This window comes from Malaya genurostris, chromosome 1, assembly GCF_030247185.1.
Source record: "Malaya genurostris strain Urasoe2022 chromosome 1, Malgen_1.1, whole genome shotgun sequence".
NCBI classification, from domain to species: Eukaryota; Metazoa; Arthropoda; class Insecta; order Diptera; family Culicidae; genus Malaya; species Malaya genurostris.
In genome coordinates, this window is record NC_080570.1 from 148,459,596 (window position 1) to 148,711,700 (window position 252,105).

At 38.3% G+C, this 252,105-nt stretch overlaps 14 protein-coding genes across 43 annotated transcripts; 5 read left to right on the forward strand and 9 right to left on the reverse strand.

Moving 5' to 3' along the window:
* Positions 1-4,505: 4,505 nt before the first annotated feature.
* LOC131426161 (paired box protein Pax-2-B) lies at positions 4,506-26,210 on the reverse strand. 5 transcript variants are annotated; one of them, XM_058588641.1, is made up of 9 exons: positions 25,978-26,210; positions 18,315-18,375; positions 6,351-6,516; positions 6,076-6,273; positions 5,673-5,998; positions 5,568-5,608; positions 5,316-5,466; positions 4,813-5,259; positions 4,506-4,734 (listed from the first exon to the last, which is right to left on the reverse strand). In XM_058588641.1, the coding sequence occupies exons 2-9, from the start codon at positions 18,364-18,366 to the stop codon at positions 4,598-4,600; spliced, it is 1,518 nt and encodes a 505-aa protein (XP_058444624.1). In that variant the 5' UTR covers positions 18,367-18,375; positions 25,978-26,210; the 3' UTR covers positions 4,506-4,597. The 5 variants fall into 5 exon arrangements, with proteins under 5 accessions (XP_058444624.1, XP_058444623.1, XP_058444626.1 ...); XM_058588640.1 differs by having other exon boundaries at positions 5,538-5,608; XM_058588643.1 differs by lacking the exon at positions 18,315-18,375 and having other exon boundaries at positions 5,538-5,608; positions 25,978-26,209.
* Positions 26,211-32,713: 6,503 nt separating this feature from the next.
* LOC131426163 (tau-tubulin kinase homolog Asator) lies at positions 32,714-52,709 on the reverse strand. Of its 6 annotated transcripts, none has more exons than XM_058588645.1 (10): positions 52,554-52,709; positions 35,257-35,907; positions 35,042-35,192; positions 34,766-34,980; positions 34,555-34,694; positions 34,367-34,496; positions 34,192-34,311; positions 33,944-34,126; positions 33,666-33,893; positions 32,714-33,607 (listed from the first exon to the last, which is right to left on the reverse strand). In XM_058588645.1, the coding sequence occupies exons 2-10, from the start codon at positions 35,302-35,304 to the stop codon at positions 32,774-32,776; spliced, it is 2,049 nt and encodes a 682-aa protein (XP_058444628.1). In that variant the 5' UTR covers positions 35,305-35,907; positions 52,554-52,709; the 3' UTR covers positions 32,714-32,773. The 6 variants fall into 6 exon arrangements, with proteins under 6 accessions (XP_058444628.1, XP_058444631.1, XP_058444632.1 ...); XM_058588648.1 differs by having other exon boundaries at positions 35,257-35,643; positions 52,554-52,647; XM_058588649.1 differs by having other exon boundaries at positions 35,257-35,646; positions 52,554-52,641.
* A 5,390-nt stretch (positions 52,710-58,099) lies between these two features.
* LOC131426164 (protein trachealess) lies at positions 58,100-68,054 on the forward strand. Of its 2 annotated transcripts, none has more exons than XM_058588652.1 (5): positions 58,100-58,297; positions 65,347-66,399; positions 66,460-66,566; positions 66,632-67,122; positions 67,200-68,054. In XM_058588652.1, exons 2-5 carry the CDS (start codon positions 65,351-65,353, stop codon positions 67,368-67,370), a joined length of 1,818 nt encoding a protein of 605 aa, XP_058444635.1. In that variant the 5' UTR covers positions 58,100-58,297; positions 65,347-65,350; the 3' UTR covers positions 67,371-68,054. The 2 variants fall into 2 exon arrangements, with proteins under 2 accessions (XP_058444635.1, XP_058444636.1); XM_058588653.1 differs by having other exon boundaries at positions 66,469-66,566.
* A 3,241-nt stretch (positions 68,055-71,295) lies between these two features.
* On the reverse strand, positions 71,296-73,264 carry LOC131428422 (amidophosphoribosyltransferase-like). Its single transcript, XM_058592380.1, has 4 exons — positions 73,248-73,264; positions 72,355-73,013; positions 71,940-72,295; positions 71,296-71,881 (listed from the first exon to the last, which is right to left on the reverse strand). The coding sequence occupies exons 1-4, from the start codon at positions 73,262-73,264 to the stop codon at positions 71,387-71,389; spliced, it is 1,527 nt and encodes a 508-aa protein (XP_058448363.1). The 3' UTR covers positions 71,296-71,386.
* A 908-nt stretch (positions 73,265-74,172) lies between these two features.
* LOC131426165 (amidophosphoribosyltransferase-like) lies at positions 74,173-82,931 on the reverse strand. Of its 4 annotated transcripts, none has more exons than XM_058588657.1 (4): positions 82,401-82,931; positions 75,232-76,097; positions 74,817-75,172; positions 74,173-74,758 (listed from the first exon to the last, which is right to left on the reverse strand). In XM_058588657.1, exons 2-4 carry the CDS (start codon positions 76,094-76,096, stop codon positions 74,264-74,266), a joined length of 1,716 nt encoding a protein of 571 aa, XP_058444640.1. In that variant the 5' UTR covers position 76,097; positions 82,401-82,931; the 3' UTR covers positions 74,173-74,263. The 4 variants fall into 4 exon arrangements, with proteins under 4 accessions (XP_058444640.1, XP_058444638.1, XP_058444639.1 ...); XM_058588655.1 differs by having other exon boundaries at positions 75,232-76,100; XM_058588656.1 differs by lacking the exon at positions 82,401-82,931 and adding an exon at positions 81,983-82,177.
* A 2,878-nt stretch (positions 82,932-85,809) lies between these two features.
* Positions 85,810-88,333, forward strand: LOC131426166 (bifunctional phosphoribosylaminoimidazole carboxylase/phosphoribosylaminoimidazole succinocarboxamide synthetase). The gene is made up of 3 exons (XM_058588658.1): positions 85,810-86,103; positions 86,174-86,635; positions 87,433-88,333. Exons 1-3 carry the CDS (start codon positions 86,085-86,087, stop codon positions 88,236-88,238), a joined length of 1,287 nt encoding a protein of 428 aa, XP_058444641.1. The 5' UTR covers positions 85,810-86,084; the 3' UTR covers positions 88,239-88,333.
* Positions 88,334-98,701: 10,368 nt separating this feature from the next.
* Positions 98,702-100,962, forward strand: LOC131426169 (putative sulfiredoxin). 4 transcript variants are annotated; one of them, XM_058588660.1, is made up of 3 exons: positions 98,702-98,836; positions 100,378-100,547; positions 100,609-100,962. In XM_058588660.1, exons 1-3 carry the CDS (start codon positions 98,770-98,772, stop codon positions 100,819-100,821), a joined length of 450 nt encoding a protein of 149 aa, XP_058444643.1. In that variant the 5' UTR covers positions 98,702-98,769; the 3' UTR covers positions 100,822-100,962. The 4 variants fall into 4 exon arrangements, with proteins under 4 accessions (XP_058444643.1, XP_058444646.1, XP_058444645.1 ...); XM_058588663.1 differs by lacking the exon at positions 98,702-98,836 and adding an exon at positions 99,593-100,270; XM_058588662.1 differs by lacking the exon at positions 98,702-98,836 and adding an exon at positions 99,594-100,212.
* Positions 100,872-102,863, reverse strand: LOC131426167 (xaa-Pro aminopeptidase 3). Its single transcript, XM_058588659.1, has 4 exons — positions 102,724-102,863; positions 102,385-102,656; positions 101,272-102,328; positions 100,872-101,211 (listed from the first exon to the last, which is right to left on the reverse strand). The coding sequence occupies exons 1-4, from the start codon at positions 102,794-102,796 to the stop codon at positions 101,039-101,041; spliced, it is 1,575 nt and encodes a 524-aa protein (XP_058444642.1). The 5' UTR covers positions 102,797-102,863; the 3' UTR covers positions 100,872-101,038.
* Positions 102,864-106,669: 3,806 nt separating this feature from the next.
* Positions 106,670-119,545, forward strand: LOC131428434 (probable ATP-dependent DNA helicase HFM1). The gene is made up of 10 exons (XM_058592389.1): positions 106,670-106,784; positions 106,840-107,482; positions 107,542-107,998; positions 108,066-108,191; positions 109,678-109,909; positions 109,970-110,133; positions 114,308-114,829; positions 114,893-115,104; positions 115,160-116,083; positions 119,405-119,545. The coding sequence occupies exons 1-10, from the start codon at positions 106,670-106,672 to the stop codon at positions 119,460-119,462; spliced, it is 3,453 nt and encodes a 1,150-aa protein (XP_058448372.1). The 3' UTR covers positions 119,463-119,545.
* On the reverse strand, positions 108,202-108,976 carry LOC131426172 (pro-resilin-like). Its single transcript, XM_058588671.1, has 3 exons — positions 108,789-108,976; positions 108,645-108,725; positions 108,202-108,564 (listed from the first exon to the last, which is right to left on the reverse strand). Exons 1-3 carry the CDS (start codon positions 108,864-108,866, stop codon positions 108,436-108,438), a joined length of 288 nt encoding a protein of 95 aa, XP_058444654.1. The 5' UTR covers positions 108,867-108,976; the 3' UTR covers positions 108,202-108,435.
* LOC131426170 (uncharacterized) lies at positions 119,505-169,917 on the reverse strand. 7 transcript variants are annotated; one of them, XM_058588666.1, is made up of 8 exons: positions 169,514-169,917; positions 154,984-155,831; positions 147,510-147,704; positions 147,300-147,400; positions 145,619-146,116; positions 128,986-129,687; positions 120,260-120,902; positions 119,505-120,197 (listed from the first exon to the last, which is right to left on the reverse strand). In XM_058588666.1, the coding sequence occupies exons 2-8, from the start codon at positions 155,485-155,487 to the stop codon at positions 119,559-119,561; spliced, it is 3,282 nt and encodes a 1,093-aa protein (XP_058444649.1). In that variant the 5' UTR covers positions 155,488-155,831; positions 169,514-169,917; the 3' UTR covers positions 119,505-119,558. The 7 variants fall into 7 exon arrangements, with proteins under 7 accessions (XP_058444649.1, XP_058444648.1, XP_058444652.1 ...); XM_058588665.1 differs by having other exon boundaries at positions 169,424-169,917; XM_058588669.1 differs by having other exon boundaries at positions 147,510-147,701; positions 169,261-169,917.
* An 18,870-nt stretch (positions 169,918-188,787) lies between these two features.
* Positions 188,788-191,048, forward strand: LOC131426174 (probable 4-coumarate--CoA ligase 3). Its single transcript, XM_058588680.1, has 2 exons — positions 188,788-189,878; positions 189,932-191,048. The coding sequence occupies exons 1-2, from the start codon at positions 188,805-188,807 to the stop codon at positions 190,493-190,495; spliced, it is 1,638 nt and encodes a 545-aa protein (XP_058444663.1). The 5' UTR covers positions 188,788-188,804; the 3' UTR covers positions 190,496-191,048.
* Positions 190,504-239,918, reverse strand: LOC131426173 (stromal interaction molecule homolog). Of its 8 annotated transcripts, none has more exons than XM_058588676.1 (10): positions 239,819-239,918; positions 238,189-239,242; positions 225,041-225,219; positions 224,614-224,962; positions 224,373-224,545; positions 219,960-220,527; positions 219,838-219,885; positions 205,649-206,054; positions 205,376-205,534; positions 190,504-197,749 (listed from the first exon to the last, which is right to left on the reverse strand). In XM_058588676.1, the coding sequence occupies exons 2-10, from the start codon at positions 238,748-238,750 to the stop codon at positions 197,251-197,253; spliced, it is 2,943 nt and encodes a 980-aa protein (XP_058444659.1). In that variant the 5' UTR covers positions 238,751-239,242; positions 239,819-239,918; the 3' UTR covers positions 190,504-197,250. The 8 variants fall into 8 exon arrangements, 7 of the variants coding, with proteins under 7 accessions (XP_058444659.1, XP_058444660.1, XP_058444658.1 ...); XM_058588677.1 differs by having other exon boundaries at positions 239,775-239,906; XM_058588675.1 differs by having other exon boundaries at positions 239,623-239,906.
* Positions 239,919-244,741: 4,823 nt separating this feature from the next.
* Positions 244,742-245,306, reverse strand: LOC131428444 (uncharacterized). The gene is made up of 2 exons (XM_058592401.1): positions 245,089-245,306; positions 244,742-245,027 (listed from the first exon to the last, which is right to left on the reverse strand). Exons 1-2 carry the CDS (start codon positions 245,304-245,306, stop codon positions 244,742-244,744), a joined length of 504 nt encoding a protein of 167 aa, XP_058448384.1.
* Between the last annotated feature and the right edge of the window lie 6,799 nt (positions 245,307-252,105).

A 252,105-nucleotide genomic window follows, 5' to 3' on the forward strand; every position in this document is an offset into this window, starting at 1 on the left:
TGCATCGGAATCGCACGCTTCGCGATGTTTATGAATTTCAACGGTTGATTTAAAAAGTAATCACAAAGTAGCAATTCTCCCGTAGAGGCGCTCCGAGCAGCCCAGTAATCACTTATGGGCTCTTGCGTTCGAACTTTCATACAATGGTAATTCATGCGTACAAAGTCGTACGCAACGGTGATTTTTAACGGGCTTTCACTTGAATGTTCACAGAGCTTTTTTGAAAAAGTTTGTACAAGCTTGAATGTCTGTTCTCTGTGGTTATACAGTTTACCGTAATTCCATTAATTTCGGAAAATCACGGAGAGGTGGTGTGTTAATCGCTTTTTCTAACACGCTATCGTCCAAACTGAATAGTAATCGCTCCATTGATCTGGAATAAATCGAGCACCCCTAGCGGTATACAGGAATTGTTTGCAAAACGTTTTTAAATTGTGTTTGAAAACACACCGACTAGCCCATCTCAAGATAAAAAAAATGCTTGCGTGAAATTCCAAACGATGTAACAAACTTTTTAATAATTCACGTCTCTGGCGAAGACATTCTCGCTGCCATGCTAGTCCCGACGGAATCCCCGCTATTATCCTGAAGAAATACGCAAGCTCATTATGCACTCCTAAAATGCTTATATGATAATCTAACATATTTGCATTATTGGTATTTCCAATGATAGTTTTTTAATTGTTTATTCTATTTTATTTTGGGGAGCAGGGAAAAGCCCGATGGAGATGAAATTTGGCAATCTCTCTCTCCAGCAGGCATAAAACCTCCTCATCTTTTGTATCAACAGATCACAATGATCCAACAGATACATTTACGTTTAAAACTAACAGTTAAAGCTAAACCACTAACTCTATAACTAGTTGATGACACAATATTACAGAATTACAGAGCAGCTTCCTTGGAAGCCGAGATAGAAGAGAAAAACCGGATATAAAGATGGAAGAAGAAGGTTAGTTGAGGGAGCAGTGAGTGAGCGTGGACGAACGACGGGGCTAGAACCGGCATGTAGATCTAGTTAGTGAACAAAAAGATGGTGGAAGACGGAGAAAATGAGAGGGAGGACGAACAGGTTAGTTTCGGCGAATCTGATTAGTTTCCAATGAAGATTTTTTTTGTTGGCATTACATTCCTTTTGTGGAATTTGGCCTTTCTGTCTCAACAGACTTCGCAGCCGATTCTTAGCGTACAGAATCATTGCATGGCTAGTACTACGATCCTACTGACACTAAGAATCCTTCCAGGTCGGGGCTCGAACATACGACAAGTGAAGATGGCGAACATTTATTTACTGGATAGTTAAGGAATCGTTGAATAAGCATTTTATCGCATTACGCGAGAGATGAAAATTAAAATAAAATAGTTATATGGTGTATTCAATATCATGTCAAATGTATTAGATAATCATATGAAATATTAAATCCGCCTTGAATTTTTTTTGTAAGATTTTCATATAACGAATGAAATTACCAGGCTTAATAAAATTTATTAGCGCACCTTATAACCACTATTAGATAATCACACAACATACAATATATGAAGTGCATACTGTATTCAATCCGATACAGATAGGGCAATGTATATGACTTATTGTATAAAATTCATATAAAGGGTGATTTTTTGCTGGTATCTTTTTGGCAACATTGTTTTTGACAGATCACGCGTGATTCGTATCTTGTGTCATTGTCCAACTTGTTCAGTTTGGTCTATAATTTAAACGTGAATCATTGTTTGATCTATAATCTAATCATGCATGGGCACTGGCAAAGTTGGAGGAAGATTACCTTTTTTATAGGAAAATTGTGTTCAGCGACGAAGCTCATTTCTGGTAGAATGGATGCGTCAACAAGAAAATTTTCTAAATTTCTGGAGTAAAGACCGGCCTGAAGCATTGCGAGAGCTACCAATGCATCCCAAAAAAAGTCACTATTTGGTGTGGATTATGGACCGGTGGCATTGTTCGTGAAATACCGGTCGGTATGCTGGAGAAAATGTGCCAAAAATGGACCTCGCGCATGGGCTGCAGCCTACATTTGCATAAAATCATCTACAAACATATGACGGATCACGAATTGAAGAGGCTACTGGTTTTGGTATATTCAACAATAATGTTTCGGCTTAATTTAGGTTTCAAGAATCTGCATCTGTTCATATAGCAGATATTCTATATTCTGGCAAAAATTAACCGTTTTTCTTAGGCAAAATAAAACAATACCTAAACGCGATTTTGAATAATAATTATCAAATCACAATAGTTTGGGTACCGGCTCATTGCTCCATTCCAGGCAATGAAAGAGCCGATATTTTAGCCAAACGTGGTGCTATTGAGGGTGAAATTTATGAGAGACCGATTGCTTTCAACGAATTCTATAGCGCGTGCCAAAGAATACTTGCCAGTTGGCAAGCTTCTTGGGATGAAGATGATCTGGGTCGGTGGATGCACTCAATTATTTCTAAAATAATAACAAAGGCATGGGCCAGGGGAATGGATGTGAGTGAGTGTTCATTCGTGTGATGTCCAGACTCATGTCCAATCACTACACGTTGGATGCACACCTTCTTCGCATTGGACTTTCCGAGACTAATCATTGTGCTTGTGGAGAAGGTTATCGCGACATTGATCATTTCGTTTGGACATGCGTGGAGTATCGTGATGTCAGGTCTTAACTAATAGATTCCTTGCGTACTCAAGGTAGACTATCCAATGTCCCAGTTCGCGACATTCTTGCTTGTCGTGACCTTTCTTACATGAAACTACTTTATCATTTCATTAAGTCCATTGGAGTTCGAATTTAAATTTTATTTTATGTTAGACCCCTTTCTCCTCCATGAGTTCAGCCAATAGCCAACTATTTTAAATGAACAAAAGTGATGAACAAACCTAAATAGTTATAGATCATGTACAAAATAAATGTAATTTTAATGTAATTTATAATAGCAAATCGCTTGATAAAAACAATGTTTAGATTAACTAATAAATACCAACAAACTAATATGGTATTCGAAATGTATTAGGTTTAAAGTACTATGTATTGTGGATGCCACGGCGAAGAAAAACTTATGTACATTGCCTCTGAAATAAACGTATTTATGGAAAAAAAAATACGCAGGTTCGGGGTCCTGTCTCTGAGCATATCTTTTTCCAAAAGAACATCTTTTCTGTGAGTTCCTAATTCATTTAACTTCTCTAATATATGTTTCCACTCAGTCATTGCAAAAACTGATTTTTTTTATGGCGACTTTACATCAAACCAAATAAAATTATAAAATCGTTAACAACGCATTGAGTGTATTGATTTTAATGCATTTTGACTTCAGGATATGCAAGGGGGTGTCTGATATTTTATAGGGCATTCTGCATTAAATAAGAGGAAATTATTCATACCCACGTCGATCCCGTTATGTCGCTGACGTTACCCACCCGCCTGTTTTACTCCTGAAAACCGAGCTCTGTCTGTTCCGCACCTGTCTGTATCGTTCCCCGTTCGCTCTCGTGCGGTAACGGAAGTTCAACTGACCATACAAATAATGTGAAAGACCAAATTTATATTTTCAAACATTACACTTTTCCAAGACAATAGAATCTGGTTTCACCGGCGCTGACGGTCGGGCCGGACAGTACATGATAAAACTGGCGATAACTAATTCTAAAGATGCATCCATAAAATTTCACTGGTAGATGCTCGAAACACTAAACTATCTAATAAAGCAACAAAATCGAATCGAAATATCGAACAAGGTAGAAGCGTCCCTTAAAACAAGGAAGTTCCTGTAAAGCATGCAGATACTGGACCAAAAAAAAATGGAATCAATAATCCGAACGTAAATATAGACAATCCCTGACAGACGATTAAGGCTGTGAACCATTTCGCGGTTAATTTGAACTTTTGGTTAAAATCTGACACTCGAGCAGTTAATTTGATGTTGTCAAAAATAACCCTGCTCGAGAGCATCGTTATTTTTGACAGATCAATTGTTATTTTCCGACACTGAAAAAAATCTTGCAATGCAAATTCTAATATTAATTCCTTAGTTGAAATTATTTCCAGTGGAAAATACACCCAAATAACTTTCCGTCCGTCAAATTTTGAAATGGGCCGCAGCTTTTGTTAAATTTAACTACTCGCCACAAAATAACCACTCAAGTGTCAGATTTCAACCAAAAGTCAAAATTAACCGCGAAATGGTTCACAGCCTAAGAATGAAACAGTGAGGACAAACTAGAGAAGGAAAGCAGAAGAAGTTTCGGAGCTCATGAGTATAAGTGCATTAGAAATAGCTATAACTTTACATCCTCCCAGCAGCTTATATTGAACTGCTAGGTGACAGAAAAGTTCAAAATAAACTGTTATACACTGACGAGTCGGAGACGAAATATGAAGCTAATTATAGATAAAATGATTTTTTTAGTTGAAACACTGCAAAGCGCCCATGGAACTGCTTCACCTTTGAAAGAAGAGATCAAGGCCGTTCACTCTTGATCATACCAAAATAACAACAACGTATTTCTTGTAATGTCACTTATATAATTTGTCATGTTTCAATTTGTCTGTCTCCACCGGGTGCGTTCGTTACTGGGCACATTGCCCTGCTGCTGCTATTGTTCCTCCGGGTAATGAATCTGACCCAGATCGCGGCAGAGATTTTGATTCGTGAATGCCGTGTTATAATTGAACGATCCGTATCCAGGTGCGTACTGAGTGTATGCCGACGGGAAGATCAGTTCCGGATTCGCTACGAAGAGAGAAAAGAGAAGTGTTGAACTCAAAATCCTGACCATCTAACAAGAGAAAATCTCATCCAGCCCATTACCTGCGAATTGATCGGTGTTCTGCAAAAAGGCTGAATAATTGGAAGAACAAGCTATGTGCGGATTGAGGACGGCTGTTTCCGACGGTTCGCCGGCACTGTAGTTGCCAGTTTCATAGCTAGTCGTCGGGAAGCTCTGATTCTGCGATATATTGTTGTTCATGTCGCTCAGGAATTCAATCGATTGCGCCAGTGGAGAGGCCTCCGTTCGCTTGATACCTACAGCAGCGGCTGCTGCAGCAGCCGCCGCCGACGAAGCCAACATTTCACTGGTGATCAGCTTCTCGTAGCCGCCCGGTGGTTTTCCCAAGTCGGAAGGATGCTGCGGATGGTGGTGGTGCTGCTGCTGCTGTTGCTGCTGTTGTTGCTTGCGACCGGAACTGTCGTCTTCGATTATTACACCAACTGACAAAGCATCCTCGGCTCGATGGTATTTGTGCGGTTTTTCACCTGTAACAAGAGTTATTGAATAGTCCGTTTTTTGGGAGAGTACACTGACAACAAACCTCGCATCGAGAAGCTGGACTGATTGTCGGAGTTATCTTCGGACATAGCCATCGAGTTGACGAAGTCAACGCCTCCGACGAACATTTCGTTACCTTTGTCCTGATCGTGGGGTCGACCTTCGTGCATCATTTCCGGCATATCTTTGTGATCCTAGGTAAGTTTTGGAAGAAACCGTTTTAATAATTGGGATTCGAGTGAAAAAGAGCAATGGTCAAAATTACTGATTGATTCCATCCGTGGGGATTTAGTACCTTATCTCGTTTAATGCAGCCCAGGAGACCGGGTTTCATGTCTGGGAAGAGATTAAAGCGAGAATGTTGGTTATGAGTTCGGATGAAGCGAAACTATGAACTTACCGGGATCTTCTTTAATTTTGCGACGCTTGGAACTGGTTGCCGAGAGCGATTTCTGTGACAATCCGAGCAGTCCATTGATACTGTAGGAAGCCGACGCTACATTATCCGACGCCTGTGAACTCTTCATCATGTTCTCTGGTTCTGTGGACATCGGTTGTTGATTCATACATTCCTGGGAGCCGGCTTGGGGTTGCGGTGTTTGACCCTGCCCAGTTTGCTGCTGTGATTGACCGTGTCCGCGTGACATCACCCTGGGGCTGCTATCCATACTGGAATCCATGCGGGAGCTGTATTTGGCTTTCTCGGCTGCCTTGTTGCGGACGATTCTGTGCAAAGGATTCAAGGACGCGATAGTTACCCACTAAAAAAGCTAAACCCCGGCAATAATCGAGAGAGAACGAACCTGTTGATCGAGGACACACTGGGTACGTTATCGTGAACACATATCCCGTCGGCAAGAAGTTTGTCGCGAATTTCCCACGCGAACATGGTTGGATTCTGTAGTTTGTAGGCAGCGATTGCGTCGACCACCGGCGGAGTGGCCACCTTTGGTTTCGAGCCGCCAATAACACCGGCTTTGAAACTGCCCGTTTCGTAATACCTGGAGGGCAATCGAAGATCAGAAATTAGTTTGCTAACCGTCTGTTGGATATTCACGCCAACTGGAAGCCAACTCACCTGGACAGGATCTTTGACACGCAACCGTGGCTAACGCGGAGTTGTCGTGAGATATCACACGGTCGGATACCATTGTGAGCCAGTTCCACGATGCGCTGTCGCACAAGATCCGGCAGCGGACGCCCATTCACGAAGACACCCCCAAGCTGATTGACTCCACCGTGACCTAAGGTTGTATTTTGAAACGGAAGAAATGGGAACAGAATTCCAACGAAATTGATTGTCACAAAAAAATGGGGAAGAAAGCTTGATTAGTTGAAAGTTTGAAATTGATGGGGTTCGGCAGAATAAGTGAAATTAAATATCAATTGTTGAAATCATATAAATGCAAGCGAACATATAGAAAATCTGATAATCATTAGTATATAAAATATAGAAAAAAAAGTCCATAAATGGGCAATCATAAAAAGGCGGCTAGAAATAAAAGGTCAAAAAATTATTATAATGAAACATACACATACGAAGGCGCAATAGACAAGATGTTTCATTACAAAAGCATAAAATTATGCGACGACGGAAGTCAGCATGGAGCAACAAGCACTGAATTAATATAAACCCAAAAAAAATTTCAACATATACAGAACCAAATGGGCGTCGTCATGATCGCAATGGAAATGGTAAGGGGGAAAAAAGGAATCAACAAAAAAAGGGGGATTTAAACTTCGAACCTTTACCGCCGAGTCGACTGCGCTGCACCTCGGCAGGTTCAATGTGCAATTCGTCGTAGTAGGCGCAGACCACGAAACAAAAAAAATATATATGAACACGCGCTTTCCTCTAGCTGTTTTTTAGGCTATGTAGATCGGATCTTCATCAGCAACGCCAACTTCGATCCGTTGATGATGATCATCATCATCATCATGGTAGTCGTTGTTGTGTTGTAAGCTTGTAAGGACCGGACGATGTGGTATTTTAATAAAGCACATCAACGGCAGGCGGTGAGTCGCTTAACACCGCACCCTCTCCGCCTTCCTTCCCGATCATCTGTTGAATGTTGGAAAAGGCACGGAAAAAGGGAACCAAAGAAAAAAAAACGACAATAACCTCCGCGCCTGCTGAGTCTGTCTGACTGGCTCTATATGTTATTATGCCCCACCGTGGGTCTCTGTATGTTTCAGCGCATATGCACACACATACGAACAGATAGGGTATGATCGGGTAAGTCCGCAACAGGTAGCACTATCTCGAATCTACCGCTCATTTTTTATGTGTGTGCGTCAATGTATTCGTAAACCGTCGATGTGGTGTCCGAGAGATTGGAATAATTGATACGCGGAGACTCGCAGACCAACTGACTGGGAAGAACTGATGAAGCCACAGCAAAACAAGGGTCTCATCGTTGTCCCGGAGAGTCCGGACTTGGGACGGCTTGGGGATGAAGAACTGACAGACGGGTTATGAAATCAGAATGCGCGAGACAGTTGGATGATTTTACGTTCCTTGACAAAACTTTTTTACTATAAATTTTCATATATTATGTGTCACATTTCTTATTAATCAATTTGAATTACACATAAAAGTAAAACAAATTATAAGCTCAGTAATCGAATGTTCAGCAAAGGTGAGCAATGTTTTTTTCACTTGTGGAAACTGAAAATGATATTTTTATTGGTACCCAACAAAATGCAGAGCAGAAAATGGTCGACACCCAATTGAGAGTACCAACAATCCATAATAAATCATCAGTATAATTTTCCTTCTATCAATCACTGGGCAATGATACAAGAGATTTTTGTCTGTCTTGATATAAATGTACGAAATAACAACAATTTATAACTGATGTATAAAAATAAAACGTTCAAATGCATGCAATTTTTTTAGCGGTGGCAAATCGTACACAGCTAAGAACAACTGAAGACAAACACGAGAAAAGGTTCTAAGTGCAAATGAGATTTTCTCTTTGTTTGGTGTCTCTTTCGATTATTACGGTCCTATCGGCAATCCTACTCTCCAACTCTTTACCTAGAATAACGACTGAACCCATCGACTTTCGATCTGTAGTTAAGAAATTGCCGTTGTAATTGGAAGAGTAAGTAAACAAAGAGTAACTGTCATTTGCACTTGGGACCTTTTCCAATGTTCATCGAGAATTCTCCTTTTGTGATAACGTTATCCTATCAAAATTCACTTTGAAGAGAAATTCCGAAGGACTCAGTACTCGCTGAAAGTAAGTCGTTATGACGTAAACGACAGAGAAAAGTTTTCTGTTTTGTTTGGGGTTAAAACTAATACTCTTTTTGTCATAACTCGCCATCAATTTCTTTCAAAAGTGGATTTTGAAAGGTGACTTATTGGCCAAATTATCACAAAAAAAGTGTAAATTCTTCAGCTCGGTATAAAGAAATGCCGATACAGATCGGTAACACAAGTATTTGTTGATTGCTGAGTAATCAATGCGCTATTTTCTGAAAATCACCTAATAGTTTCGCTGATATTTCAGAAACGCACGCTTTTTCATAAATCTCAGAAAATGTGAGCATATTTCCACACCAGCAAACATGTTTGCCGAGGTTTTGGGATATGCGCTTACTTTTGTCGAAATTTTGCACGAAAACTGTCAATAAATGCCATTTTACGTTTTCGCAATTGCGTGGTTATTAAGACTGTGGACCATCTCGCGAATGATTTTAACTTTGTAGATTTGACAGCTCTTGTTGAAGGTAACATCTCTAAATAAGCAGCGCCTCTACATTTCATTGCAGCGTCATTGTGCCAATAGTAACACCCAGACAAATTTTTGAATCAGAGACTTATTTTTGAAAAAATGACCTGGCAACACTGGTTCGAGAGCAAGGTTAATTTTGACAGCAGAGTTACTCCAGATTTTTCTCATTTCCACAGACAATAACAAACCAGATCTTCAGGGGACGGGTATAGCGTGATGGGTAAGTTGATGCCTATCACGCAGCCCACCTGGGTTCGATCCCCAACCCCGCACATAGGGTCAGAAAGCTTTTCTGGCCCGAAGAGGTGAATGACCTTAAGGTTAAAACCTCTATAATTGAAACAAAAAAAAAACAGATCTTTTGCCAGGTTTTATAGATTTCACCAGATTTTCAAATTGTCTACATATGAAATACCAAATTTCTCAGCTTTATTTGAGTAAACTCGGAACAATTGTTTCAAGAAATAAAAAGAAAACGATAATAAATGCTTGTAAAAACATTGCGCTACAGCATAACAACAAAATTTCGCTCAAGTAGAGTCAAACTTTTAGTCTGTATGAGGCTTCTAGTTGCTATGCACGAGATGTTAATGTACTAACGAGTCGAAGACGAGATGTAAAGAATGCTAGATTTTGCCAAACTTTCTCTTCTTAAAGGACCAGATTTTATTTTGGCGATTGGCATCCCTGTTTCACAGTTCGATAGTTATTTTCTGACACTGAAAAATATATCTTGCAAAAAAATTCTAATTTCAGATCTGTAGTAAAAATGTCCTTTTATTCTTACAAATAAAATACCATCCGTTATTCGTCCGTGTGTAGTCTCATAGTTTTACTACGCAGGCTAATTCTAAATCAAATTAGAAGTATTTACTTCCAAATTTGAACCGAATTGGCAATGTAAATCCGTTGAAGACGCAAACATGGTTGCCACATTTTAAACAAACAGGATTGAAGTTATTTTATATGCTAACAGAATGAAGTGTTTAGTTTTGCCCCTTTATGTGATGGTATACAGTTTTTAACACACTTTACCCTATAATTCCGGAACCGGAAGTCAGATCTGTCGGACGCCATATGAGACCACAGGATTTTTCATTTGAATCCAAGTTTGTGAAAATCGGTGAAACCATCGCTGAGAAAAGTGAGTGAGATGAATTTTGGGAAAATACGACCACTATTTCCGGTGCCTTCGGAATCGGAAACCGGGGAGCAGGATAACCGAAATCATTTTGTTTGGCTGTCTACTGATAATGACAATCGAGCGAAGTAGTTTTGAGGCCAGTTTGGAAATTTTTTTACATGTTTTGTTTCGCTCCTTTAAGTATACAATTCTTAACACACTTTACCCTATAATTTCGGAACCGGGAGTCGGATACAGATGAAATTCAGAAGTTTTATATATTCATTCATTTAAATCGAAGTTTGTAAAAATCGATCCAGTCATCTCTGAGAAAATTAAGCTCGTATTTTGAATTTGGAATTTTAACACTCATCACCCTATAATTTCGGAACCAAAAGTCGGATTCGGGTAAAATTCAGAAGTTTTGTAAAGTAACGTTTTTATGCACTAACTTTTCTCGGAGATGGCTGGACCGATTTGCACAAATTTAGATTCAAATGAAAGGTCTTATGGTGCCATACAAAATTCCTGAATTTTGTTTGGATTCGACTTTCGGTTCCGACGTTGTGTGCTAACTTTTCTCAGAGATGGAGTGACCAATTTTTACAAACTTAAATTCAAATGAATGGTCTTATGGTCCTTTACAAAACTTCTCAATGTTCCAAACCTGCCTCAAAACTACTCCAATTGGTAGGTATTATCAGTAGACGGCCAAACAAACCTATTCCGATTATTCTTACAAGAATAATAGTACGATTGATATGAGAAAGGCATCATTACACAACTAGGTGGATTAGAAAAGTGTTTTTGTCGTGAATACGACTTACTTTACTATGGGGTGCCTTTTCAAAATTAGCTATATGGAAGAATGGGCAGAACTTAATCGTGAATATCTCGACTTGTATTAAAGGCAGCAACATAATTCTTTCACCATTTCATCAAAAATATGATCAGGAATTTAGGATAATATTTTGATCAGTGTGAGATAACCACAAACAACTCAAATATTAAGTTTTCTTAAACTTTGAAAACAACGCGGAAAACTCTACTTTTGCTTTGCTTTTTCGCGCAAGGACGACGATTTTGAGGTAGTCAGGCACATATCTTCAACTGACTGTGTATAAAAGGGGAACCGTGGTCGAAATTCGATCATTGCTTCTTGTGCGTTGGATGCAAGCAGACATCGTGGGACCAGCAGCTTCGGAGAGTGCACCTTCTGTGTGGTTAAAAACCTGAAACTCTCAGGTCGCAACTCTCATTTGGACTTCAGTCGTCAGGTGGAGCAGTCGGCAATGAAAGCAGACCTTTTGCGTGGTATAAAGCCTTAAACGCTTAGGTCGTGCTTTCATTTGGACTTCAATCGTCGGGAGCGCAGCGGTCGTCAATAATGAGAGCAGTTCTCATTTGCTTTTCGGTAGTCGTAGCGAGAAGTCGTCTTCAAGTTTCAGATTTTAGTTCCGGAATATAGGTTTAGAATTTAGAGCCTGTGTGCTAAAACTGGATTCTGGAACTATATTCCGGAACTGATTTCAGTTTCGAAATTATAGTTTTAGAATTGCAACTGATCTCTGAGTTTGTTCTTGAACTCAGGTCCAGTTCCTTATTCTAGAATTCTTCTATTCGGTTCTTTTTAGAACCATAATAATACTCTCAAAGAATTATGCGAAATTTTGCTTTACTGTACTCTATACAACCCATTTTGATGGTCGTGGCGAAAAATCGTCTTCAAGTTTCAGAGCTTAGTTCCGGAATATGGGTTTAGAATTCAGAGCCTGTGTGCTGAACTGGATTCTGGGAAAAACATTCCGGAACTGATTTCAGTTTCGAAATTGTAGTTCTAGAACTAACATTCAACTGAATTCTGAGTCTGTTCTAAGTTCTGAATTTAGTTCTTAAACTCAGGTCCAGTTCCTAATTCCAGAATTCTTCAAATAGGTTCTTTTTAGAACCATAATACTCCCAAAGAATTATGCGAAATTTTACGTTACTGTACTCTACACGGCCGTTTTTTCAACCACTTGTAGTTGGTAGCAGAACTTTTTGCTGATTTGCTATGAAGACCAAAGTTTCAAATTCTATTAGTGAAAAAGAGGAAAGCTTGCAAAACTCACACAATCAATCAACTAATTGATATTCGAAAGTATAAAGAAAGAGTGTCAGTTTGATTCGTATTCACGACATCCAATTATGTCTCTGACATTACACACCCGTACTTTTTTCTTTATTTTCGTAGTACAGTGTAATTTGCGAGATTGTCACGTCGAAAAAAATAATACTTAACGATAGTATATTTCAGTATAATGTACTATTTATGTTAAACATACGATATTTATTTCGAATATCTCAGAATTTTGCTTCAATAACAACCCCGAGAACATTTGTTGAAATTGTCAGCTTTTATGTTACAATTAAAAAATTCAAGAATTTAGGAAAAGAGCATATTCTTGTTAAAATGGGATCACTGTTGTTTCCGGGTATAAGGAATTGATGCTAGGTTTGTACTAGAGATGGACAAAACCGTTCGTTTGGAAGGGATCAGGGTCATATCGCCGAAAGCCATTTCGCCGAAAGCCGTTTCGCCGAAAGCCATTTCGCCGAAAGGGTTATTTCGCCGAATGGGTCACTTCGCCGAATGTCATTTCGCCGAATGCCATTTCGCCGAAAGCCATTTCGCCGAAAGGGTCATTTCGCCGAATCCTGAAAACGTCTTGAAATCGTAATTAGAATTGATTTAACTTAAAGACAAACAAAACTTGGTGACCATTAGCTACTAAGCATCAAAGCAATTGCATAGGTGTATCTACCAGGCAAATGTAGGTGGTATTTTCCGTTTGTTAAGTGAAAATGAAAAAATATCTAATGCGGCTACGCCACATCGTTTTGGTTCATGTGCTGTCCGACCTCGCTACCGCTCGTTCGGACCTATCTAAAGCAAAGAAACCTAGCTTTGAGTAGACCGGGCAAACGAGGCGGTTACAGGTTTGTATGCAAGAGGCCGCCGCTTCCGACGGCGGGTCGGCGGCCGACTCAGCTGGCGTCGGCTCGGCGGCTTTGTGCCGCCGAGCCAACTTGGCTTCGGTTATGTGGCTGCGCCACATCAGTTATACAGAAAACATAACATGCATGAGATATGACCCTTTCGGCGAAATGACCCTTTCGGCGAAATGACCCTTTCGGCGAAATGACTCTTTCGGCGAAACGACTTTCGGCGAAATGACCTATTCGGCGAAACGACTTTCAGCGAAATGGCATTCGGCGAAACGACTTTCGGCGAAATGGCTTTCGGCGATATGACCCGCTCCCGTTTGGAAGAACCGCTCCGCACTTGATAGTTCTACTAAAAGAACTAGCACTGTTGAACCACTCTTTCGTTATTATCAAATTTTGTATGTTTCTCCGAAAATCATAACAAAGCCCCAAATTGTTTTTTAAATTCTGCAGTAAAACTAGTACAACGGGGCTCCAACTCTTCATATTAAAAATGGCTCAACAATGGACCTCTGTCTGCCGGGTTTGTTGAACGAAAAAAATGGCATTCGGTTCAACGGTCTGTTTCAAAATCGGCAAACGAAGGTCCCGTATTGGCCTCCCGTTGAACGATTGATTGGACGTTCATTGGGCCAATTCTTTTATTCTGTTTGACTTCATTTGATATTCGTCAACCCTGCATGTACATGCAAAAACGAAAACGAATCTTGAGATCAAGTAAATGAAATGAAAATACTGGTATAAGGAGTGTATCTATAAGTAGTTAGCAACGTTTGAATGTTATTACTCTGAAATGGCTTAATTTTTTGTAGCGTGTTTTGCGGTGACACGTTTGTTTACATGTCAATAACAGCTGCGCAATCGATTGGTTTCGGTACGGTTTATCGTTTCCATGATGAGTCGAATTGATCCGGAAACGCGAAAGAAAATTCTGCACACTTGGTGCTCAGAAAGAGGTGTCACGTACAACGAAATTGCAAAACGGGTGAAAGTGCACCACACCAGTGTCAAAAATATTATCGAGAAGTTCGGTAAGACCCTTTCCATGAAGGATTTGCCCCGATCCGGTAGGAAAACGGGTCCCAGCCAACCCGGCCGGGACTTAAAAGTGGTTGAGTACATCAGGAAAAAACCCATCGGTGTCGACGCGGGATTTGGCCAAGCAGTTCAACACCAGCATCGGGATGATTCAACGGATCAAAGTTCGGAACTCCCTGAAAACGTACAAGAAACAGAAGGTGCCGAAAAAGTCCCTGGTACAGCAAGTTCAGGCCAAAACAAGAGCGCGAAAACTGTATAACCGGATTCTACAGAATAAAGACGGATGCATCCTGATCGACGACGAAACCTACGCCAAAGAAGACTCTCGAGCGCTGCCCGGACCGCAATGTTATACGAAATCGGTGTACCAGGACCTGGACGACGCTGACACCAATGGAAAAGTTTGGGCAGAAGGTGTTGGTCTGGCAAGCAATTTGTACCTGTGGTTTGCGGTCGTCGATATTCTTCACGAAGGACACAATTAACGCCAAGGTGTTAAATTTTTGAAGAAGAGAATGCTGTCACTGTACAGAAAGCATAAGGTTCCTCCTCTCTTCTGGCCGGATTTGACTTCAGCCCACTACACCAACTCCGTTCTGCAGTGGTTGTCAAAAAATAATGTACAATTCGTGAAAAAAGACATCAACCCACCGAACTGCCCGGATCTTCGACCAATTGAAAGGTATTGGGCAATTGTCAAGCGGCGCTTTCGGAAGGAAGGTACAGTGTCCCAAAACATGCAGGAGTTCAAAAAAAAAAAAACTGGACAGCTGCCACCAGGAAAGTCACAAAAGTAACTGTGCAGAATTTAATGAAGAATGTCAAGTCCAAAGTGCGAGCGTTTCACAGAAACTAGGATTTTCTTCAATATAATCAGTAAAATACATAAAAATGTAATTTTTCTACAATATATCGAAAACTGATGTCAAAATATGTTTTTTTCGCTTTTTTATTCAATAATCAATGTTGCTAACTACTTTTCGATACACTCCTTATTAAGAAGAAGCTTTGCATATCATGTTTGGTAGTGCAAAAGCTATGTTATTGCTCTTAGTTTGAATTTTTAATGAAAAAAAATAAAACAAAATGCGTTTAGAATGAAGAACTGATTCAAAACGGCCCTGCCAGTCTTGTATGACAAAAATCCGGCAGAAACAGAACCGTTGAAAACAACTAGTTGAAATTCTCTGCCGGAAACCTTCTGGCAAACGCTTCCAGGCATCGGGGAAGAAATCTACCAGGGACATGCAAGCGGGAAACTGCGACCGTTCCAAAATAACTCACATCATCGAAATGACGTGAATTCTTAATGACATTATAAATGTCATTGAATATTCACTCATTTTATGCATATGTTAGTGTAAAATTTAGGCGACTTCACTACACTCCAGCTAGAGGAATGGATGATGCTGCCTAAGGTAGGCCTTTTTGTTAACTTCCAGTGAATTTCAACCGTTTATGGTGGGATTCTAAGAAAAACTGGTTATTCACTACTTCTGTATATCAGAAAAACTTGAAGATTTAAATTTATGTAATTAGTTATTTAATTTTTTTTATTTAGAAATAAATTAAAAATTCAGTCCGCATCTTATCACTCAATTCCGATACATTTTTTAACCAAAGGTTTTTTGAGGTAAATTGATTCGGATTTCATACTGAATTTCTCAGAGAATTCTGATTATAAATTTTTTGCCCATTCGAATTTGATTCGAGATTCCTTCCGAATTGATAACTGATAGTGTACACTCTCTCGAAGATTTCGATTACTTAATTTTTATTGAAAACAGTTGAGAACTATCATTCTAAATAAAGAGTGCTGGTTCACTCATTCTTCTAGAGCAGGGGTTCCCAAAGTGGTCGATATAGACCCCTTGGGGTCGATATCCTTTGTGCGGGGGTCGACGTTAACGAAAACTTACTATGGGGGTCGACGAGGTCTAGAAATCGACCCCCTATTTTTTATATAAGTTGTTATTTGAAATATTCATGCTAAAAAAGATGTGTTTATTTGACCATCCGCAGAAATTGGTATTTTACATCAATATTTAAAAAGCAAGAAATTGAATTTCTAAGGAATTAATTAACGGGGTCTGAGGCCTAAGTTAGTTTTTGTAAAGAGGTCCATGACCCAAAATAGTTTGGGAACCCCTGTTCTAGAGGAACTAGTTCTTTAGAACCGTTTGCGAACGTTTGCTTATCTCAAGTTTGAACTACGATCCCGATCAGAAGGCAATCACAAGTACACAACAGAAACCAAATTTGGCAACGAATGTTGCTATAAATGTCGGTCTAAAATTGAGAAAATAAGATACACCATTGATATAATTCTGTGATGATCATTTGTTCGGGATGTTTCATAACAAATTGGTTTTGAAATAGGTCTGCCAAATGTAGAGCACTAATCGGAAATGACTTTCCACTCGAATCATATCATAAAAAATAATTAAAAATCTGTCACCTAAAACAATACAAGTTCGGAAAAGTTAACATCTAATTCCGAAGATGACACCACAGAAGTTGTTATATTTTCTATCAACAAAATTATCGCACTTTTCCAGCAAATATCGAATGTATAGACAGAACGCAACAAGTTCCTTCGTGTAACTCAAAACTCGCAACTCCGCCGGCGAAATCAACACAGAGCCAACGCCGTAAAGTTCAAGACCCTGGTCCATAAAAGCCTCACTAATGACCAACGCCCCCTTTCAGCCCTCCTTTCACACATCCACATTCGGTGCTCGATTCCGGAGAGCTTCGAACGGGGAACGTGCGCTATGCTTACCGATCGTGTAGATCTACTACACACAGAAAGAAAAAAAATAAAACCTAGCATAGTGCGATCCGCCGTACACGGGGAAAAAAGCGAAGGGGACTTCATCAAAGGCCCCCTCATCAGCAAGTAGTAGCAAAAGCAAGCCAGGAGAAGTACAATATGTATGTATGAACAATCGAAACAGAAAGAAAAAAAATCACTTCTCCGACAATAGTGCAGAAGATGGAGCAAATAAAAAAAAACGGCTTCCAGTTTAACTATCTACTCCAACTTTGCACTGTGCTCAGGCACAAACCGAAGAGCAGCAGCAGCAACAGCAGTAAAGGAGACGGTGACGGAGGCGTCGTTGGTTTAGCATTAGGATTGTATGGACGGACCTTGAACTTGTAGCTGACCTGTTGATTCATGCGCCACGACGATCACCCCGCGAAAAATAAAAAGACCCGACTAAGGATCACTATATTCGAGTAACATTTAAGTCGCAGAAACGCAATCAGTTTTTTTTTGTTCACATTTTAGCAGCAATAGTTAGACAAAAATGTAACATTTACTAGACCTTGTTGCGCCGACAGCAGCAGTAGCAGTCAGCGAACGCACACACAGGCCGCGGTGGCGGCTTACTCGCAGCCATATGCAAATTAGACCACGAACAAACGAACGCAAATGGCTTCCTTGTGGCCGGAATCGGCCAAATCCCACGCTGGCGGATGACACCTGGAACGCATTCCGATAGTTGATCCCGTCGAAGGGGGCACAGCTTCCCGTACAACAAAACACAATCGGTACAAAATTTGAACACAACACACACGCACGCACGATCTGTTGTTCGATTTGATCGAATTCGATCGCAGTAGGCTAGCGGAGCAAGTACCGAAAACGCAGCAAGCGGAACGAGTGAAGCGATCGAGACTGACGGACTGCGCGAGAGCGAGCTCCGAAGGTACGCAACGGACTGATCGGTTGCGATGCTAAAATGGCGCTCATCTCACCTGAAATGCGCAGGTAACCGAACGGAGGTACTCAGCGTAGGAACCCCCTTGGACACTGACACCCACCACCAATGTACGGAAGTTGGACTCAATGGATATGTGTGTGAGTGCATGGCAATTAACGGTAACAAAAAAATAAGAGATATGTAAAAAGCAACAAATGAGCGCGTAATGCATTGTATATAGTTGGGTATGTTCCTATCGCTTTCAGGTATATAAAACATAAAAGACCGTTGGGAAAAAGAGCGCGATCGAAGGTCCTTGCACAAAGGGGAACAAGTGTGCAGCTCATTCACTTGTTGAACCCTTCGCATTCGATGGATTGTCTTTAAATTCCCGTCGTTGTATTTATTTTTTTTTGTTCTCTGCTGTTTTGGATACGTACAGGTGTAGTACTCCAGGATGTTCTGCTTACAATTGAACGAATTGTAATGCATGGTTTGCAGCTGGAAATGAAAAGAAGGGGGAAATTGCGGTTGACTTTGAAGTAGTAGTGGTGGTGGTGGTAGCAAACAGGTACAGAGACGACTCTGTCTGATGCTGACGGGGTTAGCTTAGAACCTCAACCGGCGCAGGAAATCGGATATTTCTCGTGTCGTTGACTTGCGGTATGCTGGGAAGCCGTCTGCGAACATGCTGGAAATTTAAAGGGACGTTAATGGGAAATAGCAACAGGTTCTTTTTTTGAGAGGCCTTTGAATAATGTTTATTGATGATATCAGCGATACAATTTGGCTTGGAAATTTGATAGTCAATTGCGGCAAAGTTAAGCTTTGAAGATAATAGTATCTCTTGGATAACAGTCAAAATTATGGTCCAGATTAATTAGTTCCAACTATTTTGTTTAAATAAAGGACACACGGTAATGTTATCGACTATTCACCTATTAATTAGTTTCTGTATTACCTTTGTTTGAAAAAGCCTAATTTTAGCTATCACTGTGTTCACTGGGTAAAGCAACCGAATTTGTTGTTTGAAGTAATTCAAAATCTTAAGAAAGCAGTCATTGGTTCAATCCACACAATCTGTTATTGAACCAGCACATTTAATTAATTTTTATTTAAAAAATGTTGTTTTTATTCACGAAAATATACTACGGTGTCTGAAAACTATCCGAAATGTGGTTTTAAACCGAAAAATCTGCATCTATTATTTTCTCAATTTCATCCCCTCCCGGCTAAATAATGCACTTATGCCAAAGTTTTGTCCAGTCCTCGAAGCATCCAAATAGTCTTTCAGTACCTTCTTCAATTCGGCTCTTAAATCTTCAATCAAAACGCAATCCTCGAAGCAGCCTTTTTGAATTTAGAGAACAGTCAAAAGTTTTGAGGAAAAATTCATGTAAAATGAATGTGAGACAGCGGTGCAAAAAACCAGTTGGTGTTGGCCCATAATGTTGACCATAATATTCTTCAAAGCCGAGGTTCGCTTCCGGAATTTCTGTACTCATTTTGGTTAGACATGTTACATGGTTAGATGCTATCTTTTCCTCCACCAACAAACACTCTAACGTTTGATTTAATTTTTCTCTACCTCCAATGCTGCTTTTCTACTGGGAGATCGGCCAAAATCAATCGGCGTTTAAGATGTTGACGCTCATTCGAATCAGATCGTACATTCGCCTTGGGGAGAGGACTGATGTCAAACATCTGCAGCAGATTCTTTGCTGATGGACGAGCTTTGTTCAGGATCAATCTGTGGCGAATCCTATCAAGAACTCAAAATGCTGAGTTTTGATGGCATTTGATGCATAAAATATTGGCATCATCTTTTTCCAATTCCCAACTTTTGATGTTTCTAATCTCCTAATTATATTTGTTGATTGTTTAAATTTATTTTTGCTACTTATTTCTCATGTATATTTTTCTTTATAATCATCAATATTAGCATAATATCGAATTTCTTTCAAAACAAAAAGAACAAACACAATTTACAAAAACATAAGAGTAAATTCAGCAGCTATAAGTTCTATATGGAAGATCTATAATAGAACAGAAACTGTAACAAACGTATCCCCAGCAAGCCGTACTTTTCTTGAGCAAAATAAAACTGTACCCGAACGACCTATTGAACAATAATTATCTAATCACTCTGGGTCCCGGCTGATTGCTCCATTCCTGGCAATGAAAGAGCCGATATTTTAGCCAAATGTGGTGCCATTGAGGGTGAAATTTATGAGGGACCGATTGCTTTCAACGAATTGTATAGCTCGTCTCGCCAAAGAAAACTTTCCAGCTGCCAAGCTTCTTGGAATAAAGATGATCTGAGTCGGTAGATGCACTCAATTATACCGAAAATATCGACAAACGCATGGTTCAGGGGACTGGATGTGAGTAGGGATTTCATTCGTATGATGTCCAGACTCATGTCCAATCACTACATCTCCTTCGAATTGGACTTTCCGAGACTAATCATTGTGCTTATGGAGAAGGTTATCGGGATATTGATCATGTCGTTTTGACATGCGTGGAGTATCGTGATGTCAGATCTCAACTAATAAATGCTTTGCGTACCCAAGGTAGACTATCCAATATCCCAGTTCGAGACATTCTTGCTTGTCGTGACCTCCCTTTCATAAAACCTGTTTATCATTTCATAAAGAAAATTGGAGTTTCAATTTAATAAAGGACCCTTTTAAGACTTAGTTCTGATTCCAGCTGCGACCATAGGTTCAACCAATAGCTAAATTAGAATAGAAATTATTTAATGATACAAACAAACTCGAAATAGTTTATGAATCAAAATGTCTGAAAATAACAGCTTATTTTATAATTTATAGAAGTTAATCGTTTGGTTCAAATAATATTTCCGAGTAGATTTCATAATTAATGACGAATTACCTAAGATGATATTTAAGTAATAATAGGAATATGTTTTAATAAATTTAAATCGTTGTGACTATTTTAGAATTATATTAGGATAAGAATTTTATGTAAAAATGATGCTACGGCGAAGAAAAACTTATGTAAACTGCCTTAAGAAATAAACATATTTATGAAAAAAATCCGTCTACGTCTACGATGCCGATCTATTTTTTGTATATTTGAAACACGAGTAAAATACTGCTGAGGCTGCTAGTTTTTCTTGTTATAAAATTCAGATTTAAATTTTGTAACTGACATAAATTATGAATCTAGAACTAGAATAGAACCTGAATATGCCCTAAGTAAGGTTACAGTGGAACAGTTGCTATGTTGTTGGAAATAGGATGTAAATATATTCGCGTTATGCATATTACATTACCAAAATATAAATTTACTCAACAGCGTCAAAAAACGAAAAAAGTGCTCCTGTACAAACGACAACACAAGAACACCTGAAATTATCTCGGTTCATGGTCAACCTAATACCCCAAAAACATTACAATAGATGGCGCCACTGCACATAAAAGCGCGTTCATGAAAGACACTTGGCCAACCTGCCCCTTTGGCCTACCAGCTCCTGTCTCTCCTACCATTTTTCGATATTTTTTACGTGTTGTTATTGTTTTTGATAGAGCTTGGCTCACATTAGCAGAATTCGTAAGAATTTTGCAACCCACTTCCTTGTTGAACAGTTTCTGACATCGTAAAAATTGAAAAATCACTTTTGGCGTCTAAAAAAGTGATGCCTATCCAAAACACTAATTTTTTTTAGTTGAAATTTGACAAAACAGTACAGCTACCAATAACCGGATGAAAATAATAACCCGCGTAGTTCAATTTTACCGATTCTTAGATATACAGAGTGGGCCATTACAAGTGGAAGCATTTGTTTCTGAACTTTTTGAAAATGATATCGCGTAAATGTGCCCTATTTTTGGCGTTTTCCATCGTTTTGTCCATTGGTCAATACGGCGGCGATTTCACGTCGAATGTTGTCTTTGAGTTGAGATATGGTTCTTGGCTTATCAGCGTATACCTTGGATTTCAAAAAGCTCCACAGAAAAAATCTGGTGGCGTCAAATCGGGTGATCTCGAGGGCCAGTCAAAACCACCGTTTTTCAATATGACTCGTCCGGGGAACAACGGTCGTAACAAATCGATTGTTAGTCGCACTGTATGGCATGTTGCACCGTCCTGTTGAAACCATTAGCCATTCAGACATGTTCGTGAAAATAGAACAATGGGCATCACACAATCATTGAATCATGGTTCGCCATTAACAGTTTTCGTTGCTCCATTGTCGTCTTCTTGAAAAAATAGGAACCAATCACCATATCCGCACAAACTCTACACCTAACTGTAGCTTTTTGGTCGTATAGATGCTGTGCCTCAATTCATTGAAGGTTTTCAGTGGCATAGTACCTAAAATTTTGCTTATTATCGCATCCATTTAACGTGAAAAGCGCCTCGTCTGACATGATGATTTTTAGCCAAAATTTGGGCTCGTTTTGACTGTTAAGCTGAACAATTTCAATTACTGTTCCATAGTAAAATCACAGAGAACAGACATTCAAGCTAGTACAAACTTTTTCAAAAAAGCTGTGAAAAGCCTACAAGTAAAAACCGGTGAAAAATCATCGTTGCGCACGACTTTGCCCGTATGACTTACCATTGTATGAAAGCTCGAACGCAAAGGGGATTACTTCGCTGCTCGAAGCGCCTCTATAAGGGAATTGTTACTTGGTGATTGCTTTTTAAAACGACCGTTAAATTTCTTACACAAATTGAAATCTCTACTTGGATGTCTGTTCTCTGTGGTAAAATTGTCTTGGAATGACGCTTCCAACGCGATCATTAATCAATCTGATAATTCTGTCAAAAGTTATTGGGTTGCCCGATGCTTCCACTTTGAACAGCCCACCCTGTATTTCGAACACCGTTGTGTCTAGCAATAACGGAGATTACTACTTTTGTGATTTGCACCCTTCATGAGGCTTTTTAACACATCACTAAATAATAATAACTAAGAATAACACTTTTTTTTGCCAAAAATCGATTTTCTACATCAATGTAATCTCCTTCAAGAGCAATACAATCATTCCATCGCTTCTCTGAATTCTCGATGCCGTAGAAGGATTTGTCTTTTGCCTACAAATATTCACATTCAGCAATTGCTTCTTCTTTGAGTTTAAAATCTTTCCAACGAGAATTTTTTTTAGAGTGAATAGCCAGTAGTCACTGGGTGCCAAATCTGGACTATATAGTGGACGAAGAATCGTTTCGAAGCGTAATTCGTTCAGTTTAACCATTATTGTCATCGATTTGTGAATCGGTGCATTGTTTTGGTGGAAGTGTGGTTTTATCTTCGACATATGAGGTCATTTTTCCATGATTTTTCTGGATTGAAACGATTAAACAACGCTTTGTAGTATTTGCCACTAATTATTTTTCATTTCTTAAGATAGTCGTCCCGAACCGAACTACTGGAGCCATAACCTTCCTAGCTAACTGTTGTGTTATTGGCCGCTTTGGACGTAATTCACCGGCTGTACAGATGATGTTCGTTTTGATTCTGGAGCGGATTGATGGATCCATATTTCATCTATTGTCACATATCAAAACTCTTGTAAACAGGGCCAAACACTGTTCTAAATCACCAACACGTTGTTATTTTTTAATCAACTGTAAGTAAACGGCGGCGCTCACTTTCTCATGGTCAAATGTTCATTCGTAATTGTAAACACACTACCTTCTGATATCTTACGGCCTCAGCAAATTCAACGTAAAAATTCTAAATTTTCAATTTAGATATAACCAATTCGTGGACTTTTTTTGTGTTATCTGACGTAGCCACCTCAATTGAACGACCAGAACATAAACCTGTGTCTATACGACCACGTTTAAATTGAGTAAACCGATAACAAATGGTTCTTTTCGATGGAGCAATGTGCGGATAGCACTTTTGAAGTCATTGCTGAGTTTATGCAGTATTTTTTCATCAAGAAGCAATGAGAAATTAACACACGAAATTACTTTGAATCCATTGTTTTCAACATAACAAAAATAGTTTCATTTAAATGACTGGTACTTTTTTCTGACTAATCGAAATGCCATGAAATTTTACCACATAGTCTTTTCATAAACGCAGAATCTATCATCCTAGAAAGAAATCAGTCTTCACGAGTTTGGCATTAGTCTCAAATACTTGTATGTACGAGATTCGATGTGAACTCGACCGAGCTCGATTAAATGTCTTTTGCTTACGAGTTGTTTGAAAAATGTGAGAGCTGGATATCTTGATAATATGTTGTTTTGGTTAAAATAAAATAGTTTAAATATGACTTTCTACCTTATCTACCATCAGAATCTCTAAATTTTCCCAGCTACCAAAATCGCTGAAAACTTATTGATTTTGATCTACTGTCCATGCACAGAGTCGTACGCAAGGCTACTTTTATTGCCGATCAACTCAAACTACGAACCGATTACTCAGAATTGTTATGTATGCTAGAATCCGATATTCGTAATCGTTGTCTTTGAGCTCATCCTTTTCTACGTATTCTTTCTGCTAGAACCAATTATGACTATGATTTCATCGAACATTGTCTCTTTATTATTTGATGTTAGTTTTAGTAACAAATATAAGCATCTGTTGTTATAGAAGATGAGGAGGTTTCATGTCTACTGGAAACATAGTGGAAGCTTGATGATAACATCTCCAGTAGGCTTTTCCCAGTTACAAAATTAAAAATATAAAGCTGGTTTATATCAAAATGACAAATAATCACAAGAAATAATGACCCTTATTACCGTTCTCACTTCAACTATCACATTCACTTCACTTACATGTCACTTCACTTGATTTTCCCTATTACCAGTATCACGCACAGTGAAGTAATCACTGGAAAAAATCATTTTTCCAACAAAATATTGGTGATGTGATGCTCGTAATAACCACAAGATCATCTAAGTAATTACTATTTTTTTGAAGCGACTTCTGTAATAAGAACTTACATTCACTTCATTTGATTTCCACCGTGAAGTGATACCTATAATAAGGGTCCCAATCACTTCACTTGGTTTTCACCGTGTAGTGATACCGGTAATAAGGGCCAATTTTTATAGATCCTGCTGGCCCTTATTACCAGTGTCACTACACGGTGAAAACAAAGTGAAGTGACTGTGACCCTTATTATGAGTATCACTTCACGGTGGATATCAAGTGAAGTGAATGTAGGTCCTTATTATGGAAGTCACTTCAGAGACAAAAGTAATTACTTGGATGAACTTGATGTCATTATGAACATCATGCCACCAACATTTTGTTGAAGAAATTAGTTTTTTCCACCACAATGATCACTTCACTGTGCGTGATACTGGTAATAGGAAAAATCAAGTGAAGTGAATGTGAAAGGGGAAGTGAGAACGGTAATAAGGGCCGCTGGGTGTGAAAACGTGCAATAATCGCATTTATTTCGAGGCGATTAGCTGTAATTCTTTTTTATCCATACATTCACAATAAAAATAAAAGCGCCTAAGGACGCGGTATGTAGAATAAAATAAAATGTTTGCCTTTTCTCTTCCCTGTAGAATGTTCTGCTGGACGCAGTAACCTTAGAAATATAACATCAAAAGATTTTCCGTCATAAATATTCTATACAAAACTGTCCACTCGAATGTTTGCACCAACAGGAGCCGACCCCCCGCCAGGAGTTCGACACAACACGACCCCTTTTTACTATACGCAAACATCTTCGATTCCAACTCCATCGAAAGCGTATAAAATATGCACCACACAAAGGATCACTATCCCGTATCCCATTCATCGTCAGTAATCAAATTTAAACTTCCACAGGACATGGCCAACGAGCGTTGGCGCTTTCCCGCTTCGGAAGCACCAGTGGCAGTGCCGCAATCTGACAGGCGCGTACAAGCGCCAGTCAACCGTAACACGTGCTCCCTGCAGTTTTGTCATCAAAGCAATTTTCCTACGGTAATTTTCCACCGTAGAAAAACTTAGAACCTCATCAGTAGTCAAAATGAAACACAAAATAAAGAAATTAAAGAACTTTTATTCGTAAAGAACTAATTGAGTTCTAAGAAGCGAACATCTTTCAAACGATTTTGTACTCTGATCCTTTTGAAGGATCTTTTATGGCAGAATGCAGTAACAAATTTTCGCACCTTCGCACAAATGTGTTCCAGTTTAAGGAAAATGGATTCTCCACGACACAGAAAACCACCGAACTTTCGCGAAAAGAATCACTGGATTAATTAATTTAAAACAATCGGGCACAATGATTGAAGAGTTCAAAACTGAAGAAAAAGTTCACTTTGATTTGCACCTCTCGGCTGCAACAGCAGTATGGGCAGGCTAATATTACGTTTCACCCTTACTCCATGGATTACTAGACTGCGTGAATTTCTCTCGCTCGCTCGGTGCCAAGGCATGGACGGATTCGATTTGGGGAGCTGTGAAATGCGCACGGAGAGTGGCACCGTTTGTTTACGCTTCAGTTATTCTACGCGGTTGACGTCATTGCTTTTCGTTTGCTGCCAATTCCATGGGTTGTGTGTCTTGGCTATGTTTTGGCGTATAACAGTTTACCTCGGTAACGGATGCTATAGGTGATCAGGCGCTTCCATCGCACGTGGAAGTGAAGGTGAAATCAAAATCCATAGTTTCAGTGCCGTGTTTCTTTATTTTCTATTGGGTTCGCGTTTCGCTCAAACGCGCAATGCTAAAGTTCATTACATTGTTTTTTTTGAATCATGGAATCGGATGGGCATTACGCCCGTGGAAGATGCTAGACAAGATTGGAACTGGTAATCCTATCCTATTCCCAGAACGACGTTCAGGATTCAAAAGTTTGAAACCGGTAAGTTTGATTTAAAGCATCGTCAGGAGTGTTCTAGTTCTAGATGCATAATTTATGTTAGTTTTAAAATTTAAATCCGGAAATTACTGACAGTCCCAGCAGTGTTTTACTAGTATTTCAAAAATACAAAAAATAGAACGGCAATGTAGAATTTCGTATTTTGTATCTCGATCAAGTTCGAATTTTCCATACAAAAGCATCATTTGCTCAAATAAAAGAATGCATTTTTTCATTTGATCGAAATATTTTGATTCGTCCGAACTATAGAACAAGGGCGGATGGTTTGTTCAGGAAAGAATTTCTGACAATTTCTGACAATACTTGCAATTAGAGCATGCTCAAGATTATTTTCGGTCTAGATATTTAATTTATGACAATTTTAAAATTTAAACCTGCAAATTATAATCAGAAAAACTCGCATTTAAATGAAGCAAACTCAGCAGCTGGAAGTTTTATCTATAATAGAACTGAAACTGAAACAAACATATCCCCAGCAATCCGTTTTAGTTTTATTTATTTGACCAGTTCTACCGACGACACGACCTGCCACTCGTCTATATAAACTGTATCGAAAATCTAACTACCCCTCAGTAACTGGTAATGTCAAAACGAGGTTGCTTGAAAATCTATTGAAACTGGCAACAAAAGTCGAAAACTGTTGATTTTAGATAACAGTTACCAGAACCATGGCTACGTTTGTTTTTTTAATCGAACGTACTAACATATATAAATAACCACAAAACAAAACAAAATGTTATATCTGTAAACCAAAAGAAATATGGATTTCTGTGAACCGAAATTAATAGGATCAGCTTAGCATTTACCTTCGCCCAGAGCACCCCGAAAAGGCAGACATATAGCAGTTATTTGTCTAGATGTTCATAGCGCAAGGTGAACGGGCGGCAAAAAATATTACATTCGATCGGATTGCCATCGGGCACTGATTGATTAGAAAACAGTAGCAGGGCATATTCGCTTGTACTAGTTATGAATCATCGTTTTACCATGGACCTTAACTCTATTGTACCCTCCATTGCAGATCAAATACTTCGGTATGAATAAATCCGTTGGTCTTATCTCGCTCGCCGAGAAAAGCGAAGAAAATTCGTATGCGGAAAAAATAGCGATCGTACACGTTCTACCGTGAATAACCATCGTACCGGACCTTCCGAAAATTGTATTACTGAAATTGGAGCATACAGCCGAGCGTAATAATCCTATTTGTATCTATCAAGAACCATTATCTCACATCTTTATGCGATCTACGAATGGTGCGCCATTCTATCGAACGAGAATGGGGGCGCCTATGTTTGAATCAAGGCACGGACTGGCCTATTTACATTCTAGAATTCTATCCAGACCGTCGGGAACAAATTTTACGACGGAGCTCACTTGATTCTAGAGCGACGAAATATGATGTTGGTCGCGATCTTGAATAAGACTGTGAGCTACTACCTACATTAACAATCTTTTGTTTGATTTTTGTATCCGTATTCTACATCATTACTGCTAGAAGATTAAAAAACGCTCGATCGACAAATTGTTTTTATTTCTCGATCATGAATTCGATTTTTTTTACGAAACGTTTTGCAACTCCTGTCTTTGAGAGTCCACCACCGCATGCAGCTAGAACATGTTGGCTGGTTAGTAATTCAATTGCGTAAAATGGAAAGATTCGATACCTTCTTCGGATTTCATAGTAGAAGTAACTGGTGCCATGCTTAAAGCACTAACAGATCCATATTTTCTACTATATTGAATAAAATCTGTACAAAATGTGTACCTTTCGCATATCTTGCGTATGTTTGTTTATTTACTCTGGACCTCCTTGGTAACTAGTTCGTAGCAACATAAACAATGTTGCTCAAGAAGATTATTTTTATCATTATCAAGGGGTCGCCATATTTGCGGTAACTGGCGGTGAATCGTTAACGGACAATTTCATTGTCAATTTTTCTTCGAAGTGCCTGGTCGTGTCGTCGGTTCTACTGTCAAATTTAAAACTGGTATACACTGCCGTTCTATTTTTTCTATATTTGAAACACAGATAAAACGCTGCTGGGGCTGCCAGTTTATTTTGTTATAATTTATAGATTTAAATTTTAAAACTGACATAAATTATGCATCTAGAACTAGAACACTCCTGAATATGCAAAAATTCAGCAGCTTCAAGATTCATATGGGTGGTCTATATTGTAAATGAAACTGAAACAAACGTATCCCCAGCAATCCGTTTTAGTTTTATTTATTCGACCAGTTCTACTGTCAAATTTAGAACTGGTATACGCAGCCGTTCTATTTTTTTATATTTGGAACACAGATAAAACGCTGCTGGGGCTGCCAGTTTATTTTGTTATAATTTCTAGATTTAAATTTTAAAACTGACATAAATTATGCATCTAGAACTAGAACACTCCTGAATATGCTCTTATGTTTCAGATATGGAACCAAACAGGTCGGTAGAGTATACCAGTTTTAAATTTGATAGTAGAACTGTTCGAAACTGAAACTAAAACAGTTTGCTGGGGATGTGTTTGCTTAAGGGCATATTCAGGAGTGTTCTAGTTCTAGATGCATAATTTATTGCAGTTTTAAAATTTAAATCTATAAATTATAACAAAATAAACTGGCAGCCCCAGCAGCGTTTTATCTGTGTTTCAAATATAGAAAAAATAGAACGGCAATGTATACCAGTTTTAAATTTGACAGTAGAACTGGTCGAATAAATAAAACTAAAACGGATTGCTGGGGATACGTTTGTTTCAGTTTCATTTACATTATAGACCACCCATATGAATCTTGCAGCTGCTGAATTTGCTCTAAGCTTCAGTTCTTTTATCCATCTCTCATATAAATTTTTCAGCTGCTAAATTTGTTTTGAGAGCGTGTTCAGGAGGGTTCTAGTTCTAGATGCAGAATCTGAATCAGTTTTAAGATTAAACTCTGGAAAGTATAACAAAAAAACTGGAAGCCACTGTCAGTGTTTTACTCGTGTTTCAAACTAAGGCAAGACCTGACAACTGGGGGCTGGTTTTGTTCTAATTTTATGTCAGAATGTTCCAGTTCCTGATTGGCTGATTTTAATCACTCCTTTCAGACTTTTATATTTTAGTAAATCTTTTTTTTATTTCTTTCTTTTCAGACTCACCAACGGAACCAGCAGGAATCAGGAGGAACTTCAAGAATCCAACGAGGAGCGAAGCCAAGGCAGATATCCCAGTCAAGCAGCAGATTTTCGGATCAGACACTAAGTACAACTTTAACGTTTTAGGTTTGAAAATGAAGTGAAGTCCAGCTTCCTATTTACGTTTATTCTTCTCTGTTTCTTCTCTCTTCTTTATATCGAAAGTGCTCTAAAATGCACTGAGTAAAATAACACTTTCAGTTATACATAACACAGACGAAAAGAAAAATAAATGTTCCTGGTGGGCAGTTTAGTTAAGTATAAGGGAAATCAAATCCGTTTTGAATACAATACATACTTTCAATTCGTCATAAGATGCTTGCGTTTTAAGGAAAAATATTGTTAGTATTTAATTTCTTGTAATTTTATTACAGTTGAACTATTCGAATATTGAATACGAAAACTAAAACGGCTTACTGAGGCTTCAGTTCTATTATAGATCTTCCATATTTTTGTCGAGATAACACCAGATCCAGATTTTTCATGAATTTTTTTAAAGACATTTGCAAAAATACTTTTTTTCCTACAGTTTTGGGTTTTTTTTTTGCGTTGAGTTCCGAAGTAACGCGTTTTCTGATGTTACACGATTTTTTGCGCAATTTTCTTTTGTGTAGTTCGTATCTCCCACGTAAAAAAGGATTCAATGTACACCAATCACTTTAAGTCCCAAATATCGCGATGTTTTGATACGCCGTGGCGACACAAAATGTAAAAATTACTTCTACTTGATGTGCCAAAACACGTATAGTTGTATTTTAGTAAAACAATGCAAGATGAAATTAGATGATTTTCGACGTTCTAATTTCAGTCTCATCAAGATGATGCCGAGGTCGTCAAAAGGCAAGATAACGAAGTGCTCACAAGTTCCTATCTCATGCCTCCCCGTGTGTCTATGACGACATTTGGTCAAAATAACATCATCGACGTGGTGTTATAGCCTTCTGCCTTAGTAGCAAAATGAGAGGGTGCGAATTGATTCATATGTAATAACTCCTTCCAAATGCAAAAAATTACGAAAAATTCTTCAAATAGAGTAACTATTATGGTTTGACGTCCCATTGCTCATGTGTAGTTGAACCCTTTAATGTGATCGCTTCAAAATAAAACTTAATTCTACTATAAAATCTTTACTATTTCACCACTAAGTCTTTTTGAGAACTTGTTTTAATAAAATTCACCTGTAAAATTCCTTGCATTATGCATCTTTTTCATCTTGGGTATCAATAATTTTTCTATTCTTATTTTTATTGTTTGATGTAGGAGCGTCTATAGGAAAAATATTCAGAAGTGCTGAATATCATACTAGGCCCATACTGCTTGTTCCGAAGACTAAAGGTTTGGATACGATTGGCAAGTAACAGGCATTGGATGCAAACTGGAGTGTTGGATAGATGCGAATATGTTCATTATTTATACAAAACTGAAAAACATAATTTAAATACGCATTGATTGCTTGCCATTTGCAAGTGATCGAAAATCTTTCTGTAATGTTCAAATCCATTTCATGCAAACATTGCATTAAGGCGGGGCTGGTCGTTGGAACGGTGACCTCGGAGCACGATTTGCTCTGTATGCGAAATGATTTATCGGAATTCGAGTGAGTTAATATCTCCCGGAGTGCTGCACTAAAGTTATTTGCTTGTGTAAAAAAATCATGGAAACATTTTTTTCTGGAAATCTACCGCCAGAGAGTAGGCTTGTGTTGGGTCAAATACACACGCAAACAGACCTTTGAAAAGCGTTACGGTTTTTATTTTTGCTCGTTAACCGAATTTCATACTCCATTCTTTATAGAAAACTTGAGTACGCGTACTTTTTTTTGAGTTTACAGAGTTTTTCAATCATGCTTGAAGATATTTGAAATTTTCGTTTGACATTTCTGGTAGAGATTCTAGAAGAGTCGGTGACGGTGACGTTCCGGTGATTCAGACGCATCGTCTGAATCGTACTTCGGATTCAACAGGAATATGCAATCAAGAAGGATGCGCGTGTAGTGAGAGCACAGAAGAAACGCAGAACGACAGCCTAAGATCGAGTATCCTGCGGGAATCTATCATTCATTCGGTCATGTTCCGGAGACAGAATGTAAAGTAAAGTAGTGTTTCGATTACATTTGAGTATTCCAAGATTACAGATATTTCACATTCGGTCGGAACGCAAATCCGGAGTTTGGCTTTGTGCACGTTAGCGATATTATTGTCGTTGATCATGGAGTTGTGGAAGAGGCCTTCGTACCTTTTCAAGGGCAGGATTGACCACAAAATCTACTAAGACATGTGCATACGATAACGATGTTATCCGCGGAGTGATGAGACGTTTTTTTTGCCGCGAATAGAACTTTCTAACACGCACAGATTGTGCTCTGCAGAAATAAATGAATCTGTTCTGTACGATCAGAAGACACTTTGAAAAAAGCAATTCGACAGTATTCTCAATACCTGGTGGAAAGTTAAATTACGGACTAAACCAGTAATTTCACTTTCCACCTGGTATTGTTAGTATGCGGTAAGAATATTGGAGGAAAGGCCAACCAGGGTTAGGCTTAGTAATGAATCAGAAAGACATCGCTGGTCACGGAACGGACCCCCTATTAGCTGGTTGTATGCAATTAAGGATATAGCGCGTTCGAAAAAAGCACAGAGACACGGCAGAATGCCGGCTCTTGCTTCAAAGTAGGGATGTGGGCCGTTCAAGTAAAGTAAAAGGTAATTATTTCACGCAGTGAAATATGAACTGATATTCGTGAATGGAAACCTAGTGGTTAAGAATTGATGGTCTGCTTCAACCCAGATTTTTTTTAAAGATATGGTTTTGCTTATTCAGAAGTGTGATATTTGAAATAACTTTTCGTCAAACCTGTTTTCCTATACTGCTTTATACGCTTTGCCTCTTATAACTTCATAGTTTCATCAATAAATTAAGAGTTGAGATTATTTGCAAGCTCTGCAGGGCTGTTTGTAGTGGTAGTAGTAATAGCGTTATTAGTAGTGATATTATTAACAATAGCACTCGTCGATGTGTTGTTGTTATTTTGCTTGTGTTGCTGCTGCTGCTGTTGTTGTTGTAGTTGCTGTTGCTGCTGCAGCGGTATCGGGGGCGAAGCCTGCTGCGATTGTTCCTTCAGCTGCGGCTGCTGCTGCTGCTGTTCCTTCTGCGGTATCTCTTTTAGCTGTATGTTCTTCTTGGATGCGTTTTCGGAATGTTGTTCACCTTTCCACAGTCCATCGGTCGAATCGTCCGAATCGTCAAACTGGCTCTTCCACTGCGAAGCTAGCGTTAGCGCCCCCTGATACTTAGGTGTCTGATGCTGACTAGCATTGTCATCATCGATAATGGCATGCTGAGTGATGGAATAGTCCCGGCAACTTTTATCGTCGGCTACGCTCCGGTATCGGGCCGATTGACTGGCGAAAGATCGTAAACTTTTGCCACCCAGATGAAGCGACTGCCGTTGGGTCAACGAATTCGCCAGTTGGCCTCCATCGCCATGACCGACACTGGCGGATCCGACCGTTCCGGTCTGTGGACCATCCCCGGGTGTACAACTAACATCCTCTGCTTCCGTTTTCAGCTTGGACTTGGCTTCCGACAAATTGGTTTCATTGGCCTGCGAATGCTGATGAAGACTTTCTATCGATGATGCGAAATCTTTGATATTAACCGGCGGAGCGGTCAGAATTCGTAACCGACTTCCACCGTGCTTAGTCGGTTTGTTGACATCCGTGTGAGCACGGACCAATGGAATATCCGGCTGAAATCAACAAAATCATCGGACGTACGGAACAAGAACTCAACGGGGAAAAACTTACCCTCACTTTGGTTGCTTCCTGGCTAGCGATCAGTGCGTCCTTGAACGCCTGCCGCAGCCGTGGATCCAACGGATCTCCGACGAACTTGTCATTCGGAACGTTGTTCGGCTGTCCACCGTTAGCCACATTCGTGAGCTTTGCATTGAAGCTGGCGTTCTGTGGCTTTATGGATTCGATCGGTTCGGTGTGCATAATTTTTACCGAATCGGCAATCACTTTACGTTTCTCCTGAAAGCAATGGTGAGAAATCGAACTCAATGCACACGCTCATAACCTACCTCTGTTAGTTCTATATCTTTATGTTTCTTAATTAATTCACTCTTTGGTACGGCTGCGTTTCCTACTGTCTTGGCATCCCCGCCATGGTCGGCGTTGTTCTCCTCTGTCTTCTCCCAGTCAAATGGATCCGTTTCCTTCACACCGCGTCGCTTCATACAGCGCTCGAATAGGGTTACTAGCATCTGGGGGAAAAAAGGGTGGAATCGATTATTGTTTTGTCTCGTTAGCGAAGTATCCGAAATCTTACAGCATAGTCCGGCTTGTCAGCGTAGTTAAGCGATTGAATGTGGTCTAAGAAGTACTTGAAATCTGAAGGCAAGTGCTTGAGTAGCAAACGATGATCGTATTTTTCCTTTAACAATCCAACCTGTCGAAAGAAACGTATGAGATAGGTGTTTTGATACGAACGATTCGCCGGTCACCTGCTCTTTATCCTTAATTTTACGCCATGGAAGCTGGCCGGTAACAAACTCAACAAGCATATAAAACAAAGACCACAGATCATCCTGTCGACCCATCTCTCGATTTTTGTGCGCATTCAGCGAAGCATATCTGGAAATTGAATTGAGTACACGAACTTGCGGTATTTAAGAACAATCAAAAGACTTACCTTACAGTACCACGGAAACCGGCGGCAGCCCGGGGACACCGGACTTCGCCGGTTCCGGTAGTATACTGTCTAGCTAAACCAAAGTCCAACATGTAGATTTTACGATTATTGCACGGTAGCCTGCCAATAGCAAAGTTGCTCTGAAATACGAATTAAAATCGATTAAAATCAAACGGGTTCGCCAGAGCGCCATTCTCCAATCATCGCTTACTGGCTTAATATCACGATGAAGGAACCCGACCGAGTGGATCGACTCGATCGATCTGAGTATCTGGAGACCAATCCGGAGTGTGGTGCTGAGCGAAAATGCTCCGCGAGCCTGAGATCGTCGCAGTTCGGCCAAATTTTTACCCTGCAGTTGCATGACCACGTAGTTAAAGCGATCGTTTCGACCACAACCGATGAAGCGACAGATATGCTCTTTGCCTACGGTATCGAGAAGTTACCAGAAACGTGGCTGAGAACAACAACTCGCAGTACAACTTACCCTGCAGCTTTTTCAGAACGGCAACCTCCATCTTGAGAACCTGCTTAGGTTGCCGGGCTGATTCGACCTTCAGTGCTACCTGTTCCCGCGTGATCAAGTCTTGGCCTTCGTAGATTTCACCGAAACCACCGCCACCGATCTTTTTGAGAACCTGTCAAGAGAAGTTCATTGTAAAAAGCAATTGCGAAAGACCGACGGGAACCAACTCAACTCACCTTCCATCGCTCTTTAACTACGTGACCTGCCTGCAGCAGGTCCTCCATGTTGTTGTCCGTAATCTTGGTGCCGTTTACTTTATCCGTTTTGACGAAAATTGGGCCTAACTGCGACTGGAAATAGTTTGGATCGGGAATCCAACGGCGATCGAGCGAGGCGACAGTTGAGGCTCAGGATTCACCCGAACGATCGGGGTTCTCCTACCGCTCAACTACCACCGGCAGACGAATGCGGTTTTTTCGGTGTCCTGCGACGATCCGGAAGAGGGACTAGCAACCAGCAGGAGATGATCGATCGGTTGGCAGTGAACCCGCTGCTGCTGATGCTACTAAGATTATTTGCGAGAACTTCTCTGACTAGCCGGCAAAAAACACCAATCGGCGCCGCTGCTGATCACGAACGGAACGGTAGTATGGCATCCAATTGTCCGTAGAGAGCAGCATTTGGGTGAGGATTTGAAAATATTTGTGATTTGCTTACAATTCGTTACAGTGCTGCTGGTTTTTCCGGTACTAAACTCTATAATATCATGGTCATTTGGGTATCACACTTTGTTGTTGTTGTTGTTTTTTTTTTGGTTAAGTTGCAAACTATTTGCTCAACTAGATCGTTGTATAAATGACTAGAATCGGTACAAGCCCCAGGCGGCACTGTTCGAAAGAAATTAAAACAGAAAACAAAGAAACAACATAAAAATTAGGTAACATAAAACTCATAGATACGCCTTTAGTTGTCACGAAAACCAAGACATTCCGTTTGTACACCCTCAATCAAGAAGAAGAACAGTAATGTGTTCAGATTAGATAATTGTGTCTGTTATTACTTCAGCCTCAATCAATCCAGACGAGGTAGAGTGTTTAAAGTATTAAGTAATTCTATTCTTTCCATAGGCTAAATATAGAGTAATTCCGAATGAAACCGTCATGTCGGTGTAGATGCCGCACTTTCAAGATTTCGTATATCGAATCGATGCATTGGCGCGAGTATAAGTATGATATTTCGTCACGCAAAAAAAACGTAAACAATAACTGCTTTTTTCTATCAGCCCAAAAAGAATTATCTCCCCTAGAATCGACAAAGATGCCGAGAAAACATCAGAGTAAGACGCAGCGCCTACTTATTAGCGGCTCTTACACGAGAATTATTTTTGTCATTTTTAATGATGACTAAGTAATGATATTTCAAATTTGCATAGAAATCTCGTCATTACTGCACCATACATGTTCATTAAAATGATATTATTTTTTAATAATGACACTTTTAATGATCGTGTAAGGTCCGCTATTATAAGCACTCCAATAGCGACCATTGCACGATCATTAAAAATGTCATTACTAGAAAGTAATGTCATTTTTAATGAGCGTGTATAGACAGTATTGATAAATTCTTCATACAAATTTGGAATGTCATTACTTCAGTAATCATTAAAACTGACATCAATAATTTTCTTGCAAGAGCCGCTAGGGAGATAGTGTTACAAAATTGGAAAAAAAAAACTTGGAGTAGGTAAAACATAGCCGCGAAATTGACGTAGGACTGCATTCGAGATGTGTATTTTGTTTATGATTTAATAGTCCTGAAAAGGACCATTTGATTTCGGTAGATTGCGTTTGCATTCTACAAATCAGGACTACAGTTTAGGACCTAGACGAAATCATTACATACAAATATAATCGTTACACAAGTCATTCAATAGGTCATATATTTCAATATTTGAGTAGGAGAAACTATCATTTCCGGCTTTCAGAATTAGGCCAATTAGTGGAATTCGCTACGATATAAATCACTTTTCGAAAAATTTTCGCGAACGCGAAACAACCAAATGCTAGCTTTATTTGCACTCATTTTTGCGAATTTTGCACTGCTAAAATAGCACACTGCTAATCAAATTGTTCTAGATTTGCACTAAACTGATAATTTCTACCTCCGATTCGCAAAGAAGCAATCTTTATAGTTGTGTAGATTGCATTTGGAGCCATTAGAATAGCTAATTTTGTATAATGTTCCCCAGTCTGTAGTCCACTTTTCGTTGTATTTTGCTCCAGTGCAAACGACCAGCAGTAGGATGACGCAATTGATCCTGTTTGAAGTGAAACTTACACTGCGAACTATGTGTTTTTTCTTCTGTTGTTTTTAAGAAACGGAGCCTCATATTTGCTATTGACTGAAGCACTGAAGTCGGCGCACTCGACATGCTCATGGATTATCATAGACTAAAGGTAGTAAACGTGCAACAGGGTAAATTTATAAATTCGGTTGATGTTGATATTTTGTGTTTGGACCTATTTTTTCACTATTTAAGGCCATCGTCCAAGTACCATGCGCGCGGGTGATTTTAGGAAATTTTCGATGGAAATTTTGAAAAATTTGCACAAAACCAAAAACATACAGACCTTTGAAATACTTTTATTTATCTACAGGGTGAAAATGGCTGAAAAATTCGGAGAATTTTCCGAGTTTTATCAAAAATAGCTCTGAAAAATGAGTCGGTTATATGAAATTCGTTGATTGTCCATGAAAAGCGTGAAAAAGTTTTCCAAAAATGTGTCCGAATGTGATCCTTGTTGCCAGCATAAGGAGTTCCAATTTGATTTTTTATTTATGTTAGACTCCTTCCTCTTCCATGAGTTCAACCAATAGCCAGCTATACACGGTCCGCCATCAGTGGTGGTAAAGCATCGATTCCGAACATGCAAAACGTGTTCGTTCCGAACCAAAAAGCGAACCACCATCGCGAGTATGAATTTGCCGATACCATCGTTCGAGCAAGCATCGCCGAACCAAGAAGCGATGCTGATGGAGAAAGAACCGATGCTTTAGTTTGTGAGCCTATCGTTACTAGTATGTTCATGAACATCCGATTCGAGTACTATAGGCTGTTGCTTCGGATGAACCGAACTTTGTCAGCTGCGGCTGGACGTTTCAGTGTTTGGGTAGCTTAGCAGAGTATGGGAATTTTGTACATTCCCAGCGAGCGTAGGGTGACTCAATATGATAAATTGAAAATGTTTCAACATTTGCAAATTGGATATTGAATAAATTGGTGAGTCAACAGCAATTAAAATGGAGTAATTTTCGGCATTTCCAACGAGCGTAGAGTGCCTGTATGTGGAAAATTGATTTTTTTTACTAATCTCATTTCGATGCTCTATTGATTGGTGAATCAATAGCAGTGAATTGGATAATTTTTTACATTTTCAGCGAGCGTAGGGAGGCGCAGTATGAAAATTTATAAATACTTTGACTTTTACTAATATGATGTTTTATTAAATTTTGAGTCAAAAGCAATTAAAATTTAACAATTTTGGACATTTTCAGCGACCGTAGGGTGGTTCCATTTGAAAAATTGACAAAAATTGAATCTTAGACTATTTCGATGGTCTGTTGATTCTGGAAATAATAGCAGTTCGAATTGGATATTTTTTTACATTTTTATCGAGCGACAATTTGTATATATTTTGACTTTTTCTGATTTCATTTTTCATTTAATAGTGAATCAAGAGCAATTAAAATTTGATAATTTTGGACATTTTAGACGACCGTAGGGTGGTGCTATTTAGAAAATTTTAAAATTTTTGACTAATGTCGATTCAATGTCCTATTAATTGGTGAATAAATAGCAGTTTTAATAGGATTTCCAATTTCCAGCGAGCGTAGTGTGTCCTATTTGAAAAATGTTAGTATTTGAATTTGCAGATCCGATGCTTGATTAATGATCTAAATTCGAATAGGATAATTTTGGACATTTTCAGTGGGCCTAGAGTGGCTTAATATAAAAATATGGGAATATTTTACCTTTTTCTAATTCAATGTTTAATTGATAGCAATTGGAATATTAGAATATTAAGCATTTTGTTCGGTGGTAACGCAGCTTTATATGAGAAATTGCGAAATATTTTGCCAAATCGGATGCTGTATTGATTAATATATAAATAGTAGTGGTGGTGAACCATCGGATTTAAACATGAAAATCGTCGAAGTACCTGTGATTTTGACCGTAATTTTAAACGCGCTTTTGCTTTGCTCATCAACTGAAATAGAATATAGTTTTGATGCTGTAGGTAGGCATTTCGACGAACCATAAATGATAAAACTACGCATCGAATAGAGCTCAACTGACCTTCACCGATGGTCTGCCAACTGAATGGTTTTGTACATATTGCTCCGCCGAACAGCAAGCGAACTTTACCATAAACCGAATGAACAGCTTTTGCATATTTTTGCTAGGAAAATATTTCTAAACAAATATGTACAAATCATTGGTGTTCGGTTCCCGCTTTACCACTGGCATGGAATTGTAAATAATTTAAAAATTACAATTTTCTATATTAAGCCATCTAGCGCTCGAATATCCAAAATTAACAAACGTCGCTCGCTCGCTAAAAACGTCCAAAATCATCCAATTCTACCTGCTACTGATTCGCTCATCGATTGAACATTAAAATAGCAAAAATCAAAATGTTTTCAACTTTTTTATTAACCCCCCTACGATCACTGAAAATGTTCAACATCATCTTATTTGAACTGCTACTGATTCATCAATCAAGAGAGCATCGAATTGACATTAACATAGTCATAAACTTTATAATTATACAGGTAGAACCATCCTATGGTCCCAGAATAGTTCAAAAACGAGCAATTTGTAATTGTTATTAATCCACTATTAAATGAAACATTTTATCAGCAAAAGTAAAATATTTACAAGTTTTCATATTGCGCCATCCTACACTCACCGAAAATGCCCTAAATTATTCAATTCGAACTGTTATTCATACAACAACCAACAAACCATCGAATTGGTATTAGTCAAAAATTTTACAATTTTTCGAATAGAAAAACCCTACGGTGGCAGAGAATTTCCAAAGTTTTTTACTATTTAATAAATCATCGAATTAGTAAAAAAATCCAAATTTTGAAATTGCGCCACTCGGCGCTCTCTGAAAATGTCTATTATCCAAGTTGAACTGCTATTGATTCTACAATCAATAGAACATCAAGTTTAGATACGCTTGTTGAAAACACCTGAAATTACTCAATTTTCTTTGCTATTGACTCACCAGTTTATTAAACATCTAATTTGCAAGAGCAAAAAAAAATTCATATTTTTTTTTCATATTATATTATTTTTCATATTGAGCCACTCTACGTTTGCTGAAAATGTCCAAATTTTAGTCAAAAAGTTTACAAATTTTTGAACCACCTAGCTGGAAATGTTCCATATTATTAAATTCTTATTGTTATTGATTCTATAAATAAAAACCATAAAATTTGCAAAAGGTTCAAAACTTACTATTTTCCATATCGAGCCACCCTACGCACACTTATAATGTCCAAAATAATACCATTTGAATTGCTATTGAGCGATTTATCAATTGAGCGAAACAATTTTTTTTTGTGTTGATCATGTGTGCATTGATAATTTCAAAACCAGGATGCGAGAACTGAAATTAACAAACCATCGTATCGAACGCAGTTTACTCGGCCCTCGCCGATGGTCCGCCAACCGAACGGTTCGAAACAGATTGCTTCGTCGAACACCGAGCACAGAACACCTTCGCATTAACCGACACTCTCATTGAACATAACTCAAAATTGAGTGACACATCACTCAAATTCATTAAAAAGTGCACGTACTCTGTACAACATACAACTTGAGTTACCACCTATCTACTCATTTTTGAGTTAAGGGACGAAATTGTCAAAACTTGAGTAATTTTTACTCAAAATAAGAAAAATATATTTTGTTCAAAATTTGAGTAAATTCAACTCAAAATTTGAGTTCCTTGCTCTCAAAATGAAGAAATTTTTCTTCGTTATTTTCATATACAAAGTTATTCTTCGTTCTTTTGAATGCGCAAAATAATGATTCAAAACCGTTTTCTTTTGAACGGTTTGGAGTCAAAATTGAATTATTTTAATATCCTTATATTGGGCTTTTCACAAAGCATAACCGAAACCTCAAAACATCGATGATTGACGTTGATGCATGTTTTCAAAACCGGATCTTGAAACGGCAATGGCAAACGACGTATTCTTGCATTCTTTACTTCGATCAGAATATTCCGAGAATGAAAACGCTCTGAACTGCAAGAAGTATTTTTTTTCACTCAAATGTTTAAAAACTCAACGCTTACTCTAATGTATGAATAAATGCGAGAAAACTCATGGCAACGAGTTTACTTTACTCAAATCCATACTCAAATTTTGACATATCGTTCCAGTTTATGAATTTGAGTAATCGCAACTCAAACCATGAGTTATGTTCAAAGAGCGTGGAGGGAATAGTTTTCGAACCTATCGCATGCTTACGCTCGGTGAACATTTTTGAGAAAATTTGTAGAATCATCGACGTTCGGTTCGCAATTTACCACCACTGTCCGCCATCTAACATTTATTTTTAACTAGCGGTTATTTCGACATTGGTAACCTTAATGTCAATTCTAATTTGACAGAAACTTAGTTTTATCCTTCCGCTGAACGAAAATGGTTGTGTATACTTTTGAGGAACGCGTTATTTTATCGTTAATAAGCAAAATTGTCGCATCTGGGGGACGGAAAACCCGCAAGTTATCATGGAGAAGCCGATGCATCTTCAGAGAGTGACGGTTTGGTGCGGATTTTGGTCTGGCGGCATCATTGGGCCATTTTTTTCGAAAATTAGGCAGGAGCAGCCGCCACGGTCAATGGCGAGCGCTACCGCGCCATGATTAGCGATGATTAGCTAATTGTTTCTCCCCGTTACTTGAATAGGAAGACTTGGACACCATTTGGTTCCAACAAGACGGTGCTCCGTGCCACACAGCCAACGCTACGATCGATCTTCTGCGCACAGTCTTCGAAGATCGAATTATCAGTCGAAATTCGGATGTCGTTTGGCCGCCTCGGAGCTGTGATTTGACGCCGTTAGACTATTTTCTTTGGGGGGCTGTCAAAACTGGACCAACCGTATGGCGTACTGCAAGGCCAGCCGAGGCAGCCATTTGAATGAAATTATATTCCACAATTAACAGGAAGGATTGTACTTTAATCTGAAAAAATAAATTTTGAAATCGGATGAACCGTTTGTGTTCTATTGCATGTTTAAAAAAAGTTACATGGCGGACCCTGTATTATACTGAATTGAAGTGATGAACTTATACAAACAAACCTAAAATAGTTATAAGATCATGTACAAAATAAATGTATATTATTTAATGTAATTTATAATAGCAAACCGATTGATAAAACCAGTGAACCAGAAATATAGATATGATCAAAATAATCCAAAAATTTGTGAGATTGTTTCAAAAATTGTCTAATGCATATTTTAAACACCTTTCCAATGATTCTCATTAAACAGAATAGACTGTTATTTTCATATAAATTGAAGCACAACCTTCAAAACACATTTATTCGAAGGCGCTTGAAAGTGTGCAGTTCGTGGTCGATTTTCTATTCACAAAAACATAAAAGATCAATTCTACAATATGAAGCATTATCATTCTCCATGTTCAGAATATTAGTTTTGGGTCTACCGCGAAACCTTCCGGCCGGCATCATCCCTTTACAATCAAACCCTGTCCCGGGGGTTTCTAGGACTAGACGGTAGGTTTTAGACGTTTTACAAGCACCACACAAAAAAAAACATGGGAACTTGCATCTCGGTAGAGGCACATGAAAAAAACTATCATCCAAGAAAATACGGCATGCTTGGATTTAGGCCAGGTGTAAATTTCATTTTTTCCAAGTGTGTAAATCTATAGAAGTAGCGCTTCCCACGAACGACACATATCATTTGAAGCTTACTATGATTTCTTACGAAATAATTATATGACAGCAGTAGAAATGCGCTGATATAAGAATGTATCGTTTTCGATAGATGTCGAAGTTCTCAAGCAGATCACCAACTTTTGTGACAGTACACTGTGAAAGAAAAAGCGAAAGCTTAAAATGGGGCATATTCCAAACGATACGTACAATTCGTTCGAAATCTAATAGAATAATTTTTGATATTAGAAACAAAACTTCCACCCTAGCGCCAGCCAATTGTACACATATGCTTCCCAACGTTAAGAGTAGATAAACGGTGCTGTGATCGCAAGTCACTACCGCCCGGCGCGGAATTTCGGGAAGGCGAAGAAAACGCCAGCACAAAACACAAAAACATACACCCCCGCAGGCGGGTTTTTCTTAAATCGCACCATCCAACCGCGTCATCGCTGTCAAACAATTTAGAAAGAAAAGAGGAACTGTTACAGCATTTTGGGTGGGTTTTTCTGGTGTAAAAACATTGCAGCGACTTTGTTCACCTGAAAAATAGTACCTGTAAAAGTGACTCTCATGTGAACATCTAAACCTGCAGACCACCTACACAAACGAAACAAAATTACGATCAGTTCACTTCCCCCCCCCCCCCCCCCCCCCTCTATCTCTCTGTTTCTTCCCATTTTACGATCTACTATAGATAGGTCCAATCTAAAGAAAAGTGAACTAACGAAGTAGTAGGTGCTAACGATATGACGATACTAAGTCTGAGTATCTTCCTAAGATGAGGTGGGAGTCCACTTGAAGACGGATAGCCGATGGAATCGAATTTTCCTCCGACCATCGGTGGTCGGTAGTGGTTGACGGGAGGCGGTCGGTGTTTTTACTTTTCAACTCACATTTTCTATCACAGCAGGCAAACAGCTGATTCTTGGAATCTGCTGGTCGGCACATTGCATCGTCGAACCGGGCGGAGGCACGATTGAAGGAAGAAAATAAATTGATCTCCTAAAATAGAAAAAAAAGTTCGCACATTATTTTCCGTCTGACTTGACTAAACGAATCCGACCGAAACCGAACCACCGAGCAGATCGCACACCTCTCGGAGGAAGATTGAAATTCCATGGCTCAAACAAACGGCTCTCTATTGAATGCGGTACCTGAGGAGAGCAATTATGAATTTATACATTATTCAGTGACGGAGCCGGCCTGTCAGCACAATAATACTGCGGGCGAGGGTTGGTCAAGGTCACGTGGTTTTTGCGCGTTTTTCGAATGCTGATGAGCAGTGGTTAGATGGGTTTCATGAAAACTCTCTAATGGGATCGTGTGAAGTCGTTTTTGATAGGTATGATAATACCATGTGGATAGATTTTTTTCTGGCAACACTATCAGTCGAGCGCTTTAATACTATTCTTGTAGAACGTTTTATCTTATGCCTCAGAATAAACGTTTGTATGACAGTTATGACTTCCATTTTTGTTATTCAATAATATAATATATTTTTAGGCACACTACTTAAGCTCTAAGATGCCAAGTAGTGACGACTTCCTTGTTGGAGTAGACTCTACTACCTTGATGAATTTTTTTTGTTTTTGAAAACAGGTAATAGTCGCTTGGGGACATATCCGGTGAATATGGTGTGTGCGGCAGTAATTTGAAGCCCAGCCCCAAGTTCTTAAAATTACAATATTGCATATGTTGTTTCACGACTTGGTTGTTTCAGTTAAAACGTTGATTGATCTAACTAACAATCAGTTAATTTTATCATAACCATTAAGGTAAACAAAAATGTTTTTTAATGCTGTTCGTTGCCTGAGAACGAAGACAAAAAAATTCAAAATAACAAAACAGAAATATTTCATGTTGAATAGCAATTGGACGTCATTTATGGCAGTAACGTACTTGCCGGTTTCACGTAATACTTATGACAGACATATGATATCGGAATCACTGTACACCGTGAAATCACATGTCTGTCACTCTGAATCACGGTGGTATCACGCGAGCATCATGATACAACGGTAATTTTTCGTCGTACTACGATCACCCATCGATGTACTGTGCAAAATCATATTACTGTTTACTGCTAGCAGCGCCATTGACAAGTGATGGTGAACTCATTAATCGATTTTTCTCGCTTCTGAATTTTAAATAGTTTTTGGTTTTCGAAAAGAAAAATCTTTATTTTTTGCTGACCTTACAACATGATTTTTAAAACGATTGAACAAATGGTACCCAAATATTGAAATCTAGTGGAATGAATAAAGTGATTGAAGTGTGGAGAATATTTATTCAAGAATGTGTAAAGAACTGGAATACTAGTGTCAATGCAATGGATGTTCGATTCTGCTTTCGACGTCGAGCATATATGTGCTTTTTCCATGACTTTCTATTCTTAAGATTACCGTGATGGAACCATTTTTCAACATCATTCGCATGATTCATCGATGCCAAACCAAGAATGTATCCACCGTTTATCAAAAGTTTGTTATTTTAAAGACAAATCTCGGAAAAATGCCAACATGTAGCATAAAACTTATATACTTTAAAAAGTTAATGCGAATTTTCAAAAAAAAAAAATAAGTCGAACCAAGAATTGTTCGTCACAGTTCGCTTTCACATCTCATCCAAGTCAGTCGATAAAACAAAACCGCTTACGGGGGACGGGTATAGGGTGATGGGTAAGTCGATGCCTTTCACGGGCCAGAAAGTTTTTCTGGCCGGAAGAGGTGAATGACATTAATGTTAAAGCCTCTATAATTGAAACAAAAAAAAAATCGCTTACGTTCGGGACAGAAGAAACCAAGTACAGTATTGTGTAGTGAACAATAGAACGACCTCGAAATGAGTGAACCAAACGAACAAAAGCTACCACCGACACGAAAGAATACAATTGTTGTTGACTTCAGGCAGTGCAAAATTCGACCTTCGATACGAGAACTTGAAGGTTTGCTTAAGGAGCAAATGCATCTTGACATTAAACGTGTGCGTTTACTTCAATGCAATAAGACAAATAATGTTGTTTACAGTTTTATTAAGATTTGGATGCGAATTCAATTCGCAAAAGACAATAATAATGAGCATTATGTGGAGCACGAGAACATTAAGTACAACATTCCAGTATATATGGATGATAGCGCTATAGAAATGCGTGTGCATGATCTTCCCTCAAGCGTCACCGATTCATATATTCGCAAAACTATGTCCCAATACGGAGAGATTCTCTCTATCGAAAAAGAAAAGTGGAAGAATTTCTTCCCCGGTGTTCTAAATCGCGTACGTTTATTACGCATACACTACCTTCTTATGTGATTTTCGGTCAAGATACAAGAATTCCGTGCAAATCACTTGTTGCTTATGACAATCAGATGGCCACATGTCAACCAATATACAACAAGGCGCATCTACAGCAACTCTCATCGAGCCCAAGACTACGATCAACAAGTAAAACGAAAAGAAAACGGAAATCACACACAACACCGACGATGAAGCAATGGATGATGAGATAAGCTGCGGACAAAGTGACCCCCGATCCTCGCTGGATGGAAATGGAAACTCATCTCCCCCTAGAAAAAGGGTGACAACGAGATCCAACAGCAAAAAATTTTTTTTTAAGTAACAAAAATGTAAGCCAATCGGCCACGTAAAGCTTTTACGCAAAAAGGCCAGAATAAAAATTTTATAAAAAAAATAATTGTTCGTGTATTTGGTATAGAATTTTGTTGGTAATTTTCACCCGAAATTAAGTGGCAATAGGCCAGAAGCAAGTAAATAGCGTAACAAAACATTCGATTCGACCTTTTGTATTGTTTGGCACAATTTTGATATTTAGTCTTGGAAGTATGTATTGAATCTGTAATCTGTATGAAATCCGCATGGACGTATACAAATCAGTACATTACAAATAATTCTGTATAAATGGCAACTCTGTTGGTAAATGACATATCTCGGTTGATTTTTCATTAGGGCGTATAAGCAAGTGACAGTTTCTCTTTAATCACTCTCTCTTTCGATTATTGTGATGTGATTAAAAAGATTTTCTTTGATGTCACTATTCTGTTTGAAAGTCGAAAGTTTCGGATATCATTTCATGCAAAGAGTTGAGTGATAAACGTTGAAACCGTTTGGTAATTACTAGAAGAGAAAGTAAACAAAGAGAAACTGTCACTTGCTTATACGCCCTTTTGGAAAATTAACCGAGATATGCGAGTACTGTCCCAACTAAAGGAAGATTTAATTCGATATCATCTCTAAACGACGGTGTAAATTTTTGATGAATCCGAAAAATATGCTGAATTTTTGGTAGGCGCAAAAGATCTTTCATTCGAATCTAAGATTTGGAGTATCCAATTTTTTACGGTTTTTGTTTCTTCGAGTTAAGTGACGGGGTACAATATTTAACATACCTACCATTCCGGAACCGGGAGTCGGATCCGGAATAAATTCAGGAATTTTGTATGAGACCACGAGACCTTTCATTTGAATTTAAGTTTGAGGAAATCAGTCAAATCATCGCATTGAAAAGCGAGTGAGACCAATTTTGGAATATTTGGACCACTTCTACAACCCAAAGGAGTCGAAACAAAAAATTGAGCTTTTGAAGAAAAAATAGACACTACTAACCGACTACAGAGATTCAACTGAGTGGACGACATGTCAAATGAACATGGGTCAATTGTAGCTTATGCTCGGGTCTTCCGTATAGAGGTCTTAGCCGATGGGATGTGACATTTAGTGTTCGAATTATAACGAGTTGTTTTTTTTCGCCCGGTCATCCCTATAACCAAGACAACCTACTCACAAGACGTTGAAATTGAGACAGATTTGAGCCAAGTTAAGATTGTTCGTTTTTTTACCGTCACTACTAATGACGTTTTCAAACTTTTCAACTCTCACCATCCTACATTTTCGGACACGAAAATTCGGTAGTCCTACGACTAAAGGACCTAAATGCAAATGACTCTTTGTTTACTTTTTCTTTCACGATTTACCACAATAATTTCATATTTGACTCTTTACTCTCCGAAAAACTTTCTAGTTAAAACCACAAGCTTTCGATCTATGTTGAATACTTTTAAGAAATTGCAGTAATGGCTCCGTAATAATCAAAAGAGAAAGTTAACAAAGAGAGGTTCTCGTTTGCAGTTGGGCCCTTTTGTCGTGAGGCTATCCAACTGTATCTTCGTAAAATTGAATTGGATCATAAGATCCTTCATTTGGATATGTTTGTGAAAATCGGTTTTTTCATATCTGAGAAATCACTGTGAGTTCTATTCGAAAGGTTTCGACCGTTCTTGCCGGTCCGGTCTGAAATCGATAAAATATGTAGAGTTTGATTATTTTCTATGCAGATTTTATTATTTAATAATATGTACTTTTAAATCTGCGATCACATCTTCCAAGAAACAAAAGGCCGCTAAAGGCACGGCTAGAACTATGTACATAAGCAATCATCATCTGGATTGTTTTTTTAATCTGAGGACCCCTCTCGAAGTAAAATTCTGGCTACGGGTTAGCTTTCCATGTTTTCCGAAGCTTTCCCTTCGTATACACCCAGAACTCTTCTATTGGACGAAGTTCTAGTGAGTTTAATAGATTTTTCTCTTTCGCTACAAAAACAACAACGTTGGCTTTATACTACACCATTATTAGTTTTACGCAACAGCACGATTCCAGATCCGGTCTCAACAGAGTGCCACTTTCGTAGGACCAGAGGAAGGACAACGGGCGCCTTTGTAGTCATTGTTCTGAATATATTTGGCCGGCAACGTTGTCGACCTTTATGTATGGTTTGCTGAATTCGCCGCACCCACAGATCGCCTACCACACCAAGTTCTTCTTGGTAAAATATTCGACCTTGTTTTTTCGAAACTTATTCGGAACATCCGTCTCGTCGTTCCTTGTGATGCATTTCGGCTAAACCGACCACTCGCAGAACAGCTTCCTGGCGCGAGATTCGACCATCGTATTCTGTTTATTGATTCATTTAGTCCCTTTAGTTACCTTTAAGACATAAAGTCCGGGCCACTTAACTGTCTGTTAGATGAACTAAGCGGATGAATTGACATTTTTGGCTGTATCCCGAAACAAAAGGTTTCAATGGTGCTGGGAGTAATCCTTCATCTTCCTTGCGTGTCCAGAGTTGCACTTTTGTTCCGTCACCTGAGTCTTTTTTAACGATTTAACGCTAAAATATCTTCGTTCGATATTCCACGACTTCAACTATCACGGTACTCGGTTTCCAGCCCTTTGAATGAGCCTTATTAAACATTCACCAAAAAATCACAGCAAGTAGAAAATCGATATCATCATCACCATCATCGTCATCGGTTTGCTAAGTAGTTAACGAAATAATTCTGCATAGATACTGAACATACCAAAGCATTCGTTTGAATCTAGTACCGATTGTGGCGTTCTACCAAAAACATAGCTCTAACAGAATGAATCTTCACTTCGTATGACGATCTCAAAAAGCTGGACGCGTAAGTATACGCGCTGTACTCTTATACTGAAAATCATTCCGAATTTGTTTATCTTTATCTTCGAAATGACGGTAAAAAAATAATTAGAAAAATAATGGATATTCCCAACCATACAAATCCCATGAAAAGAAATAGAAAATAGAATTACTCGCTCTCGATGAATATTTGTTGATACGAACTGTCCGAAATAAATTCGTAAATGGTTCTCTAAACAATTCCTAAAAAAAGCAGTCCAATCATGGATCCTTTTCAAAACAAATGCGCAAATGCTGTCTATCCCATCTCGTTAAGGTGTTCCAGTAGATAACCTTGATCTAATTAAGTACTCCGTTTGCCCTTTTTTCTTTTTCTTTGTTTTTGTTATTATGACATGATATTGACATGGCTCTCGTAGGCCAGTAAGTAAATTGAAATAATAATAAAAAAAAACACAACACACGCAGAGAACGGTAATCCGATCCCTGCCTTGCTTGCTTCCGTTGGTGATGAACAGGCACATCTATATATGTACGTATATCCGATGGTAACCCTCCGAAACGCGACAGCTACGAGCTGCTATTGGACGGCAAAATACAAAGTTGTCACGACACTAATCCAGCCGAGAACGACAATAATAGGAATGGCAGGAAGTATTGAATACGGCACACCAAGCCTGTATCAGTCTGGTTTAATCAGAAAGGGCAAGATAAATCAATAGGCCATACAAGCGCGAGTCAATCGACCGAAGAAGGACGGGTAAATTCCGGACGGGATGGCAATCGACAAACGAAAATTCAAAATTTGATTACATTAAAACCATTGAGCATTCCGACTCCATGGTGACCTTCCCCTACCCCCTCAAAAGAGAGTCATTTCACTACACTAAAACACAACTCCATTCAATACTAACTTCATAGTTCAGCTTCGCTGGATCCAAACTTGCACAACCACTGCGAGGCACAACATGACTTTTCTTCTCTGTGCTCCACTACTCCTTTCGGATGCTCTTTCGATGTTCTCATATTAATATAATGACCATTATGTCACGAAATCCCTGTAGGTTTTGATTCTTGATCCTTTTTTCTTTTTCTGTTACTAGGAAGACTGACTACTGACAGCTCACAACCCGTCACGAATCCGGTCGGTAGGATCTACTTTCACTTTTCCAACTAGTCAAACTAAAGACGCCTTCAGGCAGGCAATCCGAACCACAGCCAGCTCATTCCGCTAGTACAGGTGTGCACGGTCAAAATCAATAATTCTGGAGCCTGTTTCTGATTTTGCATGGATCACTTGCGTTCTCATATGTGTCACTGTGCAGCTGATTCCATAGTCGGTCAGCAGCTTGACAGGAAAGTTACGAGCCCCAAACTAATCGTTGACTTGCCAAAAGGCAATCCCCGTCCGATAGACTTCTTTCAAGCACAAAGAATCCTGACTGACCGACGATTTGCACACTTGTCAGATTTTTTCAACAGCAGAACAATGAAGCATACACTTCTCCACTTATCGGGTCGGAAAAATCTGGCTGCTAACGTCATGCAGGGCGGAAAACACCCTTCTCTCCATACGGACACTGCCTTACTCACTGGTAGGACAAACACGAGCTCACTTTTTCTCTTGCACAGACACACCAACAGATAGCCTATAGCTCACATGAGCACCGGATTTCCTTTAGGAATTTGAAGGCAAACTGTTCCATCAACACCAACCACGGTAGCCTTTTTATGGTAGAATGTTAAGAGAAAATTGCTTGGAAAATATTCAATTCATTTCGAAACATGAAATAAAAATCTGTACTCATACATGTTGCGCAGGGTTTCAGAGCGAATGAGACCATGCCTAAAGGCTCTCGCACTCCTAGCAGATCCTGCCAAATTGTATCCTTCTGTAGAATAGACACTCAGTGAGTGAGCATAAAAGTCACATGTGTCACTCAGCAGTAGAGTTCCAACGGATGTGCAAATATCATTTTGATGTACGAAAAAAATATCGCACATTTTTATATTTTACTCTACCGAAATTCTAGTCGAATTCACATACTCAGGCGTATAAATGCTCTGTTTATCATTACGCGACATTTCTGCCGATGCAGACACAATGCTTAGCTTTTCACGGTTATTTTTGAACTTCACAACATTGTCGATTATCGCGATAAAATATGTGACCGGCTAGCGATGATAATTTTAGATTCTTTTACCCGAAACAACACGGCTTTGGAGTGTTTCTGAAAGAGTATTTCAGGGAAAATTTTACTGGCTTCATTATAATACCTTGCAGTATCAACATTCCGCATGCAAAAGTATTTTTTAACAGTGCCACGCTTGCCACCTTCTATGGCACTTTTAAGCACTCACTTTTCCTTGTGACAGACAGAGTATTTACTGTTTGCTGATTTGACACTCTTCAATGTTATTTCTCATCTAATCAAAATCTTGCATAAACACTATAGTCGATTTTTCTTTCTCACACTTTCTCACTGCTTGGTAAGCACTCCGAATGGAAAAAAATGTATCGATTCCTTTCTGTTTGCAACACCACAAAGTTGATAAGCAGCCGTCAGCCGTAAAAAACGACTCTCCCTCACTCTCTCTCTATTTCGCTCTCTTACTTCGTTCAATGCTCCGAGTAAGGCACACCAATAAAAAGCCTAATAAACCTGCCCGAGATGGAAAATTCATCCCACCCCTAGCACACACCCCACCTTCCGGAACACATGCGCTCACAAACCGTACAGTATCAATCACTTCAGCGAACAAAAAAAAATAATTCACACTACACACCTTAGGCGAATTTGTTATCTTGCGATCAAACACAAAGAAAAACCTCCTATTTCGGGAGTCGTCGGCACCTTTCGCAACAGCACCAGCAGGACGATTACCTCCCACGGGCTGCCCATTAGTAAGTCCCAATAGCTGAATCAATCAGCTGAAGCGAAAAAAGTGAAATTCTCACTGAACCATCTTTCAAACCCGACAGTAATCAGTGACCGGGCGCGGGTTGGTCCGTTCCGAGCCGATACCGGCACAATCAAACCCGAAACGGACACAATTTTTCTGTGCAAAAAGCTAATGAAAACGCTTAATTACCGTTCCGTCCTTAGACCATTTCGAGAGACACTTTTCCTTGCGTAGCGACCGCAACTGAACGACACCAGACAGGGATGGCTACTGGGACGTGAGAAGGAAAGACAAAACATGAACGAAACTTTGAAGCGAGCTCGATTGTGTGTGTGTGTGTGTGTGTGTGTGAGTGCGCGTTTGACGTGCACGTCAAACGAACGTTCAACGAAAACTGAACGAAGCAAAATAAATTACAAATTACGATAGCAGTTGAAGAATACCTGCTTCTCGCGTGATACAGTTCGATCTGTCGTGCTTATTTTAGCATTGTTTTTATCTTTCGTCCAACGTTTGCCAATTTGTCTCGATCGGGTGAAATTATAGATACTTGGGTAGGTCAATGAAGACATTATCATTGACATTGAATACTCGTCATGAGAAGGAATTGAATAGATGAGAAATCAAACGGCTCTAAAGTCTAGTTCTCTATGAAATTCTCGAATAAATGATGACGATACTGACAATATATCATTCACCACAAGAGGGCAAAGGCGGTATCGCTCTGTAAATTAGTACAATGATTTAGGTTCAAATTAAATTCACATGTCAACAGTCATTATTTGTGTGAATAATAATATCACAGACTAACAGACATGACAGTATGAGCAAATTCTTATAAAAATAATTTTTCGTGATGCACTGTTCCACCTATATTGTACTGCGCGAACTATTTACTATCGGCACACCCCTTGTGTTACGTAAAAGTTTTTTTACTAGTTGGTTCCCCCTCGTTTGTCAACACCGATCAGCTGCTTGCAGGGATGCCTGATTTCATCATAATATTTAAAAATGAATCGTCAAAATAATTGGATTACGTTGATAATATATTTAACATTTTTAGCGATGTTGGAAGGTAATCATTTATTTTTCTCAACGTTGTTCATCTAGACTATTTTTGATTGTGTTGATAATTTTCACCTGAAATTAAGTGACGGCACACCAGAAGTAAGCAAATATTATAACAAAACGGGTTCGATTTTGTATTGCGTTGAAGGATGACAAGTAGCAAAGACATCATATTAACAAGATATCCAGCTCTCACATTTCCCGAACAAATCATTGGCAACATCCTTTTTTGCGAGCATGTCGCCCTCAGGTGAGTCCGCATCGAATCTCATACATATAAGTAGGGGAGAGAAATGTCAAATTCGTGCGCGCCAAAATAGCAGGGCTGCGCACCCATACAATTGACATGATATGTTGAATGTGTTGCCGTGCGATGGCGTTGCTGAACTGAAGATTGATTTCGCTCCAAGCTGACAGGGTCTGCAAGTAGGCACAATTCTTCATATAGTTTTGGCAATATGTATTAAATCTGTATCCTGCATGAAATTCGCATGGACGTATACAAATCAATACACTACAGGTAATTCTGTATGAATGACAACTCTGTTGGTAAATGAAAAAAATAAACACAGTCTAGATGAAAGACAGGATGTTTTTGATAGGGTAACGTGGCGCCATCATGCCATATGCGAGTACTTCCCCAACTAAAGGAATATTCGTAATGACCGTTAAAATGCTTGAAGAATCTAATTTGAGTGTCCTGTCTGTTAGTCTGAGATAATATTGACCTTCTAACGACAATTCGACAAATATAGATAGTGCTGTAGTTCAAACGATGATACTTTCGAATGAATCTGTCAAAATAGGTAGGAACGTTTATTCTTAATTTTCCAGTGAATTTTTATTTATTTGCGGCTAAAATTCGAATGATCGAAGAATATTCTTTTGGAAAAGGAGGAAAAAATAATGATTTCTTTTTAACTAGAATTTCATTCAATTTATTTTAACGTTTCACTTGAGAATAAATCTTATTTTTTCGCATTCGTAATGACCTACAGATTAATAATGTTGATTTTTCTTGTTGCCCATGTACTGAAACATTGTTTTCTGTTTTGAATGTTATTGGCAATGTATTTGGTGATTCAATCATTTTTTTAAAAATTTCTATGAAGAAACAAATTGGTTCATTTTATCTATAATTTTATTTGAGTACTGATACAACTAAGTTTATTGTTTGACTTTTTTTTCTCCCGTAGATAATCGAAAAAGTTTTCACGTGGTTTACAAAGGAAATTAATGTGCTTCTTTCATGTTCTTGGAGCTTTCCAACAATTCCAGTGTGTGTATGGATAATCCAAAATATTACTGAACCTGCATAATATAATAAAATATAGTTTTTTACAGAAAATGATTGATGCAGGATCTCTATCTTGACCGGACTAATGGAGCACCTGGAGTCTCATCAGGCAAGACAAAAGAACCGAACTGCTGTTGGAGGCATTTAACTATTTGAAAATGGATAGAAATCGAAATAAAAACTAGTTTAAAAATTACCTTGAAAATTAGTTGGAAAGAAATTATGTTTTTCTTAATGAAAAACAAAAATGTTTGAGATTTTAACTATCAAAATCGTATGTTGGAATACTAATCATTTTTGGTTTATATCTTATCTTTTATTTCAACTGCCAAGTTTTAAATTCAAATCACTATAAATACTACCTTTATCTAAAGTTCGTTTTTTTGAAACTGATTTTGTAAGCTAAATTTAAGGAAAATATTTGTTATTTTGATCAAAATATTCATTGAAACAAATTAATCCACTGAGAAAAAATCGAGAAAAATTGAAGTTTCAAGCAACAATATTTTTAATCTTCTTTTGTCACTATTTCAATAAATAAATCATAGCGTGAAACCAACTTTAACAATATTTTTCTCTGCTTGTAAGAAATGTGGAAATTATTTAACCTCGAAGAATAAAAAAAATCGAATAGTACATGTTTTTGTTATGTTTGTGGAAAATATTTTATCGTTATATTTTGGAAATTGTAAATTTTAGAGCTCCTGCTGCAAAACGCTTTTATTTCGCGGTGTGCACGATATCTCAAAAACTAATGAATCGATTCATTACAAATTGTCAGGTCTTGTTCCTAATTACTACAGCTAGTTCGTGAACGAAGGGTTTTGTGAAAAAGATTTTTTCGCATGATTGACAATGTCTTGCCTTTCGCCTTGGTGCTCATTATCCTAGGCAGCCTGACTTGGAATGGACTCTGGATTCCATAACTAAATTCAGGACCTTGGAACAAAATTTTATATCTGAACCTAAATTTTGGAACTGATTTCGGAATTAGAATATAATTCCTGAATTCAGTTTTAGAATTTACTTCCAGAACTCAGGTTCAGATCCTACATGCAGAAATTCGAAACTTGTATTCTGGAAATAGATTTTGGGACTGATTTAAGCTCGTAATTTAATTTTAGAGTTCAGTTCCAGAATTAAATTTGGAACCTAGATTCTGAAAATAAGTTCAGTTCCGGAATTCTGGAATTTAACTCATGAACTGAACTTCTGGATTCCGAACCAGAACTTCGCAACTGAACACGGACCCAGTCCCAGGTACCGATTTTAGTTTTTGAATTCAGTTCCATAGTTTCGATTCTGGTGTGAATAAATGACGGTAAGAAGTACTCAATAGATTTAAACATCGGATTTCACAAATCTTTTTAGAATGTTTGTCGTCAATAAGTAATACTCTAGTAAAAATGCACCGTTACGATTCTGGAAAAGTATTCGTATTCGGAAGTGTGTAATAATCATGTAAGTTTTTTAGTATTCACGTAAACCAGTTATTTCAGTGATATTACCAAACCGCCATTTTTTTAAAATTTCCGCTTAAATTTTAAACACACTTCACCCTATTGTTTCGGAACCAAAAGTCGGATCCGAACAAAAGCTAATAGCAGTGTATGAAACCGTAAAACCTTTCATTTGAGTCTAAGTTTGGGGCAATCTATTTAGCCATCGTTAAGAAAATGAAGAGAGTTCCGTTTTTGAGTTTTTGACCACTATTTCCGGTACTTTCGGAATTGGCAACCGGTATAACTGAAATCAGCTCGTTTGACCAGTAACTAGCATAACATATAAACTGAAATAATTTTAAGCCAAACTTAGAAGTTTTTCCGTTTTTGCATTATCCTTCTAAATCATAGCACATTTCATTTGAATCTAAGCTTGTGAAATCCAGCCGTTTTTTTTTTTTTGAGAAACTGGAGTGATTTCCAGTTGAGAGTACACGATCACTTTTATCGGTAGCTCCGGAACCGGCCACGAAGATCAGGCACAGCCAAAATCAATGTATTTGATCATTAACTAACCGCTTGAGCGCTTAGTAGAATGAATTATCTGAAACTATATTTCATCACCATTTGGAATTCACGTCCTTACATTCACTATGTATATAACAACACTTTAAATCTGTATATTAATCGTCACAATACATATACGTTTTTCGGAGTGTTATTTACATCTTTCACCAGTGCATCAGTTTTATGAGTCCTACTGATGAATTATAAGGCAAGTTGAACGAACTCCGCTCGATTTTTCCGTATCATATTTAAAAACACGCACTAAAACAATCGAGTGCACTGTTTTAAATATGTTTCACATTTTACCCCGTAACTCCGGAACCCGAACTCGGATCCGGGTAGAAATTCAATAGCAGGTTATGGAACCAAGAGACAAACAATGTCTTGACATTACATTCCTAGACCAGCGCCCTATGCGTTAAACCGCCAACTCGGGACGACCAAGCGTCCTTTCTTTTTAATCTAAGCTTGTGTAAATCTGTTCAGCCATCTACGAGAAAATCGAGTTCACATTTTTGTTACATACACACAAATACACACAGACATTTTGCGATTTCGACGAACAGAGTCGAATGATACATGAAACTCGGTTTTTACAGTGATTGCACAACATTCTTTGCGAGAAAGACAAAAACAAGAGAACATCTAATTTTATTTAATACCAAACAAAGAATAGAATAGCTATATAACAATGAAGTAGTCAACTAGTTAATATTTCTGCCTTGCGAGTAGTAAGAATCTTTCTAAATTGAATATTTGTCGAATATGTTGCTAATACTAGTGAAATATTTAGTGTCTTTATGAAAGCAAAATTTACTTAATAAAACTTGCCTAAGTTCTTCTTCAATTTTTTTTCAGAATGAATGAACTGGTACACACAAATTGGGCTAAGAACTTTGAAAATATGACAATTAATCTACGGTGTCTCGATACTAAAAATATGGTTTATTTCCAATCAAGTGGCATTTGACTGAAAAACGGCAATCACCAATCATGTTCTTTGTGAGTAGGAACATTCCCTCATTTTCATACATGGAATACCTTCTTTTCAATTGCATCAAATGCATCCAATGCACATAAATATATCCAATAGGAAAATGTTACCAACATAGTCTCCCGTCCCACTCACTCTAACGACTGAGTTATTCACCGCGTGACCAAAACAAGAACCATCTTCGACTTATCTATCGCTCGCATTCGCTCCTCTCTCGAAGACCCCGCGAGGGTAAGAGAGCCTGAATCCCGCGCGCTATCAGCTCGGGGCACGTTCACGCATGACGATGGTTCATGAACCGATCTCAGAATTCATTGTGTCCGTGATGTTTTTGGCTCATCCTCATCCTCGCCTATCCACACACCATTCGTGCGCTCGCTGGCTGGACGTTGAACGTGTTTCAAATTCGGGAAAATGTTCAATTAGAATGTGTGCTTCTGGTGTCGGATTTCGGTGTTAAATTGTTACCGCGGTCGATCGGAATACAGGATCACCCACCTGGTAATTGAGAGTTCGAGTTAGTGTCACCGAGTGTGCAATTGATTCGCGGATTGGAACGGAAATCGTAAGTAACTATGGGCATTACCTTGCAGGAAGAATTTCGTTTTCGTCCACGACGAACCTGATTTGGTTTTTCTGTTTAAAATGCAAACATCGAAAAACGGTTGTTTCGGGGTTCGCTTTCTCAGGGCGGTGCTGATGGTCAGGTGCTGTCCCGTAGTGTGACTGGTGATTGTTTCAATAGTTCAGTCATTGTTTGAATAGGTATTTTATTTATAACACATAAGATCTGAGTTGAGCTGACAATTTCTGATAAAGGGCTTTGGCTTATTACAAAATGTTACTACTAAAATTAGGACATACTGTTTTCAAATAATTAGGTTGAACTATATTTTATTTATTGTCTAATTTATTTCCTAGATTTCCTGGATTTCGTTTCTTTATTGTGTTTCTTAAAATAAGCTACGATTGCAATGTCCTTCTAATCTTCTTTGCCTGGATGTAACTTATGAATAATTTTTTTTCAAAAATAATTGTTCTAAGAAATTTGAAATTATGTAATTTTTGAAACCTAAAGAATAAATCGGCAGGGCGTTTTCTATCAATCAAGCAGCCCACTAGAAGCGGTAGCTCAGTCATATCTGCAGAGAAAGTAGTACTCCAAAATCGATGTTGGCATTTCAAACGTTGAAATTTATTGTCCATTCACACGTCGTTCTCCACACTTCCTCCTGGGGGGGGAATGATATTCCATTTCATCATACAGAAAAGTGCGGGCAAAATTGTAGATAACTGTTTGGTTTGAGTTCAAATTGAATTTTCCATCAGAATAGTTAACAAAACTCGTTACCGTAGACAAACGGTGACTTTTGTAAGCTGAGATGTCGATATCTTATTAAAAAATTATGCTAAATATTTTGATTCGCGAATCAACTATTTTGTCCGAAACATTTCTTCTAATTCATCATTTTTCAAGATTGTCATACTAACGTCATTTCTAATATAGATGACACGCAGACTTCGCCTATCCAAATCAAAACCCTGTTTCAATTCACCTAGTGATGTAATGATGTCTTTCTCGTTACCGTTTATGTGAGAAATCGAAGTAATTTCACAGTCGGATTTATTTTTGAACACTACTTCAGACCAAAAAATGAAACGAAGACCGACATGACTGGAGTGAGTTCAATTTGCCATCATTAGATCTACTAATTTTAACAGTGTTGAGTCTTGTTTAGAATGGATGGTACCATTATTTATATGACGGTCAGAGCTAATAAAATTCATTTACATTGACTCAAAACAGACTCACTCTCGCACTCTTGATAGTGCGAATTTCACATCAAACGAGTGCAAACAGTGGCGTACCTAGGAAAATTTGCGCTAGGGGCAAAATAAGACTTACTGCTCCTTTCGTTGGTTAAGACTCGGCTCTATCTCTGGATGGAACGAATGGTGCAAGCCAAAAAAAAGGTAAAAAACATTACCCTCCAAAAAACACTGCCCCCGGGACGGTTGGCCGCTTCGCCCCTCCTTGAAGAGCAAATAAAGCCAACAATAAATGAAAATGTTATAATCCACAATTACGGTAAAATCTTTTAGCTCCTGGCCATTTCCAGTTTCTTAACTTCAAATCAAGCGAAGAGCTAATTGGACTACCTCGTATTCATAAATTTTATTTTCTAAAATCGGATACATACATACAACTTCCAACTTCAGTATGGGTGCCATCTTAGCGCTGTAGGGAAAGGGCACCAGAAAAATCAAGTAGCTGATTTACTTTATGCGCCGCTCGTTACACGAAAGGTAATCGAAGAAAATCACCAAAAAATTACAACAGAGAAGATTCAATGAATTGGCCCTTCTAAGGGCCACAAAACATTCACATAAAATATAAAAACTATTTTTCTATTGAAATTTGCAAATCAGAAATAAAATAGTTAGGACACTGGGGTCTTTTTTACGCGACTATTTTATGCGGTTTCTTTTTACGCGGATTTCCCAAATTACGCGGTTTTCTAGTTTTGTCTTAAAAAAGAATGAAACTTCGAGATCTGGTGTTATCCTTAAATTTTTTTAAGTCATTCTCAAAATTTTTCCAAGTCCCAAAGTCGATTTTCACAAAAAAAATTTGTTTTGAGATTACACCAGATCTGGACGTTTCATGCATGATATTTGGCTTCAAAATCCCCCGCGTAAAAGGAGACCTTAGTGTATATTAATAAAATCTACAAAAATGCAATAAAATTATCAACTTTGTGCGAATCCGTAACAAAATATTCAGTTTAGTGCACCTTTAGCAGGGCATTAAAGTGGAGTGACGACAGCTGTTCGTTCTCCAAACAGTGATTTTATGTTTTAAGTTGTTGCCAACATTACGGACGAGATGTCATCACTCTGCTTCTAGGCACTCTATATTGAACAAGTGCAAATTAAACCAATTAAGGTACTATGCGTTAGAGAAAAATGAACCGAACAGTGTTCAATGTTTGGAATAATTCCTCAATTCGATTCATTCGAAAGCTATAAAATTCGGAATTTATCAGCATTATGTTAAGGAGTGTATCGAAAATAAGCTATCTGCAAATTTTTCTTTCAAATTATGATAAAAATCGATATTTTATTCAAACTAAAAACTGATCCTTTTATTGTACGAGGTTAAACTTGAGCATAATGAAAACCGGATGAAATTTAAGATATTCCTTCACGAATTTTCGAACTTTTGATCGAACGCTCTTCATCAAGTTCCGGACAAGTGTTGCATCGCATTTTTTGGACGCCCAAATTTTTTTTTAACTTATGCAAGTTCCCAGCTGTCTTACCAGTCTTCTTGAAGTCGAAACTGAGGACAATTTGGTGAATTGATAATTTTCTCAACGAAATTTATACCCTTTTCTGCAAGGCAATTGAGAGTAGTTTTGGCATAGTGAACCGACGCTAAATCCGGCCAAAAAACTGGAGGTGTACTATGCTTCTTATATAAAGGCAGCAATCTCTTCTGGAGACACTCAGATCGATAGATTTCTGCATTTATAGTTCCGGTTGTGTAAAAAATGGTTGACTTGAAACCACAAGAACATATTGCTTGCCATACCAGTACCTTTCGACCGAATTTCTCCACTTAAATCGACCTGTCCGCATCGCTCACATCCTCCCCTATGATGACAGTAAAGCATTGTGGACCTGGAAGGGTTTTTGAGTCCTTCTTTACATAAGTCTCATCGTCCATCAAAACGCATGCATCCGGACACTGCAAAAGACGCGAATACAATTTCCGGGCCCTTGTTACTGCTCGCTTCTTCGGTTCTACACTTTGTTTCGATATTTTCTGCTACTTGTAATGGGTGATTTTTTAAGAGCTTGAGAACTTTTTTAAACAATAAAACGCATAAAATTTGCAAAATCTCATCGGTTCTTTATTTTAAACGTTAGATTGGTACATGACATTTACTTTTTGAAGATAATTTCATTTAAATGTTGACCGCGGCTGCGTCTTAGGTGGTCCATTCGGAAAGTCCAATTTTGGGCAACTTTTTCGAGCATTTCGGCCGGAATAGCCCGAATTTCTTCGGAAATGTTGTCTTCCAAAGCTGGAATAGTTACTGGCTTATTTCTGTAGACTTTAGACTTGACGTAGCCCCACAAAAAATAGTCTAAAGGCGTCAAATCGCATGATCTTGGTGGCCAACTTACCGGTCCATTTCTTGAGATGAATTGTTCTCCGAAGTTTTCCCTCAAAATGGCCATAGAATCGCGAGCTGTGTGGCATGTAGCGCCATCTTGTTGAAACCACATGTCAACCAAGTTCAGTTCTTCCATTTTTGGCAACAAAAAGTTTGTTAGCATCGAACGATAGCGATCGCCATTCACTGTAACGTTGCGTCCAACAGCATCTTTGAAAAAATACGGTCCAATGATTCCACCAGCGTACAAACCACACCAAACAGTGCATTTTTCGGGATGCATGGGCAGTTCTTGAACGGCTTCTGGTTGCTCTTCACTCCAAATGCGGCAATTTTGCTAATTTACGTAGCCATTCAGCCAGAAATGAGCCTCATCGCTGAACAAAATTTGTCGATAAAAAAGCGGATTTTCCGAATGGACCACCTAAGACGCAGCCGCGGTCAACATTTAAATGAAATTATCTTCAAAAAGTAAATGTCATGTACCAATCTAACGTTTAAAATAAAGAACCGATGAGATTTTGCAAATTTTATGCGTTTTATTGTTTAAAAAAGTTCTCAAGCTCTTAAAAAATCACCCTTTAGTTCTTCAGGTGATTTCGCCTCTTGATACGTTGGATCATTGCGACACTCGTTCCTGCTTTTTTGACCAAATCACGTATTGACATTGATTTGTTATTTATGATTAGAGATACCACTTTCTGGTCTAGTTTCGGGTTGGAAGAACCGGGGTTTTTGCCTCTTCCTGGAAGCTCATCCCAAGAATAGTGTTTCCCAAACCTATTAATGATGGTTTTAACACTGGCATGATGAATTCCAAACAGCTTCGCCAATTTTTTTGCTTAGTAATTCTCACTTAGCCATGTGTCCAGAACCTTAATTTCCACTTCCTTTTCAATACGCAACATTTTGAAAACGCAGAATTTCAACCGCACAAACAAGTAAACAAACGAAAGCTGACAGCCAAACGCACAGTATGCTGTGATCTGAGCATGAAAAACCATCACAAATACACGCGTACAAATGTATGTAGACAGCTTATTTTCGATACACTCCTTAATCGATAATCTTGTTAAGACGGGGAGACGTCTTAGGCTAGTTTTAAATTTGATCAGTATCAAATGGGGAAAACAGTTTGAAAAAATGACAATTGAATGCAATTATGTAATAAAAACAGCGAAAATTTTACCGCAAAGACTGAACTTGAACCCGTAGCTAGTTTCTAACCGAGGAAATTGTTTTGCTAATTGAAGTACAATACATACAGGGTGCGCCATCTAACTTTTTTTTAACTAGCAGTTATTTCGACAATGGTAACCTTAATAGTGCCAACTGGGCTTGCGATCAGCTTGAAGAAGACGCCGATTTTTGCCAAAAAATCATCTTCTCGGATGAGGCACATTTTCATCTCGGCGGGTATGTTAATAAGCAAAATTGTCGCATCCAGGGGACGGAAAACCCGCACGTTATCATGGAGAAGCCGATGTATCCTCAGAGAGTGACGGTTTGGTGCGGATTTTGGTCTGGCGGCATCATTGGGCCATTTTTCTTCGAAAATGAGACAGGAGCCGCCGCCACGGTCAATGGCGAGCGTAACCGCGCCATGATTAGCGATTGGTTCTTCCCGTTACTTGAAGAAGAAGACTTGGACACCATTTGGTTCCAACGAGACGATGCTTCGTGCCACTCAAATTATTAGTCGAAAATCGGATGTCGTTTGGCCGCCTCGGAGCTGTGATTTGACGCCGTTAAACTCTTATCTTTGGGGGGGCTGTCAAGGATAAGTGTTATGTGGACAAGCCAGAGACAATTCAAGCCTTGAAGGACAACATTCGTGCTGCCATAGCTGAAATAAAGCTGCATACAATCGAAAATGTACTAAAAAACTGGACCGACCGTATGGCGTACTGCAAGGCCAGCCGAGACAGCCATTTGAATGAAATTATATTCCACAATTAACCGGAAGGATTGTACTTTAATATGAAAAATTAAATTTTGAAATCGGATGAAGCGTTTGTGTTTTATTGCATGTTTTAAAAAAAAGTTCCCTACGGACCCTGTATGAAAACACATGAAGAGACAGTTCAATTGACTAGAAGAACCAAGCATGCTTCGCTGTACTTGGCCACCACAGCATTCATTTATAGTCCTACTTCTATGGAAACACATCCAACGGGAAACAACACACACAAACACATATCACGCGTCTATCTCTCTCTCCCACTTTGCCGTCAACCGGACACTGATTTGAGATGTTTCGTCTTCTTTCTCTCGTTGGAATTTGCAAATCTGAAATAATATAATCAATAACAATATATTTTCGGTTCCATAAGTACTGAAAATAGTGTTGAATAACTTTAACACGGGACTCGATTTTCTCAAACTTATCTTCAAAGTTTTCGTACAGAACTTTTCTTAGGCTTGAATTTCATCCGGAACCGACATCAGAAGTACCGCAAATAGTGGTCCAATATTCCCAAATGAAGCTCGCTTCGATTTCTCAGAGTTAATTATGCCGCTTTTCATAAATCTAGATTCAAAAGAAAGGTCATATTTCATACACAAAACTCGTAAATTTTATTCGGATCCGACTTTCGGTTCCGGGATTGCAAGGTGATGAGGGCTTAAACATTCAAACCGTTCTTTAACAGTGATGATGCGAAAAAACGGGAGAAATCTACTAAATTCGTCTCAAATGAACTTGTTATTTTTGTTCAAGATTCGATGAAAAGTTTTTTGAAAAATCTGTTTGAAATATTTATGAAAATATGAGAAAGAACTTCATTACACTATTAGGGATTAAACCGAATTTTTATTCCTTGTATTAAATTGTTTGTTAATGTGTTTATAAGTTTTTTTTATGTATTTCTATTATACTTCTCCAATAATTTATAAATTCAAATGTTGGACAAATTTTTAATTTGTATCGCTTTCGATGAAACTTTTTTTCAAGTTTCTCGTTAGCCCCGCCTTTTTTTGTATTTCCATCACACTACCTAGACCGAAATACCAGGGAGAAACGCCAACAAGATCAGAAATACAACAAACAGGATGAACATTTACCATTCTATTCCTGATTTGCTTATTTGAATGGAATTTTTGGAAGCGATATTTGCAATATGGAATATGGAATTTTTGGAAGCGATATTTGCAATTTAACCACTGATAGTGAATTTTTCTTGCATGCGAATCTTCTGCTGCTGGATATTATTGAACAAAATTCCTTTATACTTGTTCAGTTGAATATCGGTATTTGATTACATCAAAACCGTTCGTTAGTGATCGGTATTTTCCTATTCTAATGAAGTTCTTTATAAGTACCTTAGTCCGTTAAATAACACTGATTTTAAGACTGACGTTGGCCAACCATCACTCGCTATAAAAACCCTTTCTACACGTTCTTACCCATGCTTGCCGTTACTCGTTCCAGCACTATGTTCCCGTTCTCCTCGCTACAGGTCGAGTACAGCAACTTCCATCGTTCCTCGCAAATCATGTCCAACGCGCTGAGCATGACCAATTCGGGCTTCCCGCACTCCTGGATCGTTTCCGGGCAGGACTTCTGCCCGATCACCTACTCCTCGATCCAGTCACACAATTCGGCCGTCTCCAACAACCTGGCGACGGTGGAACCCGGTCTGATCGAACTGCGCAAGGAGAAGTCCCGGGACGCAGCGCGATCACGCCGCGGCAAAGAAAACTACGAATTTTACGAACTAGCTAAAATGTTACCCCTGCCGGCGGCCATCACCAGCCAGCTGGACAAGGCTTCCATCATCCGACTGACAATCAGTTACCTCAAGTTGAAGGAGTTCAGCGAAAGCGGAGTTCCGTCGTGGAATAAGGAACCGATTGGATTTCAGAATTATTCCACCCCACAGTACAGCTACAATGAGATGTTCGAAACCCACCTGGGAACTCATATTCTGCAGTCACTGGATGGCTTTGCGCTATCTACCAGCGTGGACGGGCGTTTCTTGTACATCTCGGAAACCGTCTCCATATATCTAGGCTTGTCTCAAGTGGAGATGACCGGTAGTAGTATTTTTGACTACATTCATAAAAGCGATCATTCCGAACTAGAAAATCAGTTGGGGATTAAGAAGAATTCGGAGTATTCCTATAGCTCCTACTCGGATGATCCTCCGGAGAAAACCGTCCTGAAGATGGCTAAAGAAACCAAACCACTACCGGGAGAAACCTTCGAGGGTGAAGATCGTGCATTTTGCATCCGGATGAAGTCTACGTTGACCAAACGCGGTTGCCATTTCAAATCATCCGGCTATCGAGTGATTCTGTTGCTGTGTCATCAGCGAAAACGGAACAACTCGACGGATGATCACAGTGACAAACAAACTGCGATCGGAATGGTTGGCATTGGAATCGCACTACCACCGCCGTCACTGCACGAAATCAAACTGGAATCGGATATGTTCGTGTTCCGGACTAGCCTGGACCTGACGATCATTCACTGCGAGAACAGGTAGATCCTTAATGTTTCCTCTCTGTTGCCGTTTTAAGAACAATCCTTGGCATTTTACAGAATCTCCAGTTTCCTAGACTACACAGCCGACGAGCTGAACGGGAAGAGTGTCTACCTGTTATGTCACGGTCAGGATGCACACAAGCTGAAGAAAAGTCACAGCGAGCGTAAGTATCAAAAGAGGTTTATCTGCGGCGCACCGGTTCGACAATTAACTATGTTTTTCTCACAGTAATACAAAAGGGCCAAGTGCTGACTCCGTTCTACCGTATCCTGAACAAAAACTCCGGCTACTTTTGGATTCAAACCTGCTGTACGATGGTTTGCCAGACGAAAAACATGAGCGACCAGACGGTGATCTGCGTCAACTACATCATCACCCGACCGGAAAAGGAGAACCTAATCTTGGACATCTCGCAGATGCCGAACATTGGCCTCACAGATTATCACAGTGCTGGCAAGAGCAGTGCGACCAAACGTACTCCCTCGGCAGCGGCGGTAGCAGCGATGGAGTACGAACTGGAAGTGAAGGCCGGTGAAATGGGTGGAGCTCATCCGGAAGGTGCAGCCTATCTCGATTCCCATTCACATGGCGATCACAAAGAATTGCTGGAGAAGTCTCCACATCGAGCACTGGGAATGGGCATGTTTGACAGCAAAAAAGATTCGCTGGAGTACAAAGATAAGCACCTGGATCGGGAGAAAGGATGCACCAATAGCAAAGTGAGATTCAATTTTTTTATTGTTATTGTTTTAGCCATCAAAGTACTAAAATTTAAACTTCATTTTTCATTCAATAGCAACAACGACTCAAGGCTAGTAGTCCGATGTTGAACATTTCCGCAAACGAAAATCACGGAAGCATGGAGAAGAAATCCTCCAACGGCAAGAAAAGCATCTCCAACCGGGCCAGTGTGATTCGAGTGCTGAACAAAACTTCGTCGAAAAAAATTCTTCAGGAGAACCACTAAACCTAGCATAGTTGTTGTAAATTAACTACTCAAATCGCCATCCCTCTTCCTAACCAACCAACCAACCAACTGTTCCGCATTGTGCATCGCTAGATAGCATGTAACCGTATTTATTGCTTTAGCCGACATCTTACGAGAAATACTCATCACCTACAAACCTTTATTGAAAGGGTTATCAATTGGGTTCCGCATGAGATTAACACGCGTTGGAAAATGCTAGGACGAGATCAGACAACTTTGCCATCATGTTCTGAAGCTATTTCGAGCCATTTTTTGATTGATTTTGAATCTGACCTAAGCTCCATTTAGAAATTTATGTTACTGCAGAGCGGGTTGGAAATATCGTCAGAATTATCGAATTTAATCGCCATTTAAAATATTTAAATCTGTGACACACGCATTCAGAATCGGACTTGATGGTAACGTTCCGTTTTAGTTCTGCGACGATAACAGCCCCTCAGCGGAACTGAGGTTTTTCTTAGAAAAAATAATCCAGTTGTTTGCTCCTGTCCTTGGAAAAAAAAAGTTGTAACCAAACTCATGCATACCGCCCAAGTATTGTTATTCGAACCCGTACTTTACAGTAACCAGTGTCAGTATTGTATATTCAAGTAACTGAATAGTGTTTATGATTAATGAAAAATTAGAGAAGCAAAACAACTAGTTTGTAAGCAAAATATTATGTTTTTGGTATTAATTAAAATATTCCAATCTGATGAAAACAGTTCTTTTATTTAAGTATAGAGACTGGATTTGAGCGAAAAGGGTAAAGGCTGTGGTCGCAAAAGTCCTAATCTTTTCAAATTTGCAGAATACAGTAACTGAAAAGCAGTGCTTCGGTTATGTTTAAGTATCGTTATTTTACTGAAATATTAAATCTCCGACAGTAAATTGATACTCATTGATGTTTGGTAAAGCAATTTATATTGACAAATATAACAATTCTTCCTTCAAAACTGAACCCCCAAAATCTTATGGGTTTCTCGATCAGGTAAAACCTTTGTACTAAGATACCAGGCTCGACAAAAATGGCATTTTTGCGCACTTAGATTTTTTTCCCGAATCTCGGCAAAACTTTACCGAGTGCTCGGCCATCATCTCAGCAAACATTAAATCAACTGAAATTCTCGGTATTTTTCATATGACAGATAATTTTCTTTTACTGAGATTTTCGGTTTTGAGAAAAACTATAAATTACCGAGATCTTCGTCGCTTTTAGAAACAAATTACCGAAATTATCGGTGTTCAAGCATGTGAGCTAATGCCGAGATTTTAAACAATGAAAATAAAATTTTAAATATAAAATAAACATTCCAGTTACAACTCGTTGTCATTGATTTATTTATTTCAACATTATGTTGGCTGTTGAACTAATAGGCTGTGAAATGTAAAATAAGAAAAAATATGTCCCATGAAGAAAATATTGCCAAACATATACGCCGTAGAATGGATGCACTTCCATGTTATTTACAGTAGAGAACACAAATCGATTTTCCGCAGAAAATCAGATCCCGGCTACAACGATAGTAATGGATCAATAAAACAATCAATTTCATGCAGTAGATTAGCGTTGCCAGGATGTTTTCCCCGTAAGAATTCTCCGGGGGATTTCTTGTCACGAATAATCGTCGAACATTGACCAAACTTGTTCTTAATATCATTAAATATATCGATATATTCGGATTCAATTTTTATTTGCTGCTAATCCCACATATGATCAAATGCACTTATTTACATCGCTCAGATTTGCACTGAAAAAAATGGCTACTTTGATGAATAATCGATTTTCAGTTGGTCAGAAGTTGTTTGCCGAGAATTCGGCAAGTTGATATCATCAATTTGTTGATCTCAGCAAAACGACCAATTGCTGGTAAACACGGTAATTTACAAAACCGAATATCAGTATAACATTTTGAATTGCCCAGAAATCGGAAATAGTTAACCGAAAATTTTGGAAAAATGTTTCAGTAAAATATCGCTTTGCCGTTCATTTTAAGTGTGTAACTTAAAGACGACATTTATCTTCATCCTGATGATCTGAAGCCACCAACCTGGATTTGGTGACGATATACTCTTATTCTTGCATCTGTTTTTAGTCGACTTTGATATACAGTATGTAGTTTCCGAGCTCAATATGTCACGTTTAGAATTATTACAATTTGAATGCACTGTCTTGATCATTTTTTTACCTTACCGGACCCTAACAGCGTCTGCCAGAATTTTCAATTAACTTTCCGACAAGAATTCAGAAATGGTTTGGTACCAATCCAACAACCGTTGCCTTACCATTTATAATTAGTGTTGTTTCAGCCGGAATCTTGGCTGATAAAGCCGTTTTTTGCAGTGATTCGACATTGTCGGCACTTTTTTAATTTAAACTATTTTCCATTAAAAGTTTACTGGGATTCGCACTGCTTTTACATAATCAATTAAAAAATCTCCAAAAAAATCAAAATCAAATGAAACAAGATAGGGGAGAAGGAAAAAAAGGAACATCTGAAAGATATGATCAACGAGAGAGTGTCGTAATACTAGCAACACTGTTTAGATAGTTGACATAATCCCGCTTGTGAAGAATACTTGTAACCGTCAGAGGACTGGCTGCATTCCGGCTGGTGTCGAAATTGTCAAGGCGAAATTGCGTCATTATCTCGCCGTACGTGTCTTGTTTATTTCTCTCTTCCTTCATTTTATATTCGTCAATCCCGCATGTACATACAAAAAACGAATCTTAAGACGAGGTAAATGAGATTGAAATATGGGTATGCTTGGTAGTGAGAAAGCAATGTTATTGGCCATTCTGCCAGAATTAGCAAAAGTCTGGCAACAATGCAACAACCGTTTCCGGCAGCAATTTTCGCCTAGCGGTTATAATTTTTTACAAGACTGGCAGAACCGTTTTGCGTCTTGATTTTATTTTTTTAATAAAAAGTACATATGAAAGACAGTAAGTTATTGCCCTTCATATATACTAATGATGGAAAATGTTATTGCCAATAACTTTGCTTTCTCACCCATATTTCAATCACATTTATCGAATAAAAAAAAACAAAGAGAAAAGAAGGAAGAGCGAAAAATACAAGACACGTACGGCGAGATAATGACGCAATTTCGCCTGGACAATTTTTGACAGCAGCCGGAATGCAGCCAACCTTCTGACGGTTGCCAGAATTCCTCACAAGCGGAAGCTTCGTTCAATAAACGAAAATTAAGTTAACCGTATCAACCTGAAATTGAGTCAATTGGACTCAACTATAGAGTAAATATAACTCATCTTTAGGTGTATTTTTACACGTGCCTTACGGTAACTACCTACTTAAAAATTGGTTATTGAACGGAACCCCAATATTGGATGGAATATACTTAAAATTATGTTGTTTTGCGGTTCCGTGTAGGTTTCACCTAGCTGCTGGAGTTCTTGTCAAGCAAGAAAATGATTTTTGTCCAACTATCGGTCCGGACTGTTGACAGTTGACAGCAGTTAGGGTCGAAACTGGGTTGGATTTTACGTCATGCGAAAAAAGAAAATTAGAAAAGTCGTGTACATTTTGTCGTTTGTGAATCAATTACATCCCCCATGCGTTAGAGATAATCTCACAGATTTTTAAAAAACCTATCCGAAGATAATTAGAAATTCTAGTCTCACAGTCGATCAACCCGACCGACGAAATTACTAGGATGAATAAAATATTGAGAACCATTATTTTAAAAGGACAATCATCAGGAAGAGGTATTGTGCTCTGTCGAAAAACACGAGTTATCATCAATTACTACGTGGAATTTAGATTCATAACTAGAAGATCGACACGATTCCATTTCAGTTCAGATAGAACCATTAAAAACACAACACAGATAGAACAATTCGTCTCACAAACTATAACAAAACTATGGATAGATATGTTCGGATTCATCTTCACAACTCAGGTGCTCTCGTAAACTTTATTTTATCTGATATACGTCGTAATTCTAGGATGAAACAGTGAAAGGTACAGTAAACCTTCCAACAATAAATTATCTTACCACTCCATATCCTCCGGTAAGCCGCCAGGGTAGTCCCCGGTCAGACACGCCGTACAGTGGCCTACTTTCTCCGGATCGCTTTTGACTACATTCAGTTGGACTGCTTTCTGTAGCCCTTCGACACTGAGATATGCCAAACTGTCGGCTCCCACATACTTCGCCAGATCTTCCGGGCTTAGTTTGTTCCCAATCAGCTCCTCCCGTGTTGGAATGTTTATACCCATGTAGCAAGGATAAAGTAGCGGAGGACTTGCGATACGAATGTGCACTTCGACGGCTCCAGCATCTCGAAGTAGCTTGATAATCGGCCCAATGGTGTTTCCACGTACAATCGAATCATCGATCAGGATCAACCTTTTTCCGGCAACGTTTTCCGATAGGGCACCGAACTTTTTCGCAACACCAAGCTGACGGAGACGGGTCGACGGCTGGATGAAAGTTCGTCCGACGTAACGATTCTTGCACAGTACCTCAGCAAAGTGCAGTCCAGTCTAGGGTGAGTAGAGAAATTTTTTTAACGATTTATCGAAGCACAATTTGTGAGCTTACCTCTCGGGCATAGCCATGGGCAGCTGCCGTTCCCGATTCCGGGACCGAACTAACAATATCCGCATCTACGAATGATTCACGAGCCAACTGTCTGCCGCACTGCAGCCGCACAGAGTAAACCATTTGACCTTCAAAGATGGAATCCGATCGAGCAAAGTAAACGTACTCAAAAATACAGAAGGCATGCCGTCGGTTGTCCGGACACTCAACGACATCGATTGTCTTGATTCCGTCCCGAGTCAGTTCGACAATCTCTCCGGGTTCTACTTCCCGAACATATCGGGCACCTATCGACAGAAAACCACAGCTCTCGCTAGAAATAACCCAGCCTTCCGCTGGTAGCTTCTCTACTTTTTCTGTAATATAGAATAGTGTTAAGAAAAAATTATGATAACCTTTTAGTGATCAACTATACCAGTCCTGTATGAGCCAGCTGCCAATGGAACAATCTTTCCAATGCACAACGGCCTATTTCCGTACGGATCCCTAACTCCATAGATTTTATCTTTTAACATAATGACCAACGAGTACGAAAGGGGAGCCAATTTCATCAGGTGTTTGATGCGGGCGGGCCAGTCCGGTCCGTTGTCTTCTCCATCCGGTGGATTTAGGCACAAAGCTTGAGTAATTAGTTCCGAATCGCTGTGCGTAGATAGGCCAACACCTCGCGATAGCACATCTCTTCGTAAACTTTCGCAATTAGTAAGTTCTCCGTTGTGTGCTACGGCCAGTGCTCCATGAGCCGTATGTACCACAAAAGGTTGACAGTTTACTTCCTCGCTAGCGGCTGAAGTCGAGTACCTCGTATGTCCGATACCCAAATTACCCTTGAGCTTTTTCATCGAATCATCCGTGAATATGTTATTGATCATGCCCATCCCCTTGTGGACGCTGAAATTCCTCGCACAGATGCCTTCGCTGGTTACGATTCCGGCGGATTCCTGTCCTCGGTGCTGCAACGCAACCAACCCCAGGCAGATAACTTGCGGTATGTCTAAGTGCGTAGGCCATTCGCCCGTTCCAATCGCTCCAAATACTCCACACTCATGTGTCAACGATTGAAATATGGGTATGCTTGGTAGTGAGAAAGCAATGTTATTGGCCATTCTGCCAGAATTAGCAAAAGTCTGGCAACAATGCAACAACCGTTTCCGGCAGCAATTTTCGCCTAGCGGTTATAATTTTTTACAAGACTGGCAGAACCGTTTTGCGTCTTGATTTTATTTTTTTAATAAAAAGTACATATGAAAGACAGTAAGTTATTGCCCTTCATATATACTAATGATGGAAAATGTTATTGCCAATAACTTTGCTTTCTCACCCATATTTCAATCACATTTATCGAATAAAAAAAAAACAAAGAGAAAAGAAGGAAGAGCGAAAAATACAAGACACGTACGGCGAGATAATGACGCAATTTCGCCTGGACAATTTTTGACAGCAGCCGGAATGCAGCCAACCTTCTGACGGTTGCCAGAATTCCTCACAAGCGGAAGCTTCGTTCAATAAACGAAAATTAAGTTAACCGTATCAACCTGAAATTGAGTCAATTGGACTCAACTATAGAGTAAATATAACTCATCTTTAGGTGTATTTTTACACGTGCCTTACGGTAACTACCTACTTAAAAATTGGTTATTGAACGGAACCCCAATATTGGATGGAATATACTTAAAATTATGTTGTTTTGCGGTTCCGTGTAGGTTTCACCTAGCTGCTGGAGTTCTTGTCAAGCAAGAAAATGATTTTTGTCCAACTATCGGTCCGGACTGTTGACAGTTGACAGCAGTTAGGGTCGAAACTGGGTTGGATTTTACGTCATGCGAAAAAAGAAAATTAGAAAAGTCGTGTACATTTTGTCGTTTGTGAATCAATTACATCCCCCATGCGTTAGAGATAATCTCACAGATTTTTAAAAAACCTATCCGAAGATAATTAGAAATTCTAGTCTCACAGTCGATCAACCCGACCGACGAAATTACTAGGATGAATAAAATATTGAGAACCATTATTTTAAAATGACAATCATCAGGAAGAGGTATTGTGCTCTGTCGAAAAACACGAGTTATCATCAATTACTACGTGGAATTTAGATTCATAACTAGAAGATCGACACGATTCCATTTCAGTTCAGATAGAACCATTAAAAACACAACACAGATAGAACAATTCGTCTCACAAACTATAACAAAACTATGGATAGATATGTTCGGATTCATCTTCACAACTCAGGTGCTCTCGTAAACTTTATTTTATCTGATATACGTCGTAATTCTAGGATGAAACAGTGAAAGGTACAGTAAACCTTCCAACAATAAATTATCTTACCACTCCATATCCTCCGGTAAGCCGCCAGGGTAGTCCCCGGTCAGACACGCCGTACAGTGGCCTACTTTCTCCGGATCGCTTTTGACTACATTCAGTTGGACTGCTTTCTGTAGCCCTTCGACACTGAGATATGCCAAACTGTCGGCTCCCACATACTTCGCCAGATCTTCCGGGCTTAGTTTGTTCCCAATCAGCTCCTCCCGTGTTGGAATGTTTATACCCATGTAGCAAGGATAAAGTAGCGGAGGACTTGCGATACGAATGTGCACTTCGACGGCTCCAGCATCTCGAAGTAGCTTGATAATCGGCCCAATGGTGTTTCCACGTACAATCGAATCATCGATCAGGATCAACCTTTTTCCGGCAACGTTTTCCGATAGGGCACCGAACTTTTTCGCAACACCAAGCTGACGGAGACGGGTCGACGGCTGGATGAAAGTTCGTCCGACGTAACGATTCTTGCACAGTACCTCAGCAAAGTGCAGTCCAGTCTAGGGTGAGTAGAGAAATTTTTTTAACGATTTATCGAAGCACAATTTGTGAGCTTACCTCTCGGGCATAGCCATGGGCAGCTGCCGTTCCCGATTCCGGGACCGAACTAACAATATCCGCATCTACGAATGATTCACGAGCCAACTGTCTGCCGCACTGCAGCCGCACAGAGTAAACCATTTGACCTTCAAAGATGGAATCCGATCGAGCAAAGTAAACGTACTCAAAAATACAGAAGGCATGCCGTCGGTTGTCCGGACACTCAACGACATCGATTGTCTTGATTCCGTCCCGAGTCAGTTCGACAATCTCTCCGGGTTCTACTTCCCGAACATATCGGGCACCTATCGACAGAAAACCACAGCTCTCGCTAGAAATAACCCAGCCTTCCGCTGGTAGCTTCTCTACTTTTTCTGTAATATAGAATAGTGTTAAGAAAAAATTATGATAACCTTTTAGTGATCAACTATACCAGTCCTGTATGAGCCAGCTGCCAATGGAACAATCTTTCCAATGCACAACGGCCTATTTCCGTACGGATCCCTAACTCCATAGATTTTATCTTTTAACATAATGACCAACGAGTACGAAAGGGGAGCCAATTTCATCAGGTGTTTGATGCGGGCGGGCCAGTCCGGTCCGTTGTCTTCTCCATCCGGTGGATTTAGGCACAAAGCTTGAGTAATTAGTTCCGAATCGCTGTGCGTAGATAGGCCAACACCTCGCGATAGCACATCTCTTCGTAAACTTTCGCAATTAGTAAGTTCTCCGTTGTGTGCTACGGCCAGTGCTCCATGAGCCGTATGTACCACAAAAGGTTGACAGTTTACTTCCTCGCTAGCGGCTGAAGTCGAGTACCTCGTATGTCCGATACCCAAATTACCCTTGAGCTTTTTCATCGAATCATCCGTGAATATGTTATTGATCATGCCCATCCCCTTGTGGACGCTGAAATTCCTCGCACAGATGCCTTCGCTGGTTACGATTCCGGCGGATTCCTGTCCTCGGTGCTGCAACGCAACCAACCCCAGGCAGATAACTTGCGGTATGTCTAAGTGCGTAGGCCATTCGCCCGTTCCAATCGCTCCAAATACTCCACACTCATGTGTCAACCCAGATTGAACGACGCCGCGACCCAGTCGCTTACCCTTCAGTGTATACTTGCTGCACTCTCCACCAGAGGCAGCACTGTGTGTAATTCGTGGCGTTTTGAACGCTTCCGTGCTGAGTAATTCGAGTGCTTGTGTACTATTTGTATGCTGTTCCCGATTGCCTTGCTGTAACTGCGATAGCGAATTTGATGACGCCGAAGACGTCGCCGATAAAGGAAGATCCATGCTGCTGGAAGTAAACATATACGTCAGTACATCATCTAGGAACAGGGAAGGAGTTTGACCTTTCGTCAACTGAGCATGCCGGCCGCGTAAACGCGCTAGACAACAGTGGATTCTGTAAGTAGGTAGCCTGTTTCAAGCAGATCAATCGTGATCAGTTGCTAGAGGCTTCTCGGTATACGTAGTATTCATCAGAATCGATGTTGTAAACATGTGTAGTAGAATGATTGGTAAACATGATTATCGCAATAAGAACACACTGTTGTCTGATGACCGTGTTCCACATAAAGAATATTCAAGCCCAATCGATCCGCGACAGAACATTTGATAAAAATGAGCTATTTTCACATTTTCACACGATCATTAAATCTTCACTCAAAATGTCTGGTAAAATGGTTAGTTGAATGAATTTTGAAAACCGCTTTCAACTGGTTTTAAACTGTGTGTGTTATTAAAATTGCGGATCCTGATTACGTTCTTATCAAACCCAATTTAGCGAGACTACCGGAATACTCTGGTGAGCAGCACGTTTTTATTTATTATTTACTCATGACATCCGTTTCATAAAAAAAAGTAGAATGGGTGATTTTAAGTGTGTTCATCCCAAAAAAAAACAACGACGTGAAGTCTATCAAAACAGGTCAAATTCCGCTCCGGAACATGAGCTTTTTTTGTCGAGTGGTATGATTATTGGATCAGGGTTATCAGAAAACAAGGGGCCACAACGTCGACAGTTTAACAATCTAGAAATAATCCTATTTGACGTCATACATACTGCATAACCATTCATAAATCGTTTAGGCTGGACGTAAAACCTTACCCCGTTTCCTATTTAACTACTGTCAAACTGTTTGTGTGATGCCATCTATGAAGCTAAGTTCAACGCCATTGGTCTGGAAATCAGTTTAGATTCGAACCTGACTTTTACATTAGATTGTTTATCGTGACGTCACAAATGAACAAGAATTCGTCTTTGACAGTTCAGCGGTACTGTTTACAAACAAGCTTAAACAAAATCGAGGAACACATCTCAAATAAGCATCTTTACACTTCACAACTAGCCACTTTTGTTTAATAAATCTCTGAAACGAACCGTATCGAATCGTTAACAAATGTTTTGAAACTCTACTTAGGCGATATGGACCTAGAACGTTCTCATCCGTTTGTCAAAAGACAAACAAACAAAAGACTGTTTATAAACAGTACCGCTGAACTGTCAAAATGCGTTCATCCGATTGAGGTTAGCAGTGACGGTAAAAACCCTAATTGCAATCGTCCCACAACAATAGGGCCTAACCTTTGCAGCCATGGATACCACCGGACGGTTGCTAGGACCGATTCGGTGTCGGCTGTCAAAACCAAAATAATCAAAATTCGCTGCATAAGTTGGTGAAGGCAGTACATCTATTTATTTCCGAGAAACAGGTGAGTTTACTGTCAATTTAAGTGTGAATTTATTTGATGCTAAGGCTGTGAACCATTTCGCGATTATTTTAAATTTTGGTCACAGCCTAAATGTTGAACAAATGTAGGGAAAACCGGGGCAAAGCCGGACACATTTGGGAAATTGAAAAAAAGCATCCATTACAACTAGGTTTTTACCCAAGAAATCTATACCGCCGAATATAATTTTATGTCAAAATGAACCTTCACCATTCTCAACTTGTGGTTTGGAAAAATATGCATAAATTTCCGCAAAAAGTCGCGATGAAGTGACCAACCAAATTCTAATTCTGCACATAACTTTGAATGCTTTGTTATTTTGATTGTCGTATTGTTTATAGGCGATATTTCATTTCATCAGAGAAAACAACACTTAAAATATAGAAAAGTTTCCACCTATAAGTGAGCATCATATTCAATTAGTTTTGACATTACAGATTTTGGTGCATGCTAAACGCAAACTATTAAACAATATTAAATTAGTTACCTTTTCCGTCGCAATATGGAGTAACTGTGATATCGTTTTCGATAATCATATATAATATATTTGTATTTATTTAGGTGTTTCAAGAATCCGTTTAAAATTTCAAGTCGAAAATTATGTGATTATGTGTCCAATTGAGCCTTACTTTTTTCTCCAGTTTGGCACCGCATAGACACTTCAATTTAGAGAAGCAATAGTAATTTTATTTTCCACATTATCGAAGGCACTCAATAATCACTGGATTCAGCATGAAACAAACATTTGACAGTACTAATCAGAACGTAGACAGAAATCAAATATTCAAAACAATCAGAAAATTTCAAAAATAAATTCAATTAAAAACGTTCATGAACACGATAGACGCCAAACGGAATTGACTCAACGTCATCCAGCTAATTGACGTCTATCTGTCACATGAAAGCGCGTTTACAAAGTCAATTCATAGATCGAAATAAGCTCTGAGATTGCGACTTCTTGGTAAACAACACACATGTACACATGCAGAATACTCTCCAATCAGAAACGAACGACCTGTCAAACAGCGTTGCCGGGTCATTTTTCCAAAAATCTGCATTCGGCGCAAAAATCTATCTGTACCGTATCGGTATCAGAATTTCGTCAACATAAGTTCACGGAAATGTCATCAAAGCCCATTTTGGTGAGCAAAAAAAAGGTCTCGTTGCAACCTTTTCTCCTGTCTATCCATGCTATCAACGAAAATCGGTATTTATCTGTACGATCCGTGAATTATCGGTATTTTGGGAGTACATATCTGTATTGCGGTATAGAGGTCAAATATCTGTATAAATACCGATAAATCGGTATACCTGGCAACGTTGCTGTCAAATTCAATACAAGATCTGAAAAATTCCAGTGCCGCCAACTATGTTTTGTTGTTAATCAATATATTTTCATTGGTACGAAATGTCGTCATTCTATTTACAAACAATCTGCAAATAACCATGATGAATGAACATATTTTTAAGGTAGAAATTTTCAGGCGCTCAACCGTTGCAAACAAAACAAAATCAAATACGCGTCATCGAGTTCATTTGTTTTGTTTAACCACGCTTTGCTGATTAAACTTGTAAATATGATGAAACCAAAAAAATATTTACATATGAAAAATAAATTGCATCATTGAATAATATTTTCCTGATTGGGATTGCATAAAACAGATAATTACTTCGTCAAAACATGTTGTTGAAAACAGATTAATAACGGTAACGATTGCTGTTTTGATCCTAATCTACGCCAGTGAAAATATATGTTGCGCGGTTTATTTACCTAGTAGAAAAAATAGATTCAACGAAGGACGCTCGTTGAACGATGTTTTTCCAATGGGTGCACAAAACATACGGATGTTATGTTGTTGTTTTCTGGTTATTCAGGAAAACGAAACAACGTTAACATTGTTTATTGTTAACATCGTATAATTTTGTACATTTTGTAATGGCGTTTTTCATTGAAAAACACTGGTGGCGTGGGTTGCTCTGGTTTTGCACTTTCGAGCAGAAATGACACGATGAAACACCGTTAAAAATTTGCACTTCTGCTCGAAAGTGCAAAATCGAAGCAATCCACGCCATCAGTGTTGTTCAATGAAAAACGCCATAAGACTTGCGTTTGCGCACCGTGGAGACCAAAGTGGCTCTGTTTATAAACCTAGTAGCAGACTGATAAAATCGATTGTTTGTATGTTTTATATGAAACATTTTACAAATTTATGTTGATACTGTTTCTTAAAAAAAATTACGATTCTTCAAAGAAAAAAAAAAACGATTCTATAAAAACAAGAATGTTCTTAAAACTTGATTTTTTTTATTCAATTATATAATTTTTAAGGCACACTGCTTAAGCTATAATATGCCAAGGGCTTTTTCTAATTTTAATTAACAACTAACTTAAAACTAGGATAGTATATTTTAAAATTTGATTATTGACTTTGATAAGATATTTTGTGAATTTTGTATATCTTATTTGCCACAAATTGACATCATGGAACTGATTTCTGTTCCATGAACATCCCAGATCTGATAGTTCAATCAATATGTCAAATCATATGGGTATCATAGAACTGACCGGAGTAATCAACTCTCAACACCGAAATGAAAACTCTAGTTCGATCGTGTTCCACAGAGGAGATGTGCGTTATTAAAATAATGTAACTCTATCCAATGTGTTGAAGTTAAAAAAAAGCCGAAAAGAATTTAAAATGGTTCTTTGTGTCGTCACTGAGGTTACTACCTAATTTTAAAAACAATTAACGGTTAAATCTTGATAAAAATTAGAAACGGTTCTCTTCTAAATATCAATTGTGCTGAGTTCCAAATTAAACAACGGAAATCCGCGTAAAAAACAGTTACACAACTTCGGAAATCCGCCTAGAAAATAAACGGGTGACTTCGGAGATCCACATAAGATAACCGCGTAACTTTGGAAATTCGCGTAAAAAAATTCAGTAATAACAATATTTGTCACACACAGACATTTGCTCAGTTCGTCGAGCTCAATCGAATAGTATTCGACTTCAAAAGTTAGTTTTCACAGTGACTGGATATCATTTCTATATGAGAAAAGCAAAAACCGCGTAACTTCGGAAATCCACCTAAAAATTCGCGTTAAAAAACTGCGTTGCTTCGGATTTTCGCTTAAAAATTAACCGAGTAATTTTGGAAATCCACGTAGAAAAGAAGCAAGTGACTTGGAATTTCCCGTACAAAAAAATCGCGTAACTTCAGAAATACGCGTAACTGCGGAAATTCACATAAAAACCGCGCAAAAAGCTGGGTAACTTTAGAATTCCACGTAAAAACTAACCGCTTAACTTTTGAAATCCTCGTAATAAATCGCATAACATCCTCAGAAAAAAATCGTGTAACTTCGGGAATCCGCGTGAAAAAAGCATACAACTTTGATGATCTACGCAAGAAAACCGGGTAACTTTGGAAATTCACGTAATAACGAACTTCGGTATTCCGCGTAAAAAATAATCACATATCTTTGCAAAACCACGTAGAAAAAAACTGCGTAACTTCGGAAATCCGTGTAATTCCACGTGACTACGGAAATCCGCTCAACATCGGAAATCTGCGTAAAGAAACCGCGTAACTTCCAAATTCCGCTTAAAAAATAACCGCTTAGCTTCGGAAATACTCTTAAAAAAACCGCTTAACTTCGGAAATCCATGTAAAAAATTCTTAAGTCAAAAAGAATAATATGAGAAGTAAGTAAAACCGGTTTTCATTTTCATTCAATGCAACCGTTTCTTTGGCTTTAAATCTACCAACGCAGCGATGAATCGAAAACAAAACGTAAAAAATATTTAAAAAGGGTTACCGAACCCTTTAAGAATGATAACCTAATGGACATCTGACGACATCAGGGTTCACGTTGAACTTCGGCACAATTTGAAAAAAATATCACTGATTAGCGGCTTATGTTTTACTGCCAAGTTGCAATGGCAGTTCAATCTGAACTGCTTATGCACGCATGAAAAGAGAACGAAGCGGCAAAACTACTGTTTGGTTGAATATTTGAATTTTTCTGCGTCTTAAACAGACTACAACGAACGAAAGGAAGTCAGACTTTGCTTACTAAATCATTCTTCCAAAAAAAAAAAAATGAAATATTTAGTACGGTTCCACTTTAACGCATTAAACCGATCAATTGTTTAATCTCGACACGCAGAAATTGCCGGCGGCAAGGTCGCCCAGATTTGGAATTCAAAATCTGGTTTAAGCTAGTTATCCAGTTAAAACCATTTTGGCACTTTGGTTTGTCAGCCTACAAGTAAGGCCAAAATCGACTTGAACACCAACCGTCCTCAACCGTTGTTTGTTGCAAAACCGCACAGCATCAACAGGTAAACTAGCACGATAATCAAAACTTGACACGAATCACGTGTTGTAAAACCAAAACATTTGCGGAGTGTCTTCGAAATACCGTTTGATTGAGATTACCTTGTAGACTCGAACAATTCTGAAGAACTCTTTCACTATCTCACCAATGTATGCAATAATATGATTCTTCTATCGATCACCAGAAACACTACTTAACGATCCGTACTTTAGCGCAGTTCAAATGAAAATAACTGATTTATGGAAAGTTCTCTTTTCATATTTAATCCCATTACCATGCGATCCTGAACGCACGTAACGATCAACCTTGCACTACGTCATTAGGGTCTTTCTGCGATCGACACACCGCGCCAGTACAGACAACGAGCGGTTGAAAATGATCATCCTCTCTTTCTCTGCAGAGAAACTCGCTCTCGATTGATGTCACCCATCAATGTTTGAGTACCAGCGATGGTCGAGGATCGCTCTAGCTCTACTTACCTACGTACACGACCGGCTAATAGGATGGAATTGTACTTACTTGTTTATTTGACGTACGGAAAGATCCCTACCGAGCGACCTTATCAATCCTTTCCTAATCAGCTAAACTAATCAGGATCGAGGCTGCCGACTGTTTTGATAGGAAAACTACTGATGTCTCGAATGAATCTTCCTGGTGGAGTACCAGCACTCACACGCGTTCGTCAGAAAACGCGCAACTAGTTTAGTTAATTACCCGGTAACTGATGATAATGGATGGTTCCCGTACACAACCCAACACATGCGTAAACCGTACACCGTATTATTTTTATTATTATTGTTATTATTGCAAACACTGAATTCTTATGATGGTCAATGGATCGGATTACCGGTGAGCAAAAACAGAAAAAAAATTAAACTGACGATAGTTTCAAATATGCTAACCAATCATTGCGATGGATTGAAGAGGTCAAACTAAATGATGATTACAAACAGTCGATTGTTTGGACGTTGAAAGCACATGTTTCAGGGTATTACTCGCGATAACAAGATCTACCATATTGGCAATACGGTCGTACGTACGTAAAAGACAACGATGATTGTGTTAGCATCGCGATGGAGTTGAACATGATGCAATACATTGTCATTCGTGCGGTGTGAATCGAGGGAACCTAATGAGAAGTATTGTACTCACACATTCTGGAGGGGAGAATAGCTTGGACAAATTTTTACTTGATTTTTGTGAATACGTCTTTTCCAAATTAGCCCAATGATAGAGTGATAAGTTTCTGATTGTGATTATTTCTTGTTATATCTAATGTAGTAATATAATTTCTGATCCATGCCATCGAAAATATTTAGCATCACGAATAAACGACAATTAATTCAAAATTCAAAGATTTCTAAAATGATAAGCATCAACGAATATCAAAGAGTAAAACTCATCACGCGTGTTTGCCTTTCTCGTGATCGGTTTTGAGGTAGTGAGCGGTATTTCACCACCTAAGGCTTCCAAACAAGCGGTAGCTTTATTGGATTTTATGTGATGTAGTCAAACTTGTAACCGAAAATATCAAAACTTTCTTGGCCACCCGGCTGCATCGAGAGTCATTTTGTACATTTGCGAGAGAGCATGGAGGAGAATGTAATACGCAGAGCGAGCGACGTGGTTATACGCGACCCTCTGGCCTCAGCCCTTAATAATTTTCGTTTTAATTCAAAATAAAGAATACACGACTAAAAATATTTGTTTTTTTTTTTTGTTCTGCACAAGGCGTCTACCTGGAAATTAGTAGTAAAAGTTACATAAGATTGTTTCCACATTTGGTTGCTCTATTGTACTAAATTGTATCTTCATTAAACAAACATTTTTTTTTAAGTAGTGCTACGTCTTTCCTTACTAGGCTCATCTAGGTTCCTTGTTCGAGTATTTTCTCTAATTCTTTCACAAAACGAACGGAAAAAAGTGTAAGATTGTTGTTAATACCACGTTTATTACGTAAACATTGTTTAAATAGCGAAAAATAGGTCCAAACGCGAAACATCAAAATCAACCGAATCTATAATTAGACCCTATTGCACGTTTACTTGCTTCAGTCTATGATAATCCATGAACGGAGACAAATCGAGCGCGCAGGCCTCCATCTATATCAAGACAATGGAATTACACCAGACATTATTCAACTGATGCTTCAGTCAGTAGGGAATATGAGGTTTCATCCTTCAAACCTAAACGCAAAATAAAACAAAAAGTTTTTCTGTGAGCATATCTGCTGTTGCACGTTCGCAGTATGAGTTTCGCTTCAAACAAGAGCGTTTGCGTCATCCAGCTGCCGGTCTTTTGCATTAGAGAAAAAGCAAACGAAAAGTGGACAACGATGGGGAACTTTATACAAAATCAGCTATTTTAATGGCTCTAAATGTTATCTAAAGAACTGATAAGATAACTTTATTGCGAATTGGAAGTAAAAATCATCAGTTTAGTGGAAATCTAGAAAAGTTTGATTTGCATTGTGCACCATTCGTAGTGCTAAATTTGCACCAAACAAGCGCAAATAAAGTTAGGATCAGGCTGTTCGCATTCGAGAAATGTATTCGAAATGGGTCCGCCATGTAACTTTTTTTTAAACATACAATAAAACACAAACGGTTTATTCGATTTCAAAATTTATTTTTTCATATTAAAATACAATCTTTCCGGTTAATTGTGGAATATAATTTCATTCAAATGGCTGCCTCGGCTGGCCTTGCAGTACGCCATACAGTCGGTCCAGTTTTTTAGTACATTTTCGATTGTATGCAGCTTTATTTCAGCTATGGTAGCACGAATGTTGTCCTGACATTAAGGTTACCAAAGTCGAAATAACCGCTAGTTAAAAAAAATGTAAGATGGCGGACCCTGTAGGTTAGATACTGATCAAATTTAGGACGGCTTTGGGATCTACACATGCAGTGAAGGAAAACTTCGCATTGTTCTTTAGGAATATTTTAATAATTCTAAAAAAACGATTTGCGAAATTTATTTATGGCTTCGAAATCAGTTGCAAAACTCAGATTCGTATTTCAAAACAAGTATTCAGTTCGTAAAGTTTATTCTAGACTTCTGGAACTGAGTTAATTTCCAGAATCCAAAAATGCGTTTAATAAAAATTCTGAACTGTACTGCTATCTGAGCAGGACATTCAGTTTAGGTCTAGAACTCCAGCTCCATTATACATGTCTGGGATTTTGTTTCCGACTCCAGGTCTAGGATTCGGTTTTAAATCGCAGTTTCAGATACAAATTTCAATTCTGAATTCAGATTCAAAATCCATTTTCAGAGCTCTGATCCGGAGTTCCAGAATACAATATTACTGGTCTAGGATATGGACCCGCAATGTGGTAAAATTTCAACCTGCACTGAGACCAGTAATATTATAGCTTCAGATCCAATCATCATTAAGCACTCGATGATCAAATTCATCCAGCATTTTCCTCGAATGCAATGAATTTTGCAGAAAATCATTGCCTTTCATTTACAACGGTGCACAAACCAAACACAAAATCAAAACGGACTGTTTTCTTGGTTGATCTTCTCAGAAGCATCCCGAATTACTTTACCTGTCTTTTCCAACTTTTGCTTAGCAACTGGTATAATGTTTCTATATTGAGCGAAATTGATGATACATCTTAAGAGTCTCTCAATAATAGTAGCAATTAGCTAAATTTAACCAATTATTTTGTATGTCCAATGAATGTTTCAATTATGTATAATTTAGTTTTCAAAATGATATTTTCTGACCACGATTAACAAAGTGAGAGTCATGTACAATCAACAGCCAAGAAAGGATTCCGCAATAAATTATTCGCACGTGTTTGTTTGGCATAGTGAAGCGGTACGACTCACACAGCAAACAAAATAACACCTCACTCTCGCCGTTGAGTGAAGTAAGTGCGATGCTCCGTTCCCGAGTTCTCTGGTGGCGATAACAGGCGCGAATTCAGCCAATTATTAGGTACGAAGAAAGGACTCACACAGACAACGGGTTTATATAAAATCATCAGCCGCAATGTGACTCCAGCTCAAACTTAACTGGAATGCTTACATTAGTGTGACATTAGAACCGCGCGACAGACGACTTGTTGAGTTCTGCTTTGCTAGGATAGTGAAATAACAGGGTTGTTTTGGGATCTGTGTCTTGCTACGATTCCCAGCGTTATCAAAATAAATTAGACTCGCATATTGTCAGTGCAAATTAAATCAAAGATGGCTAGTGTTACTGAAGGTAAATTGAAGAAGGCTGTGGAAATGGTGTGTCTGTCATATACATGTATGCATATTTTGTCTTGATTTAGCTGGTGGAATCAAACTAGGCAAACTGCTGATCGAGGGCAAAACCAAACAGGTCTACGATGTTCCGTCGCAACCTGGTCACTCGATTCTGCTAAACAAGGATCGTATTACGGCACACAATGGCGTCCGAGCGCACGATTTGGAGGGCAAAGCGAAAATCTCCAATCAAACCAACGCAAAAGTGTTCACACTGCTTAACCAGGCCGGTCTAAAGACGGCCTTCGTCCGGATGGTGTCCGATAATGCCTTCCTGGCACGAAAGTGCGAAATGGTGCCGATCGAATGGGTTACCCGTCGGTTGGCCACCGGATCCTACCTAAAGCGCAATCCCGGTGTGAAGGAGGGTTACCGATTTTCCCCGCCCAAGCAGGAAACATTCTACAAGGACGATGCCAACGATGACCCCCAGTGGAGCGAGGAACAGATTGTGTCCACCGGATTTAAAGTGAACGGTGTGCTGATTGGTGAGTTTTGCGAGACTTATTAATTATGTGGAAAGTTGATTAACTGCAAATTGACACACCCACAAACATGTTATCCGAATTTTCAATAACTGACCGTTCGATGATTGAATTGATTACAAACTTTTGTCATATTAGGCTATAATTAATTTCACAGAATTATAACTAGGCTCCCAGAGCCCCGTTATGAACTGCCAAGAAGGTTAAATTTAAACTGCTAGGCACTGACTAGTCGGGACGTAAAAAAAATTATTTTCATATTGGCTCTCGGAACCGGAAGCAATAGCAAAAACATAAATACTTACAGAACCGTTAATTGCGTTGTTGAGAACTACGACTCTAGTTGTTTACATTGGGATAACATTAACGAATATTTTGCTTCGTCCGTAATCGTCAATTTATCTACTAAACTCATCATATTCATCATCTAAGATTTATAGCCATAGATCCTAGATATGTCAATTCTGAATTGCATCGTAAAAATGTTGTCACAGATTCTACAAATCATCAATAAGTTTCAAAGCCTTCGACTGATTCTGTGACCAGAGTTGTAGTAAACAATTTGACCTCGCCGGCTAGAAAAACATGTTTACCTCAAGGTCCAGCCTTCGGACGGTCAACAAGAAATCGATCCCTCCCATAGCAACAAACAGACAATCACGGATCAATAATAAAACATCAACATACTGATAACACAGCGCGATTTGTTGTTCGAGTCATCGCATGACTCATATGACGTATATATGTCAGGCATAGAACTTCAATGAAAAAACATATTTTCTTGCTAATTCTTTCTACAGGTCAAGATGAGGTGGACATCATGCGTCAAACAACGATCCTTGTGTTCGAGGTTTTGGAGCGAGCGTGGGCCTCTCGGAACTGTGCCCTGATCGACATGAAGATCGAGTTCGGCGTGGATGCCGACGGGCAGTTGCTGGTAGCGGATGTGATCGATTCCGACTCGTGGCGTTTGTGGCCGTCGGGTGACAAACGGTTGATGGTCGACAAACAGGTGTACCGCAATCTGGCTTCGGTCACCGCTTCCGATCTGGATACCGTCAAGCGTAACTTTCTGTGGGTTAGCGAACAGTTGGACAATATTTTACCTACGAACGATCACCTGGTGGTGGTACTGATGGGAAGCCCTTCGGATAAGGATCACTGCGAGAAGATCGCCAAGCATTGCCGCGAGTTTGGACTGAACGTCGAACTGAGGGTGACTTCGGCCCACAAAGGCACCAAAACGACCCTTCAAATTGTCAGCGAGTACGAGAGTGTTCTGCACAATCTGGTCTTCATAACCGTGGCCGGACGTTCCAACGGTCTCGGTCCGGTTCTGTCCGGTAATACCAACTATCCGGTCATAAACTGTCCGCCGGTGAAACCGGAAAACGTCAGCCAGGACGTGTGGTCCAGTTTGAATCTGCCATCGGGACTGGGTTGCGCCACCGTGCTTTACCCGGAAGCGGCCGCACTGAATGCGGCACAAATTTTGGGATTGGGAAATTTCCTCATTTGGTCCAAGCTGCGCGTAAAACAACTGAATAATTTCACTAGCTTGATCTATGCCGACAAGGGATTCCGTGGAGTGAGGAAAACAGAATGAGAGTGTACTATAAGATAAAACTTGTTGTTATACTTTTAAGATTAGAATGTTTTGTATAAGATCATGCACAATTAAAAATCAAATATACTTTTAAACGATTGTTTTCTGATTCGAAGATGACGTCCATTGCATTTCCCATTTCCGGAGTCCAACTTTCGTTGACACCTTTAGGACAGTACATATTTCCAACACCAAAACCCTCCTATTGTTTGACGAAGTTGTTCAAATTGCCTGTTTTTAGAATGAGTGTGTGTCCAGCGTGGTTGATGAATCCGATTGTTTCGGATCGCCCTTTTTCGTAATAAGGAGTGGAAGATTAAAATATTCAATGTTGAAATCAACCTTCATTTTGTCTGGACTCGAATCGCAGTGTCGAGAATCAAATCTATATGCAATTTGTATCCCACTTTCGGGGAAAATTCAACTCAGTAATGTTCATGAGATCCATGGGATCTATTCATAAACTACGCAAACCAGAGTTAGCGTTTTTGAGCATCTCTCGTTTTTGAACCTCAAAACTTTGTGTTGAAAAGCTTTATTTAGTTAGTTTTTACAGTTTATTCAACATTAGGGACTGTCAGAAATGTACCATTCATGTTGAATTGATAATAATATAACCAATTGGTGATGACGGCGGCTTTCTATAATTTGCACGGAAAGGCCAAAATCAGCCAAACTAATTGAATTCCTGACATGATTTATTTCTGTCTATCAATATTCGTGGAGGGAGATTTATGTTTAGGACAACTAAAAAACTCACTATTATTCATTATGATTTGTGGTTCTCAATCCACTAAATTATGCTGGAAACCTTTTGGTTGAATTTGCTGATTTTATGGTAAAATTTGCCAGGCTGGAAATTGTAAATAAGCAGCTCACCTACTCGACTGCTCACCTCAATCCTAGAAAACATTCAACTTCTTTCCATAACGTTAACAAAAGTCTCTTGTCACTTAAAGAAATTTCCCAAATATAACGATTTGAACACTTTTCAAGCAATTCCCACAATTGTGAAACTGACTTCTTATTCCTATGTTGTTAGAATCAATCAATCGGAATAAAAAACAAATACAGGATTGTGGACAAAACACGAACGATCATGTATGACATTAAAAATGCAATTTTTGAACTCTCTCATCAATAGATTTGAAAACTTGACAAAGAATTGTGAAATACTATCTAGGATTCTAAAGCTAATGATAGGATTTTAGGAAGTTACAACCTACAATTATTGACATATTATCGTCAAGTATTTATATAACACTTCGTAGCGCAATGCTATTAGATTAGAAGTAAATAAATCAAATCGCATTCAATGATTATTTAAAAAAAACCTATTCTTAATCCTTTCTTTTTCTTTCATCGAAACAGTCTCATTAAAATATGTTTTGCTTTGAGAACAGTGATACTAATCTAATTGCGCCGTGAAAACACGTTTTGTCGGTTACATCACTATGGTATAAGTATCTCATATCTCCGGAACCAAAAGTCACAGCCATTAGATCTTCGAATTTGATCAATGGCCCAATTTGAGCTTTCAAACGAGCCTAAGTTTGTTAAAATCGGTTCAGGCTTTTCTGAGAAAATTGAGCGGCAAAAAAAAACTCATTGAAAGGTGCACGAACACACACGTCGAACTGAGTCGATTGGTATATAACACTTTGGGTCTCCGTGGCTTCGTTCGAAAGTCGGTTTTCTAGCAAGTTTAATACCTTTCTATAAAGACAGTCAAAACGATTACCCTAGAGCTTTGTTGACGAAAAATCAAAAAGCTAAACAGATGGGAAATTGACGTTTAAATTCAAATAGCTTGTCAGTTGGAATGCGTGAAAAAAAAATTTTTTTTCACCTTTGAATTTGTCAGTCAAGGTGTCACTAGGAGATTGATAATGTTAGATAGCTCTTATTATTCTCCGGATAAAACCAGCCTAGAGGCCGTGTGGAATCCAACGGGGAAAAAAACTTAACCAAGAATAGATGCACTGGGTTCCTGCTTCCACGTCGCAAAAGACGACAATTGCACGAGTTTTTCTCCACTCAGGTATCAGAATTTTTCAACGTTTTACATCTGGTATCAGTTTTTTTTAATATTTCCCCATAATTTTTCAATAAAACAAGTTATTGTTTATTTCCATCTAGCTTCTTCAAAAAGTTCTATTTGATATTTTTTCTACTTCCATGTTATTGCTTGTCTTTTAAGATTATAAATTGAATGATAAAAATCAACTAACGCGAAAATCCGTTAGTGTAATTTTCACTGGCGGTTAATAAAGATTGCGATGCGACAAAATGCCACAAAGATAGTAGAGCTGTCGTTTGCCTCGATTCAACCCCTTCGAAACCACAAACAAGAATAATATTTTTTTTAAATCGTAAATCGTTTACTCTAATAATTCAGTCGTCTTTGACAGATATATACTTGTTTATGTATTCAGTGAACAAACCAATAATTCTTGTCGCTAGAGAATATTACCTTTTAAATCTGTAATCAAGGATGGCTTTTATCGTATCAAAGAACGCTTACTAGCAACTCTTCACACGATTCAATCAGTACCATCGAAGAGAGACGGATATCATCGCAGCAACAAAAAACCGACATGGTGCATTTAACATAGAACAGAAACCAGTGCGGGAGCGAATTTCTCTCGATGACCTGTCTGAAAATCAAAGGTTAACTCGCTGCTGTGGGGATTCTCTCTGAGGCGATCCGATTCTGTATGTGCAGTGGATAGTTGCGATAGAATCATTTTACGCGAATGCGCGAATTTTACCATTACTGAAATTTATACTAACAAATATCCTTCTCCCATTCCTCAGGTGGTCTACGTTCGGGCATGACCGGTGCCGGTACTGATCAATGAATTCTGGGGCTACTAGAAGATGTACATTGAAGGATGATTTGTCTTTCCTCTGATTATCTAGAAATTCTTAAACTAATTCAGCTCAGTAACGGAGTAGCATTTAGGGTTGATCATTCAAACTCAAAAAACTCAAACTTATTGCCGTACTTTCTGTACCTGGTTCCTGTACTTCATGTACATGTATATACCGGCCAAACTGTCAACAAAAAATACTATTTGAGTTTCGGGTATCGGGCAGAGTTGAGTGATAAACGTGGAAACCGCTTGATAATTAATAGAAGAGAAAGTAAACAAAGAGAAACAGTTACACTTGCTTATACGCCCGAATGAAAAATCAACCGAGAATTGTTTTTAATTCGATTTTAACCTTTTTTTTAAACAGGTACCACGTACGCTTCGCACTTCGAAGCAGATTTCCGTGCTCGCATTTTGAAGGTCTCAAAATGACCTAGGCCAAATACATTCAAAAGTCGAAACTATTTGTGAGCAAGTGGGTGAATCATTTCAAAGAGGTGAAACATATCGATGAGTTTCCAAATCCATAGCCACTTAAGTGCAAACACTTAAGTTTACTAAGCGCAAATAATTTGAAATTTAGAAGTACTCTGCACAAACCGATGTTAAAAGAAAATAGACCCGAAAAAATCGGTTGATAAAATTCGGATCGTGTCTGGGTCAAATGAAAATGTTTGTGCTCAAATTAAAAACCGAACTTGCAATTCACAAAATTTGAAAAATAAAATACGCGTCGTCGTTTTGAAAAAAAATTCGCACAAAATCTCGTCCAAAGTATCCTTCCAAGGTATGAAGCCATTATTGATGCTGCAGGTGAATGGATTTGCTATTGATAGCAAAACTATCGGTGGATAATGTCAGAAACAATAGTGCAGGGTCGACGTGGATACATAATGGATTGTATATAGTATTGCCCATTAGAACATGCTAATGAAACTCGGAGATGAAGATTATTTTCAGCATTTTAGTAAGAAAAAGTACGGGTGTGTAATGTCAGAGACATAACTGGATGTCGTGAATACGAATATGACACACTTTATTTATGCTTTCGAATTAGAATTGGTATTTCATCGATTGTTTGAATTGTGCAACTTTCCCCTCTTTCATTACTAGAAATTTAAACGATGCGCCTAGACTAAATTACAGATTAGTTACATTAAACATTCTGAAACGCACTTAAAGACTATGAAATAAGCAGTATAGTTCTTTATAATAAAAAAATGGTGACAATTTGAGTTAGTTCAGCACGCAGACTCTGAATTCTAAACCCATATTCCAGAACTAAGCTCTAAAACATGAAGACGATTTTTCGCCATGACTACCAGAATGGGTTTTATAGAGTACAGTAAAGTAAATTTCCGCATAATTCTTTAGGAGTATTATTATGGTTCTAAAAAGAACCGAATAGAAGAAGTCTGGAATAAAGAACTGGATCCTGAGTTCAAGAACTAAATTTAGAACCAATAACAGACTCAGAATCCAGTTTCAATTCTAGAATTGCAATTTCGAAACTCAAATTAGTTCCGGAATACAGTTCCAGAATCCAGTTTCAGCACGCAGGCTCTGAATTCTAAACCTATATTGCGTAACTAAAATCTGAAAATTGAACTTCTCGTTACGACTACCGAAAACCAAATGATGGCAGGTGCTCTCTCCGTCGCTGATGGTTTAACTCCCGCGATGGCAGTCTGCTCGCCTTGAAGGCCAGCAAGCGAATGAGAGTTGCTACCTGAACGTTTGAGCTTTTAACCACGCAGAAGGCGCTCTCTCCGTCGCTGCTGGTTGATGGTTTAACTCTCGCGATGGCAGTCTGCTCGCCTTGAAGGCCAGCAAGCGAATGAAAGTTGCTACCTGAGCGTTTGAGGTTTTAACCACACATAAGGCGCTCTCTCCGTCGCTGCTGGTTGAAGGTTTAACTCCCACGACGTCTGCTCCCATCGAACGCACGAAAAGAAATGATCGATTTTCATTTTTTTTTTGCATAAATATCTGTTTATTAATCTTATTTTTGTGTATTACATCAACATTTTACAGTACAAGTGTTTTGACCCTTTGGCCTTTCATCTTTGTTGTTCATACGATTAGTTATTAATATTAGGTGTTTTATTTACTCTTGTTTTACATACTAATGTTTAATCATAATATTTATTTTAATTATTAATAAAATATCTACCTACTTATAACTATCCCTAACCTAACATGTACAAATTTTGAATTATTTGTATTTCAGAGATTGAGCACCTCTCTTCAAATTTCGTGCAGTATTGTTCGAATTTTTGTTCTAGTATATCCAGGGAGGCCATCTCATGTACTTCACTAGTCCTTGTCCGAGGGGGTTGATTTAGAATCATTTTTAAAATCTTACTTTGAATGCGCTGAAGCCTAAGTTTGTGTGTTCGTGCACAGCCCCGCCAAACAGGGACTGCGTATTCAATTGCGGGGTAGATGATTTGTTTATAGACAGCCATCTGATTCTTCAGGCATAGTTTAGATGTTCTACAAATCAGCGGATACAGAGACCTAATGAGTATGCTGCATTTTTGAACGATTTTGTCAACATGTGATCTGAATATCAGATGTCTGTCAAAGGTGAGTCCTAGATAGATAACTTCATCGGACCATTGAATGACCTCATCACCGAATCGTATTCTGCATTCGTCTGATGGAACAAGTTTTGGAGATCTTGAATGTGGAAACAAGATGACCTGAGTTTTTGCTGCATTGATCACAATTTTCCAGCTTGTAAAATATTCCGTTAAAGCGTCCAGACCTGTCTGTAGTTTATTCTTCAGAGCATTAATGACACGACCTTTGTAAAGAATGGCAGTATCATCAGCAAATTGTGACAGAACACCACCACCCGGAAGAGGTGGGATGTCTGATGTGAAAATGTTGTATAGAATGGGACCTAGGATACTTCCCTGGGGTACACCAGCAGGAATAGTAAATCTTTCTGAAAGTGCATTATTCAGAGAAACCTGGAATGCTCTATCTGCAAGATAATTTTTGATAATTTTAATAAGATACATGGGAAAATTATACCGATGCAGTTTGAACACCAGTCCATCGTGCCACACATTATCGAATGCCTTTTCAATATCCAATATTGCCATGGCAGTCGTTTTGGACACTGATTTGTTTTGCTGGATGACGTTGTTAACCCTTGTGAGTTGGTGGATGGTGGATCTTCCTTTCCGGAACCCAAACTGTTCTTCCAGAAATATATCCTGTTCATCTGCGAAAGCAAGAATTCGCCTTTGTATTGACTTTTCAAACAGCTTGGATAGGGCAGAGAGTAAGCTGATGGGCCGATAGCTCTTGGAAAAGGAAGGATCTTTCCCCGGTTTCAAAACTGGGATAACTTTAGCTAACTTCCACATTGAAGGGAAGTAACCAAGCTCCCAGCACCTGTTAAAAAGTTTAGCTAAAAAGACAAATGAGCGAATACTCAAATGTTTCAGCTCAATGTTGAATGTGTTGTCGAAATCGGGGGCCTTCATATTTTTGGATTTTTTCACAAAAGCCATCAGCTCATTCGCAGTGACTCTACTTTCCTCAGGAACCAAGCTGTCTGATTGGTCAACCTCAGCTACGCTATCAGCAACGGCTCTTTCATATGGACTAACAATGTTGAGTCCTAAATTGTGAGAACACACAAACTGCTGGCCTAGCGCATTTGCCTTCTCTACTGGTGTGATTAAAGGTATTCCTTCAGCTGCGTCCTGGGGTGACATCAGAGGAGGAATAGGCTTCGGTTTTTTCTTAAGCACCTTCGTTAAGGACCAGAAGGGCTTTGAATGTGGGAGAATTTCTCGAAGCTTTTGCTAGAAGTTCCTGTTGTGAAGCTCAGATATCCTTTCCTGGATTATCCTAGTTAAGTTATTATTAGTAGTCTTCCTATCTAGAATGCCAGTTCGTTGATACTGCCTCCGGTAGATATTCCGAAGTCGGATGAGTTTCTTGGTGACACTGTCGATTTGAAGAGAGGAACTCGCCATATGTTGTACTGGAACCGTCCTATCACGAGCGACTGTGATTGAATGCTGGAAGGAAGATAGGGCCGCATCGATTTCCATCGGGGAATCAAGTGGCAAATCGATATTAATAAGTTGGTCGGCGATTTGTTGAAATTGGACCCAATCGGTGCGATAATAGTTCCTCCGAGGTTGAATAGGCACTGTTTCTGGTGAAGATCCCAACGTCAATATTACTGGAAGGTGGTCGGAGGAGAGCTCGTTGAAGACAACCGGAGAGCTGTCTATGGCGATGTTGCTGATAAATATATCCAAAATGGAATGAACTCCCGATCTGGAAAGTCGCGTTGGTTGATCCGGAGCAAGGATGTTGTACTGTTCAGCTTCGTAATCTTCGGCAAGTACGAATCCGTTTCGATTCTGTCTTCTGTTTCCCCACAGCTCATGCCGTGCGTTCAGGTCCCCAGCAATGATGAATTTGTTCTGTCGTCGGGTGAGCATAGCCAGATCTCGCTTCAATGATACACACGTACTATCTCGAAGATTTGTTTGTTTGGGGCAGTACGCTGCAATGATGATGATGGGTCCCATCGTCGTTGTAATCTCAATTCCGATGGCTTCTATGAGTTGCAATTTAAAGGCTGACAGAAGCCTGTGCTGAATGGATCGTTTAACGGCAATGGCAACTCCCCCTCCTCTGGTAGTTGTCCTGTCGAGCCTGTGAATCCTGTAATTGGAAATAAAAATAGAAATTTCAGGTTTAAGATGAGTTTCAGTTAAAATAGCAATATCGGCATTCTTCTCTTGAAGAAAGTCGGACAATTCAGCAGTTTTGCTCCTGAGTGAGCAAGCATTCCAATTTACTATAACCAACTCATTATATTGCATATTCGATGATGAATTTGCCTAAGGCGTTGATTTGATCTAACCGCGTTCTGCAGTTTCGTAGTTTTGTTGTCATTGTTTCAAAAAATGACGATCAGTTGTTCAGCAGAAAATAAATCACCAGAGTCATCCTTTGCTTGTGGTTGATTATTGCCCCATCCAGGAGGGATTTTTGAGGAAGATTCTTTTTGTGATCCAGCAGCTGAATCTTTTGGATTGCTGCGAGGAAGTGGCGGCAAATTCGGAATATCCCTCTTCGGTGGGAGCCGTGGGAAATTAACTTCATCCTTCTGTGGAACATTCTTGCGCGTTGATTGTTTGCGGGACGCCTGTTGTCGAATTTTTGTGAACTCAGCACGTTTGGGACACGATTTGCTAGTAGATGGATGGTCGCCATCACAGTTCACACATTTTACAGCGATGTCATCTAGTAGGCAATCGTTGGTATTGTGTGGTTCGGCACATTTCCCGCACCGACTTTTCATGTGGCAATTCCTCGCTCCATGGCCGTAGTTCAAACAGTTCGTGCACTGTGTGACATCCCGATGTACCGGTTTATACTTTTGCCATTCGATGATTATGTGAAATAACGATTTAATCGTTTTCAGTTGACTCATGGTGATGGAGCCCTTCTCCAGATGAATCAGGTACAGTTGATCTCTAAACTTTTTGTCCGTATTATGGCGCTTCATTTTAAATACCATCAAAGGCTTTAGTCCAGCCTCCGACAGTGCCTGCTTTAGTTCGGCTTCCATCATGTCGGGTAGTCCTCGAAGTACAACCTTCATAGGTTTGTTGGCGGCAATATCGTGTGTGAAGTATTCCGCTTTTGTCTGCTTCAGATAGCATTCCACTCCTTTGTAGTGGTTCAAAGCCGGAACAGTTATTTTGTAGCCTTCAGTACATAAACGGATTGTTGCCTGTAGTCCTTTGCTGATCAGTGTGTTGAAATCCGAGCGTAGAGTTGGTGGGAAGCCCTTCAGGTAGAAAGGCGGCATTTTTTCCTTCTTCTGCAGTTCCTCTTCGACATCAACTGGCAGATCAGCATATTGGTTTTTACTCAGCAAACGGTCGTTTACCTGTACATCACTTAGCTTCAGACGCTTAGCATCCTTTGGATCCTTCTCGGATCTATGGCGGTTTTTACCCATAGCTTGGGTAGGTAGACAACTGCGAATAAAAAATAAAACAAAATCGAAATTAGTCGTAGTAGGTTATTCGTCTATCCACATCGAGTGTTAGATGACGAATTGTGATGATCGATTTTCACCACGGTTCCCCTTTTATACGCATTCAGTTGAAGATATGTGCCTGACTACCTCAAAATCGTCGTCCTTGCGCGAAAAACCCAAGCGAAAGTAAAGAGTTTTCCGCATTATTTTGAAATTTTGAGAAAACTTAATTTTTGAGTTGTTTGTGGTTATCTCACACTGTTCAAAATATTATCCCAAATTCCTGATCATATTTTTGATGAAATGGTGAAAGAATTATGTTGCTACCATTAATACAAGTCGAGATATTCACGATTAAGTTCTGCCCATTCTTCCATATGGCTAATTTTGAAAAGGCACCCCATAGTAAAGTAAGTCGTATTCACGACAAAATGTAAGATAGTGTGTTCTGGTGGAAGTTTCAACATATCATCTCAAACAGAGATAACTTAACGTCTGCTTAGCGGTTTATGTTGAAATGCTTAGGGGCGTGACAGTTTAACATGAACTGCTATGAACTGATGAGCCAATTACGAATCTCCATACAAATAAAAATTACGCTGAGGGACGCAGACGGATTAAACTCACCACCACCAATCATCACGAAACCCATCAAATTAGCGGGAAACTACATTTGACGAAACCGTAGAAACAAATGACTCCAAGACAACCAGAACAAATAATTGGCTAATGGTAATGCCATTGATATAAGATTCTTTCCGGGGTGGAAAGTTTAATTTCTGGGCATAGAATTTTTAAGTTAGAGCCGAATGCTGGATACAGTGAAGGGCGCCCCAAAACTTTAACTGTAATTTGAAAGAAAAAGTTCCTCGTGTAATATTCGCTATGGAATGACTAATTTTTAATTCGATCAAAGCTAGCTATACGAAGTATTTACAATTGTTCAGAGTGTTTGGCAACATTTGCCCATTTGATCATCATTGATCAATTATGATCGCTCACGGAAAGAGAGTAGAAAAAAACCCAAACGACCCAAGATTGTTGTGGTTGATGGCAAAGAGAAAATCCAAGAACTGAAACACTTAATAATGATCCAAAACCAGTTAGAGGTTGAAGATGCACCAACACTACATTCATCGATAGAGTCCCATGTAGATCGCTGACCAACTCCGATAGATGTAATTCATATCTGTTTATCTAGTAACCGTAGTGATGTACTAAACACTACAGTATTTTTTTGAACAGTTCGGTCATACTCAGTCTTTATGGGCTTGATTTTGCTCCGTTCTATATCTGTTCTATGAGAATGAGTCAATGCCAGAGGTCACGTTACATTAAGTTGGTCAATTTAATCCCACATTGAATGTTATCAACTGTTATAAATCATCGATCCAAATCGATTTTTTTCCCGTATATATTTCAACAATGCTTTCCCAATGCGAGCATACTTTGCTACCATCCGCCATGCTATTTCTAGAGGACGTGTAAAAGTAAACACTACTCCTTCGCTAGTACTATATGGTATCGTTTTACTACACCACTACTGGTAGAAATGACGAAAGCTCCATATCGGTGAGTCTGCACAATTAGTACCGTGCCGTGTCTCATACGTTGAAAGGCACGAATGTTGCTCCACAGTGTGATGCTTCTTCAGGCAGTTCTAGTTTCAACTTTCCGGCGAGGGTTTGTAGGTAAGCAACATTCTATTCAAGTCGGTATTGGTGTAAACATGATTCAGATTTTCCTGTTTTTGAATCAGATAGGATCATTGCATTCCGGTGATTTCAGAACGGATGCAATCCGCTCCTAGAAAAATCACGGATGAGTATTTGGTGAATTTGACAGGAATGTTATCCATGAATTAGTGTACATTAGTGATCCTACAACTAGAGAACAGCGGAGACATTGTTATGATCCCAATAGAACAGTCAAAAGCGGTTCCAATCTGCTTGTTTACAATCGTTTTGTTACTCATTGGTCACCATCAGTCTGAAGTGTTGATACCAAATAGTGAGTCAAAAAGTCGCTTATATACAAGTACAAATGCAAGCGATGCCAGAATTTTTGTTATGTCTATCTCATTGCCAGAAGTACGATTTTTCTCTCCGCTGATCGCTGTTTGAATAGAATCACTAGTGTCCATATCGCAACACAATCCATCCAGAAACTGAAATTTAAACTTCTTAGACAACTGTTGATATTGATTTTAACTTACGCAATTTTTCTATATGAAGTTTTCAATTTCTACACAATATCAGTACGAATTTATGGTTATGTTTATATCAGTGGCTTAAAATTCACCTAACGGACAATAATTTATAAAACCACTTCTCAAAAAATCAAATCACTACTAAAAGTGATAACTAAATTGCTATCACCTCCATTTTGACATGAAGGTGATAGAACCGTGATGACTATCACCTTACGTAATGCCAACATTTGATAGTGATGTTAGCCTTTCAGCAGTGGTGACTGAACTTGGTGATTATCACCTTACATGATTCCAAATAATTTTCAAAAGTGATAATCACCTTACGTGATTCCACCCCAGGTTTGATATGTGATTTGTTTCTCAATATTGCCATAACTCCTATTCTGTATCTCCAACAAATCCAATCTGATCTTATAGACAATCTGTGAATGAAAGAAAATAGAGTAAGATAAAACATATCAGTTTCAAACAATCAACCAATTTTCAATTTTTACACAAAAATATATAATCAAAAAACGTCTAAAAATAGTACCTCAACGAACCACCCGAGCGCTTCGATTTCCAGACCGGCTACCAACGAAAAACATAACACAATACTACCAAACAAGCGGCAGCCCATTTGTGTATATGGTCAAGAAAAAAAACTTCTTCGGACTGATAATGCTCAACTGGACATGCAACCACTTGCAGGCAGATACGCAGTAAACAACCACTAGCGTATCTTCACCACACATTGGCCGTTGTGCGGAAGGTGTGTTTCAAGGCAATGCAAATTTGCGCAACAGAAAGTTGTTTAGTCAAGTTTCATCGCTACTCGTAGTAGGGGAGAATTTACAACCTACACAGCACGAAGAGGTCAGATTAGTCCAAAAGTAAATATCTATCGTGAAACCATCGTACCCACGGCAAAATTGTAAAGATAATAGTAATTCTTATCGTTATCATATGGCGTGCGATAACCTTTGAATTAGACACCAAAACATCGATTTGTATTTACAAAATTTCTCTTCATTTACGTAGCTGCCCTGTCATCATCCACATCGGGCAGAGATCCGGCAAATACGATGGCCACCAGCGTGCATTCGGCCAGTATCGCGGAGGTTCATGAAATGCCAATGGCAGTCATAAACCGACCAATACCGTCCGTACTCGATGACAGCAAGGTGCAATCACTGATGGAAACGATTCAGGTTTAATTCTTTTGCCAAACATATCGAACAAATTTATGATGGTTTATTTTTTTTTTGACAGGATCCAACCCAATCGGAAACCGTCCCACCGATAGACGTCCTATGGATCAAAGGTAGCGAGGGAGGCGATTACTACTACAGTTTCGGGGGCTGTCATCGTTTCGAGGCGCACAAACGGCTGGGCAAACCGACCATTACGGCAAAGTTGGTCCAATCGTCGCTGACCGATTTACAGCACTATTTGGGCGCAAGCTGCCCGAAACAGTTGAAATAATTGAGCTCTGTGGTTTTTTATTTTCTTCGCCGATCGATAAGCTAAGTCACTTATTATTAGGGAAATCGTTAAACCAGTTTTTATTTTTTATAATCAACAAAAAAATATATACCTAGTTATGTACATCTCCTTCGTGTAAAATCGGCTGTGTTTCGATACACTCCAGAATTTGAAGAAAGTTTCACTCACCCTGTTTGTTGCTAGATGTCAATGTAATTCACGGGTTGTCCGAACCAACGAGAGCTTCAAGTTGTCGCAGATCTTTCACACAGAGCTCAGTCAGAACCTCTATTTTCTTATTGGGTTTAATCAGCACATCGTCTTCGATACGTAAACCAAGACCTCGAAATTCTTCCGGCACATCTCTTCTCCAACTACTGATGTAGATTCCTGTGAAAAGTTTGTTTAGATCATCATTCTAAAGAGTGACCAGAAGTAGCACTAACTAACCAGGTTCCACAGTGCAAATCATTCCCGGCACCAACGAGATACTTCTCGAAATAAGAGGCGTGTCGTGAACATCCATGCCCAGATAGTGTGACACATGATGCGGACAGAATTTGTACGCCGCTCTTGCCAAGTCCATGCCTTTTACATTTTTCGGAATCAATCCAATTTCCTGTAAATATTTACCAATCTTCAGGCACATCGTATCGAACAGTTGATCCAATGTCTCTCCTCCTTCCTGCTGGAGGCTTTCCAAAAGTTCCGTTTGCACTTGTGCCAGAATTTCATACAACACACGCTGTGGATCCGAGAACTTCCCGCTAATCGGCCATGTTCGTGTGATGTCGCTGGTGTAACTTGCGTACTCACATCCCGCATCCATGAGAACCATTTCGCCATCTCGAATCACCTGTGTGTTGTTGATATAGTGTATCACAGTGGCATTGGATCCTCCGGCCACCACGGGAGGATACGCTAAATAATTCGCTCCCGCCATCCGACAGAAGTAATCCACCTTGGCAAACAATTGATGTTCACTTTGTCCAGGTTCGCTCTCTTGAATTGTCCGATTAATGGCAGTCGATGCAATCTGACATGTTCTACGCATCTGTTCGATCTCTGCCGGAGATTTCACTACCCTTAGCTTGTGCAGCAAAGCAAGTGGTGAACGCACAGCTTGTCTGCTACCGACATCTGCCACACTCTTTCGTACATCGTCCAAATTGCAACTTTTCTCATCGAACCAAATCGTACCGCTGGGATGAGCAAATGAGTATTTTAGCAGATAAGATTTCAAATCTATCACATTGACAGCTTGATCCACACCAAAAACGCGAGGTGCCTGCTCCACCCCTGTCCGAGGTCCGTCCCACAGTTCCGCGTGACTATCCTTCGGTCGTACGAACAGTACACTTCTTTCGTTGCCCTCGCTGTCAACTTCCAGCGTAAGAGCGCTATCGGGCTCCAGGCAACCGCTGAGATATAAAAAATCCGAATTCTGACGAAAAACGTATGGAATTTTATCGCTCATATATTTCTTGTTAGCCGAAGGAATAATGATCTGAAAACAATCAATCAATCACGGTTTCTGTAGGGTAAAAAAATTATCATGCTTACCAAATGCTCTTTAGCATTTTTATCTAAATTTTCGGAAGCGTATTTTCGTACTAACTCGAGCAATGCCCGGCGGCGATGGCGAAATTCTTCTAATCTAATTCCCGGCAATAGTTCGCCGTCCTGCAGCAGATGTGGATGTGTAACGGGCATTGGCTGTCCATATGAAATGATCTTCTTCAAATCATCCGTTGATCGCTCTCGGGAACGTTCCGATGAGATTGTTTTCGGTAAACCTGGTGGAGCTGCATTCGACGAACAGGAGCGCACTGAATCTATCAAATTTAAACGAACAATTTAAAAAAAATAGTATGCAACCAAAAAGAAAATCTTTCAGCTTACCAAAACTAGAAATCAATTGACGAATTTGAGCCCTGGTCGGATTTAGTCGGTGATAAAATCTCGCTAAGTTCATGACTGATAATTTGGATCGATTTGTTTTCCTTTTTAATTTCAGCACTCGGTTTGCTGCGCGTACCAAACAGCTGACTTTATAACTGAACGCATTTGTAAGGTTCCTAAGACGAAATATTTCATTTTGCTACCCAGGGAAGCCAGATGTGCTGAAATAATGAGAAAGTGATGAAATTCGAGCAAATGAAATTTGATTTGATCAGACTGTTCAACGTTATGTTGCATGATGATGGATAAACAGGGGGAGCATTTGTGTATGTAGGGGTGTGATTGTCATTTTTTCGTAAAAATTATTAAATTTGAACAAATTGCACTACATCGCTGCAGCAGAGGTAGCAATGAAACCGTTCATTTTGACCAATTCGTGACATAGAAGGAACGGTGGTGCTATCTATGAAATCTATCTATCTATTTGTGTGTGAAATGAATGTAAACGAAGTTGTGTAGCTTTCCACTTATTTATTTATTCACTTCAGTAAAATTAGTTTTGTGTTTTCTCAAAAAACTCCTCTTCCGTCGCTTGAAATTCACACAGGTGAGGAAATATTTAAATTTTTGTGATAAAACTCAGATATTCTAATGTGACAAACCTGTACATTAATTTAGGGAAGAAGATAATTGAGATTTATTCGAGAATTTTTTTTTCCAGTATATTGTAGATCTTGGATCTGAAAAAATGTTCGAATGGGGTCACAAAAACATTTCCTGACAGTGTTTGTTATGCTCATGAGAACAACAATAAATTAAAACGGCTGTGCGAAATGGTGTGTTATGTTCTAGATTGCTAAAAAAAGTTATCGACCTGGTATATTGATTCCTTACTTTCCAAAAATACCAGATAAAAAAGATACACGACACAGATTCAACTACTCGTGTGTGTATGTGTAGTTAACATCAGTGTTGGTGATTGCCGAAAATTTGACAGAAGCTGCTATATTGTTATCTATATTGTATACAACATTTTCAATCCGGTAGCAGATGCTACAAGAACTCGAGTCTCTCAATGCATGAGCCATGAGAGAATTTTGCTACATTTCTTCGTTCCAATTTAGTCTGATAATGATCGTTGCTGTGTGGAATTTTCCAAGAGAGAATCGCAAGTTGACAATTATCGCAGAAAATCGAATCGAAGATTTGACTTGATGATTCTCATACTAGGTTGCAATATTTCAAAACCCTTGTGTGGAACATTCACATACATTTTCATAGACACAACTTATACAAAGATTATATGCACATAGTTAGAATAAGCGGCAATAGTAAAATGATTCTATCGCAATTATCAACTGCCTGTATAGAATCGGATCGCGAAACGAGAATAAGCGACCGTTTTTTGATTCAGAGAGGATCCCCACAGCAGCGTGCTAACATTTGATACTCAGAAATGTCATCGAGAGAAATTCGCTCTCGCACTGGTGTCGATTCTATGTTAAATGAGCCATGCCAGGTTTTTGTTGTTGCGATGATTTCCGTTTCTCTTTGATGGCGATGGTTCAATCGTTGAAGAGTTGCCAGTGAACGTTCTTTGATACGATAAAAGCCATCCTTGGTTAACATTTCCCTGTAATAGATTTTTGGTTCCCCAAGTTAGTATTACATGTTGTTCAAGCTCAAATTGTAACTCGTTTTCTGTTCTCAGATATGAATCGAACGACTTAGCGAGTATTTCTGAGATCTTCTTCTGTATTTGACACAAATTCGGTTTTGTCTCTTCTAAGTGGTTGATACGAAAATTGCTTGATTTTCGCTCGATGCGTACCGCAAATTTATTTACTAATTTATTCATTAAATGTATTCATCTGACAATTAAATGATCGCAGTACTGTCTGTGAATATTTGTGAGGCAGTTCACCTAAATCGAAGAGAGCTTCAGCAACGCCAAATATCCTCAAACATGACATTATCGGTTCGTAATATCCGAACGCCGTTCGATGTAATCCCGTTTGATGTTAAACGTTCTAGGGAGTTTAGTTTCTCTAACAAGTCAAACGATAATAATTATGTGATCTCAAATCAAAAAAACAAACCACAACAAATTATTCAAAACCGGCCATCACTTGTTTGCATGTTCGTTGACAGACTGTAAGTACATAAAAACGATCACTTCTCGTTCAAATTTTTACTTTGTGTGGCTCGACACATGGAGAGAATAACTATAGACAAGTCGGATATACGCTAAATCCATAAGATCTTATATATTCCAACTATTCGCTTTGAATATCCTCTCGCCCTCGACTATCAAAAGGTTTCCTATGGCAGCGTAGCTGAAAACATCTGACATGTTCGTTGGTACACTACACGAATCACCTTTTGAGAGCTCTTAATAATAAATCGAAAAAATATATTATTTCCACTTCAATGAAATAATTACACCACGAGTGGAAAGCGTATAATCCTAAAGTAATTTTAAAATTGTCAAACATAACAGTAGATTTTCATTCATTAATTTTATTTTGAAATTTTGTTTACTTTGTTCACATGCCGATTACAGTTTGTATACGCAGGAAAATAGACATCGCTAAAAGTAATTATTTTTTTTAATGAACTGAAATACTGAACCTTCAAAAATTTCAAGAAACACGTGTACTTGCCATATCAAACAGCAAAGCGAAAATTTTAGAAAACAGCACGTTTGAAAACTTATTACTTTTTTTTTTGCTTGTTTACTTCAACTTAACACACATAACCTATCGAACTCAACTTCGTAGTCACGAATTGCTTTACACTAGTGTTACACTTTTTCTGCACCGATACCGTTGCTGTAGCGCTCATCGAAAGTGCAGTGTAACGCTGCGGAATTCATGTAGCCAAGGGTTAATGTTAATGTTAACATGATTCACTTTTGTTTATTCAAGCATTGGTACAGTACTGCAGTTTAAAAACGAAACGGCCTTCAGTTGATTCAAATGTGTAGTGCGGTGTATCCTTCGAAAAAGTTTGAATTTTACTCTCAGACAAAAAATATGAAGAATTTTATAATACAAGCCACAATATATAACATGTGAACCAAAAAGTCTTACAATGAAGTTTCATTGGATCCAGAACCTTATAAAATTTAGACGGCATTTTTGCAAGCATTAAACAAAATTGTTGTGTTGATAAAAATATTGTGTCATGTGACACACGTAATTATCTTTCACCATATTACAATCACATGGCGGTTGGCTGTGTCAAGGGTTGGTTCACTTCTGATATATATAATATATTAGCAAAATTAAATGGTATGAACTCTTAATTACAATTTTCTTCTAGTTGCGTGTATCACTAACAATTTTTTTCAGTGCGTGTAGCGTTTGACTTCAAATCTCGTGTTTTTGTGATAACGGCCTAACCTGTCAATATTCACTTTGAAGAATTCCAAAAGTCTCGGTACTCGCTGGGAGTAAGTCTTAATATTGGACGACTGGTGTTGCAGTTAATACTCTATTTTGCATAGCTCGCCTGCTATTTTTTTTCAAAAGTGGATGTTGAGAGGTAGCTCATTGGTCGGTAGCACAAAAAAAAAACGCGTGAAATTTACGGACCATTCACTTTTTTCACAATGAAAGTTAATGTGAAAACGGAAATTGATTGTAATTTTTGAACATATTTGCGAAATGGCTATAAATTTAATGGGCATTTTAAAGTTATCTGCACCTTGATGTGTGTTCTTTTTCATGATTCAAACTCTGAATAATTTGAAATCCATTTTTCGAGCAGTTTTACATCTGTTTTATATTTGTGGCTGTAAATATGTAACCAGCGTTTTTTTAGTGTGTATCTCAAATGAAACATTTCTTCGAAGTGAAACGTTTCCATCTGCATTCATACGCGATTTTCACGTGTTTTTGAATATCCGTTTCACGTCGATTGGCTGGCTGATATTAAGTTTAAAATGAATACGGACCAGGAACAAGCACCAAAGTCACCAAGACGGAGTTGGTCCAGTTATCCGCGGCCCTCTATATATACGGGGCGCTGCGGTGATCTTCGATCCTTGGATGAAATAGGTGAGTTGCATTTTAATGAACAATTCGTTTTCATAAAGCACGTGAAATTTTTCAGCTCCTGTATTCCGGCATGTGTTTTGTGAATACCCTAGTTTCAATGAAATTCAATCGATGGTCATGGATGACATGTTATACACGGACAAGTCACTGGCCGTAAGTGCTCCTACGGGGTCGGGGAAAACGGTAATCTTTGAGCTGGCCATGGTGCGGCTGCTCATGAATATGGAAGATGCCAAATACGCGGGAGACTTCAAGATGATCTATATTGCTCCAATTAAGGCCCTGTGTACCGAAAAGTTCCACCATTGGAGGGAAAATTTTGAACGTTTAGGAGTGAAAAGTGCCGAGGTTACTGGGGACACAGAGTTCCGCGATTTCTGGGATTTGCCAGATTGCAATTTGATTCTCACCACACCGGAAAAGTGGAATTCAATAACCAGACGGTGGAGACAGAACGTAAATTTTGTTCGACTCATTAAATTGGTTATGATTGACGAAGTTCACATTTTGAATGATCCATTTCGGGGACCTATACTGGAAGCGGTGGTTTCTCGGATGCGCAGCATTCACCGATTTATTGATACGGGCAACGCTCAACGTGCCGAGCCGATGAGAATTGTAGCGCTGTCAGCAACAGCTCCCAATGCGGCAGATTTGGCTTCATGGGTCGGAGGACAAAATACAACTTGTTTTTACAAGTGAGATAAGTGGTTATAGTTGACTAATTCCAGTATTTATATGAGTTTGTCTTTTGTAGCATCCCAGAATCCCGCCGGCCTATTAAAATAGAAAAACATATTTTGGGTTTCTACTGTGATCCTACCACGACATCATATAGATTCGATCTTAACCTAAACTACAAACTGTTCGATGTCATTCGAAAACATTCTAGCGGACGTCCGACGCTTGTGTTCTGTAGCACTCGCAAAGCGACTGAGGTTGCGTCAAAACACCTAACCGATAATCATTCCCTGGGGTTGACAGGAGAACAGAAATACACCCTTCGAACAGTAGCAGAAAAGGTTCAAAATGGGGATCTGAATCAACGAATCGTGGCTGGATATGCCTATCATCACGCTGGACTAAGCTTTGCCGACCGTAGTTTGGTCGAGAATTCATTTCGGTCCGGTCAAATTCCAGTACTTCTATGTACTAGTGCTCTAGCGATGGGTGTTAATCTGCCGGCGCACCTGGTGGTGATCAAATCAACTCAGGTATGCATGGTTGAACGGATTTTATTTCATTTTACTACAAGAAATGCATGTTGACATGGTATTTTAGATGTACACCGACTACGGTATGGAAGAGTATCCGGAAAGTAGCGTCTTTCAGATGATCGGTCGTGCTGGTAGACCACAGTATGACACTTTTGGAGTTGCAGTCATCATGACCCAAAGGGAAAAAGTGGTAAGCACAATTATCTGCTGCTAGTGTCATCTTATTATCTAATTTTTTTTTCTCCTACTTTTAATCTATTAATGTACAAAGAATCCGGTTTTGTCTCTCTCTCGCAGAATTAGCGAAATATTTCTAATCACTGCGCGCATGGTCCACTCAGTTCTACTACTCACTAATAATCTTCTACTCTACTGTACGCGGCATTTGTAATGTAGCATCTTTAGCATGGATTTAGTCAGTGTTTTTCATGTTTCTATCCAGAAAGTGGATTGGCATTTTCCTGAAAATCGACATCGGATACGTAACCGCTTTCCTTGTCCACAGAGTATTTCACTGTCATTAGACGTCCGTCTGGTAACCAAACCGAGTACTTGCCCGAAACCTTTGAATACAAAATAGTAATTATTGAGAAACTCTTCGTAGCCTAAGTGTGTGCAACGTAAATGGGACCAACAAGCTTACCTTGCCTCCGGCATCTCCAGCTTCATTTTTATCAAAAAATAATTTCTTTTCCGGATCCTTCACTTCGTACTGATATTGATACTGGAAATGAGAACAAGAAACATATAAATTCAACCGTCACTATATTTCCACTTTTTAAATTACCGCTTCATAGTTTTCCGCCTGCGGTGCCGAGTACACGAAGTAAAGTAACGAGATCACTAGAAAAAGCTGTTTGAACATCTTGACCGCGTCCAACTTCCTACTAGATTTGAGTTAATCACAAAAGCCACTTGCCGCAGATACTAGATTTCATTACGTTCCTCCACATCCGTCAGAAATGAACCGCAGGCTCCAACTGAAACTAGCGAATGAATTAACCCATCCTACCGACATCTATTTTTATATGCACTATGGACAGCGTTCTAGAGTTGAACTTTACGAAGATATCGAATACTGAATCCGGCGTGAGCCTTGCCTCTTTTTTCGCCAAAGATGTCACACATTGAAAACAGCAGCAGCCGCAGCCGGAGCGGATGAAGCAAGACAACAGAAATAAATTCAACCGAAAGCACGCTTTACACAGGCCGAAACATTTGGTGCATGTTGCTAATCAACACTCTAATCGCAATAGGTTAGGTTTAGGGCTGACTCAAGAATGTTGCATACCTCCGGTCCGCACCGTCGGCCGGAGAATCGGGCAAAACTTCAATTCCAAGAAATTTACATGAACATAGCATATCTGACAAGTAGCATCATTTCAGCGGGAGATCGGACAGATTCGTAGGAGTATCGGTTCTAATGGCAGTGAGACTCTCGGCAACGATCGTAGCCAACAATGCAACATAATAAAATCAACAGCAGCATCCAGTCATGTCACGAAATAACTTCGTGAAGGACGCGATTTTGCTGTTCTGCGATGTCAATCCCTTTTTTTTGTGCGCGCGCCACATACCTATTAGCTTGCCTAGCATCTTATAAATGTCATTCCCAGGTGGAAGCTAAAATTTAATTTTTCTACTGCTCTTGTCTTTGCTTTGTTCGTCCCATTCAGAAAAAATATGAATCGCTTACCAATGGATCCGTCCCAATAGAATCTTACCTACACGAACATTTGGCCGAGCACTTGAACTCGGAGATTGTGCTGCAAACCATAACTGACTTGCGTAGCGCAATGGACTGGGTGAGGTCGACATTTCTCTACGTCCGGGCCCTGGCGTCACCTGCACGCTATGGTCTTCTCGGTGTCGGTCGGGACAGAGTTCAGATCGAGAAAAAACTAGAAGGTTCTCTACGGCGGTATTCGTTTGGCGTATTGAAAAATTTACACCTCCATGCATTTTCAGAACTTAGTCGGACCGAATTGAACGCTCTGGTGAAATATTCCCTGGTGACGATCGCGAAAGATCAAGGTGATATTACCGATGCCATGTCGATCAGAGCTTCTCAGTATGGCCGCCTAATGGCACAGTACTGTCTCAGTTTTCGGACGGTTAAATTGCTGATCAAGGTAGGTTGAACTGAGACCCTGTCATGATAAGAGACGTGCGAAGAGAACCAAACCCGGTGTACGTAACCTGAACGCTCAACACGAATAAATTATATTGATATAATTCAAAAAAAATCGATTCACGGTGCCGCGGCAATTCAATGTTGTAATATTTCTATTTAGAAGTGTCCTACATCAGGTACAGCTCGAATTCTCAGGACGGTAGTCAATCGATTTGAAACCAACCGAATCCCCAATCGTACCTCGAAACGTGTTACCAAGGACAATTATTTTATAAGAACAATCTACATAAAGGCAAATGACAGCTTATTTATAATAGGCGTCTGATCTGATTTCTAACAAAATGTTAGTTTTAAAACATGTAGTTTTTGTTCTTCAATCTCTAGGCAGCCGATTACCGAAGGAAAAATGTCTTTTTTTAATTGACGGTCAATTATTCCTAAACTGAGGTGCTTGAAGTTGAAATAAGTCGATAGTTAGCTTATTTGAATGTATATTTCATTATTTTCGCATTTTATACTGTGTAGCTTATCTTAGCTTATCTTATCTTAAGAAACGGGAAGGTTCTCACACTTTTGAAAATTCTTTTATTTTGTATTTGTATTTTCTAATAGTAAAACATTTCATGAATATTTTGTCAAATTTTCAAGCCAATTTCGGAACCAAACTCTGGAAGTTATGGGTCTTTATCTTTCCTTATATCATACTGCGAAGAGGCAAGAGCTCGGCACACAGGCCCAAGAATTCTGCTTCGATTGATTTTAAAATTTACAAAACATTCTTGAAATCGATTTATTAACTTTTAGTTGGTTTGACGTTAAGTTATCAAAACTAGTCATTGCAAAAACTCAAAGACAGAACTCAATTCTGCGTTCTCTAGTAATCCTTGCATATGCGTTACCATTCCCGCAACCATAAGCTGTGGTAGACACGGCTCTATCACAAGACTGGGTTTGGTAAGCGTACATCGAACATAGTCTAAATCCTAGCAACCTCGCGACCAGTATCATATATCCAAACATATTCTCTGTTCATCAGACAACAAACATTAGTTTTCTCGCTCTATGCCTATTTTTCCGTAGGAGAATATATTTATAATCACTTGTGGTCATTGGCAGTCGCGTGGCCTGGCTATTAGGAACACTCATTAGTGAAAAAACTGCAAATGATATCACATAAAAAGAAATCCTTTCACAAAAATTGCTTCAGTATTGAATCAAACCGTACAGGGAGCAATTCTGCTGCGGGACGTTCGCAGTGCGAGTTTCGTCTAAAACAAAAGCGATTGCGTTATCCAGCTGCTGGTTGTTTTCATTGGAGTAAAATGCACCGAAAAGTGAACAGTGCCCGTTACAAATCAGCCATTTTAAGGGCTATAAATATTTGCAAAAGGGCTATAAATATTTACAAACGTTGTCGATTTCCGGTAGATTACAGATTGTAATGAAATATTGAAAAATAATATGAGGTTGTATACAACGACCGATTGCGATAAAAATAAAAATGCAGTAATTTAAACGTTAACGAAATCATATTAACGGTAGATACAAGGAATAATATTTTTCACAGAATATTTCCACTGATTTGTAAAACACTTTAAACTCCAGTTTAAATGTTAAGGGAGAGTGTTCGGTTACCGGTACCCTTTTTTTTAAGCTTATAACTTCTGACTAAGTGCACATTATGCGAACATATATCCATCAATGGCAAGCTAAAGCTCCTAGCTAACAACTGAATAAGAAACTAAGTTGATTCAATTGATTGAAAATTTTTTATTATCAATTTAGTAAAGTGATAAATTTTGGCCATTTCAAAAAAGGTGTTCGGTTACCCTAAGAAATTTTACATAAAATGGAAAAATATATGTAAAGACTGCAGTTATTCAAAGGAAAAACATTTCTTTTTGGAAGCGTTTTTGACAAAAGTCTTCAATGTCTGATGGTGACTTCACCTTGGCTCTCTTGGTCGATGATTTAGATGGTGGCGCCTTTGGTGTTTTTTGTCGTGAATACGACTTACTTTACTATGGGGTGCCTTTTCAAAATGTACCCTCTGAGAGAGTGATAAGTTTTTGATCGTGAATATCTTTTGTTGTATCTAACGAATCAACATAATTTTTGCTACACCCCATCGTAAATATGATCACAATTTTATGATAAAATTTTCAGTTTGTGACATAATCTCAAATAATTCAAAATTACACTTTCGTGAAATGTTTGGTATAAACGTTTAAATCTCAGTGATCTGTGAAAGGATTTATATAATCTAACTACCAATAGAATCGAAATTTTTCAACTTAAACGTGTATAGCATAAGCATTGAAGTATTTCAATAGTACACTATTGTAAAGCCTGTCTCATTTGACCCATGTCAACACCAGCCAATCGGAACGCGTTCTGAGGAAGAGAACAAAATATCTGCTGCTGTACAACAAATCGTTCGAGAAAAATGTTCCGAACAGGGCTTAATATCGTAGTGAGTTCCACAATTTGTTCCTTCTGGAAGACAGGAATAAATCCCGTACAGCTTTCCTGATAATTTCTTTCAATGAAATGCAAATCCGAAATGAAATAATCGAAATTAAAATTATATATGCTGCTATTTTTATAGCCGCTAGGAGCGCCCATCAGTGAAAAAGCTACAAACGAAATCACGTAAAAAGCAACCTCTTAACAAAAATTGGATCAGCTTGGATTCTATCGCCACTGCGAGCAGATGTATTGTGTGTCGTTTGCAAAGCTAGTTTCGCTTCCGACAAGAGCGATTACGTAACAGCTGCCAGTCGTTTGCACTGGTGAAAAAACAACGAAAAGAGAACAACGGTGGAGAGCATCACACAAAATCAGCCGTTCTAATGGCTCTAAAAGTTTTCTAAAGAACTATTAGAATTTGTTGTTCGCAAATCGAAGGTAATTATTCTCAGTTTAGTGCAAATCAAGAACAATTTGGTTAGATTTGTGCACTTTTCGCTATGTGAAATTCACAGTAATCGAGATCAAGTGAAGCCTTCTTTGTTTTTGCGAAAAATGTGAAAAAGGGAAATGCTTGCATAATTCATACAATAGATCAGCTAATTGATAGTCGGAAGAGTTAAGGAACATGTCAGTTGTTTTCGTATTCACTACATCCAGTTATGTCTCTGACATTACCTACCCGCCTTTTTCTTAGCCGGAGTATCTGCTGTATGACCAGCTAGATGTTTGGCCGAAACTTTGGTTTGCTTTGTATCGACAGTAGCCTGCATATCGCTAACAATTTTTCACGATTTGTAGGAAAAATGGGGTGCCGGTAATCGAAATCGGTAGACATTTTGAAAATGATAAAACAAATCTTTGGTTGCGAAAATTTTGATAGCATCTGGTATTAAATCACGAAATAGATCGATTTCACCTCATAAATAATCAATCCACTCACTTTTTCGATTGATGCTTTTCAATTTATGATACAATAAAAAAAAATCATAAAAAAACTTTTGTGTTGATTTTCACTCAATTAAAATTTGTTTTGAGCGCAGCAAAAAGCACAAGCGTCAGTTTGCTTCGATATTCGGCACAAAAAGAACGTGCTGCTATTACACACATGACATTTGTCGGAATGACGCTTTCTGCTTTCTTTCAAAAAGTACGGTGGAGTGCTGGCAACCGAACATCTTCCCCTATTATATTGGATAGCGCATGCGTAATTGCAAAGAACTATTTCTATTGTTTCCTATACTTTTGTTTTGTGTTACGATATTTAATATTGGATTTATCATTATTATATACATAATTCTTGCGAATTACCAGAAAATTCTAGACTGCGTAACTTTTAAAAATCAGATTTAAAGCCTAAAAAATTTACATACATATTTTATCTCTGTAAATTAAGATTAGAAAAGTAATGTTAGTTCCAAGAGTTATTCCAGTTTACGAATCTGTTCCGAATTCGAACGTTACAGGGAAAAAGCCACGAAGATTTACTGTGAAGATCACATTTTGTTCTTTGATAACAGTACTTTTATTGAACTTTTCAGAAACATATAACGTTTAGTTATTTTGCTCGTTTGGTTCAACGTTTGACGGTTGGTTTGGTTCCTTTTGGATTCCTCTTCGCGTGACTCTTATTATAATAGTGGCTTTATATTAAACGATAGACAAACTGATAACTGAAAGACAATGCTTATCATATCGTGCAGATCAAAGGATCCGAATCGCTACTCGAAATGTTCACCATTTTAACGCACTGTGATGAATTTTCTGCCTTCAAATGTCGTAACAGCGACAAGCGCATACTGAACGAATTGAACCGTTCCCAGACCAAAGCTACTATCCGTTTTCCGCTACGTGGTCGTATTCAGACCACCCCCGCAATGGTTTCCTGCCTACTGCAGGCAGTATTCGGAAATTTAAACATCGAACATCATTCACTTCAACAGGAAGTGGCTAGAATGATAACCGTAGGAAAACGGTTGATTAAATGTATTACGGAGTTCATTTCTGTAAATTGCAACCGAGTTAGTGAGGAAAATGGCGTGTACACTGCTTTGCTGAGCACACTGATTTTGGTTCAATGTCTTGAGACGAAGCTCTGGGCGAATAGTCCTTACCTTACCAAGCAGCTTAGAGGAATCGGAACGGTGTATGCTAGCAATTTGGCTGCTAGAGGAAAAATTAGCTTCCAGGAGGTGGCCAATACAGATCCGAGGGAGTTGGAAGTTGTAATTTCTCTCGTATTTTTTGTTTGCAATCAACTGAAGGCGTTGTTTTTTTTTTCATTATAGATTGTGAAAAAGGCACCACCATTCGGCAACGATATCGTTGATTTTGTTCGGAAACTCCCGACGTTTTCGATCCAACTTGCATTGAAACAAGATTACATGATGGGAGTAATTGTTGTTCAGAATAACCCAGTACACGATAAACAAATATTGGTTAAACTGGCAATACTTATCGGAGACACGAACAATAATGTACTGTATTTCAACGATAATTGGTAATTTGGCTATCTGAATATCCATTACATTTTTCTAAAATTTTTGAAATTCCAGTGACTCCAGTTTCGGTGGAAACGGTAGTTTCTCTGCTTCGTTCAAAATCCCCGATGCAACGGCAGCTTCCGCCACGGCTCATGTGGTTTGTGCCAACTGGGTTGGGTTGGATTGTTCACAGACGATTGTCATCAACGAGGATACGTATGCGGCCGCGAAATCAACGGCTTGTCGGCCGAGACCGAGACCTCCGAAATCGAACAATCAACAGTCGAAAAAAATCACCGAATTCTACCGCAAGGAAGATTCCATTCGACTTGATTCTTCTGCCGTTGCTGCTGGAAACAAAGTTGTCGATGTCGATGAAGTTATCGATTTGTCAGTGTGGAACAATACGTGCAACCTGACGTCTACTATTGAAATTGATAGTTCTCCCGAGAAAGGAACACTCGAGTGTTTTCGTTTCACCAAGAAATCCAAGATAGCTCCGGTTGTTTCCAACGGAACTAAGACTGACCAGTTGACAAGGCCAAATGTTTTCATTGAAACTGAAGATTTCAAAGCAAATTCCGAAAATATTCCACCTAATGCAGCAAAAAACATGAAAACCACAAATTATACTTCCATTTCTGCTGTTGCACCGCAATTAGCACCATGCATTTCTCAGAGTATTCCTCAGTACAACAGCGGTACAAGCCGTCAGAATTACTTTAAAGATATCATCGGAAAGAATCCTTTTCTTCTTTTCGGATCACCAGAAGATCAACAGAACACACGGCACAGTTCAGTACGTCGTGTGTGTATTTTTGGTGTGTTCACCGAAATCCCCAAGGTTAAACAAAGTACATTATCCGCCGTTGTTCAACCTCGAGTTAAACCGGAAATCCATTCTAAAAAGCAACAACCCGATGAAGACATTGATATTTGTGGACAGCGTCAGGACTACTTCTTTAAGCGACCGTGTCGAAGTCAGTTAATCTTGGGGTAAGTACGTTCGTGAAATTGTTCAGTTTGACTTTTGAAAGTTTCCGTTTCAAAGTGTTCCATCGTACCATACAACCAATTATTTGAAGTACATCGGCCATATTGAGGGGAATCAAATTGCATCACTTTCAAATTACTGTAATTTTTACCCATTGGGTGTTTTCAATTAACATTTTGAGTGAAACTGCTTCACTGTGTAATATTTTGATTGTGTAAATGACAGTAGTAGCTCTGCAATTGTTACGAAAATGGAGTCTAGCAGCGTACGTGCTTTCAAGATCTGGATCTCTCTCGTGCGGGGAATTGTTCGAAAAAAAATTGGAAGCGGGAAATCGGTACAACCAACATTCAACTGTTGATCGAGAGGGAAAAATTTGCCAAAATGGATCTCCGTTTAGTGAAAAGGATCACATGCGGATAAATCAAACTTTCAAGAGAAATTTAAACAGTTCTGTAAGAGATTACTGCAGTTGAGTGAATCTCGTGCGAGATGCGAAAAAACGTATAATATTCTTAAGGGCCCAGCAGGCGGAAGCTTCAAAACAGTACAAACACAGATTATTCAAAGATTACTAGGTCGATTTTCACAAATGATAGAATGGATTTCAATGAAGGGTTGCGCTAATATATTTTGAGTTCATCCTCATACATTATATTGAATGACGACAATTCACTGCAAAGACAATTTGTGAACATCATGAACAGGATTCGCTCCGAGATGGCTCTTTGTTCCGGCTTGTATAAAAACGGAAGAAGTCTTCTAAATGTGCTGCCAAACTATTTCATTTTCTAGGTTACATATTAGTTGATGGCCATACAAGTTCGCTTTGGCTAAATCGGTTCTCGATTTCAGGATCCGTAAATAGCTGTCGAAAAAATCGAAACGAAACTCACATCGATTCTCAGAAATGGTTTGAGATTTGGGAGTTTGAGGAAGCCAAATCGGGCGAATGAGATCGATGGGAAAGCAACAGGAACCCCAAATCGTTGATTTTAACCGATGTCATGGTGCACTGGCGCATTGTCTCGGAAAAAACTATTTATTTTACTTCATACGAGGCCATTTCGTAGCGATTTACTTCAAAAACTCACGTAGTCCACTAAAAGTATACAATTCGTAGTCCACTAAAAGTATGACAATTCCAGAGAACCGACGTCCTAATCTTTTCGAACCATTTAACTTTTCTAGTAACTTCAGTAAAATGGTGCAAAAGAGTGAATCTAGGTTTCATGAACAGTAACTAACCCAACTAAATCTGTATTAGCATAGTAACCAAACATGATTCCGAAGTGCGCTCGCGTTCGTTTTTTTTAAATTTATGAATAAGCATGCCTGGCACCCATCAGTAGGTTTTCTATCAAATCTGCAGAATCCACTCAGTGGCACCTTCGCTTTCAAGTCATTCAGCACCAGAGTTAATAAAAGTAATTTTTGTTGATTCAACATAGACGAAAATAACGAGAAATTGTTGTCACTCTTAGTGCATAGCCAGCCAACGACAACAGCGGAACAGTTGTTTCAAAATTGTGTTCTTTTTTTCGTATACCCTTTCAGTCATTTTCGCTGTTCCGTGTATGTCGTATTCTGTGCAGTATCGATATTTTACTGAAGATTCGAGAATCGATAATAACAGAAGACAATACGTCATGATTTTTACCTGTTGGTTCTCGTATCTATACTAGCTTTACTTCACAAAGAGGTTCTGGGATTTAATTATTTCGATTCATCTTACTTTAGACACTCTCTATAGCCAAACGTCACAGATTTTCATTATATCGATAAGAACTGAAATTCCCCCTGCAGACGCTATTTGATTTTATCATGTCGAAGGGGAACGAGTGGCATTGGTATTGATACTCTCTTTTGTGGCAGTGAGAGACGAAAATGCTTCGTCTCTCTTCGTTTGTTTTGGATGCGATCATTTACTAATGAGGCAGAAAAACAAACGAATATGAGATTGTTTAATGTAGTTTTGATACTGATAACCACTATTGCCCTGTGTAATCTGAAAGAGCATTGGTCTCATAATATTTATCAAACTTTTATTTGTTTTATTTTCGCTTGTTTTTTTAATTAGAAAATATGATAGGTAAAAAAGATGTATGAGTAAATATTATGTAAAAATATACAATAAAAGCGTCTGATTTCGAAAGGGAGCCGAGATCCTCATTGAGGCCTCCTTCTAAGTCAGAACTATAGACCAGGATTCTTTGACTGAATCCGAGCGTTAGGGCCGGAATTCTGGTCAAGAATTCAGTTCCAGTCTCAGATTACCTGAATTCTGAAAAAAGAAACTGAATTCTGGATTCTGGTGTGACCCTGGATTTTATTTGCAAAATTTAGGTCCAGAGTTGAGTTACAGTTCCAGAATTCTGAAAACAAATTTTTTTTTGAGATGGAGTTTTCTGAACTGAATATTTGGATAGAATTCAGGACCGGAATTCTGGAAATGGTTTGAACCTAAATTCAAGAATTGAGTTCTGCACCTAAATTCTTCAACTGATGTCTGGCCTGAACGTGAATTTCCGTTCCAAAATGTAGACTAAAATTTCTGAACTGTGATTCCGGAGCTGGATTCTTGATCTGAACTCTGAATCTGTATTCTGGAACTTAGTTCTAAAATTAAATTCTGAAACTGAATTCTGAACCAGAATTTTGAAACTGAAATGAACCTAGATTCTGGTCTGATCCCGAATTATATTAGGGGTATAAATATATTCGCGCCGTTTTTTCTCTAATTTTAAAACTTTATTAGCAAAAAATGGTTTAAAATTGAACATTCAAAGTATTGTTCATCGCTAGTCACTACCTTTTCCCATCTTTCTGGAAATTCACAGATACTTTTTTCAAACATACTTTTTAACTCGACTGAAACAAATAGTAATCGGAAAGAGCAATGTCTGGGCAATGCGGTGGGTACGGTGTGATTCTAGGGCATGTTTCAAAATTAATTTGTCATGTCTTATCATTTTACTTTCAGCTAAATGACTCATACTGATTCTGAAACTGTATGACTGTAGCTTGCCAATGCATATTGGGAAAGGCCAATCACTATAATAGAAATTAAGTTACCCCATCTGTAAGAAAACGGCACGCACTTGTTTATACACCTTTTAGTTCCCGAAATCAGTTTCAAAAATTTAGATCCAGAACTCAGTTCTGTAATCCAGGCTCAGAATCAAATACTAGATTCCGTTTTTTTCGTCATTATTAATATTTTCATTCACCTTCAGAGAGTAGGTTTTATAATTGTTTAGCAAATTAATCGAATAGACGGTATAAAATATTCTCATTGCATCTTTTTCTACATTCCATTACAGAATCGACGAATTCCTAGCATCACCGCCGAAGAAGCAAAAGGGAAATTTCTTCCGGTAAGCCGACAGCTTTTAATTTGAAATAATCACTAAAGTGATGGTTTTTATTGAGTAACGATTGGACAAATGAAATAGAATTACACTCTTACACTTACACCTACAGTTCTATGCTATTCTTATTCTCCTGACCACTGTTGCTGCTGCTGCTGCCGTCACTACTATCGGATCGTTTCGACAACTGGCGCTTTAGCTCCTGATGCAGTTCGTCGTTCACCTTATCCGTTTTGCAGATAACACCCACCACGACTCCGTCCAGGTGCTGAGGGTGATGTTTTTTCCTCGGTACAAAATCATCAAACGACAGGGACTTTCGGGACTTTTTGTTCCGACCGAATGTGCTAAACAGCGGTCGACTGTCGGAAGTTTTGCGCAGTTTCTCGTCGGATTGAGTTAGCAGCTTCGACGATGTCGTATCGTTTGTCGGACCCGTCGCAGCTGGCTGCTGTCCATGCCGATCCACCAACACTCGCATTCGGTTTTTAATTGAACGTCGATGATGATCGAATTTTTTACTCAACTCACTGAATGTTGAACCCTTCTGTGGTACGGTTTCACCTTCAATGTCTCCTTCTCTTTGGTTTGGCAGATGAGCCGCTTCCGGTTGACTTCCCGGTCGTTTGATCAGCTGATTGATGTTCATTTTCTTCAAATTACGCCACAGGTTGTTCATCTGAGAGGATCCGGTGGCAGTCGGCTGCGGTGATGAATGGTTGGACGAATGTTCGGGAATGTTGATCTACGGATAAAAATAGTATTGATACTGACGAATAAGTGCTAACTAGTCTAACTCGAACTTACCGGTTCGTAAATGTTCTCATCGTCGTTGGCATTGTCCAAATCATCCCCAAAACTAGCAAAATTTTCGATTGTCAAATCACTCAGTTCTTCATAATCGTTGCTGCTCGTCTGTGGGCCACTTCCACTGGCTAGCGATGTCGGACAATCGATATTGGTTCTCTCCTTAAGTCGCCCAGTTTCTAAATCACGTATCATTTCCACTTTGATGTTATGTTCTGAAGGCTGCATCGGAGCATATTGCGTTCCGACTAGATCAGCATCTCTGACACCGTAGCTGAATTGATGCAGCCGTCTAGCCTTCTTCAGGTTCATGTCAACCACCGCGTAGATCGGTTCGGATCGCAGCGAATACTCACCGCCGACTCCAGCTCGGTCACTCGAAGCACTTCTTTTTGGTGGCGATCGACAGCCCTGTTGACGAACCGGTGAACGGTTCAGCTCCGTGCGACTACTGTACATTTGACTAGATTTGTTTAGATCACTACAGTGACTATTGCTGCGGACACAATTTGTAGGGGACACTGTGGATGAATCCGACTTTACCTTCCGATAAAGGGTGTCCGTTGAGCCAACACTTCTAGCTCCGACGCTTCCGGCGCCGCTACCCAACGTGAAGCCATTCTCCGTTAAGGCGATGGTAATACTGGCAAAATAAAGAATGTAAAATGTCATTAGTATGATGTAAACAAGAAGCAATATTTTAAAAAATAACCCTGTTTCATTCCACCTAGTGGTGTAGTGATGCCTTTCTCATACTACTCATGCCATCATAAATATTACTGTGGAGTTCTAAAAACAACTGTTCGTTGAATAGAAACAGGAAAGTTTGTTTGAACGTAATCAAGCAAAGTCTAAGAATCAAAACACCCTATAGTTCCGGAACTGGAAGTATTATTCACAACGAATTCAGGGATTCTGTATGAAACCCTAGAACTTTTTCTTTGAATTTATAAATTTATGAAGATCGATTTGGCCAGCTTGAAGAAATGTAAGGTAGATGCTTTTTGATGTTTCTGACCACTATTTTAAATGCTTCCGAAACCTAAAGTCGTTAGTTAGTTAGGTCCGAACGAGCGGTAGCGATCTCGGACAGCATATGGACCGAAACGATGTGGCGTACCCACATTAGATTTTTTTTCATTTTCACTTAATAAACCGAAAATACCACATACATTTATTATTTTTTAAATAATAAAAATTGTTATGTGCCCTAGCACAAAATTTGGCTAACCCCTAAATAACACATACATTTGCCTGGTAGATACGCCTATGCAATTGCTTTGATGCTTAGTAGCTAATAGTCAACAAGTTTTCTTGGGAACTCCGTTCTGAGGTTCATGAATCAATCTTTATTCAAGAGTACAGGAATCAATCTTTATTTAAGAAGGTCAATTGTAGGTCAACAAAACGGGCATTAACTCTATCATCTTTCATTTGTCTTTATTTTAAATCAATTCTAATTATGATTTTAAGACGATTTCAGGATTCCGCGCTTTCGGCGAAATGGCTTTCGCCCTGTAACCGAAAGTTGTATTCGGATGAAATTCTCATGCTTTTTGTATGGGACCATAAGACCTTTAATTTAAACCTAAGCTTGTGAAAATCGATTACGCTATATCTGAGGAAAGTGAGTAAATAATCAGTTTACGTATTGTTTTCTTTACAGCGTGTATGAAAATTAGCAAAGCTCGCTGTGTGCACTGTTTGTAAAGGCGAGTTGTGTTTTCTTCTTCCGTACCAGCTCGTACCGGTGCATTACGGTTTTGTATCGTCATTTTATATGGCGGATTGAAAGCTTTAACATTCTTTGCCCTGTAATTGAAATTTTAAGTAGCTTTTGAGACAAATGTGAGCTTCAATTTAAATCAAGATTTGTGAAAATCGATTCAAGTATTGCGTAGAAATCGAAGTGATTTCGACTTTTGGAGGTTTTCTTCACTACCTTCGGTGCTTGCGGAACAGGAAATGGGAAACTAGTAGTGCCGAATCAAATTTATATGCCCACAAACTAATAAGTTCTGCAAACCAGAAAAATCGAATCCATCATTTGTGAAAAAATACTCAAGAAATCGAAAATTTTTCACTTATCGCACTCTAGTGCCGAAATCGGAAGTTGAATGCGGATAAAATGTTTAAAAAAAAATCAAGAAAATAATTTCAAGACCTTTCGTTTGAATACCAGTTTTTTGAAAAACGGTTAAGCCATTTACGAGAAAATTGAGTGAACATTTTATACTTTATTTTCACATTTTATCCTATAACTCTGGAGTTGGAAGTCGTATCTAAATGAAATTCAATAGCAGACTATGAGGCCAAATGACCTTTCATTTGAATCTAAGTTCGTGCAAATCGGTTCAGCGCTCTCTGATTTTTTTTCAGTGTATATCACCCTGTATCTCCGGAACCGGTAGTCGGATCAGGATGAAGTTCAATAGCAGGCTATGGGAACATAAGACCTTTCATTTGACTCTAATGTCGTTTTCACTTGAGAAAACTGAAACTGACCCAGGGTAGTTTCATCAAAGAAACACTTCTTCGATTCGCACGTAGCAACGAGGCAAACCTGATACAAAAACCAGGTTCGAAACTGACTCGATTCTCAGTTCAATGACGTTGAAACTACACACTTAAAAAAACCCTGTGATTTTACATCTTATTAGATGCACATAAATGTAGCGTCGCAGTTCACACAAATTTACGTGGAAGAACCGTTTTTGCAATGACTGAGCGGAAACATATATTGGAGAAGCCAAACGAATGAAAAACTAACAGAAAAGATGAGTTTTTTGAAAAAGATACGCTCAGAGACAGGACTCGAACCTGCGTTCTTATGCATTCCGTGCATACGCGCTACCATTTCGCCACTCTGAATCTTGTTTTAGTCACTCTAAAACGCCAGACAGACATAGTAGAACGTACATCGAACATGGTCCTGGCCGTCATCAATGCTTGATCGGAGAAATAGGTATAAAGCGAGAAGACTAGTGTTTGATGGACAGAGAAGATGTTTGGATGTAAGGTATCGGTCGGGTGACGGCCAGGATGTAGACCATGTTCGATGTACGTTCTACTGTGTCTGACTGACGTTTTAGAGTGACTAAAACAAGATTCAGAGTGGCGAAATGGTAGCACGTATGCACGGGATGTATAAGAACGCAGGTTCGAGTCCTGGGGTGGAATCATGTAAGGTGATTATCACCAAGTGATTATCACTTTTGAAAATTTGGAATCACGTAAGGTGATAATCACCAAGTTCTGTCACCACTGCTGAGAGGCTAACATCACTATCAAACGTTGGCATTACGTAAGGTGATAGTCACCACGATTTAATCACCTTCATGTCAAAATAGAGGTGATAGCAATTTAGTTATCACTTTCAGTAGTGATTTGATTTTTTGAGAAGTGGCTTTATAAATTATTGTCCGTTAGGTGAATTTTAAGCCACTGATATAAAAATAACTTACCAATATTGGTCGGAGAGGATAATTTTTTTAATGAAATTCGTACTCATATTGTGTCAAAATTATATACCAAAATGAAAAGTAACTTAGTTTATATAGTTTAAAGAATTCATAGAATGAACGGTAGTATTTATCAATTAAATCAATTCATTTATGTTCTAATTATTATTTGAAGGAATATCATTGGGGTATTCGTAAAGTCAAAGATAAGTTGCTTTCTGGAAAAGTGATAAGTTTATGAATGTAGACATCTCCTGTTGCACATAACGTAACATAAAAAAATTTATGCTAACATTTTCAGTAGAATTAGATGGCCGTGACTTAGTAAGCGACATATCAGTCTCGTTCAACTGAACGAGTAAATAAGATTAAACTGCGTTCTTAATTTTCTTCTTGTGAGTTGAACTAAATAAGGCAATATTTTTGGACAATTAGTTGCTGCTAATCATAGTGGATATTCGTAGTACCGGTGGGTAAAATTTCCAAAATGGAGGTAGCATTTGAAAGCTCTGTGAAATGCCATAATCGTAAAGTGAATGAAAACTATACAAGAAATTATTTAACGGATCTTTCTCATTCGAGAGGAATGCCATCCGTTGTGGAACATCAAGAAGATCTAACAATTCGTGTCATTTCAAAGCTAGCAAATTTATCCCAAAGAATTGACTGTGACATTGATTTCCATTGAAAAATAAAAATCGGCGCTAAATTAAACCAACAAGTGATTTTTTTTTTATTTGTTTGTGCGCAGGTAATTTTTTTCAACGTTACTCTTCGATCCATACAAATCATCATTGATAAACATGACTCGAATTGATGAAAAAAATTGAAAACTAAAGGAATAAAACTTTAGATTTTAAAATATTGTATGGGTATACGCCACTTTCATATGTTACTCCTCCTAATATCAACGGTATACGCCACATTCATATTTTACTCCTGAAAAATTGACGTTTCTTGACAGGTGATAAATGGAGTGAAGTTGGCTCAATCACCGGTGATGGTGATAGGAAAAGTGATCACCTTCGGTGATTCCAAACATTCTGGTGATCACCTCGTTATCACCAGGAGGTGATAGTCACTTATCACCTTACATGATTCCACCCCTGTCTCTGTGCGTATCTTTTTCCAATAAATCATCTTTTCTGTCAGTTTTTCATTCATTTGGCTTCTCCAATATATGTTTCCGCTCAGTCATTACAAAACTGAATCAGTGATTGTGTCTGATGAGTTTTCCGCTTCATTCGGAATCCCACAAGGCAGTCATCTAGGACCACTGATATTTTTACTGTCCATTTTATTTGCTAATCATCTTAAAATATATAACATAATCCAGAAAATAGATTATGCCTTATTAATGCAACACAGATTCCATGGTGTCAATCGGATTGAATCGATACAACGCAGATTTATTCGCTTTGTACTGCGTCGGTTGCCTTGGAATAATCCACAACAACTCCCGAGGTATGAAAGTCGAGCGATGTTAATTGGAATTGACACACTGCATGTCAAGAGCCATGACAATTTCTGAAATTTTTTAAATGATAGAATCGATTGCCCCGCACTTCTTAGTTAAATAAATAAATCAACTTAAACGTTCGATCGCATGCCCTTTGTAACAGTTTGTTCCTACGCTTGCCATTTCATCGCACAAATTATGAAACAAACGGTGCTATTACGGGCCTGCAGCGGATCTTCAATAGAGTTCCATCGGGATTTGATTTCCATCTGTCACGCCGTGCCATACGATCTAATTTTTCAAATATACTTATAAATAATCATTTGGACTTGTTGATGTTTGTTGATTCAAATAAATAAATAAATTACTGCAATTCACCTAAATGTTGTTCGGGAACACGAAGATGTCAAATTTTCACCGTTGAATTGACCGACAAAATCAAAAATTCCCTCAAAGAAAATATTGATTTCAAAACAACGTTCTCTTCTATACATATAAAATAATAGCGGAAAAAGTGTGTGTTGCTGATGCTCTCTGGTATCCGATCTACAAATGATTTTTTTTGTTCGAAAGGTGACATTTATGCGGAGGTTTTAGGCTATAGTAAAATCCTTCGGGAAAGTAGAGAAAAACTAGAAAATTGATTCATTTGGAATTGGAAATTTTCCGCTCAATGCATGCTAGATCTCCGATGATTGTTTGGCGTGTATGGAGTTGTGAAATGCTAGCAGACTGTAGAGCAAAATATGAATACTAGATTATTAATAAAATAGTTTGGCGCCAAACGAGCTGATTTGTGCAAAAAATTCACTGAGCCTACTTGATCACGTGTTTCTTTATTTCGAATCACATGTTCAATTAGGTAAGGGCGTCAAATGAACAGCGTACAGGTTGCCGTCAGGTCAAATTATAGAACGACTATAAGAAAAGAAAGTGATTAATGGTTTTTTATGATTCGTTGTTCCTAGAACTCCAGAGCTGAGAATCCTCTCTTCACGATAGATCTGTCACAATGCGCTGAAATTTCATTCAGAGATAACAGGATTGAGGTGTGCTGCCACTTTTAATTAACGCCGTTAACTCAAACACCAAAACTATTCGGTTCTCTACTTTTTGGAAAAATTTCATTCGAATTAGAAAGATGTTTTCTGTTTGTTTTTCGGGTTAAATTTTTCATAAGCATTTCCCATGCTATACCTTTGAAGGATTCTTTGGACGAGATTTTGTGTAATTTTTTCTCGAAACGACCTCCAAATTTCGTCAATCGCTTGAAATTGCAAGTTCGGTTATTCATTTGAGTCCCAACGTCTTCAATTGGCCCAAACACGATCCAAATTGTATCCACTCAGAGTACTTATTTGCGTTTTGAGTGGCTATGAACAGTCGTCCAATGTACTCGAACCATCCCGTTTGCTCCTTGTTATTAAATTACATCGATGGAACCGATATTTTCAAACTCATCGACATGTTCTGCCTATTCGAACGATTCACTCTCTTGCTCATAAACTGCCAAACTGATTTTGGTTGTATTTTGCTTGGGTCATCACCAACAATTGTCAATTGATTCATTTTTACGGACATGAAGGATGATACCTCTCACTGTGCGAGAAAAATACTATCTACTTCGCTCATCCAGAACAATCATGAGGGTCGTTCGATTATTCTTACTTTAGAGTATTCGAAATAATTTCCATCCAAAGATAATATATAAGCTGTGAAAAGTTCATCGAGACAGCTACAGGTACAGAAATTAGAGGAACAAGTACATAAGGTAAGTTCAGGAAAAAATAAAGAAGATACAGGAATAAGTGCAAAACCAAGTACAGAAATGAGGAAAACAAGTATAGGAAATACTGGCACAATTGAGTGCAGAAAAATGTACAGAATATGCAGATGGTGCAGATATAAGTACAGAAGTTACAGGACCAAATAGTGAAAATACTGGAGCAGGTACAAAAAGTACAGGAACTAATTTTGAAACAACCACAGAAAGTACAGGAACAAACACACAAGTTACAGAAACAAGCACACAAAGTACAAAATAAAGTGCAAAAAATCGAGAAACAAGTACAGAAAAAAGTTTAAAGTTCAAAAGATAATCGCAAATGTTGTCGAGGCAGCAATTTTGAATGGCAAATTAGAAGAAGAGAAAGTTTTCATTCCTCGCATTCCAATGATGCCCACTGATGTGTCATTTGAATTTGAACGCCATTTTCTCATCCGTTTGACTTTTCCGTTACCGTCAATAATAGTTATGAGTCTGTAGCGTGAATTTAAAGTTTTTTCAGATGGAAAATTGTATGTTGCCTGTACACGTTTCGGCAAACCATCGGTTTTATATATTTTGTTCTGTTGTCCGCCAATATCATAGAGCTTTATAATGATTTTTTTTCAATTGTTATTGAAATTGAAAAGTAGTTTTGATTTTCTACATCTAATCTAATATTATTGCGCTACGAAGTGTGCAGGGATCCGCTAGTTCGGCATAAATATTTTGGGAGAACGTTGAATAAATTCGTTATATAAAAAAACAAAAATAAAATTTCACTGTACTTTTGCTGCGAATCCATCAACTATTTTTATGTGATTGAACTTTATTAGATTAACTCAAATGAAGCACTGAGTTAAAATATGTAACAAATTTGGAGTGGAATTCCAATGAGTTAGGTTCTTTGCTAATTCTGAATATGGTTTAAATTCGGGCAAATTCTAATTTTGGGAAGGACGAAGTTCTTCGGGACAGCTAGTGTAATTATAAACCTGTTTGGAGTTTCTTTCAATTTTTATATGGGGGCCACAACTGCGTGCAGACCCAAGTAACTTCGACACAGAAAACGATACCAACTGTAGGACACATGTACAATACACTAACAACTATAAATCCAACGTTGTTTGCGAAAAATTATCAAAAATTATATTAAAACTGCGACGAATGAAGTACCGAAGTGCGATCAGTAAACCAATTGCCCTTCAACCATTGCCTGAACGGCATTGCGCGAAGAAACCAAAGTCAAATGACTGTTGGGTTGAGTTACAATATTCTAGACAGGTAACTTTTGGCAAACATTTGAATTCAGTCCGTGTCTGATATAAACAAATTCGTGATGGAATTAGATAACATTCACACTTACTGCAGACATGCGTATGCAATTACAGTATAACCAATCGGTTGAACTTGTTTGGAAGCATTTAAAGCAGTAGTGCTCGACATCGGCAATGGAAAAATGCCAATCGATGGCTCGAATTGGCTCATAACAATTTCACCTTTTTCTTTTGCTATATTACTCAATTCATAGGAGAACTAATCAAATTTATGTTTCTTTACATAGCACAAACAGTACAGACCGAAGGGCTGTCTAAACACATGCAATTGTATCACTTTCAAACCGGTCACCGAAACCGAATTGGATTAAAAGCATATCACTTCCAGTGCACTGTAGATTTCAGTGATACCTGATTTTGTTCGTCTGAGATTTCAAAGTTAGCAGCACACACACGCACACGATAAATCGTTTTACGATCTTATTTAATGCACAACACTAAAACGTGTCGATTACAGCACCGTACCGACTATTAAATCACACCCATGGCTCGAATTACCAAAGAGTCCAAAGCGCTTTTCGCACGGATCGATCATCGCACCGAAAGAGTTCATTCCACCAATTACGAAAAATTGCATTTTCGAATCTCGTTTTGCTCGACACTCACACACACACACCCTCAAACTGATACAGATTAATTTACCGCTCGATTAATCTAAACCCATTACCCAATCGACGCGGGGTTGGGCACCGACGGGGACTCACCTTTCCGCACTCCACTTGGTAAGATTGTTGTGATTGATATCGGTGAGCGGTTTCGACTCCATCATCATCACCGGCAGTAGCAAATCTGGCCGTCCGCCCCCAATTCTCGTCGTCACAGATCGCAGATCCGTTGCACTGCCTCCGGTAGTTCCGCGGTTATTGTTCACGCGTACGCTGCCGTCGCTACTACCGGTGCCAAAGCGCCGCAGGTCACCGGTGCTGGCTGCAAAACTGGGCCCACCGTTTGACGAAATGTTTTGTCCTCGTCCGACCGGTGTTGCTGTTGTTGTTGTTGTTGTTGGCTGCAGTCTACCACCGTCACTGAACATACTGTTGATCCGGCATACCTCAACGGACTGATGCATTTTCGCCCGATCGGTGTGCAGTCGGAAGTTGTTGGCTAGGGCTGTGGTTACTTTCCCCTCACCGTACTGCTTCAGTTCTCCGCCCGGACGACTATCAACTGATCTGCTGCTTTTCACGTGCTTTCCCTTATCCTCCCGTTCACCGGCGTCTGGTCCTTCCTTCAAGTTGTTGTTGTTGTTGTTCTTGTCGCTGCCACTGCTTTGACTGGTTTTGGTCGTCACTTTGATCCCTGGGTCCCCTCGGCTGATGTTACCGTTACTGATATCACGCGCCACTGCTACTGCTTTTGCTACCGTTGCTGTTGTTGTTGTTGTTGCTGGTTTTTCATCGTTTTCCCTACGAGGAAAGAAAAACGGATCAGAGAGATAAATATAGAATTTTTTTTGTTCAGATTATAAGCTTGCAAGTAGCTGGCTCTAGTAGGTAGGGTCTTCCTCGATGGGTTTATGTTTTATTAGGAAGTGAACTGTGTTTGTACATACTAGACTTAGTAGGATGAAAGGAGAAGGAAAAAAATCCATTTTGAGTGACTGCTTCCAGACCTTCCGACCGAGCTGCGTTAACAGCAATGGAATGAATAAAATTAGAGAAGCTATAGGAAAATGATGCTGCCAGACTGCATCTTGTGGCCCCCTTTTTTCCGTGGTCTATTCAATGTAACCTCCATTGCCGGATACGCGCAGTGTGATATGTTTACTCTAATGGAAACGTTTAGTTATCTGGCCGACATATTTACGATGTTCTGCTGTGATTATCACGTGTACTCATGGAGTATGAGTGCAATGGACTGACCGAGGGAAAAGAACTTTAAATCGAGCAATATATTTTCCGGCTAGAACACTGATTTGAACGTCTGTGTCTGATATATTGTTGCCAGCGAGAGGTGCAGTATTTATATCGAAGAAAAAACTGTTTTTGTTTTGAAACTTAAAATTTCGATCAAATATAAATTTGGTTCGTTATTTTTATTCTTGGATGGCCTACTAAAAGTGTCGTGGATAATCGGATGGGCTTTCCATCATATAGTGCTAGGATTTAAAATACACTAAGGTGGTTTTTTATGCGGTTTGTTTACGCGGATACCCGATTTTATGCGGATTTCCGAAGGTACGCGGTTGTTTCTCCGCGAATTTTCAAAGTCACCCGGTTTTCTTGTTTTGTCTCAGAAATGCATGAAAAGTCAAGATCTGGTGTTGTCTCAATGTTTTTTAAATCAAATCTTAGACAGTCCGAAAAAAATCGTTTCAGACTGATCTAAACTTTTTTTGAATTTCTAAGATATTTGGAATTAAAAAACGGGCTTAATCCACCTAGCAGTGAGATGATACCTTTTTTTATCAATCCGCATGTGTTTTTTGCATGAATATTCTTCGGTGTTTCAGTTTTCATGACATTATTCTAATGGCCGTCGTTTTAAGGGGCAATTTGAGATTTTAATCACTCATTACTCTGTAATGTCGAAACTGCTGATTGGATCGAATTTGAATCTAAAAGTGAATCGATTAAACATTCCATGATATGTCGAAGTAATTTTCACTTTAGAGTTTAGGGTAATTTAAGGTACTTCCGGAGCCGGTATTCAGGAACCAGCATAACTCAAAACGATTCGTAAGCCATGAATTGACTTGCCGAATAAATTGCAATAGTTTTGAGTTCAACTTTAATGCTTTTAGGGATTGTCATCTTCCATATCGGTTTGAATTTTAAAAATTCATCCTACAATTCCAGAATCGGAAGTCAGAATTGGATAAAATTGGACTTATTTTAATTTGAACTTTTGTTTCTGAAATTTGGTTTAGCTTTCTCTGAGAAAACGATTGAGCTTTGAGAAACGATTCGATACTGGAACCGGATTTCGAAATTCGGTATAACCGAAGTCAGTTAAATTCACCTGAGGAGCTAAATAGTTTACACACGGAAAACCCTCCAATCAAAAAATTACGATCTCGCAATTTTTGATTTTTGCAGTTGTTGTTTTAACTAATAATTAGTTGATTCAACCAATTTGCTATTTGATTTGCACATACTGAAGTAGTTGAAAAATATGTTGTTTTTAATGCTGTCTAATGTCAAAAACAGCACAAAGCAAAACAAAAATCGCAATGGAAAATCAACCATTACAGTAGTTGAAATTCAAACGCATTTATCATAACACTAAGTGTCAGCATATTAATGCGATGATAAATTATCTACATCTTTACTGCTCTGGTGTTACAAGAAGAAACGATTGATATAAAGTAGTGCTAAGCACAGAACTGATAGCCGTTGGAGATATTGCAATTAACAAAACGTGTTTAATCAAAACTAGAACATAGTGAATTGTATGCGTTTGAATTTTGGTCTTAAAATCAACTTGATTCTCCATCGTGAAATGCATGTTAATGAATGAGCATCATGTTATCTTCAAGTCATGTACAAAAATTGTATGAACAAAGTGATTAAATAGAAAATGTTTAATATTCATTCATATAATCTGTTGAAACTGTAAGTTGCAATGGCTCAAAAAGTAAAAATCAGTGCATTCGCTTCGACTTTTTGTTCGTAAGTAATATAGTGGTCACAATTGGAACTTTTCGTTGACACCAGCACTACTAAAAGAGAGTATATTATTTATATTAAATATTACTTATTTTTTTATATATCTTAACATACCGAATTTCCATTTAAAAAATAAGAACGTATCAATAAGGAATATTTTATTGTCATTCAAAATCAATAATTTTGCTTAAGTTGAAATAACTAATCGTAATATCTGAAACAACTAAAACCGATTTGTTTTTCAACTCACATAACTGTTAAATCAAAAACAAGGTCGGTTGTTGTAACTAAAATCTTTATTGAAATTGAGAGGTGTGTGTCTTGACTAACTGACAGCATCATTTTTTCAACCAAAATTTTTGTTATTTCAACCATCGTTTCTGTTGATCAAAAAACAAAAATGACAGTTCAGAAAAAACAACAATCTATTAGTTGTACCAAATTTTAACCAATCAAATTCAGAAAAACAACTAATATTTTGGTTGTTTCACGATCGCGAGGGGTTCCGTGCATTTGTTTCAAAATGTTTGAAAAACAATGTAGACATCTTTGAGGAATCGTAGTGCGAATTAAGTTTATGGATGCCTTCCGAAACGAAAACTGAATACAACCTGAATAGACATTTTTATACTAATCACCCTGTATCTCCGAAACCGGAAGTTGGATCTGACGGAAAAACAAGATGTTTTATAGAATCTTGAAACTTTTCATTTGAATCTTAGATGATTCTTAGATTTCATTTGAATCTTGGATCGGTTCAGCCATCTACGAGAAAAATGAGTTACACAGTTTTAATTTCGTTTCACATATCATCTTGTAGTTCCGGAACCAGAGGTCGGAACCAAACATAATTCAGGAACCTTGTTTGGGAGTATACGACTTTTCATATGAATCTGAGTTTGTAGAAAACGGTTGAGTCATCTCCGAAAAAAATTGAGTGAAATTATTTGTCACACACCCATTTGCTGATCTCGACGAACTGATTCGAATGGTATATGGGTGTTATGATCTTCTAGCATTTATTGCTGTACGTAGTTTAAAACAATATAATTATGGAATTGCTTTCAACTTGAAAATGCTGCCATCATCTGGTTTACATATGGCATATTCGAACGATTATGTTGCCAAAATCGAACCGTGCTAAAATCGGTCCGAGACAAAATATCATGCTGTACACAGTCTTTTGGGCGCTTAGAAACAAATGTATGTAATAGTATAAAAAATTGTGTTTTATGTTGCTCCCAAGCATTTCTTTGCCAGACAGCGCTCAAAACTTCTACTGCTGGAATAGGGGAAAAAGTCGCTTACACAAAAATTTCGATATCTCCGTTAAAAATGGACGGATTTTAACAATCTTTGGCTTGTTGGATAGGTATTACCATGCGGAATCTAAGAATCTGAAAATATGCTCTGTTTTCAAGGTCAATTGTGACAGAAATTTTGACATAAAACTTCGTATAACTCAAAAAGTAAACATCCGATCTCAAAACCATTTAATAGCGTTTTGGGTGACGGGGAGACCTTTCATTTGCGACTAGTTTGATCAAAATCGGTCCAGCCATCTTTGAGATCTCGACCTCTTAGTTGACAACACACACACACACACACACACGGACATTTGCTCAGTTCGTCGAGCTGAATCGATTGATATATGACATTCGGCCCTCCGGGCCTCGTAATTTTTTTCTGAAGTTTGAGCGAATTCTATACCTATTTTTTATATTTATAAAAAAAGGTAAAAAGACGGATCAGTAATATCACAGACATAGGTAATTGGAGTACGTGAATACGAATAAAAATGATAATCGTTCGTATTAGTTGATTGTGTGAATTTATAATAAATAATTAATGCGAAACAAATGAGAGTAAAAAACACTGCAACATACAGAATTTTGATGTCGATTTCATTTCGAATTTGAATATTTCAGTGAAAGAAACTATCAAGTTCTGTACGGGATTATTTCAGAAGGGCCAAATTGTGTTATTCTCTACGATATTAAAACCTGTTCGGATATAAACCATATTGAACACTGTTGCGAATTTGGCACTGCGAAAATTGCACAAAGCTTATCAAATAGTCCTACATTTGCACTGCATTGATGGTTTTAAACTCCGAATTGCAAAGAAATAATCTTTATAGTTCTTTAGATAACATTTCGAGTCATTAGAAGGGCTGATTTTGCATAATGTTCCCCATTTGTTGTCAACTTTTCGTTGTATTTTGCTCCAATGCAAACGACCAGCAGCAGGATGACGCGATCGATCTTATTTGAAGGGAAACTGGCTCTGCGAACGTCCCGCAATTAATTCACTCTGGCTCTGGACCTGAACCAACCTGAATGATAGATTTACACAGTAGGAAAACGTACCACCGCGTAAAAAAGACCTCAGTGGAGTTTAATTGACCAGTTATGCTATTATGTTCGAGCTTTGTACTATAGAAATACACGGGTCATTTTTTACGCGGTCTTTTTTTAATTGTTTTTTTTTTACGCGGTTTTCTTGTTTCGTCTCAAAAATGCATGAAACGTCGAGATCTGGTGTTATCTCGAAATTTTTCTCAGTCAACTCTCTGAAAATTTTGCAGCTTACACCAAGTCCTAAAGCCGAATTTTCGAAAAAAAAAATCTTTCGAAATAACACTTTATCGCAACGTTTTATGCATTTCTAAGACATTTGGAGTAAACAAAATAACTTCTTTTGAGATTACACCAAATCTGGACGTTTTATGCATTTCTAAGACATTTGACCTCAAAAAAAATTTCGATTTTCAAAATCTCAAAAAAAAAATCCAAAAAAAAGTCCAAAAGTTGATTTGAGATTACACCAGATCTGGACATTTCATGCATTTCTGAAATAATTGACATTAAAAAATCTTTAGTTTTGGTTTTTTACGCGGATTTCTGAAGTTACGCAGTTTTTTCCGCGTTTTTTACGCGATACGTATCCCTCGCGTAAAAAGGGACCTCAGCGTATTCTTAATATCCGTAGCATCGTTGCAATGGCTCAGTAGGTTTACGAGTCGTCTGTGAAATCTTCAGATCGACTCAAGATGCATAACCGATTTTCTTCGTATGCTATTGAATTTTATCCTGATCCGTCTTCCGATTCCAGAGTAACGGGGTAAAATGCACAAAAAAAAAGTTTACTCGATTATTCCAAAGACCACTCAACCAATTTTCACAAGCTTAGGTTCAAATGAAAGGTCACACAATCCTTTAGGTTGCTGTCAGAGTGAAAGCGTCAAGCGAAGCGTCGAGGCGCGCGTGCGAGCTAGTTGCATCTGATCAAAGCAAACCTGTCAGAGTGAATGCGATGCGAAAACAGTACATCGCAATGAATCGCTTCGCTTCGGTCCGCTTTCCGCGCTCACTCTGACATCAACCTTAGAATCCTATCAAATTTCATCTGGATATAACTTCCGATTTCGGAATTACAATTTAATTTTCCCTCAAGAGCGTGTTTTTATACGTGAAACTGAAAAATCGAGCAAAAAACTAGTGGTATAATTCTTCAATTGTACAGGTTTGATTAGTTGATGACCAAAAACACTGGTTTGGTTCCCGGTTCCGGAAGTACCGAAAAAAGTGATCGTGTATTCAATTATATAATTTAATGTTCGAAGATGATTTTATGCAAATGTTATCCGCGGCTCCACTTTAGAAAAAATACACTCTCTCATATCAGCCGGTATTTCACGAATGATGCAACCAGCTCATAATACACACCAAACAGTGACATTCTTGGGATGCATTGGTAGCTCTTGCAATGCTTCTGGCTGGTTTTCCCTTCCGATGTGGCAATTTTGCTTGTTGACGTATCCATTCAACCAGAAATGAGCTTCAAGCAGTTTAAAAAAATTATCAAAATTTCATTTCGGTTTGATTGTTTGTGGATGTCTAAATTGACTCACAAATTCATTCAAATGGATGGTCTCATAATGCGGGTCGGATGCATTAAATCTTGTTTAAATCTTACTGGGAATAACCTCAGACTCTATATTCAATTTCCACGCAAACCTGCGTTGTTTCAAAGCCCAATTGTCGATTCCACATTTGAAGTAGTCAAAATACTACGAAATGAGACTTTTATAAATCTATCAGATGTCTATTTTGTTTCGATTATAGAGGTTTTAACCTTAAGGCCATTCGCCTCTTCGGGTCAGAAAAACTTTCTGACTCGATGTGCGGGGTTGGGGATCAAACCCAGGCGGGCTGCGTGAAAAGCATCGACTTGGGTTGCACATGCGGTGGTACGGTAAAAAAAACACAACACCGCCTCTACGAACGAAGCACGCTGTGTGCGGTGTTGCATCGGAATCGCATGCTTTGCGATGTATATGGGATTTTTCACAGCCAGTAGTACAGTAATCTCGTATCTGTATCGCAAAATTGTAAATAATATGCTGTGTTTGAAATTGATTGAAAATCCAATCACAAAGTAGGTTTTATGCAACTGATTAAAAAATAATACCCTATTTAATTTCAATTTCATATACAAAAGTAACACAAGTGCAGAATATCGCTTTTATCCGGATCCGGCTTTCAGAATAGTGAAAGATAAAAATGTCTAACCTTCATAAAGTTGTCGACAGAAAAACGAACGATCGTAAATCTATTCGAGTCTGTAGGCTTGGCTATTTAATGGCCCTGAAAACGTAGTGCAACTGCGGCAGTCTCCCGATCCTGTGAAATATGAAAACGTGTTTATTACTGCGCTAGTGCTTTTTATGTAAGCCTGGCATAACTCGTGTGGAATTCAAATAAATGATCGATAAAAGTGTTTGTACTTTTTTTAAGAGGTATTCAATAATATGCCTAACTAAAGTAATATATAGTTTTTCAATTCTTTAGTATACTTTTGCCTGCAATATAACGGCCCTTGTTATAATATTCAAACTTACAATCTTGATGTTTGCTTCTGAATCATATTTATAACTTAATGAGATATAAATACCAAGATCGGATATTTTAAGAGCATCCTGTTATGCTCTGTTGAGGGCTATCCCTTAAATTGGTTCGTTTACAGCACCCAAGTACTTGGCAGTAAAATAGCCGCTTATGGTTACTGAAAATTCTTTAAGCTCTAAATCAGCACTCTGAATTCAAACTGTATTCAGAATTGTACACTAACAATGAATAAACATAATCAATGTTAAGCTGTATATTTTGCCAACGTTGGCATTCAAGCCGTCATAAGAAAAAGTGCCAATTATCGATTTTATATTATCATAACGTGTCATTAGCCCGTGCTCGCTGATTACCGGAGTATCATCTGAGTAGGTAATTGAACTCAAAATGGGTTATTTACAGCTTCTCGAGTTTCTTATGCTTTCTATGCAATACCTAGTCACTCCCGACATCGACTCTCCCCGTTTAACCGTTTAACAAGTGCACGTGCAACTCACAGCCGTCTTTCAGAGGATGCTGAAGCATGTCATTGATAGCTCGTGCCTCTTGTGTTCTTCTCTTTGAAATAACCTAATCCTTATTTAATGGGGGGAGTGCCAGCAACAGGAAGCTGTTTCGTGTACTTTTCAATCGTTTTTCGTTAGGAACGAACATAGCCAGAGCTCAATTTCATTTCATCAATCCTACCAGTATAGAAAGATGAAGTGGTGATGAAGGGTGGTAGGTTTATGTTTACATTTTTTAAGACATGTCATTTGCACAAATGAAGTAGAGTAGTTACGCTATAAATTATTCTGGGCACTGCTCCCAGATAAAATTAAGCGAATCTGTGATCGAATAATTAGACCCCAGAAAATTCAACAAAACATTCGACACCGTGTACTCACCAATCGCGATTGGCCAACTTCTCGAATCAGCTAGCGTCAAACATCTAAACCGTCTTCACCACGTCTTTAGAAGAGCCCACAACTTGTATCTTCAAACAAAAACGAAAGATAGAAAGACCTGACAGAAACCACTTGCTTCAGACACTCCAACGCATCACTGCTACGAGCGGCGAACAGCTCAGGTATGGAAAAATTAGTGGCCCGAAGTTTGTCCACAGTGACCCACAACTGACTTTCATGTCATGTTCATCAAATGGGTCAAGAACGCACGCAAACATTTCGGCAGACGTTTGACTGGTCGGTGTCATCACCGGACGACCCTGAAGTACGTGTCACGAACCGAAATGTGAGCATGATTTGGCTTACCAGTTACCACTCGGTTCGTGTCAGTTACGAATTAGGGTAAATTTGGTGTTTCCACGATTACGGTTTTATCTGTTTGTTGGGTTGCTTGTTTTGAAATCCGTACCTGGTAGTTGAAACACGTTTTTCGAGATTATTCATGGTAGGGGATGGAATACGTCTATGTTTTTAAAGAAGGCTTCAGTACTTACTTATTTATTATCAAAAATATCGTTCGTGTTTCGCTTCCGACTTATTGGCGCATGGTAATTCAAATTGAATAGCTATTTTATTATAAAAACTTAAGTGTCACATTCCTTGAGCATGATTAGCGACCCTTACACGAGACAATATTATTGTCAATACAAGGAGTATTGACAATACTTTTGATCGTGTAATGGAAACTTCATTGGATTGACGAAAATATTGTCAAAAAATCAAAACTGCTCATCAATCCGACAATACTTTCTCTCCAGAGAAGAAACTATCAAATATGTGCAATGAACTCTCCTCTCAATGTTTCAATGTTCAGTTGCAATATTTGAAGCTTCAAACGCTTGATTTGTTCGAAAATGCGGACTCAAGTTACCAAGTCAATTGGATTGACGGTATTGACAATACTTTGGATTGACAATAATATTGTCACGTGTAAGGGCTGCTATTGACGAATCAAAAATATTCTATGACATCAATCAGTAAAATGAACATGAGTACTGAAATTGAACGTAGCAATTGAGTTAAGAAACTGACGAACTGAAACTGGTTTGAAACACCAGTTTAAATCATTGCATGCTTCGTATTTTCGCCAGTACGCTGAACGGATGGAGATCAATTCAAAGGATGACCCGAAACAATTTTAATCTTATCTGCGGAATGAAACGTTATCTGGTGAAATTCCTGTTCGTTTTTACTAACATAATGAAACTTCGACACCATTTCCCGATTCGGCTAACCTATTTCCGTCGTAGTACTTTTATACGAGTCGTAACTGTACTGTAATCCTTCAACTTTACATCGGGGTTCCCTCGAGGAAACCATCTCGGACCCTTTATTTTCGTGTTATTCGTGAACGATTTTCATGTAATGTAGTAACGTTTGACATAGTAGACATAATTTAATGTGTATTGTTCACACTCTGTGCGTAGATTTTATAATGTACGCAAAACGTTTTCAAAATGGCGATGAAAGAACAGAGCACAAGAAAAGGTTTGGCACGAGCACGAGAACAAGGATCTGCCGCATCGCGTCATCGCAGAAAAGCTGGGAATCACGAATTCCACGAAGTCTGGTATCATAAAACAGTTCGAAGTACGTTTGACTGTTGATCGGAAGCGCAGAATTGGAACAAAGCCGTCAAGTTTGTGGAAATGACCACAAAAGCGTGGCTCAGGCCGAAACCGAATGCATCAGTTCTATATGTGGATAGAAAGTACGTAATCCTTTAACTACTAGGGTAAATCCGGGTGAACTATCAAAACTATTCACTGAATTCACTGAACTGATTGTTATAGAAACAGAATCAACATAATTTATTTTTATTCAAACATGATTTTGCGTTAAATAATAAAATTTGTTCATAATATTTATATTAGAAAAAGGGATACAAATCTGGGTGAAACACTGCACACAGAAGATGTTAGAGAACAGGTACTATTTACATTTTTTGAGTGTGAATACGGCTTACTTTACTATGGGGCGCCTTTTCACAATTCACTCTGTACAAGAATGAATAGAACTTAATCATGAATATCTCTTGTTGTATTTAAGGTATCAACATATTTTGTTCTCCATACTATCGAAAATCTGTTCAGCAATTTATGATAAAATCTTCAGTTGTAGTAATCTAATAACTACAAATAATTAAAAATAGACATTTTCTACAATTTTTGGTATAAAAAAGCATTAAGGTGAAATTCAGTACCAAAAAAAGGGCGCGCAAAACCGCATGAATTGAATATGAATCATCGCACAAAGCGAATCGTGCTAAACCGACACATGGAAATATGGAATGTTTTTAGTAATTGAGTGCAGTGGGCTTACGACACGTTTTTCACTCTCATTTGTTTCGTGTCTATGAATTAATTCATACTTCATTGGGTTTATGTAATACACATTTCACTGTAGTGACAATATCTCATTCCTGATTTTTTTGCGACAACTACAACATTTGTAAAGCATAGACGCCACGCCAACTTCAACTTTACACAAGGCAATAAACTTGTGGATTCATAAGAATTTATCAAAACACCTGAAAACATCCATTTGTAATAACTGTGCTCGAAATTCGACGGCGTCCGCAACATTGTCAAGAGAAATATTAGTACTAATAATACTTTTTTGATTGTTAAAAAAGAGCAGCAGTAATATATCTACAACGAATCGATATATCATGACCAGAAATAGTTCTTTTGAGTATCACTTGCGAAAAAAAACAACTTAAGAGATTTTTTGAAAAAAACTCAGTGACTGCAAACATCACTTTCAAGATTCTCATTCATGAAACGAGCATCCACAAAACTCAGAACCTCGATGTTCACAAGTGATTTTTTGTGTCAGCGAAACTTAATGACGATTTCTCACACGAGGGAAAAATCGCTAAAGAGATAATCGAAAGGGATAAGAGTCTCCGATGATATTTCGATGCTGAATTTCCTTTACGCTTCAGTAAAGGAAGTGATTCGTGCGAGATTTAATTATTATATTTTCAGCAATAATGAAATCTTTACTGAAAAAATTCGCAACTGAGAGATAATGACTATTGCAATATTTTCGATGTACGTGGAGGGATCAATATTAACAACTATATTTTTTCCACATTCCACAATCATAGAAACAACGGGAGCGCAGAACTGTCAGCATGTCTGAAACACTCAAACACTGCGCCTGGTGCGTTTGAATTGGCGAAGCGATAACCTGCGCTAGTGTTACTTCTGCGTACGATATTGAATTGGTTAATATTTGTAATCAGCAGCATAACATGCTTTATGATTGTGTTTGCCTTTCTCATAGAGAAAAGCTATACAATCACTGTGAAAACCGACTTTTGAACCGAGGCCCGGAGGGCCGAATGTTGACTCAGCTCAACGAACTGATCAAATGTCTGTGTGTTTAGGTATGTTTGTATGTGACAAATAATGTCACTCGATTTTCTCAGAGATGGCTGAACCGATGTTCACAAACTCAGATTCAAATGAAAGGTCTTACGGACCCATAGATCGCTATTGAATTTTATCCCGATCCGACTTCCGGTTCCGGAGTTACAAGGCAATATGTGCAAATCTTTGAGAAAATACACATTCAATTTTCTCGGAAATTTCTTAACCGATTTTTACAAACTAAGATGCAAATTCTTTGAAGTTTCAGAAAAGTTAATCCAGATCCGACTTTCGGTTCCGGTATTACAGTGCGATTAGTAAAAATTTTCAATTTCGTGAGTATTTTTTCACAAGCGATGGCGATACGAGGTGCACATTTTTATAAAATTTACTGGTAAATTCATCTAGTTGGTAGATATATAAATCTACTTTGGGACTACTAGTGCCAGGTTTTCGCTTCTGAACGCACCGGTACTAGAAGAGAGAATCTCCAAAAACGGAACTCACTTCGATTTCTCAACAACGGTTAACCCAATTTTGGTAAATCATGATTCAAATTAAAGCTCTCAGTGTCTTTGAAGACACTGTGCAATTTCATCTAGATCCGACTTCCAGTTCCGAAATTATAGGGCAATGAGTATCAAAACTTTAAAACGGTCATACAAAGTGATGCAAAATCGGTACGCATCGGTACGTGCTGGCACGGAAGAAGAAAACGCACCCACCTAGCGTGCTTTGTTCAATTTTGTATAGCGTGCAGGGTTGCCACATTTAAATCTATATGAACTTGACATAACTGTTCACAAATTGAAAAGGTGATGGTAGTTTGAAAAAGAAAATCTTGACAGCATCTTCTAGTGATAAAAACATAAGTAATAGTGGATTAAAAAAGGTTTTTACTAATGTTTCCATTATCATTATAACTATTTTTATAGAGGTTTTAACCTTAAGGTCACTCGCCTTTTCGGACAAGAAAAACTTTCCAACACCTATGTGCGGCATCGACTTACCCGTCACGCTATACCCGTCCCTTTATTATAACTATTATTAATCACAGTACTTATTGCTTCTATGGATGATATTAGTCCATCGACGAATTGATTCATCATATGTTCTGCAAAGGGTTGAGATATAACGGTTATGACAATTAATTTCCCAAAAATCTTCTGTTCCAGAATCATATCAGATACATATTCATACTCATCATATTCGAACTTTTTTCTCAAATATCATCTAGCAAAATGTTTGCTAGTGAACTTTTCGAAACTGATTTATTTTTTTTGCCATGTGAAATAAATTTCAGTGGGAATCACATTGTCAAAAAATCGATACTAAACCTTTCTACAGTGAATTTTCTGATAGATAATTTTTTTGTCTAAAAATCACTTCTGAAAAATTTAAAAATTAGGATTTCTTCCCAACACCGTACGAGAAATTCAAAACATTTAATCCGAAATGTTGGAAGTTTCGTAGTTTTACATTGTATTTGACAGGTCATTGGCTCGTTTGGAGCAAAACTGTCATTCCAAACGAACAGCTGTCGTCACTCTGTCGTTTAAAGCACTCTAGCGGCATCTATACCGATGCGGAAGACAAAATGCGAAAAGTTTTAGAATATCTTCCACTATTTTAAGTCAACTTTTACATATAAGTTCACTTTACTTAAACTGCGCACTTTCTTTAGCCATTGATTATAGTTCTGTAAATTTTGGAGTTTTCTCCAGACAATTTAATAATTGTTTTCAGAAATATTTGACAAATTGAAAGAGCTTCTACAAATTTCAGAACATATCAGACACGTTTCGAAAACTTTTACTTCATGATTACTGAATTAATGTGAAAGAAGTTGAAACAACGAAAACATTTCAAGTCTATTTGATGAAAACTTTTGAATTTACAGTGGAATTTCTAGAATATCGGACACGCATTGATAGTTTTTGGAAGCTGATTTATGTCATGCATGGACCGAGAACATTAGAACTGTTCGTGAATTTTTTGTCGTCAATACGACTTGCTTTACTATGGGACGCCTTTTCAAAATTTACCCTGTACAAGAATGGGCAGAATTTTATCACGAATGTCTCTTGATGTACTTAACCCAACAACATTTTTTTTTTCTACAAGTTATCAGGAATTTGTGATTTAATTTTGAGCAGCGTAAGAATACCATAAATAACTAATTTTTTTTCTAACCAGAGACCATTTTTTTGTAGAAACAGACAATGAAAATTATAGAATGATAGTACTCAAGGGAGAGCAAGGATGTGAAAATATAGAACGGAAAAGTGAGACGTGACAGAGGGTCATTTAAGCAAGCAGAAATCTTCTAGTAACTTAACTTTTACCTTCTACCAGAGGAGTTGGGCTTAGGCATCTTAACAATGCGAATCACCCAAATCTCTGGTATGTCGGAAAGTAGTGATAAAGGTCTTTTGCCATTTACTATCCGAACCGGCAAAAGAAAAGTTACCAGAAGTTGTCACTTTCTACTTGCGACGGCATTCTCACACACAATGAGTTCTTCACTGCATGGATGTTTTTTCTTTATCTCTATACGGCTTGTTGAATAACTTGGGTGATTCGCATTGTTAAGATGCCTAACCCCAACTCCTCTGGTAGAAGGTAAAAGTTAAGTTACTAGAAGATTTCTGCTTGCTTAAATGACCCTCTGTCACGTCTCACTTTTCCGTGCTGTATTTTCACATCCTTGCTCTCCCTTGAGTACTATCATTCTATAATTTTCATTGTCTGTTTCTACAAAAAAATGGTCTCTGGTTAGGAAAATATCGCAAAAAGAAAAAAGAAATATTGACTACTAAACATAGTCGTTAAAAAAAAAGGAAAAAGTGTATAAATAACTAAAAAACGAAGTTTTCTGAAACTTTTGGAAAAAATGAGGAAATTCCATCACGCTTGCTTGCCTTTTTCGCAACCGGATGACGGTTTTGACATAATGGAGCACATTTCAGTTTCTATTATCTACTGGATGAGTACGACGGGTAAACTTAGATTAAACATCGTTCATTTCCAGATGGAACTGGATGTCGAGGTGAGCATGAAACGCTCAGATCGTACTCCCATTTAGACTTCGGTCGTCAGAAGGAGCAGTCGACAATGAAGGCAGATCTTTTGCGTTGTATAATGCCTCTAACGCTCAGGTTGAAGAGAAAAGAAGATCGTGCTGCTGGTCGTTTGCATTGGAGCAAAATACAACGAAAAATGTACAACTATGAGGAACATGTAAAATCTGCCCGTCTGATAGCTCCAAATGTTATCTAAAGAACTATAAAGATTGCTTTTTCGTAAATTGAAATTTGAAACCATCAGTGTGATGCAAATCTAGGATAATTTGATTAGCTTTGTGTAATTTTCGCAGTGCAAAATTCGCAAAAGTGTTTAATATCTTATAGAATTACATAATTTGGCCCTTCTGAATGCCAGAAATTAATCCCGTACAGCCTTTTGATACTTTCTTTCACTGAAATATTCAAATCCAAAATAAAGTAATCAACATAAAAATTCTGTATGGTGGTATTTAATGTCATAATTGTATACCCAAAGAATTATGCGAAAATTTCCTTCACTATACTGTGTACGGCCCATTTTTCAACCTGTTGTAATTTGTAGTAGAACTTTCTGCTGTTTTGTTATATAAAATGTACCGATTCAGAATAGATACGAACTTTCGTTGGTTATTTCGTAATATTTAATTGTATGACAGAATGTTTGATGTAACTAATCTGTACTTTAGTTTAGGTGTATCGTTTCAAATTCTAGTAGTGAAAAAGGGGAAAGCTTGTACAATTTACACAATTGGTCAACTTATTGATATTCGGAAGTATAAAGAAAGAGTGTCAGTTTTATTCGTATTCACAACATCCAGTTATGTCTCTGACACTACACACCCGTACTTTTTTAGATCCTTGATCATTTTCGATCCGTATAGTTTTTGAACCAAAATAAAACCTACGTAACGAAAAATCAACTAAATCTGCTGTCAATGCTTTATTTCTGACGCAGCTTATAATTATTCAATGTAAACCAAACAAAACAAATGTTTACTATCATTCGCTTGTTTTTCTACTTTGTCAACCACTGATGCGGAAAGGGAGTGGTTCTTCGTTAACCTTACACTGGCAACAAGCACTAAAGATGGATAAGTGGATAAATTTTGCATAATCATAATAGACTTACGCACCGGTGAACGTTGTTCAATTACTAATTAAAAAGGGAAAACGTTCCCGAAAAATGTTAACCTGTCACCGAACAACCTTGAAAGAGGCCGGTCCAAATGATATATAATTAGCACGAGCCATCCGAAACTCTCCAGGCTGCACACCATGCTAATTGGTCAAACTTCCGACCTTATTTCCCAGTAAGATCCGCTCGGCATGAATGGTAAGTGCCAACTCAAATAATTATCTACAATTGAATCTATAATTGCTCCTTCCTAGCAGCAGCAGCAGCAACAGAATGCAGCTGATCCTGAACTTACCCGTCATCGTCCACCTCGTTGATGGTGAGTATCTTGTACTTTTTCTGTCCATTGTTAGCCCCTCCGCGCTCCAGCAACCGTGCCGTCCCGCTAGCAATGGGCAGCTGCACCAATTTGCCAACTTTCACGTGGTTGCTATTGCTGCCACCACCAGTGCTACTGCTACTGCTACTGCCAATAATGCTGCTCCCGAATCCATAGAATAGGTTCGGTGCCGATAGGGATGCCTGCTGCTGTTGGGTGTGTTGCTGTCGGCGATGCGTTTCCTGCCGACTGCCAGTCTGACCTCCCGAGCCGGCATTCAACGGAAGATGTGGCATGTTGTGCTGTTGTAACCTTCGAATCGATGTGATGGTCATCTTCGAGGGGTCATCGGTGGCGTAATGGCAAGTGGCCGAGCCGGTCGACGATGCCGACGAGGACGACGACGACAGCGAGGACAGCGACCGGTGGGTCAGGTGGTGCTGCAGGTTACTAGCGCCGTGCAGACTTCCGCGGCTGATGAATAGAAATGGAACGAAAAAAAGAAAACAAAAGATCTACATTCTACATACTCATACATTAGCGAGCGGGCAGACCTACACGCTACCAAAAAATTACTTAATTTAGAGTACTCTTCATCCAATAAAGTGAAATTGATGTTTTTCTTTCAAAGTACTCAATAGTAAGTTTAAATTCCGCATTTAACTCATCTAAAGCAAACTCAACAGTATATAAAACTCAACCGTTGGGCACTATTTTTTTCTGCGTGTACGTTCTTACAAAAGGACTGCCGCTCATAACATTCAAAACTCGTGCAGACTTCTTTCGTTTAATGTTTAGACACGGAAAGAAGGGGTGGCCAGCTACATAACTCTGCTTCACAATAGAAGGTATCGATTACCAATTTTCGATTATTAAGTCGAGAAACAAAACAAATTGAAATTAATCGCGTGGCATTGGGTGGGGAACCAGCCGTCTAGCTTCCACGGTGGTGGAAGTGAAACCTTATGCAATTGTTCGGATTATTCATTCACGCCTTTGACGGATGGATGGAAATAATTTGTTTTTTTTCTGTTTTGTTTGTTAGGTTTTTTGTTTCGCTTGGAAAGACAATCTTTTTCCTCAAGGTAGCCGATATTAAAATTTTGCGTCATGGGGGTTGCCCCACAGCAAAACGACAATAGAGATTTAATCTAGAAAAAACAATGGAGGGCTGATTGGAGGGCAAAAAAACCGTAGAAAATGTGTAAGCCGAAGCCATATTTCACATAACATATTGATTTTGAAGCGATGCAAATTACCAGCCTGCTATGCGATATAATCGGGTACCTCACAATGTCAGTGTCACTTTTGCGTTTGAAGACAATAAATGGCCATATTTTGACATTGAATCAACATTCAAACATTTGATTGTCATTTTTTTTATTTTTGTTCAAAGAAACCAGACTTTAAGTTTTTATTGTTATTCAAACCATCCACCCGTACGAGAATAAAACACGACATTCATACGATTCGCTTGACACACTTCGCAAAAACATACATTTGCTCCAAGTACCAGATGAAAGCTTCCTGCATTTACGAAAGCGTGCCATGATGCGTTTTGTTGAAATTACCTATCGCACCATTAGCTTGGGCCACCGCCGCCGTTGCCGTTGCCTGCCTGTTCCGAAGCCTAATCTCATTAAAAATAAAGACCCACCTGTACCTTTTATCGCCACCGATTCCGCCACCTCCGTCACCTTTGAGACTGTCGAGCAGCGCGGTTATCCACTCGGAACAGCTTTTATGATCATCGCAGCGCTGCAATCGAATTAAAACAACAGCGAGAAAACGCCAATTTAGAGGAAAAAAACGACTGAATTTGGCAGAAACAGAAAAACAAAATAATGAAAACGAACACAATACTTACAAATGTGTACAGCACTTTGGAGTTGGTTTCGATGGTAAAGCGAGGTCCGGTGGTCGGGATGATGACCGTCCCCGGGACCAGATTAATGATGTCCTTGAAGGGGGCAAGCTTCTTCTCGTAGTCGTCCTTCGACGAGTAGGAAAGCAGCAGTTGGTTCTGCAGGATGAAGTACATCTTCCGCCAGCCACCCATCTTCTGGAGCGCAGGTCGAACGCCAAGCGAAATTCCAGTGAATGATGTCAACGTTGAATTTTGGCGGTTGCAATTATCGTCGGATCGGTAATGTTGATGATGATGTTGAGCGCCGCCGGGTTTTTATTTTTGTGCGATGAGAATGAAAGAAACGATAAAAAACGAAAAATGAATATAATGTAGCCATGAAAATTAACGACAATATGAAATCATCATTTCGAAGTAAGCCACCACCAGAGAGACCGGAATTACGCTTGCCCGTTTGGACTTCGGAAACGGGATAATGCTTCTTAAGGTTTTTTTTACGACCGAGAAACGTTCACAAGTTATGGACAAAGAAAAGTAAAGGGTGTTGTCACGGAATGGTCAACTTTGCGAATTTTTCGCATCGTGCGTTGCCCAGTTGACGAAATTGTTGAATGTGGCCCAATCACCTATCCCCAACATAATAAACGTGTTCGAAAAACGTTTGTAGACTGTCAGAGAGACTGAATCGAGGGGAAATCTGAAACCACAAGTAATAATCAAATCCCATATTTTCATTACATGCAAAAACAGTTCATGGAGTAACCTGCTGTTTTAAGCGGAACCACAACCTCCGCGTCCGTGTAAGCTGGAAGTATCGTGTGTTATAAAGTTGTCAAAATTCACAACAAAATATCGCGTGGGACAGCTCTACTGATGCTGAGGCTTAAAAAGTGGCAATTTGATCACGACAGTTTCAGTGTCGCATTTTGGCCGAAATCAGCATTTTGACAAAAAATTAATTGATTTTTTAATTTTAATTAGTTATATTTTGAGACAACCAAAAAAAATTACTTTTGCTAATTTAGATATTTTAATTCTAATTCCCTTAATAATAGTAAAATTTTAGTTGAAATTGCTATTTTTTTAGTTGAGTTCACCAATTGACAGTGTTGTCATTTTGTAGCTAAGGCACACTCCATTTTCATTCAACTAATTTTTTAGTTGAATTAGAAAAATAAAATGTTGTTTTCAACCAACACGAATTGTTTAATTGGCTTCTGCGGTCTGCAGCTATATGGCGCCCTGTCACAGATCGTAATTACTATTAGCCACTAGATGGCACACTACTACCGAACTTCAGAAATTCTTACTCATATGGTAACAAATGCCAAAAACATCAAAACAATTTGCAAGCAGTTTTTCAACAAGACTATCCTTTTTAGCTTTTCAATGGATTGTTTTTCTTTGATACTTCTCATGAATTTTTGGCTCAGAAACTTGTTAATAAAATCAATTTCATTTTTGTTTTCTTTGTGCTGTTTTTCAGCAATGATGGTGATAGATAAATAGAGTCAAATTTTCTGGTTTTAATTATAAAATTAGTTGTCAATGAGAATTTCGTGATTGATTAAAATATTACTGGTTTGTGTCCAGGATATTCGTCAACTAAACACATTCTCTAAAAACCAGGGTTTTTTTCAGCAAAGTAAATTCTGAATTTCAACTAATTTAATAGTTATTTTGGAAATTTTGTTGTTAAAATCAACTAATTCAAAAACAGTAATGCGAATTAGGCGCAGATCTAATTTCGGTCGTTCCGTGAGGGATCATACACCAAGACATTTAAGTACATGAATATCTGGAAAAACGTTTGTTACTTTTCCTCGTGTAACATGATTGTTTCGATCTATTTTGGCTAGATTTGGCATTCTGCCTTCATGGGAAAAGGGTCATGGTGTGGTATGCCGTGAACAACGTCCAGACAATACATTCTTCCAACACGAAAAATATTGGACCATCGTCAAGTGGAACCTCAAGAAGTCGTAAAATACAGTAACCAGTTAGAAATGCAGCTCAAAACCAATTTGTGTTCAGCAGCGAGGAAAATGAAGAGGAGTCAAACGAAATATCCAGAAATTTCCATTCACTAAAAAAGGAACATTGATCGATCCACACACATTCTTGTTTGTTCATTTTTTTATCCTAACACTCTTTAAAACGTTCGTTCAATTTTTCATGTTAAACTTTCGCAGACATGGTAAAAAAATATATAGAATCGACCAATCTATTCTAATTTCAATAATTTTCTTGATAAAATAAGAACAATATTACTCAATAATACCAGCTTGATGCCAAAAAATCAACACAGGAAATCTATACAAGGAAAAACTCTCATCTCTGCTCCATCAGCCGTACTTTTCTAATGTCACTCCATCTGACTACCATTTATTCCGAACAACAATACACGGTCTACCTAATGAGCGCTTCTGTTCTTCTAAAGTAATCAACAATGAAATTGATACATGGATCGAGTCGAAAAATGAGCGCTTCTCAATTGAATGAGCGAAAGACGGAGTGAAATCGTTAAACGAGTGAGTACAACTGGGAATGCAACTTGCAATGTGATTCCACACGAACACAAATCGAACAGCTATTTCATCGTGATACGTCTAAGCTACTGAAGCTTTCTCGTATGTTAAGGTTCAATTTACAATCGTAGAAAAGCAACCATTGTTGAAAAACACAAAATCAGTTTTCTCTATCATTAGTTTGAAACGTAGTTTAGTATAGATTTGATTTTTTCTAACGCACGCAGTAATTTTTAGTTTGGGGAAAGAAAAAAGTTCGAGTTTCCCCGGAGATGAATGAACCGCAAGCTTAGGTTCGTTTGAAAGTTACTATTGGACGATTGATCAAATTCGAAGATCAAATGGCAGTCACTTCTGGCTCCGGAGATATAATGGTATAAGCGACGTAACCGACAAAGCGCGTTGTTTTCTAACCACTCAGTTTCCTCAGAGATGGCTTAACCGATTCTACCAAACCTCCGCTCGTTCGAAAGCTTCTATTGCATTATGGATAAGCTATCATTTCTGGTTCCGGAGATATAACAGTATAAGTGACGTAACTCACATTTACAGCGGCTGAATTTTCTCGAATATGACAATGAATTTCCATAATATGACAATGAATTTCCATTTAGGCCTATTTGAAAGCTTACAATGTTGATCAAATTTGAAAGTGTTGAGGCGAACATTTCCGGTTCAAGAGATGTAATTTTATATGTGACGTAAACGACAAATCCCTGTGTTTTTGAATGCACCAAAATTTCTCGGAAATAAAAGAATCGATTTCTGAGGACTCATTTGAAAGGTACTATAAGTTTATTTGATAAGCTTATAATACTAATGTAAAGCTAATGTGAAAATATAAAAAAAAAATCAATCAAACATGATAAATTTTTTGCGTAAGGCAGACCGGGGCGAAAATGGTTACTTTTGGTATTGTGTAAAAAATAGTGGCGAAAAAAATATTTTCACTCGGAATGTTATACACTGTTCGAAAACTGCAACCTTCAGTTACAAAACGCATTCGGTTTGAGGTACCTATCCCTGCTCATACGGGCACAATCTGGTTCGGAGTGCACCCGCCTCAAAATCGAAAATTTAAAAATGGCTGGGGCGAAAATGGCCAGTTTCATTTTGACGCAGGAAACAACCACTCATAACTAAATGTTGTGTGTAAATGAATTTGTTTGGCTTTATCGGTACTTTGCAACTGTTTTGTACACGAAAAATATCATTTCATCCTAAAGTAACTGATTTTATCAAAAATTATCAGAAAAAAATTATGTGAATGTGAAATAAAATGCAAATAAAATCAGCAAGTTTTTATAAAACACAACTATAAATTATTAACTCATACCGAGTCAAGTTACCATTTTCGTCCCACCGCATCGTTTTGATGTTGCCAAAAAAAATTTCTCATAAAAACCACTAGTACCTGAATGGTACTTTCAGCGCATCTTAATTAGCTAAAAACATTCACCGAATATGATTATTCCCTCGAAATAAAATCTACAATCAATAAATTGGGGAACCTGAAAATTTTACTTTTGACAAATAAATCGACACTTTCGCACTCATCGCCTACTGAGGCTCAGCTGAGTGGACGGTATGTCGAATGAACATAGGCCAATTGTAGTCAATGTTCGGGCCCACGTATCTCTATACGGCTTAACCAATGGGATGTGACATTTGATGGTTATTTGTGAGTGGCCTTTTTCGCCCCGGTCTCCCTTACACTTTTCTCGAAAAACAGTAAATTTATCGTTTCACATTTCATAACTGTCTCATATCGACATAATTTTATCCTCATTGGACAGTAATCGTATATTTGTTTGAGATTCAGTATGAGATGAATTTGTGCAACTAATGACTGATTTTTGTTGACATGCTTATGTTTACTTATTGCTTATGTTTACATGGAAAATAAAAACTACCTTACTTCTTTTTACTTAATTTTCAGTTCTTTCAATCTTTTCTTTCATTCGCTCCTTCCATTGTTGTCAAAATACAAAAAGCAAAACCACCCAACAGCGGGATTTTCGTTCAATAAGCTAAAATTAAGTTACCCGTATCAACCTGAAATTGAATCAATGCGACTCAACTGTAGAGTAAATATAACTCATCTTTAAATATTTTTAAACATGTGTCTTACGAAAACTACCTAGAGTCACTTTACCTAAAATTGAACTAAAATTATTCTATAATCGAGAAAATTTTTTAAATTAATTCAAATTGAATTTTAATCGATTATCTTGATTATTCATCGAATAATTATTCGACTATTGTTGTTGAATTTTTCAAATTATTCGATTAGTTTTATAACCAAATTGCCCTCAGCTTCGACCCATCGAACGTTACTGGGCAATCGTGAAGAGAGTCTTCAAGAAGAGCGGTAAGGCAGCTGAGAACATGCAGGAGTTCAAAAAAAATGTGGGCTCAAGCGTCCAAAAAATGCGATGCAACACTTGTCCGGAACTTGATGAAGAGTGTTCGATCAAAAGTTCGAAAATTCGTTCAGGAATAACTCAAATTTCATCCGGTTCTCATTATGCTCAAGTTTAACCTCGTACAATAAAGGATCAATTTTTAGTTTGAGTAATATATCGTTTTTTATCATAATTTGAAAGAAAAATTTGTGGATAGCTTATTTTCGATACACTCCTTAATCGATTGAATATTAGTAGATTATCCGGATTATCAATCGATTAATCGATCGATAGTACGACATCCCTAAGTGCAACATAAGAACATAGGAATTTTTTCATTGCAAATTTGTGAAAATGTACATCAATGAATCGCCCAGAAGACGCAGGAAAAGATTGTTTAGGGCATTAAAATATGTCTACAGAGCGATCCCGAACATCGTTAACCGGGAAGTGAAGATCTTCATTTGGCACGTACTTCAAACGTGATCAGATCAATCCGGGCAAAGACTCTACTTGCAACCCGGTACATTCAATCAGGAAACTTGTCAAGGAAGTCGACATTTCTAAACAACAATGTGAATAATTGCCGAAGAAAACTTGACCGCATATTCCAGAGCTAGAGGGAAAAACGTCACTCGAGCACGGAGTGGATGAAGGAACCACGAGAGCTTTCTTGTAACAGATTACTTAGAAAATGGTAATCCGGTTCTCTTACGAAAAGTTGTTTAGCGTCGATGCTGTGTCCCACAGCCACACAAACCGAGTCATCTTACCAAATAAACTTGAGAATATTCCAGAGATAGTAAAGTTCATGTGCCAAACCAAACTAGTCGGCTAGTGTCATGGTTTTGGGTTTGATAGTGTCCGGTTTGAAAATAAAACTTTTTCTTATTGATAATGTTGCTAGAACCAACACCGAAGTGTGTAACACATGGGCTGAAAAGTTCCGGGCCTAACACATAGATGGCGCTAGTTTTATTGCAGTCACCTCTTAAGTTAGTTAATACTAACCTTTAAAAGACAGTTGTTAAAATTTCATGATGTTCAATTCACTAGTTTGTGAGTTATTGTGCTAAGAGTGACGCTACTATCATTATTCTCAGAACAATGGATCAGAAACAATTCCGTGTTTTTAATTTACACTGCTGCTTGATGGAAAAAATACCTCTCAGGCGAAGCAAGGGCATGTTTGCTCACTGTTGACTAAAAACGAGAACGTGTTGACAATTCTGAGCAGTGTTTGGCCATGTTGAAACGTAACAAACTGAAATTTTTGCGTCGATATGTGATAATGGATAAAACATGGATTCATCACTTCACTCCGGAATCAAAACGATCGTCATCTGATTGGACAGCAACTGGTGAATTTCGTCCAAAGTGCCCGAAAGCACAGCAATCGGCTGGAAAGGTTATGACCTCGGTATTTTGGGATATGCGTGGTGTAATGTTTATCGACTATCTTGAGAAAGGAAATACTATTAATAGTAAATATTACATAGCGTTTGAAGGCAGAAATTGCAAAGAAACGACCCAAAGAAAAAATGTTGTTTCTTCAAGACAACGCACCGTGTCACAAGCCAATCAAAACAATGGCAAAACAACATAAATTGAACTTCGAATTGCTCCCACATTCACCGTATTCGCCAGATTTGGCTCCCAGCGACTACTGGCTGTTCGCAGACCTGAAAAAAATGCTCACCGGTAAGAAATTTCGCACGAATGAAGAGGTTATCGCTGAAACTGAGCCTATTTTGAGGTAAAAGATCAATCGTTTTACAAAAGTGGTATTGAAATGTTTGAGCGGCACTGAAATGATTGCGTTGCTCTTTAAGGAGATTACGTTGATGAATGAAGTTAATTTTGTACCAAGGAAATCGTGTTCTCTTTGTTAGTCCCGGGACATTTCAACCCACGTGTTAATGGTATTTCGAAAGTCTAAGTGCTTATGAAAGTAAAGGCGAAATTCTCTGAGAATCAATGAGTTACCCTATAGCAACATGTGACCGCCATGTTAAACGTCAAATCGAACCCAACGATGGCTGATAGAGAAAATTGTGGACCCTCGTTGAAGCCTAATCTGAGACAGTGAAAAGCCTGAAGTTTTTCTTAACGATAGAGGATACATCGAGGAAATTTGTTGTGAACTGTTACTTAAGCTGATTGAATTTAAATTTGAAAGAAATACCATAAATTTTCGGTTTTGTTTACTGCCGCAATATAAATTTCTATGTTATTGTGGCCTAAGAAAGATACAACTGTCTTCTAAAATGTTGACGGAGAAAATTGAAAAATATATTACCAAAATTAGAAATTCCTTTTTTTAAATTGACTGAAAGTGTTAACGATTTCACCAGGTAACAAGAAGTAAAAAAGTGTGCTTCAGATTTGACATTCGTTGATAACACAGAATTGAATAAGACGTTAAGAGACCAAAACTCCCACTATAAATTAAACTATTTCAGCTCGAGAAAAGGCCGTTGTAGAGAGAAAGCAGCTCAAAGCTATAAAAGTGCAAAATTAAGAAAAGGTAAAACAACTTACATTTCGCTTCTTCTTGAGATAACCGCACATCTTGACCTGGGCGGCCGTCGAGGTCGAACTGCTCATCACCGGCGGCTGCGGCGGCTTTGGTTTGCTGATAGTAATGATGGCATGTTGCGGCTGTACCTTCGACTGCTGGGGCTCTTTGGGCTGAATCAAAGTAGGCGGTAGTTCTACCGCTGTTCCACCACCGCCATCGGAAGACTGCTGCTTCTGCTGTTGCTGTTGCTGATGGTGGAGTTGCAGTCGCTTAGCACCGGCACCGGGTACGGAATTCAATGTCATGGCTGTGACCGCCACCGTCGTCGTCGTCGCCACCACCACCGGAGCTGGTGATAATGACGGCGCTGATTTCGGTTCCACGATGTTGCCACCGGCGATGGTTGTTACTGAGCTGTGTGCCGATTCCTCTTCGGATGTTGGTTGCTCTTCTGGGTCTGCTTCGTGATGGAGGTTCTCCTTAACCGGCGATGCGTGCAATTTGGTCGTGATGAATTTCTTCATAGCCCCCCCCCTCACCAAGTTCACGACATGCACTTTTGTTACTGATGTTGCTGGGGTTTTTTTTCTTCTTCTTCCGTCACTTCTTTTGCTATTTACCTAGTTACTCCACTTTTCGGTGCATTTTATAACCATTACTAGTTGCGAAAACGTTTCTGCTTTTTTGTTTCTGCTTCGATTTCCGTCGTGTTTCTCTGCGTCTGTTGTTCACTTCATCAGTGCAGTCCAATTTGCAGTAGTTGCACTTCGTTCTTCTCAGCTCAGTTTCACGGAACAGTGATTTGACATTTTTATTCTTTGGTAGCACAAAGACGAAACAGAAATTAGAGTTTATTCACCCAATGTCCCTGTCAAAATATTAAACATTAAACAGTGTCCTTTGTGAATCCAGCCCTAGGAGTCACGTGTGTCGTAACACTCTTTTCTACTGCTCCTTCTTCACCTCCCCCGCAGACCGCCGTCTGACTGCTGATCGGATCGTAAAATGTCACAACTTTCGCTCGCTTGGTGTCATAAAACAAGTGCATTTTAAACAACGCGAACAATTTTCGTCTCACTGCCCCGAAGCCGATCGTTCGTTCGTTTGTTCATTCGAAAGGAAGCGAACCGAACGGGGAAAGTGAATCGACAATAATGATCACTCAATTACACAATTTTCACACGAAATCAACTGCCATCGGATCCTAATTGGCATGTGGCATAAATGCTGATTTTCGTGTCAAAACTGTCTCCTCCCTCTGTCAGGCGATCGCCGACGATTGGCAAAGGATTAGAGTCCGCTAATGAAGAGTAAACATTTTACCATCAGCTGCCATCAGGTTGACCGGTGGTTTTGCGCCTTACATTTCTGCACTAGCTGCATTACCTTGGGCACGCGAGTTGCGATTTAAGACCGCTCACAGGGGGAGGATTATGTTATGTGCCGGTAGAGAAATAAAATCGAAACCGAATGAAAAACGTTTACGTAAGAATTGTAGAAATCCAATTTTTAAATTGGGTAATAAAATAGCTAATCGCTTCAGGTTTGGAATGGCTTCCCTCGCCATCGGGCGCGGCAACTAAATTGGTTATAAAGCAGCCAAAAGGAAAGGAAATGCAACGTTTTAATATAAACTATAAGATGGAGAGATCAATTGATTGTGTTAAATATGTTTTCGAAGGTTTGACAGGCCATAAACATACCAATGATCATAAAATCAAGCTTGAAAATTAGCAGAATTTGCATTGAAACGTATTTCCCTAATTCGAGCAATTCATTCTATGCTCTCAATAACCTCGGATAAGTGGATACTTTTTATTGTTGAATAACATCAAACGAAGCCACGGCCACGGATGGAGAAATCATATCTGTCTATTCGATTTGCTCGATTTACCTCGATTTACCTGGGTTGTCTTACTAATCAAATTATGATTCTATCGAATTATATTCTATGACTCCCGGCGAATCCGTTTTTTATGGAATGAAATCTATCAAATCTATTAAGTCACCATTTCAACAACAATTTTCGACATTCAATAGTCATACACCCGTGTTTTGGATTTTTTTTTATAAATATTGTACTGGAAGTCGCCATTTCTGAGCTTAAAATAACTTCGAACATCGTTCTCCAACATTTACTATTTGAGTATGTTACGAAAACATCCTATATTGTAAGGCTACCTCAAAAATTTCGACAAGTCGAAAGTCGAATCGATTGAACAAACCGTGCTGATAATAATTACAGACACAGTAGAGATGATCGGGCCTCGAATATTTGCACCCGAATCCGACTGGTATAAGTCGGATTCGATTAAAAAAAATGTTTATCAGATTCTGGTCGGGATTGTGTATGGTACGGGTATTGGTCAGGTTTGAGTACAGAAAAATCGGGTTAAAAAATTTGGTCAGGTTTTGGTCCTGGTTTCGGGTCGAGTACGGTTGAAGGTTTTTTTAATTTCGATCGGGTGCGGGTCGGGTTCAAGAAATTGCCTACCCAATCATCTATAATACACAGCTCACTGACGCACTGAATGGACAGTACTCAGTTCTTCATTCGTTGCACTACCAATTAGGTTTTACACGAACATGACATAACCTCACAAAATGAACAGAATGAACTTTATTTTGACAGCCGCCAGTTTAAAAGTTCATCAGAGGTTCATCGTTTGAATTCAAAAAAAAATGCAAGTTGCCTCACACGAAACAGATTTATACAAATATCGCTCCTTGATGCTGGAAACGCATACAGGGCAATCATTTTAGTTCTTTTCACTGTGGAACACGTTTTTAACAGGCACTTTTCCGTCCTTTTTCAATTTTTGATTTGCACTCGCAAAACAATACAAACCACCGTCAGATGTCAAATGATGTTCATTCAATGAATATTGTGAGGTTATGCCATGTTCGTGTAAAACCCAATTGAAACTCAGTTAAATCGTCATCAGATGCTCCTTTCGATTGATAAATACCCTCATGTCTTTTTTATGCAGGGGATACGTGCCGCATGAAAAATTGTATAACTTTGAAAATGCACATAAAAAACCCGCATAACTTTGATAAGTCGCATAAAACCACATAACTTCGAAAATTCACATAAAAAGTCGCCTAAAAAGATCAATAGACTGAGAACGGACATCTCAAATTAGTTCCTGGTAAACATTTTAGTTGGTTCAATATAATAAATAAATGGTGAACCATTTAGCCAAAATATCGATTTCAGAATATACCTAAACTTATTGCTTGCTTTTTAAGGTCAGTTTTAGTTCCATTTTGAATACTTGGGACCACGCCTCAAGGCATCCAACAAAATAAAAAAGGAGATTTACACTAGCTGGTAATACTTGAAAAATCAAATGAGAACCATCTGTTTATTATTCCGGTCGGTCGGTCATCGAGTAGATGTTCATGCATATTCATTTGAACTTGTTCACTGATGAGACAATGAAATAGGTATTGTCGTTGCAGCACTAACCTGCAATTCGCTGGACAGTGCAGCGCAGCGATGATTCCAAACGACGTCAGTTGAACTGTCATTTCCTATTCATCAACTGATAGAACCATGTTACATCGTACATATTTTGTTGTCTTGATTATGAACCACGTGCTTTAACATAAATGAATAAATTTTCTTGCCTCCACTATCGGAGCACATAACAAAGGGATATCATTTTCTGTATGTGCTTCAAGTTGATAATGTATGTTCAGGCATCAATGGGTTTGAGACTGAATGTTACAAGTGAAATTTCGTACAGTTATGAGTAATTAATATATCACATGACAGTCTACATAACATTAATGCACAGTGACTTTCGCTGGAGGAATATAAACCGGCGAAAAACGTCGCTTCTGAATTTTTTTCTTCAAGCACTATAGATTCATTGGCACATGGAACGGAGCAAGCAAAACATCCAATCCTGTGAGTCTCATTTGAGCATGATAACGAAATTCGATTGAATGAGGATATGCTGAAAGCGGAACGCAAACGCGATTGTGGATTTTAAACTATGTAATCCCAATAATCGTTTACCGGCAACGACTCTTGGCTAGTTCCATAAATATTTAATGTTATTCTACTTTTGCCAAGAATGTCCGTGGTACGAACATGGTCATAAACAACAGCTTTGTCGCAATAATCGAGAATCAGACATTTTTTATGGTTTCGTCCTGTTATCTGTACTTTTCTCTCACCACTTGAGTAGCCGTTAATGTGTTTCCATCAATTTGTTGAAGAATGCGTGAACTTTCAGCTGAACAACGTCAAAATATTATTCACAAAAGGTGCACAGAACTTGGACTGTCACTAAGAAATATAGCCAAAATGAGTGAGCCAAACGAGTGAGTGAGTTCAAAGAACGGAAGTTATATGAAGGTAATACCTTTTTACGATAAACCGGAAATATTTTGAACTGTATAATCATGAACGACGAAAACTATAAAAATCGATTGACGGAATCACAATATCACGCTTGCAAAAAGGTGCGTCAGCTACCCTACAATAGCTAGATAGCAAATGTTGAGAATATTAATCTGTTGTAATAGTCTGTTAATAACAGTATATTCAATAAAAATATATATCTTTTGTAATATTTTCTTACAAAATTATATGCGTCCCTACTATCTGTAACGGTGTTTATTATAAAGTTACCTAAATCAATTAAGATTCGAATGACATGCCCAGTGACTCAAAATGTGGGTAACTGTTTCCTTCAATGAATTCGCAAGTGTTCCAAACAAAATAATATAAAACACTTTTTAAGTCGATGTACCGTAGAGGGGTCGGTTTCGGACCACGCTATATTTAAAAACAAATCAAACTCTTGAATTATTTTCACTGAAAACTAGTATTGATGCTCATAACTTTTAGTGAAAATAATACAGAAGAGTGTGATTTTTGAAGGGGAGCTTCTCCTGTAAACGAAGATTTTCGTTCCATTATTTCGAGCGAGTATTGAAGAAAAACTACGTGTTGCCCAAATTTCAATTGTTATGTAGTTATTATTCTTTATTAGAGTCTGCTACAGTGTAAATTTTATGTAAATGTAAATCCCACAGAAGCCTATTAAGTTTCATCCGGATACGATTTCCGGTGCCGGAGTTACAGGTTGATAAATTTAAAAAATTCATTTTCAAGCACGTGTTTGATATACGACACGGAAAAATCAAGCCAAATACTTTCCAAAAGCCGTGTAATTCTTCAATTCGTCATCTAACTCTCGATGTGGATAGACGAATAACCTACTACGACTAATTTCGATTTTGTTTTATTTTTTTTATTCGCAGTTGTCTACCTACCTAAGCTATGGGTAAAAACCGCCATAGATCCGAGAAGGATCCAAAGGATGCTAAGCGTCTGAAGCCAAGTGATGTACAGGTAAACGACCGTTTGCTGAGTAAAAACCAATATGCTGATCTGCCAGTTGATGCCGAAGAGGAACTGTCGAAGAAGGAAAAAATGCCGCCTTTCTACCTGAAGGGCTTCCCACCAACTCTACGCTCGGATTTCAACACACTGATCAGCAAAGGACTACAGGCAACAATCCGTTTATGTACTGAAGGCTACAAAATAACTGTTCCGGCTTTGAACCACTACAAAGGAGTGGAATGTTATCTGAAGCAGACAAAAGCGGAATACTTCACACACGATATTGCCGCCAACAAACCTATGAAGGTTGTACTTCGAGGACTACCCGACATGATGGAAGCCGAACTAAAGCAGGCACTGTCGGAGGCTGGACTAAAGCCTTTGATGGTGTTCAAAATGAAGCGACATAATACGGACAAAAAGTTTAGAGATCAACTGTACCTGATTCATCTGGAGAAGGGCTCCATCACCATGAGTCAACTGAAAACGATTAAATCGTTATTTCACATAATCATCGAATGGCAAAAGTATAAACCGGTACATCGGGATGTCACACAGTGCACGAACTGTTTGAACTACGGCCATGGAGCGAGGAATTGCCACATGAAAAGTCGGTGCGGGAAATGTGCCGAACCACACAATACCAACGATTGCCTACTAGATGACATCGCTGTAAAATGTGTGAACTGTGATGGCGACCATCCATCTACTAGCAAATCGTGTCCCAAACGTGCTGAGTTCACAAAAATTCGACAGCAGGCATCCCGTAAACAATCAACGCGCAAGAATGTTCCACAGAAGGATGAAATTAATTTCCCACGGCTCCCACCGAAGAGGGATATTCCGAATTTGCCGCCACTTCCTCGCAGCAATCCAAAGACTTCAGCCGCTGGATCTCAAAAAGAATCTTCCTCAAGAATCCCTCCTGGATGGGGCAATAATCAACCACAAGCAAAGGATGACTCTGGTGATTTATTCTCTGCTGAACAACTGATCGTCATTTTTGAAACAATGACAACAAAACTACGAAACTGCAGAACGCGGTTAGATCAAATCAACGCCTTAGGCAAATTCATCATCGAATATGTAATATAATGAGTTGGTTATAGTAAATTGGAATGCTTGCTCACTCAGGAGCAAAACTGCTGAATTGTCCGACTTTCTTCAAGAGAAGAATGCCGATATTGCTATTTTAACTGAAACTCATCTTAAACCTGAAATTTCTATTTTTATTTCCAATTACAGGATTCACAGGCTCGACAGGACAACTACCAGAGGAGGGGGAGTTGCCATTGCCGTTAAACGATCCATTCAGCACAGGCTTCTGTCAGCCTTTAAATTGCAACTCATAGAAGCCATCGGAATTGAGATTACAACGACGATGGGACCCATCATCATCATTGCAGCGTACTGCCCCAAACAAACCAATCTTCGAGATGGTACGTGTGCATCATTGAAGCGAGATCTGGCTATGCTCACTCGACGACAGAACAAATTCATCATTGCTGGGGACCTGAACGCACGGCATGAGCTGTGGGGAAACAGAAGACAGAATCGAAACGGATTCGTACTTGCCGAAGATTACGAAGCTGGACAATACAACATTTTCGCTCCGGATCAACCAACGCGACTTTCCAGATCGGGAGTTCATTCCATTTTGGATATATTCATCAGCAACATCGCCATAGACAGCTCTCCGGTTGTCTTCAACGAGCTCTCTTCTGATCACTTTCCAGTAATATTGATGTTGGGATCTTCACCAGAAACAGTGCCTATTCAACCTCGGAGGAACTATTATCGCACCGATTGGGTCCAATTTCAACAAATCGCCGACCAACTTATTAATATCGATCTGCCACTTGATTCCCCGATGGAAATCGATGCAGCCCTATCTTCCTTCCAGCATTCAATCACAGTCGCTCGTGATAGGACGGTTCCAGTACAACATATGCCGAGTTCCTCTCTTCAAATCGACAGTGTCACCAAGAAACTCATCCGACTTCGGAATATCTACCGGAGGCAGTATCAACGAACTGGCATCCTAGATAGGAAGACTACTTATAACAACTTAACTAGGATAATCCAGGAACGGATATCTGAGCTTCGCAACAGGAACTTCCAGCAAAAGCTTCGAGAAATTCTCCCACATTCAAAGCCCTTCTGGTCCTTAACGAAGGTGCTTAAGAAAAAACCGAAGCCTATTCCTCCTCTGATGTCACCCCAGGACGCAGCTGAAGGAATACCTTTAATCACACCAGTAGAGAAGGCAAATGCGCTAGGCCAGCAGTTTGTGTGTTCTCACAATTTAGGACTCAACATTGTTAGTCCACATGAAAGAGCCGTTGCTGATAGCGTAGCTGAGGTTGACCAATCAGACAGCTTGATTCCTGAGGAAAGTAGAGTCAATGCGAATGAGCTGATGGCTTTTGTGAAAAAATCCAAAAATATGAAGGCCCCCGGTTTCGACAACACATTCAACATTGAGCTGAAACATTTGAGTATTCGCTCATTTGTCTTTTTAGCTAAAATTTTTAACAGGTGCTGGGAGCTTGGTTACTTCCCTTCAATGTGGAAGTTAGCTAAAGTTATCCCAGTTTTGAAACCGGGGAAAGATCCTTCCTTTTCCAAGAGCTATCGGCCCATCAGCTTACTCTCTGCCCTATCCAAGCTGTTTGAAAAGTCAATACAAAGGCGAATTCTTGCTTTCGCAGATGAACAGGATATATTTCTGGAAGAACAGTTTGGGTTCCGGAAAGGAAGATCCACCATCCACCAACTCACAAGAGTTAACAACGTCATCCAGCAAAACAAATCAGTGTCCAAAACGACTGCCATGGCAATATTGGATATTGAAAAGGCATTCGATAATGTGTGGCACGATGGACTGGTGTTCAAACTGCATCGGTATAATTTTCCCATGTATCTTATTAAAATTATCAAAAATTATCTTGCAGATAGAGCATTCCAGGTTTCCCTGAATAATGCACTTTCAGAAAGATTTACTATTCCTGCTGGTGTACCCCAGGGAAGTATCCTAGGTCCCATTCTATACAACATTTTCACATCAGACATCCCACCTCTTCCGGGTGGTGGTGTTCTGTCACAATTTGCTGATGATACTGCCATTCTTTACAAAGGTCGTGTCATTAATGCTCTGAAGAATAAACTACAGACAGGTCTGGACGCTTTAACGGAATATTTTACAAGCTGGAAAATTGTGATCAATGCAGCAAAAACTCAGGTCATCTTGTTTCCACATTCAAGATCTCCAAAACTTGTTCCATCAGACGAATGCAGAATACGATTCGGTGATGAGGTCATTCAATGGTCCGATGAAGTTATCTATCTAGGACTCACCTTTGACAGACATCTGATATTCAGGTCACATGTTGATAAAATCGTTCAAAAATGCAGCATACTCATTAGGTCTCTGTATCCGCTGATTTGTAGAACATCTAAACTATGCCTGAAGAATCAGATGGCTGTCTATAAACAAATCATCTACCCCGCAATTGAATACGCAGTCCCTGTTTGGCGGGGCTGTGCACGAACACACAAACTTAGGCTCCAGCGCATTCAAAGTAAGATCTTAAAGATGATTCTAAATCTACCCCCTTGGACAAGGACTAGTGAAGTACATGAGATGGCCTCCCTGGATATACTAGAACAAAAATTCGAACAATACTGCACGAAATTTGAAGAGAGGTGCTCAATCTCTGAAATACAAATAATTCAAAATTTGTACGTATTAGGTTAGGGATAGTTATAAGTAGGTAGATATTTTATTAATAATTAAAATAAATATTATGATTAAACATTAGTATGTAAAACAAGAGTAACTAAAACACCTAATGTTAATAACGAATCGTATGAACAACAAAGATGAAAGGCCAAAGGGTCAAAACACTTGTACTGTAAAATGTTGATGTAATACACAAAAATAAGATTAATAAACAGATATTTATGCAAAAAAAAAAAATTTATGCGTGTAATTCTTCAATTGGACAAGAAAGGTTCGTGTCTTGTTTGTGGTCGTATGTTGATGAAAAGTAGTGCTAGTTTAAACTTTTTGCCAAATTTTATGCCTGGTTCAAGTTAAACTACTGCATTTAAATTGCTATATTCAGATGTGTCAAAAACGAAGCGTAACGAATAAAGGAGAACACAATTATATTGAAACCAATTTTAGTCGGAGGATTGTAGCTGTTATTTTTAACTCAGTAATCTTCAATTTGAAACCAAATACCGATAATGGAATAATGGTTCGATTCGGTCCGCCCCAAAACTGTAAAAATGCAACACTCGGTGAATAAAACGAAACCATTTACCCTAGTGTAAACAATGCCGACCTAGTCCAAGATTCTCACATAACATTAATGACGATACACGATCGCATGGGAAAAAAGTGCTTCATCATAACATAATAACCGCAATAGTGGACTTAACCGGCTGGCCCCTGGGCACAGCACTCGGACTGTGCGGGGCATGCAGGCAAATCGGTAGAAGAAAAAAAAACCGCCATCCACTTCCATCCGCTCTCGACGTCCGATGGAATTTCACAGCGCAACACACAGACAGACCACATGTTTCCAAACACTAAAAGCGATCTCCGATGAGCGGAGATGATGGCGGTACAGTGCGCGGTAATGTTTTTTTTGTTGTTATTGAAAACGTATACTTCGGGTGAGAATGTTGGCCAGAGTGACACCTGTGCGAAAGGTGCTTGGGAATTGAAGAGAACTGGCAGCATTAGTCATAGACGGGGCCGCCGCCGTGATTTGGGTTTGAAGTACTCTTTTTCGTGGTTTTAGAAACTTCGGAGATAGATTCAAACAGTGCCACGACATAGTTGGTCGTTACGTTGGTCAGGAAAAACTGGATGTACCGTTATTGAGTAGATGTCATATGTTAAAGTTTCAGTCAAGCTAGATAACCGGATAATTTTAGTTATATATGTCGGAAGTTTACTGTACCACATTGAATCGGATGATACTGATACTAAAGGTACTGACTAGCTGTGGTTAATCGAGATTAGGGACTAGAAAAAAGCAACGCTTTTCTTTGTAAACTATATAGCATTTCATTGCATGGACAAAAATTAAAAAAAATTTGGAGAAAAACTAGTTTAGAGTGTAATGTTTACATCAGCAAAATTTCTTCACATTCTATCTGTCAAGTGACTATCGAGATGGCTTCCAAGAAAGAAGAAGTCTTACAGGTGGATCCCGAAACAGTTAGGAATCGCCAATTCGACCGAACGCAAGGGACTCGAGAGACTACTTGGAGCGCATTCCAAACCTTTCAATTTGGGACGTGATCTTAAACGTCGATTCTCGGTTTGGTTCATTCAGCCGAATACGACAATTTTAATAAATATTTTGCGAAGTATTCATGTCGTTTTCGCTTGAGAACATTGAAACTAACCCAGGCAGTTTCATCAAACAATCACTTTTCACGAAACAGTGTTGGGTTCGCACATAGCAACGGGGGTTTAAGCAAACCTTATATAAAAACCAGGTTCGAAACTGACTCGATTTCCAGTCGAACAACGTTGAAACTAGGTTCGAAACTAGCTTCAAACAAACGGTTTGACAGCAGTTAGCGTTGGAACTGGGTTAGGTTTGGGATCAAGCGAAAACCACATCAGTGTTACTTCGAAAATCTAGCATTCAGATCCGTTGAGTAAAATTTATTGAAATAATACGTAAACATAGTTTAATGTGTATTGTTTACACTCTGTGAGTTGATTTCGTCACGGGAACCACAGTTTCCGAAATGGCGACGGAATAACAGTTCGTTGGGGGAAAAAAATTTGCACGGAGATAAAGTTGGGAATAGCGAATTCCACAATGTCATAAAACGATCCGAAGAACGCCTGACAGTATAACGCAAATTATGCCGAAAGATTTGGAAGGAAAAAAAAGCCTTGGTATTACATTCCTGTAGTGGAATTTGACCTTCTGTTTCAACAGACTTCGCAGCCGATTCAGAGTGTACAGAACCATTGCATGGCTGGTGCTACGATTCTACTGACACTACGAATCCTTCCAGGTCGGAGCTCGAACATACGACATCTGGTTTGTAAGACCAGTGCCTTATGCATTGAACCGCCAACCCGGGCGCACCTTCTAAATTAACCTAACGTAGTGAAAAATGTAGAAGGATCAGCTGTAATTTTGATAACATTTTTCGTTTTAGAAAGACGATTCCATAGTAAGAATATCACAAATTATACTCACGACTTTGAGACTTTCTCTCAAAGTGAAAAAATGTATTTTTTTCGTGAATTTGCGTCATTTGCGAAAGTCTACGAAAAATTAATTTTTGTGATCCATCGTCATTTTGGAATAAATCAGTTTTGTTGTATCAAGAAAGTGTACAGGCATTCTGAAAATGAATCATGAAAGACATTAATATTTTCACCGTTTTCGGATTGTGCAATTTACTTGATTTCAATAAATGCGACGGCGGCCATGAAATTTTCCTTTTCCAAATTATACCTAACCAATGTTCCTCAACAAATGAGCCATAAATCAGCTCACTTTCAAAGGACGGTGAAACTCACATTGACAGTAAATGGAGAAAAACATCGATTCATTTCTCGAATTTGGTTTCAATTACTATTTGATAATTATCGTATACTCTTCGATCAAAATTGTATGAGCTGGTTTATTACGTATGAAAATTATTCCACTTTTTTTACATCCACTGAATAAAACAACAAAATAAAAGTTTCGCAAATAGCTTCGAGCAGGATTGAAAAAGTCTGTAAACTCGAAAAACAAAGTCAGCGGGCTCAAGCTATCTATAAAGAATGGAGAACGAAATTGATTTAGCGGACAGAATAACAAGGCGTAGGTTATAAAAGTAATTTTTGCAAATGTCTGCGAAAATCTTGATTTACAGAAGTCTGCAACAAAAACATGTCTGCAGCTTATTTTAGAAAATTACAGATTTGCAGACAAATCTGAAGAACTGGCATCTCTGTTTAAAACCAATAAATTTTCTATATGGAAGAATCTGTTATCTAGTTTAGTGAAATAAATAAATTGACAACAATTCTTTGACAGGGATGTGTTGGCAGGGTTGGCACATATACAGATTAATCTGCATTTTACAGACTTTTCAGATACATTTATGACCAAGATTCTGTATATGCAGATTACAAATTTTTGGCAAAAAATACAGATTTGTACAGATTTTTGATAGCGTGGATTAAAAATTGAATAAAAAGTTCAAGTTAAAATATATTAAATAATGGTATTGATTAGTTTTTCAAAATGAAAACATTATCCTGATTGTGTGTTAATTCTAAAAAGAGAATAAAACTAAATATAAAAGAGTATGTTAAGGACAGTAAACACAGATTCTATCTGCTAATAATTATAAGATTTGTTTATGCTTACTTTTATTTACAACTAGTGTAGCGTAATTGCTTATGCTTTCAAAAATTGCTATAAACAACTTCCAGCGTTTTTTCAACTACAAAATCATGAAATTCAGACTAAGAAAAGTTTTGGTTTCTTTAAATTTGGGTTCTAAAGACTTTTCCATTCCGTTGTGCTTCGATTTCTATATACAGATTTTCAATACAGGTTTTTGAGCTCTCGATACAGATTTACAGATTTTTCTTCTTAAAAATGCAGATTTAAATGTGGCAAACCTGCTGACGAGTCTAAGGCTGTGAACCATTTCACGGTTAATTTTACTTTTGGTTAAAATCTGACACTCGAGCGGTTAATTTGATGTTGTCAAAAATAACCCTGCTCGAGAGCATGGTTATTTTTGACAGATCGATGGTTATTGTCCAACACTGAAAAAAATCTTGCAATGAAAATTCTAATATAATTTCTTTAGTTGAAATTATTTTCAGTGGAAAATAAACCCAGATAATTTTCCGTCCGTCAAATTTTGAAATGAGCTGCAGTTTTATTTAAATTTAACTGATCGAAACAAAATAACCGCACAAGTGTCAGATTTCAACCAAAAGATAAAATTAACCGCGAAATGGTTCACAGCCTAAGACGAAACGTAAAGATAGTGATATTGGTTATCTCCAATTTTCCGTCAGTCAGGTGGGTAAGAAAACACAATTTTTGATTATGAAATAAATATATCTCAGATTCAAGTGGACATTTTAAGTAGTTCTTGCTTTCCAATTTCTTTTTTTTTGCCTTCCCATTGATCTATCGTCACATCACTTGAGGCAGAGGGTTCAAAGTGATATCCGGGTAGAAGATTGGAGCTACGAGTTTTGAATGAAACGCATTTTTGATCATGATTAATTTTCTCATGATCTGAATAATTTTGTTCATAGAATGATGAACAATTATCATGATTTCATGGCAAGTTAAAATGATTGGCTCAACGATTTTTAAATCATGACAGCAGTAACGGTTTTTTCCGTTGCGGTAAAAAGACAGTTCAGATCAATTTTAAGAAAACAAAGTAGGCGAGAAGTGGCTACTTTGTGACAAAGTCTCCTTGTCCAGAAAGTTTCATTTCAACCTGAAAGAGGCCAACTTCGAATACGATGTGGCACGAAATTCGTCAGCTGCGATACTGAAACAAGTACCTAGACTTGAGTTTCTTGAATATTAAGGTAAGAATTATCTGAAAAGCAGCGATAATAAAGCTGTCAACTTCTATGACTGTTCCTCAATTCCACGGTGAATCAACACCATTCGCACGTACATATGACACCAACGGTAGCTTCCCGTAGGCATAAATCGCTTATTCTGCATCACAAAGCCTCACATCCCGTCCCGCAAACTTACTCCCTGTACGTTCCCCACATGCTCCTTTATGCAAACGAGCCCTTCCGGTAATCGGACCTAAGCGAATGATGAGTGTTATTAAAAGCTTTGCTTATATAATTTCTTCCGACCGACCGGACCAGCAGCCAGCCAACGGTTTCAGGCCCTCCGATAATTACAAACTGCGCACGAGTTCGTATTTAAATACAAGCGAGATTTCATCGGATGCGGAGAGTCCGCAAATTTCGCACGATCGAATCTTCCCAGCACATCACGTTGCAGCACTTGCGCAGGTCAATCGGAACAACGGGCCCACAAAATCACGCGCACTTTGGCATGCACCTCTTTTCCATCAACGGTCATAAAGTTTTTTCTCCCATGGTCATTCCGTGTCATTTGTACGCACATTCCACGGCGCAAAGTTTGTTTTACCGGAGGCACTTCGGTGGCTCTTTTTTTTTAACTGCACTTTACTTGAAAACAAAAAAATTTCTTCTCTTTTTTTCTGTACTTTTGAGCGCACAACCACTTTCGGCGGGAATCGCCTATTAGCACATTTAAAACGGGCTTCGACCTCCACTCGCAATCCGAGCGCGGTCCGTCGATTGTTGCACGATTTCACCCCGCCCGAACGGGTGACACTTTCTCATTTTCAGTCGCAGAAAAGTTTTATCACCTCTTCGTTCACCACTGACGTTCGAGCAATACGACTATTCCAACGAAAAATCCCAAACAAACACGAAGGGTTTCGACAGCACAAAGTTTCGACGTTCGACGAGCGATCCGCTGAAAAAGTGGTCTTGCCGTCTCGAACATGTGTACAAAACTGAAGCAAGGTGTACACAAAACATCAAATAGCCAATTTCCATCGGCAAGCAGCGGAGTATTTTTTTTTTTATTATTATTTTTTTTGCTGCGATGGCATCCATCCATCCATTCATCCGCCGTTCCATGCCTCTGCCATTCCGACGTTTCAAAATGTTCTCGTTTGAGTAGGGGGCTCACCATACTGCACACAATGGCCACTGCTCCTATGGTTCCCCGGTTCGGTGAGTTTCGGGGCTTGAATACCATACCAGGGTACTCTCAGCCGTTTGCTTCCCGCTTTCTGCTGAATGCTTTTTCTGGCTACTGCTGTTGCTGCTGCAGCTGAGTGCTGCCTCCGGCTCAGCTCAGTTAGGTTACCTACCTGTTGACTCCGGCCTCTGCCACCACCACCACCATCACCGTCGTTGTCGGAGGAAGAAACGAACGATTCGCACGGCACCGAAAGCGACGAACTGCGGCCAGTTGGTCTGTTTGCAGATTCATTTTGCGTATTATGCGGGTACTTTAAATATTTTTACTGTTTATTTGGAGAAAATAGTCGCTGCTGGGTCATGCATGCGTAACCTCAGGCAGAGGTCGGTTGAGGAAAAAGGGAAAAAAGTGCCCGGGAAATTTAAAATTCCGAAGGCTTCAACTTTAGACTTCGATCAATACGGGGCTATGTTTCCCTCGAAGGTAAAAGATAAAATCTGTGTTTTATAAATGTTGTAAATCAAGTTTCGATTTCACGCTGGCATGATATCTTTTAATTAATTTATCATTATTTTTTTTTGAGGTTGGAACAAATGTGATCACGTCAACTCACCGGAAATTTGCGCTTCGATTAAGTCGAAATCTAATCAATTCCATGTTTTTGATCTCTTATCAAAATATAAATAATTAACAAAAAAAAACCTTCGAATGAAATATCTCGATCGTACACTACTATGATGATTTGTAGATAGCAAGTAAATAACTTCCACTGTAATTTTATAATTATTAAATCATAAAATCCTAGCTTCAATACAAGAAAATAACACATCGGTCAATAAGTCCCCAGTCTGACAGACAGACTCGTTCAATAGAACCATTATTCAGATGCCAGCTGTCCAGACTTAATCATATTCGGTTTATTAGTGTCTTAGTTATTGTGCTTTCTCATGCCACTCATACCCTCATATATACTACTCAAAAAGTTCCCGGAATCACCAACGTGTGGCGCTCTCAGTCACCCGATTAGATTTTTCTTTTAGGTTGCCACATCTGTCATTGATATGCTATCAAATGTTCAGCTTTATACCTGGCCATTTGTAAAAGTTACGCTGTATTGAGTACATCTGCGATTGTGCGTGTCCTCGATTTCACGTTAAAAACGGTTTCAATGGTACGACGACATTACAGATGTTAGAAGAGTGTTTCGCAACGATACTCTGAAGAAAACAGTCGTTTATCAGTTTAATCCGAACGTTCCAAAAGTGACCGCGAGTCTGTGAATGATGATGAGAGAAGCGGTAGGCCATCGACATCGACGGACGGACGAAAAATCAAAGAATGGATGACCGTAGACCACAAATTGACTATTAGAAGTATTATTCGGGCGTTCCGAGACGTTTGCGTGAAGCAATTCGCCGAAAAAGACCAGCTTTGTGGGAAATCAACTCCTGGATCTTGCACCACGATAACGCACCGTCACACACAATGCCATCGTTTGGCTAAAAACGAAACGAATACCATTCAGCAACCACCGAATTCACCTGATTTGGCTCCCTGCAACTTTTTTCCTATTCGGTCGACTCAAGAAACCGCTCCGTGGAACGCGTTGTTTTAGCACCCGAGATGAGATTATGGAAAAATTGCAGATGGCTCTGATTGGCATACCGAAAACTGAATATGAAAAATGTTTCGAGGATTGGATTGGAGCGCTGGCATAAGTGTGTTACAGTTGATGGGGAGTAATTTGAAGGGGACAATATCGATTTTAAAGAATAATCTTGTATTTTTAATTTTCTTAATGAATTCCGGGAACTGATCAAGGTAGTAATAATGTGATAATTCTTCGCAATAATTTTCGTTGCTTCTTGAAAAAAAAAACCGAAAAAGTTTGTTTCTGCATCAACTAGTGCAGCCCACAAAACGAAACAGTTTCACTTTTTCCGGTGCTTCTGGAAACGGAAACCGGGAACCAGGATAGCCGAAATTGGTTTATTAGGCCTGCTACTGACAATGACTACCGATTGACACAGTTTTGAACACAGTTTAGACAAGTTTTTTCCGTTCCGTATAAAATTTGTAAACGAAAATGACTAAGTAGTTTGAACCTCAAGTGCCGGAACCGGAAGTCCGATTTAAATAAAATTCAGGAATTTTGTACAGGACTACAAGACCTTCCATTTGAATCTACAACGAATCAAGTGAAATCCTGCGCCCGTGTTACGTTTGCATATGAAATTCAAGCTAAACAGGATCCTAGTTTTTTATCAGCTGCATGAAACATGTCTCGTGATGCACGATATTACTGCACTACTGGATTTACAATTTTATACATTTCGTGAAGCAATTCCGATGCATGTCGCTTCAAATAAAATTCAATCTATTGAAATTCTCGTAAAGTGGGTATCTTGATTTTGGTTTCTTCAACGCGGTTGAAAACTCGTGCTAGTGTGTGCTCGGTGCCGACCATGAGATCCTTCAATTGAACCCAAGTTTGTAGAAATCGATCCAGGCTTAGCTGAGAAATTTGAAGTTTAAAAATGAACTTTTCACAGTTATCACTCCGTAATTCCAGAACCAGAATAGTGCACGTAATGCTTCGTAACAGCTATAACACACTAAAAAGTAACGCTTCGTAACACCTATAGCTCATATAAAAGTAACGCTTCGAAACACCACAATTTACAAAAAAGTAACGCAAGTAGCGCTTCGTAGCTTCTGTAACTTACAAAAAAAGTAACACATTTATCGCTTCGTAACATCTTTAACCCTCAGGGTACGGACTATAAAAAAGTTACGTTCAGTACGGACAGGGTTAGCCTAACCCGGCGACTTTGATTGGGTGTATATCGAGCTGTACTTTGTCAATTTGAATAATTTTTTTTTTATTTTATGTGAAATTGTCTCAAAAATATAATAGAGTTGTCAGATTAATCATTTAACTGATTGAAAAAAAATTATAATGAAAAATGTGAACGGGTCTTGAATTTTTTTTGTAAAAAACGTTTTTTTTTCAAATTGCTGTAACTTTTTGAAAAAAAAAATTAACATTGTATAACTCGCATTTGGAAGGTAAAAAGTAGTTCTTACAAATGTCCATAACGGTTTTTTGATTTATTCCAAAAACTATATTTTTTTTGAAAAATGAAAATACGCGTTTTTTTCGAGTTAGCGAAAAAACGTTGTTTCGTTGATTTATGATGATAAAGGTTAAAATTAATTACTTTGAGCGTAAAAAAATTGTTTCTCAGATATTGTTGAGTAGTATCATATAAATAAATACCAAACATAATTGTTAAAGGCGAATATTTATTATTAAAAAGTTACACAAGTCATGTTACATAATATTGCCGCCCTCGCAGCACAGTTTCGCTACGTGCTCTTTACACATCGCCTTATGACATCGACGCGTTGCCATGTTTTTAATGCGTGATCTTTAACAAAAAATTACAAGAAACAAAATTTAATGAGTTATAATTCACTACGAGCAGCAAAGATTTCGATATAAGACGTACGTTCAAGTGATTGAGATCTACTACAATACTTCGCTTACACCATGTACAACGCGTTATTTTGAGGTTAGAATCTACAAAATTAAGTAAAGAGTACGTATTCTTACTTACCTTTTTATTCCTCAGCGGCAAACAGACGAAAATTAAAACTTAATTTTTTGGAAAATTTTGGATTTTGTAACGTTCGATACGGACTGGGTGTACCACACCCGAGCACAATGTTTATATGTGTCTAGCTCGGACACAAAGCGGAGACTGACTCTGCCGCTTGGGCCTCTAATAGTGTGTACCTATAAGTTTTTTCCCCCTCTGGTCCGGACCCCCCTCGCCGACTTCTCTTCGTATGGCGTTTCTTTCAAATTTCGCTCGGGTTACGGTAACCCAGTCCGTACCCTGAGGGTTAACTCCCAGAAAAGTAACCCTTCGTAACCTCTATAGCTTACACAAAAAGTAATGCATGTAACGCTTCGTAACACCTATAATTCACATAAAAATAAATCCATGTAACGCTACTTAACGCCTATAACTTTCTAAAAAGTAACGCATGAAATGCTTCGTAACGCCTATAACTTAATAAAAAGTAATGCATGTAACGCTTCGTAACACCTATAACTTACAAATAAGTAACGCATGTAACTTACTAAAACGTAACAATTGTAACGTTTCGTAACGCTCGTAACATACAAAAAAGTAACGCTTCGTAACGCCTATAACATACAAAAAAGTAGCACTTCGTAACGTCTATAACTTACGAAAAAATAACGCATGTAACGTTTAGTAACACCTTTAACTTACAAAAAAGTAACGCATGTAACGCTACTTAACGCCTATAACTTTCTAAAAAGTGTAACGCCTATAACTTATTAAAAATTAATGCATGTAACGCTTCGTAACACCTATAATTTACAAACAAGTAACGCATGGACTTTCTAAAACGTAACAATTGTAACGTTTCGTAACGCTCGTAACATACAAAAAAGTAACGCTTCGTAACGTCTATAACATACAAAAAAGTAACGCTTCGTAACGCCTGTAATTTACTAAAAAGTAATGCATGTAATTCTTCGCAATGCCTATAACTTTTTAAAAAATAACGTATGTAACGCTTAGTAACACGTTTCACTTACAAAAAAGCAACGCATGTAACGCTACTTAACGCTTATAACTTTCTAAAAAGTAACGCATGTAATGCTTCGTAACGCCTATAACTTATTAAAAAGTAATGCACCTATAACTTACAAATAAGTAACGCATGTAAATTACTAAAACGTAACAATTGTAACGTTTCGTAACGCTCGTAACATACAAAAAGTAACGCTTCGTAACGCCTATAACATACAAAAAAGTAACGCTTTGTAACGTCTATAACTTACGAAAAAATAACGCATGTAACGCTTAACACCTTTAACTTACAAAAAACTAACGCATGTAACGCTACTTAACGCCTATAACTTTCTAAAAAGTAACGCATGTAATGCTTCGTAACGCCTATAACTTATTAAAAAGTAATGCATGTAACGCTTCGTAACACCTATAACTTATAAATAAGTAACGCATGTAACTTACTAAAACGTAACAATTGTAACGTTTCGTAATGCTCGTAACATTAAAAAAAGTAACGCTTCGTAACGCCTATAACATACAAAAAATGTAACGCTTCGTAACGTCTGTAACTTACGAAAAGTAACGCATATAACGCTTAGTAACACCTTTAACTTACAAAAAAGTAACGCATGTAACGCTTCGTAGCGTCTATAACTTACAAAAAAGGAACACATGTAACAATTCGTAACACTTTTAGCACACAAAGAGTAACGCTTCGATTCACCTACAACTCAAACAAGTAACGTATGTAACGCTTCGTAGCACCTATAGCAGATCAAAAAGTACAGCATGTAACGCTTCGTAATATCTTCAACACACAAAAAAGTAACACTTCGTAAAATCTATATAACGCTCACAAAAAATAGCATGTAATGATTCTTAACATCTTTAACACATAAAAAAGTAACGCTTCGTAACACCTATAGCCCACAAAAAAGTAGCATATGTAACGCTTCGTAACATCTTTAACACAGCAAAATGTAAAACATGAAACTCTTCGTAACACCTATAACTAACAAAATAATGGGTGGGTAATGGAAGAGACATCACTGGATGATGTGACTACGAATAAAACTGACGCTTCAGCGGTCTCTGAGAAAATCGGGTGCACTTTTTTTCATTTGTTCACATTTTACCCCGTTACTCTTGAACCGGAAATTCGATCCGGAAACCTATTCGACCAACAGACCTTTCATTTGAACCTAAGTTTGTGAAAATCGGTCCAGCCATCTCCGAGAAAATCGAGTTCACACACACAGACATTTTGCGTACTCGACGAACTGAATCGAATGGTATATGACACTTGGTCCTCCGGGCCTCGGTACGAAAGTCGATTTTTACAATCGCCCTTATTCTAAATAACGACGTATTGGTTTTTTTCGATCGAATAAGATTCGGTCGAATCCTAGCTACCTTTGATTTTGCTAGAGGAATACGAATGAAATACGATCGAAAATACGATATGTCGTTATTCAGAATAAAGGTGAATAATGGCATAGCCTTTCTATATGAGAACAGCAAAAATCTTGTTTCAATATTATTCAGTTCATTTATAAAATTATGCATAGTTAGAATCTGTAAGGAGAAGTAATTTTGTGCGCTCCATTTTGGGCACTTAATGTTCCCTTAACGCTCGTTCTAACCAAACATTTTGGAAAGTTAGATATTCACCATTAAGTTCTACCCATTCTTGTACTGAGTAAATTTTAAAAATGCACCCCATAGTGAAGTAAGACGTATTCGCTTCAAAATTAACGCATGTACCATCTAACGAAACAGGTAGTAATCGGATGGAGCAATATCAAAGGAGTATGATGAGTATAGCAGTACTCTCCATTTTAGCGATCCCAAGTAAGGATTTGCACATATCATGCCACCGAAACAACGACTTAGAGGCAGGCAGAGAGATAGTCTCCTCTAGAACAAACTTTTATGACGATTGGACGTCTTCTGCGCGGGGTTCATACATAAATTCTTAACCAATTAATAACTAGGTAATTGGGGACAGTCCTCCCTGTTTTTGTTATGATATATTTTCAAATAAGGCAATGTAACAATCAAGATACACAATCGGGCTATTTTTCAAGTGAAACAATTAACAAAAATATATCGCGACTCGCTCTGAATGCGTAGTAAATATGTTAACTGATGTTTACAAATATGTTATGACAGTGTGCGTGCGTCAACATGGAACTGAAAGAAGCTAGGAAGATTGATTAAACAGATATAACAAAAAAAAACAGTCTAATTGGAAGTTATATGTTGTCACCGAAAGAAGCTTGTAGGAAAACAAAGGAAAAAGTTGACATGCGGTGTTGCCAAAAATGGCATTGTTACGCCCAAACGAAAGAAATGGAAATAGAATTATATGCATATAAGAAACAAAACTTCTCAATTATGGATGTGATTGCGGCATATCGTACGATAGGCCGTTTTGAAAGTTACAAAGAATAAGGCTCATTAATCGAATTTTAAGCATATTGCACATAATTTCGTCTACGATAATATATCGATGATTGTTCCCGTGAAAGCTATAAAGCTAGTAAAGGAACAAAGGAACAGGAAGGAAGTGTCAAAAATCCCTGGATCTATTTTATGTTAAAAACTAAAAAGACTGCCAAATAATTGCACTGGTGTCTGGAGAACGCAATAAAATTGCCCGATTTCAGAAAGATTGCACACATGGCGAATTAAACCAATAAGGCAGAATAAACGAGGCAAAATTGTCGATTTGCCAGTGAAATTTGGAGTGGAGAGTTCGATGTTCCACAACGTGGATATAATTTTCTCCGAATTTGCATTCCTGGATCTGAATTCTAGTCTTGAATTCTGAAACTGGAATCAGGAACTAGACTGGCAACTATGCTGTCAATTTTTTCCTGCGTCAGAAACATTCACGATTACGATTTAACGTCGGTTATTTTTACGGCAGAAAATTTGACTCTGACATTTTTATAATCAAATTGTAAAAAAATTGACCGAAAAGTTTGAGTCAGAAAATTTTACCTCAGAATATATTACGTTCAATATTTTTACGTCCGAACATTTTCCTTAAGGAAATATTACATCGGAGATTTTTACTTCACAAAATTTTACAACCGAAATTTTCACGTCCGAAATTTTCAAGTCAGAAAAGTAGACTTGAATTTGACTTCAGAAAGTTTTACAACTGAATTTTGACAACCGAAAATTTTATTAGAAAGTTTTATAGCTGAATTTGGACAACCTCAGACAATATAACGCTCGAAACTTTTGCATCAGATTATTTTAGTTCGAAAAATATTAATTCCGAAATTTTGACGAAATTTTAATGGTACCCATATTAGCTCAAGTTTTATAGCTGAATTTGGACAACCTCAGACAATATAACGCTCGAAACTTTTGCATCAGATTATTTTAGTTCAAAAAATATTAATTCCGAAATTGCGGTTAGCAAATTTACCGCAAAAAAATTGATGTTAGACATTTTTACACGAGTTTTACGATCGAAAAAGAAAATTTTACCTTAGAGAAATTTTTACGTCAGAAAGTTTTAGCTTCAGTTAAATTTAAGTCAATTTTACGACAGGACATTTGACTTCAGAAAATTTCATAACCGAATTTTCACAACCAAAAATTGTGTGTAAAAACATTTTACCTCAAAATGTTACGTCCGAAATGTGACATCGGAATATTTAACGATAAATATTACGGTAGAAAATTTTACGTAAAAAAAATAAAATCAAGAAATTTCACGTCAATAATTTTTACGGCAGAAAATTTGACGTCAAATTTTTATAACCAAATATTTACAGGCGAAAGTTTTACAAAAGAAATTTTCACGACAGCAAAATTTAGCCTGACAATTTTATGTCAGAAAATTTGATTTCAGAAGATTTCAGAACCGAAAATTGAAAAATTTTTACGTCCGAAAGATTTACAACATAAATATTTACGTCCGGAACTTTCATGTCAGAAAATGTGACGTACAACGATTATTTGTATATCCGAAATTTCTAAGTCAGAAAATTTTCCATTAAGAAATTTTACGGCAGAAAGTTTGACGTCATCAATTTTTTTATCCAACTTTTTACAACCGAAAATTTTTCCCCGGAGAATATATTGTCCGAAAGTTTTACGTCAGAAATTTTTGAGTTAGAAAATTTTATGTTAAAAAATGTCCGAAGTTTTCACGTCAGAAAATTTTATATCCGAAATTTTTACGTTAGATGATTTTACAACAGAAAATTTGACGTAAGAAATTTTAACATCAGAAAATTCATTGTCAAAAAACTTTACAACAGGAATTTGTACGTCCGAAACTTTTGCATCAGAAAATTCCACAAGAATTTTATGTTGATAATTTTCACAGCAAAAATTTGACCTCAAAAAATTTTATATCCGATTTGAAAAATTTCGCGTCAGACAATTTCACGTCATAAAAATACTACCTCAAAATATTTAGCAATAGAAAATTTTACTTCGATAATTTTTCAGTTAGAAAGTTTTACGTACGGATTTTGTATGCGTAGGAAAATTTTTTTACAAATTTGAAAACAGAAAGTTTTACGTAAGGAAATATTACGTCCTAAATTTTCACGTTACAAAAGTTGACAACATGATTTAAAAATTTTTGCGTTCCAACATTTTACGTCTCAAATGTTTGCGTACGTTCTTGAGAGCTACCTTTTCAGAGTGGTTTTTTAAGAACAGGTTTTTAGAAGCAGTGAAAGAATAAAATGTCGATTGAAAATATTTCAGTTGAAAGGCTATTTTTCATCTGCAGTGAAATGCGAAGGGAAATATTCATCACACCAGGCATAATCATTTGTGAAATTTACAAGACTGAATAGCTCAAAAATCGCTTTTTATGCGTTTTCACAGCACTATGAAAACCCATTCATTTGATGAGGTTTAGCATCATACCACTATTCTAAAAGATAGTAAGCTAGAGTGGTATTCATCCGGTGTAATTTTTCCTCAAGGACTTCAATTCACCTGTCTGCCTAGGAATATGTTCAATCGAAATCTATTGTGGTAAAATGGAATGGAAACTCGAAAAAACTAAGAAGAATGCCGTAAAGCAAAAGTGTCGAGAATTTCACCAAACAAATGTCAATAATTTATCAAATGCTTGCATGATTTTTTTTTTGATAAATACATGAGATTTCATTGTAATTCGAAATGTTGAAATATAATTCTTAAAACATCATCACATTATTCTAGAAATATGTTGGTTTAGTCTCAGAATTCACATCTACATCTACAATATTTTTTTCCTTTCGATTCGTTAATTCATAAACGTAAACAAAACATTAATTCTTTTCGCTAAATTAATCATAACAGGTGTGAACGTTTGCACAATTTATAGCCCTCCGTCGTCGGATGCCTTGACCACTAGTCTTGGATCATACGAACAACGACTAACGAAGATGTTACCACTAATGATGTTGTTATAGACATCAATCATTAATGGTACCCATATTAGCTTGGCATGATAGCATAAGGATCAAATCAAAATGACGAGGGGGATTCGGGGTACGATCGTCCACTTGATGAGAATTAGACTCTGAATATGCGACGAAGTATAATTGAAAATGTGCGATCAAAATTGTTTGATATAGAAGTATGATCTGTTATTCCCGGATGATCACTACTCATCTTACCCTTATTCCCCATCGCTGCACTTGGCTTAGACGACTGCAGTGCGGTAGTGGCGTAGGTAGCTGCACCCATCATCAATTATGGCAGCTTTGAGAGATGTGCAACGGGTGTGTATAATTGATTTTTTTATTAGTCGGAATGTTGCAACGGCAAATAATTTCAAAACCGTGACACACTACTATAAAAATATGAAGCGTTATTTGAGTTTATTGAACCCTTTCCGGAACATGAAGTATTTTTTTTTTTCGTGTGTTGTCCGGAACGATCGCAATGTCCCGGGCGCGCGCCCTATCGGGCCAGTTGAAATATTTTAATTGCAAAGAAATTCTAGTGGCTATCAAACAAAAAAAATGCATCCCATCCCAACAATGCTAAACTGTTGTTTCACCACTTTACGAACAAAGAAACTCCGGTAGATCCGCGAACACGGCCGTTGAGTTTGTTGTCTTGCAAAATGGAACACGTGTAGTTGCACACGAAGGGTCGGTCGATGCGTCGCTGCACACGCACGGAGCGTTTCAATTTCTGCAATTTGCCTGCACCTTTTCCACATTCATACCGCCGCCGCCGTCGTCGCCGCTAGGTGGCAAAAAGGTCGATTTGTTCCTTTCTGTAGCATTGGCTTCTTACTCAAAAACAACAACAACAAAAAATACCTCACATTACTCCGGGTGACGCAACACACGGTACACACTGTTGTGCCTCCCCCCCCCCCCCATAATTCATTGTAGGCAATTGGCGAGTACTCCCTGGTTGTGGCCTTTCAGTACAAAGCATGAAATCGCTTATTGTACCAAATTGTTTGTAAGGTTATGTTAGGGCAAGGTTGCTTTCCTATGACAGGGTTGTTGTTGGATTGTTTTGATTTAGCATACAGGTGGGCAACACTGCACCGATCTGCAGTCACGTGTGATGGTTCTAGGAGTACCGGAGTAGGCTACGGTTTGCTATTGTTTGAACCGAACCGAACAAAGGCTGCAATGATGGTCCGATGATTTAAATATTTCATTCGTGGTCGTCGTCATCGTCGTAGCACACAAAGTAACCTATGCTGGAAAGGGATTTCATCATGTGACATCACTCTGCTACAGCGTTCTATTTTCAAATTTATTCAGTAGCAGCAAGCTTCAAGCGAATCAACAGACCGTGACTTCGTTTATTGCCATATCCATAGTCAACCCTAATGACTGTCATCACTGCGCTTGGTTACTTTTGGGGAAACATGACTTCAGGTTTTGCGTTCTGTTCACCAGAAAGACCTGCTTACGTGATTTGTGATCTGTTTGCCACCAATCGGGTGTTTGTTCACGATTAGTTGTTTTATCCCCGAGAAAACACGTTCGGCTGATATATTTACGGCAATGGTTGTCTTCAGTTATTATCAGCTTTTTACATGGATTCAGTATTTCTACCGTGTAGCGCGCGTATTTTGCCCAAACGGCACGTTGTGAACAACTTTGCGATCCAATCGATTTGGTTTCTGGTGTTAAGTAATAAGTCTCCGTTTCGATGTCAACTTGATGATCATGCTTTACTATTGAAACTTTTTATTGTTTTGCCAAACTAACAGTATTATTAAACTATACTCACTCTAGAACTTGATTTCTTTCATTTGGCGAAAAGATGGCGACACTAGAAGATTTCGAGCAGTGTCAATGTCAATTTGTTGGGATTATTCATAAATCACATGAACTCTTTGGAAGAAGGGTTTCCTAAAAGTTTACGTTTGTCTAAGAGGAGGTAAAGCTTTTTCTCTCAAATTGGGATATTTTTAATTATATTATCAAAAATCTTTTGAAACAGACTGTAGCTTCGGTTACAAATCCGGCAAAATTAATATGATGGTTATGACTTCTGGCAACACCCGCGGCCTACGGTCGTCTCGCTGACAACAAACAACCAACAAATGTGAGCGAGTGGTTTTTGCGCCACGTTTTGTGAAATAAAATAAATGAAAGTAAAATTTTAGACTAGAAAAACTTTCTGCGAAACTCTCAACGAGCGTGCACGTTATGTCTCGTTAGTGCGGTGAAAATTAGAGTATTTCGCGAAATAATTTGGATCCATACTTTGGCAACTGGTTGGTGATTGTTGTTGACACATAAATATGTTCGCTGATAGTCCAGTGAAAAGAAAGTCCATTGGAGTATAATCCAAAATTAACTGGCAATATTATCCTACACGCTTAAAAATAGTTACTCAAAAATGAGTAAGATCTCACTCATCTACAGAAAAAGTGGAACAACTCTAATTTAGAGTAACTCCGAAGTTACTCAAATTTGAGTTCTTCCACTGGAAACGATATTTGGGTAAAATCTACTCATTTACTGAGTAATACTTCTTTTGTACATGTACCAAAAATAGAGTAACTATCACTCAAATTTTGAGTGCAATTTTATTTCACATATACCAAATTTGCAAAAAACAAATGCTCCTTTTGTGAGTGTATTGTATTAAAATATTAAGTAATTGAACTCAATGCTATATCAAGTGGTGGTCGCTTGGAGTAGTGTGCAGAGATGGCATTTCACCAGAGTTATACACGCTCAGATTTTTGCCACACCGAGGATGAAAAAAACGAAGCACCGCACAAAGAGGAAAGCGCACTTCTTCTCAGTGTCGAATAGACAGCATTTGAGTGTGTGCTTGTGGTTAAAGCAGCTGACGCGAGTGAAACACATTCTCTTCGCATGAATCGCTCACATGCGCTCTCGTCTAAATACACCCAAGTGACCACTGGCGCGTGATGGTGAGCGAACACTTCTGTGAACTTCAATTAATAGAGAGTAGATCTGGCCTTGCTATGAAAAATTTGCAAGGAAAACCGAAAATTTTACGATAAATTGTTTTATTATGCTGATTTTGCGTGTCCACGCTTCATCTACGAAAACCATACAGCAGAGTGCTCACCGGCGTGTACACCTCTGTGAAAGTATCTGCATCCTCCTCAGAGAATTTATTAGCTAATGCTCTAGCACTTTGGTGCGATTCAGTGGAAGAGGTAAAAGGAAATAAACAAACGCACTCATGATGCGTGCACACTTACACAACAGTGGTGTATAAATGTGAAAGAGAAGAGCTCTCGTTGAAGTTGTCAGTGCGAGGGGAGAAATTTTGCTTGCTCTTCGTCACACAGAGGAGATAGACATCTCTGGTAGTGTGTCAATCGCAAATTAACATACATGTCAGTTATGCTCAGGCACCAATCATACACTTATTCCTCATAAATGACATTTGAGCATATTCGTTTCCATTCTAAAGCACAACACGGAGTTTATCATTCCGGTTTTTACAGACACAACACCGTTTGTATTGAGCGACTCACCCTCGAAATACGCGGTCTCACTAACAAAAAATACAACCCGTTGCTACAAATGGTAATTACAACTTTTAGACTGATCTTGCGAATAGTAACCAAAAAACGAGTTCTTGCGTTAAACTCAAATTTAGAGTAGGACTTACTCAATATCATTGATGTTAACTACTCAATTTTTGACGTTTCCATGTATCATTTGAAAATGAGTAACTAGTACTTAAACTCTGAGTAACTTTTTCTAAGCGTGTAAGTTGTAGTGCAATCAACCGGCGTCATCTCAAGTGAGATGACGCAAAACCATAAAAAAGAAGAAGAATAACTATCTTTCCAATCAAACATTGACATTGTGATCTTTTTTTACGCGGTTTTTAACGAGGATTTCCGAAGTTACGCAAATTTTTTAAGCTATCTGGTTTCATTGTTTTGTCTTAGAAATGCATGAGACGTCGAGATCTGGTGTTATTCCGAATTTTTTTTTAATTCAACTTAGAAAATTTTCGATTTTTTTTTCAAAATATCAGGTGTACAACTTTGCTTCCGATAGGTGGCTGTACCGGCTGAGGCTGGTCAAAATACATAGATGATAATGCCTTTAAAGTGAGTGTGTACAGTGCCTAACGAATTGTCATCGCCGTTTCAGTGACAGTTGTTCTTGTTTTCGTATTATTCACGCTCGAAAATGTCTATTTATGTGCCCAATTCTCGCCATTTGCGGAAAGTTTTACTTTTCTGTTACAATTAAAAAAAAATGCAGCTGAAGCGCATTGAATGCTCTCAGAAACTTACGGTGATGCTGCTCTGAGTAAAAGAACGTGTCGGGAGTGGTTTCAACGTTTTAAAAATGGTGATTCCGATGTCGAAGACAAACATGGTGGTGGAAGAGAAAAAAATTTCAAAGATGAACAACTAGAAGCATTGCTTGATGAAGATTCGTGCCAAACCCAAGAAGAGCTTGCCGAATCGTTAGGAGTGAGTCAGCAAGCTATTTCAAAACGTCTCAAGGCCCTGGGATGATTCAGAATGAAGGAAACTGGGTGCCGTACGAGTTGAAACCGAGGGACATCGAGCGCCGTCTATTTGTATGTGAGAAACTGTTTCAAAGACAAAATCGTAAGGGGTTTTTACATCGAATCGTAACCGGTGATGAAAAGTGGGTTCGATACGATAATCCTAAACGCAGAAAATCATGGGGATAGCCCGGGCATGCTACTTCGTCGAAGGCAAAACCGAATATTCACGGCCCCAAGGTTATGATTTGTATATGGTGGGATCAGTTCGGTGTGATTTACTACGAGCTCTTAAAACCGGGTGAAACCATCACAGGAGATCGCTGCCGAACGCAACTGATGCGCCTTAGTCGCGCGCTAAAAGAAAAGCGGCCACAATATCAAGAGCGACATGACAAAGTCATTCTCCAACAAGACAATGCTCGGCCTCACGTCGCAAAAGTGGTCAAAAAGTACCTGGAAACGATGAAATGGGAAGTCTTGCCTCACCCGCCGTATTCCCCAGATGTCGCCCCTTCTGACTTCCATTCGATGGCACACGGCCAATCCTTGGAAGAGTTGGAAAAATGAATTGCTTCATGGATAGCGTCAAAAGAGGACTCCTTTTTTCGAGCCGGGATCCGAAAATTGCCGGAAAGATGGGAGAAAGTTGTCGTTAGCGACGGACAATACTTTGAATAATACATCTGTAAGCAAAGTTGTACACCTGATAGAAATTGAATAACAAAGTGACTCAAACAAGCCTGCTTTGTGAACGTTAGGTTCGAATCGGTAGTTGATACCGTCAAAGGTAACGTCATTGATTGTTGTTGTTCGAGCCATATTAGTCAATGTCCGCTTAGCAAACAACAAAGTACTTATGAGCTGGTACTTGTCGAATCGAAATTGAAGTGGAATTGTATTAAAACGAAAAACATGTTTTTTAGTTTTCCATTGAAATGATACAATAAAAATGTTGTGCTAGTCACAAATCAACATTACGATTGACGGCAGGTGCCGAAATGAAGAACACGTAGCTCAACCAAAGCCCTAATCGGGTAATGAATGAACAACAACCGACTTCAAAATCAAAACCTGTAGCTGAAAGGTGTCTGGTATCCCACCGAACGAACGAGTTGATTTCGTTCAAATATTTGTACAAACCAAAAGCACTCAGCGAACCGCGACGAACGATGGGGAAAATTTATTTCATGGTGTTCCGTCAGCTTGCAGCAGCTTAAAAGCTGATGAATTCGCACCCGTCATGCCCGACAGCAACAAGTTACAGTAGTAGGAGTAGTAGCACATACTAAATAAATCGAGTCTGGTTGAGTTTTGCCCCGAAAGCGCACACGATGTGGGACTGCTCTGTGAGCACGTGCCACTGTTTCTGTGTGATAAAATCGCGGAAGAACTGGAAACCGGCTGCTGTTGAAGACGATGATTGTAGGTTAGGAGGTAAATAATCCGTTTCTTCAAATAGTTGTGTAGATTCCGTAATGAAAAGTAAAAACATCAGTCGCTGCCCTACGCGTAAAATTATTCGAGGATTATTCCTTTTCTTCGCAAATGCTGAGCTGTCGTAATTAACCGGAACGTAAATTTAGGATGCTTGGTGAAAATTAATATGCATTACTTATGTGTTAGTTCAGAGATATTCACAGATATCAGTTAGTACCTCCTTAAACCATCTCTGAAAAGCAAGAAGAACCTGTGCCAGCTTTGATGGTAATCCGTCCAGAAGTTCCGAAGTTATGGCGTTACAAACATTCCTCCCCCCTTTTTAAAGACACTTGCAACATCCACCCCCCATATAGTCATATCTAAGGTATGCAAAATTGTTCTACGGTCTTCAAAACGTATCGATTCTTGTCAAGTTATTTGAATTTTTTCATGACCCCTCCTTGTTTATGACACTTGCTACGCTCCCTCCCATATGAATATACTCCCAAAACCATCTCTGAAATACAAGAAGTACCTGTGCCAAGTTTGGTGGCAATCCGTTTAGTAGTTCCGGTTATCGAGTTACAAACATACAAACTTACATCCATCATTCATATATATATATATATATATATATATATATATATATATATATATATATATATATATATATATATATATATATATATATATATATATATATATATATATATATATATATATATATATATATATATATATATATATATATATATATATATATATATATATATATATATATATATATATATATATATATATATATATATATATATAGATTGATTTCATGAGGATTCCAAAAATCAGAAATTTTGCGATGGAGAATTCATATAAATTCTCATGAAATATCCATTTTATCGATTTTGTTTCTCATACATCTAATGCCTTGAGGAAATAGCAAACTATGGACTTTTCCACTGTATCCAGTGTATCGAAAATAAGCTATCCACATACATTTGTGTTGTACGCATGTATGTGTGATGGTTTTTTATGCTCTGATCACAGCATGCTATGCGTTTGGCTGACAGCTTTCGTTTGTTTACTTGTTTGTGCGGTTGAAATTCTGCGTTTTCAAAATGTCGCGTATTGAAAAGAAAGTGAAAATTAAGGTTCTGGACACATGGCTAAGTGAGAAGGGTGTTACTATGCGAAAATTGACGAAGCGGTTAGGAATTCATCATGCCAGTGTTAAAACCATCAATTATAAGTTTGGGGAACACTAATCTTTGGATGAGTTACCAGGAGAAGGCAGAAAACCCGGTTCTTCCAACCCGAAACTAGACCAGAAAGTGGTATCTCTAATCATGAAGAAAAAATCAATGTCAATACGTGGTATGACAAAAAAGTAGGAACGAGTGTCGGAATGACAAGCGTTTCAAGAGGCGAAATCACCTGAAGACCTACAAGAAGCAGAAAATCTCGAAACAAAGTGTAGAACAGAAAAAGCTAGCAGCAACAAGAGCCCGGAAATTGTATTCGCGTCTTTTGCAGTGTCCGGATGCATGCGTTTTGATAGACGATGAGACTTATGTAAAGGAGGATTCAAAAACCCTTCCAGGTCCACAATACTTTACTGTCGTCGTTGGGGAGGATGTGAGCGATGCGGACAGGCCGATTCAAGTGGAGAAATTCGGTCGAAAGGCACTGGTATGGCAAGCAATATGTTCCTGTGGTTTGAAGTCAACCATTTTTTACACTACCGGAACTATAAATGCAGAAATCTATCGATCTGAGTATCTCCAGAAGAGATTGCTGCCTTTATATAAAAAGCATAGTACACCTCCATTGTTTTGGTCGGGTTTAGCGTCGGCTCACTATGCCAAAAACACTCTCAATTGGCTTGCGGAAAAAGGTATAAATTTCGTTGAGAAAAATATCAATCCACCAAATTGCCCTCAGCTTCGACCCATCGAACGTTACTGGGCAATCGTGAAGAGGGTCTTCAAGAAGACTGGCAAGGCAGCTGGGAACATGCAGGAGTTCAAAAAATTTTGGGCTCAAGCGTCCAAAAAATGCGATGCAACACTTGTCCGGAACTTGATGAAGAGCGTTCGATCAAAAGTTCGAAAATTCGTGAAGAAATAACTTAAATTTAATCCGGTTTTCATTATGCTCAAGTTTAACCTCGTACAATAAAGGATCAATTTTTAGTTTGAATAAAATATCGTTTTTTATCAAAATTTGAAAGAAAAATTTGTGGATAGCTTATTTTCAATACACTCCTTATTACTTGACAATTGTAGAAGATGCATGACATATGATCAACCCGATACAATTCATTTATCTATCAAAGATAATGTACGTGAAAAGTTGAGTTTGGTTAACAATGACAAAATACGATCTCCTGGCTGGTACAATCCCTGCTAAGAAATAATTGAGTTTGGTTTGCTTCAAACATGCAAAAAAAAAAAAAAACTGGAAATCGACTATATCTAACAAAGTTTGCCAACTGCTAATCCTTAACGTGAGCCATCCCACTTGTTACCATTGACACATGGAATCTTGTATCAACAGTTGGTGATAGTTTTATCCACTTCCCAGCGCCATATCAGATCCGTACCTGATAAGAATGCCCCTACAACGCAGTGCGAATGTGCTCTATAAAACTGCATCCGTTGCAGTGGAACTAATTTAGTATCGGTTTAGTTTAGGCTCGCAAAACAATGTCACACTTCGATCCAGCGTTACGTACTTGGAACGGACCCCGACAACCGTCGATAATTAATCCTGCGGTCAGTGTTGGGCAGGCGATTATTAACGTCCTCGAACGGACACCGGAAAAGGTGTTCCTGATAAGTGCCGATACCGGTGAGAGTGTCACTTGTGGCGAGCTGAGAACTCGTATGATCCGAGTAGCGTTGAATTTGAACAAACGGTGTAATTTGTTGCAAAATGACGTGGTCTGTATGGTGGTGGAAAACAGTTCTCGCGTGATCCCGGTGTTGTTTGGATGCTTTCTACTGGGAGCTCCCGTTCACACACTGGATGCATCCTTCGAACAGTCCGATCTGGTTCATCTGATGGGCATCACAAAACCGAAACTGGTGTTCTGCAACGAAAGTAATGTCAAAACTGTGATTGAATCTCTTAAACAGCTAGCTTCGGACGCACGGGTTGTGATTCTAGATGACCTGGCCAGTGAAAAACTTTTGTTCGATACAGCCGAAGAAGAGCAGCACTATCGGCCACCTTATTTGGGTGACTCCGATAAAACCGTAGCCGTAATCGTGTGTTCCTCAGGAACTACGGGTATTCCGAAGGCAGTTTGTTTAACTCACGCCCTATTGATTGCGCCCTACCCGTGGGTTACGAACCTCGGTATCGATACGGTGCTGTGCTTCAGTTCCCTGTACTGGGTTTCCTCGTTTCAAATGCTAATGATGGCCCTTTTCAACGGTAACAAACAGATTACAACGTCGAAACCGTTCAGTCCTGCGTACGCCTACGAATTGATCAGTAAATATCAAGTTACCAACATGTTCACGACCCCTCCGATGCTGGTAGAACTGGTTGAGTACTGCGAATCGCAAAACCTTACGCTCCCATCGTTGAGGATTATCGGATGCGGTGGTAGTTCTTTACCCGAAGCGATACGGCAAAGGGCCGACGCTTTATTGAAACCCAAAGGGACGGTGTGCGTAGGTTATGCGATGAGTGAAACCGGTGGCATCGTATCGATTAATCTGTTCGGAAAACCAAACTCGGTCGGAGTGTTGATGCCCAATTTCACCGTTCGGGTAGGTGTGATTACTTTCGCTTGTAAGGTGTTTCAGTAACCACTTTCCTACAGATCGTCAAGCATGAGGGAAACCCACTGGGACCGGAACAGGAAGGCGAAATCCAGGTACGTTACGATCATCTTTTCGCTGGTTACTACGGAAACGAGAAGGAAACCCGTACAGTGCTTACGCCGGATGGATTCATCAAAACCGGTGACGTCGGGTACTTCGATAAAGCAGGTTTCCTGTACATCACCGACCGGATGAAGGAGATGCTCCGTTATCAGGGCTATCAAATTGCACCGGCTCAGCTGGAAGCCATGTTGGTAGAACTTCCCGCGGTCAGTCAGGCGGCGGTAGTAGGAATACCACATCCCAAACCACCCCATGTCGATCTGGCTACGGCACTGGTTGTGCTTCGAACTGGTCCTGACGACGGACAGTCCAAAACCCTAGATGAGCAACAGCTTTTGACACTGGTGAATCAGCAGTTGCCGGACTATAAGCGCCTACGGGGAGGATTGTTCGTTGTCGATAGCCTACCGCGTACGACCAACGGGAAGATAAACCGCAGGGAGGCCAAACAGATGGCACTGAAGCTTTCACAACTTACAAATGGGAATGGTGTTCTCTAGATGGTGGATTAATTTTATCGAATTTTATTAATTTTGTATGCCATGTTTTATGATTTTTAATTTGTTGTTTTCTCGCTTGTTTATTTTAGTGTGTAACAATTGTCTCGTCCTATGTTCTAATCTTTTTTTAGATCCTCGCGATGAGCAATATGATTGCGTTTGAAGGATAATAACAACAGTTTGTTTTTAGTTCTAGACATCAAAAGATAATAAGAGAGTCGATTAGAAATTAAATTTGAGGTTTACCCATTCAAGGTTTTTTTTCTCGATTAGTCAATTCCGGGTAGAAGGCATGGAAAATAAATAGCTCTCGGTCTGTCAACTACCTAATCAATAACAGAAGACCGACTGATGATAAATAAAATATAGTAACTATTGGTTGATAGGTGGTTGTGATGAGCACAGTCTAGTAGAGTGCCAGTGAGAAACCAAAAATCCTACTCTAACTAAATGGTAAATACAACGAAAAAAAAAACATTTTACTATCGGTGCACACTCGAGAAAAGTAGGCAACTACAGACAGATTCGCAATCAAATAAATAAGCAAAGCTCGGCTGCGCACTCTTTACGTAATCTTAAGCATATAGGAAAACAATATTTCTCGCATTCTTCCCGTTGTTTTATCAGTTATCGTTAGTGTAATTGAAAACAACAAAACACAACAGGAAAACAGAACCACTCCATTTCAGAACTGTTGGTTTTCGGTTTTCTGGTTTGTTGTCAATAATGTTCATGTTGGAATAACGTTTGTTTGTTTGTTATTTTTTTGCTAAATTGTTTTATGACTACTAAAAGTATATGTTATCTAGACCTATATATAGTTTTTTTTCTTCTCGTTACGGATTTGCAATTTTCCAATATATAATACCATCGTTTATCGTTTTTTTCTGTTTGCCCGACGAGGCAAACGCTTTTTACTAGTTGCTGTAAATTTATTTCCCTACTATCTAGATTCCGTATTTCCTTTGTACACTTTCTCTGACTTAGTTTCGGTGTGTATGTGTGTGTTTCTGTCACTCCATGAACAGTTCATACTCCTCATTCAGTTTGTCTTATCACGCACGCATACTACTTTCTTTGAGATTTTTGGATGAGGTTTTTAAGCCGGTGAAAAATAGATTCAAAATAAGTTACGTAAAATTAAGCAATAATTTGTTCAATTCAAATCGGTATCGTTAATAGCTGGAATGATCTATGTCTACTTTGATTTGAAGTGGACTGGTACGAGGACTAACACACTCTTGTCGATAATTACTCAGTTTTTTTTAACTTTTTTTCCCTGTGCTTGAAAACAAAACATTGTATTTGAAATACATTGAATCGCAAAGAACGTCAAGCACTTTCCAATGTGTATGATCAATATTTAAGTTTGACGAGTTTACATCCTTTTTTTACAATTGCTGTGGAATATAAATGGTCGGCTTTCGAGTATCTGTACCCGACGGGTACGGATCGGATTCGGGTTCAAAAAATTGTTTGTCGCGTTCGGGTCGAGTACAGGTACGAGTCGGGTTTCCGGTATTCGAGCTCGATACCCGACCGAAAAAAAATCATATACGGGTCGAGTGAAGAGTTTTTTTTTTCGTTCGGATACGTGTCGGTTCGGGTTTAAATAAATTGCTCACCCAACCATCTCTAGTATGGCATTAATAGGAATAACCATTTTTTCAATACACCACTCATACACTGAAATCTTTTTTTATACAATTTTTTATTATTATGCTGTTTCTTTACGCGAATTTTCGAAGCTACGCGGATTTTCAAAGATACGCGGTTTTTTTACCTATATTTTTGTTTTCAGATTGCGCCAGATCTGGACGTTTCATGCATTTCTAAGACATTTGGCATCAAAAAAAATTCCGTTAGTTTGGCGATTTTTTTCTACGCAGATTTTCAAAGTTACGCGGTCCCAAAAGTTCTAAAGTCGATCTTTTTCCAAATTTTTTTTTGGAGATTACACCAGATCTCGACGTTTCATATATTTGTGCGACATTCGCCATAAAAAAATCGATTATAGAGGTTTTAACCATGAAGCCATTCACCATTTCGACCAGATAAGTCTTCTGACTTTATGTGCGAGGTTGGGAATCGAACCTAGGTAAAAAAACTCTGTAGTTTGGCGGGTTTTTTACGCGGATTTGCAAAGGTATGCGTTTTTTACGCGGTACGTATCTCCCGCGTAAAAAAGACCTCAGTTTATTCTCATATATAACATTCTTGAAAATAGTTTTTTGTCGTATGGTCAGAAACTGACATAACCTTCAAATTGGAAGTTTTAAGTGCAATTTAAAAATTTTCTTACGTTTTTTTAGCATTGTCACTTTTCTTGTAGTTCCGGGACCGGAACTCATATCCAGACAAAACTCAGGAAATATGCATAAGACCGCAAACTAAGTCCCGCCATATATGAAAAAAGAGAGTAAATTCCATTTCGGATTTTCGACCACTATTTCCGGCTCTTTCGGAATCGGAATCCGGAGACCGGTGTAGTCGTGATCGGTTCGTTTGACCATCAACTAGTACGAGCAATAAATTCGAATTTGAGTTTCGAGCCCAATTTAGAAGGCTTCTTAAGTTTTTGCCTTAAAGTCTTTAACGAACGTTTGAAATTTTAAACTCTCATCGTCCGTTAATTCCGGAATTCAGATCCGGATCAAGTTAAGAAATTGTGCATTATCATAACACCTTTTATTTGAATTACAGCTTGCAAAAATTGGTTGAGGAATCTTTGAGCAAATTAAGTGAGTCACTCTAAAACGCCAGTCAGACACTACCAATCAATACTACCTTCATAGGGGTCTGTCGCCGACGATGTCCAGCCAGCGACTGGCACCATTAAAGAAGGTGACAAGCGATTATAAATACACTCTCCTACTCAATGCTTGATCGGAGAAATAGGTATAAAGCGAGAAGACTAGTGTTTGATGGACAGAGAAGATGTTTGGATATAAGGTATCGGTCGGGTGACGGCCAGGATGTAGATCATGTTCGATGTACGTGCTACTTTGTCTGACTGGCGTTTTAGAGTGACTAAAACAAGATCCAGAGTGGCGAAATGGTAGCGCGTATGCACGGAATGCATAAGAACGCAGGTTCGAGTCCTGTCTCTGAGCGTATCTTTTTCCTATAAATCATCTTTTCTGTTAGTTTTTCATTCATTTGGCTTCTCCAATATATGTTTCCGCTCAGTCATTGCAAAACTGAACTTAGTTATGGCGGCTTTACGTCAAACCAACTAAAAATTAATAAATCGTATTTATTTATGTCATTATTGTGTTATTTTTTTCTAGTCTTGTACCTTTTATGTATATAATTTCTTGTACCTTTGATGTATATAATTAAAAATACGCATTACTTTGGAAATCCGTATAAAAAATCACATTACTTCTGAGATCCGTATAAAAATATTGCGTAACTTCAGAAATCCGCATAAAACAAACCACATAACTTCGGAAATCCGCATTAAAAACCCCGTATCACTTCGGAAAACCGCATAAAACAAAACACATAACTTAAGATATCTGCATAAAAACTCATAAACATAAACCTCATAATTTCGGAAATCTGCATAAAAAATCGCATATCTCGAGAAAGCCACATAAAAAAAGGCAAAACTTCGGAAATCCGCATAAAAATAATCACATAACTTCGGAAATACGCATTTAAACAAATCGCAAAACTTCGAAAATCCGAATAAAAACCGCATAACTTAGGAAAGCCGCATTAAAAAATCGGTAAATTCCGGAAATACGCATAAAAAAACGCATAACATCGGAAATTCGCATAAAACTAAATCGCATAACTTCGGAAATCCGAATAAAAACCCGCATAAAAAAGACCTCAATGTCATTACCGAGACTGCTAAATGCTCGGCAAAGTTGTACCGAGATTCTGTGAAAAAATCTAAACGTGGCCAACAAGTAAATTTCCAGAGTTAATCAATATGAACAGAAGTGTTTTTGTGTCGTATTGTAACTGTTGATGAAAAGTAGATTGGAATTTCAAATGCAAAAAAAGACATACACAATGGGATTAGAAAAGTATCACCTTCGACCAACTGCTCGTTCCAAGAATCATCATATCGAATCAGTGGTGTCAGATACGGATTCAGAGGAATTGGAATTTTCTGCGGAAACAAAACAAAACAAAAAATCTTCTCTTATCCACCTAGTGGTGTAATGATGCCTTTGTCATATTACTTACATTTTCACAAACATTACTAGAAGATTCTGTTAAGAATTTTTTTTTCAAACTTGAATGAAATCAAAAATTTTATTTGGGTATAAACTACCATAACCTTTTCAATTTGTAAACAGTTCTGTCCAGTTAATATAGATTTAACTGTGGCAACCCTGCACGATATTCAAAATTGAACAAAACAGGACGTGTGCTAGGCGGTGGTGTTTTCTTTTTCTGTACCAGCACGTACCTATTTTTCATAATTTTGTTTGAAAGTTTTAACACACCTAATTCCGGAACCGGTAGTCGGACCTGCATAAAATTGCCAGTATCTTTCAAGGCAATGAGAGCTTTAATTTGAAACATGGTTTGTGAAAATCGGTTTAACCGTTGCTGAGAAATCGAAGTATCAGTATCAGTAAGTTTTATAAAAAATTCCTTGTGAAAAAATACTCATTAAAATGAAAATTTTTCACCTATCGCGCTATAATACCCGAACCGGCAGTCGGATCTGGATCAACTTTTCGGAGTCGATTTTCATAGTGATTGCATATCCTTTTTATATAAAAAAGGCAAAAAGATCTTCTCTTGCACGTTTCGCGTACTAGACAACACTTATGCTTTCGAGGCAAATGTTAATCTACGGAAATGACACTACAACTGTAGGGCATCATTGTATCGAACTCATCTAAATCAGTAGAGACGGGTATTGAATTTTCACTACGACAACGCTTGGTCATATGTCGCGATTTTTGGGAAACACTATTTTGATCGTAGTGAACGAAAAAATCTGCTCCACCTGTTTTATAGTCCACACTTGACGCCATTCAACTACCACCCTTCAATCACAAAAATGCAATATTTCAGGTATTGTATCTCGCCCTGGCTGATTCATCTAAATTGGGTTTTCAAATTACCAAGAAGCAAAGCCATGGTATTGCATTCCGTTAGAGGAATTCAACCTTCTGTTTCAACAGCCGATTCTCAGCGTACAGAACCATTGCATGGCTGGTGCAGTTGACGATTAACACTAAGAATCCTTCCATGTCGGGGCTCGAACATACGACATCTGGCTTGTAAGACCAGTAGTTTTTGCATCGAACTGCCATTTCATTAGCAGATTGTCACATAAAACTGTTATTTTCGAATCCTGTCAGGTGTTTGAGAATGAATACAACTGAACTCAAAACTAAACTACTCTTGATTTCACCAGAAATGACTTGAATATTAAAAATTTGAATTGATGACATAAGCTCCAGACTATGCCTATTCCTTCCGTTTGTTCCGATAGACAAAACAAACTGAAGGTTATCGTATGCTAAATATGACCTAAACAAATATTCAACGCTTTATATTCGCTGAACTGCCGGAGAATTTTATACGGCTATAATTACATGATTATCGAATTTGCAGAGAGCTCATACCAGTCCACTTAGAAATAATATAACATACAAACTTAACAACCTATTGAATTGCAAGGATGATCAATCCGATTAACTTCAAATATCCGTCGAGCAGACCAAAGTGGTTGATTTCGCAACGTGTCGTGCGAAGCGCCACCAGAGCTCTTCAAATTACTAACAATTCAATCAGTTTGATCGAACAAAAACCTCCCCAAGTCTTTTTAGATCTGTCCTACGTCTAAATAAAGGTAAACTTTAAGTTGTTCCACGTGCAAAGAAAGGGCACAGAAGAGGTTTCTTCCTTTTTTTTCAAAATATTCTAATTCAATGTTTTTATTTTGTCTCACCTTGTTTGTTCTACATAACATAACCTCACTTTCGATTCCCAATCTACGATTTGTATTGCAAAAAACGAAAAGAAAACTGCTTCAACTCAATCAACTATTGCATTCAAAATTTTCGTCAGACTTTTTAAAAACCGTGCTCTCACACGGCAATCGGCGTTTAGGATTTCATTTGACACTACGCTTGATCAGTTTTGTTTTTTTTTCTGTGCAATTGTGCTATCTGTGTCTGTCCCTAAAAATTACGATAACAATATTTCAAGTACCTACAGCATCTTCACACCGATTCGATTCGATAAGTAACGTGTTTTAAGTTTGCAACCCCCGAAAACTGGGGTGCCCGGAAGAGGTTTCAATCAACTAGTTTCTCTCACTCATAGCATTGCAACATCCGTGTCGTGTCGACGACTAATCAAATTTCAATAGGCCACAACATTTAAACTTGCGAAAAATCAAGTAACTAAAGTAGAATTGACTCGTGGATACGATAGATTAAAGTAAAAAAAAATTACACATTCTTCGTCAACGAAGCAAGACACGGACGGGGGAAAATGATGGAAGAACCAGGAACTTACCCCTCCACCATCATCCCTCGACCCCTGGCACCCGTTGACTACTAGTATCACAAGTTTCGCGCTCTCTTGCAAGGCTCTTCCCTTTCCGACTGACCATCCTTCGAATGACTCCAATGCTGTTGCGCCACCTTTGTCACACACTGCTGCTTCGTTCCGTCCGAGGACTGCATCCCGCATCGCGTTCCCGCGTCAGTCGTTGTCGTTCGTCACTCACTCCACCGTCCTCATCCGGATCCGCGGCGTACGGTAGCCGATCATTGATTCTTTTTGGATTTGCTAAATTTCTTTCCGAAGGGGAACGGTAACTTTCGTCGTCCTCGTCGCTTGACGTCTTCGTCGACAGTGGAGGAATCGGTCGAGCAGTTGTCCAACTCCGTTCCGGCTCCGGATGCAGTTCCTGCTGCAGCACCGCCGGAAGTGACACAGCCGTCCCCATGTGCTTGCTGCTGTTGGTGGTGGTGCTGCTGCTGCTTACTGTGGGTGGGTTGATGGTGTTGGTGTTGGTGATGGTGGTGTTGGTGTTGGTGAGGCTGCTGCTGTTGTTGTGGTGGTTGTTGTTGTTGCTGCTGCTGTTGCTGGGCAAGGTAGTACTCAGTGAGCTGCTGGAGCGGTAGCGTGGATGCAGTGGAAACGGAAGTAACTGTTCCGCCGACCGGCGACGATGCAGTGCTCGAAGATGTCGGTGGAAGAGATAGCGATGGGGATCCCAGGGGCACCACGTCGGAGTCGGTTGATCGGACCAGCGAGAAGAGGCTGTTGGTGGATGGAAAAGAAATCAGTATGAGTTCATCGTTTTAGTAAATTAGTTACGATTAATAAGCTCGAAAACCAAACGAAAGCCACCGTAAACTAGGCTCAAATCGAGAGGAAAAAAAAATCAACAATAATAAATCATCCAAGAATTATGCCTGAATGTCCGGTTTCTTTTAAAGTCCCACCTACGAATAGTCGATGGTTACCTGTATTCGAAATATGTCTGTCTTAGTCATGAATAATGATCTAAATTCTGCACACAAAACTCGAAAAGAGCATTACTTCAATGAATGGAGAAGTTTGAAAAAACTGTTGAACCTTTTCAAACAAATTTTAACATGAAAACTCACAAAACGTAATGGAAATTGAAGCGATTGACAAGACAAACAACAAGCGCGACGTTAGAAAGCAAAGCCATCTACGCAAAACCTGCTGTATTAGCTTGCAACCCAACAACAACTTTTCAACGGAAAAACAAAACCCAAAAATTCGACACCAAAGCAACCCGCGTTCACTCACGGTTTCAAATCACCAAATGGCTCAGGACAGCTTCGAGCTTCCCTGTATCGGACTCTTCTTGTACACGCGCGAACTACCCTTAAAACTACAAATAAATACACTCGTTTTCACTACACTCAGTGTGGGAATACTATCTTCTGAATTTTTTTTTTGTTTTTTGTTTTTTTTTACATCCAACGGTCAGCTCGATAGCTCCACCATCCTCTACTAATTAATAAAGGGATCGGTGATATCACTTTTGCTACTGCTGTTACTACTGTTCTTGTCCTGGAGGTATTGACGCCTAGAATTTCCCAGATTCGCCATCGAACATCGGTTTGAAAACAAATAATGGGAAAAATTGTACATTTCATCACATTATAAAAGATCAACGAAACTCTACAGGTTCTAGCAAAGTGTGTTTTGTTTCAGTGTATGTTTTGAATTTGATATGTGAATGATTTTCAGTGAACATGTGATTCGACTGATGAGAAGCTTAACACGCTTAGGACAACTTACTCGAATATGAGTAACATTCTAGTCATATTCAGAAATAGTATAACTTTGAAAAACAGAAATAGTATAACTTTGAAAAACGGTCGAATGTTTCTGCAAGCTCCGAACACGAACTGCTGTTAATGATGACTTTATCCGAAAACTGTTGCATCTGACTTATTTAATCCGTGTCAAGTTAATAGAGGAAATGAATTCCTAGTTATACTTGAATATTATAAACAGAAGTAGCCGGAGCGCAGGATTGGTGATTAGATTATCTAAATACGTTGAGTAACCTTCGAGAAAATTTACCCGATGAAAAATGTGCGATTAGTCGGTTAGGTCACTTATACCATTACATCTCCGGAACCGGAAGTCACAACCATTTAATCTTTAAACTTGATAAATGACTCAAAAGTGTCTCTCAAACAAGCCTAAGCATGTAGAATTCAGTTTAGTTATCATCGAGAAATTTGAGATAACAGTGCATTTTTTCGAATACGTCAATTATGCCATTATACCTCCGGAACCGGAAGGTGACAGCCATTTGATTTTCAAACTTGATAAATAACAGCTTTCAAACAAGCCTAAGGTTGTTAGAACCGGCTCAGCCATTTTTGAGAAAATTGAGCGGTATAAACCAAACACGTTTTGTCGGTTACGTCACTTATACCGTTTTATCTTCGAAACCAAAAGTGACAGCCATTTGATCTTCGAACTTCATTCACAATTCCATAGTAGCTTTCAAACATACCTCTAGGCTTTTTTCAAAATCGCCTAAGCCATCTACGATAAAATTGAACCATAAAAACAATGTGCTTTGTCGACTACGTCACTTATATCATTACATCTCCGGAACCAGAAGCGACAGTCATTTGATTTTCGAACTTGATCAGATTTTTGAGCTGCTATTATTTTGGTCTACGAAATTTAATGTGGACAGCCTTCACCTTGAAATTTCGAGTATGTCATTTTACATGAGAAAGCTAGAATAAATATAGCAATCCTAAAAACAAACGAACAGCAATTTTTGAGGTTATGTCCGGCACTCTGTCACTGAGATACGTGTCGTGAGATATTTTTTTAAGTATCGTGAGTTGTTGAAACGATTCAAAAATGATGATTTTGCCAAGTCCGGCGAACTAACAAAATTGACGCAAGAGCGAAATTTTCACACAGCTATTGGGGGTATAAATAAGTTTGTGAATTGTCCATCGCTAGCCACTACTATTTCCTATCTTTCTGGCAATTCACGAATACCATTTTTGAAAAATTCAACCAATTTGGCCACAATTCATGAATCGATCCACTGTTTTAATTTCAACATAATTTGAGAAGTGCTGGTTTGCCAGGCCAAGCTGCATTGGCCGGACCACATAGTAATTGGAAGGAGCAATGTCTGGGCTATACGGCGGGCGGGGTACGACTTCCAATTTGAGCTATTTTAAATATGTTCTACGAGAATTGTCAGTTGCGAAATTATAGGGTGGGTCATTTAAAGTGTAAACATCGGACAACCCAATAACTTTTGACAGAATTGTCAGATCGACTATTGACGTACCGCGTTGGAAGCGTCAAGTACACAACAAAAGAACGCGCTGAAATTGTTTAGCTTTACTTTCGAAACGAGGCCAACTTCTGGTGAAAAATCATCACTTCACAGACGATGCACATTTCACGTTGAATGGATGCATTTATGTCCCTGTAAAAGACTCTGTTGATTGAGGAACAGTCTCTATACGACCACAAACTTACAGTTTGGTGTGGTGTTTGTGCCTATTTTTTGCTAAGACGATGATGGAGCAACGAAAACTGTTCGTAAAAATGCGTTTGAATGGCTACTGGTTTCATCAGGATGGTGCAACATGCCATGCAGCTCGACCAACAATCGATTTGTTACAATCATTGTTCCCCGGACGAATCATATCGAAAAACGGTGATTTTGACTGGCCCCCCGAGATCACTCGATTTGACACCACCAGATTTTTTTTTCTGTGGAGCTATTTGAAATCCAAGGTATACGCTGATAATCCAAGAAACATGGAGTGGCCATTTACGCGATATCATTTTCAGAAACTGAATAAATTTTAAACGAAATGAAAATAAAAAGGCGGGTGGGTAATGTCAGAGACATAACTGTATGTCGTGAATACGAAGTCAGTTTCTCTGACGGTAACGATTCTGAAATTTTTAACTGAAATTCAGGAACCGAATTTTTTATTCGAATGCTAGAATTGATATCTGAAACTCAATTTCGATGCTAGGTTCGGGTATTGAATTCTAAACCTGAACTCGGTAACTGAGTTCTGAATAGGTAAACTCATCATTCGAGACCAGGATTCTTTTTCGGTTTTGAACTCTGAACCTGGATTCTGATCCGCAGCTGACTTTTAGTTACAGAATTTCAAATTCAGTTTTCAAATTCGGATCGACAATTCAGCTCAGAAGATCCAGAATGTAGTTCAAAGATCTTCCGAATCTAGTTCCTAAATTCAGTTACACTTCTAGAATTGTACAACTGAACTTTGGAACCAAGTTCGAGTAGAATAATATTTTACCACCATGCAATTTAACTATATATAGTAGAATTGAATGGTGTTAAAATATTATTCCAGTGAAATTATTCTACTAAACGCTCAAGTGACAATTTAGTGGCAAAACTCTAGACTTGTATTCTGGTTTAGAGCTCCGAACCTGGACTCTGGAATACAATTTAGAACTCAATTAATGAAATACAATTTAATTTGAAATCTGTTCCCGGATTTTGGATTTTCTGATCTGACATTTCAGTTCTAGAATTCAGTTTAAATATTCACATCCAAGGTTCAAATCTCGAATCAATCCTGATCTCAGATTCAGAATTCGATTTGAAAATCCCGAGTTTTTCGGTTTCAGCTCCAGAATTATGGTACTTGATTCTGGCCTTGGCTTCTGGAATTGAAAAAAATATCAGGTATTGGATTCTTAAACTGAATTTCAGAACTAAACCATAGAATTGGATTCTGATCTTTACTGAACGAGTCAACTATGTAGGCAAGAATAAATGAAGCATCAATTAGAAGAGCTGATTTTGTACAATGTTCCCCATCGTTATTCAATTTTCGATGTATTTTGCCACAATACAAACGACCAGCACCAGGATGACGCAATCGCTCTTGTTTGAAGCGAAACTGGTTCGGCGAATGTCCCACAATCGATTCAATATTGAACTGAATTCTTGATAGTTATAGAACTGGAACTGAGCTCTGGACCTAAACCAATCGGAAAGATGCACTTGTTTTACTTCCTACTCAGTCAACTGCGCATGCTAGAATAAACGAAATATATGAAGTGTTACCCTTTTATACATACTGGGTACGAGAAAATTGTTATCATAAATTGCTGATCATATTTCTGATGTCATATTGCAAAAATTATGTTGATATGTTAGATACAACAAAAGATATTCTCGATCAAAAACTTATCACTCTCTCAGAGGGTAAATTCTGGAAAGGCGCTCCATAGTAAAGTAAGTCGTATTCACGACAATAAAAATATTTTTTTTGTCATATGTTTTGTTCAGAAACAAATGGTTCCACTTTAAACGGCCCACCTTGTACATTGTCGTGTCTACCGGTGTATTGTGACCGTGTTGTTTTTCAATGCTCGGTTCAAACGCATTAATTGTCGTCGGTAGACCGCCTCCGTGATCCTTGCACTCGGCTGCAGTGGGTCATATTACACCACATCCCGCCGGTTTTACCATATAAAGAGCATGACATTGTATGGCCCGACGTTTTGGATTATCGTAATGGATTCACTCTTCACCGCCAGTAACAATTCGATACCCTTGGTTTCAGTTCTTACGGCACCCAATTGCCTACCTTTCGAATCATTTTCACTGCTTTTAAACGCTGGCAAACGGCTGGTTAAGTAACTCCGAGTGGTTTTGCAAGTTCTTCTTGCGTTTGTAACGGGTCTTGATCCAGCAGTTCCTCCAATTCTTCATTTTCAAATTTTGGTGGCGCTCCGACACGTTCGTTGTTTTCTAAATCATAATTGTGACTGCGAAAACCACTTTCGACACATTCGCTCAGTTAGATCATGCTCATTATACACTTCCACGAAAAAACGATGACTTTCGGCGGCTGTTTTCTTCATATTGAAATAACTCTTCGTATGAACACCCTCGTGAAAAAAGTGTTGTGGTTTACGCTTTAGCTAAATGTCACATACTTATTCTGAAACTGTATGGCTGTAGCTTTCAAACGCATATTTGGAAAGGAAAATCACTGAAAGAACTATCACACTCGTCCTCAACTCTGTATTTCGTTCGAATGTGAAATTTGTCCTTCTGTTTTTCGATCGTGATTGAGTTTTCCGTGCTTAAATATTACACAATCAAAATACAGAACGGAAATTTGTACATTTTATCGAAATTCAAAATAATACGAGTCCGTAACTTTTCATCACGACAACACTCGGTCACAGGTAGCGACTCTAATCAAAAACTATTTCGATAATATGGTAATAGATGTTCCTTATAGTTTCCTTATATTACATTTTGGTGGGGAAAGGGTTCCAATCAGCTTTTTACAGCCCTGTCCAAAATGTATTGCCCTCCCCGTTAATTTGTATCAGGCCGAATTAGCGCATGCGCGCCATATAAACGCCTCTTTCAATATGAGGAAATTACATTGTTACCCAGCAGTTTCTATTATTTCTTCATGTTGGTTTTCTTACCTTTGTTCATAGTTTGTATTCTGTTTTACCTTAATTCCAGTGTTCTATTCAGCTGTGATTCGTGTCTTTTGTTGTCATTTTTCACTCCGTACTTTTGCTGGCATGTTATGTTGCTTCCAATATTCCTTTCTAATTCTTTCAGCATTTTCGTATTTCTTGTTCCTCATCCAGTCATCCGTTTCCAAAAAAAAAAAAAAAAAAAAAAAAAAAATTAGTGTTTCATTGATCTTTGTAGGGCAGCTCATCATGGTTTGACGGATAAGAACTGAGGACATGCGTTTTTACTTAAATGATAATAACACTTGGGTTTAATAGTATTGCTACAGCATGTTCACATTTCGTTATCTTCGGTTGATTCTTGACAGTATATTACCATCCGCTCAGGCACTTTTGAACATCTGGTACACTGACTCGCAATCGAAATGTGTCACAACCAATTTGATACAACACACCCGAGGGAACGGTATAATGTATGTTGTACACACAAAAACACTTACATACACACAGGCACATACGCATACACACATGCATACATACCTACATGTATTCCACAAGCAAGCATCACAACATTGAGTTACTATTTCTATACTAATAGATTCTAACTAAAATTGGTGTGCCAATAGTCATCTCATTAGTAGAGTCACCATGTTATTTTACCGATTACTCGACTTTCAATGAATTTATTGAGATAAAATCGAATGCAAAATCTTTGCCTCGTCTGTAAGAAGCAATGGAACATAAAAGTAGTTCAGAAATGATTCAATACTGCTGTTTTAACGAACAAAAAAAAAAAAGCTCCAGATTTCATGTTATTCTTGAAATTAATCTATCAAACAGAGATAACAGATCTCACTCTAACTAATGGTTTTCGTACATGAAATGACTAATGGATTTGAGATGAATGGGGGTACCGTTACCCAATTTCTATCTCTTCTATTGGTCGATCGTTAGTCCTGAGCTGAAACGGTGGCCTTTATTACCGTTCTTGCATGCACTCACTCTTACATTTCATTTACACATCATCTCACCCATCAGGTCCCAAACGATACATCCTTACAATATAAACTGGATGAACATCGTTTGACAGCTATCAGTGGTTTGCTCATTGGTTCGGTCATTATTATTTTATTATATTCTACAATATTCTATTTCATTCCACAGTATTCCATGGTACACAAACCACCAATAAACGTCAAAGATGGATTCGATTTACCGTTCATTTATTGTCATCGTGTGAAATCCAATTGGGATACGTTTACTCTACTTAATTTTCACTTCACACTGGTAATAAGGGCCGGTAGTATGAAAATAAAACATAAAAAAGAGCTCAGTTAAGCCCTACCGGCCTCTCCAACCCCGGATGTTGGAGCGTAATGCAATCAACATCTTATTCAAGTCGTTCCATATATTATTCATTTAATTCAATTATGAAACTAAAAACTGTAACGCATATCTTTATCAAATTGTGACGCTAATTGATTGTATGTGATGATGTTTGCAATACCGTCAAGCCCACCAACCAAAGGGAGGGATAATATGGTAATAGATGTTATATTCAATCTCCACTAAACGTTCTATTCGGAATACGCCTCAATTCGTTCGAGTGTCATGTGAGAACTGTACTTTTGATAGATGACTCGTCTTTTTACTAACCAGGAGGAGTTGAAAGGAGCGCGTGCGTATATTGTGTAACGAAAATCTATGACAAAACTTTAGTACATGCAATAGTACCCCAATCGGACACCCGGAACCCGAAAAAGTCGCACAGATCACAATTCAAACTACAATCAAATTTTAAATACTAGACTGGCACTGGAAATGAGTGATTCAAACATTCAAAAAAGTATACATAAAAAATATCTAAGTATCGTTCTAAAAGTTCTACAAGCTCTATAGAACGCGCATCCTTACCTCTGTGACGACATAGTTTTCCGTGGCGGTGGCATCGGTGTCTTTCCCAACCCGCCCTGCACAATCTGGGGTAGCTTGGCCGGGACCTTCTTCGATCGGGGCGGCACGGAACGCTCGGTCGAAGAAGTGATCAGCGTTTCGTCGTGCAAGCTTTGTGAACTAGAGGTGGGTGGCGTGTCAAAATTTTTAGAGGATAAATCAATTACAGGAAGCCGTCTTTGGAAGAAAAAGAAAAAACAAAACGACGCGCATGCGAATCTTCCGGAATCTTACCTGTCGTTAATGTTCTGATGTTGACCGTGGTGTTGGCCGTGCATCGGCAAACTGCTGTAGGAAAACGGTGATGACATCGGCGAGGAAGGTGTCGTGGAAGAAACCGATCCGGAGTAGTTTAAACCGTTACTACTGCTGCTACCGTGATGGAACTGCTGGTGGGACATCGTCGGTGAAGATGTTTGCTGCTGCTGCTGCTGTTGGCCTTGATTTGCCAGATAGGCCATGGCGGTCGTCGGTGCTACGATGCCGGTACTCAGCGGGTTCAGCGACGTCAGCTGTAGATTCGAGGTTGCCGGGTAGCCGCCACCAACGATAAAAGTGACGGTGTCTCGTTCCCCACGTTCGCCATCATCACTGGCGGAGGAGTCATCGCGGATCCCCCGGCACATTCCATCGTACAAACCTGAACCGTTTTCGGGATCGTATTTTCGTTCGATAGCATAGAAAAAAATTGTGCAAATTTACGTACGTACAAGCGATACACATGGAAGAGAAAAGAAACGAAACAGAAAAAATACGTTACCAAAATACGTACAAAATACAGCAATCTACAAACTACACCAATAGGAAAAATTGTGAGTGAGTGTGATACTTTTACAATGAAACCAAGTTACTAGTGTGAGAGCTACTGAAGTAGTACATTGCACCAGGTAGTGAACGAATAAAACCAGAGTCTAAAAAGTTGTGCGCAAAAACCATATGAAGTGTAGAATGTGCTTTTGTAGATGTGCTGATACTGGTGCCTTTCTACAGCATTGTTGGGTTTTTATAACTTCGCTATACTCTGTTCCAAAAAGTGTTCATGTTTATTACTTCTTAACATTATTCAGAATTACTACCTATCGACATTTTTTTACTGATGTTTTACATTTTAAAGTTTTCTGTTGCCATTTAAAGTATTATGCTTGGCTATCTGGATGTTATATATAAAAAATCGACCTAACTGTTCACTGGAAAAGTCCTGAAAGCAGGATTAGAATCAATCCAACCGCCAATTGAATCGGAACTACTAACGTATTTCACAGCATTTGTCTTCCAAAAAGTATTTACGCTATTGTTTTTGTTTCTAGGTTTTATAATTACTTTCCGAGTTATCCAAATTTGCTTGAAGAAAATCCAATTTTTTTGACAATATCTGTAACAATTGGCCTTGCAAACAAAATATGTTTTGGAACTTAAATTCTACACGATAATAGCTATCCAACAAGCCATAGGTTGTTAAAATCTGTCCATTTTTAATGGAAATATCGATAAACGATTCCCCCTATTCCAGTGCACCGGGGTTCCAATTACCACAAAAAGCGTTTTTTGTTTGCACTTCAGCGGTTGACTTTGAAGCCCGAATGCCTTCAGATGAATTTTAGATAGGAATTTTCCCCTTGAATTTTCTTTTGATATAATTAAAATTGTCAGTAATCCACCTAGAATCCAATTATTGAAGGAATATTTGAAACGAAAAATTATACAATGGCTAGAGAACAGTTAAGAGAATCATAAAACTGTTTATGAAAATCTTGAACACGTTATAGAACTGACTTTTGCTGGTTTCATAAGTTCTAAACTAATGATACTCGAAGCGTTTTTTTCCGCAGTGTATACATTATGAAATTCATAAGTGTTTTTTCGTCGGTGTAAGATTGAACACCGCAACAGAGTTGCCATGTTATTTTTTCAAAAATCTGTCTGACTCGAAAATTTATCTGGATTTATCTGTGTCCAACTATATGTTGTACAAGGAAATTTTGACAGGGGTCTTACAACCCATCGTTTAGAGGTCAGAAGGTAGTGAGACCTGACAAAATCTGGTGAAATTTGTAAAATCTGTCAAAAGATCTGGTTTGTTAGGAAGTCTGTCGAAACCAGGGATGCCAGGTCATTTTTTCAAAAATATGTGATCAAGCCAAAAACCTGTCTGTGAAAATTTTGTGAGCAAAAAAAGTCATCGAAATCATTTTGGTGAGCAAAAAAAAAAGCTCTCACTACCAACACGCTCTGTACCTGTTTACTCAACCGCTCTGTACTTTCTGGTGCTAAACTGCGCTCGATTTCAAAAATCTGTGATTTATTTCAAAATCTGTGATCATTTTCAGAAATCTGTGAAAATCTGTGATGATTTTCGAAAATCTGTGAAAATCTGTGTCATTTTTAAAATCTGTGCAGAAAGTTCAAAATCTGTGAAACACAGATTAATCTGTAAACCTGGCATCCCTGGCCGAAACGAGACAAATCTGACATTTGCCAGATAAATCTAGAATAATTATAACGCTACTAAGGAAAAAACCTTTGAAAATGTTTAATAATATATATTTCAGAAACGGTGGGTCCGAACGATTTGGTAAGGACTATGTAAAAAAAATTAGTAACGTTAATATTTTTTTTGTTATTTTTTATTTTAAAAATAACACTTAAAATTCAAATATCTCAAAAAATGTATTTTTGTTTTTTTTTGCCTTTCTCATATAGAAAGGCTATACAATCACTGCATTCGACTCAGCTCGACGAGCTGAGCAAATGTCTGTTGTGTGTGTGTGTGTGTGTGTGTGTGTGTGTGTGTGTGTGTGTGTGTGTGTGTGTGTGTGTGTGACAAATATTGTCACTCACTTTTCTCGAAGATGGCTGAACCGATTTTCACTAAATCAAATTCAAATGAAAGGTTTCATGGTCCCAGAAAAAGTTTCTGAATTTCATATGGATCCGACTTCCGGTTCCGGAATTACAGGGTGATACGCACCAAAATATGGAAATAGTGCATTAAAATGAATGTGAATATAATGTCACTCACTTTTTTCGGAGATGACAGAACCGATTTTCACAAACTTAGATTCATATAAAAGGTCATATGATCTCATACAAAGTTCCGAAATTTCATTTGGATCCAACTTCCGGTTCCGGAATTACAGGGTGATATGCATAAAAAATGTGAAAATAATACACAAAAAAAGTGAAAATAATGTCACTCTCGTTTCTCGGAGATGGAAGTTCTTAAGATGACATAAGAATATCCCAATTTTCATTGGGATCAAATCCCTTGTTCCGGAGATAGGGTGCTCAGTTTGAAAACGTCAATTTCAGGAATACTTTGTTCATAAGCTACCTTTTTATATTGGCTAGTGATTTTATCTAGTTTCCAGATCATGAGACTCTGTAACAAAATAAACCAATGATAGTCCCATAAATGATTTTCTGAATTTTATCCAAGTCCGACTACCGGTACATTGTTTTCAAAAATTCAAATCGTCATAGAGAAATAAGTAAATAAGTTTGTAGTTCATGTTAGTGTATAGTTAAATGAACCGAATGTCACTACGACAATATCCAGCTTTCGGTTCCGGAAGTACCGGCAATAATAATCAAATATGATAAAATGGAGCTCATTTTACTTTCTCCCATATGATTGAATAGATTTTCACTAACATAAATTCAAAGTGTATCGATATAGTAGTATTATGAAACAGAAATCTTCAAAACTATTTTCTGAACTTTTCAAATTGTAGTATTTCGGGGAATTTCTGCTGTAATATACAGGAGAAAATGAAAAAAGGAAAGGCATCATTACACCACTATGTGGATTAAAACCGGTTTTTTCTTATTTAATATGTTGTAACTAAAGTCCACAGTCAAATACTCTCCATTTTTTTTAGAATGGAGTAATAATAATAATAATAATATTTGAAATAGTAACATATTTATTCTCAAAATACTGAAAATTCTTGAATATCATGAAGAATTTTTTTTCTATTTTACAACAAAATTTTCTGAAAGAACGCCAAATTTCCAACAAAAAGTTATTGATAAAAATATTTCTAGATGCTACCGTTCTCGAAACAGCGGCTTGAAAAAAAATGTAACGATTTTGGATGATCTTTAATTCTAGTTTACATGGAAACAAATAAATTAAACAGTAAATTTCCTTGAAATTTTTAAACAAAAGCTAGTATTCATTCTATTATATGTTATTTTTTTATATTAGAACGTATAAAATATATGAACGTATAAAATATATACGTGCTGAATATTATTCGTGTGATTTGTGTGAATGCGATTACGGTACTTCATTTCATCTTATATGTAACTGTCGCGCATTGACGTAACTACGTATCCGAGTTTTTGGTTCTCCATACATGGTTGAGTCTGTGTATGCGGAGCTAGAATTAAAGGATATTCTATCGTTTCTCACCCAATGTGGTAAGGAGCTATAGTCAAAAGGGTTCATCGTTCTTCCTGGAGTGAATGAAACCTTTCTGTATTGTAACTCCAAATAACTAGGGGAACGTGCCACTTGAGCCAATTAGTTCTGATTCCCGATTCCAAATAAAATATATGAAGAAGACAATGTATATTTTTCTTAGAAAATCAGAAAGTATGTTTCTCGGTATGATATAAATATACCCAGTTTTATGATATAAATATTTTTTACATAGTCGATCAAATCCAACATTTCTGGAATATATATTATTGAAAGTTTTCAAGGGTTCAATTCTTAGTCCCTTCTCGAAAGTAAGGCTAGAGTTAAAATGACAAAACTTATGATGCAAATTGTTTCGTTTTTCCATGAATAACGCTTTTCCAAAATTTGAAAATAAAAAAAAACAATAATTTAATTTCGAAAGAAATCTGTCATTTGCGGTTGATCTGCTCAGCACAGCCTACAAACTAAAAAAAAAGTGTTGAACCAAATTCAGTAGAATTTTTCCCCTTTTTTGTTTCCTCGGTCTAGATGACGGTTTCAAATTTTAGGCACACTTCACCCTGTGTTTCCAGAACCGGAAGTCGGATCCGGATGCAATTTAATAGCAATCTAAGAGACTGTAACGCACAAATAAGTAAATTTTGGGTAAATATTTGGTTTTATTTGAAAGATAAATTCATGACAATTATTTTGCGAACATGATTTCAGGCATATGTCCTCCTCGGATCTCCTGTACGAACGCCATACCAAGTAAAGTAAAGGCTTGGTATTATTTACATTCCTTTTGTGAAATTTGACCTTCTGTTGCAACAGGTTTCGCTGTCGATTCATAGCGTACAGAACCATCGCAAGACTGATGCTACGGTCCTATTGACACTAAGAATCCTTTCAGGACGGGGTTCGAACATACGACAACTAGCTTGTAAGACCTATGCATTGAACCGCCAATCCGAGACCTACGAACGCCAAGCGTTCGGTTCAATTTTTGACCACATTCAAAGTGATAAGCTTGTTTGCATAGACCAGCGATTTAACATAGCCTCACAAAAAATAATCAGGAGGAGTCAGATCACACGATCTAGGCGGTCAATTGACGGGGCCAAAACGTGAGAAAACATGACCGAAAACAGTCCACAGCAAACAGTGCACTTTTCTGGGTGTTACGATGTCTCGAGAACTGAGTCGTGAGGATTCCTTTTGCTCCCAAAATGGTAATTTTGCCACGTTCAGTGGGTCATCACGAATTGAACTATTTGTTGTAGGTGGCAAACCAAACCGAAGCGTGTTCGAATTGAAATTAGAACTGATTTTGGTATCTCTTTCTAGTTGCTTTATAGAAGAATTCATAACAACAATCGTTTTGTCTCGAATCGCACAATTTGTTCAATTAGATTAGACGTAGGAAACAAATACCCTTTGATTAACTCGCGTTACCTAGGCTACGGAGATGTCACACGAAATACGCAACAAATGTTGCGTCAGTTTGTTGCAGCGACAATCGGGTTGAATGCTACATCGGGTTGAAACTTGTTTACATATCAAATGATTTGCTAGTATCTTGCATAAGTTTTTATTTCCTATTAAATTTTGGCAACTTCTACGCTTCTTCTATTGCTGTTCTATTTGACCTGTAAATTATTCTCAACGGAATACGACGCCTACTTTCACCTTACAGCTAGTTTCTATCATGGAAACTCTTGATTAATCTGGTGTGCTATGAATATAGTGATGCAGGCAGGTGGTGAACCAACAATGTAGGGATGGGGTGCCAGTGGGTGAATATAATGGTTTGATTAATTCGAGCTAAACGATAATTCTTAGGAGCTAATCACACACAAACACACACACACACATACTCGGTCCAGTTCCGCATAAATGGGAAAGCACCAAACAAGCAATAGGCAAGCAAAATTAAAACGCATACAGCCATGAACTAGTATTTGGTGTTACTTAGAGTAGCATCTTCAATTGAATTAAAAACTGATTGCGTGGTGGTAGTAAAAGTAGTAGTTTCGGCAGTAGTAGTAATAGTAGTAGTAGCGCTCAGGCTTAAACGCAAGATAATCGAACTAACATAGGGTATTGCATTATCAAAAAAAAAAGTTCTTACCTTGCACCCGTTTCAGTTCATTTGTGCTAGTATTGGAATCACGCTTGTTGCTAAAGGTTTACTGCTTTCGGACACTCGCACAGCTTGGGTCGTTTTTTAGTACCCTACTTAAATCATGTAATCTGTTTCAACAATGACGAAACGATTTCGAACAATGATTTGGTCGTATTTATTTTTGTTTTGTTTGGCACGGGAACGGAATCGAATTGTTTCAGAAGTGGTTTTTAGAACGTTATTAAATTTTTTTTCAACAAACATCGGGGTTAAACATCAATCAAGCCAATTACGAAAATGTGGGTTTGGTTTTTTTGCAGCCATTCAAAAAAAGAATAGGCGATGCGGAGTAGTAGAACCGACTATGGGAAACGGGGAAACATGAAAGTCTGAGTTTTGTTTTGTTTGGATTAATTAAATTGTAACTAGCAGTAGTAAAGGACGAATGAAAACAAACAGGCAGGTTTTCAATTGTAAGAAAAATACAGCTTTAATCAAAAAAATAAATTTAAAAAAACACAATAATAGTAGTAATCATAATCATAATAGTAATTAAATCCAGTAGAGTTTATCTTAACACTAGCGAGCCTTTGATCTTAAGTAGAAATGATTAGTTTTTGTTTTGTTTCTGTCCTGATCGATTTTCGGTTTAGTTAAATGAGGAGATTAAAGCGATCACTTGGTATGTAATGTTGAGGTTCTAGAGGCTACTTTCAGCTTTACTGATTTGCTTCACTTTAAAAGTCGCCGACGTTCGAGTCGGTAGAGTTTGAACTACTTCTGTTCTGTGTTTCAGACGACGTTAGCTCTTTTCCAACAGAATATTGTTCTCAGGAAAAACGAAAACAGAATTGTTGGTGGTGTACTGAATATATTTTACTCTAACAAACGAGTTCATTGGAAAAAAAGAAAAAAAATGTCTGTTCATGTTGTTGCTAATTTCATCGAAAGCGTGTGCCTCGAGTATTTTATAAGTGATGAATTTAAATGCCGAATTCTCGACGTGATGAATGATCAAAATTTTCTACGAAATCAAAAAAGTCGAAAAGTCTTCTGTTCAACTTCGAGAAATGGTTTATCACTATCGTTAAATAACGGTTCATTCCCTGTTGTTATATTTTTTTCTTTTCGCAAGATATACAACAAACGTAACTCTAATTACAGTCAATTCAAGTAATTTTCCTCAGCAGCCCCTTAGTAGCCCTTTTTATTCTTTTTAAATCAAACAGCACCATTGGCATACTGATCTCGTTCGGAAATCCTAATTTGTCAATTTAGATTATTAAATGGTATCCCAATCAAAAATTGGTCACCTTCAATTTGAACGCATTGTTTTTCATCGAACATTAAGGAACCTGAATGCTTTGTATTTTAAAAATGTGGATGCAGGATCATGCGTACACTTTGATTTTGACATCAGTTATTAAAAAAAAACAGTATCGAAGCAAGAGGATCCACACGTCAAAATTCTGCTCCCGCATCGAGAAAATCCGAACTACTCGCACGCCAACATGACGAAATTATCGAATTTTACCAAATCAACTGTCACGAATGTAGAAAAAACAGGTTCTGAGAACGTTTGCCGACAACCAGGAAGGCTGGATCGGGAAAAATTGAAATCCAGGTTGCAAAAGTCTGTGAATCCAACAAAATGTCTGCTGGCTTTCATTTCTCTAAGAAGTATAACACACGAAACTGGTTTGACGAGCAAAAAATAACAGTGCGAACAAATGAAAAGTCTGTAAACTTTGACGAAAGTCTGCGAAAAACTCGATTTTGAAAAGTCTGCAGCACTTCATGAGATATTTACAAAATCGCAGACAAATCTGCAGACCTGGCATTCGCAAGCAATGTGGGAGTGTCGTCCAAAGTCGTGCGTCAAGTTACAAAACTGTCTTGCAAGACACGCGAAAGCTGTACATGAATACTTGAAACGCCTTTCTAAACTAGATAGCTATACGACAACTTGAAGAGGAGAGAAAACAGAGATATCCCCTACAACCTTAAACTGTCGAAATTGGCAAAATATCTCGTTTGGCAGGCCATCTGCTACTGTGGCTCAAGAAAAGAAGCCATAAGTATTGTCCAATTGGGTTGTTCGAGCTGTTGATGTGGAACAAAGCAACCAACATTTGGAAAGACTGATAAGTTCAATAAAACAGTTCAATCAGTCGTCATAATACTTAATCATTGATATACAATTGTACGAAAGTCACAACGCAAACCTTTTAGTGTTGTTTGAAAATTCTAAAAACATCGAGCACGCCAACCAAAAAAATAGACTGTTCACCATAATTTGTATTTGTTGTTTATACGATTAAATTATGAGTTTCCGAAATGTATGCAATTTTATTTAGCACTATAAAGCTTAGATGAACGGTATTCGGCTATTGGAAATTTGTATTCAAGTTTGGCTCGTATGCAATTGTTTTATAGCGTTCAGTTTCGCCGGATGCAACGTACCGATTCGTGTACGCAATTTGGGTTTTTCGTCTGCAATTTTGTCGAAAGCTATGAAAAAAATTCATAATAAAATGTGTTCCTGTAATCAGAATTGGAAATTAATTTTCAGCATTCCAGGACGAATTTCTAATTAATTTAATTCTCAAGCTTTTCAGTCAACAATCAAATTACATTTGATCAAAGCAAGCCTGTCAGAGCATGCTATCATTTTCTGTCGATTTTCGTGACGTTCGCTGCCAGGCTGCAACCTTCCTCTAGAATGTTTCATGTGAGACTGAAGCTTTAGAAATAGTTTCGCTTCACATTTATAGATTCGCGTACTTCGACAGTATTGCATATGCATTAAATGACCAATCAGAGCGATCCTTCCCAACTGATAAATCGCTTACTTCTTCAAAACCATCGTCTCCGTTAGGGAAATCCTGTAAGCCAGCTTAGTGTCCTAGATTTTCAATCATATATAATTCAAAAACATTTTCATGCACATATTTGGAGAAAGAAATTGAATATGAATTTACTTCTCAGGTCTTTACTTTTCAATATGCTTTGAAAACAAAACTAAGCGTAAATTTAAATATGTTTTATAATTCATTGAAAAATCAAGGCATTCTAATTTTCTTTTACCTTTTTAATCAAATTTCTGATTCATTTGATGTCTATTCCAAAGTATCATTTAATTACATGTCGTGTAAGTTTCATTATTTTTTTCTGTGTAGGTTCCTTGATACATTCAAATCGATACGTGAAAATATTTCCAATCGACAGGTGAAATAATATTATTAAGTTATACAAAATTGACTGAGCCGTAAGTGTACAAAACCTGACCACATTTCTACTGGTATTTTTTCCTTGACTTTCGAGTTTGCACCCCTATATAGAAAACAAATATGTGTTCTACATCAAAAACTTCATGCCAATTAAACGATATTTACAATAAGTCTTCAAGTTCACTAATAAATATCTTGTGTGGCAGACCGTCTGTTTCTGTAGCTTAAGAAGTAACATTTTAAACGCGACCGGGCCCATAAATCAAGAAAACAATGTGGAGTAGATGAAAAAGCGTTTTTTGCTTTTCCTCAGACAATCGTTCCGTTCTGTTTTGGTAGGGTTTAGCACCTTGCCATTGTGAAAACTAAGATCATAGAGTGGTATGACGTGGCATGCTGGGAGTGTCGTCTACAAGTCATGCGTCGAGTTATAAAAATAGTTTAGAAGACTCGAGAAAGTTGTACATGAAGACTTTTAATGCCTTTCTGAACTGGAACATTATACAACTTAAAGAGATTTCTTCTAACATCTTAAATTGTCGAAGTTCGCGAAAAAATATCTCATGTGGCAGTTCGTCTGTTTCTGTGAGTTAAGAAGTAACATTTCCATTGCGACCGGGACCATCAACTAGGAGATCAAGATGAAGAAATACCTAAAAAAACGTTTGTCTTCCCTCAAACAACACAATCATTCCGCTACATTTTGCTTGGATTCAGCATCCTGCCACTAATGGAGTCATGGAGTTAACCGTTGACAGCGTGCAGAACATGCACCCTTTCAACACATAGAATTGAAATCATCACAAATTATTCTTTTTTCGAGATTGTAAAATCATTGATCTCACAGTAGTGGAGGGCATGCAAAAAAAGACTACGGTTCTTAGGAAACGGAACAGTCCGAACGGTGTCTAATCTGAGGTAGAATAAAGAACAATACAACGATTTAGTGATGAATTGTGGAGACAACAACGTTAATGATGTTGAAAAAAAAAGAGCGAATAGGTCTTTATGAAATTCTGCTCGCACATCACAAAAATCCAAATTACTCGATTGTCAAAATAACGAAATAGTCAATTATTGCCAAATCAACTGTCACTAACGTTAAAGAGAAGTGAAAACGTTTGTCGACAGCCAGGAAGACTGGAAACTGGAGGAAAATTGAAAACCGGATGTCGTCTAAACGTCGGAAAGAGCGATCAGCTGCGAAGTGTCGTAAGCAAGCTGGGAGTGTCGTCCTAAGTCGAGCGTCTAAATACAAAAGTGACTTGTAAGAAGGTTGTGAATCCCAAACGTGACTCCTGCCAATAGATCTTTATGAGATTTGTGTATACTCAAGTCTATTTTTGAGCGGGAGATACGCACCGCATAAGAAAAATGCGTAATCAAAACCGTATAACTTTGAAAGTATGCATAAAAAAGTCGCATAAAAAGAGACTTGAGTATAATCAAATCAGGATCAGTTATTTACTGACACGTAAAAGAGGATTTCCTTTTTGAATCCAGGTGAGATTAAAAGGTCTTAATTTACCCGTCCTAGACAGACGACACTCAACCCCCTCTCCACGTTAAATTTCGAATTATTTCACGGTTCGCTAAAACGTTTCACTTGTATGATTGTTGAAGCAATACTTTATATGATCTGGTGCATAACTGTCACGCATTGACGTAACTACGTAACCGGGTTTTTGGTTCTCCATACATGGTATCTGTGCATGGAAAGCTAAAACTGAAGGATATTTTATCTTTTCTCACCCAATGTGGTAAGGAGCTACAGTCAGAGGGATTCATCGTTCTTGCTAGAGTAAATAAATCTTTGCTGTATTGATCTTAAAAGTTTTTCGATGATTGTTTGACATCCCTTACGGAGTACCAAATCCACTTCTGCTAATACATTTTGCGCATCTCTTTTAATTCTTCCGGGAGCGCAGAATAGTGTCGCTTTCATAAAATTTCTGAATCCTTTCGAGGATGCAGAACGATTTGTTTCTGTTTGTTTTGTGCTGTTGTTTTTTTTTTTCACCAGAGAAACGTGCCAATTTGTAGTATAGATTTTGAATTATTTCACAGATCGCTGAAATGTTTTACTTATATGACAGCTGAAACTCTCCAACTTTGTTTCATGGTACAACCTGTTTACATTCTTGTTGTATTCAGTAAAATAAAAGTAGAATCAAGTGAAAGTGCGCAAACGTCAAGAAACTAAAACTACAGAAAAGTGCCGTGTTTTGTGTTTGCAAATCATTCGACAAGTGCTGCTTGTCTGCGGAACTAGGAAGGCTGGAAGTGGAGCAAATCGAAAAGTATGCTCCCAACAAATGGATAAAAAGGTGGTAGCCATTATAAGAAAAAATACCAATCTTTCTGTGCGAAGTGTGGCTTGCTAAGTTGAGAAGTCAAAATCATACGTACAAAAGCACTGAAGGCTTACAAAGTGAAAAAGGTGCCCAATCGTGATGGCAAGCGAAATGTCTCTGCAAAAAGACGTTCCAAGAATCTTTACACAATTTTTTTTTGCAAAATTTGTTCTTGTTCCATAATGAAAGGGGTCACATACGGACTCAGAGACTTTAACCAGTTTCCGAGTCGGACTGTTCATCCCGCAATGCAAAGGAACACGATGGCCGGGCATTTCCGGATGAACAAGGTCTTCGAATTCTCGAAGCAAGTTGGCAAGCTATATGTATTCGTGGTCAAAAACTAATAGTTTCGTTACCACTGGTAAAGCAAAGTGATGTCTTGGAATTACATTTCTTTTGTGGAAGGTGAAGTAAGTAAGTAAGTGCATCTAAAACACCTCATTTCGGTTGGGTCAGATCCAGAGCTCTGTTTCAGTGTCAAGAATTCAGTTCCTGAATATAGTTTCAGGTTTAAAATTCTGTTCCAGATACAAAATCCGGTTCCACAATCAAGCATTCAGATCCAGATTTCAGTTTCGAATGGAGGACTACTCTGCTGTTCCTGCATTGTACATTGAAGGGACCGGTTTAATTGAGGTATGGTAAAATTATTTTGGTGCCCGAAAGTTGACGTGGACAGGTTTTTTGGAACTGGCTTGTAAGACCAGCGCCCTGTGCATTGAACCACCAATTCGGACCACTACCGGCACGATTAATAAGCACGCGTACAAGAAAAAATTTCTGAAATCATTCATCAGAAGTCACGACTCTCCAGTTCTATGTTAATGGGATTTAGCCTTTTGCCACTATGCGAAATATGAGCCAAAATCAGCCAATCCGCCAAACTGTCTACGGACGATTCTACTGATAATAAGAATCCATCTAGGTCGGAGTTCAAACATACGACAACTGGCTCGCGTAATCTGAGCAGGAAGGTAAAACAAGTGCATCTAAAGCACCTCATTTCGGTTGGTTCAGGTCCAGTGCTCTGTGCCAGTTCTAGTGTCAACAATTCAGTTCCTGATATTCAGTATCAAGTTTCCAGAATCGAGCATTCAGTTCCAGATTTCATTACTTTGCTGTTCCTGCGTTGTACATTCGAGGGAAACGACATTAATATTCTGAAATGAACAACTGGTTCTATATAATTATGTGTACAATTATTTTGCTGCCATATGCTTGTGGGAACGTGACGAAAACAGTTCCTTTTCTATACTTTAAATCAAAGTAAGGATAAATGAAGACAACGTCAAATTTGACTCCCAGAGATTTTGAAAGAAAGTTCAAACACTATTGACAAAGATTTAGTGTTTAATCACAAGGTTTCTTTTTTTCTGTCCGGTATATATTCAGAAAGCTTGTTTATCCTTTGAGTCATCTGTGCACGTAAATTTTTCAAACGGAGATATTTTGTTGGGGAATAACATCTTGACTGGTAGATCGTTCAAATCTCTAGAGAGAAGTTGGTACATTAAATTTCATTAGAAGCTTAGTTTTCGATACTTGCGTTAGTTTGGTTAAAAATGCTACCTTTTGCTTGTTTTTTGCCTTGTTTATTTTCTCATTCACTGAAAGTTTGGGAAAAAGGATGGTGATGGGCAGGATCTTGTTGGTTTGTGTTATGAATTCTGGTAAATGTTTCAAGTGCTAAACTATAAAAGCTATAAAAAAAATCGATTTAACATAAAAGTATACAATAATTACACAAATGTAATTCCTGCCGGTAATTTCGTCTGTCACTTGTCAGTATTCAGCTCATGAACGTGCAGCAGTCATTTTTCGTACGTTCCTTTAACTCAAGCTCATTCATTAAAAATGAAAACAAAGAATCTAAACCTAAAATGCGTGACAGACATTTGATCGGGCTAGAATACTTCTACAGTCTGATTCTACTCCCTAAACTAGTGAAGACACCACTCTACGTCTAAAACTACACCATTACTGCCATCTATCGCTCGAATCTAGTATTACTAACGTGGTGCAAAATGTGCGCTTCTTCGTTTTTTTTTTTGTTTTGTTCTAACAGTGTCAGTGAGTGCCGATCTCCAGCTCTCAGCATGAGACGGAGTGGGCTGGCCTAGGCCTAGTAGGAGCTTTTGCTCGAAATTCGTTGATTTTTATTAACATATTTATTGTTTTGCAACGATAGTTAAACCAAGTAGAAGAACAGAAGAGTTAAACCGAGGACACGGTTCAGAGAAAGTAATAAGCTAGGTGTTACTACTCCGATGAAAACAGAGAAAAGTTGTCAAAGCTGAGTAGCTTACCTTGCATAGAGTCGTCATCGAGGTCGTCCTGGCTGCTTGATAGGCGCGCTGTTGGCGAGAAAAAAAAAAACAATCAGTTGCCGCCCTACCCCGGGCACCATCACAAATCCATCCGAACTCACATCGATAGCTTTTACTGCCCACGCCATTTCGACTGTAAAGCAGATTCTCCAGATGCGCCAGTCCGTTGTTGTTCACTATGCTAAACCCGAGCAGTTGCTCGATCTGTTTCCATCGGTACATTCGTTCCTGCAGGTCGTTGGTTACATCATTCAGCGCGTTGCGGGCTTCGACGATACTTCGGTCCACGTCGTCAATGCTTTTGCCGTGGGTCGACACAAACGCTCCCACCAAACTGGATCGTTTCTTTTTCAGCTTCTCGCAAGCTTCCCGGGCCGACATCAGCTGCTTTTCGGCCATCACACGCTTCCGAATGTGCTGTTTGTTTTCCAGCTCGAATGTCAACTGTAGCCAACTCTGCAGACCCGGCGGTGGCGTCCAACAGTGATCGTTAATTTCCACTTCCGCTCGCGAAAGCTCCGTCCGAAGCATTTCGATCTCCTGTTTCAACTGTTGCAGTTCAAGATCCGAATTGGAAGAGGTAAGGGTCGGTGCCTCCCGTAAGCGTCGTTCCAGATCCTGTTTTTCCTTACCAACATTTTCCTGCTCCAATCGAGCTATTTCCAGTTCCTAGAAAAAAAAGTACGGGTGTGTAATGTCAGAGACATAACTGGATGTCGTGAATAAGAATAAAACTGACACGATTTATTTACACTTTCGAATTCGAATTGATAGTTGATCGATTACGTGAATTGCGAAACTTTCCCCCTTTTCACTACTAAAATTTTAAACGATTTTGACGTCGATTATCTCATTTCGGAATTGCATATTTCATTGAAAGAAACTATCAAGATGCTGTACAGGATTCATTTCTGCCTTTTAGAAGGACCAAATTGTGGAATTCTCTACACGGGCAAAATTCCGATTCTTGAAATGAGCGAAACGAGTCATTTGAGATATGAGGAAAATAATATATTTTCATGTTATGATAATACACCATGGTTAAAATTTCTCGGATCATGATCCATTCGGACTGATTTCTATGAAATTTAAACGTAACGCACTTGAAGTTGTTGGGTATAACTTCAGACGTGTTTCTGCTACGATGGTAATTTTTTCAACATAAACACAAGCGTTATGTGTGATTTTTGCAATATAAATTTAGTGAAAAGCACGACGAACTTCTTTTAAAATGAGAATATTCTGTTTTTGAAAAACGACGACGCAAGAGATAACGTGTTTACTTGCGTTCATTACTTCAGTTTTGATTTTGTGTTTCAGAATTTAAACACTTAAACGAACTGCATGAAAAAACACGAGTGAATCACTTAAAAAGAAACGTCGAATTTTTGCAAAAAAAATCGTCTTATTCATAATATTTAGGCGCATCAATACAGCTTGTGCTGTTATATCTATGAAACAAATTAATCAAAGTGGTTGAACAAAATATTTTTCTGATTTTCGTTAGATGGTGTTCCAAATTGACAATCGAATTAAACGCTAGCTCTCGGAATATTATTCTAGCAACAACGATATCATCAAATATGTAAGAATAAATTCAAACAAATTGTAACATTGATGTTTGTCAAATGAAAAACGTAGCCATGCTTAGTCTCTTATGATGTCAATTTTCGGTTCATTATCTTTATTTTTATGTTATGTTTAATTCTCTATCAGCCGGTGGGTAAAACAACACGATTATTAAATAACATGCTTCAGGATCAAGTAAACATTTTCAGTGGGTCTTTCTTTGCAATGTCTGCTTTTTGCTTCACCATTCATCTATTAATCAATCACATCACTTGAGGCAGAGGGTTCAAAGTGATATCCGGGTAGAAAATTAGAGTTACGAGCTTTGAAAGAAATGCATTCTTCAAGTAACGCATTTTCGAACCATGATTAATTTTCATGGGAGAAGAGTTATTGCTCATGATAAGATAAAATGATTGGTTTCATGATTTTCTAATCATAACAGCAGTAACGGATTTCTTTCCGTGTACGATATTTAGCACAATTCGGAACATTTTTCTCGAACGATTTTCGTACAGCGAAAAGTGCACGAAGTAAATCAAATTATTTTGGATTGTCACTAAACTGATAATTTTTACCTTCGATTTGCAAAGAAGTAATCTTAATAGTTCTTGCTTGAATTGAAACTAGCTTTGCGTACAAACCGACACATCCGCTTGCACTGCCAAATGATGCGAAACTGGTTTAATGCGTCTTCTCGCCTTGACGACCGGAGGGCAAATGAGAACTATGACCTGAGTGTTTGAGATTTTTAACCACGCAGAAGGTGCGCTCTCCGATGCCGCTGTTTGAATACGTCTTCTCGCCCCGACGCACAGTGATGCCAAGATGGCAGAAATCAAGAAAATAAATTTATTTTTTTCCTGCACTGTATTATTTTTTTCAATTCTCAGATAAGTGAAGGATTATAGTTTAAAGTATAAAAATTTTTGAATAAGAAATAATCTCTCCATATCCTCTCAAAGATAGGGTATTGTAAACTTTCTTTTCATCCATCCATACAAAATATATGGCGCAATGACGATGTTTTGCGATTAGAGTTCTATATAGGTAGAAAAGGGCTGCCATTGTTCAATAGTATTTGATGTTATAGCATTTGTTCTCTACTTTTCAGAAAACACTATGCGATCCTGCACATTTCTGCACCTTAAAGGTTATTTCCAATAATTTACGGGGTCGACAATAAAAATCACAGAAACAAGGGCCAGATTTTTGTAACTGAAGTCGGTGGCAGTAAAATTTAAATAAACGGCTTTATAATAAATAAAAACAGAATATTTATAACATACATAACATAAAACACCTATCTAAATGCCGTTATATAAATCTATTTATAATATATCAGGCGTTGGAGTAAACTATTAAAGTTTCATGGTTTTTAGTGAGAGTATCATTGCAGTACCGTTTTTTCAAAGTATAGTCCATCGTTATATACCACCACTAGGACTCGAATACCACGTTTGAAAAATTCCTTTTCCTCACATTCGACAATTTTTGGTGGTGTCGTAGTTTTTGAAGCTGACCTGACAAGTTATGCGCTATGGATTGGAGCAAATGGCAACCGTATGGAACAATGTCAGGTAAAAAATGGCGGCTTGGGCAGAACTGTTTATTGCAGCGATTATAAAAATAAGCTTTTACAACTTTCGAAGCATGGAGTCTTGCTTTGTCATAAAGCAAACATACTATGTCATGAAGATCTTCATATTGCGTCCGCTTTCCATGCAATGCTCTGTCCAAACGCATTTGAGTAGCTCATAATAAATAGCGCCCAGTTGATCCCACCACATGCACTTTTTATGTTCTCCGGAACTTGCTTGTAGTCCATATAAAAATTCCCAAATTCGAACCACGAAAACCACTTTATGCATGTTTGCTCAGAGTAATTTTTTCGTCATTTTCAATTTTACATAGTTGAATAAGATACTTTAACATAATAAAAATCCACTATTTTTAGTAAAGCGGTAGTATTCAAGCAAATTTTGTGTTTGTGTTCTTTCATAAAATCGAAAAACTTAAAAAATGCCAAATGCAGAGCATTTTCCAAAAATTAATATTTTTGCTAAAAACAAAAAAAAACACTTTTTTGATTGTTACTCTCCCATTTTCAATCATAGTGCAATAGACTACATCAGTTGTATGTTACAGCATATCAGGAAATAAAATTTTTAAGATAAGCACTTCTGGAGAAAATTGATGTTTTCAAGATATAAGCAAAAGTTTTTTTTCTCTGTGTATACATTTTCCACACAGGTTTAATGATTATTTGAAACATTAGTTAAAGGTCATACTCAATCGCGAAATAAATAAAAATACGCAAGTTAATTTATTAAAAGAAGTCGTCATTTTCCGGTCCATAGCGAACGGTACATCATGTCACTTTTAGGTGGATCGAATATTTTTTCATATATTATCAAAACGGAAATATATTCAGAGACTTCAAATTATTAATAAAAAATCATCCAGCTGACGTTTATCGGCGTATTTTTGGTTTTTGCCATCTTTTGTATGGAGAGGCATCACTGTGCGACGTCTGCTTCCATCCAACGCACAAGAAGAAATGATCGATTTTCGACCACGGTTCCCCCAGTTGAAAAATGTGCCTGACTACCTCAAAATCGTCGTCCTTACGCGAAACACCCAAGCAAAAGTAAAGAGTTTTCCACGTTGTTTTAAAATTTTCAGAAAACTTAATTTTTGAGTTGTTTGTGGATATCTCACACTGATCAAAATATTATCCTAAATTCCTGATCACATTTTTGATGAAATAGTGAAAGAATTATGTTGTTGCCATTAATATAAGTCGAGATATTCACGATTAAGTTCTGCCCATTCTTCCATATGGCTAATTTTGAAAAGGCGCCCCCTAGTAAAGTAAGTCGTATTCACGACAAAATCGCGATTGTTCTATCATATTCCCTCTCGCCACCAAAGCACGCTTATACCTTCTGCATGTCCTTGAGAGCCACTTCCGCTTTCAGCAGTCCTTCCACATCCTTTGCCATCCGCTTGAGGTGTATCTTAGCGTTTTTGTTCTGCTGATAGGCATACCAGCTGCCTATGATGGCCGTCAACAGCAACGTCACCAGTAGCAGATCTTTCCAGCGGGTTCCCGTTTCTGGAGAAAAAAAAAACGAACGTGACGAGTGTCGGAACAAAACAATGCAACGAACTTTTTTCACTTACCTCTCGGGGGTCCAAACAGCACCGCATCCATGGCCTTCAGAGCAATCTTTTGCTTGTGGATGGGATCCTTAATTCCGAGCACATTGCTCACGTAGTGCATATTGTTAACGGCCAACCGGGGCAGTACCTTGCCGGTGACCTTGTGCAATCGGAACAGGTGCACATACTGCGGTAGCTGGACACTTTGCGCCAACCACTCCGTCGTTTGATCTACGGTCCAGTTGTGCACTTCCGACCGGAGCCACGCTTCCCACAGTTCCTTCACCGAGATGTGCATGTCGTCGTTGAAGTGAAACGCTCGGTGGCGCTTTTCGTAGCCGGAATCGTACTTCAGTTCCTCCCGGAGAAACTAGGTAATAAGGAGAAACGTCATACATGATCGAGGTAAAAAAAGGTATCATTTTCCCTGCTCCCTTCACATACTCACATCATCCGACTCACTCAGATCGATATCCCCGTTGTCGTCGTCATCCAGCTGGCGGTGTAGCGACCGGATCGCTTCCATCCCCAGGTGATCGTGATGGGCAATGCAGTCCATATCGTCGGCCGAGCAGGCCCCGTCTGCGGACCCACTACCGTAGGTTCCTGAAATCAAAAACAAGAAATCTTATGACTTGAATTAATCGTATCCGTTCTTCTGAGGGGGGACGGGTGGGGGACACACGCACACGTGGTAACGGGATCCGTGGACAGTGACAGTGGTAAAAAAAGTGGTAGTACTGGATCTCGGAACGGTGTGAGCAGGGCACGAGACTGCAAGACTGGAGTAGTAACCGGGTCAACACAAAACAATGATGGTTCTGCCGATGCCTGCCGAGTTCCTGATGTCCTTCGGGTTGCCTCCGGTTTTGATAACCGCAGAATTCCTGTTCGTATGTCATTGTCATTGTCGATATCGCCCTCTACCTATCTATTTTTGTTTCCAACCAGTTCTAACAACTTCGAGTACGCCGCCGCCGTCGTTGGTTACCAATCAAACGGAAATCATTTTAGTACTATAAGAAGCAAAACGTGCTTGCGGTCTCTCCCCCACCTCCCCCGGTCTCTTCCAACTCGAGCAGCAATTGCCAATATACATGTTATCTATCTCGCGCTTATGCGGTTGTTGGTTGATTGTTTTTATTAATAATTACCCTTTTGTTCTCTGGCATTTAGTTAGCCATTTGGATTGCTGGTAAAGCAAATTTGATTATCATTTCTTGAAACTGGCTGCAAGCAAACTCATGACAAACGTCAATATTTGAACTGTGGAATTATTAGCAAAGTCCAGTGTTGAATGGGCTGGAAATCCCAGCGATTATTCCCGGTATCGAAGAGCAAACATACTTTGCCCGTGCAAAAAATGGCAAAATTCTCCCTGGTCAAATTTTAGAATCAGATATTCGATCTTGACGACAAACCGCGAAACACAGCGCGAACAGTTGAAGTTTGTTTTAGAATCGTTCGAAAACAGATTAACAATCGTGATCAACAGTAATTATATATTCTGTTTATTTTTTCACATTTAACTTTTCCAGTGGTTGAGTGAGTGTACGGGGGATGACACTACAGAATGAACAAGTTCGGATACTGTGAAGCTCTCACGCTCGTTTTCCATTATTTTTTATCTTTGTCTAGAACTGATTGCGAGATTGTATATTATTAAAAGAAGCTCAGACTCTCATAGTATTCACGGATCAGGCAAATATTTTGAATCGAGTTGATTTATTGGCTTCACTCTAAACTGTTCAGATGTTTTATATTGTTAGAAAGAAACTAAGATAAATCAATTTTAAATGACAAATTAATTTCAAATAATCAATTCTTTAGACCACGAGATTTTTAGGAAAATGTGAGATACTCGAATATATCAGCAACTCCATGAGAAAAATATACGATCTTTCAGTAATTTGAAATATTTGGTACAATTGTTCTGCACTGAAAAACACAGGGTTTCGCAAAGGAACCTGAACCAATTATTAAGTAAATTGACCAGTGGCGTCTCGTGACAAATAATAGATGTAATAGTTCGTTGTAAATGAAAACTAGCGATAAAATAGGCGCTCTTGCACATCGAACAAATCTATCAATAACTTCATCAATAAAACCGCTTCGACGTTGCAAATGAGACAGCAATTTGTTTTCAACTACCATAAACATAAGCCACTGAAGCCTCTTCTTACGGTGTTCATCCAAGAGCAAACCCGATCAGATGGGAATAACAAAATTATAACAACTGGAGTAATTTATTTCAGAAATGTTTTGTAACAAATTTTGAAATATTTTCGGCTGGTAAGCTGTTTAAATAACAAAAATCATAACAAAAAAGACTCTAGCGGGAACACAATCGTAACAGATTTTGAAACGTTTGTATCACAATTATTATTGAATCTGATATAACTACAGAAGTCCGAAAGCAGGAGTTTATAACAATAGGGGGGGGGGGGGGGGGGAGGGGGGGGGGGGGTAGAAGCGCCTTGTTGTACATTGGCTGCAGTTGCTTGTTGGTTAGATGGTGAAGGTGTTTTTGAAACAGGAGCATTGCATTCGCTAGTTTCCGTTGTTGAGCGGTTGTTCTTGTTATTGTTTGTTTTCGCAATTTCAGTGCAAGGTTTGCCGTAGTGCGCAGGTTGTTCACAAAACTGACATGTAACCAGTTGATTTTCATACGTAGTCAGCGTTTTACACGGATGTATCTCGTCTTGATCACAAGTGATGTAAGATGGAATTGCTTTACGTAGTTGCATACGTACCGCTCGTACTGCGACATACTTTCCCGAACATACCCATTGCTGCAGTTAATTCTATTAAACTACTACTATTAAACTATTAATAGTAACTATTACTATTAAATGCTCTGGAGAACACTTTGTTTTCCCCAGTAATTTGATGACTTTTTGGGGCTCATTGTCAGTTTGTGATTGATTTCACAAATCTGTGAAAACCCGTGTAATTTTAAAAATCTGTGCAGCATATTAAGAATCTAGGAAACTCAGATTAATCTGTGAACCTGGCATCTCTGGAGACAGCAATTTGTTTTCAACTGGCATAAGCATAAGCCACTGAAGGCTCTCCAGAAGGTGTGCATACAAGTTCTCACAGAGCCGAACGTGACAGAGCGAACAACAAATCTGGGAAAGGTTAACTAACACACACACACACACACTTTTTAAATAGCTCCATAAATAGAAGTCACAGCTCAATAAGTCAGGCGATCGCGGCGGCCAAGGAAATTGATTTGCTTGTGGAAGTTTTATTTCCAACACAAACGTTGCGAGTTATGATACGTGTCCGTTTCAATTCGAGTAAAAAACTACAAGGATCAGCCCCATGGGGTTGTTCGAGCCATTGATGTGGAACAAGGCAACCAAAATTTCTAATGATCATCATTTTCAATTAATCGTCACACTGCACGAGAGTCTGCTTAGATTGAACTTTATTAGGCACCAGGAACCAGATGAAATTACATCAATAGCCCAAATGTATGCAATTATATGTTTGTACAAGCTTGTGATACGGATATCGATATTTAAGATTCTCTTCGCCAAGCTTGTGTTCAAGTTTTGTATGCAAGCAGTAGTTTTTATAGCGTTTCTCTACCATTCTGCGATTTCGGTTGAAGCGATAAACTTTTTCTCATTCGCAATCGAGTTCATCTTATATAAATTAGAAATTAATCATATGCAATCAAAATGTACCCTGGGGTAGTTGTCAGGCGAAACGACATAACATGGAATTTCATCCGAACTTGCATGACACGAGATCAGAGCATATCAATTAAAGCTTCAAATCGTTTTATGGCACTTTTTGTCTTGCTGTCTACCTACATCTAGCATGCTACGCGTAGGACTGAAAGGTTAGCTATAATTTTGCTTATATTTATAGATACGCGTGCTTCCAACAGCTTCGCTTTAGCATTCATTGACCAATCAGAGCGATGCTTTCACTTTGATATATCGCTTACTCCTTCAAAACCGTCGACTATGGCAGGGAAAACCGGTATGCCGGAGATTTTTTGCAGAGAAAAAATAGGACACTACTAGCTATTAATCAACATTTCAATGATGTACAATTAAAAATACATGGTTATGAACATTCAAATCAATACGTAGAAATATTTTCAATCAAATGGTGACATAATATTAATAATTGATACAAAATTGACTGAGCTGTAATTGTTCAAAACCTGACCACATTTCTACGTGTATTTTTCTTGTGTTTCTAATTAGCACCCCTATATAGAAAACAAAAATGTGTTCCACATTAAAAAATGTTTTCAAAATGTGAGTATAGCATCTGTCAGAATTGACCATTCGATTCGACACGCGGGACTCTTCACAAGAGTTGATCGAACTCGTTCAACATTCTCTGGTGTCCGGACAGTCCGGACGTGACCCGGAGGTTTTATTTTGGTCACAGAACCTGTTTTTACCAATTTTTTCACCAACAGTTTCACAGTATTACGAAAAGGCACCAACATTTTCGGTTTTAATTTAAAACGTTTTTTTAAACTTACGAAAGTTGTAACGTAGGACTGATTCTTCGAAAACGTGTTCCAGTGCAACCGGAGAACAAAATGTGTCAGATTCCTTTGCGCCACCCTTTATTAGACCCGTATTTTTTCCCATTTTATACCCATTTTTGGTATATCAAAATTTCGATTGAATTCGATATTTTTTTTTTTGATTTTTTGGAAAGCTTATGGTTCAACCTTTCTCATATAGAAAGGCAATCACTGTGAAAACCAACCGAGGTCCGAACGGTCGAATGTCATAAAGGTATTCGACTCAGCTCGACGAACTGATGGAAATATTGTGTGTGTGTATGTGAGTATTTTTCACAAACTGTGAATCACATAACAGACTTTTTAGTCCCATAGCCTATTTCAACTCGTTCCGTCTTCCGTTTCCAGAAATACAGGGTGATATGCACCAAAAAATGGAAAAAAAATATGCACTCACTTTTCTCAGAGATGGCTGAATCGATTTTCACAATCGTAGATTCACACAGTCTGCTATTGAATTTAATCTGGATATACTTCCGTTTACCGAATTACTGGGTAATATTAACAAAATAATTAAATAATGTGCCCTTAACTTTCTCGGAGATTGCTCAGTTGATTTTCACAAACCGCGATGGGAGCGGTTCGTTTCGCTATCTAAAACTGTCATGTCTGTGAGGGTCATGAGTACCAACATAACGCCTCCAAAAGATCAACAATCGAACTTGCGTGGCCCGTGAAAATTCAAAATTCGTGATGCTTTTTGGACAAACCTGGATGAAAAAAATAATTTCGCCTGCAAGCTTTTGTTCTGGGATGTGGCAAGGCATCTGCAGTTGTGGAAAAAAAACCCTTTTTTAATCCAATTCCAGCACGTAGCGATACGTACCGAACAGTTAGAATGTTTGGATACTCATTGTCATATAATTTCCGGAACTGGAAGTCGGATCTGGATGAAATCGCACAGTATCGTTTAAGATAACGAGAGCTTTCATTTGAATCATGATTTGTGAAAATCAGTTTAACCGTCTGCTGAAAAATCAAAGTAAGTTCCGTTTTTTGAGCCTTGGTTCACTATTACCGGTGCTTTCGGAAGTGGAAACCGGGGACTAGTAGTCCCAAAGCAGATTTATGTATTCACCAACTAACAAGATCTGCCAACTAGATGAATTTACCAGTGAGTTTTATAAAAATTTGCACCTTGTTTCGCCATCGCTTGTGAAAAAATACACATGAAATTGAAAATTTTCACTAATCGCACTGTAATACCGGAACCGGAAGTCGGATCTGGATTAATTTGTCGGGGACTTTATAAAGGATTTCAAGGTCTTGTATTTGCATATTGAGTGCGCATTTTCTCATAGATTTGCACATACCTTATGATCAAAAAAGAACCAGAATTTTATTAAAAAACGCAAAATTTCAATGTTTGATAAATTTCTTTATTATCGCCTTCAAAGTACTCTCCTCCTGCGGCAATACATGCATGCCAACGCTTGATCCAATTTTCCATACAAGTTTTATAGGCCGCCGAAGATATGGCCTTTAGTTCACGCAGCGAATTCTTTTTTATGGTCTCTATGGTCTCAAAACGCGTTCCCCGCAATGGCAATTTAAGTCTGGGGAAGAGGAAAAAGTCACACGGGGCCATATCTGGAGAGTACGGTGCTTGGTTGATGATATTGGTTGAGTTTTTGGCCAATAATCTTCTTTTTGGCCACATCAACACGACGCTGTTTTTGAATGAAATTCAGCTTTTTTGGCACCAACCGAGAAGCAACGCGTTTCAAACCCAAAACATCAGTTAAAATGTGTTCGACTGATCCCTAAGAGATGCCCAACAACACAGCAATCTCTCTAATCGGTACAGAACGATTTTGCAACACGATTTGCCTTGCCGATTTAATGTTTTCTTCAGTAACAGATGTTGTTGGGCGGCCAGGGATCTCATCATGATCCAAGCTTGTACGACCACCTTTGAAGCGTTTATACCACTCGTATGCCTGTGTTTTTCCTAGACACGATTCACCAAAGGCCTTTTCTAACATTTTCAACGTTTCGGAACACTTAAATCCATTTGCAACACAAAATTTGATGCACGCACGTTGTTCTAAATTTTTATCCATTATAAAAATCGCCACACGAAAATTTTTCAACTTCTTTGTATAGACGCCAAACAAAAACTAATCTTATGATATGCGTCAAAATTTGACAGAATGTCTATAAAAGTGATGCAAACGTTGAGAGAATAAAAGTTTACGCGGGAATTTCAAAATGAAAATTCCGGTTCTTTTTTGATCATAAGGTATTACTTTGTAAATCAATCGAAAGTCGGTTAAAGTTGAAATGCAATAGCAAGCTATGAGACCATAAGACCTTTCATTTGAGTCTGAGTTTGTGAAAATCGGTTGAGGCATTGCGGAGAAAATTGAGTGACATTATTTGACACACAGAGACATATAGTGATCTCGAAGAACTGAATCGAATAATATTTGACTCTCGGCCCTCCGAACCTCGGTTGTCAAGTTGGTTTTCACAGATAAATGTCCTTCGTGGATGACGGCAACTCAGGTAACCAATAAGCGCATACTAATGCCATTGAATTAGGGCCGACTCTAGCAAAATATACGGCTCTTCATAGATAATGCTTATTTATGACAGATGTGCATTCTGAAAGCAGAATTCTGATTGATTTACGACAGATTAGCATTCAGATTGCAGATGTAGAGCTACAAGAATTTCCAGTGCTCATAAAAGACTATTTTAGTGCCATTATAAATGATTACTGGAATGAATGTAGAAACTCTCAATCCATCAAGTTGTTCAGAAATTGAAGTAATGTAATCAGACAATCTATATGCTAATTTTGAAAACACCCCCTAATCGAAAAAGAAATAAATATACCATAACCGGGAGTCACTGATGGGATTACCTGTACTTCACATCAAGTGGTGCAGTTCTGAGTCATTCAAACGATGAGGTTTGTCTTTTTCATTTCTCATTAAAGCCATGACACCGCCGTGGCCATGACCCAAACACTTAACATGTAAAATACCAAACTAGCCGAAAAAATGTGTTTCCCCTTTTGAGCGAGAGCAAGTTGCATGATTGCACCGATAGGAGGAACGTGCAGAATTCTCACACCACCGCCGGCTATTATTCTGTTTGGTCTTATGTTACTATCATTAAACAGATATAAAAATAGCGTCCATCAACGATTCTCCTATCGTCGCAGTTGAATTATGTAAGCTATTTTAATAATCATCCAACCGGCATTTTCGGACTCGCGCTCTGCTCGGTCGGAGCGGTGCGGTGCAGTCGAAGCTGATGAAAACCGGTTGCCCGCCCCGTGTGTGTGATTGCTTTACGATGACGTTCTGGTGAGTAGTGGGAAACAACACACAAACGCCTCAAAACGACGCCGTTTTGGGTGGGAGTAAACGGTGAAATGTTTTCCGATCAATCCATCAATCGACGGCGATTAAAGTCATTCCGTTACAAGCGTTATTTAGTGGAGCTGTTCATTCGAATTTTGCCAGGCGAAGTATCAAAATTCAGAGAAGCGCACCTCGGTGGCAAAATAAACGTCCAAATGAATCATTAATAACAAACGAGCCGAGAGAATGATAGGACCGCGAACATGGTGGTACGTGAAGTTCAATGTTTACCACCGCCGCTACCGTCGGAAAGATAATGAAAAATCTTCCTAATCTCTGCAAACTTTGTTCGGTTTTGTTTGCCCGGATGAACACCGTGTTCCGGAGACTGTGTACGGAAAAAGAGAGCTCTTGAAAATGCCGGATTTCAATGCGACCGAATGGCCGTGACCTTCATCCCGGAACTTGCACCCATTTTTCCCCATGACCATGACGGTTTGTGGTGCTTTGATCTATTTGTTGGTAGGACGATTAAAACTGTGCTCTCGCTCATATTTACCCACGCTGGTCTATGCAAAGAATTCCCCGAGCAGCTAACTGAGCTAACAACAAACCCAGGAGTTTTGGTTTCGGCATCGGATTAGCGAATGTTTTCCGAAGCTATCCACGTATTTACATACGTGGCTGCGCACAACACCTCCAGATGTAAAGAAAAAAAAACACACGAAGTAATTGCGACCGGTGCTGCCGGCAACAAAAGAAGACGCCCGCTTGGTGGTTGGTCCGCATTTATTGATAATGAATGTAAACAAACGGCGATTGTCAGCGGAGTGTGCTGCCGGTTTTCACGCGCAAATTTTCGTTTTCGTTTGCTACTGCCTCTTTTATGGGCTGAGTATGAGTTATCACACTGCAAATGAGAACATTCGCTTCTTTGAAATAGAAGAGAGCAATAATTTGGAAAATACACGTGTACTGACATAAAACATTTCTGCTCTATTGATTTGTGGTGTGATTAAACGAAAAATATGATGTTACAATTCATTGCCGGGAAGGCCAATTGGAAGGAAAATTTGAAGCTCATTTTCATCTGCTTCGTTTAGTGAAACTGGCGTAGAACAAAAAATGAGTTATGAGTTTGGATCTTATATACAATTTTTACTAGGCGATGTAAGGCCAAACTTGTTTGCATTTTAAGAATAGCTTCATAATGCTTAAATCATTTTACATCTGGAAACACTGTTGGTTTTACTGTGGTGCTTCCAGTTGTCAGATCTGATGTGTTCTAAAATGTTTCTTCTTTCAGCACTGAAAAAATTTTCACATTAATTTTGAACAGCCTTTTCGAAGGCTGGAATTTGCTCTTTTCTGGCAAGTAAAGAATCAAACAGGTTACTGAAACAGAATCTAATGACTAAAAGACGTTTCCATAGACGTCGAAACGTACGTAAAAGTGGGCACTTCGAAGTCAAATGTTCTTCGTGCTAAAGAACGTTTGAATCTTCGAACCTATAAGAAGCAGAAACAACCAAAACGTAGTCCGAAACAAGAAGCATCGATCAGGCTGAGGGTTCGAAAGCTGTACAATACGATTCTTGCTGGAAATTTGAACTGCATAATCATGGACGACGAAACCTACGTGAAACTCGATTACAAATTCTTGCCGGGAGCACAATATTATACGGAAGAGAGAAGAGCAAGTATTAAACCAGTCCGAGACATCGATTGAAGTCGAAAAATTTGGTAAGAAAGCTATGGTCTGGCAAGCAATTTGTAGCTGCGGTAAGATTTCGAAACCCTTCATCGCCACTGCTTCAATGAACAGCGAAATATATATCAAGGAATGTTTACAAAAACGACTTCTACCCATGATTCGAAGCCACAAGGATCCTGTTGACTTTTGGAAAGATCTTGCTTCTTGCCACTACTCGAAATCAACGGTAGAATGGTATACTACCAAAAATGTCACTTTCGTCCCAAAAGACATGAATCCACCAAATTGCCTACAACTTCGACCAATTGAGGATTTTTGGGTATTAACGAAGGCACATCTTAGGAAACATGTCTCGGCAGCCATTCAACAGTTCGAAAAAGATTGTAAAAAAGCGTCAAAACTTGTCGCCAAGAAGTCTGTACGGAATTTAATGAGGAACGTTCGCAAGAAGCTAGTCTACAATGGCTAAGTAGCAAATGTTGAGAATAATATTCTGTTGTTGTAGTCTAATATTATCAGTATATCGAATAAAATTTGAATATCTAACACTTGTGAATTATTTACAGCGAAATCAAAGTGCGTCCATACTTTCTGGGGCAGTCCTTAGGTTAGCCAACAGAGGTATCCCGAATAGTAGCGGGTCATTTCGCCGAAAGCCATTTCACCGAAAGTCATTTTACCGAGAAGGTAATTTCGAATGCATCATATTATTATTTATTTTTGTTTATGGCTTTTGGTTAATTGATGAGGGGCAGCCAAGATGGCTCGGCGACACAAAGCCGCCGAGACGACGCCAGCTGAGTTAGCCGTCGATCCAACCGTCGGAAGCGGCGGCCTCTTGCAAATATACCTGTAATCGCTAGGTCCGAACGACCTGTAGCGAGGTCGGACAGCACAAGAGCAAAAACGATGTGGCCGCATTAAATATTTTTCATTTCCACTCAGTAAACGGAGAATACCGCAAACATTTGCTTGGTAGATACAGTTAAGCGGATTCTTTGACGCTTAGTTGATAATAATTTCAAAAAGCTTTCTTGAGAACTCCGTTCTGAGTATCATGAATCCAAGAGAGTAGTCTTTCTGGATTATACGTGGGAAAATGAATTCATCCGTAATTTTAAATATGAGATATTTCAGAAGTACATTTGTAGATCAACAAAACTAGCGTTAATGCTATCATCTTTTGTTTGTCTTTATTCTAAATCTATTCCAATTACGATATTAAGAAAACCAACGACAAATTTAAGGATTCAGCGAAAAGACCTTTTCGAACAAATGGCTTTCGGCGAAATGACCCTGATCCGTCCCAAATGATGAATTTCACGCCAAATCGTGTTCGGAGTTCGCAGCACCTTCTCAAGTTTTTTATAAAGCTCTCTGAACATGTAGACTTTTTCACAGGAGGCCACTTTGCATACTTTTTTGCATCTTTTTAGAAGGACCAAACTTTTTTTATCAGAGAATCCTAGAAAAAAAAGTGTACTGGTGATTTGAGAAAAAACAGGACAATTTTCGAGTAAAAAAAATGATACAGAAAAAATACAAAATACTATTTACGATTTTATCCCAAAATAGGTGATTACATTCCCTACCTACTGTTCAAATATTGCACTATGGGCACTTTTAGGGATACATTTTTTTCTATTTTTATTTTCTCAGTGTCTTCTTAACGAAAACAAAACTAAATTCAAACTCATAATTATCCGAAAATCCGATGAAACACAAGTTGAAAGCAGATTTGACTGAATACTCTATCACTTTTTCCACCAGTGTTTGCAAAAAAATATCAGTATTAGATAAGAAAAAAGATTTAGTTAGAAAAACTTATTTTCTTGAAAATGCCCATCTTGCAATATATGGACAGTTAGTAGGGAACAAAATTATCTACCTTGGGACAAAATTTCATTCATATAAAAATTTAGTTTATTTTTAAAATTTGACTTTAAATCTTTAGAATCGCTTTTCACCTTTCTCTACAGAAAGGTAACAGAATTGCTGAAAAACCTGAATTTGTTCTCGCTTGAGAAAACTGAATTTGACCCAGGATAGTTCCATAAAACAAACACTTTTCACGAAACTGTGTTGATTTCACACTTAGCAACGGGGGTTTGAGCAAACCAGATATAAAAACCAGGTTCGAAACTGACTCGAATTTCAGTTCAACAACGTTTGAAACTAGCTTGAAACAAACGGTTTGATATCAGTTAGAGTGGAAACCGGGTTAGGTTTGGCATCAAGCGAAAACGACATAAGATAATTTAGCTTAGATGGCATTATTTCTTCTTGAAAATTTTCGCTGATACTCCGAATACTTATATTAGTATTAGAATTTCTTTTGAATAATCATTTTTTTGTGATTTTGTTGCCTATATGAGATTATTTTGCTTGGTGTTAACTTCAATCGATCGCTTTGAATAGCAAACATGTGCCTCAAATTTCCACAAATTTGAAAATTTCTGTGATAATATTTCGAATGGAGAACGAAAATGCTTAGATAATCGCTTCGAACGGCTTGCAGAGTATCCAAATTTCTGTGAATATAAAAATTTTGAATTTTTTTTCAAGAATTTAAATCTTTTAAAGTCTAGCTTTTATCAAAATCAATCGATATGAATACAAAAGTAGCATTCCTCGAAAAATTCCGAGTATTTCTGAATATTACTAGTACTAGTATATGAAAATACGTATGTTATCGCTTTGAATTTAAATATGTCACAAAAACAATATATCAATATAATCAGAACTTTTATTAGCTATGTGTAATAGAAGAATATCGCAATTAATTTATTTTGTGGCAGATGTATTTGTCAAAGAATCACAAATTCTTTGTACTCGAACCGCTAACGTCTGAAATATTGGCAGTCAAAGCAAGCATTCCCGTTTTTTCGAGACTTGCAATGAATTAAAATGCATCTCGGATTAAGCTAACAGCAACTTTGTTTTATTCCAAGCTTAATCTTTTCAGATTTTGTCGCAAACAAGCCTTAACGATATTCTGTAGTGCGTGTCAGTTTTATACGTATCCAAGACAGCCAGTTATGTCTTTAACATAACCGATAACCGAAACTAATAATATAAGGAAATACTTTATGTTTCGTCTTCGATTCATCAGTGCCTAACAGTTTATGCTGAACTGTTATGCCAATCAGTAGTTAAACATAAACCGCTGAGCAGACAAAGTTTCTGCTACTAGAAGAACATTGTATTACTTTATACCGAAGTGCAACGTCTCAGCTGATGTGCCGAACGTAAAAGATTTTCGACATATAATTACCGATTCAGGTTATTAATTTTTGTGCTCAGAGCATCACCATAAACTGTCACGCGCTGTTGATTCGGAAACGAAGCCTAACGTTTATTAAAACGTATTTTTGTGCTGTTATGTTTTCACCACTACATGACTTAATTGTAGGCCATTAATTGTTTGTCAACCTCGTGATATCCTACTGAAAAAAGATTCCCTTCCAAATAAATCCTCACATGTTCCCCAGTGCCAGATTGCAGCTCACATTTTCAGAACCCGTTCCACTTTGTTTTTTTTTGCTACTCTAACAATAACAATCACTCCAACAACAGTCATGGCTAGACATTACACATCGGTGGTGCCATTGTTCGAAGACCAATGAACAAAAACACCAACAATAAAATTCCCATTTTGGTATAATATCACACCATACGCCCCGATATGGTTGATCTTAAAGCTCAAACTACCGGCTGGCATTGCACTCCACCCCGGACAGGTGTGAAACAGTTCGACCAGATTTGTCAGCGCAGCGAAAACACACATACACGCACACACAATTGTATGGTGTGAAAAAATTCGTCAGGCATTTCGGTGCAGCAGCTATGCAAGTCGGCTTCGGATTTCCACCTTGGGCGGTAAGTTCGCACACGCTAAAACGGGACACAAGTACCTCAAGAACAAACTTTTGAGAACAACAACGTGTTAAAACACAATACAAAAGAAAAAAAAAAACAGAAGCAAAAATTCTTGTGATACCTACCAAATTCATGATGGACGGCTTGAGACATCGCCTGGCTGAGAACAGCGTACGAGTTTCGAGTCTCCAACATCCGATTAGAAGACTGCTGACCGGAAGAGCCTGCTTTAGAAGACTGTTGATGTTGTTGTTGTTGCTGTTGTTGGTGTTGTTGTTGACTGCCATCGGTTGTCGGTAAAACACTACCACCTGACGATCCTACTGGATCGCCTCGAAGCTCACCGTCAGCACCGCGATCGGACTGTTGAACGGGGATTTTCTGCTGCTGCTGCTGTTGCTGTTGTTGCCTCTGTACTGGATATGTTTGCCTTGAGTTGAGCTGTATGTCATCGCTTTGCGCCTCACTTTCAAAGCACGACACAAACACGATCGATGATGATGAGGTGAACAACGCCAACGATAGAGCAACAAGCAACCAGCTTCGAATTGCGGCCGCAGATGGGAATACTCGGAAGTGATGCATTTCTCTGTGCGAAGCTGGATTTCGTTTCTGCTCCGACAAGATGATGCTAACAGGAACCGTTGAATGCAAACCAGGAAAACAAAAGAATGGATCCACTATCATCGCATATGCCTCATTATAACGATTCGATTCCCGTTTTGCCAATGCTGTCTGACAAGCTGCTATTGATGTTGTTGTTGTTATTGTTGCTGTTGGTTTTGATCACACGATCACAAGCTGTTACTGCTTTGCTTTTGGCATTGATCTCGAACAAGAACCACTACTTCCGGATCTCCCAATCGATTCCCGGGTGCTTGAACGATCTTTTCCAGAAATTGCTACCTCACTTCACCCGACGCCTTTGAACGACCTTCACCTTGTACCGTGCGACAGGCAGGTCCGATGCTTCGTAGCACACCTTTCTGCTTTATTCCGAGAGACTCCAAGAGGTGATCTACGCCTCGCGTACCGCCGCTCTGTTATATGATATTTTCTTCTTCGTCTTGCCACTCGCTCACACACACGCGTTCTTTATACGACACGAAAATGACACACAATATATATATATATGAAAAAAAATCTGTATAGACGTAAGGGAACGATCGAAAATGACACCTAAAAATAAGATTTTTCCATCCGCACTTTTGACACCAGTATCCGGATCGCTTCAAAGTGGCACCGTTTGCAGAAAAAATCGCACCTTTCCAGCAAATGTGTGCCACACACTTGATTCCTTTTTTTTTTTTTCGTTTTCTAGACTTTCTCTCCACCGAATTCGGAAAGAGGAAACAATGAAACCACGAAACGAACACGTCAACCCGTTCACACCGAAACTAATCGAATAGGTAGATTCCAACAACGGATCCGAACAGTCAATGATCTATCGAGCACAGCAGCCTGCAAGCCAACGAATCAGACGACACGTATATTATTGAGATCTCCCGTCTGAGGACGATCATACAACACACAATAAAATAAATATTTTTCACCCCTACAGAGACGAATTTCTAGCTACGACTGCTAAATAGGTAGGTATATCCCGCTACACTTCTAGACAAATAATGAGTGGCTCCAACGAAAACAGCCGAGCTCACCCGTCTCACTCGCGCACAATAATCAGTCGTTGGCGGCGGAGGCAATTAAATACCTAAACACACGTTCGATTTTTTCTTTAATTATGTAGCTACTAACAAAAAAACGTTTGCTTGTGGGACTTGCAGCAGCAGAATACAGCGAACAGAAACAACACAGCGAACTGATAGTGATGGAAAACGCGACGGGCACGAACTGTCAACTGTACCAGAGCTGCCAGGTTATATTTTACAACCATTACTCATACGGATGCTAAAATATCCACTCAGTCTAATCGCTTAAATGAAGGATTTTTTTTCTAGCTAACAATTAGTTACTAAAACAAAATGTTTCACAATGTATAGTTAAATAGGACTTCAAAGTGTTTTAATCAATTGAAACAGATTGCCACGTTTCGAAATTGTATTATTTGGATAAAATTTTCGCTTCGCCAGACACTCGTATAAAGAAAGCGTATGTGTGAGCGAGTGGCCTGATTTTACAAATTTTACCAGATTTTGATAAATTTTTGAATCAAAGACAGATTTTTGAAAAATAAATAACATGACAACTCTGGTCAAGACAGTTTAATGTTATCTCTTTTGTTCGATGTTAAAATTAGTATTTGCAATGGTTCATCTTCAGTTCCCCTCCAAAACGAATGTTGAACGACCATTGTTATCTTTTGGAAATGTACATAAATACAGATTTGTTTTCGCTCTTTCGGCTCGGACCTGTCGGTTCGTAAAGCATACATCCAGATTTGTATCAAATTGTGTCAATTGGCAGCTCTGTGTATATGATCCATTATTACGATGTAATAGTAAAGGTGAAACCTATTGCAAACAAATCCAGTTCAAATGGTCGAAAAATCCTAAAGGGCGAAAAATGTTCACACTGAATTCCATTTGAAATTCAGGCCATGGATCATTTCGCGAATTATTTTAACTTTTAGTTAAAATTTGACAGTCGAGTGGTTATTTTTCTTCGAGTAGTTAAATTTAACTGAAACTGCGGCCCATTTCAAAGTTTGGCAGACAGAAAATTATTTCGGTTAATTTTGAACTGAAAATAAAATGATATCAAGTGGTATCCCAACTAACAAAAAGTTCGGATAAAAGGGACTGATTTGGCTTAAGCAGCTCTCAAAGTTCACCAATAGCATTCTAAGCAGCCCCTTTTTTTAAAATAATTATTCACACTAGAAAGTTCGCGCGGCGCAAACGAAAGCACTTTTTAACTACTTCTAGAATGTTCTGTACTTTCAAGTTGCTAAAAGTACCACGCGTACTTATATGTCGTTTTCGCCAGAGAAAACTGAAACTGACCCAGGGTCGTTTCATCAAACAAACACTTTTCATGAAACTGTGTTGGTTTCGCACTTAGCAACGGGGGTTTGAGCAAACCTGATATAAAAACCAGGTTCGAAACTACCTCGATTTTCAGTCCAACAACGTTAAAACTAGGTTCAAAACTGGCTTCAAACAAACGGTTTGTTCGGCAACAGTTAGGGTGGAAACTATATTAGGTTTGGCATCAAGCGAAAACGAAATTAAGTAGCGAGAAAGTTCACGCAGAACTTGTTCTGTACTTCGAACTGTCAAAAATTGCCACGTGTTTTCTAAAGCAGCTAGAAAGTTCACGTGGAACTTGATCTGTACTTTCAAGTTCCCAGTTCAAGTTCCGCGTGTACATTTAAGCAGCAACCCGCTTGTACGCGGTGGGCAGATTGCTTCTGTCGGATTTTACCATACAAGACTAACAGAACCGTTTTGAATCGGTTCTACATTTTTAGCGTCTTGGTTTTATTTTTTTCAATAAAAAGTACATATTAAAGGCAATAAATTATTGCCCTTCATATATACTAACTATGGAAATGTTATTGCCAATAACATTGCTTTCTCACTACCAAACATACCCATATTTCATTCTCATTTACCTCGTCTTAAGATTCGTTTTTTGTGTGTACATGCGGGATTGACGAATATCAAATGAAACCGAATAAAAAAAAAAAGAAAAAGAAATGAAGAGTAAAATAAACAAGAAACGTACGGCAAGATAATGACGCAATTTCGCCTGAACAATTTTGACAGCAGCCGGAATGCAGCCAGTCTTCTGACGGTTGCCAGAATTCCTTACAAGCGGGAAGAAATGGATGTTAATAATAATTGTGGAACTTCTGGTTGCTTGGGATAGTAATTACAATACAGCAAACGTAGGAAGAACACTTAGGGTAACAGAGGTATTTTGGCCCACCTAACAAACTTTATGGATTCAATCGATGTTAAGTAACCCATGTTGCATCAATTTGAAGTAAATCACATTATAATACCTATTGCGGAAGGGTTTTTCAAAGATATTAATTTTTTTTCATTTACATTGGATATATTTACAAAGTAGGCCAGAATAAAATCAATCAAGTACTGAGGGTACTGAATGTACAAAAATAAATTACGCATAAGTAACTTGTCCTTAAGATCTGGAAACAGAATTTTTTGGCAAGATTTTTTCGCAGTGTCGTTTTAAACTTTGTATTTAAGAGTAACGAAAAATCGGGCATCTGAAACAAACGTTTGCTTGTTTAAGAATAATATTTTCTATAAAAAAGGCAAGTTATTTTAAAGCTATTAACTTTTGGAACCCACAAAATAATCATGAAAGTGAAAATTTTCGTTAGTGTAAAGTTCTGAAATCTCGGTAAAAGCAATTTTTTTGTCGAAGTTAGACATAATATGATACTGAACTGGTCGGTAAACAACAAATATACCGAAACAAGCTAACCCGTTTGCCGATATCTCGCAAAGCGTGCTATAATTTACTGTAATTCGGCTAGACAATTTTCATCTTACGTCACCTACCGATTTTGTATAGCACCGGATGTCGCCGTTTTTTCCTGGAGCTGAAAAATTTATACGAATTGGGCGAAAGAAAGAGATTTTAGTATTGCGCGAAAAGCTAAGTGGAATTAAAATGCTCTTTTTATATGTATACTTTTAAACATTTGTTTATGTCCAGGTTGGAACACCAGAAACAAATGTTTTACTGAGATATTTTTTGGTTTATCGCTTTCGGTATTTTATCGGAATTTACATGTTTTATTTTAAATTAAATGAGCAATTATAAAATACACTTTTTCCCCAAACTTGATTTTCGTGATCAGTATTTCAGGCAATAATAAAGCAAAATCCTTTCTACGCTCAAGTACTGATGGCTCGGCAATCTATGATTCGATTCCGATCGCTTTTCCCGAGCTAACAGCCGTTTGCAGAGATTCTCAGTAATTAAACATTTTGCCGAGCACTCAGCTTTGCAAATTTCGGCAAATATTTCGTCGAGTTTCAGCAATAAAATTTAAGTGTGTTTATCGATAGTCCCATGACAAAAGGACCTTACTGCAAATGAGAGCCTCTCTTTGTTTATTTTCTCTTTTGATTATTACGGGACCATTACTGCAATTTCCCGGATGTTTCCAATATAAATCAAAAGCTTGTGGTTTTAACTTAAAAGTTTTACGAAGAGTAAGGTGTCAAGTATAAAAACAATCCGGTACATCGTGACAGAAAAAGTAAACAGAGAGAAACTGTCATTTACAGTTAGGCCCTTTTGTCGTGGGACTATCGAATGTCGGTTAATTTTTCAGAAGGCCGTAGGAGCAAATGACAATTTCTCTTTGTTTACTTTCTCTTCTATTATTTACCAAGCGGATTCCACGTTTATCACTCAACTCTTTGCATAAATTGATACCCGAAACTTTCGACTTATAGTGGTATTTCGGATGCCCAACAACGAAAAACCCGACGGAAACTTGTAGAACAAAACAAAAGCATGTATTTCGTGAGAAACGAAATTATTCTTGTGTCTAGGAAACGGAACCGTTGTTTGCAACAACTTACTCGACAGTAGTGTTACATTAAAGTAGGGGCTCACGAGGTTAATAGAGACGGTAAGTTCAAGGGGCTGCTCCATCAACACGACTTTCAAACAGAATTGTAAAACCCAAGAAAATCTTCAAAATCACATCACAATAATCGAGAGATGAAGTAAACAAAACGAAACTGTCACTTGCTCTTACGACCTTCTGAACAATCAACCGAGATGTGTTTTTGGCTGACAGTGGCGTATCTAGACGGGGTGAGGGGGCGAATTATTTTAGTGGTTGTTTCGGCTGTGAACCATTTCGCGGTTAATGTTAACTTTTGGTTGAAATCGGACACTTGAGCGGTTATTTTTTGTCGACTAGTTAAATTTAATTAAAACTGCGGCCCATTTCAAAATTTGACGGACGGAAAGTTATTTGAGTTTTTTTCCACGGTAAATTATTTCAAATAAAGAATTTATATTAGAATTTTCATTGGAGGATTTTTTTACTGTGTCGGAAAATAACCATCGATCTGTCAAAAATAACCATGCTCTCGAGCAGAGTTATTTTTGACAACATTAAATTAACCGCTCGAGCGTTAGATTTCTAAACAAAAGTAAAATTTACCGCGAAATGGTTCACAGCTTTAGAATTTGACATTTGTCTATGGTGTGGGACCATCTCGCGAATTATTTCAACTTTTAGTTTGAAATTTGACAGTCGAGCAGTTAATCAATCCGTTTTTAAAAACAATCCTGCACGAGAGCATGGTTACCTTTTGACAGTTCGATAGTTATTTTCTGACACTGAAAAAAAATCTTGCTAAAAATTCTAATTTCAGATCTTCAATAAAATTATCTTTTTATACAATTAGTCGAATAAAAAGTTTCCATGCATTGTCAAACGAAGTGATTCGAATATTTTCTTACGTTCTCTGCATTGCAATTACTATACCACTTGTTATCATTTTATTTCCAATACAAAATAAACCCAAATAACTTTCCAAACTATGAAATGTGCCGCAGTTTTAGTTAAATTTTTCTACTCGATAAAAAAATAACTGCCCGACTGCCAAATTTTAACTGAAATTCGTAGTCGTTGGACTCAGAATTCAGAATTAAACGTTTTCGAAATAAGATAAAATTTGATTTTACTGCATATCTTTGTTCTCTTATTGATTATTATCACATTGTTTGGTGGCGAAAATTTTCAGTCGGTAGATTAAGCATGTATTCCTCCAGGTACTCGATTGTATCGTCCAGTTCGTGCACTTGTATCGATTCAAACTTCATCGGAGGCCCGCGAGAGTACGCCCGGAGTGTGGGATAGTCGGCAACGTTGACTCGAGTGCAGAAAGCTTCCTCGGCAATGCAATCCACATGGCCTACCTGAACCGAACTTCGAAACCGCTCCGTAATCATGCCTGCTAGTTTGGTCCATTGTGGCAATAGTTGCAAACAATATTCACACCTATAAAAAAGAGATAAAGAATTAATTTTATGAAAACTACTCAAAATCGATTCTTACAAACCATGGTGCGTAGAACAATACCAAATAATAGTGGGATGATTTCATCTGATGAGCAAAGTTTCTGGACGTTAGTTTCGTTGACGAAGCTATACTGTTGAACTCATCCGTCGAATCTAGTTCGTTCAGGCGGGAATTCAGATAACTAGTTGTCGACCAACCAACGCAACATGAGACGACAAACGTAAGAGCCAAACCAACTACTACTAGAAGAACTTTCATGTTGTTTCTTCTATACGGTTCCACCTGCTGCTCGGAAAGAAATAGTACAGCCTCAAAGCCAATCGACGAACGGTTTGCGTCTGGTGTCCGTCCGTGGATTTTGTGGTGCCGATGAACATCACTGATATTGGAAAAGTTTGTGGGGGTTCGATAGCTTTACGTACGCACACATCGAACCGGGACGGAAAAAGCTGAATGCGCCAAATCTGCCAAACTGCCAAGACCCAAAGATACCCAAATTGAATAATTCGCATTCAATTGAACGATTTCGGTAATTAGAGACCGGTGGAACAGGGCTGTAAATACGTTTGCTGCTGGTCTGTGTAGCATCTATTTTTTTTCTTTCTTTCTGCAAACGCGCTAAAGAGGCGCTCGAGGAGACACTTAAACGCTTCTTGCCGGGTTCGTCGTTCCGGGTGAGTCATTGCTTTTAGGTGACGGTGAAAAGATCGAAAATTATAGATAAACAATAATTGCAAAGCCCGCTCTCGGATGCTTTAGGTGAATCGATCGAGGTATTGGCAAAGTGAGATGACCACTTGCAGTAGTTATATACACATGGAACTTGTTACTATTTGCTACTCATTGGACGGATCATCACATCGTTTTACTGACTACTTGGCCTACAATCGGAAACATTATGCTATAATATTGATCAATATCAACATGGATCTAAGAAACTCAGTCAATTTATGAGAATGAATGAGAAAATATTGAATAATTGGACTGAGGAGAAAACATGTTTCGAAAAGTGTCAATTTTTATTGAAATCTGCTAGATAATTTTTCAATGAAATCAATATTATTCTTTGTGGCAAAGTGATCACCATGTGGCAATTCTGTTGTCATTAACCTTGAAAAATACCACTCACATTGTGTGAAAATATGTATCGTCACAATTAACCTCAATATTTTAGACCGTTCAGGACTGTTTACATGCTTTCGGCTGACAATTTGGTTCAACGCTAGGACAGGACCTGACAATTGTTAATCCACTTTTAGGACCAATTTCGGACCAGCTCGTGATTGGTTGAAATTGACATAAGCAAGTACAAGTTGTTGAAATCAATATTACTGCAGGGTGGTAGAAAAAGTGTTGTCAGTATCGTCGGTAACAATGTAGCTTGGTATTGGATATTTTTTTCGGGGGTCATCTTTTCAAAATTATTAATTTCAATAGGATTTAAGTTCAATTGTTTTTAAGTCCTGTCAATGCGGAAAGTATACGAGTACATTTAACAATCACTGGATGATACAAAGAGAAAGCCTGAAATCACGAAGTGTGATATGGACGAAAATATTGATTATGTTGGTTGAGAATAGCACCGAATCTTTGGATACTTCTGTATGTTATTATTTTTCTCTAATAGAATATGTTGAATACTTTAGTTAATAAAGCTGCAAAAATAATTACCCAAAATTGAGTGTTTTTGAAAAATTTCAACTAAACATTTTCTTCAAAACAAACATCTGATCAAAATGAATCCAGAGCTATATTTTTCAGCGATATAACATTTGTCTAAGTGTTTTCAAATGATAAATAATAGCATGTTATAAGGGGAGAAAGTTTTCAGAATGAATAATTATCTCTACTGGCAACAGTGATCGCGAGGCATTTATTATTTACAGCAGGGAGGAACCGTAATAAGAAGAGAAATATTTTTCTGGAAAAAGAAGCCAGTTGTCTGGTCCTGTCCTAGGTTCAACGTAAGACAAACAAACGAATTCTTCAATTCAATATAAGACATAATCCATGGGTACTACTGAACTGTCAAATATGGACGCTCATTCATTTCTGAAGTCACGATAAAAACCCAACTGCGTTTTAGTTGTTTATCTTAGTTAACTAGTTAACACGTCAAGTTTAGTTTCAAATAAAACGCATTTGTGGCGGTTTATTTCATCAAAAGTAGCTAAATTCAAAAGTGGAGGCATCAATGAACATCTTGGTGCAATGACAAAGTTAGAACATTATGCATTGAAGGCGTTGGTGAATGATGACTTTCAACAAAAATTAGCGCAAATACTGAATGTGATCAAAGAGGTCAAATGCAAACATTTGACAGGTATGAAAAAGAAGTGTGGAACCGACTGAACATTGACAAATTGACAAATGGAAAATTTAAAAAAAACCGTTTGGGAATCGTTACTTCAACGGCTGGAGAGAAAATCCTCTCTGGGCTGAATTTTCACAAAAGGTGTATAAATTTTCTGAACTTGCTGGAGCGAAAATTATTATGGATAACACATGTGTGGTTGTGGTGTAATGCGAATTGTTAAAACTTGGTGAATAAAGCTTGCTTCAGATAGAGTTGGAACAAAGACAATTACCTGTATTTCAGTTATTTATTATTGAATTCAAGATTTTTTTTTATACAAATGTAGCGTTTTCTTCATACTTTTAAGAAAAAATACGGATAAAATTATTCGTCACGGTTTCGAAGGAATTCTCGATTTTTTCCTGTAACACGGTTCATTAGTCCATCGTTTTAGCTATCTTATTCCTCCAGGTCGTTATCTGATTGATGTCTTTGACAACCTTTCCCTTTGCCTTGAGTCTCCTCTTCATGATTGCGCAGTATTTCTCAATAGGGCGGAATTAAGGGCAATTGGGTGGGTTAAGGTTTTTCGGAACAAACTGGACCACTTTCTCTGCATACCATTCTTGAACGACTTTGCTGTAATGAAAGCTTGCCAAATCTTGCCAACACATTACGGGATGGTCGTGCGATCGAATGAACGGCAAAATTCGTTTTTGGAGACACTCTTTTTGGTATAGTTCCGATGTCATTGTCTTATTTGTAACGAAAACTATCATTTTTTGCCACAGCTGCAAATGCCCTGCCAAATCATAAGTTTCCTTGTAAATTTGTCGACAAAACAAATTTAAATTTGGCTGGAACATCCCCCCGAGCCGTTGCCAAGTAAAATTTTTGACCTGGGATTTGCCCGAATTCATCGTTGACATAGGTTTCATCGTTCATCAGAAGACACCCGTCGAACTTGGTCAGCACCTGTTCATATTGTTTCCGAGCACGAATTTTGACCACACTATTGTGTTTTATGGTCCGAGTTCTCCTCACGGTACTATGGATAGCACCGAATTTTCTGGCCAAATCACGGTCCGACGGATTAGGATTCCTCTTAATCAAAATCTTATCACGCAGTTTACGGTCGACAGTTCCACTCCGACGATTGCCTTGAGGCCTCCGAATCGTCGTCAATGTTTGTATTTCTGGGCAATTTCAGCTGTTTAGCTTAGCCTAGATGCAGACCACAATGGATTTTCCAAATAACTGTGCACAATTTTTTCCCTTCTTTCGGCTTCCATGTTGATTGTTTACAAAGTACAGTCGATTTGCGGAATGTCAAAAATCATACGTGAAGCTGACAAAATTCCCGATACGTGGGCGCCAAGAACTTCCAAATCCGTCCACCTGGAGCGCCACAATATGAGCATAAGTTTGTTCCAATTCTAAATGAAGCAAGCTTTAGTACGTTTATTGAAAACGGCTGGAATGGAGCTCAAAGCCTGGCAAAGTTTACTTGTAACACGACTTCGCACAGATAAGCTGTGTGGCGGAATTATTTCAACCAAGAATTGATCCATTGGCTTTCTGTTCCATGTCGTCAAAGGCCACTGAACCGGGAGCTCGCAAGTTAATGTGTATTTCCGTGCCGATGACTGAATGGCTGACTAAGGGTTGTCTAATTTTCGACATAATGTTTGCATTGAAAAATCTAAGACAAGCAATTATCTGCTTGTGATAAATTTGATATTAATAAACCTTCCCATGGAAGGTAATTATTTAAGCTTACTTGCAAAAATAAATCTACGCACTTGGGAGCGGCCTTCCAGCAGTTAATCGGAAGATTCACTATGGCGGATCTCAATCAACTAGTTGAATAAAGTACAAAATTTGGTTTTGGGCTGCATCTAAGGCTATTAACTATTTCGCGGTTAATTTTACCTTTTGTTTGAAATCTGACACTTGAGTGGTTATTTTGTGTCGAGTAGTTAAATTTAATTAACCAAAACTGCGGCCCATTTTAAAGTTTGACGGATGGATTTGGGTTTAATTTGCACTGGAAAGAATTTTGACTAAAGAATTGATATTAGAATTTTCTTTGCAAGATTTTTTTCAGTGTCGGAAAATAACCACCGATCTGTCAATAATAACCATGCTTTCGAGCAGGGTTATTTTTGACAACATAAAAAAAACCACTCGAGTGTCAGATTTCAATCAGCAGTTAAAATTAACCACGAAATGGTTCACAGCCTGAACAGGTCAGCTATTGGTGAAGCGTGCAAACCTGCGCTGAGACAAGAGCATTTTTACTAGATTCGAATCGGAAAATGTCAAAATGTCTACAACAGACGCGTATACAACGGGGGTCTTAGAGTTTCAAATACCCTTCCGAAATTTAAAAAATAATTATGTTTTGAAAACTCTTCTTCATTAATATGGCGAATTTTCCGCCAACTCAATTTGTTGTCTCTAAAAGTCACTTTACATACTTTGTTTTTCCAAAATTGAACCAAACTGTTTCTTTGAAAAGGCCTAAACATTTTTTACCGATTTTTTTCAAAGAGTTATTGTCGAGAATGATGAGTCCTAGAAAAAAGTCTTCTACTAGTGATTTTCACAAAATTGGTACAATTTTCCAATTAAAATACCGAAAACAATCCTTATCGAGTATTTTTATACTCGATTTAAAAAAATGTAAAAGCGATTTACAAAATAAAACCCTTATCGATTTTGATGAAATTTCGTCCCAAGATAGGAGATTAGGTTCCCTACCAACCAATCATACATTGCAAGATGAGCACATTCAAGAAAAAAAGTTTTTCAAACTAGAACTTTATCTTGTTCAAACTGAATTTTTCAAACAGTATCGTTCTAAATAGTAAAAACTAAACTAAACTGTAAGTTATAATCATCCAAGATCCTAATGAATCTCAATTTGTTAGAAAATTTAACCGAATACCCTGTTGCTAGTTTACCGAAATTTGCAAAACGTATCGGTGCTGGATAAGAAGTTTTTTTTTTATTTTCAAAACGCCCATCTTGCAAGTTTGGCAGGGAACATAATTATCGATGTTGGGACACAATTTTATTCACATGAAGATTTTTTTGTGATTTAACTTCAAAATTTTAAGGATCGATTTTTTTTCAGTGCAAAATCGATTAATATTTTTTTCAGGTTTTTCATTCGAAAATTAGACTTATTTTGAGAACATCAACAGCACAACAATTTTCTGTATCATTTGTGATTTTTCTACTCTTCTACTTGTGAAAAATTAATGAAAAAGTCCTTTTCAAAAGATAGTCTAAATAAATTTTAGAAAAATAAAGTGAACAAAGTGGCATTTTGTGATAAAGTCTATATGCTGCCAACTTCAAATTGACTTACTCGAGTCCTACACTGAAAAAGCATCGGTTCTCAAAATTTAAAGTCAACGAAACTTTGTTCCAAGGTAAGTTATTCCATTCCAACCGTCCATGTATTGTAAGATGGGAAGTTTTAGGCAAAAAGTGTTTTTTATTAAAACTGTCTCTTGTCAATTACTGACACTTTTTGCAAATACCAGGCAATTAGTATTTTGTAAAATTTCCTCTTAAATTGGGATTCATAGAATTCTTGAATAGTAATGACTTTCAGTTTAATTGAGTTTTCGATAAAATGTAATTTTTGATTTAATAAAATAATTGAGTTTGTTTTTGTTAATTGATTTTCAAATTTTAAAGTCAATTCGATATGGAAGTTTCTCAGTATTTTAATCGGAAAATTTGACTGGTTTTATGAACATTACTAGTATAATATTTTTTGGGAGGCTTTGTCATTTTCCGTCAACTATTTAAAAAAGGATTGAAAAAGTTTAGCCCTTTTCAAAAGACAGTCTTGATCAATTTTGGAAAAACAAAGCATGCCAAGTGACATTTTAAGACAAATTCTACATTTCCTTCAAATCTGAGATAATTCTGTCAAAGATGAATATAATTTAGCGCGAAATTCGTCATATTTAAGCGAATTATAGAATGAATAATTTTATATAAACGATTTTATCCATACAATTTACAAGTAATTGTATGGAAAATAGTTGTCATGTTCTGAAACCACATCAGAAAAACATTTTCTGGGTACTCGTCTGGTCTACCGTATTTTTCCAAGCCTCTTCGCCGTACTCTAGTCAAAGCTTAGACATTGCAAACTCAACTTTCACATGGCTACTATTCAGCGTACTGCATATTATGTACGTGTGATTTGCATGACTACGATTACGGTACTTCATATAATCTGATATGTAACTCTATCGCATTGACGCAACTACGTAACCGAGTTTTTAAGTTCTCCATACATGGTTGGGAAGCTGTGTATGGGAAGCTAAAATTGAAAGATATTCTATCGTTTCTCACCCAATGTGATAAGCAGTCAGAGTGGTTCACCGTTTTTCCTGGAGTGAATGAATCCTTTCTGTTTCTACTTTAAAAGGTTTTAGCAGATTGTTTGGCATCGATTTTGGGGCTCATACATATATTTTATTCGAATGAAATACAGAATCGGGGCGATGATCTAGCCCTTTTTCGAATCTATCCAATTTGCTTGATAAAGGTATTGATAGCAGGGTCAAATCATGAGTTTGTAATTTTTCATTACGTCTACACACTGCCACGAATAGTGCGTCAAAAACTTTTTACACAATCATGCGTGGAGAATGGTGCCTCACCCCAAAGACATAACATTACCAAGATATTCAGCTCACAGATTTTACAAACAAAAAACTGAGAGGCGGATTC

Excerpts from the sequence above, each read along its gene's own strand:
- LOC131426161 (XM_058588640.1), bottom strand. The coding sequence starts at position 18,366 with ATGCATTACAATTCGTTCAATTGTAAGCAGAACATCCTGGAGTACTAC. Across the intron at positions 5,999-6,075 it reads AGTGTGTCCTCGATCAACAG|AATCGTCCGCAACAAGGCAG; the intron begins GTTCGTTCTCTC and ends TCCTTTGCACAG. Across the intron at positions 5,260-5,315 it reads GTCCAGCTTCTCGATGCGAG|GTGAAAAACCGCACAAATAC; the intron begins GTTTGTTGTCAG and ends CTCTTGTTACAG.
- LOC131426163 (XM_058588645.1), bottom strand. The coding sequence starts at position 35,304 with ATGGAGGACCTGCTGCAGGCAGGTCACGTAGTTAAAGAGCGATGGAAG. Across the intron at positions 35,193-35,256 it reads TAGTTAAAGAGCGATGGAAG|GTTCTCAAAAAGATCGGTGG; the intron begins GTGAGTTGAGTT and ends TTCTCTTGACAG. Across the intron at positions 34,127-34,191 it reads CTGACAAGCCGGACTATGCT|ATGCTAGTAACCCTATTCGA; the intron begins GTAAGATTTCGG and ends TTTTTCCCCCAG.
- LOC131426164 (XM_058588652.1), top strand. The coding sequence starts at position 65,351 with ATGTTCCCGTTCTCCTCGCTACAGGTCGAGTACAGCAACTTCCATCGT. Across the intron at positions 66,400-66,459 it reads ATCATTCACTGCGAGAACAG|AATCTCCAGTTTCCTAGACT; the intron begins GTAGATCCTTAA and ends GGCATTTTACAG. Across the intron at positions 66,567-66,631 it reads GAAGAAAAGTCACAGCGAGC|TAATACAAAAGGGCCAAGTG; the intron begins GTAAGTATCAAA and ends TTTTTCTCACAG.
- LOC131428422 (XM_058592380.1), bottom strand. Across the intron at positions 72,296-72,354 it reads AGCTGGCTCATACAGGACTG|AAAAAGTAGAGAAGCTACCA; the intron begins GTATAGTTGATC and ends TCTATATTACAG. Across the intron at positions 71,882-71,939 it reads CCCATGGCTATGCCCGAGAG|ACTGGACTGCACTTTGCTGA; the intron begins GTAAGCTCACAA and ends TACTCACCCTAG.
- LOC131426165 (XM_058588657.1), bottom strand. The coding sequence starts at position 76,096 with ATGGATCTTCCTTTATCGGCGACGTCTTCGGCGTCATCAAATTCGCTA. Across the intron at positions 75,173-75,231 it reads AGCTGGCTCATACAGGACTG|AAAAAGTAGAGAAGCTACCA; the intron begins GTATAGTTGATC and ends TCTATATTACAG. Across the intron at positions 74,759-74,816 it reads CCCATGGCTATGCCCGAGAG|ACTGGACTGCACTTTGCTGA; the intron begins GTAAGCTCACAA and ends TACTCACCCTAG.
- LOC131426166 (XM_058588658.1), top strand. Across the intron at positions 86,636-87,432 it reads AGTGAACGGTGTGCTGATTG|GTCAAGATGAGGTGGACATC; the intron begins GTGAGTTTTGCG and ends TTCTTTCTACAG.
- LOC131426169 (XM_058588660.1), top strand. The coding sequence starts at position 98,770 with ATGTTGCTCCACAGTGTGATGCTTCTTCAGGCAGTTCTAGTTTCAACT. Across the intron at positions 98,837-100,377 it reads TTTCCGGCGAGGGTTTGTAG|CTGCCCTGTCATCATCCACA; the intron begins GTAAGCAACATT and ends TCATTTACGTAG. Across the intron at positions 100,548-100,608 it reads CACTGATGGAAACGATTCAG|GATCCAACCCAATCGGAAAC; the intron begins GTTTAATTCTTT and ends TTTTTTTGACAG.
- LOC131426167 (XM_058588659.1), bottom strand. The coding sequence starts at position 102,796 with ATGAACTTAGCGAGATTTTATCACCGACTAAATCCGACCAGGGCTCAA. Across the intron at positions 102,329-102,384 it reads AAAATGCTAAAGAGCATTTG|ATCATTATTCCTTCGGCTAA; the intron begins GTAAGCATGATA and ends GATTGTTTTCAG. Across the intron at positions 101,212-101,271 it reads GATTTGCACTGTGGAACCTG|GAATCTACATCAGTAGTTGG; the intron begins GTTAGTTAGTGC and ends AACTTTTCACAG.
- LOC131428434 (XM_058592389.1), top strand. The coding sequence starts at position 106,670 with ATGAATACGGACCAGGAACAAGCACCAAAGTCACCAAGACGGAGTTGG. Across the intron at positions 106,785-106,839 it reads TCGATCCTTGGATGAAATAG|CTCCTGTATTCCGGCATGTG; the intron begins GTGAGTTGCATT and ends GAAATTTTTCAG. Across the intron at positions 107,483-107,541 it reads AATACAACTTGTTTTTACAA|CATCCCAGAATCCCGCCGGC; the intron begins GTGAGATAAGTG and ends TGTCTTTTGTAG.
- LOC131426172 (XM_058588671.1), bottom strand. The coding sequence starts at position 108,866 with ATGTTCAAACAGCTTTTTCTAGTGATCTCGTTACTTTACTTCGTGTAC. Across the intron at positions 108,726-108,788 it reads AGGCGGAAAACTATGAAGCG|TATCAATATCAGTACGAAGT; the intron begins GTAATTTAAAAA and ends TCTCATTTCCAG. Across the intron at positions 108,565-108,644 it reads CTGGAGATGCCGGAGGCAAG|GTTTCGGGCAAGTACTCGGT; the intron begins GTAAGCTTGTTG and ends TTGTATTCAAAG.
- LOC131426170 (XM_058588666.1), bottom strand. The coding sequence starts at position 155,487 with ATGAAGAAATTCATCACGACCAAATTGCACGCATCGCCGGTTAAGGAG. Across the intron at positions 129,688-145,618 it reads AACGAGGTGGACGATGACGG|GGAAAACGATGAAAAACCAG; the intron begins GTAAGTTCAGGA and ends CTTTCCTCGTAG. Across the intron at positions 120,903-128,985 it reads ACCAAGTGGAGTGCGGAAAG|TATTACCATCGCCTTAACGG; the intron begins GTGAGTCCCCGT and ends TTATTTTGCCAG.
- LOC131426174 (XM_058588680.1), top strand. The coding sequence starts at position 188,805 with ATGTCACACTTCGATCCAGCGTTACGTACTTGGAACGGACCCCGACAA. Across the intron at positions 189,879-189,931 it reads TGCCCAATTTCACCGTTCGG|ATCGTCAAGCATGAGGGAAA; the intron begins GTAGGTGTGATT and ends ACTTTCCTACAG.
- LOC131426173 (XM_058588676.1), bottom strand. The coding sequence starts at position 238,750 with ATGATAGTGGATCCATTCTTTTGTTTTCCTGGTTTGCATTCAACGGTT. Across the intron at positions 225,220-238,188 it reads AGCCGTCCATCATGAATTTG|ATTTCTTGTTTTTGATTTCA; the intron begins GTAGGTATCACA and ends TCAAGTCATAAG. Across the intron at positions 219,886-219,959 it reads GGGCAGTAAAAGCTATCGAT|CGCGCCTATCAAGCAGCCAG; the intron begins GTGAGTTCGGAT and ends TCTCGCCAACAG.
- LOC131428444 (XM_058592401.1), bottom strand. The coding sequence starts at position 245,306 with ATGAAAGTTCTTCTAGTAGTAGTTGGTTTGGCTCTTACGTTTGTCGTC. Across the intron at positions 245,028-245,088 it reads GTATTGTTCTACGCACCATG|GTGTGAATATTGTTTGCAAC; the intron begins GTTTGTAAGAAT and ends TCTTTTTTATAG.